At 43.5% G+C, this 286,217-nt stretch overlaps 14 protein-coding genes across 17 annotated transcripts; 7 read left to right on the top strand and 7 right to left on the bottom strand.

Moving 5' to 3' along the window:
* Positions 1-11,348: 11,348 nt before the first annotated feature.
* Positions 11,349-13,515, bottom strand: mstnb (myostatin b). The gene is made up of 3 exons (XM_070915217.1): positions 13,134-13,515; positions 12,512-12,882; positions 11,349-11,729 (listed from the first exon to the last, which is right to left on the bottom strand). The coding sequence occupies exons 1-3, from the start codon at positions 13,513-13,515 to the stop codon at positions 11,349-11,351; spliced, it is 1,134 nt and encodes a 377-aa protein (XP_070771318.1).
* A 3,638-nt stretch (positions 13,516-17,153) lies between these two features.
* c11h2orf88 (chromosome 11 C2orf88 homolog) lies at positions 17,154-17,758 on the top strand. Its single transcript, XM_070915353.1, has one exon. It carries the CDS (start codon positions 17,333-17,335, stop codon positions 17,600-17,602), a length of 270 nt encoding a protein of 89 aa, XP_070771454.1. The 5' UTR covers positions 17,154-17,332; the 3' UTR covers positions 17,603-17,758.
* Positions 17,759-21,616: 3,858 nt separating this feature from the next.
* hibch (3-hydroxyisobutyryl-CoA hydrolase) lies at positions 21,617-39,708 on the bottom strand. Its single transcript, XM_070914703.1, has 14 exons — positions 39,605-39,708; positions 39,175-39,217; positions 38,687-38,818; positions 38,107-38,191; positions 37,668-37,748; positions 37,457-37,509; positions 31,281-31,359; positions 25,644-25,789; positions 24,791-24,877; positions 24,573-24,631; positions 23,999-24,080; positions 22,910-23,029; positions 22,749-22,782; positions 21,617-22,591 (listed from the first exon to the last, which is right to left on the bottom strand). Exons 1-14 carry the CDS (start codon positions 39,634-39,636, stop codon positions 22,476-22,478), a joined length of 1,149 nt encoding a protein of 382 aa, XP_070770804.1. The 5' UTR covers positions 39,637-39,708; the 3' UTR covers positions 21,617-22,475.
* Positions 39,709-43,245: 3,537 nt separating this feature from the next.
* LOC139292691 (uncharacterized) lies at positions 43,246-44,658 on the bottom strand. The gene is made up of 3 exons (XM_070915053.1): positions 44,647-44,658; positions 43,686-44,254; positions 43,246-43,480 (listed from the first exon to the last, which is right to left on the bottom strand). The coding sequence occupies exons 1-3, from the start codon at positions 44,656-44,658 to the stop codon at positions 43,441-43,443; spliced, it is 621 nt and encodes a 206-aa protein (XP_070771154.1). The 3' UTR covers positions 43,246-43,440.
* A 4,003-nt stretch (positions 44,659-48,661) lies between these two features.
* lss (lanosterol synthase (2,3-oxidosqualene-lanosterol cyclase)) lies at positions 48,662-57,186 on the bottom strand. Of its 2 annotated transcripts, none has more exons than XM_070914779.1 (22): positions 57,173-57,186; positions 56,462-56,630; positions 56,167-56,305; positions 55,845-55,953; positions 55,443-55,564; positions 55,212-55,308; positions 54,510-54,645; positions 53,689-53,797; positions 53,216-53,334; positions 52,983-53,080; positions 52,789-52,816; positions 52,448-52,504; positions 52,077-52,148; positions 51,829-51,879; positions 51,587-51,736; positions 51,040-51,136; positions 50,417-50,522; positions 50,134-50,199; positions 49,969-50,049; positions 49,689-49,859; positions 49,406-49,484; positions 48,662-49,242 (listed from the first exon to the last, which is right to left on the bottom strand). In XM_070914779.1, exons 1-22 carry the CDS (start codon positions 57,184-57,186, stop codon positions 49,105-49,107), a joined length of 2,208 nt encoding a protein of 735 aa, XP_070770880.1. In that variant the 3' UTR covers positions 48,662-49,104. The 2 variants fall into 2 exon arrangements, with proteins under 2 accessions (XP_070770880.1, XP_070770881.1); XM_070914780.1 differs by having other exon boundaries at positions 55,869-55,953.
* A 394-nt stretch (positions 57,187-57,580) lies between these two features.
* Positions 57,581-71,126, bottom strand: mcm3ap (minichromosome maintenance complex component 3 associated protein). The gene is made up of 28 exons (XM_070914664.1): positions 69,578-71,126; positions 69,083-69,330; positions 68,572-68,653; positions 68,168-68,330; positions 67,880-68,073; positions 67,649-67,788; positions 67,047-67,244; positions 66,274-66,542; positions 65,939-66,101; positions 65,467-65,624; positions 65,056-65,279; positions 64,591-64,853; positions 63,811-63,911; positions 63,558-63,689; positions 63,044-63,157; positions 62,729-62,881; positions 62,413-62,610; positions 62,162-62,230; positions 61,947-62,081; positions 61,652-61,802; positions 60,864-61,119; positions 60,637-60,734; positions 59,887-60,277; positions 59,443-59,733; positions 59,222-59,351; positions 58,819-59,004; positions 58,548-58,698; positions 57,581-58,210 (listed from the first exon to the last, which is right to left on the bottom strand). The coding sequence occupies exons 1-28, from the start codon at positions 71,124-71,126 to the stop codon at positions 58,043-58,045; spliced, it is 6,375 nt and encodes a 2,124-aa protein (XP_070770765.1). The 3' UTR covers positions 57,581-58,042.
* A 697-nt stretch (positions 71,127-71,823) lies between these two features.
* ybey (ybeY metalloendoribonuclease) lies at positions 71,824-73,653 on the top strand. 2 transcript variants are annotated; one of them, XM_070915082.1, is made up of 4 exons: positions 71,824-72,150; positions 72,373-72,504; positions 72,799-72,867; positions 73,242-73,653. In XM_070915082.1, exons 1-4 carry the CDS (start codon positions 71,941-71,943, stop codon positions 73,335-73,337), a joined length of 507 nt encoding a protein of 168 aa, XP_070771183.1. In that variant the 5' UTR covers positions 71,824-71,940; the 3' UTR covers positions 73,338-73,653. The 2 variants fall into 2 exon arrangements, with proteins under 2 accessions (XP_070771183.1, XP_070771184.1); XM_070915083.1 differs by having other exon boundaries at positions 72,799-72,873.
* A 1,345-nt stretch (positions 73,654-74,998) lies between these two features.
* On the bottom strand, positions 74,999-84,858 carry usp37 (ubiquitin specific peptidase 37). Its single transcript, XM_070914848.1, has 23 exons — positions 84,685-84,858; positions 83,249-83,399; positions 82,240-82,328; positions 82,031-82,164; positions 81,741-81,818; positions 81,377-81,465; positions 81,069-81,162; positions 80,631-80,786; positions 80,212-80,343; positions 79,851-79,974; positions 79,501-79,748; positions 79,268-79,385; positions 79,080-79,159; positions 78,687-78,851; positions 78,403-78,456; positions 78,061-78,208; positions 77,742-77,961; positions 77,274-77,440; positions 76,863-76,923; positions 76,410-76,525; positions 76,060-76,129; positions 75,746-75,884; positions 74,999-75,407 (listed from the first exon to the last, which is right to left on the bottom strand). The coding sequence occupies exons 1-23, from the start codon at positions 84,856-84,858 to the stop codon at positions 75,320-75,322; spliced, it is 2,895 nt and encodes a 964-aa protein (XP_070770949.1). The 3' UTR covers positions 74,999-75,319.
* Positions 84,859-86,137: 1,279 nt separating this feature from the next.
* On the top strand, positions 86,138-90,060 carry LOC139292494 (CCR4-NOT transcription complex subunit 9-like). Its single transcript, XM_070914845.1, has 8 exons — positions 86,138-86,472; positions 87,124-87,309; positions 87,448-87,563; positions 88,141-88,250; positions 88,339-88,448; positions 88,582-88,680; positions 88,794-88,885; positions 89,472-90,060. Exons 1-8 carry the CDS (start codon positions 86,455-86,457, stop codon positions 89,638-89,640), a joined length of 900 nt encoding a protein of 299 aa, XP_070770946.1. The 5' UTR covers positions 86,138-86,454; the 3' UTR covers positions 89,641-90,060.
* Positions 90,061-95,260: 5,200 nt separating this feature from the next.
* Positions 95,261-105,187, top strand: plcd4b (phospholipase C, delta 4b). 2 transcript variants are annotated; one of them, XM_070914099.1, is made up of 15 exons: positions 95,261-95,279; positions 95,432-95,590; positions 96,162-96,390; positions 96,663-96,792; positions 97,211-97,442; positions 98,035-98,236; positions 98,438-98,582; positions 99,368-99,520; positions 101,155-101,298; positions 102,303-102,459; positions 102,671-102,787; positions 103,509-103,687; positions 103,821-103,953; positions 104,141-104,290; positions 104,425-105,187. In XM_070914099.1, exons 1-15 carry the CDS (start codon positions 95,261-95,263, stop codon positions 104,514-104,516), a joined length of 2,241 nt encoding a protein of 746 aa, XP_070770200.1. In that variant the 3' UTR covers positions 104,517-105,187. The 2 variants fall into 2 exon arrangements, with proteins under 2 accessions (XP_070770200.1, XP_070770198.1); XM_070914097.1 differs by having other exon boundaries at positions 101,155-101,307.
* Positions 105,188-105,358: 171 nt separating this feature from the next.
* On the bottom strand, positions 105,359-113,176 carry znf142 (zinc finger protein 142). Its single transcript, XM_070915191.1, has 7 exons — positions 113,134-113,176; positions 112,378-112,608; positions 111,132-111,956; positions 110,833-111,010; positions 107,466-110,430; positions 106,360-106,465; positions 105,359-106,069 (listed from the first exon to the last, which is right to left on the bottom strand). The coding sequence occupies exons 1-7, from the start codon at positions 113,174-113,176 to the stop codon at positions 105,540-105,542; spliced, it is 4,878 nt and encodes a 1,625-aa protein (XP_070771292.1). The 3' UTR covers positions 105,359-105,539.
* Positions 113,177-113,621: 445 nt separating this feature from the next.
* On the top strand, positions 113,622-117,209 carry bcs1l (BC1 (ubiquinol-cytochrome c reductase) synthesis-like). The gene is made up of 7 exons (XM_070914835.1): positions 113,622-114,307; positions 114,459-114,598; positions 114,718-114,912; positions 115,290-115,353; positions 115,456-115,628; positions 115,800-115,917; positions 116,912-117,209. The coding sequence occupies exons 1-7, from the start codon at positions 113,988-113,990 to the stop codon at positions 117,162-117,164; spliced, it is 1,263 nt and encodes a 420-aa protein (XP_070770936.1). The 5' UTR covers positions 113,622-113,987; the 3' UTR covers positions 117,165-117,209.
* A 1,599-nt stretch (positions 117,210-118,808) lies between these two features.
* cyp27a1.1 (cytochrome P450, family 27, subfamily A, polypeptide 1.1) lies at positions 118,809-123,493 on the top strand. The gene is made up of 9 exons (XM_070914660.1): positions 118,809-119,027; positions 119,562-119,743; positions 120,453-120,652; positions 120,859-121,056; positions 121,415-121,578; positions 121,964-122,130; positions 122,321-122,402; positions 122,671-122,871; positions 123,362-123,493. The coding sequence occupies exons 1-9, from the start codon at positions 118,809-118,811 to the stop codon at positions 123,491-123,493; spliced, it is 1,545 nt and encodes a 514-aa protein (XP_070770761.1).
* Positions 123,494-126,935: 3,442 nt separating this feature from the next.
* tns1b (tensin 1b) lies at positions 126,936-277,110 on the top strand. Its single transcript, XM_070914050.1, has 35 exons — positions 126,936-127,040; positions 171,679-171,793; positions 181,551-181,588; positions 207,683-207,721; positions 221,163-221,204; positions 227,289-227,338; positions 231,473-231,644; positions 232,302-232,352; positions 232,443-232,565; positions 234,046-234,110; positions 235,381-235,464; positions 235,937-236,049; positions 236,140-236,200; positions 237,578-237,653; positions 240,397-240,526; positions 240,715-240,780; positions 241,193-241,309; positions 255,433-256,947; positions 258,575-258,655; positions 261,593-261,786; positions 261,873-262,011; positions 264,910-265,005; positions 265,355-265,381; positions 265,758-265,938; positions 266,262-267,304; positions 267,711-267,797; positions 269,252-269,380; positions 269,634-269,726; positions 270,848-270,925; positions 271,470-271,538; positions 271,702-271,728; positions 272,194-272,362; positions 273,369-273,437; positions 273,628-273,657; positions 274,335-277,110. Exons 1-35 carry the CDS (start codon positions 126,936-126,938, stop codon positions 274,471-274,473), a joined length of 5,613 nt encoding a protein of 1,870 aa, XP_070770151.1. The 3' UTR covers positions 274,474-277,110.
* Positions 277,111-286,217: the final 9,107 nt, after the last annotated feature.

The raw sequence follows: 286,217 nt of genomic DNA, 5'->3' as shown, positions 1-286,217 counted from the left end.
ATTCATATAATTTCTTGATCATTTTCAACAGGCCTGATGTAATGATAAGTTACAGATAAGATAACTCAGTTTTGTCAGTACAGAAACACTGACTGCGATTTCACCACGCTGCAACAGGAATACGTATAGCCACACGAGGTTTTCACTCATCGCCTTTTCATATGGACACTGAATCCCACCTCAGGGAAAAGTGCAATCCGACCGCTCATCTTATGATAATATTATAGTTAGGACCGTGAAAGGTCAAACCACAGCACACGTCTTGTTTTACGTGGCTTCTGCTGAGAGAGCCCACAGATGGCTTCAGCATTGCTGCAGGGCCAACACTCTGCAAAGTGCCTCTGGGAAGGGGATAAATGCCAGCGAGGACCCCTGTCCCTCCTTTCACCCCTCTCCCCTCAGCTTTTCGCCCCTCGCTCCTGCATGGACTCTTGTTTGAAACGTCTCCCTGTTGGATATGTGCTCCTCGGTCCAGAAATGCGTGCGGCAGCAGAATCTACTCTGTAGCCTACATGCTGCCTTCGGCACCCAAGGGGCATATCAGAGTAATTGGGGAGGATTAACTGATGATCATCTTTTGGCCATGTGACCACACTGTTTAAAAGGTCAGCAACAGTTCATTTTGCCAGCTGTCTTTTAAACCACCTGTTTCACTCTTTTTGACATTTTCTGCAACCAAATTGAGGTATTCGCTAATGATAAACCCGACGAGACGAATGGAAAAAAGGAACCGTTTTGGGATGCGTGCAAAATGTTGAATATCCAAACCTCAATACAAGAATACTCATCTCACATACAGCGTCATCTAGATTCTCCTGTTACTGCCCTAATGTGCAGAGCCACTGCTTCTCAGGTTGTATTCAGCAGCGAGGGCAACTGTACACCACTCTCACAACCCAGAAGTAACAGTGCTCTTTAACACAGTCATCAAATCCAAAATAAAATGACATGAACTATATTTAACCCCTTTCCCGCTCTATTTTTGGAACTGTCATGAGAAGCAGTCACATAGAGTACCTTGCCCAGTACTGGGTACAAGCAACACCTGTTTCTGTTTAGAAATGAAGGATTTTTATATCCCTTTGGGAATGCAGGAATACATGCATTTAACAATGCCACACTTTTAAATGTAGTAATCACATGAGAATACCAGTTTAAAAACATTCAGGGCATGGTTCAAAATGAATGATCATCACTAACCGAGCCGTCCTTTAAAAGTGAGCTTTTTCATATTGCCAGAAATGTCCATGAAAAGACTAAAGGCATGCTTCATCTGAAGAGCGCGTCAGATCGTCACTCGCCATCTGAAGCCTGAAGTTTTTCCTCACCTCAGGCTGCCGAACATTTCTACAGGCCACTTCTGAAATCTACGTGGAACACTTTAGAATTGAAAACACTGAGTCAGTGGTCCCTGACAGTAGGAACATGGAATAAATCATGCAACCTTAATTCCTGACAAGTCTTGACGTCATTGCTTTTTGAAAATAATATTTATTAATATAAGAAAAATCTGCCACGGTGGCAGGTGACCTGAAATTTCATTCCCAGAGTGTTCAGGACAGCTATAAACACCTTCCGACATGTTCGGACAACACTTTTGTACGAACTGCTTCGTATCAATTACACCCTGGCCGTAAACCCACGAATGTATCTCTGTGCTAATGCTACGTCTGTCTAATACTTAAGAGGAGCCCCTTTAAAACGCATAGCGATCTTCAACAGAGTGTTATCAAAAATGCAAAAAGTTCCTCTATAAACTTGCTTGCTTTCTGCTGCGAGCTTTGATCATGTCATGGGTGTTTCACCATAGCATGGAGAAGATTGCTAAAGCCAGTGGGAAGATTATTATTATAAATCCCCCTCCACTCAAAAATATGTGGTATCTTGTTCCTAGTTGAACGTTTGAGCTTCACTGTGCAGAATAATGTGTGCGGACTTTGACACCAGGAAGATGTTTTCACATTCATCTGCTGAAAGTTCAAGGTTTCCCTGTGTTCATTGAAAAAAAAAACATTTTAAGGGGCGGGGCTTACGAGCAGGATTTGTGACATCACAAATAGTTTGGAAGCCAATCCTGGTCCAATATTCAACTCGCAAAAGTGCGATGTGGAAACTTGAAGCCTCCAGCTCACATACACTGAGAATGGACTTTACAGTGAAGTAGTGAAACACCTGTTGACCAGCAGTACAACTTATATTACTACGACTAGTACTAGTAGTACTACTTATATTTATAGATTCTGTTTTTTTAAAGCGTGTCTGGAGGGGATCTTTAAGTTCTGGTCTGGACTAACAGAAAAGATAATACTTTGACTTTGGCACCCAAAACCCAACAAAGACAAATCTGCAGCCACACTAACAGATTTGTGAGACTCCACCCTCTCAAAACCTTGAAAATAACTTGAGGTAAAAAAGACAGATGAGTAAATGTTTAGCTTGATGTTCCATATTTTAAATGACATCGCCCAGAATCGCTGCACAGACGTTCAGGATGTTTCATACCTCCCCCCCACCACCGGGGGGTTTGGTATAGTAATAACCTGACCAGGTGTTTCCACTTGACTGATTAGCCCTCTGCGACTGTGTGGGTGTGTACAGAATTAGCTTGATTGACAGCTCTCTCCTGTTGGTTGTGTTGCACCTGTTAGCTCCACCCAGCTTCAACCGGACTCGAGGTCTAATCAGCCACAGTAACTGAAAACACCTGTGTGGGTGTGAAGGGCCTTCGAAGCTCCACTGAACAACTTTGCAGCCATAAAGCTTTGTTATTTAGTTCATCTTTTTGGCCACCAACTTATAAATGCCTAATGTGTTAGCAAACAATTGCCTACTTACACATCCAGCAGACGCGCAGCAACATTAGCATTCATTTCGAGTCTTGTTCCTGGACACCTGATGAATGTAAGTATTATATATTCACCCTCTGTTTTGGTCTTCACCACCTAGTCGCAAACTTTTCTAACGCTGTTAAGTGTTATTAAATTCTGTATGTTTGGCTTTTTTCTTTCCAAAGATTAAAAATGAATAAAATGTTCACATTAATACATAATACATACACAATAATACATTTTATAACTAATTATTTGCAGATTTGTGTTTAAAATCAAACTTAATTTATGGTGGTTTATCCCAAGGATTTTAACATCAGGGAACAACCTGCGTTTACCAGAGCTTTTTTTGCAAAATAATGCCTCCTCCGGGTAACAACGTTGAAGACAGCAGTGAGACTGAACCAGACAGTAAAAGTGTGAGCCTACAAACTAAAACAATTAGCAAAAATAGGCTAAAAAATTGGGTGATTTCTCTGAAAAATACAGCCATCAAAGAATCTTTGAATCAGACGCAAACAAAGGTCTTTAAATCTGTCACCAAACCCCAAACACTCACCATCAACACCGAACTTCACAGAAGGACTTAATCAAGCGTCCTAAACCCGTTACCCGTACCATGGTCCATATGGGACCGACTATAAAATCTCTGCTGCATCGAAGTTTTTGTTTTTCAGCTGGTAATTGGTGGCGGTGCCTTGCTGTGACTGTGCACTTTTCTGCCAACCACAGAAGAGCCACTTAGTTGTTTTTATGGGCTTCAGGCACACACTAATGTGATGGGTGTTAAAAAGCCACAGGTTCTCAACTGTTGGAGAATTTACAGCCACACCACATTCAATTTCATGGGTCAAGGGCATCCACAATGGGGCCATCAAGTCTACTCTTTCTAATTTTTAATCACTTGTCGACAATTCCCACAGCAAGTTTTGAAGTTATATTCCAAGACATGCTACTTGGGGGACATTTTAGGTTATGAAGGAAAAGAGGCACTTTGGGTTAGCAGGAGGGAAAAATGCATTTACAATTAAAACTGTGAAATTCAACCTGACATTTCAAATAGTAAATAGCTCAGGGTGTCCAGCTCAAGGAATATCTGCTTTCAAGGAATATCTGCTTCAGCGACGCGCCTGTGGGTCATGTGATGTTTTCAGGCTTCGAGCGAATCAAACCTAGACATAAACACTGTTGATTTTTCAAATAAATATGCCATAAACATACTGAAACATTTTTGAGAGTTGGATTTCCTTCCATATCAATAAATTTCAAGCCTGTGTTCCTGGATTTATCCACCAAGGCCTAATTCTGGAAAGTCCTTGTTGCCGCATGAATGTCACTCAACTGAGCTTCTTGTAAAATTAATTGTGCGCAGTAATCTGTAAAAATGTACCATAAATGTTATTTCTGAGATGTCAAAATTTATCCAGGTCTCTTGACACATACCTGATACTACTCTACATCCGTCTGTGTTAAGAGCATAGGCATATCATCGGGAGACAGGAGGTTTCCATAATCTGCCCTCCCTTAGTGTCCTTGGAGGAACATCTATTCTTCATCACTGTCAACCCTTCGTCCCCGGAGAGACAATGCTTTGCTGCCATGGACCTCGGATGGCTTAGGGCCACATTTTTTGCTCGTCACCTAACCCCTCCTCGCAAACAAACACTGACATTGAGGAATTTTGTAAACATATCTGGAGTGAACACCAAATTTGTCCTGTCTCCAAACCTCCAGCAGCTTTACAAAGTCATTAATCATGTGATAGCTTCCCAGAGGTGACTGTCAGTTTTGGGGTAGGAATAGTGATTCCTCATCCCTAAGTGAAAAAGCAAGCGGAGTGCAGACGGAAAGGATAAATCACTCGAGAAGTGAAGACAGGTAGCATTCAGCAGCTGGCCATCTGGCCCTTATCGTGTCCCAGACTGGCTGATTTTATTGCTTTTCATTGCTTTCCGTAGACCCAAGAGGGATTTTCACAAACAACCTGTCAATCTGGCCTGAGGTGATCATCCTCTGCTGGTTGTTTAAGTGATTACAATGTGCATCTTGAACATCTTGCCCTCATAAGATAAAGTGGCTTCCCAGGGGCACATTGTTAAAGTCAGTGGTCAGATGGACATCGGACACAGTGTGCTATCACCCTGATCAGCGTGTTTTACGCGGAATAAGACATACATCAGTTCCAGTCACTGATTGTTTTGCATGATCTCACGTTAGTGGCAAAACATTAACTCACTGTGGAACATTGTGATTTTCTATCTCTTAATTTGCCACATAAAATTGTTTTTAAGCGAATTTACCTCCTCTGTTAACACATGGGGGAAACCAGGTGATAGTCTGAATAGTTGTCTCCTTAACTATGATTCTGGATCTAATGATAATAATATAATCGTAGTCTATATAATGTAATGATCTAATTTTTTATCAATTTGGATGTTTAAATCGTTATGATAAAGTGCCACATATTATGTTTATAACCTCATATCAACACCCTCAACAGAAACACGTTGCGGGGGTTTGCCCCGGCCAATCAGTGGCCAGTGATGTACCTGTCCCACCAACGTCATCTTCGGTCCACGCAGAAGCTGCGGTAGCGGTTGCAGGGAGTAGTTAACGTTTTTCATGACAATCAAAGAGTTATTTCTTTAAATTGACTTTGACACCATTTTTGTGTCCATTTTTCAGTTGCTATTTTTCATGATTGTAGCTAGTTGTAGCTAGCTAGCTAGCTATGTAGGAAGGTGACATCCTCATTCTTAATCCCGCTTTAAAAGCTCTTGATAGGGTCGGCCGTTTTTCATTACATTTGTTTAGCTGATGCTTTTATCCAAAAGCGATTTACAATAAGTGCATTTCAACCAAAGTGCTACATTTAGATAGACAATAAGAGAGAGAGAAAGGGTTTATTTTATTTGATTTGATGTGCCAAGGTACAGTCTGAACACATGAGTTTTCAGTCCATGACAGTCCTTATGTCAATGGGGAGCTCGTTCCACCATTGTGGAGCCAAGACGCAAATAGTCGCGACTGTGTTGAGTGGTCGCCCCCCCGCTGTGAGGGAGTAGCAAGCCGATTGGCAGTAGCAGAACGTGGTGGACGGGCTGGGGTGTATGTGTTTTTTTGTCAATGGCCAAATCCACAGACCTTTTTAAATCACTTAATAAATCTAAGAGGTGGTCTGGAACCAGGCTATTGTAGAAATGTGTGGAGCAGAAATCATCCATGATTTGAGGATATGGAGGATATAGTTTTGAGTCTCTGACCTGATGGTAGTGATCCACACAACAGCAAGAAACAGGTGGCAGTTTTCTTTGTAAACTGTGCAGGAGAGGCAATAAAAGTCTTTCAGTGCATTATTACTGTGAGCATTGTTTAGTTTTATTTCATGATATCGTCCAACCTTGCGGACACGTTCACTTTAGTCCCTTTGTGGTTTGACAACTTGATCTGTCATCACTCTTGAACCACGTTGTTGTCGAGGAAGACCTTTGCTATAGAGCGATCAGCAGAAACACTTCTCCAGATGGTATGGTTCACACATCTGTTAAAGGGTCCAGATGTTTTTGGATGCACGTGGCAAGCCCCTTCCCTCTCCCCACCCGTTGTCCATGTCCCTGCATCACGTCCAGGACAGGGCATTGCCCTCCTTTGTCCAGATGTGGGGGAAGTCTTTAAAGCCAAATGACATATCTACGATGCCTGCTGTAGATATATAGATATAGTATAAAAAGAAATGATTCTTTTTTAGTCTCTGGACAGTTTAAAGGACATGGTTTCCTATGGTAACGCATTAGCAGTGTCTCTGTTGTAATCATGACGCCGACAGTCTCCAAACATTCATGAATTGTAGTAAACTGGTTGTACCAAGCCTTTAGGCAGAAATAAGCCTCCAGATAGATTGACACAGAGCATATAATAACAGTAGACTCTGCTGATAACCCCTATAAAGCAAGTACACTTCACCAACTTTGACCTTAAGTTTTCTCATGTTTTCACCCGGCTAAGACAAGTTATCTGTTCTAGTCCTTGTTCTTTGACCACAGCCTCTTGGTTCAAGTTCAACTCATCCCCATCCATACATCCCACATTCCTGGAAAGGCCTCTAGAAGCGATACCTCTCTTGAATAGCTGCTATCATCTGTCAGGTGTCTTGACCTGTGGACATTTACCTTCTCTAGAGACCTATTAGACTCTCCTAAAATAAACCTCTTGTATTCTGCTTACTCACAGAAACATGCAGATTAACATGCATTAGATGGCAGGGTTGGTCAGTCCACCGCTGTGGTCCATTGCCATGAAATTTTCTACAGACATTCCTGTTCCCCAAAGGATGAATACTGGTGACTTTGGTGATCCCCTGACATTTCATTTAGTGCCACACATTTTTAGTTTTGGGTTGGATTAGATGTATTGCTGTGAAGTTTGGTGCAGATATCCGTGTTTCCCAAAGGATAAATTCCAATGACTTTGGACTTTCAATATAAACTCCATCTATTATCTATTTTATACCCATTTAATCACAGCAACATTTGTTTGTAAGTCTTTTTCAAAGTACACTGTAAACTCTGGTTTTGGGTCTAGATATGGATATTAGGCTTAATCGTACTAATTCTAGCGATGGTAGCGACATGGCACTCGGTCAGTTGATTGGTTGTCTTGTTCCATTACTTTGGTCCACAGTGAAATATCAAGATAACTATTGGATGGATTGCCATGACATGTGGTACAGATATGCATGGTTCCCAGAGGATGAATTCTCATGACTGTTGATTGAACTGGATTGGTCCAGACATTCACCACAGAACGAATGTTAATAACTGGTCAAAAGTTCGCTTCGCTCAATGATCAAATACAAGCAAACTAATGACATTACCATCAGCCTCAGTTGTACTTTGTGTTTAGCGCTAATTTCCCTTCTTAGCATGCTAACATGCTACAGTAAGATGGTGGCCATGGTAAACATTATACTTTTAGCTGAAAGTTGAGCCGTTGAGTCCACAGTTTGGCCACAACATTTCAAGAACTCAACAACAGTACGTCTTTTTCAGAAACAACATCCTGGTCACTCTGGACAGCCACTCACTGTTGCAGTCTTTACCTTTGGTAAAGAATAGATCCCAATGAAACATGTTGACAGGTTTGTTTATTTTACTTTTTCTGGAGTGTTTTTAAATGTATATTCTTAGTGCTTTGAGCAGAACGAATCTGAAATCTTAGATTCTGAAACAAAACTATGGCTGGAATACACTAAGGATAAGTGGGAAAATGTGGTTTCATCCCCTGGCACCACAATCCATTTTCATCTTATTGTTCAACATTATTCCGCAGCTATATTGCGCATCATTTAATAACCATTAATTAACAAGGACTTGAAGAGGAATACAGGTTCTATCCATTCAAATTCTATTAACTTTACACAACAGGAACCCTGTCCAATAACGGGGTCTCCAGCTGCCTTGGACTACTCCTTTACCCCCTAACATCCTTCTTCCCGTTCTCTCACTCTCACTTCCTCACCTGTCAGAGGTGGAATGTCGCTGGCGGATACAGTCCTCCAGGGTCTGACTCTTGACAGATGCAGCGATGCTCAGTCAAAACGTTTCCCAGCTCCTGTTCGCAAAGTAGCTCGAAACAAGCAGACAGCAGCAAATACTGCAGGACAGAACTGAATGAAATGATGCACCTGGGCGTGATAAACGTCACAGAATCGGAACAGCTCATACTGGTGCAGGCTGTTTACCGCCGTACCTTTTAGCTGAAGTGAAAAGAACAATAAAAGGTTCATTATGTTCAACTTGTTTTACTCTAGTTCTCTCATGTTTATTATCTAAAGAAGAAGAAATGCTCAAACCCTTACATTTAAATAGTCACAAAGTTGTGTAAGATTGGAAACTATGAAAGTTTAACTGACATTCATACATGGGACCTGGGAGCAATGATATTGTCATACTCTTTTTTTCTTCTGCTTCAATTGCTGATTTTCAAGACACGCGTCATTAGTAATAATGTGAAAGGAAACAATTGGAAACTGTTGGAGAGTATTAGACTCATAAAAGGTTCGTGCCCATGTCAAACTGCAGATGGAAACAGCACAGTTGCAGGAACACTTGAGAATAGAGATTACAGATTATAAATTGGTTCTGTCCTGTGCTGTTAATCAAGCTCATGAATTTGGTATTTAACCTTTGCTTTTCCTAAAGAGCGTTCTCTTGTTTACAGATCTTTTCAGACCCCCTCCCCATCACCAGCAAACAGAGAAGGGTAGAGTCTAAAAACCTTCCCCCAGGGAAAAGAAGTTCTGTGGATCCACTCTTCCCGGAGCCTGCTCTCTGCTGTGGCCGATCGTCATGGCAGCTTTCCAGCTCTCAGCAGGAAAGGAAGTGGCTCTCGGGGGTAGTGCTCAATTCGCCCTCTACTGGGCGGAAGTCAAGCCTCAATGAGGCCGTCAGTCGAATAGGTCATGCTGTCAGAGCGCACCAGAGTTCACATCCTCTCATTAGACTGCAATACTTTCAACATCCCTTCACTGGAAAAAAGCAAAGTCAGGGAAGTTGGGCTGAATTACGCTCGTGATAAAACAGGCTTATGGTGATGGGATTGTGCAAGTGTAGTCAGGTAGACAGAGTACGTGTGTGTGTGTGTGTGGAGAAAAGTAATGACAACACACACCAATGCACCCAGCGCACACACACTCTCCGACATTGCCCGTGAAACTTATCAGTTTACACCATGTGTTGAAGACAAAGATTCTCAGCTGCTGAGGCGTGAAACGGGGCTGCGATGTTCACGTTCAGGTTGTTGTGTTTTGCTACTGAAACATGAAGTTTGGGTCTGTGAGTCTGCAGAATGACACTAAGCTACCTCTGAAGCAGCCTTATTCTTACGACAGACTGCAGTGGAATTGTTTCATGGTTGAAATGTGTTGATTTCAAATCGTGTAGGATTTGGAAGTTGAATCCAAGAAGATCCTCCACATGTTCCAAGAATTTACACGAGTCTGAATTACAACTGAAAATCCCTTGAATGCTACAGTGTCGCCTTAAAGCTTCAGATTTATAGAAAATGAGCACACTTATGATTGCGCTTCTTGTGACGTGCAATCGGTAGAACATAACTGCAGAAACAAACTACTCAAATAAGCAGAACTCAACAAACAAGCTAGAAACTTTATTTGTTAAAACAAGTATATAGAGTTGCTGTATTACATCTTTTCTCTTGCTAGATTGTGGTTTTATACATTTACCAACAGTGGTTTAGAAAGGCAACTCCTAATGGAAACAATGGCATATGTATACAATACAAATTAGCAAACATATCAAAATCAGTTTTTACAACTTTTGTAGCAACCAATTCTTTCTATTGGTGTGCCATAGTGCAAACTGTGTTGTTTGTAAGACAGAGTTTAAGCATGATCTCAACATTCATACATTTCGACAATCCATTTTCTCTGTCTTAAACACATTTTTCATTTGTAGGCTGCATTCATTGTGCCTTCAGTTCAAGTCCTTCTGTCCAGTAATGTGAATTTACAATCAGAATAATTCAAGTGTATCGGGCAGGTCAGGCTGTTTAGTTGGATAGTGAAGTTTACGACTGAGCCAGAACGCTCCTCGGTCAGGTATGTCGCTGCGTCTATGTGTGGAGTACATGGAGACCTGTCAAGACCTAAAGTGGTACTTCACCCTGGTGGAACGCTTTTGTGTCAGGAGTGCTCGACCAGCGCGTCACCACCTACACGCGGGATTTTATTCACAAGCCCTCAGTATGGTTAATCACGAAACAAAATTCAAACTTGTGTAGTGTGTGTTTTATAAATGGCAGTAATAAAGTGGGGGTGACTCAGGGTTTGCCTCGCAGCCGGTTTTCATCTTTTCTTATGAACCTGTGCACTAAAACATGTTCCACCAGTGTGAAATGTCACTCTAAAGAGTCTCCATTTGTGTTTTTCCAAGCCCTTTCAAAAAGTCCTTGAGGATTCCTGGTTTCACTCTGAAAACATAACTTGAAAAATGATTATCACAGACATATAGCTTAGCAAAAAGTGTAGTAGCTTGTATGTTGGCTACGAGTGGAGTGGAGTAGATGGCGTACGAGTATAATTTGTCGGCGCGTTTGAATAAATGGACAGAGCACAGAACACCGAGACAAAGGGAAAAACAAAAAGTTTTTGGATAACTTTGATAATGTCTGTCTACATTCACTCCAAGGTCCAGCGTGTGTGTGTGTGTGTGTGTGTGTGTGTGTGTGTGTGTGTGTTCCTGCATCCATCTGACTTCACGCCTCTACGGCTAAGGTTTCACTGCAGGAAAGAAAAGTAAGAGCTATGCCGGTTGTGAAAGCGCTGCCCTGCGGGAAGGTCGGGCTGTTTGTGGCCTCTACTCTGGTTCTATTGCACCGTGTTCTGCGGGAAAGCACTGGAACTGGTGGATTGGTTGTGTCAAAAAGTCTGAATTCAGAGGCCCGGGCTGAGCCACAGCCCCTCCGTCCTCCCCTCCCTCTCGCCTGGCTCTCCGTCCCAACTCAAGAGCATCCACAACGGTCCACCACCATGGAAGGGATCTTGCCATAGATGATCTGCTCTTTTCGGTTAAAGTAGAGCATGTTGATGGGCGACATCTTGGTGGGGGTACAGCAGGGGCCTGCGGTCCCTCTGGGGTTGGCCTTGTTCACCAGGTGGGTGTGCGGGTACTTCTGCAAGTGCATGTACTCACACTCCCCGGAGCAATAGTTGGCCTTGTAGCGCTTTGGGGCAATAATCCAGTCCCAGCCAAAGTCTTCAAAGTCCACTGTGAGCGGATAGCGGCAGCACCGGGACTCTGGAGAGTTCTCGTCACAGTCCAGGCCCGAGTCTCTCCTGGCACGCTTGGGGCCCTCTGAGATCTTCACCTCCATGAACGGTTGCTGCAATGACAGAGCGCGCGTGAAAACTTTGAAAATAGCTGGTTTGCAAGAAGAGGCGGATGACAGCACTCAGTTTACATCTTTTAATCCGGTGCCCTCGACCTTTGGCAGCTGGTTTTCAAACACGGCATGATAATATTATGAAACTCTGAGTTTTAAAGAAATTAAATCATCCGACGGTTGGTTAACCACAGCCGTCTAGGCATTCTAATTGCCTCAGAGCCCGATGCCAGTATTTGAGCCGCATGACAAGTGTTTGTCATTGATAGTAGCAGTGTGTGTGTGTGTGTGTGTGTGTGTGTGTGCAGGCAATTACTCTGATTTACACAGTCACACAGAATACTTTAAGGAATGTGGGGCAGGTGAACTTTTATGTAATCAAGCAATAAGATTTGGGGTTATTGTGGACCGGGCATCTGTCCAAATGCAGGTGTGCACCTACATGGAGTCTGTGTTGATTAACAGCTTTCAGAGGTCTTAAATCTTGATTCCCTCCTCCAGCAGTGAAATGCAGGAATGTTTAACCACCTGCTGGCTCTGCAAAGCCTCTCTGCACAAAGTTAAGACCTCAGGACAGCACAATAGAGAATCCAAAAATGCTTTTTGGAGCCTAATTAGAAACTGGACATGTAAGAAATATGTTTTGTTTCTCACAGGATGGATCTGTGGTCATATCGATGCGGACAGGAGTCCCGCAGCTGCAGCAGTAAACACTATTCACTCCTGATGAAATAAACTGCCAGTTATCACTTAATGTAAAAAAGAATAAAGGTTCAGCTCACCAGTCCTTCCTCTCCAGGCTCAGCGGAGGTCACGGCCAAGTCATTTCCCCTCGAATCGAAGGCGTTAATCTCGATGCCCCAGTTGGTCTCCGGCTGCCGCAGCCACACAGTCAACACTTGTTTGACGTCTATACTTTGCCAAGAGCTGGCCCCGGCATTCACGTCGATCTTCAGGGAGCGGATGCGTATGTGTCTGCTCCCGTCCGTGACCGGCATCAGGCGGGAGATTTGCAGGAACACAGTGGTCGCCTCATCCGCCGGGCGCAGATGCACCCAGAGCTGAGCCCGGACTATGCGGTTGGCTTGAAACTTTTGAGTAAAAGAGAAAAAGCAGCACTTTGGCTCCCCATCCACCTGGACGACGGCCTCGGCTGGAGAGAGACAGAGAAAGAACAGGTTCTCTATGTTCTCTAAACACTGACCATGTGCGATTGAAAGTCACAGACAGAAATAAACTGGTGTAAACAAACATCCCCGACACGACCGCGCGCGCTGACCGACCCACACGCCGTTTTAAACCGAGGTAATGTTGGTCTACTGATAGCGTCTCCCGCGCGCTCTGCCCCGTGCGTAAAAGGCGTCCTTCTCGTCGTGCATAAAACAAAGCGAAATAAAAACTTACGTTCAGTGGCCATCATCATTATCGTCTCCGTGATGGCGTGCTCATCGTCCTCCTCCATAACCACATCCTTGTTGTCATCGCCCAGCACGTCGTACTGGTCGAGAAGCTGCTGCAGCGGCGGCGCTTTGGGCAGGAGCTGCTTCACTACGTCTCGGCTGATGTTAGGAGCTTCTTTCATTCGCAGCTTGCTCAGAATCTGAGACTTTATGGCGTTCAATCGCATAGTTTTAATCTGCTGCCGGACCTCGCAGGTGGCGCACTGCTCCGTGTCCTCCGGGCTGGTGGCGGAGGGCTGCTGCTGGTGCGCCTCTTGGCCACTCAAAACGACGGGACCCAAAGCAATCAGCAAGCCAAGATAGAGCACAATCTGAGACAGATGCATTGTCTCTAAGGCGTGGAGTTGACAAAAAGATCCCTCGGTGTGTGCTGGACCCGATGCGCGGCTGGACTGGGTTTGGATTAATGTCCCTCACTGATAGGCATCATACTTTATTAGCGCACACCTTTTTATACTCCAACTTTAGCCTCTTTTGTGTCGTCAAAAACTATGATTGGCTGGACAGGCAACAATGAATTTTAACCGACTGACATGAAAACTTTTTTTCGTTGTCAAACCATAACGGGACGGAGACTGTGAGCATGTGCTGAACGCGTCCACAGATGGATAAATTCACTTTTCATGCGGTGGCTGCGCACAGAGGGCAGGGGCGTAATATGTACCCTTCTGATGCGCCTCAAGTTATATCACCCCAGATTAAAAGTGTAGCCCATTAGTGCGCATTATGGAGGACATCGAGGCGGGAGTTTGTGCTGTGAATACGTTTTGTTTCCAAAGAATTCAAAATAAACAGTTTTTTGTCAGATTTGCGTTTTTAACGATAAACTCATCAAACATGACTTGTCTTAGATGACAGGCACGTGGATGCAACTGCGTCCGCCTGGTTGTGGAGACACATTCCCTCCATCCAAAGATAAAGAGTTACAGCTTTATCCAGTGCAAGTCAAGTCCCTCTCTAGGTGTCGCCTGTTCAGACCAGGTTCCCGTCTGAGCAGCTGATTATCGGTGCATCGATCCCTGTACAGGAGTGCAAAACAAATCTGCACATTTAAAGAAAATCCTTAGTCCAGGACTTAGTCCAAATCCCTCTTGGTGAAACCTGGTTGCAGCGCGTGAGAGGATGGTGCCACCGTGTGGCCGGGTCACGTCACTCACATCCTGAAACGCCATCATCTGCAGAGCAGCAGCGACATGGCGACCCGAGAGATTCCCAGGACGACTTGAAAGGAAAAGGATCGGGGAGAGATGTGGCCGTGAACCTAACACGTCCGGGTGCATTCAGTGTCAACACACCTCCCTCCAGTGTGACATGGATGCATGGCAGCATGAAAAGATTGAACACTCCACTAATTATTACCCTAATCGGGTCTGAATTATAAAAACAAATCATAAAGCAGGACATTAATAGCATCATTACGGAATAAGAGCACGCGTGTTGGATACCAACATAGATATATTTATATTAGCTTCATGTTTATGACAAACTGCTGAGTTATTATAATATTACTTAGGTGGGAAAGTACATATTGTCATCATAATACTTATTAAAAGGTGGGTGCTAATATGACTTATGTTAAAGACGATTCCCACCAGGAAAAGAGAAGAATGAGGAATAATTATAAGACACTAAGTCAAACTTCTGACCTCTGACTCTCAAAGCCCACCTGTCCAGGAGGCCGTTGTTGCTGAGTTGTGATTGGTTGTTGAATTGATTGTCATGTTGTTCCGCTAACCACGAGGCGGCGCCGCTGCTGTGCGCAGGTAGAAAACACGTGAGACACTTTGGCCCTGGGAGCGTCCGTTGTGTCGCTGCGGGAGGCGGGAGGTGTTCAGTCCGGCCTTCCTGTTGCTGATGAGCGGTTTATGTTCCTGGTTGTGGTTGAACTGTTTCAGGCTGTTCTTCCTCACTTTGACAGATCATTTAGTGACAGTAGATGATCATTTCTATTTACCGTTTGTCACAGATGCTCCATATTCCCTTTGTATTTTATTCCAGAGCCACACACACACACACACACACATCCATTATTTCACACATGTAATGTATGGCAACAATAAAGGAAGGGGTCCGAGTGGAAATATAACAGTAGGCTGACTGTCAGCTTTGAACGCCCTGTTGGATTCACACTGTGTGCTGGTGAACACGCAGTGAGCCTGAGACAGTCGTGAATGTGTCAGTGACGTTTCAGTTACCTTGACAGGTTGTTCTGCTGCACAATGAGTACTTTTACTGTGGATACTGTGAAGTACATTTAGCTGATAATACCTGCTTTGCACGAGGAGTAATAGTAGTAAATAATCTGAATCATTTCACCACTGATGAAAACACGCGGAACACCACTTTGGTGATTTTAGCGCACGTTTTTCCACCGCAGCGTTTCTCGCTGTCGCCGCCAGGTGTCAGTGTTGCGCCATCCCGCCACGCCGCCGTCAGTGCGCAGCGCCGGTGTCCTCGCGCTCCTCCTGAGCACCGCTGCAGCTCGGTAATTGCCGTGGAGAGCTGAAGTCAGTCCAGACCCGGGATTGCGTCTCTGCTGAGGAGCTCCAGTCGGCGTTGACCGACGTGAAGGCAGCAGGGAAGCCGTCTGCTCCACCGGCCTGGGATTTTACCCCCCCGTCCCCCCCACCACCACCACCATCCTCAGAGATTAATCTGAATCCTGGTGCGGAGATCTTCATCCTGCAGGAACCAAACCGGCGGGCAGCAACTTGGGAGATCGTTTTGTTTCCTCACACGTTGCACACAATCAGCAGCGTTCAAGTTGGAATGGGATGTTGTTGGAGGAGCTGCGGGGAGGGCGACACCACATGATGTCCGGATTCCTATCCATGTGAACGACCTTGGTTTATTTCTTCTGTCGCCGGATTATTTCTTCTTTTTCTTTGGTGGAATGGAGAGAAGCCTGACGCTGCTGGCACACTCTGTTAAAAGTATGTACGGCAGTAAAAGTATTCATTTGAATCTCCTGTTTGCACAGAGATGTCCATTGAGGCTGTGTTGTTCAAATAAATCATCATCAGGTTTAATCCAAACCCCATATGTGTGTGTGTGTGTGTGCATGACAGCTAAAGGATGCTCTCACAGTTTGGTGCACATTAACACTCGTTTACCAGCATTTAAGCTCATTATGGTGACATCAGCTGTGGATTTAGTGACAGTGCAGACTCCTGCGTTGACGCCGGGCACCTCCAAATGTTGTTTTACTCACAGGGAGACTCCCCGCTCTGCATCAATCATTCATGGCCGGCCTGCCTGCTGTGTAGACTCCAGCATGCAGCTTTCTGAATGGAGCACATGTTTGCTGTGCGCCAAGGCCTGTAGTCGTAGAGAAGGAGCTGTCAGTGTGAATCAGGCTGCGAGGGCTCGGTTAGTGGAACAGATGGGAGACACAGGCTTTCAACAAAACAGCATCAGTGCACTCCGGCCAGAGACAGACAATCCCCGTGTCATGCAATACAAAATAGGCCGAGGGATTGAGTCATAAAACACTCTGAGATAGAGGAAGGGGGGGGGGGGGGGGGTGAATGACTAACACGCTTGACGTGCAGAGGAGCAGAGTGCGTTTAAAAGTGACCCTACAGAGGTGCCACGTAGAGGCCTTGACCTCGAGCCGGGGTCACGTAGCTGCCACTGCTACCGTGAAAATCGTCCACAATCCTTTCCTCGTTTCCGCCATCTGGTATTTTTTTTAGGCCGCCTCTGATGGAAAATAAATCACTGACATCCTCCCCCTGTCTCTCTCCACTCTCTTTCTCTCTGCAGTTGAGGAAGGGATGAGTTCTAGTCCTCAAGGGAGCAGGACCGACTGTTTCAACGCCGCCAGACCCACTCAGGGATGGGCCTCTTAGCCGGTCGCCCCCAAGCGCCCACTTAATCGCCACCCTCCGCTGTGTAATACTGACCGTCACACATGTTGGCACTCATGGATGAGAGTGGGAGCGGATGACAGGAGCGCAAAGGCGACTGCAGCAGCGAGAAGCCGAGGGGAAGCACGGAGTTGCTTCTGGGACGTGCTGACCGCTCACTTCCTGGATCAAAATGAAAACGTTGGCGTTGGAAATCTAACCAAAAGACTCTCGCACCCTACTGCCACCGCACACCTCCCACCCTAAAGTAAATCAATGCTACATCCTCCAGAGTATGGGGTGCGTCAAATCCAAGAGGAGCGACTCTGCAGCCCAAAATGCCAACTCGACAGAGAAGGCGGAAGCCAAGGGGTCGAGGGGCGAGAAAGCCTACTTGGTCCACTCGGAGATGGACTCGGCGGAGAGCTCCCCTCAGGTCAACCCGGTGCTGCTGGAGTACGCCCAGAGGCTCTCCGAGGAGATCGTGGCCCGGGCCGTGCAGCAGTGGGTGGAGGTGGACCGCCGCTACAGCGACATCCCCTATATTGAATGTGACGTGCCATGACATGGGAAGGGGCGTCCCAGGGGACAGACAGGGATCCTGGAGGTTCTACATGTGATTAAACAAGGCCGACGATCTCGAACACCTTCATTCAGAATGAATCCTTCAAGCATCTACCTGCTGTGAGCAGGAGTATGAGTGAGCTGTCAGTAATTCAGTTTTGACCTACTTTTGGATTGGATTATACTTGGATTGAGCCTAAAAAGCCTCCTCCGAAGCCACCAAAGCACTCTGATCCCGTCCACGTTCCTGTGATTATCTGCGTCAAAGCTGGAGTGTCTTCAGTTGGATATCATCCTTCTCGGACCTTATTTGTCCCGTCTCTCAGTAGGTGTCGGCTCTCTGGACGCAAAGCAAGAAATCCTGTCAGATACTGCCTGGAATCCTAACGGCCCTCCTTGCCAGTGAAAGTCTACCCCGTCCATCGATGCCGCCCCAGGGGCCAAGATTGTCTCCTCTTACAGTGGGAGTTATTAATAGATCCCTTCATTTGGTATCAACTGGTATCATCAGGTCAGAAACACACCCAGCTGTCCGGCTCCTTCTGGTCTGAAGTTCTCCCTTAATGGCCTCCCTGGAGACCCTGTGGCTGAGCCGTGACGAGGAGCATCTTCCTCAGCTCTACTTATCTCACTGCCATTAGGCAACCTGGACCGCAGCCCCCCCCCCCCCCCCCCCCCATCCAGCAGCCAGGGTCCTCAAAAATGGGTCCAGGAAATGATGTGTACAAATGATGTATTTCCTGTCGTAGTGTTTGGGAACTTTGACATTTGGACCCAGATCACCGGGGACCTTCTGGTCTCTCAGCCAAAATGAGAAAGGATTGACACACTTTTCAAAAAGGGATTTGGCTTCATTGACAGAACTGGAGCTGAAAAAACAAAACAAAACAGGAAAAAAAAGCACTTTTTGGTGTTGGGTTTTGGCTTAAATGTTGTAGGCCTAGTTTTTTTGTCAACATTGTGTCATTGTGTCAACGCCTGACCGAGAAATACTGCCATCTGCCCCGTAGAGGACAACAGCACAAATATGCAAACCTCGAAACCCATGGCATTTCAATCCAGTATATATATGACTTCTTAATATAGCGTGGTGCTGCCCCATACCAGGGGACAGAGTAGATATATTTGGAATAGAGGTTCACACCCGCCAAAGTCCTTAATGAATGTTAATATGAGCCCAACACAGTAAAGGTGAATTGTTTTATACCGTATGATTTATATCAGAGGGGACGTTATACAGGTCTGGTCTTTGTCCACCGGACAGAGGGGCAGCGTAGCTGCAGGCCGCGGTATAACCGCTTCAAACAGGTACTCTAACTGATGTCATTGGGATTTGCCCAAAAGTCAAGTCACATTGCGAGCTAGGCCCCACTGAAGAGCATCAGTGAGACACTTAAACTGCCACACAACAAGAAAAACCAGTAGGAAGCAGTAACCGTAAGGATACTTCAGCACAAGCTGATAAGCCATATGAGCAGCAGCAGGGCGTTCTCTCCACTTGCCTTCTCTTATCGCAGTAGCAGTGTTTCAGTGTTATATAACAGGCCAATAAAACACAGGGGGGGTGTAAGTCATGTACTATTGGGAGGTCTAACTAATATAGAGCCAGTGCCCTGTGAGTTAGAGAAGAGCAGCAGCAAGCTGTATTGTTCCGGTGAGCTGGGCGATGGTTGATCCAAGGGGCTGCCGACCGAGACAGGTTTCACTCTAAAAGTCAACAGAGAAAACACAACTTGCACTAATCCGCGTGGACGGATGAATCCCGCTCCAAACATGCCGCTGAACACACTAAAGATTAGAGATGACACTGCCCTCCACACGCCATATTCCTCGTCCTTAATCTGACGCCGTTTGTTTTGCCTCAGATGAAACGATGACGGCCAGTCTCGCTGCTGAGCCGGGAACTGTTGTTCTGGGAGTGTTGGGATGACTTCAGCGGGACAGGAGAGGGACACGACGTCAGTTTGGTCGGTTCATGCAATTAAAGGTGCACAATTTCTTCACACTTCACATGCTGGAGGATGACTTTTTATGTCCCATGTTTATTTGGAATAGTGACCATGAACTGGGTGTTTGGTAATCTGATGTCAGGCTTTACCGTTGCATCAGTTTTTTGGTTGTTTTTTTTTACAAATTGTGGTATCATTTGTGTTTACACATTCACAAGAGATCCAGTGTTTTCAGCTCTGGCAGAGATCAGGATCTGGCGGTTGTCTGGAAGAAGAGCAGTGAGTTTGGTGTTTCCTTCTTCAGACGGCCGTGAAGGCACTGCATCTGCACCAGAGTTACAGCTCTGATCCAACGTGAGCGCCTGTCTTCATCCAAACATCTGTGTCTTCCAGTTGACGCTTTTCACACTGACTGAAAGGCCGCCAACGCTTCCTTTTGGAAACTGTGATTTGTAGTTTTTAAAGGTCACCCATTTAAAATGATTTTATACCAGCGGGTGTTTCGACAGAGATGCTGCTTTATGGGCCAGACTCTTCCTACGCTTTCTGTGGGATTGATTCATCACAAGACGGACAGATTCCCTGGTTCAAATGATCAATTCATCTATTCTGTATTTATTTTCTGATTCATCGTTTTGTCTATAAAATGTCTGAATATCAGTGGTGATCTATTTCAGTAGCTTGTCTTATTCACCTTCAGTTCACTATCATAAAGTAAATTTTTGGCATTTTTGCTTGAAAAATGACTAAAACTCTTAATCGATTTGCGTAAATTTTGTCAGCCAACTAATTGACCAATCCTTGCAGCTCTTGTTTAAATGTTTAAATGAGTTGCTGAAGGGTTCTTCGGCAGCCAGAGCAACAGTGACAGTCGAACCTGCTAGTTGATTCTCTACACCACAAATCTTGTAAATGCCCTCAGTTTGATTTTAATTTGTTTTAGAAAAAACGATTCCGTCATTCGTTCAGCGTCTCAAGAGGCTCGTTTAATATCAGGTGTTAGCCCACGATTCAAAGCTGTGCCACTAGCCTGAAAGCAAGTCGGCTGATCCAACGGCTCCAACTCCTGTACCCACAATGCCTCTGATGTGTCAGTGTTTTACAACAGAGTGGTGGAGCTGACTTGCTTTAAAGTGAAACACAGTTTGTCTGCTGCCAAATAAGTGAACAACAGCCTCCAGGAAGCAGCTCTGTGAGATGACACGTGTTGGCTTGTGATTATATATCATCATAAAATAACTTTAAATGTGTGACTTTTTGCATATTCCTATAGTACAATATTCATTAAACGTGCAAAACTGTACATACAGTATGTGTAACAACTGACGATGCCAATAAATCAAGATTTATGCCTTCTACCATGATTGAAACGTTTCATCATCTTTTTCTAAATCACTTAGGAAATCGTTTAGTTGGAGTACACGCAGGTGCTTTTCAACATATTGGCGGCACGTAAGGACTCAATGTTTATTTAAAATACTGTACGGGAGTGTGCGGGTGAAAAGTTCAGCTCCATAAAGAACAAAGAGAAGAAGAAATGACTGCCGGCCTTGTTTGGAGAGCAAACGGCGGCCGTAAAACATGAGTTTATCTGCGACGCAGAGAGAAACACTCTGTTTGTTTATGGTCTACAGTACGTGGAGGTCATCCTGTCGGCTTACTGAGCCTCTGTGGAGTCTGGAAGAGCCTCAGGCTGCATGCAGCTGCACTGGTGGTGCTTGATGAATATGACACACAGATTATGAGAGGCTACTTACTGACAGGAGATCTGTCTTATTGAGCCAGACTGCGAGTGTGAAGCAGGTAGCTTAGCTTGGGATTGAAAAACCTTATTCATGTAGTTATTTGTGAGTCTGTGGAGAACTTATTAGACCGGCAGACTGCGGTCTCTAATAATCTAAACATGCGAGACTTCCTGCCAACGCTGCAGGTAGAACAGAGCGGCTCACAACCCGACATGCAATTAAAAGAAACGTGTTTACTTTCCAGCCTTCAGCAGCTTAGTGAGTGCATGCTGATAACAAAGGCACTTTATAAAGACCTGTCAATGTTTCACAAGAGCACTTTATAAGCAGGTCATAAAGGACAAAGATCCTTCTTCACTTAGCAAGAACACACAACATTTTATGTTACAATACCAACTCTGTTTATTGCCCTTTGTTCCAGCATCGATGCCTAATCCGCCCGGTTGTCTCATAAATAATGCAGCTACTGAGGACTCATGTTCAGGGAGGTGATTAGTGAAGTTAAATATAAAAACACGCTGTATCACACACACATTTCAGACTGCTGGGAACCATGTTTGTTTTCTAAAACGCCGTGTCACAATCATGTAAATGCATCCACAGTAAAATACTGATGTAAATCTTGGGAGTGCTGCTTGGATACCTTTTTAATCCACGTTACATCTGAAAAAAATACAGACACACACTAAACACTACTAAAGAGACGTCGTGTTATCGGAGTTAGAACAAGTGAACACGCTGCAGAAACACAGATAATGCTGATCCATGTCACAGCAACAAACACCCACAGGAAATGTAATAAAGCACTCAGTGGTGAGATCATTCCCTCCTCCCATGTCCTCATTGCGGCAGATTCCTTGAATTCGCAGCAGGAGAGAGACTCCACTTCCGCTGCAGAGCAAGTTTACTCCAAACATTTTTCATGTGTGACATACGGGGGCGTCTGTTGGCTGCCTCTTCTGCTACTATTGCATGAATCTGACCTTCTTTTGCTCAGCTGCAGAGGAGCAGCCTGGATCTTCCTGTAAAATGTCACCACAGTATTTAATAGTCCGGAGTCAAACTACTCAGTGTGTGGTTGGATGTGTGCACTAGTCATAGAACAACGGACTCTCTCTCATCCTCTCACAGGGGACAGGAGGCTCGGCGAAGGCTTAGTGGTGCCTGTTTGAAGGTGCCATCAGAAGGTCAGGTCTTTGTCTCCCAGCGAGGAGAAGCACTGGTCCACCGTCTGGTCAGACACCTCCTCCAGAGTGGACGGGTTCCACTTGGGATTCTGGTCCTTGTCAACCAGCACTGGAGACATGCAGAAAACCACCACATAGAAACATACTATTATAAACTAATAACCACTTAATAACATTTAGAACCACTTTCTTTTTCCTTGTACTTTAGCTCGTTATAGCTCTGATGCTACATCCACTCCTGTTGTCCATGCGCTGCGGTGACTTACCGGCTCTTACGCCCTCGTAAAAGTCGCAGCCCCTCTGCAAAACGACAGAAACAACCCCATGAGACGACATCCTGTTACATTACAGCTCGAAGAATCATTTACTGAGTGAAAAGAATGAACATGAAGGCTGACGCTCCAGCTAAGAGTGAGCCTGTTGTTACCATGCAGGCCTGGCTCAGTCGATACTCCATCACCAACACGTCCTGCAGGCTGAGAGATGCCCCCGCCTGCAGCTGCTTGTAGGTGATTTTCAGGGACGTGGGGGACATCCTGGACAGCGTCTGGGAGGGGACACACAGGAAACATTTCTGCGTGAGAGACTCAAACCAGAAAGACGGTGATGGACTGCTTCATGTGCTTTTAGATTTAAAAAAAAAAAAAGATCAAATGAAATCATGAAAACAAGCAAAGCGCCGTGTAACCAAGGAGAAAGTCGGCTATGAATATTTAATACACAAGGCAGAGCAGTGAGTCAGCGGTGTAGTAGTAACTGAGGAAGTGGGTTTAGAATAAATATTTGATGCCAGGAGCTGACCCTCTAACTCACATTTTCATGGTTTGAAAGGATACTGGAAATGTTTGCTAAAGTGAATGAAAGCAGCCGGTTCTTTAATCTGAACTACATTCCAAATGTTACACATAACAAACAGGTAATTGTCAGCCAATGGAGGCTCACGCTAACAGCTGGCTGGTGGTACGGTATTATTAATCCTGGAGTGATCCGGAGGGGGGTCGGGTCTAATCTGGGGCATGTGCACTGTTTCATAAGGTTATGCACGCCTTGCTTCCTTGATCTCATTGGACCATCTGGGTGGAAATGACGTGAAACACAGAGTCAGAGAGAGGAGTCGCCTCCATGAAGAGGACGTTTCAGAATTGGAAACGGAACATTTGTGGAATGAAGCCACCGTGGGCGGATAAGAGCTCTGAAATCTCACAGGAGGGATTTTGGCGCAGCCAACAAGGCACAGGACTAAGACTAACCCCATTAAGTGCTTAAACTGAGGTACCTGCTAATTACCAACATATACTGCTAAAGCCAAATAATTCCCTGGCTCCACTCCAGCACTGTCACTGGGATTTATCTGATGGTAACAGTTCTTTAAAACAGTTTGTGTAACCACAATATCAGGACAGCTGAGGGTGGAAACTGTCCGCAGGCCTCGGCACCAGCGTTGCTACATTTATGTGTTTGGAGAATAAACAAATTACGTCAGCGATTCTGGTGACGCCGCAGGTCACGATCATACCTCCGCTTGTTTGTTAGCGAACTCGGAGCCATCTGCCTTCAGGTTCTGCATGATGCCCTCCATGCTGCTGGAGCTGAACAGCCTGGAGGGAAGGACAGACCGACATGGTTACCTCAACTCACTCATTTCAACTTTAAAGGATCAGGCTGGTAATACTCACATCAACAAAACCCATGAAAAGAGCAAAACTAACAATGAATTGATTAAAATAACAAGAACTTTCTGTGATATATCTCCTATATTCCTCTGGGCCACAGAGCTCCATTGTTGTCCAAAAACTATTAAAAACATCAATGAGCAACACATCCACAACTAAAAATAGTCCCCAACAAATACACCATTTACTGTACTCCTAAAACTACAGAGCGCAGCTGCTTTAGCAGAGCACTGATCAGCCTGTAAAGATGTGCATGTTCAGTAAGGATGAAAGGTGCCACAACAGAACGCGGTTTTGGTCTTTTCATGGCATTTGTTGACAATAACACAATATAGCATATAGCACAGCCGAGATGTTTACCAGCTTGAACCATTCAGATTCTGTTCTTATTTGGGAACAGAGAGATTCAAGGCCTACCTGTCAATATCAGACATGTGCTTGTCCAAGACAAAACCCTTCTCCGAATCCAGACTACTCTGTGGACAGAGAACACACAACACAGACTCAGGCTCTCAGGCTCTCAGGCGTTCCCATGAGAACAGATGCCTGAGGGGCAACACGTTGCCCTTTTGGGTTGTTTTGTGTATTTTAAGTTGAACTTTAGTCGCATGGCTTACATGTGAAAGGATTCTAACCTGGTTCTGGTAGGAATCTAGCACTCTGGAGACGTCTTCAGCAGAGGGAGACTTCAAGTCCACCAGCTCCTTCTCCAGGTCTGAGATCTATTGAAGTAGAAGGTGTGACGTTAAAATGTGCTGGTTTGTCTGCAGTCGACTCTTGATTCTACAGGCCACTAGACTCTTGGTTCTCGCTGAGGAATACACTGTTGGAACAGTGCGAGGGCACTTTGCAATCTGCAATTATAGTTGAATTCAATGAGAAACGAACACATGAATGCATTGCTGTGCAGTAGCCAACATGGCAGCTGCAGACCAGATATAATTTGATCTTTAACAAAGAAAGCTGAAGTTTGTTATTCACCAAGGTGATATATTTTTCCAGCCTTGTTTTTGGTCAAACTCTGCTGTAACAAATGATACAAATAAACTACCCCATCCCCCCCCACCCCCCACTGCTCGTCTGTCCTGAAAATCAAGGTTACAGTCTTAAACAAACTCTGCCGCCCACTGTTCTGACCTCCGGCCAACAGCAAGACAAACACAACCTGCCTCTGGATCAGCCAGCGTATGGTGGCACCTTTAAGCAAGAGTGAGGCACACAGTGACTCAGCGTCCGGCTTTCCAGAGGAGCTTTGACTCTAACCCTGACCCCCCCCCACCACCACGCTCCAGTCCTGCTCTCCGCCCTGCAGCACCACCGTCACTCAAACTCCCACAGTGCACGGCTGTTAAGTGAATATTATGAATTGAAAGAAATATAATGTAAAAATCTGGCTTGTTTGGCTTGTGAAGTGTTTGTCTGCAGTCTTGTATAACATAGGATGCCTGTTTCATATAACAACATATAGTACAACTTGAGTTACCGCACCTTCTTAGACTCCACAAAGTGAGTGGCCACTCCAGCTCTCTGCACGTCACGTCCCTTGAGACGGAAGCCCGTCAAGGCCAGAAAGAGTCCCAACTTGCCCTGGAGCCTCGGCAGGAAGTGGCCACCTCCCACGTCGGGGAAAAGCCCTGTCAAAATAAAAACAGAAAAACAGACTCAATACACGCTGTCCAACTGCCCACCAATAAAACATGGGATTACCACGTGACTGTAGCCGGACCGGTGCTGCACACTGATATCTGATAAAAGCACAATAAAGATATGGCAACCGAGAGCAATCTTTTAAAATCATAAACAAATTGTGACCAACATACATACTAAGCGAGATATTTTACAGCTGATAAATCAACTTGTCAGAGCTGTTTCTACATGACCTTCACTCTAGTTTGGTATTTCTCTACTGCAACTTCTTGTTACTTCAGACAACACACGGATATATCTACACAGCTCTGGCATTAAGAGGTGGCCACGTTTCTCTAAAATGATTATTGACCATCCCACAGATAACAAGTGACTGAGCATGTAAATGACAACATGTTTAGCATCTGTTATTAAATGACATGAAGTACACTTGGGCCAGCATCACACTAGCATCGGCTCACATTAGCCAACTACGGGTGGAACTAACTATTATTGTCAATGTCGTTTAATCGCCGCTTAATCAATGAAGCCTTTTGTCTACAAAACATCAGACGACAAGTGAAACATTCACAGTTTCCTATAGCCCAGGGTGATGTCATCAAATGTTCTGTCAGAAAAACAGTCTCAGACAAGGAAAAACAGCTCATGCTCATATTTGAGATGCTGGAACCATCAAATGTGACATTTGTGCTTGAGAAATGCTTGATTAATTGTATTATTGAAGTAACGGATAAACTAATAGATTAATCAATTAAACGCTGCAGCCAACTACTTTACTGTAGTGTAAAAAAAAAAAAAAAGGTGAGAATGGCACCAGCCCATCTTTCCAGCCCGCCCAGGGATGATTTCTGCACAGCGTGATTAAGTACAGCCATTAACAAAACAATCCAAAAAGCCAAACATGTGGCTTACGAGCATTTATGATTATGAAAGATTTTGTCACAATCCCCTTAATCTGTGCAGATTTTATTTTCTATTTTCAATAATGTTTTCATTCGATTTCAATGTTTGTGACAGGAAATGAGATTCCATTGGTCACAGTTGGTTTTCTGACAGCTTTTGTATCTTGGCATGAGGCTGGGGGGGGGGGGGGTGGGGTGGGGGGGGATTAGATGAGCTGACCTGATTCACGGCTGAAAATGTAATATCATAAATGTGGCAGATTATGGCTGTTGTTCAGTACGTTGGCAGGGCTGGGTTAAATCTGTTAATCCCGCCGCAGAAGGGGTTAACCTCAACGCTTGAGCGTCGGAGGGTGGGAGTGTGTTTGTGTGGGAGAGAGAGAGAGAGAGGAAGGGGTGTGACAGGTGTGTAGTTGAGTTGTGAAGCAAGAAACCATTCTAACTCTAAAAACCCTCGGTGCAGTTGTGGCCTTGGTGCTATCCTGATTTACAAGAATCCTAACACACAACACGTCACAGATCGATCCTGAGGGACTTACTTTACTTTTACTGTATATTTGAGCAATGAGCCCAACGCGACCCTTAAAGGATAAGGCTGGCATTAGTCTACATGTTTCTTCATATAGAAAAGAACACGTCCCATGAAAAGGACCAAAACCAACATGTGTTAGTCCGTCTCCTGATGTCCCTACCACGTCTGTGGCACTCAGCTTCACAAACACATCATTTCATTAACAAAAAGTCTCAGTTCTTTCATAAAACAGCTGGTCATAGCAAACGTTACTCAAACAGGAGTGAACTGTGCATTTCTTGGGGACTATTTTCAGCTGCGCATTGATACATATTTGGTGCTCTAGTGAGGATCAAGTCATTGTTTGTTCTCTTTTCATGATATTTGCTGACAAAACTTGCTTTCTCCTTCAAGTCTAAACCTTTGACACATCTAATAGAAGTATTTTTGCTTAAGCGGTGAGTCCTAATAATTGTGCCACACATTTGCACCTCTCTTTATAGACTCGCCCACTCACCGTTTGGCCCCGCCTTTGAAGGCCGATTGCTGAATTATGAAGTGTTGCGGCTGGTGGTGAAAAGGCGGGCCATTAATAAATCATAGCCAGAGCCCCCTGAAGGGCAGGGGAAGCCCTGACCACATGGCGATCCAGAAAGGGACAATGGCTCCACCCAACCAGTAGGAGTAGCTAATGCAGGCTTCCCACCCCAAACTACAGGAGTACAAGTGTTTAAACTATTTGCACCCCTGATAACGTTGCAGTGTGAGGACACCACACAGCCGTAACAGCTTTCGTATTAAGCTCTTTTCACACTTCCGCCACATTTATTATGTAAATGTGGCGGGTGTTGTTGTGATGACTTTGCTCCTCAGAGTAATGAGGGCACACCGCCGTGCTTGTGCAGAATACATCCTCTGCAATCAGGCCCATGACATCACGCTTTGTTACTCACTAACAGTTACGTCCACACCGAGCAGAAAATAGACAAGTACGACAGACTGTATGTCAACAAGACAAACCTACTGAGTAGTACGCTATTCACTCTTCTTATGTCTCTATGTTACACCTTTAAATTGTGAAGCACTTTGTGGCGTCTGCTCTTGAAAGGTGCAGGATATATATACCTGCTACCTAGTAAATATCTTTAAACGGCCCTGGGTGTTTTCACTTCTGGCTGATTAGACGTCTGCTCAGGAATACTGGTAATAACGTGAGGTCACCAGACTCAATGCACCAATAAGAACGATAAGAGGGAATCTGTCCCACCCTGGCAAGTGCAACAAAGCTCACAGGAGAGCGAGGCTGACGTCAATAAAGTTCAATCAGTACACGCCCATACAGTCCAGAGAGGAGGTCTAATCAGCCAAACACATTTTACTGTGTTCTAGACCAGTATTTCAAGACTTTCCCAGCACTTGAAACTTATAATATTGCCATACTTCAGCCATATTCCACATTGTGACTGCAGTTGCAGTAAAGCCAGCACATGAGAGAGGCTCTTGAGAGGATTCCTCCCCAGGATCAGGGCTAAAATAAGCATGTAGGGTCTCGAAGCAGCTGTGAAAATGCTTGTTCCCTAATGGAAATGGTGCAGTGTCAAGTCCAAGTTTCTTTTTCGCAGAGGGGACGTGCTGATAATGGTGGCGCAGAGGCCTGGAAGCCAAGTGCCTTTAGTGAAAACAATAGTGACAATGTGTGAACACAGCAGCTCTGAAGGGGATTAGACTCCCTGCCTTCTTGCCAAAGTGACTGGAGAGTTTTAAAAGACACCAGGAGATTCTTGCTTTATTTATGAGCATTAATGATGAGACTAAGGATTCGATGTGCTACTTCACCAGGAAGTACCGGACAACACAAGGGAGTATGTGTGTGGATTAGAGGAAGGCCCATCTTGGGACGGGAATTGCAAATTAGCTAAGGCTACAAATGCTGTGGTGTGTCAGCCTGTACAATTGAACTGCCGTCTCATGTCCTCCTACTCTTCACTGTGGCCTCGCCTTTGAGAAAATCCCACACAGACTGCGTCAATAACACCCCTCAGCCTCTTCTCTCAGCTGGACTCACTTCCTCTCCGCTAACAACATCATCTGCATCCACGTGCCGCTCCCGACATCTGAGTCAGAGTCCACCGCACGCCACCACGCAGAGGGAAGCTTCGGCTGAAGATTGATCGCGGAGAACAAGCTTTATGAGTGTGCGTGTCTGTGCGAGTCTTTGTGTGTCAAATAGAGGATGATGTGAGTGTCCTTGAAAGTGTGAGGGAGTGAGTGCACACAGTCAACTTATCAGAAAATGAACAGATGCAGAAAAACGATCAACCCAGCAACGATTCCAACCCAAATATGATATGATATTAAACGGACCATCAAAGATGATCGAGGACCACCTCAACCATCTTCATGACGTGAATACACTGACTGAGAAGTTCACAGGGTCAGTGTGATTAATGCTTTGATCAGTTTTCTGCCAGTAATTCATACACAATTATAGAACTGTGATTAGCCATCTAGATTTAAGTGACAACAAGCTAGTTCATGCCACAACCTCAGCTGTAATTCGTTAGTTGTTAGAGATTTGTTACTAATCTCCTCAGCGCCTCAGGAGAAGGCCATCTGTCTACAAGAGTCAATTAGCTAAAAAGCAAACTATAGCTTAGTGCTCTGGCAATGGCCGTGTACACTCGAGGAACTGGCTCAGACAGGAAAACACCGAGATAAGCTCTTGATGGTTTCTACATGCAGCAAGCCATTAAGTTACTGATAGTATAGTTGTGCTATGTATCGGTTGGTGGTATCAGATCATGCTAATGAAGCTTTGCAACTTTGAAGAACCGTATAGTTGTACAATTTCCCCCCCGGGATCAATAAAGTATTTCTGATTCTGATTCAATAACCATTTCTTCTCCTATTCATTTAAAAGCAGTTTTGCTACAGACCGTCAAAACTTTTTACTCATTCAATTGAAACTGAGAACTATTACGACAGAACCCACACAAAACGCCGGTCTTTTCCTGAGCCATGACCCTCTGGATGATTTGTTTTATTTCTCATCCTCCTAAAAGGGCCGGACGCAATAAGTGTGTATTTGGGAAGCCTGCTGTTCTGTCATCATGGCTTCATATGCATTTATATTGCCATTATCAGCCTCTCACATATTGTTTAAATCATCAACAAGAATATTAATTGATATGAATCATTATATCAATCCATATCAGAATATGGAACATGTAAAATACAGTAATCAAACTCACGTCTGGTGCAATAAACCTTCAATAATGACTTTTGTTGCAGAATTTTATAATAATAATAATAATAATAATGTAAAATGATGATATCAAGAAGACACAATACCACTGAGAGTCTACAACCAACATATCAGAGGACACATGGACCAGTTTTCTGCTTAGGAAGAGGCAAAGACCATCGGGTGCACATGCCTGCTTGGTATTTTTAGCCACACCAGTGGAATGGCTCCAGGCAGGCTATGTCACTTGGTCGGGTCCAACACTTTGGTCTAGACTGCAATATCTTGACAAACACCGGGTCGCTATTCAATTCTGTACAGACATTTGTGGTCCGCAGAGTCCTATTTACTTTGAATCTGATGAAAGTGAATCTTGCCTCCGTGTTTGGTTTAGATATTCGTGTTTCCAACAGGAGGAACTGTTAACTTTGGTTATCCCTGTACTTTTCATCCAGCGCCATCATCAGATCAAAACGAATGACCCTCCCAGTAGCCTGAGCTGTGTAATGTAATGATTAGCACTAATTAGGAAATGAAACACTCTTGTTTTCTGGTCATTTTAGCAGCGAATCTATCCCATCGTATGCTGCGCTGAATACGACTCATCGATCCCTCGGCGTATTCTTTCCCAGCTTCCCATGCAGACAGACCTCGTGTCTATGAATGCATATGAATTGGATCCAGCTGGGTCTGCAACTGAGATCACTGCTCCTACATAATTAATGGTCTAGATACCCGCTCACGCTGATGTGGGCCAACCAGTGCCCCGCCCCAGCCCTCCCTCGAGGAAGACAGGAACCAGTGCAGCTGGACAGTCTTACCAATGGCAGTCTCTGGCATGGCAAACAGCGTCTTCTCAGTGGCCACTCGAAACCGTCCGTGAACTGACAGACCTACGCCCTGCGGGTGGAGGAGAGCAAAGGTTACTAAAAAAAAAAAAATTAAAAATCAATGCTGTGAAGAAAAGAGGAGGGAAGAGAGTCCCAGGCGGGGCAAAGAGACTACACAGAGGCACGGAGAAAACATTGATAACTGTCACCTCCACAGAGACGCACTGAAGTTTCAGATGGAAAATGCTGACTGGAAAAAAAAGTAAAAAAAAAAGCAAACCAGGCCGACCCTGGCTGTGTGTGTGTGTGTGTGTGTGTGTGTGTGTGTGTGTGTGCATGTTTGTGTGCATGTGTGTGTGCGTGTGTGTGGTTCCCAGCAGAGAGAGAGGTGAAGGCTAATGAGCAGTGGCCAGAGGACACTTCCAGCACAGTTAGGACTCTATGAGTGTGTCAGATTATAAGGTTACCATGGAAACAACATCCCCTTGCATACACCACCGACTTATAGGCACAAACCAATGTAGACAGGTGCATTGTACTGCCTGACAGGTGAATGATTTAAACTTCAGCCATCTTTTTAAAGGGTGAAAAGGCCTGACGACAGTCTCCGACAGCGCAGAGCTTTCTTAATGACAATCGTGCAAAACGAATAATTCATTCACTTGTATTCATGCAGGAAACAAGAAGACTGAGTCCTAACACCCTGCTGAGGAGACGATGGCAAAACACAGGGTGAATCAATAAAAGTATTCAATTACATTTACAATGTGGGTGTCATCAAAATAAAAATAAAGTCATAAAGCAAGAGACGCTGTACTCGGCTCAAGATAAAAAGAGATGATGGATTCTGTCCCGTCTCTGGAGGGGATGTGATCCGGCAGTAGAAAGTAATCACATTACTTCACTGACCTTCAGTCTTCTGCAAGATTTCTTATTAATCAAGTAATCATTCACCCACAGGGGGAAATGTTCAGATTGAACCCCTGACTGTACCGAGGAGCGAGGTCATTTACCGTTCAGGTCAGAGAAAAATCCAATATGTCGCCGACTGACTGGTGATTAATGACTGTGGAAGGTCATCAGGTAAACCCCCCTGAGGGGTCACATCCACACCAACTGGAGGCTGGAGTGATACTATTCATTTCTTTTAAAGAATTCAACTTGTGCCAACTGAATTTCACATATGCCGAGAGATATTTCTCTAATAAGTGACCTTCAGGGCCATTTGAGGTGTCGCGTCAACAGCTTTTATAGCGGCAGTCTGTGAGGAAAGGGCTTTAAAAAGGAGTAGTGTGACATTTTGGAAAATATGCTTAATTGCTGTCTTGCCGAGAGTTAGATGAGAGAATGGGTATCACACACAGCGGACGGTTAGCTTAGCATAAAGACCGGAAACTGGGGGAAAACAGTTGTGGCTGTATCCAAAGGTTAAGAAACACTCATTCCAGCACATCTAAAGCTCACTAATTAATACTTTTTATTATATTTGTATAATCCGTACAAAACGGCTGTGGAGGGCAGCTGCATTAAGGAAAGGGTATAAATAAACAGGTGCCCTGTGGTAGCAACTGCCAGAAGCAACAGTATCACCACAGTATCACGATTCTTCAGCGGAACAGATGAAACCAGCAGAAGAACAACACAACTGATGTGAGTCAACTCAAGCGATACGATGGAAAATTATTGTGTGTTTTATCCTTGAGTCCATGATAATAGTGAAATATGCCCGTCAGAATCTCTCAGAGCCCAAGGTGATGTCTTCAAAATGCTTGTTTTGTTGTTTGACTCCAAAACTCAAAAACATTCAATAGATAAACAGCAAACCCTCACATCTGAGAAGCTGAAAGCAGCAAATTGATTAGTTACAGATGCGGGTTTACTTACAGTCAAACCTACTGACTGTGACCTGAAGCTGCAGATCAATAACACAATCTGAAACATAGGACACTGTACAGATAAATAAGGGACGCCACCTGCTGAGCGCTGAATCACTGCCACACAACAAGTCGTGACTGAGACTGCAGTGGACAACCTGCCCTCACCTTGCTCTTAGCGAACAGCTAAAAAAGAGACGAGTACAGAGCCAGAGGGGCAGTGCTGCAGGGTTTGCCTTCAGACTGTGTGACAAATGACCACAGAGGATTAAAAATATCTGATCACTGGAGACTAAACAGACCTCTGCCAAGAGTAGCTGCTCTTCTCACGGAGCCAGATCCCAGCACAGAAAAAAAGACAAAAGAGACAGACGGAGACTTCTGTCAGCTCAGGACACGAGTTATATGATGATGACTGCGCTCCGTCAACACGTCGGCACCTAGGCTCGGGGAAAAGATGGCCACTGGGTTCACTTTCTCACAAGTCAGCTTCGCTTTGAAGACTGGAAACAGGAAAAGATATTCATTTCAGCGTAATCTGTGTAACTCTAGTGTGTCCAAAATGACCAATATACTGTATACAGTAAATATACAAATAAAAATCAACTTGTGGTTTTAAGATGTTTCCCAGTGATAGTGGACATTCTAAAAAAAAAAAAGCTATAATGAAATAAAAATAACACCCAATAAACTGTAACTATGAAAATAAAGACACATTTCATAATAATGAATCGGGTTTTAATAAGGTACTGCATGATATATATTGTAGGGGTCCAAATGTGTAAGCTACCATTTTAGCAAAACATCCTCTTGTCTTCGTCTATTATTAGACACTGGGTGAGTCATGTAAAATGGAGTGCACTTGAAAGATAAGATAAACGAACTTTGTGCATCACAGCAGCCATTCCCTCCGAAGTGTAGGAAATAAAACGACCACGGGGAAGTCGAATGTTTGCGGCGAGAGAAAGGCGGAGAAAAAGAATAAACAGTCCTCTTGGAAGGATCGTCGGATGCATCCGGAGGAAGGAGGGGCCGTTTAATCTCACGTTACCCCGAAGTTTCACCATAAAAGTAGTGGAAGATTGTTACGTGCCGGCGTGGCACCGCCGAGCACCATATAAGAGCACGTCTCCACGATCCTGCTGTAAACAATGGAAATGTGCAAAAGTGTGCAGACGAGCGTGTTTATAGCTCATGCTTACAAACAGAATGGGCTGCAAAATTTACAACCTGGCCGGGACCGTTTACACTGGCTAAGACTACGGAGGCTTCATGAAGTCCTCATTGTGATATCTGGTTTATAATATTATCATTTTGCAGAGGAATCAAGTTTTGCAAACTTGCAAGTGACGCTGCGTATGAGAGTGGAAATGTGTGTACGAATGATGGATGATGCAGAGGCCTTCCAGTCGGTGTGACAGATAAAAGTTTGAAACACTTAAAGAGAAAGTGACGTCTGTTTGAAAATGCACAACAGCTACTTTCCACATCGCTCTTTGCACAAAGTATTCACTTTCAAAACAAGCCCTGAACAGGCTTTGAAAGATGAGAGCCTTAATGCAGGGATCAAAATCTGCCCCGAGGTCTCTTTTGGCTCTCTCTCTCTCTCTCTCTCTCCCGTCTTCTCATTAGATGACGTGGACATTAGCAAACAAGAAGCTCTGTTCTCCGGGGGAAAGAGATTACAGTCATGCAGCTCCAGACAAATATCCGTCAACTGGGCAGCAGCAGCAGCCCTGTTACAAACAGCGTGTTCCCAATGTGACTGTGTAAATGTTTGAAAACGCAAAGCACAGCAGACACGGATCAATAGCACTTCAGCATTCATAAGCCTTCATTCTTTTACACATGCAGAGCAGTAAAGGGTCTGCGTGAGATGACATCACACTGATGTAACAGACAGTGTGTGTGTGTGTGTGTGTGTGTGTGTGTTCTTTGACCTGCTAATGACATGCCTTTACTCCCCGGTGGTTTGTTATCACTAACGCAAGAATGCTCGTTCGACGTGGGAGTTCTGCCCTGAGCTCAGTGCAGATCTGGGAACGGGGACTCTGTTTGCTCTTGGACTTCTCCATATATAGAACGAGCCTGTTTTCAGCCACTACGAAACATTAAACAGCGATCACCCGGAGGACGGTCTGCGTCAACATTAGCGTCTTCTCTGTAGTGGCACGACAGATGGGAGAGTTGCACTTCAAATCACTTTATTATCCCGGTGAAAAAGCCAATGATTTGACAAACATCACAGCGGGGATGATGAACGGAGGCACCGCATCATACATCAGAAGCAAGCACTCAGCTGCCCCTTACTGCACCACGTCACCCTACATTGTGTCTTCAGTGTTGTTCTGACAAATAAATTACAGCTTACGTCTCTCTTGGAAAGGACAATGGTAAGTGCGGGTGTCATCATCATCATCATCATCATGGCTGTCTAAACATGGCTGAAAAACAAGCAAACAATTGCTTGAGGATTTCTCAATGTAAAATGTTTACTACAAACAAACAGAGGCTGACGTGTCTTTTTGTGTGTTCTTTCATTTTTCTGTATTGGCAGCCCATCGAACTAACTGATCAATTGTTATGAAAATTGACACATTGACACAGGTCAGGTGACTTGAACCAAGTGGACTATTTTTGATCATTAAACCCGTGCAAGCCAGACTGCTTTAAACTTGAGCATTGTACGTGACCTGCCCAGCACCACGTGGCAGGAGGACAAAGTCACAACTAGCTGATTAACTTGGTCGTGCATTTAGTAGCTCAAGAAACACAGATTTTTCTCAGGAGTTGGTGGAGACCAAACCAGAGCTAAAAGAAGAGTTTTTCGCCACCTGACTTACACACAGGCAATAGTTTGCTAATATGAGATGATAATATGTCAGTGTTGTGTATCCAGTTTGTTCCGCCGCCCCAAGTGGCAAAAACACAATTGTTTTTAAGACAAAGCATTGTTTTAAAATGAGTGTAATCTATGGACAGTCTTTGTATACTACATGTTCATACTGATGCACCTTTTCATAGAACTAGGAGCTTGTGAAAGGGGAGGGGGCAGCGGTTGGTAAAAGGTTAGCATCCATTTTCCACCTGACAGACATTCAACACAACACCAACAAACTTATTTTATCAGTCAGTTTGTTTCAGTTCCTTTTGTGCAGAGCCATGGTCTCCAAAAACATTCACTACTTCACCCTTGAGTTTCTTCAGAAAGTGCACGGCCCCCCTGATTCCCTCTGCTTGAGAGAATTGAGCAGTCGGTGTGCCAGACGATCATGCCTTCAACAACCTGCAACCTTCCTGTCCTTCCAATCCAATCACACCAATCCTTAAAATTAACCAAAAGCCCCTTATGTGCACACACAGCGTGCAGTCAAAGTGTACACACACGACGTATAAAGCAGCAGTCAAACAAGACAAAAACGCCTCCTCACCTCTCTCAACATAGCCCCCCCCCCGCCACCCAAAAAAAACAATAAAGACCTGAGCCACCTGATCGACATATTGATTTGTGCCACATGCTGCTGTAAAATACTCCTAAAGAGAGTTCAGGAGTACCAGAGTGTATAGCGCTCCCTCATGGCCAGTATTTACAACAGTGGGGCTCAATGTTGTGCAAAAGGGCTTGTTAGGTCCTCACATATCTGTGCTCCACAGGGACACTCACACACAGAGACATGATGAGTAATGATGACCCAGTAGATTCTGGTGGCTGTGAGCGACCTCGGTGGCGCCTCAGGAGTAATATCACTGTCAAGGTCATGAGATGGAAAAAAGAGCAGACTCATCCAAAAGGCCAGACATCCTTTCTGACCAGGTGAGTTAAACAGTATTAACACATTACAGACCTTTGCGATGAAACTCATTCCTGATAAATGAGCGTTTGTGCCGTCTGAATTATGTCCCCTCATGATTATTGTGGGACAAAGGTACAAGTTCAAATTCCATCCATATCTGACACCTGGAGGGGAAAAAAACCAGTGGCAGCAACAATGCTTTGTCACTTTATATTTCGTCCAATCAGAGGCCACCTTGCCCCTGGCATCAGGTGAAGGTGGCAGATAGTTCTCTACTGACACCTATAGGCAAATTTGAATATCACACCTCATAGAGAGAGCAACGCTTTTCACTCAACAAGGAACCAAAACTGCCAAAAGAAAAAGAACAAAGGAATCCTTGATGCTCAGCGCTAGGATGGAAATGAAGTAATATAATAATATGCAACCATCCAGAAAGAAACTGTGTAAGGTTAACGGGTTTACCCACATTTATAATACAAACAAGAAATGGACTCACCCCTCCCATTGTTATTCCATCAATAAGGGCGATATACGGTTTCCTGCACGTTCCTTGGAAGAGAAAATAAAACGTGTAAAAATGAAGGAAAACTTTAAACATGTAAACTGATGATTGGAAATGTATCAAGTGAGACCAAACATCAGTGTGTGCCCATACACGACAGGTAGAATTGATCATACAGGTGTATTATCATTGTAACGCTGCTTACCAGTAGCATTGTTGAGAATGTATTCCTCACGGAATAAGTCCTCTGCGAGAGAGCCCCCAACTTTCCCTGCTTCTGTGATCGCTGAGAGGAGAAAACAGGTCAACACAGTAATGAAGCAACATCTTTTAGCTACAGTCACGCCATTGCACATAAAAGCTGCCCCAGACCCTCGCCCCAGTTTGTGTCTCTCATACATTCAGATCGCAAAGGGGTGTTTTTGGCTTCCATCTTTGTTTTGATTCAGACACAAATCTTCTCTTATCACACAAAGGCGTAAGTGTTTTAAAACGGCATTCTGGGTTTTTCCAAACATTGCGGTTTAATTATCTTTTAGAGAAACTTATGGCCACCTCTGTGGAGGCTGAAATGTATGCCAATACATGAGAGGCCCAAACTGGGGCTACACCCCAGCGATTAAACCTGCCAGCCCACTGCTTACCTCTGATGTCTCCACCAGCACAAAAGGCTTTCCCACCTGCTCCTTTGATGATTATAATGTCAGTCTCATTGTCATTTTCCCATTTCTACAACCACAGAAGTAAAAAAAAAAAAATAGAGTTAAATAAATGTTTCATGTGTCACTAAGATTAAACAACACCATAAAAACAACTTAATATTGAGACCTTAAACACAACACCATCAGAACTTGTGGTACGCTGGATGAAGAATGTGAAGAATGGGGTCTGTGAGGATGTGGCCTTCAGAGGACCTCCAGGCTTGCTGGCAAGTGTGGCACACCGTGGATTTTGGGATATTTAAGACCACAAATGATGTGTTCACCAAATTCCAGCAAAAAGTTTATTTGATGAGAGGAATGATTGTATTATTAGAAATATTTTTGTGTCCTCTGGTATCCGATTACATCGAACCCAATGATTGTTTTTCCAGGAAGTTAAAGTTATTTAACTAAGTGAGATACCTGCAGCCATTTACGATCAGTAACGTACGACACTTGACACACTGGAGGGCCTTGACATTTGCCCCAGTTGTAGTTTGCATTAACCAAGCTGTCCACGCACCTTGAGCTGGGGGTAGATCTGCCGGATCATGGTCAGGTTGAGGGCGTTCAGGACTTTGGGTCTGTTCATGGTGATCACACCTGCGCTGCCCACTTTCTCCAGAAGAACCTCTGGCTCCACCTGACTCGACATCTGATCCAAAATAGAGACAGCAGGACAACAAACATACTTTACAACAGTATGATCACTTTGGCAGCCTATACGAAAGACTTTGACAGAAACTTAATGTCACTGATGACGTGGAATCACTTTAATAACTGAAATGAAAATACAACAATATTTACATGGCTGATACGAGTTAAAAAGCAATATCAATAATAATAATTAAATAATAACTTTTAAATTCTGCTGCCAATATTTGGCTGACGGAGACACTTTGTTAGTCGATTGTGCCTCAAGATTGACATGTTGTAAACACTTTCCATTACTGGAAACCTACACTGGCTATAATACTGTATAATGCAGGTACATGAGAGGGGCTTGCTCACCATGTGGCCCTGGATTCGCTGCAGTCTGCAGAGGGACCTCAGTCTGGAGGAGACAGCAAGGAAAGAGTTAGTGGCGAACATTAATAACTATATATTACAGGCTGGGGACACACAGCATCTGAAAACATCTGATTTCACAAATTCACAAATTCAGGATCAATTAGTTAACGGCCAAGTTCAAAGTCAAATCAACACAACCAGACTCCCTGTAAGTTCAGCCATTTTCTATCACAACATTATTCCATATATATATATATATATATATATACATACAGTAGCTAGTATCCTAGTGACTTACTTCAACCTGAATCCAGCATGTCTGACATTTTATAACAAGCGACACAATGTGATATAGCTCGGGAGTGTCAGGACAACAAACCCCCGACTACACTGTGTAGCTTCGTTAGAAACACCATCACTTGCCACATACCTGTAAGCAGACGTCAAAACGGTTAAGGACATTATTATGTTTGACTTCTGTCGTCTGGCCAGAGGCTGCACTTTCAGCTACAGCTTTCCCTGCTCTTTCCTCTGTAGTTTCTGCGTTTACTTCCGGAAAGAGTTACGGAGCGGCCCCTGATTGGCTGGCGCTGTGACGTAACGGTGGGCGTACGCACCACCGAGCGAGATTCAGCCCGCGTTGTGTTTCTGCCACACTGCCACCTACTGCGGAGAGGAGGTACGCTCACTCACCTCTGAGTTTACATTTCTTTATTACATTGATCAAATATATATATATATATATATATATATATATATATATATATATATATATATATATATAAAGTGCACAAATATTTTAGAAATCTGTCAAAAACTTGAACTAAGAATTGTATCGTTACTTATTAGGCAAATAACAAACTGGAGCAACTAAATAGTCCTTATTCACATATATTAACCAAAAATCTTAATATTTTCCTTTGGCCCTGATAACAGCTTGCATTCTTGCAACCACAAAATACATTTTTCTGTTCAGGAATGCAAGTAAATAACAATCAATCAAAAAATAATAATGTGCTTTACTATTTTTTTTCTGCTTTTTTATAAAACATTCATGGATAACAACAATAATTATATTTTAGCATTAAAGATATCATTTTCATTAAAGAGCTTGGCTTGCACATACTGGTGGATTAACCATTACAGAAACATAAAATATTTTGGTAATCAGCAATACTGTTAATTTAGGGTTTAACACCTTACACTGGGTGGTGGTCTAATAAATTTGTTAAGCACTGTATATATATATATATATCATATTTTTTGTCCACTCCCGGAAACACAAAAGAAAAGAAAAGAACTCATAGGCCAGTTGTTAAGCTGTATGGAAATCCTTCTTGGACTGTGGTTACATTGGTAGAATCCACTGCCAACAGTGGTTAAAAGTAACTAACTACATGCATCGACTCAATTTAAGTAGCTTTTGGAGGTAGCATACTTACATTTCAATATATTGTAAATTGTTGTACTTTTCTCTTCATGCATTTTATTAGCAGCTGTAGTTACCAGTTACCAGTTTCCATAGATTATATACTGTACTGTACTTTCACTGGAGTAAAATTATGAATGCAGGGCCTTTAGTGTTTTCATTGAAGTGTTGCTACTTTTACTTCAGTAAAGGATCTGGATGCATCTTCCACCACTGACTACAAACACTGTACAAGTTTACATTTGTCTTTTAAATACAAGAACAAGAAACAGCGTCCCTCAAAGACTGGTGAACGCTGTTATGTAAAATGCTGGATATCAACATTAACAAGTGTATCAAACACAGGCTATCAAAATGAGATTAGGGTGACTGGCACTGGCAGTTCCAGGGTGCGATGTGCTGCTCTAACCAAGGTGCAGCTGAGCAAATGTGCTCAGTCAACCTTCCCTGGGCAAATAAAGAACACACCTTGGTGGCTTTAGCCGTGAGAGAACAGCCAATGAGTGCATTAAAGAGCACGGACACAACATAAAAGACACTGCGTTGTTAATTTACCAGCATTTCTCATGCACAGAAAGCACTTTTATTTCTCACAAACACAATCATGGACACAACAATGTCTGTGATACGTCCCTCACACCAAAATTAAGAAAACATACACTACATCTCACATGACTGATCTCGAATCATTCTCAAACATCCAGCATTGTTGGATGGTGGACGCCTGTCAGGAGAGAGTCAGAGACTGAAGCTGTGGATTAAATATCCATCTCCATTTTCACTTCACATATGGCCATAACATTTCTAAATGTTACTTTTCAGTCAATATGTTCTGACAAAAGCCTGATTGCATTTTTTTGGTAAATATTTGTAAGAAATGCAGGTGTTTGATACAGAAAAAATGTTTAAGATTATATGTGAAGAAACATTTAGGCAGTGAAATATTGATTATCATATAAGGTAGCACGGTGAAGGTTTCCAGGTGCCGACTCATGCAGGAATCTTCATCTAGTCAGAGTCGCTGCTGCAGGAGCTGCTGGAGGACTACAGGAGGGACGAACACAACAGACAGACATCAGTGAATCACTGTTCACTGTCATTCTGGAGCAAATAAAACTGACAGAAAACAACTGACTCTTACCCCGTGACAGTCCTTTCCTTTCTTGTGACAACCGCCGTGCTTGTGACCATTCTTGTGCTTGTGCTTGTGCCCATGTCCATGCCCCTGTCCATGGCATTGTCCATGCCCCTGTCCATGCCCCTGTCCGTGTCCATGTCCGTGTCCATGTTCGTGTCCATGTCCGTGTCCATGTCCCTGGCCTTGGCCACAACCAGGTCCAGGTCCGTGTCCTTGGTGGCCTCCGTGTGGACCGTGGGGCTGAGGAGGGCAGTTTGGTGGTGGGGCGGTGCCTGGAGGATAGTGAGGGTATCCCCCTGGCATCTGCTGAGGATGGTTGGGGTAACCAGGAGGGTACTGGTTTCCTAAACATGAGGGTAAAAGAGAAACCAACCACAAGTGAATACTAAGAAAAAGTGATCATCAAGGATGTGATGCACATTCATCCACGTGTTATTTACCTTGGTTGTGCCCGTACATCTTAAAACTTCAGATGAAACTACAGATCCTGAAGGTGAAAGAAAGCACTTTACAACACACATACACGTAGAACAATGCCGTCCTGAAGAACTGCAGAGAGCTTCAGACCCTCAGCAGAGTTGTAGAGGTGAACTTACCTGTGCGCTGGAGAGCAGATCCACAGACGCAGCCGTCACCTGCTGCTCCTTTTTATGTGCAGTCCACTTCACGGCATTGGGGGCAGTGCCTGAACTGCCATCAGAACAGTTTCTGGGTGTGTGTGTATAATCTTCAACATACTGTCAATATGGACCGTATACAGTATAAGATATGGATGCACACACCCACATGCAAGCTTTTGAAATTTAGTTTTCTCCTAAAAAATCTGGTTTGCTTGTCTTTTTGTCCGGCAGTCAGAGATGTTTTGACCATTTGCAGTCTCATAACACTTGGAACATTTGAATACATTCTAGTCTTGAGTATTCGTTGCTTAATGAGTTGACTACGCTTCAGAAATGATTAATATGTGCTCTTATTGGACAGACCATGATATTTCCAAGTTTAAACATGACATCAGTTAAATGATTCATTAATCAGCTGTCAAACACAAACCTCCAGTGATTGGGGTTGGGCCAGAGCTGCAACATGTTTCGGTCCATAGAAGGCAGCCTGCCCTGTGTGGATCTGTAGTGTTTACTTGGCTCTGCCTTCCAGTTTACCTTAAAACAAAAGGGTACCAGGCTGCTCCGCCTCACTGTTATGTACTAAAAAGAGCAGCTGCTGTAATTTGTTCTAATCTCAATACACTAACCTATAGTGTGACCATATGACCTATGGTGACCAAAAATAGCATAAATGAAAGATTCACCAAATGCTTGATTATACAGGTGATTAAAACTCAAGTGAATGTACTGCGGAGCTGCCGGTTGTGTAACTATTAGTGAAAAACACTGCTGGACAAAGGTCTTAATTCAACGCTCCCTGGGTAAATAAAGATAATATAAATACACAGTGGTAGATAAGAAACTGTGAGGTCAAAAGAAAAAGAGAATACAGAGGCAAGGCATTGTAGAGAATACTTCCTTTTATGATAATCAGACACCAGTTTTATGTTGTTCATCACGAGAGAACAGTTATGATCAGTCAACAAATAACACAGACGCTTTCAAATCTAGACGTAATAAAACTGATTATTATCATATAAGGTAGCAGGATGAAGGTTTCCAGCTGCCGACTTGTTTCTATTCCCATCCAGGAGTCTTCATCTAGTCAGAGTCGCTGCTGCAGGAGCTGCTGGAGGACTACAGGAGGGACAAATGATGACGTGTCAGTCAGTTCATCAATTAAGGCAGGAATTCATAATTGAATGGCATAAACAATATCACTGTGTGTGTTTTATTTTGAATGTAATCACTGTCAGTGGACTACGGTGCAGTATTTACTTTAGTGTAATGGAGACTCCATGATTTGCACTTTACATTGATCAGTAAATCAACAGGATCTTACCCCGTGACACTTCCTTCCTTTCTTGTGGCAATGACCATGCATGTGACCATGCTTGTGCTTGTGGCCATGTCCATGTCCGTGTCCGTGTCCGTGATGCCCATGTCCGTGTCCGTGTCCGTGATGCCCACGTCCGTGTCCGTGTCCGTGTCCGTGATGCCCACGTCCGTGTCCGTGTCCGTGTCCATGATCATGACCATGTCCATGATCATGACCATGTCCATGACCATGTCCATGATCATGACCATGTCCATGACCATGTCCATGATCATGACCATGTCCATGACCATGATCATGACCATGTCCATGTCCGTGCCCAGGACCATGGCTAGGTCCATACCCAGGTCCATACCCACAACCAGGCCCTGGTCCATGACCATGGCCCCCATTCCCTCCACAGGGTGGCCCACAAGGCTGGGGAGGGCACGGTTGGGGAGGGCACGGCTGAGGAAAGCACGGCTGGGGTGGGCACGGTTGGGGAGGGCACGGCTGGGGTGGGGCAGGACCTGGTGGACATTGAGGGTATTGTCCTGGCATTGGCTGAGGACGACAGCCAGAGGGATACTGGTTTCCTAGTCAAACAAAAGGGGTGGGGTTAATCATTTTGTTTGGCACAGTTTGGCAAAAAAGACGGGGATGGGGTTTTAGTGAAAGTGAAAAAGACTGAGAACGTTCCAACAAGTGAGCTATTTACCTCTGTTATGCCCGTACATTTCAAAACGTCAGATCCAAGCCCTGAAACTGAAAGAAGCCATTGAAATGCACACACATCCCCTCTTTACACAAGAAAAGAAATGAGAGAAGAGAGCAAATGCAGTCCACTGTGGAAAAAACTGCCTGCTTTATAAAATGTTACAAAACAGGAAGTGTAGGTCAGGTCAGACGTGTCGCATCATGCAGTTTGTGATAAATAAATAAAGCCTGAAATGACTGTTAGACAAAGCTACCCATCAGCATGTCTTACAGATAAAGACATGATGACAAAACAATGCAATACAGTTAACAAAGGAAATACATGAATACAAGTTGATCAATCTGTCCATACACACACACACACACACACACACACACACACATATTTGATGGTAATTGTGCCTAGATAGCTTACTTAGTGAACTTACAGTGTGCTGGAGTGCAGATCCACAGACACAGCAGTCGGCTGCCTCTGCCTTTATATGAAGCCACACCTCAACTAGAAACAGTCCATCATCAGGGGCAGAGCCTGAACTCCTACTCCTTTTTGTGAGGTGTGTAAACATACACTTGAGATTTTAATTCATTTATTACAACCCTATTTATATGTTTTTGTCGCCACGTGGCACCAAATAAGCAACATTGGCAAAGAGTAGCGGACAAACTCGTAGCATCATGTGTTGACATTGCATAGTTATTGTTTTGTTTTGGGTTTTCTTGTCACTTCATTAGCAACATTTTTCCTGACAAACACAATCATGGATACCGTAAGCTCTAACGTACGCTTCATTTACTGCCACTATTAAAGCCACAATGCTAATGATTTGAAAATGTCTTACTTTGGCACCACCTGGTGGTCGTATCCATGTCGACACCGTGGCGGACGGCGAAGCACACCACTATCACACCCAGCCCTCACACATCCCACTGGGGTTTTTTTCTACAAACACCACACAACATGTACACATAACATGTACATGCAGTAAGAATGAACTGCTAATACATCCTATCAGTGCTTTAAGAGAAAAAGACCTGAGACGATCGAAGCTGTGTAGAGAGAATCCATCCATCTTTGTTTTCACTTTAAAATTTATTACCTTGGTACTTGATACAAGGCTGTACAAACTCAACGAGTGTTTTACATGTCTTGACAGAAGCTTGTTTACATTTGTAGGACCAAAAATATACATGCTCTGGAGTTACAAATAACATACAATAACGTGATATGTGATTCTTGTGTAAGGTATGAGGATGAAGGTCAACAGGTGGTAACTCGTGTTGTTTCTCTTCCCATGCAGGGCTCTTCATCTAGTCGGAGTCGCTGCTGCTGCTGCTGCTGCTGCATGAGCTGCTGGAGGACTGCGGCAGGGATGAGCATAAAAGAAAAACAAACAAACAAAACAACTCAGTCAGAGATGACAGATTACCATTTACTTCTTGACAAGAGAGTAAATTGTGGATCCCTCCCGGGGCAGTCAGGATCAGTCTGGGCAGGGGAGGGAAGGACAGTAAAGACACTAAACGCCCAACTGCTCCAGCGGCCAACAGATCAGACTGTGTTTGTGACATCCAGGTGTGAATGTGCATTTGTCCTCACTGTTCTAACCCTGGATAAATACCCTTTAAAAATATATATCTTTCTACAACAGAGCATTTCTGCGACCAGTTATTAGGGTGGTTTGTATCTTACCCCGTGACTGTCCTTCCCCTTCTTGTGGCACTTGCCATGCTTGTGGCCACGCTTGTGCCTGTGCCTGCGCTTGTGCCCATGTCCATGTCCATGTCCATGGCCATGGCAACCACCGTGTCCACAGCCACCACCGTGTCCACAGCCACCACCCTGTCCGCGTTCATGACAACCCCCGTGTTCATGACAACCACCGTGTCCATGTCCATGTCCATGTCCATGTCCATGTCCACGGCCACGGCCACGGCCACGGCCTCCTTGAGGACAGTGTCCTCCTGTAATTAGTCACAAAAAATATTTAGTAAATATAAATGTCAACACATTCATTACATTTGGATAAAGAGGTGACGATGAACCAAGAGCAACTGTGTTATGTACCTCGGTTGTGTCTATGCATTTCAAAACTTCAAATCCTGAAAATCAAGAAAATAAAATGTGTGAATGACATCATATCAAATCCACACAGGTCCCCAGTGAGCAAATAAAAGTCACAAGAAATAACAAAACACCCGAGATGCCGATGAGCTCCATAAAACATTCAAAAAGAGGCAAATGCAGCTATAAGGCGTATTAAGGTGCTACGTACAACAACTCAAAGTTAGACCAAAAACGACCAGCACATATATGCTCATTCCATATTTGAAGTTTTAAGTTAGAGAGCTAGAGGTGAACTTACTCTGGGCTGGATGGCAGATCCATGGACGCAGCTGTCACCTGCTGCTGCTTTTATGTGAAGCCACACCTCAACCGGAATCAGTTCATCAGGGGCAGTGCCCCTAACCCTAACCCACTGTCACTAGAAAGTACTTGTTTTGTGAGGATAAAGTGTGTGAGAGTGTATATGTTGCTATGCACACAGTAAGAATATTGTAAACTTGTTAAAACAGCATGCACATGTTATTTGTACCACTCATACTGGTGTTGTGAACATTGCAAGACTGCTGCACATCATGTCACCCGATGTGTCCTGTTTGAGTTCTTTAGTCCTCTCAGCGTGTTTGACAGACGTGTTTGTTTGAAACATTTTCCTCATAGCCAGCCAGTGTGATGTTATCAGGAGACAAAACCCGTCTTTTCTCCTCTGAAGCGTGAAGAAAGCTGTTTTCTTTGCAAGCCTACGCGCACACAAGTCGGCTAATTCACTCATTTTCTAAGGTGTATCTAATAATGGTCTTTGTGATGCTCACCTGTGTTTCACAAATCAAGAAAACATTTAGACACACACACACACACACACACACACACACACACACACACACACACACACACACACTGGACAACACAGTAACAGGCAATGAGGCTGTCTGGGGGTAAGGAAAACAAAATGAGCAATAATTACTATTAATATTAATAAGTATGTTTGTATGTTAGCTTTATGTACGATCGCATATAAAATGGTTTGTGGTCAAATTTGACTTTAACAAAACTTCCTTTCTGTTCAGTTTCAAGTCCTCAAGGACAAGTCACATGTCTTCATGAGCAAATTGCAAGTCAGTTGCAAGTCTTTCAGGTCTCTGAAGGTTGACCATTAAAAATACATCGAATTATAACATTTTCCATTTGAATGTGTTATTCAAGGGCTAATAAGTGCATATTCAAGCCATGTGGATTTACAAGGCCCACTTGTCACTCGAGACTTGAATATTTCTGTTTTTGAGTGTCAAGTTGAGTACTTCTTTAGAGAGTCGAGTCTTTTGGGAGTCAAGTCAGGTCTTTAAGACGTCAGGTCTCAAGTCAAGTCTTTTCATCTCACATCTCGAATCTCAGGATTTGAGGGAGTCAAGTCTCAAATCTAGTCAATTCTTCTCCAAGTTGAGTCTCAAATGAAGTGAAGTCTTTGGGGAGTCAAGTTTCAAGTGAGTCTCGAGTCCTCATTTTTTAGTTGAGTACAACTGTTGTTTTTGAATATATGCATACATTTTCACCTTGAATTCTAATTCTTGTTGTGGGGAGGATTCCCCGTTCAGCCGCCGTCCTCCTCCAGTGGAAAAGGTTGGGGAGGTGAACTAAAAACCAGCTTTCTTATCAGCATCAGGTCATGCTTAAGATTCCGCACAAACACTAGAAAATAGAAAACACTGGCTTAACCAGTTACATAGTCTTGTCTTGTGTGCCTGTTTTCGAACACAGGATCTAATCTCTGCAGAAGACCCACAGTGTGCTTTGGCAGTCACCTGTCCCGGCACCTCAGCTACACAAATAAACACGCTACAAGAATGAATGCACATTATACATTGAGGACAAAGTGAACACATTCTGCCCCTGAAGCTTATAGAAGCAGACTGAGAGGTTGCAGGCTTGAATCCTCTCTGCTTCTTTCCCTCTGGCAACAGCTGGACTCAAGCACACTCAAACTAACAGCAAAACTAATGCCAATACGTGCTGCTACGTGCAGGGCGTTGCTGAAAGAATGTGTCTGCTTTGCCAACTTTCTCCCTCTGATAAAGGTTAGAACATCGCGGGACATCACTGTCCACATACTGGCTGTTTCAAAGACAGTGAACTGAAAATTTGCTTTAATTTCCATATGTGTGTTTGATACGAGCAAAAACTAATGTAAAGTACATTCATTGAAGACAATAATACCATAGAGAAATGATTTATTCTAAATGCAAATGGTACGGAGGGGGCAGGGACATAAGGCAACATGGACATACATTTTTTTATACACATTAACTGGGCGCCTTGGACAGCAGCAGATTATCACAACAGGTTTGTACGGAGCAGCTCTGCTGGATGAGCCATCCTGGAACGTCAACATAGAAAGTAATTCAAAGACTGAAATGTGATACTTTATCTGATGGACTCAACTCTGAAAACACAGCTGATGTGCCAGCGTGTCCACGGTGCACATTCAGGCCTACACATAGAAATGATGCATAACGTGAAGGCTGAATGCAATTCATTCATATTTGTTACTCCATCAGCTTTCCATTGATTGTCTGAACGTTGTGGCTGGTGTTGTATTTTGCTTCAGTTGAAGACATTATGTTTCTTCATCCTGGCAGACAGTCCATGACCATGACCTTTTTAAAAAGGTCTTCACAGCTTGACCTTCCCAGCCAATGGACTGCCGGGGTAAAGTGTTGAGAAGCGGCCGAGGGTCCAGACCGTGAAGACGTTCCTGTAGGAGGTGTAGCTGATGGCGCAGCTCTTGTTGAACACGCCTGCAATATTCTCCTGAGGAGGGGGAGCGCAGAACACCACACTTTAAAGCTCACATTATATCTTATACCGTCATTGCATGAACTTGTTATTAGTTGTAATATTGGCGGCGTAAGATCAGCATAATTAGAGTATATGACGTGTAATTAATATAATATGTGGGACTCAGAGACTCCACCTGTGGCCAGTCTCCGTTGGGCAGCTGCTTGTCAACCAGCAGCTGCACTCCTCTCTCAATGGCCCGCCTGTCAGGATGCCTGGTTATGCGCACAAGAGGTTTGATTGAACATGTTAACAAATGGGAGTTCCTTTTGTAGTCAGGTGAATAAACTGTACAGACACATTCAACAGCACAGCATGCCTGCAGCTGAAATCCACAGGAGAGCTTCACTGTGACCTCGACCACCTACGCAAATTTCCTCAGGTCCCACCGTGACCCAACACACACACCAAGCCTTTACCTGACAGCCATGAGGCCTAACAAGGCCCAGCAGGTGTTGTGGATCTGAGCGGTGCTGCTCTGGACGTAGCGCCGCTGCTCGCACGACTCAAAGTCCTCCCCCCAGCCTCCGTCTGACATCTGCAGGTCCAACAGGAACTGACAAGCTTTCCGCACCTCCACACACACAGCCCTGGAAACAGAGGCAGTGGGATTAAGAGTGAAGGCTAGGAGTTGACGGATGTCCTGTGTGGCGTGTTGAGAAGCACACGGTGGAATTGATCCGTGTTTGGAAGCCTTACCCATCCTGGTAGATGTGACCCATACAAGCAAAGGCTTCAAGGCCAAACCATATTCCGTATGTGAAGCACACTCCCCAGGACCTGAGCACAGAAGGAGCACTGTTTATTAAACATGACCTGTCCATTAGATATCAGGTAGTAAAAAAGGCAAGCGTTAAGTCTCACCCCTCCCAGGATCCGTCAGGCCTCTGCACCTTCCTGCAGTACTCCAGTCCGTCTCTTAGAGTGGAGCTGAAAAAGACACCAACACACACATGAACAGAAAACCTTCACCTCCTCCCTAAAGATTCCTCCCGAACTTCGACAAAAACTGAGAAATGATTCAGGTAAGAATGTCTTTGTGTGTCAGCGTGCCTTCATGTCTGATTGGTCAGGCGTTTCTGTGTCTTTCAGTGATTAAAACCAATATCTGTATGCAGAAATGTGTGTGTGTGTGTGTGTAGTTTACCTTATCTCCTCAGCACGGTGTTCAGGGTAGGCCTTCTGGAAGTGCCTCAGAGCCTGCATTACTGCTGAGGTACACTCCACATAGGTATAATCTATCATGATGTCACCTGGTTGTGTGTGGGAGAGAGAGAGAACACAGTGTTTCTTACGCACATCACATTTCACAACACATACTGCATCCTCTTTTTAACAGGGAAACATGACATTATTGGGCTCTTGGCCCTGTGATATTGAAAAGGACGTAACATTGCAACACATCCAGAGGGCAGTGGAAAGAAAAGGTTTTCCAGCTTTTGAATGTTGAAAGGGGACAGAAATGTCATGTTTATATTTGGCTCCTTGTTTCCCTTTTTCACATCTGCATATTTGCAGGTTGAGTAACACTCTGGCCGCCCTGGCAGTGAACTGAGCTCCTCTACAAGGACTGCAAGTTCAATCAGGCGCCAGTTTGCATGAGTATGAAGTGAACATTTCTGTGATACCAAGAAATCTATTCAATGTCCATCTCCACTATTTTGCGTAACGACATACAATAGATTGAAAGTTGTGTTTTGAGACTGAACATATCTGGCAGTTAAGTGTGTTAAATAGGTGTTGACAGCATGGTGTTGGCAACAGACCTACCAAACACCTCGGAGGGGTTGAGCAGCTCCAGGAGCTTCCCTCCTCTCTTAGTTTCATATGTGGCAAATCCACCGTCAGAGTTTTTCATGCTCAGGAGCTACAAGGAGGAGACGGAGACATGGTGAAAGAGCTGTGATGCTGAAAGTAGTAATTTGTCTGTTAAGTAGCACAAGAGTCTTATTTCAGTTTGTGTACGAATTAAACAAACGGGTTATAACGTATTCATTAATGAGCTTTAGAGGTGCTGGTGTGCGGATCTTGTTACCAGGCTAACGGTTTCCCCCTGTTTCCATTCTTTGTGCTAAGCTAAGCTAATTTACTGCTGTAGCTTCATATTTTTGGGCAGATATAAGAGTAGCCTAACTCTCCGTCGAACTAGTCGAATATAACTTCTGGAGCTTTTCATAAAAGATGAATCGGGTAAAGATGATAACGGTGGTGTATTTCTGTGCTTACACTACCAAAATAAAAAACGTGACGTCATAAGAGTATGAAACGCCAAAAAATGTAAATTTGTCTCCCATTCATTTATTCACTGCGGACTCACCACATTGACAGCATCATATAGGCGCTCTGAGGCGACATGCTGGCCAACGGAGGGACAGAGCTCCTGCAGCAGCATCACTGACTTCAGGCCCTCCGCCGTGCAGTCAGCCACGATCCAACCACAGTCGCGGGTGCTGAAGGGGAAGCCTCCCTGCCAACAAAGAATGCAGGGATTAAACGTGCATGCACATACACATGCATGCCAACATTCACAAAGTGGCTCTTGAGTGATATCAGCTTTACCTTGTTCATCTGCCTGTAGTACTTCTGGTACTCGGGAGGATTCTCAGGTATCTGTGTGAGTGGAAAAACTAGTCAGGCATAAGAAGTCCCTTTTATGAAAGCAGTTCATATTACACTGTTTTGACCTGTGGCACACCTGAATGTCTCTGGTAGTGAACAAACAAACACTTCATACCAGCAGAATATTATGGTATGTGTTTTAGTCCTGCAAGATAATGAAAACCGTCTAACTGACATGTTGGGGGTACCTGTGTGATGTTGAGAAACTGATGGGCATCTTGGAGGCACTCGGTTAGTCTGGGGTTATCCTGGGCTCCCGCCTGAAAGACCCCAACAAACATCTTAATGAGCTACATGATACAAAGGCTAAAAGAAGTGGGAAGTAGGAGTTTTACATCGAGGAAAGTTGACATCATATGTGGAGTCCCTCAGGGCTCAATATTGGATTCAGTGTGTACATGTTGCCTTCAGGCCAGATAATCTGGAAACACAATTTATGTTATCATCTTTATCGCTGATGACACACAGTTATACCTAACCTGGACCCAACAACCTCTTCTAGCTCAACAAAGACGAAACTGAATCTGCAGAGCATCAATTACAGATGTTGTAACGTTACCTCAAGGAAAGCCTGTACAGCAAAGCAAGTATCCCAGAGTTGAGATCCATTTGTCCCCTGTGCACAATGAAAACGACAAAGGGGTCAAATACTCAGATTAAGTTCAATTTGAGCTCTTCTTGCAGGACAAAATACAAAGTATGAAACCAGCAAGAAGGCTAGAAGAATGACGGTGAAAAGTTAATTTATTTTTAAGGTACTACTTTGAGCTCTTCAACCATTCCTGAACCTGAGCCTTCAGGGTGAGACACCCTTATGATTTAACTTTGTACAGCTTCAATACTAGTACTACATGTGCACTGTCGCTCACCATATAAAAGGAGCAGTGAACCAATTCTCACCTGCATTTTCATGCCATCTAATCCCAACCTGGAACACAGAGATCTTACTGTTAGTTCATCAGTTGTACATTTTCTTGGGATTTATTACTACTGAATGAACAGTTTTCAACATTACACAATATAAGTCAGAGTATGCTGCAAAATTACTTGACACAAATTTTTCTTTGTTGATAAATTTAGTTCGGCTGACTGACCAGAGGTAGTCTGGGATCCTGGACACATGCTCCTGAAAAACCGGGGAGGAGGGACCATCCACATACCAGCGAACCAGCATGTTGATAGTCTTGGAGATCTGAGGAGAAAGGCCAATATTTCATGTTCATACCCTCCATTTCTTCTACAGTGTCAGTTTAAATCGGATGATTTGAAAAGTCCCATACTCTATTCAGTCTGTGTTCTGTGTTACTGATATCTGTGTATACACTACCGGTCCAATGCTGATACACTTAGTGAAGCGGTCGTCAGCCTGGATGTGCTCATACAGTTCTTTGACAGCCCTCCCTCTCAGCGTGGTGCTGTGGTGGGCTTCGTACACGTTCAGCACCACTGCAGGGCAACAGGAACAGAGTCACAGGGTTAGTGCAGTGATTCACACAGCAACCTTTTGGGGAATTCAATATTTTTATCATTGCATGAAAACATCCTGTAGCCATGGATACGTTTTTTATTTTATTTACTATGCCTCACTTGAGTGCCTGTTGCTGAGTGCATTGCTAACCTGAAATGTGCCAAACATTTATTTATTTTCACCTTTATGGTCAAAAGAGTTGAATTTACAAATTTACACATTTACAAAAACAAAATGTAATTAGATAAAACGTTTGTTGCTGACGGTCAGTACGTGCTGACAAGCTTCTGTAGGTGGGGGTTTATCGTCATGGGGCTCAGTGTGATACTTACTGTAGGCCATAGTGAGCAGCGTGCTGTGAGGTGTGTACATGTCACATGCTGCCACATTGTTCCTCTGAGCAGGCCAGTTAATGGTGGCATAGTCCTGGACATAAAGTTCCTAAAAAACAAAGAGGCATATCTCATTTCAGTCCAAGACTGCAGAAATAAAAGAAAAAATGCGTTGGGCTGCTCCCTCTGCATAGTTTAACAGTGGATCACAGAAAAGGTTCCACCCCTGTATGAACTCCCACACTGATAAACAGACGGAGGGGAATTAAAAGAAAAACCTGAGTAAATGAGTGGAGAAATATAATGAACGCAGACGCTTCCATACAGGGAACCAGGGATCACTGAAGCGTTTGAGAAAAAGAACTGTCATTTTTAATTCAATTTCAGTTTAATAATGCCTTTTCAAAACGGCCCAAACGTAGCTGCGTTAACACATAAAGGCAGCAGGAGAAGAAACTTTAGAGGTGAAAAAAGAAGTTGGAGAAAGATGATCTTGCACTTCAATAGATTATTTAAAAAAATAATCGATTAAACATTTAAGCAAATATACCAAACATAAGCTGGTTTTAGCTTCTCAAGAATGACAGTTTGCTGCTTTTCTCTGTTTTTATAATGGTCAAAGGAACATCTTTGAGTATTGGGCTACTTGTTGGACATCTACAGACGTCACCTTGGACTCTATAAACTTGTGATGGGCATTTTTCATAGCCTCAACAGCTAATACATACATTACATACACTACCAAAGTGTCTCCACTGGCTGTGCTAAAATTCAGTTCAGAGTTTATCACGCCCCCTAGTGGTGTGAGGTAGTTTCAGCACCTGTCTGAGGCTGAGGACCAGGGAGTCTTCCTCCGCAGCCAGTCTGACAGCGTAACAGTAGCTCATGGGGAGGTAGACCTGGCGACAGTGACACCACAGGGTAGAGGGGTGGGCTGGCATCCAAGTGGGGAACAGCCTGGAAGAGACAAAAACACATCCATCATCCCTCAGATTGATACAGAGGAAAAATGTTCGCATAGCCAAAAATATGTCCCTTCTGTGTGGCAGAGACAGACATTGTGCTTCGCTGCACTGTGTCACCAATTGACATGACATAAACAACAGGGATTCAGTCTGTTCTCACTTCATGAAAGATGATGGGAGTTATATGATCTCCTCACGTGTTGTCTGTTTACAGTATACATTCTGCTTTTTGTACACATGGCTGTTTGTCTGACGAAGACATTGCAGGCCGTCACGTGCCATCAATAAACTTCCGGGAGCCTGCAGATTGCAGCGCGCGGACTCACGGGACCGGCATTAGCCACCATGGCTGAACAAACAAAGAATAGAGCGCCACCTACAGACATTTTATCGACATAAAATGAAAGAGGAAAGATTCCACAGGATCATTTTAATGTCACAATGACATAAGAGTTAAAAAGCAGTTTTGTACTGGGCTAACCTCGGCTGAGATCCTGAAGCTGAGCGTGACTGACGGGTAGAAGAGGACATAATGGGATGTTAGAACATCCGACTCACCACATCTCTGGTAGCAGTGTGTTCATTCCCTCCCAACTGTAGACATTTAAGATGGCCAACCAGAATTTACCCCATGAGGGGATCCCCACCGCGCCACCTGTTCAAAAATAAAAAAAACGCATCCAGCCTTGGTTTAAAGATACTACCATAAATAATGGACATGGCCATTACTGATCAGTAATTTCATTTTAACTGACACAGCATGTTTAGGGACCACTTATTCCCTCCCACCTTTGCTGTGCAGGTTGTCTCTGGCTCGAACCATATCCGGATCATCAGGATCTACGCCCAGGATCCTCAACGAGATGTAGCTCAGAGCTGTGCCAAAGACGGTGGACTTGTCTTCAATATGTCTGAAGAAGAACAAAACACATCCGCGACGCTGCCATGACCAACATCCCAGACAGTGTCACCCTGCATGTTTTAGACGCTTCTCCTGCGATTATCATTTTGTTACGAACCCTATCATTTCTGTCAGATGTATGGACATTTGGAGGTCACCTTTGACCTTTGCCGTCTGCTACCTTTGCCTGTTACAGTGACCTTACCAGATCACCTTCCAGTAGAGGCACATTAGTGATATGGCACGCATAGATATCAAAAGACAAAAAAAAAAGTGCACTGTTGACTTACAGACCCCAGCCTCCATCAGGCAGCTGAACGGAGCGCAGGTACCTCACCATCTCTTTCTTCCAGGCCTCGGCGAGAGGGATCTTAGCCACGTGGCACGTGATCAGGAGACCTGAGGCACAGACAGGCAGACTCAGCACTAAGCACACTGATCTGTCACCCGATGAAACTGAAGCAGTGTGCGTCTGTCTGCCACGGTGTCTTTAAAAATATCGCCAGACCAAATTCATATCGTGGCTCTGAATTAAACTCATCTCTTCCATGGTGCTGCTGCAGATTACAGGTGTCAAATACAAGGACACGGAGGAGGAGGATTTGGCTTCACCTGGGAGCAGGAAGAGAGGTCCGCCGTAGTCCCCAGCCCAGTGACCGTCCTCGGCCTGGAGCTGGCTGTAGAAGTGCATTCCTTTCAGAGCCGCGTCCACAGCCGTGTGGGCAGCCGGGGAGCCAGACACAAACTTACTCTGCGGAGAGAATTGGTGGTCGGTGTGTGTGTGGTTTATGTTAAACTTTACACAGTCCCCCTCAAATGAACCCAGAGTGCAACGTAAAAAGTAGTGAATGAGCGACAATCACAAGCCAGGTGATTCTGTTATGAAAAACAGAGCTTCAAAGCCTACCGTGTCCAAGCCGAGAGAATGAGCTTCCAGCATTGTCTGCTCTCTGTCTGGGGTGTCCTGGTCGTCCACGTAGCGCCAGGTCTGCCTGCCCTCGACATTAGTCAGCCTCCAGCGGCCCATGTCCGTGGCCGGCTCTGTCCTGTACGGCCCCCCCCGCCTCCGCAGGTGCCTAGCAGATACAGCAAGCATTTCACTGTTAGATCATCTGATTATTCAGCGTACTACTGGATTCTTGAACTTCTCATGTATTATAAAGTAAAGGCAACATCACTGCACACCCATCACACCCTGGACACAACCTGTTCCAACCCCCCCCCCCCTGGTAGGTGCTGTGCACCAAAACAACCAGATACAAGAAGAGTCCCTACCCACAAGCCATCACTCTGATGAAGAGTCAGCACCAGTCACACAGTGTCAGTCAGTAACTCTGTAACACTGAAACATCCACTGACTTCTTTTACTTGTAGATTATATTCTTACAGTTTAATATCACCCTGCAGGCCGTATATAGACTTCTATACATGCATATAATGTACATAACCCCCCCGCCCCCATGTATATCCTGTCAATATTTCTTTCTTTCCACTATTTGTACTGTTTACAATTTACAAACACACTCAGATACCTCATTACCTCCCTCTGCTTTAACATCATTATTATTCATCATTCACCAAAACAAGTACTTTTGGAGACATAAGACAAAACACTCACGTCCCCTCGGTCATCTCAGTGGCTGTCAGACACAGACTCAAACCCTCCGCTGAACCACAGGAATGAATTTCTTCTCAGGTGCTCTGAAGGCTCTGCCCCCCCCCCCCCCTCCTCTATTCACGGGAACTGTAGTGTTTTGAGGGGACGTGTAGCTCGTTTCTCGGCGCACTTCGCACTTCATTTCCCAGCGGGCCTCGCTGTGCCGTCCGAGGACTTCTCCTCATGGAGAGACATGAGCAGAGACTCGGCTGTCCAATCACCAGCCGGCTGGGCGGAGAAATGGGCGGGTCTGCAGCGAGGCCCTCCAATCAGATCTCCACTACGACAAACACTAAACATGTGCTCACACGCTGACGAAGACAAGCGAGCCTGTTACACTGCTGAGTGACCACGGGGCCAGATGGGAGGTTGACTTTAAAAATAAGACTTTTATTCAATATTTAGATTTCATAACTCAACAGATACAAATATTAGTTCAAATAACTCAGCAGCCAGTCGATGGACTGCGGCTGGTTTTTACAAATACAATCCAAGTAATTCAATGTGTGTCAGAGATCAGTTTGTTCTAACACACACATTTTCAAGTAAAAAATGCAAAATATATGTTACAAATAAAAAAGTAAATTAAAATTAAAATCTTGATTTTCTTTTCTCATTGTACAAACCCAGACTTTAATACAAAAATACACACGTCAATCTGACTAAAAGATGAGACATTCACAACATAGTGAACTCAGTATGCCACAGATGGCCGTGTATGAGTTCCGCAAATAAGTCAAAGTAGTCGGCAGAACGTTTGTTTGTCCTCAGTTTTCAAACATTTGCATAGCTGCACAGTCATTTGTCAACAGATTTTCCTTCAACGGTTCATCAGTCATCAACGATGCTCAGCAGACCGCTCAGCTTCAGTCTGCAGGCCAGCTCTTCCTCTTGGCTCGCCAAAATCTGTCGCTCCAGTTCCTTCAGTCGCCACTCCATAGATACAGGCGTGGTCTTAGGCCAGTCTGCTTTGTCCGAGGGCTCATCGGGCTCTGGCTCCTGGAGGGTCAAAACAATGAAAATGATTACTGCAGTTTGTGATTACATTTAGGAAAATATTGTTGATGTATCTCTTGTCATTTGCAGCCACATATAAGAAATCACTCTTTTGTTTGTCCTATAACTACAACAAAAGTATAATCTATTGTGTAGTTCAAGATTACGTTCACTGCAACTGCTCATACCTCATCTTTAATTTTATTAGCCTCAGGTGTAAAGCTCAGTAGGTTTGACCAAACCTGCCACCTTCACTATTTTCTATCACCCAGAATGGCTGTTTGAAGAAGGACATAACTTGTCCCAGGACCACTGTGCGAGGCGAGGGGACGCGTCATACCTGTGTGAGGGTGGCATCTCGAGTCTTGGCTGTGGGTGCATGGATTATGGTTGTGGGCATGGACAGCAGAGTGGAGGATGGAATGAAAAGCGGTGTGGACAAGTGGTCCAAGGGGTCACCATCCAGCCAACGTTGGAGCTGCTCCATGCTCCTGGAGACAGTAGTGCGTGTGAGACGTGACACAAACATATTGTGGATTCTTTTTGGCAAATAAAAATCGCAATGGAGGCACAAGAACTCTTCCTTTATTTGCTCAAAGTTCTGGCAGTACCTTTTGCTTTCAGCCTTCTCCTCCTCTAAGCTCTGGAGGACTTTGTGGGCCAGTAGCTCTTGCGCTGTGGGAGTGTGTGTGATGTCCAGCGGGGCAGCCGGGGCCTCGAGAGGCTCCATCAGACTGTGGAACAGCCTCTGCCTGAGGGCCAGACTGGTGGACGTGGCACAAGCAGCTGCACTCGCCCTGAGGACGGAAGAGGGAGACGGGGAGAGAGCACCGTGACTGTGTAGCTGCGAGATGATGGGACTTCTACTGTTTATATGTTCTTTGAGAACTCTGAGCACCTTCAGTCATGAACTCATTCAAACTTGAGTAACAGAGGAAGGAAGTCAAAGTTGGTTTCAGCTTTTCAAATAAGTACAATGTACATTATAAAAGGTACGTGTCTTCTCTTCCTTACCCTTCCTTCTCTTGCTGCTTCTCCCTGTGGGTTTGTCTGATGGCCTGGGTCCAGTCCTCAGGTGGCTGGAAACCCTTCAGCGACTCTGTTGGGAAGTAAACCAGGATCTCTCCGTCCTCCGTCACAGCATCTTTAACAACGACGCAAACAAATAATTCCACATTGTAATACAAGTCACACATCATCAGCAGTAAAATAACCTTCCCAAAGAACGTCCTCACCTTCGCAGACAAGTGGTCCGGGGATCTGCCAGTCTTTCAGCTTGTGGTCTATGCAGATCATCAGAATGTCGTCCCAAGGAATCCGACTGAAAGCTGGCCACGCATTCTCCTCTCCGTCGCCCCAGGGGCTCGTGGTTACTTTGGATCCGGGGGTGTGGGTACGCTGACCCTTAAGCCTGACCCTCTCCAGAAGGTTTTCCAGCCGTGACATCAGGAGAGGCTGACTGCGGCGCGAGACTGGGATCTGAGCAGCGTAGCGAAAGATGGAGGAGCAGAGCTCAGACCACGAGTCTAGAGTGAGAGGGAGGGATAATAAAGGAAGTGAGGAGGGAGAAGGAAGTATAATACATGGATTGTTGGTCTCTTCTTCACATCTTTGTGTTTTCTTTTGTACTCAAGAGGATGTTGTAAAGTAATGGAACCATTAACATCTCAGTCACTGACCTGTGGTAGATAGCTGCTCCCACTGTGGCAGCTGCAGGCTGAGGATGGCTTTGCGTAGCCAGGCCAGGTGCTGGGTAGAGTTCCAGCCCGGATGAGGGACAAAGTCCCGGGTATCGGGCAGGCAGAATTCGCCCGGCGGCCACGAGAGTGTGCTGAGCTCCTGGGACGACACTCTGTCAGCTATGTGAACCAGGACGGCGTTGTACAGCTGGATGACAGGCGCAGGATCCTGGGGAGGACGGCACGCGGCGGCCCGCTCCTGACGGTGGGTGTAAACTCTGGGACTAAACTCGCGACTCAAACTGGCCTCCACGAGCTGCACCAGGGTCTGGCAGGACAGCGGGAAGGGTGGCGGAGCACGGGCCAGCAGCCAACGCATAGCCTGGCTTAACTAGAGACACACAACAGGACCGGTGGGAGAGAAGGTGGAGAAGGCGGTCGGCCATAAAGACTTAGAGGAAATGTTTCAAAACTAGCAAACAATCTCTAGGGTCTACACCTTATCACAGGTTGCATAGATCTATATATTGTGAGCAGTGAGTACTGACAAGTAACTTTCTCAGATTGTCTCATTTGAATAATTGTTAGAGACAAAGTGACAAGAAAATCACATTAAAAAAATTCTCATTAATCATCTCACTACCCCTCAGATTTTGTTCAGTAACAGAAACCACAGTCCTGCTTGTGAAAGCGAAGGACTATTAAACACATATGACAAGAAAGGTGTGTATGCATGTGTATGTGGAGAACCTGTTTGGATCCCTGCAGGTCACTCGTGGTCTCTGGTATGAAGAAGAATGTGTACTCTGATATCAGGCCTTCCTCCACCAGTGTGTGCAGCATCAGGGCTGAGGGACGAGGCACCATGACAGGAAGGGTTTAAACATTTTGTTCAGATGTATTCAGCCCCTGTTCCATGAATACTGCCTCACATATACAGCAACTAGAAACCTATCATTATTACGGTTATTAACTACCTTCTTCGAGTTTTTGCGTGTCCCTGTCAGGCCCTGGCACCAGAATGACCAGAGGCAGCGGGCAGTGCCAGGCGCTGGCTTGCTGCAGCTGTTTGAGCTGAAGCAGGGCCGACAGCAGAGGCACGTCCTGCTCCTCGCCCCCGGACTCCACGAGGGGCATGGCGGGGAGCAACGTGATCAGAGCGCCCGTCCCATGGAGCTCACAGCACTCCTCCATTTTGGACAGGCTGTCTTCGGTCAGAGGGCCTCGGGACGCCTGGGAGACAAAAATAATATTCTCATCTACCAAAATAACACAAAATGTATAGAGTAGAAACAGATATGTAATACCAACCTGGGTTATTAATAAGTCTAGATATGCGGTGAAGCATACATAGTGTTTCTGTCTTTATAAACCACATGTTAGCATTTAATGACGTCTAAACAGGACATATTACTTTTGTCAATTACAGGTCAGTGCAGGTGTTTCTGTGGGGAAGTGGTCAACCATTCACAACTGTTGAAAAAATGGATATCACCCGGACTTTCTTCAAGCACCACGTTACGTAAAAATAAGAATAAAAGGAAAAAAAAAGAAAATTGTTGATGTATCCAAACGGTAATCGCATGTTACTGTTTTTGTCATGACAATCTTTATTTTAATTGAGCACCTAAAACATTATTTTCTTACGGTGCACCATAAGATTGACCCAAGTAAATGCTCAAAAGTCTCTCGTTTTTAAACATATGTGATGTGATATGTACATATATGACTGCAGTCGTCCACATAAGCTGCAGTCTGATCCTACCTTGACGCTGATGTGGACTTTGTGGGTGCGCTGTCTATTATCCTGGAGTGTGTTGGTGACACAGAGCGTCTGCAGTGTGCCATCCAGCTGCTCCTCCCCCTCGGACACTTTGCCACCACCGAGCTTCACCTCCAGCCAGTCTGACAGGATCCTGAACACAACAGACAGCAGAGGACACACTCAGTGAAAGGTTCAGTGAACGCTGGGTGCTTTTGAGTGAGAAGAAATTCAATGAGATCTTAAAAAGGAAATCAAACATCCGCCTGTAACAGCTGCTGTTACTGCAGCTGCGTACCTGTCTGCCAGGCTGGCTACACTCTCGTGGTCGCTAGGTAAGAGCAGAACAGCTTTCCAGAAGACTCGGTCAGGTGGGTTGGAGATGTTTTCTGTCACCAGTGCCGGCAGGTCGAGTGGCGCCCACACCGTCTCACTGAGAGAAACACCAAACAGAGGTCAAGATGCTGCTGTGTGACGTGGACCACTGACTGAACAAACACACTCGTGGCTTACTCGAGCAGCTGCTGGTAGTAGTAGTGGACCCTCATCTGGTGGATCGCTTCTTGTCTCATTTTCAACAACCTTCACAAAACACAACACATGTTTCATAATTAACTGGAGCAGTAAGGTGACATTTATTTCAAGGATGACGAACGATAGCGAAGTAAAAAGAAGAGACTTAGACCATAGCGAAAATCAAACCCAACAATCCTCATTCCAAACACACACACGTGGAAAACAACACTGGTTTGAGATGAACACACCTGGTGCTGGAGAGGGCCAGCGTGCCAGCGTTTCCCAGGTTGACCAGGCCACGGGCCAGATCGGCTATGGAGGGCTGGGCGGGGGCGCTGGGGACCAGAGCCTTCAGCTTGAATCGAGGGTCCACGCAGCAGGGGGCCGCGGGGAAACCTCTCATCTGTCTCTTCAGCTGCCGACGCACCGCGACCACATCTCGCCACCTGGTGGAGCAGAGGAGAGGGGAAACGGATATTAAATTGTAAAAGGATATTTAAACTACAGAGGAGACCCCCAGAGTCAGAATGGCGTCCACACGTTCACATTTCCTCTGCTGATTACCTTTTGATGTACTTGTGGATATGTTGCAGCTCCGCTTCAAGGATGTCTTCAACCAGCAGAGAGATGTCTGCATTCAAAGTCTCCTCAACTAGACTGGTACAGACCTGCTCCGTGCATTTAGCCACACGGTCTGCTTTCTCATTCACTGCCCGTCTGAAAACAGGATTAAAAAAAAAGTTTCAGTTTAAATCTGGTGAAACTCATTTGTGAAAATGCCACTCGAAGACGTTGTACTTCGTGATATTCCACTCGAATTCGCACATTTTATTATCATTTCAAGTCGTCTCGTTGATTATGTAACTTCACATCACTTACTGGATCTCAGAGGTGGCGGTCTCCTTGATGGTCTCGTCTAAAACTTGGTGGATGATCTCTGAGCAGAGAGAGAAGCTGAACTGAACCAGGAAGGCCTCGTGCTCCTGTCTCCTCCTGGCACCCACAGACATGGAAAAGGAAATGGGGGGTGAGTTGTAGCAAATAAGGCTACTTTGATAATCGCTTGAAATTGGAAGGATACAGCACAGATACATTAACCCTGAACATTACTTTATTTTATCTAAGAGAGTGAAATGAAATCTGCTCGCAGGTTGAATTCCATTTAAAAGCCCTTTTCTGAATGTCACAATCTGAATGCAATGCTTTGTCGACAGTTTAAGTATGCTTGAATAAATGGACGAATAAAACGTTTGTAAGCTACATGGACTATAAAAAAACACTAACAAAGTGTTTTGGGTCATGATAGAAGCTGCTTTCCCCTTTCTTCTAGAACACAGTGCTATAACCAACAGGTCTATTGTCAGGCTGCCATTTTAAGTGTCAGCAGACCGACCTGGCGTCTTCAAGCTTGCGTTTCTCTTCGGCGACGCGCTCCTGCTCCAGCTTGATCTCTGAGGAGGACATCTCCTGCAGCATCTGTCCCAACACCTCGCTCACCAGTGACTCCGCCTGCACACTGCTCTCCCTGCAGGACCAAAGATAAGTTAGTCATCTTAATAATGAACATCTAGGGGTGTCAGATCTGATCACATGATTTAGACGTAGCTGGCACAGAAACGCCGGATGGACGGAAGACTTGAACTTACGCAACCGCTGTGGTGGCGTAGCTGGCACCAGCGTCGGCTACCTCCCTCACTGCTGCTTCAACCACCTCCTCAATCACACACTCCAGTACAGCCAGAACGTCCTGCAGGGAGGGAACAAACACAGCACAGCTACCGTCATGCACACAAACAAACAAAAGGCCATTTTACAATCACATAAAACAAAAGAAAAGCAGCAAATCCTCACATCTGAGAAGCCAAAGCCGGGAAAGTTTGGCATTTTTGCAAGAAAATATGAGTCAAAATGCTTAATGGATTAATTGTTTCAGCTCTAATCACATTTTGATTTCAGACTTAACTTTAACACATACTGCAGTTGGCATTTGGTGTCTTTAAATTTTCAGGAAAGCAATACATTGAGTTTTCAAAGTTTCAAAGGCGGTTATTTAAAACAGCTCAAGATGAAGACAAATTCCTACACAGTGGTGGAAGAAGTATTCAGTAAAAGTAACAATACCTCACTGCAAACATACTCCAAGTACAGAAGCATTGTCAGCAAAATGTATTTAAAATGAGAAGTCTTTAGAAAGGCTGCTTTTTGTGTTAGTTTCAGAGTGTTATGATGTTTAACTATTGGATTATTATTACAGGTGCATTAATGTGTAAAGAGCGCTTTAATGCTGTAGCTGCTCGGCGAAGTAACTACAGCTACAATTTACTGGAGTATAAAGTCTTACAACTGCAGTTCAGTGAGAATGAATTAGTTCTCCATGTGGGACGTCTCAAGTGGTCTGAGACAAAGAGCTGAGAGATCTTGCACACCTCATTGCTGTACACCGGCTGAGGTTTGGGTGGAGGTGACGGCGCTTTGACAGGCTGAGGTTGAGGTATCGGCTGGAACAGCTGCTGGGCGTCCGCTGCTGGGAGGGCCGAGCTGTGGTACGGTTCACTGGGCTCCCCCGTCTCATCTGTGACAGCTGGAGGCAACCCGAACGCAGAGGACACGTCTGGAGCCTTGACCGGCACGACCTGTGACAGCAGCTCAACGCTGGGTGGTGCCTTGACCTCCACCCTGCCGGCAATAGCTGAGACAGTAAAGACACCGTTATTAATGAGGCATAGATGTGATAAGATAACACACTTATTTCTTCACGATGCAGGTCCTGTCACTACCAAAGCAAAGTGTTTTATTCCTCATAAAAATTCATTCCAGTAGTTTAGATAAGAGGTCTGGAAATAATTCTAGTCTATTTTCCAGGGTTAGGATCAGTGAAATGGAGCCAATACCTTTAAACTGGCTTGCAGTGGGCTCCGCCAGAGGGCCCTCCCCTCTGTACTTGTTCTGGGAGTCAAAGCTGAGAACAGGGCTGTGCTGCAGGGGGACAGGGAGGGGGCCTCCGTTCACCACCTCTCCAGTCAACACCGTTCTCTTTGCGAGGATGACATCTGACTTCTTCTGGGACAGAGGCAGGTCTGGCTCCTGATAGGTTATCCGACTCAGCTCCACCACGCTGTAAAAAACATTTGCACAAAATATTTAAGCTATAACTGTCCTCCCTCAGCTGATTTACTGAGTTTACAGTATTTTAATCAATACCAGCGACTCTGGAGGTTATGTTTTTGCAAACATTTTTATAAAACTTTCTCTTATCAAGTGAAGCCGCTCAAACGTCTGTCGGACCACCTGCAGACACTCACCCATCGTTGACATTGAGGCCGTACTGCTGGATGAAGTCGGTTGCTTCTGCAGCGTCGGGGAACATTAACATCCGAACTACGTCCTCAACTGGAAACGGAGTCGATCGTGGGCCCAAGGTGTGGGCCATTTTCAAGGTCTTCAAGGCCTTAGCTCTGACCTGCACACACAAACACACGCATTTGAAAGAACATAAATATTGAACAACACAAACTCTGGACCTGCTCTACTACTTTAATGCCAGCAGTTACAACGACTGTGTGTGGTACCAATAGGCCTAAAATAGCATTATATATAGTGGAGCATACCCACTCTTCTATTCACTTTATTCCTATTTATTTATCCGTTCCGATAAGTGAAAACAGGGATGGGACGATGGCTATTGCCTGGATTCACCTCATGCACTTCCAAATAAGGGAAAGCCTTTGAGACAAGGTCATGGTTTTCTCATTCGTTAACGAAGCAGTTTCTAACCTGGTTGAAGTATCTGTGTAGGAGGCAGCTGGCGAGGTAGGAGGCTCCTTTCACCAGCTTGAAGAAGCGCACAAAGTTGTTGCTGTTGACTGCAGTGAACGCATGGACGGCAAACTTCACCTCGGGGGAATTGCGCACCTCGTCGCGGAATTGCTGCACCTCACTGCATGGACATGAAGTGTGAGGAGGTTTACCGTATAGTGAGGTAGAAAATGCAAGAAGCTGAAGATGAATAAAATTATTTAAAAGGGTAAAAACAGAGGCAATACATTTATTTCAATGACATTTCACAGACAAGTTTAATCATTCGTGTATGTGTGTTTTGATGGACCGACCGTAGGATGTCTCCGTCGTTGAGTTTCAGCAGCACGTTGTACTGACGGAACTCGGCCTCCCGGGGGCAGTAGATTTGCCTGGTGGCCAGGTCCTGGTACATTTCTTTAAGGCTCTGGAGGCACTTGGTCATGTTCTCGTTGTTGATCTTGGCGTCGAAGGACGAGATATGCTCCTGGCAGAGGTGGTGAGCGCAGTGCACATGGAAGCGTGTGCACTTCTCAATCAGAGACACCGTGTGCGGGCAGCACAGGTGCTGCTGGGTGATGTCCTGCGGGTGTGACAGAGGGAAATCAGTCTACAAAACACATGATATGTAACATCATCGTGAAGAACAAAATGAATGCATGAGGTGTGATGAACTGCAATCGATAGCTGGAAAAGGGAACTCTGAAGTGGCCGACAACAAAATAGCAAACAGGTGCAGCTCAGGATTGAATTTGTGGGAGCAACAATGACAAAATGCAGCGGATTACGCTCACTGTTGTTCAGCTTTGTGAGGACATCATGAATATGGGGATTGTTCAGCTTTCTACGGTGAACTGATAGAGGAAACACATGGGCTTTGAGCAGCAGGCCTGTGTTTCTTTACTTTCATGGGTGTATATTTGTCTGTGGACTGCCAAGGCACTTTAAACGCACATAAGACAATATCACACAATTCTCCCACACAGTATTTGTGAAGGTCAAATGTTTGCCTGGTACTCATTCCCTGTGGACACCAGCACACGAGCTTGTGTGTGAAGAGGGCGGCTCATCCGAAGCAGGCCCTTACCTTGCGGATGCCTCGGGTCCTGTTCCAGACAAAGTCGTACCAGTCCCGGTAGTTGTCATTGCCCTGGTCCATGATCTGAGTCACCAGATAGTCCATGGTCCTGCTAAGGACAGGCAGGGGGCGCAACTCGTGGGGCAGCGGCTCCTCCTGGTCGGCCGATGATCGGCTGTACTCCTTGACGGCTGCCGTGTGATCCACCTAGTTGGGGACGGGAGGCGAGTTTAACTTTTTGTCTACAGCGCCCCTCCTGTCCTCGATGTACCTCCAAGCTCCCACTTGCAGAAACATTATTTGTAATTATCCTTTAAGCTACAACATAAATGTATACATTCAACATACCTGGATAACGCACCTTCCTACCTACAATGTGATCTCATTCTACACATGTATCAATATGCAGATGTGCCCAAATAACCAATAACTGTCACTAGAAAATTAGAAAAGGACTTCCTTTGGTCCTTATTTACTTTGCATAAGTTGAAGGGGAGTTTAGCAAGTGACCTAAGCCTACCACAGATGAAATTAAGAACACCAGAGACATGAAGCAACATCTCACAGTACTGACTCAGCTGAAAGTAGGACATAAGCATTAAGGACGTTACCATCTCAGTGTCTGGGATGACCTCGAATACGCTCAGCTGTTTCCGGGTTTCCCTCATGTACCTCTCCTTCTCTGGACACATGTCAGGACACGTCCCCACAAACACCTTAGACAGATCCAGGTCCGTCCTCTTGGGCCGACCTGTGTGCACACACAGTTAAGAATGTCTCATGTGTTTTTTTTTAATCCATGTTAACGGCTGCAACAGATGTGACACGAGGGTCTACGTTACCTTGACGCAGGATCTTGTCTCTCTGCTCCAGGAGGCGGTACTTGTCCTCAGCCGTCTCAGCCACCTGGCCAATGAGGAGGAGGAGGGAGGAGGGGACAGGGCGCTCCGAGCTCTGGGCCTCCGTGCTGCTCTCTTTCTGGGGTTCAGCGTCAAACTGCAGAGACTTGGCCGATGACGACTTCTTCACCGGAGAGCTGACACGTGAAAAGACAGTCACAGCACCACATGTTAGATGACGACATTACAACTAAAGTAATAAGAAGACTTTCATGCAGTTGCGAGTGTTACCTGCGGCTGAAGGCCACCGCGCTGCTGACTGCAGGTGCTCTGAGCGCAGGTCTTTTGAGTAGGGAGGAAGCGGCCGTGGACTCTGTGGACTCTGTGTCCTCCTGACTCTCTCCCTCTGCCTCCTCCTTTCCTGCTGCAGGTCTGCTCCCTTTGTCACCTGGACCTAATGCACACAAAAAATAAAAACAACTCAGAATCAATACAGTGACTCACTGCAAGGTAATCCGAAATAAACCGCTCAGAACTCTTTACATGAGTATATAACAAAGTCCTGATTTATAGTCACTTTTGCCTGTAGGTCTGTACCACTAAACAGTAATATCAATAAAGCACAACTTTGCCTGTGGGGTACTAGCAATTATTTCTATATTCATAGAGTTTTTATAGAAATATGTTGTATTTACTCTGCTTCTTTCTCTGCCACAAGAGCAAGAGTTCGTGTCTATGCAGGACTTTGCCTTTCTTCTTTGCCTTAGCCGCTGACGCCTGAAAGAGATAACAGTTAAATTAAGTGTGAGAGAGCAAAATAATGCACTGAAAGCTACACATCAACATCATCATCATCATCATCATCATCATCATCATCGGCCGGTCTCACAAAGCAGCACTAGTGGGCTAGCTAGCTAACTTTTGGGGTTATCCCTGGCATTAAACTGAGCTCAGCTGAAATGGGAGGTGATGCCACACACTAAATCTGCACGGAACAAAAAACAGAATAATAAGGTCCAAACAACTAGTAGACAAAACAGTGCTCCACTGGTGCTGGATATATAAAACTATATAGCAGGTAGCCAGCTGACACCTGATTTACTGTACAAATTAAGTGTGTTGAAAAAACAAAGCTGGTTGAGAACCAGATTGGGAGAACTGTTATCACGAATTGCCAGTTTTAATCGTAGCATAGAGTTAACTCACATGGTGGTCAAAGTGTACTATGGCCAGGTTCTTGGCAGGCCGGCAGAAGACCTTACGGACTTTGCCAAAACGACCAAAGTGCTTCTCGATAGTCTCCTTCTTGTTGAGGGCTGGAGGCACTTTCCTGCACTGGAGGGTGGTGCAGTCTGTGGGAGACATGCCGCTCAGGCTCTCCGAGCTCTCCCTTCGTACGCCACGCTTCACCGGGGTTGTGGTTTGGAGCTTCGGGTCCAGGGCTCTTCCTGGGTCTAGAGAGGGACGATGGGTAATAGGCAGACAACAGGATGAGCATATTCTAATAATGCGACCCACTATTTGAATTCATTTAAGATATGTACTTGATACTCAGCAGAATAAATGCAGTTTAATGGTTTTCTCGGACTAATAAATATCACAAATATGTACTCATGCCTACCAATCATAATCAAATTCTAATCGGCTGTGGGGGACTAGCTTCACCACAGTCATTCTACATGTGATTCTTGTACGTCTCACCTGACTCTTCAGCTTTCTCCAGCACATCCGTGGTCAGTGCTTGCGCTGTGGGTGGTGAAGCAGGTAGGTCGTCACCCTGAGCTTGGACGTCTTCCCTCTCCGTCTCCTCCCAGGTCGGCGCCGGCTGCTGATTCTCCCTTGTAGCCTCCCGCCTCACTGGGTTAGTGCCATCTCTACGAATGCCGCTAAGTGCCCTATTGAATAAGCCTCTTGGTGGGCCGCGGGACCTCATTAGGGGCCTCTTTGAGGGATGTCTCGGTGAATCTGCTTCTGCTGGAACATCCTCCTCTGTGGCAGGCTTCTCGGGGGCAGTGCTGGGGACCGCTGGATCTTCCTTGCGCTTCGTACCTTTGCTAAATCGTGCAAATACATTTGTGTCCACCAGGCTCTTAAGCTGGCTCCCTTTCTCATCTGTACTAGTCTCTGCTTTAGCTTTGGTGTCACCAAAAGCTGAGGGCTGACCAAAAGTGGATCCTCCAAAAAGAGGTGTTGCCTGGGGCAGGGGGTCTTTGGCTGAAAAACTGAAAGATGACGGGGTGGTGGGCTGAGTTGTGGATGCGTTCGTGCTGGAGCTGGAGGGGGCACCTGGCTGGGAAAAGGTGAACTGCAGAGTGTTGGAAGGGCCGCTGCTATTCCCAGTTGTTAGTGGATTATTTTGAACAGAGATGGAGGGGGCCGCAGCTGGCTGTGAGAAGCTGAAGCCCAGCGGCCCAGACTTAGCCCCAGTCAACAGAGAGAAGCCAGCTGTGGTGGTGGTGTTGCTACTCATGGTGCTGGAACTTGTCTGGGACCCACTGCCGCCAAAAGGAGAGCTGGACATTGAAGTAGTTTGAGGGTTGGCGGGCTCTGGGCTGGTACTGAAGATGGGCTTGAACAGTGCCTCATTAGCCGGCTTGAAACTGAACTTGGATGTTCCGAATCCTCTGCTCTGGGTCACACTCTGAGCTGTGCCAAATACACTGGTGGTGACACTGGTAGATGATGGCTGTCCAAACACAGACTGTCCAAAACCTGGTGGCCCTAAGGCAGGGGTGGAGCCAGAAGTCATCTGGGTGTTTCCAAACCCAGAAGACTGTTGGCCAAACCCTGGTGGCTGTTCGACAAATCCCGGGGCCTGCTGGCCAAATCCTGGAGCCTGTCCAAATGCAGATGGCTGCCCGAATGCAGGTGTCTGACCAAAGACTGAACTCTGGGTCGGTCCACCTGTCTGTCCAAAAGCTGGTGCGGTGCTACTACCAAAGCCTGAGCTACTCATTCCTAATGATGGCTGTCCAAACGCTGGAGCTTGGCTTATTGCAGGCAGCGAAGGGGGCTGTGTGGACGACTGTCCAAAGGCAGGGGCCTGCCCAAAGACGGTATTTCCATGAGGTGAGGGTTGATTTAAGACAGACGGCTGTCCAAACGCCGATGGTTGATAGAAACCCATAGGTTGGGGCTGACTGCTAGCACTTTGCTGTCCAAATGTCTGGAACAAACCAGTCTTCAAAGTGTTGCTTGGGGCTTGGAAAGCTCCACCTTGCGGACTGCCAAACGGATTGGATGGATTCATGGCGCAAATGTTAGCGGATGTTTAGTATCCTTGGTTATTTGTTGAAAGAAATGTTTCTCATCCAGGCTATTCGAGCATCAGGAATCTGTAACACAGTTCCGATCTCTCAGGTTGTCCGGTGTAACACCCTGTCACGTTACAAGTAAACAGAACATTATGAAGACGCGACCGAATATAAATGCATGGTTTGGCCGCTAGCATAAGCTAACAACGCAAGTTAGCGTAGCAACGTTTGTTTCGTTGCCCTTGAAGTTGATATATTAATGCAACAAAAGTCCTCACGAAACACTGCTAAATTATGCAACTTTGATACGAAAAAAATCTCACCTTTCAGTTCGTGTTTGCTATGTTGATTTTTTTTTTTGGCTCAGTTCAAACACATTCTCCTACATCCGGTTCCGGTCCGACAAATCTTATGCTCCCCGCTCAATGTAAACTTTCGTTCCGCGGCTGCGACCGTTTCATTGCTCGAATAGCGTTTGGATGGGCAAGACACCATTTTCCTTACACGACAGAATATATTTAACTTCTCTTAACTATACCGTCATGTCTCCACAACCCGGAGAAAGCGTACGTAGTTAGTTTCGAGGAACTAAATGTTGATACTGCCGGGACGTGTCACCTTGAATTCTGCCTGGCCGGGAATGACTGAACATCGCTCGCGGCTAACGCAAAGCTGACCGACCGTTATCGTAAACCCACCGCAACAGAATTACTGTAACCGTCCGTCGTCGTCGGTGGATTAGTTATAACACTCACCTATGTCTCCAGATTTTTTAAAACGCCGCTTTCTCTCGTTAGGCCGAATTTTAATATGGGAGTAGTACTGCGGAATCTCCAAAAGGTGGTGCCTCTTCGTCGCGCCAGACTGCGCAAGGATGTTGACACATTGAGGCACATACTGGGCGTCCAGAAATTTGACCTGGGCATCATTTGTGTGGATAACCACAGGATCCAGCAAATTAATCACATTTATAGAAAGAAAAATGCCCCCACAGATGTCCTCTCATTTCCATTCTACGAGGTAAATATGACTCCATGCCAACATTTAAACCTATTAACTGGCTGCCACTTTCTTCCACAAGGTGTTCACTGGGCTACCCCCCCCCCCTTTTCCCTTCAATAAGGACGAGAATGTAGTGGGAGGGGGGTCACCAGGGTTGACAAAGACTTCTCTATTAATGATTTGTGTTTGGCCTTTCTTTAAAAAATAATCACAATTGAAATGATACTGTTGTGTTTTTAGGACCTGAGGCCTGGAAAGCTGCCCTGCCCCCTTCACAGAGATGAGCTGAACCTTGGGGACATTTTCTTGGGGGTGGAGTTTCTGATGAAGCAGTGTCAGGAGGAATCCCTCGATCTGCACGGAGCCCTGACTGTGAGTAGCTGCAGCACTGTACAGCATGCTCTCAGAAATGCAGCCTGTTGATTATTCCACTGACTTGTTTCTCATATTCAACCGTGTTCATTGACGTCCACCTACTGACAGACTTGCAGTGACATTTTCTTTCAAGGTGCACTTCTGCTACATTTAACAAATGATTATAACTTTAGATAAAGCTGCTTGGCTTCAGGTCTAAACTGTGACTCCCACCATCCTGTCTGTGTTTGCAGTGACATTTGCAGTGACATTAGCTGGCTTTAATCGTTCCTCTCTTGCCTCATGTTTTAGGTGGTCACAGCACACGGTATCTGCCACCTGTTGGGCTACCGGCACGAGACAGAGGAGGAATGGACTGAGGTTTGTGTGGAGATTAGAATCTTAATGTGAAAAACACAATTCAACCTAATAACAAAAACATCTATTACTGTCATCCCTTTTTACAGGGACTTTTTCTTTGGTATTACCATAAGTAGTTCCAGTAAAACTTCACCCAGAGTATTTCTCGTTGTTTTAGGGTGGAGGCAGACATTTTAAAACAAACATCCAAACAAAAGAAATTGAAAAACTAGCAGGAGAAAAGCTTAGATATCACAACACATCTGTTTCAACAACAAACTCTGCTCACATCATTGTTTCACGTCGTTGGCTTGTTTCTATGCAGCTTGGGTGCACCTTTATGAATTTGGAAACCACAATCTGATTTAAAATGTGAATTCTTAATTGGCTTCCAGATGCTGCAGAGGGAAAGCTACATTCTAAGTGAGTACAACAGACTCACAGGGAGACATCTGGAGCCACTGACAAAGCGATGCAGTCAGGATACGTGACAGTGACTGTCACCTGCTCACTCAACAGCTGCTCCAAGTGCACTACAGTGCTCGATATTGTTGTTCACAGTCCTTCAGCCAGGTGGACCACTGTTTTTATTCACTTTCATGGCCTCGTTCCTTAACAAATGTACACCGGATGCTGTCTTCTCCACACTAACAATGTGCAGCTACTTTTTTTTTTTTTTTTTTTTAAAAGGACTTTAACCACCTGGCAGTAGACATGCAGTGGTCTGACTTGTGGATGACCTTTTCAAACATCAAATTAAAAAGTCTGTGCACTTTCACTGTAATATTTTATTAAAATCTGCTTTAGGAAGAGTCATTTGTGTATGAAGGGTAGAAAAAGCTGTTCATGTTTACTTCACAGACACGTCATACCCTCTTTACACTGCATTTGGGACAGGATGCTCAGGAAAGCGCAATGTTGCAGAAATGTAAATCCAAGGCGGACATTTAAAAAAACAAAAAAAACCCAATTTGAGTAACTTCTGTCTGCTGTCATAATTGGGTATACGTTCATGGTGCGACAGAATACTGCACTTCAGGAGTGAGTCCATAATAATGCACGCTTCATAAAAACACAAATATATAAGGCTGGGTATCAACAATATCATATTACCCATGTCTTATGCTATATTATGTAGATCTTCTTCAGTTGTGGGGAGTTGAGGGAATAATTTGCTGTGGTCAGAATATGTCCAGCAGGCACCATGTTTCAGTGTGGCACATTAGCCATGGTGTACTGAAATGGGATTTTACAGTGGTAACAAAGAGAGCTGTACAACCAGTGTCTAATATTGGAACCAGAACAGGAATAAAATACTTCCTCCTTTAGCTCCATTCTATAAGCAAGCACGCCTGATAGGAACTAGCTGAACAGGGTTAGCAGAGGTCTATGGTGTTAAGTACTGTATACTGGCCACAAAGATGGTGAAATAAAAGACATTACACTATAGCTAGCTTCCCTGGTGGCGATATTAAGGACTTCTATTTGCCGTGGCGTATCTCGATGGGTTCATTAAGATAAGTCAACCCTATGCTGCAATAAATAGAAAATCTTGGCTTTTTATAAAGGAAAATCTGACTCACACATCGTTGAGGTTTGACAAACATATTCATAAACAACAAGGTTGTGCAACTTTCAAAGTAAAGCTTGTATACATATTTATAAAAGTTTTCTTAGGAGGCACAAGGTCAAAACCCCAAAAGAATAAAGTGGGTTTTACTGAGAAAAGCTCAGTAAAAACAGGCTTTGTTATTCAACTTACAGATATTTTTTCAAACCTATAATATGGAGACAACCACACACACAAATTAGTTCATAAGTCAAGCACAAAAAGCAACTGGGCAAATATCCACACACTCTGTGACAGAAAGCTGATTTGAATTGACCAGTTCAAGCCAGAACATAAATATTGCACCAAATGTACCCGCTAAATACAACAACCCTCTAACTCTATAATAGCTTATACTCCAACATAGAATATATCTTTATTTAGTTAATATGGGAAATAAAGGGTCTGCAAAACATACAATCCATGAAGCACCAGCAGCATCTGGTGGATAGTTGCTTCTAAGTGAAAGTCTGAATGAACGGCTTTAGAGTTTAAGTGTATCAAGAAACAAAGAAAGAAAAAAAAAAAACTTTACAAAAAACAGTTTGATAAAATCATAGCAAAGAAAAACTCCAGCCCCAAAAACAAAAAAATTTGATCCACTGAACATTTTTAACTGCATTTCTGGTATCTTAAAGAGTCTAGACAGTTGAGCACCTGTGTTGGCATTTACAGGTGCTAACTGAGCAGGGCATTTAGTGATTTGTAGAGGAAAAGAAGTGCCTGAAGACGACCAAAAAAGGACGGCAATCAGTAGTACTCAATGTTGTTCAGAGGAGAGCTCCATCTACAGGGGTTCAGCTGTGGATGTGTGTGTGTGTGTGTGTGTATGTGTGTGCGGGTGGGTGTCCAAAGACGCAGCGCTCAGAGGGGCTGCAGGACGTTCCTGCCTGCCTCCGAAGTGGTGCTGGCTCCAGATCTCTCCATTTCAGACAGCTGCTCAAACACATCCCTGAGGACACACAAGGTAATGTGTCAGAGTGTCAGTGTGTCACAGCCAGCTCATGTAATGCCCTCTGACATGAGCGCACAAATATTTAAAAACCTGCGACTCAAATTCACCTCTTAAGTGGTCAAAAACAGTTTAATGGAGCTTAAAGATTTTAAGCAATCAAATTATCCGACACACAACAACATGGAAAACAAATTCAGCCTCGGCGCCGCTACTGTACGTAACAAAAAAAGACCCTAACGCCTTGCATCAAAGACGCTGGTCAGGATCAAGCAGTTTCATTCTGGGCACAAATGCTACACTGACAAAGACGGCATCTGGAGAATCTGCCAACTCACTTGTGCATGTAGAAGAAGATGTATCCACTGCGGTCACGGTCTCGCTGGACGGCTGCTTCTTGTGTGCGCGACACGTCCAGGTCATTGTAGGTCAGCCACGACTGCTTCTTCATGTCGTACACGTCACTGATGTAATGGCCTAGGGTGGGAAATAAAAAAAAAATACATTCATTTGTGGACACTCGAGTGGGAACAGGTAGTGATGTGCCATGGCCATTGTCGCTATAAAACAACTCATATGCAGTAGCTGCATAAATATTGATACAGGATCTATCTACACATGGACAAAGACACAAATATACACAAGTGCTCACCAGAGGAGGAGCTGCTCCCAATGTGACTGACGACACTGATGAGTCTGAAAGAGTTGGCCAAGTCTCCACTCTGTGGATTACAGCGTTTATAAGCAGGTTACAATGACTGAAAGTGGTTCAGAGTAGCCAATGTACACATTATACTATTAGAAGAGCTAGAAAGCTTTAGCAGACTACTGCTTTTATATAGGAAGGAGTTTTACTTCAGTATGCTTGTGGTACATAATAGTTGCTTTTTACTTTAGTGTGGAAATAAAGTACAGGAATGGACTACCATTTCACTCCTGATCTAAACTGCTCGACTTGTTCAAAAGCACAAGGCAGGCGTGTGGCGGCAGCACGTCAACTACCTCAGCGTTCCTCTTCAGGTTCTCAGCCTCGGCTTCAGTGTACTCCATGTCCAGCACGTCCTCGTTGCCGGAATCATCATCTGAGCACAGCAGCTCAGGCAGAGAGTTGTTGAACTCTGTTGGGTGAGAGTGAGGTATCGATACTGATTAAACGTCGTCATTATGTGCTCTGAGAACTTATTGACAACATGTCTGATGAAAATTGCAGCTGTCAGTGTAAAGTTGTCAGCATGGGGTATTTTGCTTGTGTGAAAAAGAAAAAGGCCACGGGGAAAAAAAGAGAGAAGAAACTGCAATGAATTTGTGAGATAATGGATTCTCTAAACAGCCAGTCAGCCAAGTCTTGCTCACCGACTGCCTCCACCACCACTTTAACATACTCGGCCACCAGCTGACTACTGCCAACGGTGCCCGACACATACACAACAAGTCAAATGAAATCTTGGTCCATACCTTGCAAACTGAGCTCAGTGGCCCTCTTCAGATCATCATCCTCTCTCATCTCCTGGGCCTCCTACATGGGGTGAGGTGGACACGAGGTATTACATTATTGAGATTCAAGTCATGTCTGCTTGCTCATCAAGTACATGCTTCAGTGAGATCAATGATCATTTGAGGATTATAAAAGAGAGCTACTATAATGTAACACCAGCTCAGACTGGATGGTCAACGTTACTCATTAAGGATGGGGAAAAGGAAACATTTGATTTTGAACTGCAGTCTACGCAATTTACTATTTTAGTATATTTGACGCAGGTAATTGTTTCATGGCATTATGATGCTACAATATAGCATTTAGATTCAGCACCAACGTCCCACTCTTAAAAGGAAACCCTGCCGATGTCACGTGGCCTTTGATCTTACATGCTCCTGAAGGCTCTGGGCCAGAGCCTGCTGTAGTTCCTGTTCTTCCCTCTCCTGATCCAGACTGTACTGCTGGACCCAGTCTAGTTCCCCCTGCTGCTGCACACCCTCTGGAGTCTGGTTCTCCTTGTTCTCATCCATGGTTAAGTCCAGGGAATCCAGCACATCTACACAAGATCAACACGTACACAAGTCAGTTAACTTAGTACTTAAACACTACTGATGTTACACCCATATACTCGAGTTTAATAATGACAAAGTTACCTTGGTTAAGACATTCATATTTCAGCCAAACCAGTGTTTGTGTAAATGTATAAGCAGTGTGTACAAGTAAGACAACTGACTGATGCATTCATACAATCCCTCCATTATGCTGTCTTTACATTTTAAAAGACAAAGCTCAACAAAAAAAAAAACTGACTGCCTCCTGTAGAAACCCTGCCTACTGAATGTCTAAACCTGGACTACCTGCAGGCTGTTTGCCATCTGTCTCCAGCAGATCTGTATGGTAGGCCAGGTCATGGGCATCTGTGTCCCCAAAGCCTGTGTCGGGGCTGCTGGTTGGCTCATCCTCCAGGGGGGGTGGAGCCGAGAGCCCGGCCTCTTGACGACTCATCTCCAGGACGGCCGCCAGCATTTCATCATCATTTATGCCACTGAAGTCTGCTGAATCTATTGTTGCTCCCCGCTGAAAGCACATAAAACAGTGTCAAAACAGCAACAGAGACAAAAAAAAAGGGGGGGGGGGGCGCATCATAATTGTCGAGGTCTGTAGGCAAATGCTCACCTCCTCCGGTCGGTCATCATCGTCAGGCAGGCAGCTGCTGAGGCGCCGCTTGCGGCTCGCGATCACCTTTCTGTTAGGCTCTTCTTCACAGTCGGAGTCCAAGAGGATGGAGGTGCAGCTAGAGTTGGCCACTTTCCCTCCAATCCTTCTACACACACACAGTCATAAGTTCAGTGATCACACAAGGGGAAAAAAAAGTACCTAATCATGCAATATGTGACAGATTACACACACATTGCACAGCACACTTGGGAATTCAAAGAGTTATGGCCAGTGTAAACACTTCTTTCCGTTTCTGTTTAACATCATCATTTAAAAGTCTTGCAGAGCAGCAGTACTTACCGGAGAGGTGCTGAGGAGGAGTTGACCAACTGTGACGTTTTGAGTGTTCTGGACCTTTGACAACAACAAAGACAACATTTAGAAGCCCAATTATTCGCTGCTGGTTAATTAACCACCATCTCTCAGCTAATGGAGCCAAATCTAATGCATCCAGGTCAATTGTAAAGCTTTTACTGAAAACTAGACTGAATCACTCAATAGCTCAGGATGTTATTACCCCGAGTGTGGAATGCTTAAATGGTGTTATTCAGACATTTTATTTGAGGGTGTTTAGGATGTCTTACATGGAGGCTTGGGAACTCCAGCCGAGACTAATAGGGGGTCGTGTGGATTCAGTGCAGTGGGACAGCAGGGTCAGGTATCGGGGAATCACCACCTGCTGGCCCAGTTTGCTGTTCAGAGACAGCTGAGCGTTAAAGCTGTACCGTTTCAGGTGCAGGATGAGCACTCTGTGGGGAGAAAGGATCCGTCAGAAATCAAACAGTTATTGGCTTCTGTGTTTCTCAAGTGCTTCTTATATTCTACTGGTGATGCTAACAGGGCAGCTACTAAACATATGTTTGAAATGCAGTGCGCTTCTGCTCAACTCTGAAATATGTTCAACTTCAAGTACATGTCAATGAGTGTGACCACGTCTTATGGTGCATGTGCATTTTCCTCAGTCTGTATGTAGATACCTGGGCAGTTTGCTGAATTTATGCGTAACAGTTGCTGCTTTCCCGTTGCATTTTTCACATGAGTACTCAATTTCCTCCATCTGCAAAAGGAAAAAGTAACTTCTATCATTACATATTCAAACATTGTCCAGTTGAGGCCTGTTTGTTGCATGTAGGGATAGTATGACCTCTTTATGCAAAAGACTCACCCTAAAAAAGAGATCCAGAGAATCCTGGATAGAGCGAAGTGGGAGGGTTTTCTTTCTGCGTGGTAGGTCGATGGACAAGTCATTGAACTGCTCTCGCTTGGTCACCACCTCGCCACAGCTGCAAAACAAATATTTATTATCTCTAGAGCCACTAAAAGGTTTGGCAAATATATTATGATACATGATACATGGCAAGGATAAATTCGAGTGATCACACAGCAGACAGGCCTCACCCTTTGCAGATGATGGTGTGCTGCACCTCAAATTCCATGTTGACGGCCACAGGGCAGGTGTAGATGCGGGAGGTGTCCACCTCTTCACCGGGCTCTGCCTTGGCTGCCAATGACATTGCCTCCGGGCTACTGTCGCACACCACCGAGGACGATGAGGATGCCGCAGCTTCATTTGTCCAGCTCTTGTTCATTTTCTCCACATCGTCCTTCAACTGGTCCAAACACTGGCTCAGGAACTCATGAGCATCCTGGTGAACAGTGTGACATGCAACTTTATCTGTTACGGCACTTTTTTAAGTACCAGTAGATCACAACTGCTCTGATCAGTTGATTCTAGAGGCGGATCTTACATTTTGCATGTTTCCGGAGAAACGCTCAGCTGTGGAGGAGATGGCACTCTTCACTTTCCTCAGGAGGTCCTTTTTTGTCTCTGGACAGCCCACGTCCTTCTTGACCATAAGGTGAGCAAAACGCCTGAAGGAAGTGAAGGTATCACACAGGATAAAGCAAAACATGTTAAAACATTTCTCTTTGCAACTTCTCAATAAGTCAAAATTGCTGCAAGCACTTTTCAGCAGGTTTTGAAAAAAAAAAAAGATTATTCAAGTTCCTTTAACAACACAAAATGTGTTAATGTCCCTCCCCCCTTTGAGGGACAAATGACACTGTAGACATGGGCAGATCAAAGGCAGACAGAGCCTAACGTAGTACCTGAGCAATGCATTGATGGGCACCTTCTTCCATGGGATGCTCTGCCTCAGCATGTCATTAGAGAAGGAGGGCAGGCTGAAGAGGGACTGCAGGATGGCGTTCATGTAGCAAGTGTTGCCCAGGTTAGAGAAACTGCAATATATAAATGAAAGGATTTACAAAATAGATGACAAAAAAGGATACAAGAGAAAAAACATTGAAGGTCTTGAATTTGGATAACAACTGACTGTACCCTTTCCAGGATTTACAGAAACACGGCTTTCATGTCGTTACAAATGTTAATATTTCAAATTATAAAAGCTAAACTGATTCTTGGAGACAAATGTTTTTATTTTGGTTCACAATTTCCAAAATAAATGCAATCCAGTATCTCTTCAGATACACAGACTGGTTGTGGAGCCCATCTGGCTTATTCTTACCCTTGCAGTGGGGGCTGAGGCTGGGCCAGAGTGGAAGGCCTCTGCTTGTTCCAGCCACCGTAGTCCAGAGAGGGCCGTACCTTCTTGAAGGGAGTGGAGTGATTAGGCAGCAGGAGGCTTCTCTTAACTGTGGTGGACTGTGCTGTACTGGATGGCCTGCGGGAGATTTTAGTAAAAAATGATACTGATGTGAATCACGATGATAGGATTCTTCAACTTTAGATTTCAGAATTCCTTCAGTAATAATTGTGCATGCATAAAATAAACATGTGCAATAATGTCACACTATTCTCCTACTAGATGAAAAAGAGACACCAGCGTTGTGTTTCACTGCTCTGCTTGAGTATCCTTGTATGGACAAGCAAATGTGTGCTGAGCCCTCGCATTTAACACTGCTACTCTTTTTTTTTTTTTAGCTGACCACTAAAAAAAACTCACCTGTCCAGGAAAGAGTGGCTCTGGCTGTAGTCTTTAGTCACAGATCGGCTGCCGTAGAATGACGTTGGCTGAAGGGGAGTCGAACCCAGTGGAGCTGAGGTTAAGGACAACATAAAGTCAGTTTTAGGTCTGAATATAGAGGTTACTGTAACTATCTCTCAAAGTTACAAAATGTTCTCTAAAATCTCCAGACGTTACGCTGGTAAATACTTAAATTTAACATGCAAGATGAATTTTGCTAAATAATTGAAGTCATAACCAGTGGTATACAGATGTGTTGCTGCTGAGTTGTGGATGTAGAAGTTTACCTGAGCTCCTACTCTCTTCTGCCTGCTTCAGCTTATCTTTGCAGTTCATTAGAAACTTCCTGGATGGATCCGAAGTGGCCTTGTTGTTGCTAAGAAAATATATAAATGTTTTTTGGATGGTCGCCGAATGTGGAAACAGTGGAAGAATTTATAAAAACAAAAAATGTATCTACTTTGATCAACTATCAAAGGATTTCAGTTTTGCCGGTGATGGCCACATGTACAGGATAAAACTTACACAACCGTATATACATTAGCATACTGATATCTATTTTATCACCAGATGAGGAAACAAAATATACCAAATACCTAGATACCAGCTGCACTACAGTTCAGTCTGGGCAGTGAAGCGTGCTGCTTTTACCTTGAGGAGTCATTTTCCTTGGGGTAGTCCTCAGTCAGGTCACTTTCAGAGTTAAGGAGTCTCTTTCTCTTCTCGCTCCTGAAAAACAGTGACACGTAACAGTTCATGTCACAAGCCTGAACTGACCACTCCTAAATTGGAAAGTTCCTTTCGGGGGACAGACGCATGCAGGAAGATTGTCACAAGGAATGCAGGCCAAGAGCCCATTAATGTTGTCCGTAGAAAGAAACGATCAAATTGTTCACATGACATAGTTTGCACAGCCAGTGCAACATGATTTTCCATCATACCTATTCTCTGAGAGTCCAGTGCGAGTGGGAGTGGAGGCAGCTCTACTCGGGCTGCCCAGAGGCTTCCGTGGTGTGTTGTCCTCCCGGCCTTCTGCGCTCTGCCGCCTCGGTGTTGTCTGGAACATGTTAGGAGTCTGGATAATTAAATCGAAAGTAAGCAGACGGTTGTCTAAATATTGTTAAAAATGTGGTTTTGTGTTCTTGCTCACCTGTCTCTCCCCTGACGGACTGGTCTCATTTTTCACAGAGCGGTTCCCAAGCACACTGAAGTTTGCACTTCCATGGGATGATTTTAAAACTGCAAAATTAAGACAGAATAAGACCTCAGGACATGTGAATGAAATGAATCTTTGAACAATTAAGATATGAAGAATTTGGTTATGAATTTCCATAATATTTTGCTTTAAGCTAGCACAAACTGAGCTGGCTGTGTGTGCTCATTTCACTGTGGTTGTATGTACAAAACAAATCTGTAATGAAGGGTAGTTGTAAACTAGAAAGAGTTGCATCTTTGAACTGCTTTTAATGTAATATTTTTGGAGCATGGTTGAGCAATGCTTTGTGTGATGTGTAGAATATTGTGATTCAAGTCCTTGTTTTAAAAACTAAAATCTTAAAATAGAAGCCTGCTGTCCCCGAACATGAAGTGGGCCCTGTAGGAAAGCGGTGGGATGGGAGTTATTAAATTATGCTGCCACAATTGAGATGGGAAAAGGAGCTGGCGGGAGTCAGGGAAAACATGACCAAAGTCATTTGATAGGCTGTTGTCATTCCAGCATGGAGGTAAGGATGTAGGATTATTTGATTTAAATTCAGAAAATAAACAGCCTGTTTTGACAAATTGGTGCCAGATCAGCTGAGAGAGGTTCAACGCACTGCTGTCTGTTATTTTCAGAACAAACCAAAACAAGTTCCCCCCAGACACTATTTTGCAAGGGCACCATCCTGCATCCCAACCAATCACAGAGCATTTTTTCCCCTATCCCACATAAAGCTTGGGTATATTTCTGGAGAAATTCTGTCCTGAAATTGTGCAAATCTGCAACAATTCAACATTACCTTGAGAAATACAACTGAAGTAAAACTGTCACTGACAATAATGACTTTACACTCATCAAAATCAACAGTGGATAGCTAAGATCACAAAAAAGAACCTTCTCGTTCACCAAATCGCTGTGAACCATCAACAAAGCTTAAAATGAACAGAGGTGTACTTACTTGTCTTTGCCTGCTTCAGCTTTTCCAGGTATTCTTTAGTCTTCTGAAGCAAAGTCTGGGGCATCTTATCCAGGGTGATCACACTGTTGTCCTTCAAAGTCAGCATGATTCGGCTTAAATTCTGGTTGATGTGCTTCACATTCTGGTTCAGCTGAGGGCAGGAAAACATTACAAGATAGTCAAAAAATGAAAAAAGGAAAAGAATTTTCCTATAAAGTGTTATGACGAAATTAATTTGCTTGGATTTTAACTATACATCAGTTATGATACGTTATGATATGAGTTATGATATGATATGTTTCTTTGGGAATACTGACAACTGCCACCCCTCTGCAAGGGGCAAGCTGTAAACCTTTAAAAGCCACCCTTTAAGTCTGCATGAATGATGCAAAACAGAGCAGTGCATAATTTCAAAAAGGAAAAACAATAGGGGTGTTTTGGTGAATCAGTGGTCTAAGGCACATGAAAAAATATCATTTGATTAAGTATGATCGCTTAGTACGATCCAGAAGCTTATATTTCCCCCAAAATGTGGGTAAATGTGGGTAAATTAACAGCTTTGTTTCAATCCTAACACATGACCCTTTAGCTTGTGAGCAACCGTGAGTGTTGGTTGAATTAAACTAACCTGGCACTGTGTGGCATGAAGTGAACCTACAAGGTCGTCGTCACAGTGTATTAGGCCTTTATAAAGTGCTATCCTTCAGATCCCTCTCATCCTAATCTAGCACTTTTCAACAATTTATTTGGCTTTTTTGAGCAAATTACAGCACAAGTTAGCAAGACAAACAGTTTTTGATTTAGGTTGTGTTTTGATATAATCACATGCAAGGTTTCTGGCAGGATTTTATAGGTTGGCTAGAAACACAGCTCTACTCATAGTCAACCAAACGTTAAGTGTGTTGTCCTCTGTTTTTACTCAACATTGTTCAACATGTACTCTTTTCTGACTGCGAGAAAAAGAATCCTGTACATTGTCGATCATTTGAGCTCACTTTAACAACATTACAGTCCTCATACCTTCAGTCCGTAACTGACTGCAAATACTTAAAAAAGTCTGTGTAGGTTTGTGGAAATAGTCATAATATGTGGAGCATCTAGTCTTTGTGGTGTGTTCTTAACTTGCGTTTTATACTACATTTTTCAGTATCATTTTTGCAATTGCTGTTGAAACCCTTGAAATTGACAAAGTAAATAACGGCAGAGTTAAGGGGCAGAGAGATAATAAGGTGGTATGTTACTGCTTGTTGTGTGAGCTAGCCATTACTTGAGTAAAGTACATGCATCAACAACCTACTATATCACCTGCTTTCCTTGAGGTTTCTGATGTTTAGATAATGAAGGGAGACACATCAAAGACTGCTCTAATCAAATTTTAAGTGGAGGTTCTCAAAATATTATAATTAAAATTACAAACCAAAAAAAAACAACAATACCTGGAAAGTTTTGGAAGCTCCGCCACAGTTGAATCTTAGACAGAGGTTGACCTTGTTGTCCTTTTCCAGAATCTCAAAAGTTCCCTCTTTCCATCTGGTGGTGCCCAGGTCCATGCTGGTAAGGCGGATCTTAACAGCGCCACCGCTGGAGAGTTTAGGCACAGTGGTTGCCATGGCTTACTATCCAGTTGGTGCACTTTGGAGGCAGGGACTTGTGGTCCAACAAATCCTAAACAAGAAGGAAATTAAAGCAACTCTGTCAGTACAACCACAGTGAGTCATTGATGACTCTCTCCATGTCTAGTGTACACAGAGTGGATTATAAATGTCATGCTCTAATCATATCAGTGCCACTGAATTTCCGTCATAACTGCCATTTCTCCACAGAGAGATGTTATTAAAGTAGGCTAACGCACTCAATGACGAAATGATGCTGATTTGAAAGAAATCAGTACTAACATTGCACGGCTTATTAAAATCACAAAACACGTATAAACTGGAAGTTTGCGCTACTCGGCTAAAACAAAAAAACATTAATAACGCAATTAAGCTAGCTCGCTAATAGCCAGCGCTTCACTACTGAGCGCTTGTTCAAAGTCAAAACAAACTCCAAGTCAACCACAAGCAACGTAACGTTAGCACAACAGCTAAACAGCACAGGTACATTGTTTAACGGCTCATCAAAACACAGACGATACACATTTTGACAAACGGGGTGAGTGTTTTAAAAAGTGGGGAAACTCACGCCACTTGTGTTAGCTAGCTAGCAGTTCCATTTAGAACCAATGAAGCCTGGTTTGCATTAGCCATCAAACTAGCCCAATGGCCAATCTGTATCGCGGCAGCAAAAACGAGCGAAGGTGCAAGGTACATTAAAGACCAACGTTCAATACTTATAGATTGGTGAACGTTATTCTGACAAGGCGAACAGCCACAAAAATGTGCAAAACCAGCAAAGTTACGGAGAGCAAGCCAGGGTGATACTGTAGCGAAGCCGAATGTCTGGGATGCTGATAATGTCGTCCCTTCATCTACAGACGCTGAATGGATGGAGGAGGCCGACATTAGCAAATCGGCTAGCAGGCTAGCGGGAGCTAGCTAACTGGCTAATTTGCCTGATTGTAATTTGGTGATGAAAACAGTGTCACGGTTTGATTACATCGTCGCAGTTCTTTACCTGTCGATGATATGTGCTCGTCTTGAAACTTTTGAATCACAGTATTGTTTTCGTGGGTCCTCCGAGGGCAGAAAGTTTGTTTTGCCGGCATTCACCTGCTCCCCAGTACGTATGTTGTTGACAGTGGACCCGCACACGACGCCTCGCAACACTGCGCGATGATGGCGGGAATGTGAAAATTTACAACGGAAATGATAACCGAGAGTGCGTCCGATCCTCCTCTCGCGATATTTTGATTAGTTGTATTTAGGTTGCCTCCATTGCATCTAATAGAAACTCGCTGCTGGATTATGTTATCTGATCAATAGCAGTTGTAAGCTGTTGAGCAAATTATCGATACACACAAATGAGAACATTAACGTTTTGTTATCCCGTTAACTAAAGGAAGTTATGCTGCTTGTAATACCGATGTACGCGCGTACTGGATTCCGGTTGTCAAGACACTTAGCAGCTAGCTTAGGCTAGCTGCCTGTACTGTGTGTTAGTTACGCCAACTTTGTTTAATTGCAGCCACATTAGTTTGCCACTACACCACTCTTCAGCGGATACTGTAGTTTTTAACGACACTTTTGGATCACAAAGAGCTTCAGAGAATGCTGGCCACGGGAGCAGTGAGTATTGAATAACAGCGTACTGTATGGTACCAGCCGTTATGACATACATTTCCCCCCTTTGTTTCCCCTTACGTTGCTTTAAGGTTGTTAAAACCATTATTCAACACTGTCTCTGTCTGTTTCATGTTCCAACTCTTAATTGAAGCTTCATATGAGATATTTAAATCCAAGACTCCATGTGTTGTGAGGCGGCACCATTCGGCCAAATGGAAATATTCAATATCAATCTATTCACATTTCCCCAATTCAGCCTGACATATTGGGTATATTTTGAAACTTGGGGATCTCCACCAGAGCTTAGAATAAAGTTTTTTGCACATAATAATAATAATAATAATAATAATAATAACGATAATAATAATAATGAGAGCTCAGTAAAACTGCCATTTTATTCACAATGGCGCTAGGATAAAGCTGTTCCCTCATAAAATCAGTATATTTTTGAGAAGGCTACCTTTATGAATTATGTGATGCCATATTGTAGATATGTCTAGTGATAACAGACATAAAATACGTATGCTACATTGTTCTAATAAGCAAAATAATGTCCTTTCTCATAGCATTATATTGATACACAGTAGTTATCCAAGTTTTAATTGCATGGTGATGATAAAAGCATTTGTTGATTATTTTCCCTTCCTTTTACAGGCTGTAACTAACGTCACAGCCCTGGCCCAGGTGGATCGGGAGAAGATCTACCAGTGGATCAATGAGTTGTCCAGTCCAGAGACCAGAGAAAATGCCTTGCTGGAGCTAAGCAAGAAACGCGAGTCTGTGCCAGACCTGGCACCAATGCTGTGGCACTCCTGTGGCACCATTGCTGCCCTTTTGCAGGTATGACCCATGACCCACGTCCCATCCCAAGCTGTAGCACATCTCTTTCACTATATTTGTCATTATATCTGCTGTTGTGTGGCCTTGATGATAAGTTTAACTGATTTCTTTCCATATCTTATTTCGTTTTCTTCTTAGGAAATAGTGAACATCTATCCGTCTATAAACCCACCTACGCTTACAGCTCACCAGTCTAACAGAGTGTGCAATGCCCTGGCACTTCTGCAGTGTGTTGCCTCACACCCAGAGACAAGGTAATGGGGACTTCAGTGTAGTGAAATATTGCAGTGGTTTTTGTAACTGACTTGTACCAATTAATGCTAGAGATGGCAGACGCTTTAGAAGCTACAACCATGTAAGCCTCCAGAAAGATGCTGCTCCTTTTAATCTATCTTTTCCACTACATATGACATAATTTGCTCTGAAGTTTTGTTGAAATCTCAGGAAATGGTTCAGTTATCATCCAGACATAGTCACTGGCAAAACATGTCAATGAGATTTGTTTGAAGGTTTTGGGTGTTTCATGTGACAGTATAATTCTTCAGTGAATGTGAAAGGAAACGCCAGAACTGACCTCTTTATCAGACATGCCACATGGCTCACTTCCTTTTTAAAAATGTGTATATGTATAATGCAGTGTCTTACATCTGAGAAGTGGGCTTTTAATCCCTCTTCTTCATGAAGCCAATTGCTTGTATTGTTAATTTAGGTTTTTGTTTTTGTTTCCATTGAAGGTACAAAGTTAACCTCAGAGCTTATGTCTGATATTTACCGTGTATGCAAGTCTGGTCACATTGATTAAAATGCTTTTCCTTCTTTGCTCCTTAACAGGTCGGCGTTTCTTGCTGCTCACATCCCTCTTTTCCTTTACCCTTTCCTGCACACTGTAAGCAAGACACGGCCGTTTGAGTACCTGCGACTGACCAGCCTGGGAGTTATAGGTACACTTTACTTCTGCTTAGCGGTTTTATTTCCACAAAACTGTGTCTTCATTATTCTTATCAAGCCGTCTTTCTGTGGTCGCTGCAGGTGCCTTAGTCAAAACGGATGAACAAGAAGTGATTAACTTCCTCCTCACCACTGAAATCATCCCACTGTGTCTCCGCATTATGGAATCAGGCAGTGAGCTCTCCAAGACGGTACTTAACTGTTCCAGCTGCTTTTCAAACGGTCCTCTAACGGACTTATACACTAACTTGATTGTTAGTATACAGTTAATAGTTAAAACACGTGCCTAACATTTCACCCTCTTCACTTCATTTTGTTTGGCAGGTTGCTACTTTCATACTGCAGAAGATCCTGTTGGATGACACAGGTCTGGCCTATATATGTCAGACGTATGAACGTTTCTCCCACGTGGCCATGATCCTTGTAAGTATCCCTTGAGAAATGTGTGAATTTTACCCTGCTGGTCAGATGATGGCACAGCGCTTACAAGAGAAGATCCTCTGTTACATTATGATGTTTCATATTTTTCTTTGCAGGGCAAAATGGTGCTCCAGCTCTCCAAAGAACCATCAGCGCGCCTGTTGAAGCATGTTGTCCGCTGCTACCTCCGCCTGTCAGATAATCTCAGGTAGAGCAGTGTTTTGTAGACACAGTATAGTATACGTGGTCACCTGTTTTAACTTTGGCTCTTGATTGAGGGATGATCTGTATATGATACGCTCCGGTCCCTCATGGCCCTGGAAACTAGTATCTGGTCAGAAAATATCAAGGATTTGATCAGGACTTGCCACTAGGAGGAGCCATGACATAAATACAGTGTGTGGTGCCTGTCAGTTAAATGGCTTGTCAGCCTGTGGTTGGAACTTAATGTTTGCACACTAATTGTAACAATTACTTAATGACCTAGAAGATGTATTTATTGCCATTTTGATAATGAATTTCCAATGAATGTTTGGTGGTTACAGGCTTATAGATGCTAAGCTAGCCACCTTTTCTCCTCTTTATATCATTATGAAACAAATACTTTTGCTCTTTTGGGCTGATTTTTCCACACGTGCATGTAATCTCGATGTAGGTAGAGACATACAGACTTTTTAAAAAAGGTTTACCTCTTGCTGCCATGTGGAGCAACCATCATGAGAAGCTGTTTTCTAGCGAGATGTTGTTGACAGAAAAGTACATTTGTTTTGTGACATGTGGTGTTCTGTCCTCAGAGCCAGAGAAGCGCTGCGTCAGTGTCTGCCAGACCAGCTGAAAGACAGCACCTTCGCCCAGGTGCTGAAGGACGACACCACCACGAAGCGCTGGCTGGCACAGCTGGTTAAGAACCTGCAGGAGGGTCAAGTCACCGACGCTAGGGGCATCCCACTGGCTCCGCAGTGATGGGGACAAAGTGCTTACAGCTGATACCGAAGGACTCCCTCATCACTGTCTAGATTTTGTATTTTGCGAAATGTGATGCTAAGACTGTCTGAAAAGTGAAGGACGGAAGATGTTTTTGCTTTTGGATCGATTGATTAATTTACACCAGTTTTTCTGCCAGTATGTCATGAGGTCACTGTCACAACTGAAAACCAGTTTTTTAAGAGCCAGACTGATTGGTTGGATTTTCAAAGCTGATACTGATACTTGAGAATAATTGAAATCCAATGATGATATATTGGCTGGTATTTGCTTATGAATGTTCTGTTAATATCGGTCAGTTTTCTTTCCGTCTGTCTCTCTAACTTTCTGTAACATTCCACTTGAAAGCAGGCTGTCATTTTTTGCTTCTTTCATTTCAAATAAGACTTTTTAATCTTCTCTATGACTGCTGGTGTCTCTTTTCTTTTGGTCTGGTATTAGTGATGCAGTGGATGTATTTCTGTACAGTTTTATGTTTTTACTGGTCACTTTGTTTGGTGGCTCAGTAAAATGATTTCTGTCCAGAGAGAAATCTCAGAAGCTGGTTCTTGTTTTCCACCCAGCTCAGGGTATGAATAGTTCCCCTGACACGTAGTAAGAGGAACTGCTTTCTGTCTCATCCACCAGAAACACAGAGTGACATCTGAGTTTGATGGACATTTCTTTGTTAATGTATTGTTGAGCTAGTGGCAGGAAAGGTTATCCAATGTAGCTTTACAAAGTTTCTTCTTTTTGTCAATTACAAATGTGTATATTTCATAATCATTTTCAAAAACACACACACATATAATATACATAGTAATGCTTGTATACTGTTGGTATACATGCATTACTATGTATAGGCTGGTCAGCATGATTTGAGTAGGGCCACAACTAACAATTATGATCCTTACAGGTTCATGACTTGATCACTCGATCAATCATTTAGTCTGAAACATAGTGAAAAACGTTCTGTCCGATTAAAGGACGTGGTGGAAGAGGCACTCGGGTCTTTTACTTCAGTAGAAGTGCAGAAACACTCACAAGTTCTGCATTTGAATTTGTAAAAGTAAAACTGCAAAAGTGTTAGCGTGAAAATATATAAAGTGCCAAAAGTAAAAGTATTCATTTTGCAGACTGGCCCATTTTAGAATGATGTATATTATATTAGTGGATTATGATTATTTATGAAGTAATGAGTTCATCACTTAAATGTTGCAGCTGCATGTGGAGAAATTTGAAAAGCTTTATATATATATTACTTTATATACTGCTGTATAGTTTGTGAATTGCCCCCTGGAGATCAATCAATCAAGTCTATTATTGATAAAATAATATCAGGATTTATTTATCGATTATCTTTTGTAGCATTAATCTGAATCTGGAAAGTAACTGATGTTATCAAATAAATATATTGGAGTAAAAATGATAATGTTTGCCTCTGAACTGTAGTGGAGTAGAAGTAAAAAGTAGCTGAAAATGGAAGTACTCAACTAAAGTACAAGTACCTCAAAATTGTACTGAGTTACTTTTCACTACTGCCAACCAAAAAGCAAAACATGTCCAACTTAAAGTGATACAAAACATGAAAAAGCAGCAAATCTTCAAATCTAAGAATCTGAGACCAGGGAATACTCATTTCTGTCAACTGATTTATCAATTATATTTATATAATATCATAATTATTATCATCTATTTTTGAGTCTTGGCTCAACAAACGCAGCAGCATGTTGATGAGTCACGCGACGCTGTGTAAATAAAGAAAAACATCTGTTTTTTAATTGGGGGGCATTTTTCAGCCAAAGTTTTGAAGTTTCTAAATTGGGTCCATTATTTGTCAGTCAGATGAGGGAGTGGCTCAACTCCGTCTAACAGCCCCACCGACTGCACTGACCTCTTTTCCTTTTACCGGTACATTAACGGATTGATGCCCCCATAGGTTCCATTATCCTCGCAGCGACTGAGATGGACAACATGCATCGCGGAAACACCTACGCTCGAGCCCTCCATTTGTGAGCAAGTCTGATCCCCACAGGAGACGTTCCTAAGTGTGCATCTTGTGTTTTTGTCCGTTTACCTTTTATGAGCAAAGAGCCACAGTAGCTGAAGTCATTATGGGCCCGGTCCAGGGAGCCTTTCAAATGGAAGAGTACATTAGCTGGACTGGGTGAGGAAAGGGGAAAGTGATGTTTTCCACTTATGTGTTGCTATCTGTGATTCAGACGGCCACTAATATTCACTTCACTCATTTGTTTGCATTTTAAAACAGGTTCAAATTAGACTATAATCACTGCATTTTCACATGCATGCTGGAGTAGCGGAGAAATATAAACTAGAATGGGCATTGTAATAAAAAACGACATCTAACTGGCTGTCTGCCATTCAAGGCTCTGCTCTGCAGCATGAGTCACACTGCCAACTTCTACAGTGTCGTCCTTTATCAGTCTTTAATCAGACCTTTGCAATCTTCAGTTATCATCAGGTAGATATCGGGTTTAGCCCGATCCGCTGTGTTATCAGGAAAAGGGAGCAGAATTCTTAAAAAGCAGGAGTCCTCTGTTGACTTGTGACTGATTCTGCAGATGGGGATTTTGTTTTCATGCACGATATGTGTTTCTCATTGTTTTATAATTTGGCTTCTTTCCTCAACACAGCAGACCTCTTCCCAGAATTGTGTCAGCCGTTATCAGTGCTGATACAGAAACACGAGAGCCGCTCTGCAGAGCATCCTCACTCGCCCAGAGGATGAAGGAGAGGGACAGACAGAACGAGGCGGAGCAGACTGAGGGGAGTGACCTCCACCAGATGCAGCGAGGGGTCTGCGGATGGCAGAGTGAGGGAGTGGCAGGGAAGGAAGGAAAGCTGGTGGGGAGGGGGTGTAGAGGAAGAGGAGGATGAGGATAAGGAGGGGTGGGAGCGGAGCAGAGCGTACCAGCGTGCGGCAGCAGTGACTAGGGAATCAGGTTTCTCAGAGTGGAGAAAGAGGGGAGGGAAGAGGAGGCTGAGCCAGATTTCCCCTCAGACACTCCCAATCTTTTAAGGCCCGAGCTCAGCCAACAGTCCCAGGACTCTCCTTGAGTCTGGATCTCAGCAGTGTGACACACACACCTCCCTGATCCTTCTCTCGAGCCGGCCATCCAGGGTCCTACCCCTCAGTATCTGAGGCACTCCCTGGGAGAGCCGTCTCCCGAAGAGTACCCACCTCTGGAGGTCGGACTCCCTGTGAGATCTATACTTTTGGTGAGTAAAACTCTTTTTCCTTGTCAAGGAAACATGCCACTTGCAGTTTGTCTCAGTCACTCTTTCTGTCTCCAGCTGCAGTTGCATTCCGGCTTTGCTGAAGTGATGCTTTCATGTCTCATATTTCTGCCTCTGGTTCTAATTTACTGCACAAACCTCCCTCCCCGCCGCGGCTTGGAGTTATATATGGATTTTATTGGACGGGCACGGCCTGTTCACTTGTTTGTTGAATTCTTCACATGATTGTGTGCAGGAAGAAGGCAGTCATGGGTAACTATCAGGACTCAAATCCCACTGTACAGCACGGTGGAAATAGAACATACAACAACAGATTTTAAATACAAGCTAGAAGCACGCAAGGAAAAAGTAGCTGTTATTCTGACTGAGTTGTTTATTCCCAATTCCCATCCCGTGAGCCATGTCATGTGTGTGTGTGTGTGTGGTCAGTAAACTCCCTGAAGAAGTGGCCGTGTGTGACTCATCTCGCCTGAGGAGAGCGCCTGTCCAAAACGCTTAAGCATGGTCCCAAAAATAAAACAACATAATGTGACCTAATTGCAGCTTAAAGGTCTGGACGTGAAGTTTGAAGGAGGGTGTGTTGAACTTTCAGCAGTAGGATCTGAGGAACTTGGACGGAAAATAAAAGTGTGTTTGACGTGGCTCTGCAGTGAAAGCACCAAACATGAAAGAGCACATTAGTTTATGGAGCAAATCGCTGTGGAAAATAAGCCTCGCTTTCATGGTCAGTCTGTTGTTGTTGTTTTTCCAGTAGTGGTGTGATATTAAATTGTGATGCAACTGTGAATATGTTCCTGACACCACATCAGTCATACTGTGAGGAGGACTGGCACGGGGGGGTTGTGAAACACACAGAACCCAAGACAAGATCTTGTTGTTTCAGGAGACAATGAAAGGAAAGGATAGCTGTCAGACAGGAATACAGATACACAGACATTGTAAAACCCTTCCCTTTCCGGAAGCGTCTGATCCACATTTATCAGCCAACAACAGAGATAGCAGGGGTTTATCACTTTTCACTGATAAGCAGCAAGTCTGCGGTCTTAATGAGACATGTTATGAGGGTGTAATTTATGATTTTGGTCTAGAGAAAGAAAGTGACTTGACTTGAGCTGTTTCACAAGGCGATGTTTCCTGTATAACTCAGTAGAAACAGAGTAGTTCCAACACGTTTCCGTTATTCTAATGTTAACCAGACTAAAAGTCTGCAGCCATGCTAGCATCTCTGTGAGGCTGCACATGCTCACAATGACAATGCTGATGTTTCGCAGGCATCATGTTCACCACCGTAGTTTAGCGTGTTAGCATGCTAACATTTGGTAATTAGCATTAAAGTACAGCTGATGGCTGATGGGAATGTCTTTCCAGGTATTTGGTCATAAACCAAAGCATTGGACACATTTAAGTTTTGTCCAGATGATGGCGCTAGATGAAATGTTTAAGGGATCAGCAAAGTTATTACAATTCATAGAGGGCCACGTTGCCAGCTCGGCTAAAAGAAATACATATGCTCATGTTGCGTATAATACATGAAAGCTCCCTTTTGTTGATGGCATGTTTTTGTGGCATTTTTTTTTATTTCATAACAACAGTCTTAGAGTGATTGTATCACAACCACATGTAGATAAATCAATCTTTTACAAATCAATCTTTATGTCTGCTCTTGATTTGCATCTGATCAGGCTGAGGCGAGCACAGGCTGCGGAGTGTGTGTGTGGTTTTTCTCTGCAGGAGTTGCCATGCTCAAGCCAGTCTAATGAATGAGTAAAGTTTGATGATGTGAGTGGATCAATATTTAAAAGCTGACTCGTCTTGAAAATACCATGGCAGTCAGTGCCCATAGTCTACTACACCATTGCAGACTGTGTCAGTATCCTCTCTTTTTCGACTTCAATCATCCTTTAAGGGATCTGGGTCTTTGTTGGCCCCAGTTTCATGTCACAGAGGTCTGGTTCAGCATACCTGGAACTGGTAGGGATTCAGTATTTTGCTCAAGGGACACACAACAGAATGGCTGGTTATTTAAAGTGATGAGTGGACACGTTTCACATCCCTGGATCAGCAGGGAAGTCCTGTATGGGCAAAGTGAACTAGTAATGTCCTCTTTTAACAACAGCACATTAAGCAGCAAGACAACAAGAGATACATTAAGTTTTGTGTAACTGATACAGGATGTTCCTGAAAGTGTGCACAGAAAACCCTCTATGGACAACTGAAGATTAATGTTATTTGTTTTTAGGTAGTTTATGCAGCAGTTGAATGCACATGGAGCTTTTGCATATTGAATTTTGTTTGGAAACTGTGCGGTGACATCTGCGTCTTTTTAGCAGAACATTTCCATTGGCATGATTCAAGAATAACGATGGATCCCGAAGGTTCACGTGAGTAAAAGTTGTTCTAAATTGTGATGATTTTGCAATTTGTTTGAAGGTTTATGGCCTAATAGAAGTTCAGTTCAGTGTCAAGTCCATATGTCCTTATTGAATCAGTAGTAGCAGAATCATTGGAACTAGTTAAATCCTCCTCTGTGCAGGTATCCAAGATGACCCAGATGTCAAGGTGATGATGGCGGGATCGACTCTGAGAAAAGTCAAGTCCCGTTCGTGGAAGAAGCAGCGGCATTTCCGCCTCCTGGAGGACGGCCTGACGATCTGGTACAAGTCCAGATGGGCAGGGAAAGGCCACTCCACTTGTGAGTACCGATGTGTGCACATGTTTGCATGCACGATTGTAGAGACATTCTTTCATTCATTTAATAAATGGGGTTAAGCGCTATTTAAAGGAATAGTTAGACATTTTGGAAAATATGCCTATTTGCTTTCTTGCCAAGAATAGATGTGAAGATCAACACCACTCTCAGTTCTGAATGGTAAATATGAAGCTACAGCTAGCAGCAGGTTAGCTTAGCATAAAGACTGGAATCAGGGGGAAACAGCTAGCCGTTATGCTAAGATAAGCTAATCGCTAACACACAGAAAACCTGGGGTCAGATAGTATTGGTTTCTGGGTGTCTGGGGAAATAATGGGGCTGCCATGACATGAATGACAAGTTTTAACAGATAAGTAGAAATACAAAATACAAAAATGGGACAATAATCCAACAATAACTACTCGGTATAATTGATTTGTAAGTAGGTATTTTGTTTTTGAGAGTGTTTTAAAAAATGCACCAGGCTAATAAAGTACCGAAAACAAAGAATTAAACTAGAACAATCCTCCAAACACTGAACTGTCACTTTAACCATACACTGATCCTTTCTCAGTCTCAATTACCGAGATGGAGGCCGTGCGCGAGGGCCACCAGTCGGAGGTCCTGTTGAGCATTGCCGAGGAGTTCCACGCTGGCCTCTGCTTCACCTTGGTGTTTCACGGTCGCCAAGGCAACCTGGACCTCGTGGCCGAGACGCCAGAGGAGGCCCAAGCCTGGATCCAGGGAGTGCGCAAGCTGATTCACAAGACTCAAACGATGGATGAGAAAGAGAGGCTGGACCAGTATCCTTTTACTGTTGTAGATGACTGGTTTTGTGTGTTTATTCTAGTGTTAACGGGCATCAAACGCTGGCTCACCCCCTGTCCTCTCTGAACAAAGCTCCAAATAGTCTCTACCCACATTAGAGTACATTAGCAGGGTATTTTTCTAACAGAACTCTCCGGCTGATTGTGAGAACAATCTTGAAGTTCCTAATGGGAAAATAAAGTTTATAAAATTGGAATTGTTGGTCCACAACACTTCTGAGCTGGCGTTTCCCTCAGCGTCGCCTCAGGTGGGTCTGGGACTGGTTTCAGAAAGCTGACAAAAACAAAGACGGGAAGATGAATTTCAAAGAGGTGCGGAAACTGCTGAAGATGATGAACGTCGACATGAATGAGGAGCATGCTCTGCACCTCTTCACGGTGAGCTTTTGAACTGGATATTGTTGCAGGAGGTCTGAGAAGCCATTCAGCTGAAACATCTGGCTTTAGGGAGTGTGAGCCTTGTGCAATGTGTCTTATCTTTCCATCTTTGGCATTTGGTGTAATTGGGTTGACTCTAAGATTGAGCAAGTAGCAGTTCAGAGCTCTCCTCAAGCTCCTTGTGACATGACACATTAGCTGCTACGGGGATTGAACCTGTGACTATGTGGTCATGGCAGACCGCTGACCATTAGACCTCCTTCGTCCCTTGTTGTCTTATGTTGCATTTATCTAACTAGGTTATGAAACAGAATTAAGTTTTACTCAGTACTCAGTAAATGCACACACCCACCCAAAACACATGGAGCAGCAACAGTGCAACAAATACATTAATAAAGCTCCTCCTGTATTTCCACAGATGGCCGACAAGTCGGAGAGCGGCTCTTTGGAAATCGAGCAGTTTGTCCACTTCTATAAGATGCTGACTCAGAGGGACGAAGTGTGGAAGGTGTTCCAGGACTACTCCGGAGATGGAGAGAAGTTAATTTTGGAGGAGCTGGAGAACTTCCTGAGCACGGAGCAGCAGGAGGGGGAGCAGAGTGCCCAGCATGCCCAGGAGCTGATTGACCGCTATGAACCATCTGAATCAGGTAAAGATGGCTGTGATGGACTGCGGGGCCTGTATTACTGCAGGACAGGCTGGACCTCGAGAGGAGTGGCCCAGTTGCACAACTGCCCTGAAATACAGCCATATGGGATTGATTTAATAATAGGAATGTGTACAAGCTGTTCTAATATAATACCTTGAAATATTTATTCTCTCAGTATAGTATTTTTTTTATTGCCTCTTATATACATAATAATAATATCTACTGTGGAGCAGAAGAGGTTGTTAACAGAGCAATGGATCCTCGGCTGGAAATAACGGAAGGGATTTTGTTTTGTTTTGCTTTGGTTCTTTTATTTGCTCATTTGTTAAGCACTTTGAATTGCCAATGTGAATTGCGCTATATAGATAAACTTGCCTTGCCGAGATGGCAAATTAAAAAGTCCCATGGGACACTAGTGCATAATGACTGAGAAAGACTTGCTTCTTATGTGCCCTGCGCTGCCTCTTGATCCGTGAATACTGAAGTCACTGGTCTTTTATTTAGAGTCCCGGCAGATTTTATTTTTTTATGGCCAAATAAACTTGGATTGTGCTCTTGTGCCAACACCATCTGTATCTTACCCTCTGTGCAGCCAAGAAGCAAGGCGCTATGTCGTTTGATGGCTTCCAGATGTACCTGTGCTCACAGGAGGGCTCCATATTTAAACCCGAACATCGGAATCTTCACCAGGACATGAGCCAGCCGCTTAGCCACTACTTCATCTCCTCCTCGCACAACACCTACCTCCTGGAGGACCAGCTCCGAGGACAGAGCAGTCTGGAGGCATACATCCAGTGAGGGCTGCTGCACACACCACATGCAACACGCTTTATTCTTAGGACCTGTGTTAATTGATCCAGACTTTTTTAGGTTTGAACAAAAGCTGAGAATCAGTTATAAACAAGTTTGTCATGAGGTGAAATTGTAATAACTGAAACAAAACAATGGTGATTACTTACATATATGTGTGTGTGTGTGTGTGTGTGTGTGTGTAGGGCTCTGAAGAGAGGCTGCCGTTGTGTAGAGGTGGACTGCTGGGACGGCAGTGATGGGGAACCCGTTGTGTATCACGGTCACACTTTGACATCCAAGATCCTTTTTAGAGACATCATTTCAACGCTGAAAGAATACGCCTTCAAGGTGAGCAGCACGAGCAACATTTGCTTCTAAAGGGTTGGTTGACTTAAATGACACGTGAAAACACATTTTAGCACTTTGCCCTAGTGGTATCCAGCCATGCAGCCCGCTCAGGTTTTTTGATATGAAATTCAAAAGCAATATTTCTTGCAAGAATTAATTTTTCAGTTGCTTGAGTAATCTACAGATGTCATTGTGAACAGTTTGCATTGGAATAGACGAAATTGTCCGTATAAAAACTAACAGTGTTTAACAATGTTTCTGTTGATTTTATTCAAAACAACCGCACATGAAATTCCATTCACCTCCGATCTCAGACACAAATGTCTAAAAACTATTTTTTATTTGTCTAAAGTCAAATGAAACGAATGAATCTGCACCAATAAAAGTAATGTAGAAATGTGTTTTTGGTACTAAGCAAACCAACCCTTGAGAGCAGCTATAAATTCCAGTCACAGGACTGCCTGCGTGCCCAGAAAAGTGTGAAGCCCACATGGAGCAGTTGGTAACCTTCCCCGCCCCTGGAATCAAATGTAGCCCTGCTGACTGACCTACATGGAAAATCACCAAGAACTTCTCCACTCTGTGTCTCCACTTCTCTATTCTGTCCTACTCAAACTTTCCTACCCAACGTTAGGAAGATATGATGAAGAAACTGGAGGATTGTGGAAACTTATGCTCAATGGAAAACTCAATACAATACTGTTAAAATACTTGGAATGACTTACAACATAAATAAGAGCCACTTGTATACTTGAGTATTGCGTCTTCTCTTTCCTGTTTGATAGGTGTCAGACTTCCCCGTCATCCTGTCCCTCGAGAATCACTGTGGTGTGGAGCAGCAGGCGGTCATGGCCCGACACCTTAGCCAAATCTTGGGTGACGCACTACTGACCACCCTGCTGGATGGGCCGGTCCCTCAACAGCTTCCGTCTCCGCAGGTTAGGATCTGTACGGGTTTTGTTATTTTTTGTCAAATGTGCACCCTGGGATTCATTTTCCCTTTCAACTTCTCATGAAACTTTACAAAGGTTACAAATTCAGCACCTTCTTGTGTGATGACATTCATTAATTTGTTATATTATTTGACAATTTCTGGGTTAGGGTTAGGGTTAGGTTTTTTTTTGGTGATTTTTAACAGTTCTAACAGTTACATGGTTTGAGGTTATGTTACATTTAGATATCTATTAACATCAGGACCTGAAATGTTTTCAGACAGTACCCTGCCTAATTTTAGGTAGGGAAACTTAGGTATCATTAACAATTCAGAGACATTTCAAAGATTAATGGCTCATGTGGGCCTTGCTGTCCATCTTCCACTGATCCTAAAAGCAATAGTATAACTTCCAAACTATTTTCCATTAGAGCACTTAGGACAATCAATTCTAACTTGAAGTAATGGCAGATAAATGCTATGAGGAATTCCATTGAGGATTTTGCCAATTAAATAGTGGTACATTGCTGCATTTAGTTAGGAGACAGCAAAGTGCAGGAAGAAAGACCACCCTCATGAGTTGTCTGGGTGCTGAAGACATCAAGCACTCCAAAACTGTAACATCGGAGTGTCCTGTCAAATTCTCATGCTGCTCTAGTCCGACACTCAGTCAGCCATTTCAGCTAACATTAATGTGTTGTTACGGCTCCTAGCCAATACCCTCTTGGAGATACTTTACCTTGGGACGGCTTACTGATATATATATATTCTACATATGCAGTTAAACACTGAGTTAGAGTCTGCTTAAGATAATAATTTGACTGGCGATAACCAGCTTGGTTGTATCACTTCTTTCAGACCACAGTGTCCCGTGAAGGTACAGCGACGTAGCCGGATAAACAACCGAGTGTATGTGCTGCAGTTTTTAGATGGATCTGGTGGTACCTCAGATAGTCTGAGGGAGGCTCCAGACTGGGTTCAAGAGCCTGATCGTCTGCTTTGATGAGGCAGCATCAAGCCTCTTCCAGCACTTTGGCAACAACTCAAATTCAATTCAAGACAAAGAAATTCAATTTACAATTTAGCATCAGATTGTGAGATTAGATGCATAAAGTCGCTTACCACACCCTTCTTTAGCAAGCCAGAACTATTTTTGATCACATATGAAGCAGAAAGGTGAAACGGCTTTGATGTCGGTTGCTGGAGGCTCGACCGTAGGTCATACAGGGTGTCTGGCACATGTAGAGATGTAGAGAATAACCGTTAGCATAGATCACACAGGATGTTACGCGTTAGCATAAAGGCCTCTGACGTGCTGCGATAGGTTGAACAGGATGTTGTAGTTAAGTGAGGGCTGAAGCTGCCATCAGCAGGAGGTGCAGGAGTTCTTTTTGAATTCTTTTTCTCATGTGTCCCTCTTTCATTGGTTGATTATTGTCCTTTTCTATGTGTGTCAAAGTTCAGTGGATCTCCAAAGGGATGAGCTATGGTCATATTTCATGTAGCTGGATCTCTCAACAATGGAACTGGATTTAATACAAGTCTCAAATCTACTCATTTGTACTGTGGAGGCGATGATCACATACAGTATGTAGAGGAACTGCCTTCACCAGTGTGTGCTTGTGCTGGTGTTGGTTACAGGAACTGAAGGGGAAAGTTTTGCTGAAAGCTAAGAAGATTGGCGGTCTAGAAGGTTGTCTCGATGAAACCCTGACAGATGAAGTTAGCGATGAGGAAGAGATCGCCAACGGTGATGCTGAGAGCCCGTCTACAGAAGACCCACCTGCTGGGAAGGTAGATGAACTCTAGTCTACGACTTTATGATCTTTCTGTAAGATCCGAGATCCCTCGATGTCACCTTTTTTAATCCAAGAGAGACTTTATTTCTTTTTGCATGATCGGACGTATAAGTGAAAACAGACAGAAGACAGAGACGGGGAGTGACATCAACAGTGATAGTGAATCAAGACAGGAGTGAATGGAGCCTGATAGTACAGAGAGACAGGAAACTGGGTTGGGACGTAAGAGCCAGTGAGGCGAGACTGGAGTAAAAGAAGGGAGATTGTAAAAAGAAAGACAGATAGACGAGCGAGAAAGGAAACAGCATCCAATGTGATTCCCCTTAGTGGCGGGAAAAACAGTCTTCTGTGAACATGAAAATATCTAACTCAGCATTTCATATTTATCTGGGCAAGTTAACCTCGAACATTATTCTCAAAGCAGTGCTTACGGGTTGTCCATGACACTTAGATAAGTGAACTTCCCAGTGCAGCATTTCCCTGCTGGGCAGTGGGAGATTAGCTGGAAGCATTTGTGGTTTTAATAATGGAATTTAATTAAGTTAATGAGGCAGAGAGAGGGAACATTTTACCCGGATTTCTTAGCTGCTTTAAAGCTTTGATTGAGAAATATTCTCTACCTGGTAACCCTGTAAATCACAGGCCAATAGTTAGATAATAATGACCTGGTAATTTGTCCACTACTAACCTGAAATTACAACCAGTGTGAAAAAAGTTGGAAATTAAATATATATATATATTATCTGGTAATTTGTCTGCAACTAAACACAATTGCAACAAATAAAGTAATAATGATCTAGTAATTTGTCCTACATTTAAACAAAACAGCTAATAACTAGACTAATATTATTATTTAATCTCTGGCCTTCGACCTTTGAACTGTATGGCCACTACTCACCCTAGATGTTCTTCGTCTTTATGAAATTGTTGTGTTTATTGACTCATTTTCTGTTTTATTCACCCCCCCCCCCCCCCCCAACCTTTTTGCAGAAATCCAAGTCCAAACTGTCCAGGGAGCTGTCAGACTTGGTGGTTTACTGCAAGAGTGTGCACTTCCATGGCTTCGAGCATGCTCGTTCACACGCCAAATGTTATGAGATGTCCTCATTCTCTGAATCCAAGGCCAAGAGGCTCGCTAAGGACGCAGGTACCAGAGGGAAACAGCGTATTTTGGGAAAGAGTGGAGAACTATTAAATAATAAGTGCATGTCATTTTGCTCAGATAAAATAATAGACCTGTTTTATGACTGTAATATGATCATACATGTGTAACATCGTGTATCTTCTTATATCATTATATTAATTATAACTGTATCTGGGTTTATGCTATAGAAATTCATTGTCTGTCTTCTCTTCAGGGGCAGATTTTGTGCAGTACAACTCGAGGCAGCTGAGCAGAATCTACCCCAGTGGCCTCAGGACAGACTCCTCCAACTATAACCCGCAGGAGATGTGGAATGTGGGCTGCCAGATAGGTGAGGGGGAAGGTGGCCCTCTGCTGGTTAAACCAAACCTTTGCTCCAAAATTAGACCTGTCTGTTTCCAGTGTTAATGAATGTTCTGATGTCCACAGCCCCTCACTGACATGAAGACAACTTGACCTTCAGGATCCTGAATGTAGACAGTCAGAGTCAGTGCTGTTAATTTGCCAAATATGAGTAGTACTTATATATGTAGCTAGAACATAAAACAATTCTGTCACTGCTGGATGAAAACCTTCTTTTTTCCAATGCAAAATGGTCCCCAGCTGAAACTGAACCAGCCACATTGCGATTATATGGTATGCAGCTCACATCACTATTCCACATAGATGCCCAATCTAGCAATTTGAAGATGGAAATAACAAAGAAATGTGTGAGAACACAACATGCTGCTCATAAATACACTGCGTCTTTTGTGACAGTATATTGAGGAGTGATTCGCTTTGTGCATGCCCTCACTGCCACCCCCACCTCCTCCTCTGCAGGGAGGCTAGAGGTCAGGGTCAGATACAGAACATCACCCCCCACAGCTGGAGGAGTTTGACAGGACAGATGCTTCCTGTCACGAGGGCTCACGCTGACGCCGTCTGTTCTGGATGAAAGACAGTCCTCTGCTCACGTGAACTTCGATAGCTAGATGGATGACTCTGAGTCTGGGAAATCACGTGATACAGCCAGTTAATTGCATTATTTCCCTTCTCCCTCTTTCCCGAAGTGGCTCTGAACTTCCAGACGGCTGGTCTGGAAATGGACCTGAATGATGGGCTGTTCAGGCAGAATAGCTGCTGCGGCTACGTCCTCAAGCCTGACTTCATGAGAGACGGCCTCACTCGGTTCAGCCCAGAGAAACCCGAGGAGCGGCGAGGCTACAAACCACTGCGCTTATCCATACAGGTTCAAAACCACATGAGAGTCGAGTTTTGTAGCCACGACTGTCTGTCTGTGTGTGTGTAAATGTGAGACAGGGTGCAAGCACAGTACAGTGGTTTCTGTATCTGATATGCAAATATGTTTGTGTGTTTATCAGGTGATCAGTGGGCAGCAGCTTCCAAAGGTGAATCAGAAAGAGGGCTCCATTGTAGACCCCCTGGTCAGAGTGGAGATCTATGGAGTGCCACAGGACCAGGCCAAGGAGGAGACCAGTCACATTAACAACAATGGTGAGAGTGTGTTCAGTTCTTTTTAAAATACAGATAACACGTCTATTTCATTTACATAGATCGTTTTTATGATAAAAGGGCCAGTATGTGAAAGAAAACAACGAGATCAATCGAAAACGAACATTTGGAAATAAAAAGTCACATCTCAGCAGGTCATACTCACTCCTCTACTGCCCTCCACCTGCAGGTTTTAACCCAGTGTGGAATGAAACTTTAAATTTTGTCATCCACGCCCCCGAGCTGGCCCTGGTTCGCTTTGTGGTGGAGGACTATGACAAGGCGTCCAGGAACGACTTCATGGGACAGTTCACTCTTCCGTTTACGTGCATCCAAGCAGGTGAGCGAAGAGCACAGTGAGACACAAAGCATGGCGCTGAAACCAGCAGGGTTACAGCTCACTGCAGTGTTGATTAAACATGTAGATACAATCATATTATTATTAGGGATTCACTCAGCGCCACTCTGTTCCAGGATATCGTCACATACACATGCTCTCTAAAGATGGAACAGCGATCCCGCCCTCCTCCCTGTTTGTCAACATCAGCATCTCAGAGCTCACATGAAGAAGTCAAATCGGAGGGTATGAAGCCAGATGTGGTCACAGGTCCTGTGTCCTTATTTGCCCCCCGATGAAGGATGAGAACAGCATGCACCAATACTTTTATCTGATACGGGACATTTGCCAGGCTAAAGCATCAGTATCAGTGGGGTATCATGGAAAATCTATCATATTGGACATTTTCTACGAACTTAAAGTTGCAAATCAGCAGGTAACGTGTCAGAATTCAGACTCAGTCATTTCATTTCCAGAATTACTCACTCAAACAACGCTGTTGGCTTTCTGTAATAGAGGACTTATGGGCAGAAACAAAATAGGGTTGATGTCCATGTATTACTATGAAAACATTTTAAGTTTAAAGGAACTTGTCTGGCTGTATTTATTTCTCTTATGTCAAATGTGCAAAATATTCTCTGCAAGCTTTCTCATCGTCTAGGAATGAAGAAACATGAAGGACGGCTGCATGTCAACAATGTCTAAATATACGTTTGCCTTAATATGTACTGTATATCCAGAAGTAACAGTTTATAAAAACCTACCTATCTATTATAAAGTGCTCACAGCTTTGCATCATGTTGGTGAATCTACAATGAAGTGCCTGCTTGAGTGATTTCCATTGATGAATGTACAAATTCCACAAGATTATGTTGTGTATAATGTAAATGTGTGTATATACAGGCCTGTAAATACATGCAATACATTTTCTGAATACTTCAACACCATGGAGTACAATTCAGTCAATCACAAACAATTTTGACTCATTCATGGTTCAAGTTCATTTATTAACTATATATAATATTTCTTTATCACAAGCATATATCAAAGCACTTACAGTAAAAACCTGGTTTCTTTTTCACAGAACACACGTTCACTTAATATGTACTGATGTGTTTCATTAACCTTTCACAGTCCAATAAAATCAAGTGGTCAAATGCAAATATTGGCAGATAAGTCACTGTTAACTTCCTGTTGGCAATGACAGCCATCTACAATCTGAATTGCCCACTGAATCTGTTGTGCCCTCTCTTCAGCGCTTTGTCTCACCGTCTCCCCCTCTTTGCACAACCTCTTGAACTACTTCCTGCACCTCGTCAGCCGTTCCTTCCTCCTCCTCCACTTCTGCTGCTCTCTCATCCAGCGTCCCCTGCAAGGCCTCCTTCAGGGTCAGGCTAACTGCTTCAGAGTCCCTCACCACCCCCTGCTCGACTGACATCTCTGGGTGGTGCCTCTGCAGATGCTTGACCACCTGGAACTTCTGCTTGGCTCTGTAGGAGCAGTGGCGACAGCAGAAAGGTTGCTGCTTGGTGTGCGAGAGGTAGTGATGCCGGAGACCTGCCGGCCACCGGAAGGCCTTGTGGCACAAGCCGCACGTGTATGGCCGGTCGTCACTGTGTTGACGCTGGTGGGTCCTCAGTATAAAAGTAGTCTTGAAGGCTTTGCCGCATTTCTCGCAGACATAAGGGCGAAGGTCGCAGTGCTGTGTGTCCCGGTGGGCACGGAGAGCGTCTGCTCTGTTAGTACGGTACTCACACTCATCACAGGCGTATGGCTTGTCCCCTGCAAAGGATGAATAAAGGTTTTCTTTTTCCCAGCATCATGCAATGAAAATATTCAAGCGAAGACAATATATGTTACTAATCTTGGGAGGTTTAGCTGAGGATGAATAATGATTTACAGAAATATCCTGCTTCACATTTATAACATGATAGCAGTTTTTGCAGCGAGAGATGCTGCAGGCAGAGGCTACTAGGCATTCAAGCCCAGAAAATCATGGTTCAATTACTCCACTAATCGTTAACCCAAGTATGACCAAGTATCATCAACATTTATGTCTTGCAGGTTGGTACCTGTGTGCTTGGTCATGTGGTACTTCAGCTGAGTCGCCCACTTGCATTTGTAGCCGCACTCTGGACAAAGGTACTTCTTCTCTTCTTGGTGAACCCTCATGTGAAGCTACGGTAGGATTTATTATAAAACACAGCAATATGAAAGAACATTGATCATTTTCATTATGCTGTAGTTTATGGAAATACAGTCAGTGTCATCTTATAGCAAACAACAGTTAAAGAAGTAGTTTGAAACACGCTTATTCGCTGTCTTACTTAAGTTAGATGAGAAGACCAATACCGCTCTCATGTCTGTCCACTACCGCAAGCAGCTGGTTAGCTTAGCAAAAAGACTGGAAACAGGGGGAAACAGCTAGCCAAGCTCTGTCTACAGATAACAAAATCCACCTACCAGCACCTCTAAAGTTATATTGTGTTTAATGTGCAATCATCTAAATGCAAAAATGACATGTTGTAGTTTTATGGGGGTTATGTGCTGGACTATTTCTTGGCCGGGCACAGTAAGTTCCCGGGGTTTCTGGCATATAACCCCACCATAAAACCACAATGTGTAATGGCAGATTAAACAAACAGTGTAGGGATTTCTAGTACAACACCTACTTCCAAGGTGCACAGAGAAGAGAGAAAGTCTGAACACGTCAAAAACTCCAGCAACTCTTGTAGTGTGAAGAAGAACTTTACTGGTCGACCGACACGTTTCGGCTCGTGGCCTTCATCAGGCTCAGGCTCAGATGTAACAAACAAGACATAACGTGCTAATTAGTGAGCTTTAGAGGTGCTGGTAGGCAGACTTTTTTACCGTTGGACACAGCTGTAAGGCTAGCTGTTTCCCCCGTTTCCAGTGTTTATGCTAAGCTAAGCTAACCATCTCCTGGCTGTAGCTTCATATTTGGGGGACAGACAGGAGAGTGGTATTGACCTTCTCATCTAAAAAATCTGACAATATACTGGCTGATATTCATTTTTTTTTGTATAAGTATCCTATCAAAGAATTGTGACATCAGAGATATGTGCCGACATTCTTGTGTGATGACCTAATTGTATCATGTTTTATATAAAAGAGCACTTTTAACTTTTATCTTACAAATAATAAACTTTGAGCTCACCTTCAGCCTGGACGGATCAGTGCAGGTGTAACTGCACTGCTCACAGCTGTAAGGCTTCTCCCCAGTGTGAATGCGAATGTGCCACGTGATCTTCTGCTTGTTCTGGGTTGAATACTCGCAGTCCGTGCATTTGTACAGACGCTTGCCTCCGTGGGAACGGAGGTGCTGCTCCAGCACCAGCTGATGCCGACAAGTAAACTGACAGGTGCTGCACTTGAGAGGCTTGTCCTCTGGAGATCCCTCCTCGTGTTCATTCAGAAGGTGTTGAGCTAATAGCTGCCTTGTTTTGGTAGCGAAGGGGCACAGCTGACAGTGATGTGCCAGGTGGGTTCTCTGGTGAATCTCAAGACTTTCCTTTGTCTCAAAAGACTCCTGGCAGGTGGTGCACTTCATCTGAGGGTGCTTGCTCTCTTGGTGGGTCCTCAGCGTGACCTCGCTGCTACATGTGTAGTCACACTGCTTACATGAGAAACAGACCTGGAGCTGGTGCACGCGCTTGCAGTGGTTTCTTAGTGCGACTTCTGAACTAAACTGAGAATCACAATGAGTGCAGGCATGGAGCAACTCCCCCGTGTGGCATCTCCGATTGTGCCGTCGCACATCGTCAAGCGTGTAGCCACTGAAGTCACAGAGAGAGCAGAAGTGTGTAGGCTGTTTGTCGTGGATGCGCATCTTGTGCTGACGCAATTTGGTCACAGTCCCAAAGGTCTTGTCGCACAGATCGCAGCTATGACGACCGATTCCTGTGTGAAGAGACTCGTGCTCCTCCAAGCGGTAGCGCCTTGCGGTGCTAAAAGGACAATATTGACAATGGTGAGGTCGTGCTCCTTTGTGTTTGAGCACAACATGTTGCGCCATGCATCGTTCTTGTTTACAGGTGTAGGTACAGAGCTGGCAATGCAAACGTTGCGCAACACCAGACTTTTTTTTGTTGTGGCCGTACAGGATGTGACGAGTCAAAGACATTTTAGATTTGGCTACAAATGAACACATGGTGCACTGGACTTCATCTGGCTTCAAGCAGCCTCTCTTTTCATGACTGTCTAACGCCCTTTTCTGATTGCACTTAAATGCACAGCTTGGACAAGAGAAGGTTTGATGTTTCTCAGAAACCTTCCCAGTTCTTTCATTGTGCTCTTCCACCAAGTCCTCCTTTTCTCTGACCGACTCGTTACCAGGCTCATCATCCACTTCTGAAATGATCTGCTTCTCTCTTTTCCTTGAGATTTTTCTGCAGGTTGAGAGGTGCCGTTCAACTGTTGCAAGCTTGACTGATGAAAAATTGCACAGTTTGCATTTGAATTTCCCATCTTTTTTAGTGTAAAAGGACTTCTGCAGTGGAACATTTCTCTGTTTGTTACTGGAAAATAATTGCTTTTTTTTAACTTTCAAAAGCTTTTTTGCCTGAATTTCGCTTTGCTGGTGTCCTGATTCACTAGATGTAAACGCCTTACAGACAAAGCCTTTACAGTTTGTTAAATGAGATGTACATTCTTCCTCTTTTTGCTGATGAGATTCACGATCATTAGAATTTGTGGAAATCCTATTTTGTGAAGATAGAAGCTCTCTCTGATTGTAATTTGTTCCCTCATCCAGTTGTTTGGATCCTTCCTGACCTACAGTAGAGTTGTCTTCTGTAGCCAAACATGTATTTGACATGCCTACAAATGTCCTTCTTTTTCGCGGAAGTGCAGGGCACTTCTTGGCTAGGTGGCTAACAAGGCCTCGCTTCTGTTTGAACTGAGCACCACAGGCCTGGCACTTGTGTCCCTTTATCCTACCATGGCACACAGCCTGGCAGTGGTACTTCAAAGTGGTCTCCTTACTGGTTACATAGGAGCACTTGTCACAGCGATAAACGTCTTTAGTTGGCACCACGAGCATCTGCACCCGTCCCTCCAAAACCATGGCCTCTGCTTGGTCCTTGTCGTGCTTCCTCATAGCTTTCAGACGGATCTCAGATTCTAATGGCTGCTTTCGCTCAGATGTTCCACCATCATTCACCACCTCAGGTGTTTGAGTCGGACACTCCCCAGGTTCAACTGGTTGACTTGTATTATTCAGGGGCTCATAGTTGTCATCAAAGTCACTTTGTTCACATTCTGCATCTGCCATAGCTACATCGTCTTCCTCTGATGAAGACGCAGAGAAGTCTGCCTTCTCTTGTGATATGTCAGACCCATTACTATTCAAATTGGATGAGCTTGGAGTTTGATTTGCACAATTTTCTTCTTCATTTTGCAAAGCGGGGGTTTGATAATCGGTGGTTGATAGTGTTGTTAAAACCAGAGTACAGTACTCCTCAGGACTGTTCACAGATGGAGGACTATCTGAAATGCCTTCGTTAACAACCTCTTGAGAAACAACATCAAAACCATCCACAGAATCCACTGTTTGTGAACCAGCTACAGTTTCTTTGTCTCTTGGTTCTCGGTGATCTGCTGAGCCAAGAACATCAGATTGTTCTCTTTGAGATGGTGGCGGTCCTTCAGAAGTGGACTGTTCAGGCTGCTCATGAGTCGGTGACGGCTTATTGTAAAAATCCTGCCAGAACTCAGTTGAGTTCCTCTCCTTCTCCTTTGCAGCGTAGTTCTCTAACCATGCTTTGTCTCCAGGTACGTACCCATGAGCTTTCCTCTTGTGCAGGAAGAGGCTGATGCTACTGAAAGAGGAATAGAAGCAGAGGGCACACCGAAACTCTTTCAGCTTGGTATGTTTGCAGTTCTCGTGGTTTTGGAGGGCTTGTCTGTAGCAGGTAGTGTATGTGCAGTATTTGCACTTATAGACAGATGGCTGTTTCTCCTCTCCAGAATGTTTTGCCAACATGTGATTGCGAAGCTCATATTTACGCTTGCAGGCATAAGCACAGATCTCACACATGAGTGATTTGGCCTGATGTCGTAATTTGTGGCTATTTAGCTGGTCCATGCGGTGGCAGCGATAGGAGCACTGATCACAACGATACCTAGAAGAGGAGACAGGATGTTTAGTCGTTGCAGTGATTAGTCATTGCATGTCATGTGGGCATGGGAGGGTGCCATGAGTAAAAAAAAATGACTATGCCAAAAATGTCATGGTTAAAAAATGTTTGGGAAGCTCTTGAGTAGATGAACCTGCTTTGGATGAACACTTCAACAGGTATTTTAATGATTCAGGCTGAATAGACCTCCACTTGGCCTGCAGGGAGTTATAAGATGTTACTACATATAACATGCTAATAGGAGGCTAAACTGAATTACAGCATGCAGCACATAGCTGAGAACACATCATCGTTTCTTGATAATTCTGTGTGCACCCAGCAGTGCCGTAACAACACCAAGATAAAAACATAACCAACGGTTGTATGAGAAACTACTGAGATATCTACCTGAGGTCTCCAGCATGTTTCCTCATATGGACATTCAGGTAGTGTTTCCATTTAGTGACGTATCCACATTCAGCACACATAAAGTTCTTGTCGTCTGAGTGAGTGAGCATGTGTTTAGAGAGGTAGGACTCATCTCGGCACCTGAAGTCACACAGGCTGCACTTGTGGGGCTTCTCACCTATGACAGAAAGGAAGAATAAATCAGGAGATGTGGCGCCAAAAGTAGTTGCTCCTTACAACAGCTACACAAACAACAAACTGAAGACCATTAGAACATTAAACATCTGTTCCCTCCTCACCACTGTGCATCAACATGTGTCGCTTCAAGCCACGTTTATGCGAGGTCACGTAGCTGCACTGAGAGCAGCGATGGATCTTCTCGTTGGCGTGCAAATGTCCGATGTGCCGCTCAAACTCCACAGGGTTAAATGTGACGAAGGAGCAAAAGTCACAGCAAAGCTGGTCATTTCCAGGGTGACCGTGCCGCTGGTGCTGGAGGAAGACGGTCTTATTGGAGCAAGAGAAATCACACTGCGAGCAGTGGTAGGCGAGGTGTGTCCGATAATGAGCCTCCATGTCTGTCTGCCTTTGAAAGACGGCACCACAGGCGTGATGACGACATTCTACAGCCCTGACCCCGTGCTCTTCGGCAGTGTGTTTGACAAGTTCTTTGCGCAAAGAGCTCTGGAAAGAACAACCCTCTTGGAAGCAGGCCACCGGCTTGCTGTCTGAAAGGATGTTGTGCGTCTTCATGTGAGCCTTCAGCGACCTGCTCTGGCGAAAGCTTTGGCCGCAGGTGGGGCAAGGGTAGCTGCGACCGTTTACGGCATCTTCTGCCTCATCGGCGTGCACGCTGGCAAGGTGGCGGCGGATAGCGTTGCGCTCCACGGCAGAATACTCGCACAGGTGGCAATGGTGAAGCTTCTCACCCGCCTCACGGAGTCTATGTATGCGTAGCTTGCTCTTGCTGGTGAAGTAACGCTTGCAGGTGGGACACTGAAGACTGGGGTCGGGAAAATGTAAATGGAGGTGCTCCTGCAGGTGGGAGCGCATCTTGAAGCAGCGCCGACACTTGGGGCAGGTGTGGGTGCGATAGATGTGCTCTGATCCCTCTGCAAGGTACTCTGATGGACAGGAACATATGAAATTCATTTTGAACAGTTTATTTTCCATTGTTACAAATATTTAAACCAGAATAAAACATTTTTGTTCTTTATCACACTGCTTTCTCCTGGTGGATCCTGGTGTTTCTTGGTGCCGTCAGACTCTTTAGTCACCCCTGTTGTCAGTGGACTAAAACAACTACTGTGTTATAACCTAATAGGCTTTTTTCCCCATAAGACATTTGACATGTCATAGTAGGAAAGGCACAAGTGTTAATAACAAAACGAATGTTTGCCAATTTAATGTATCTTATTGTCCCATAAAGTGAAAACATTATTGAGGCATGTTTACTTTTGCTTTGATTATCATTTTTGGGGGTCTTGCATGGCTTCTCTGTGCTTTGTTATCTAGAACCCACCAATCAGATGGGCACATACATACCTTTAGATGGCAGTCGTGCAGCATCCACTGCTGAAGAAGGTTTGTCTCTTTCCACTGCCTTTCTCACTCTTTTAATATTGTGCCTTTCCCTCTCGAGCTGCTCCTCATTCCCATCTCCTGGCACTGATGATGCATGAGCTGGGTTGGATATCAGTTTTCTTTTTGGCCTGCCGGACACCTGAGGCTGCTGGCTTCCATTAGTGCATACAGCTGTGGCTGCAGCCTGGTTCTCTACGAACAGATGTGCCAAAAATGTTAATGTAAGATCTACTTATGATCGCCAACAAAATCATACCTGTGCTCCTTTTGAAAGCAGAACACAGGTTTAACGGAGAGACAGACAAGATTTCTTAATTGGGAACTGTGAGGATGGTGAGCTCTTGTCTAATGAGGTTGGGTTTGGGTGGTGGTTTTCAAAGAGACTATTTGTTCTGTAGAAAGTAGAAACCTGTACACATTGTGTATTTTGTGTGAATTTTCTTCATCCCTTTACAACTGTACCACAAAGTAAATTCCATTCACCTCCATTGTACATGTGCAGTGTGAACATTATTAGGCCTCCTATCTGTCGCCTTATTTTCTATTAACCAAGTGATTAGATAAAGAATGCATTTATGTTAATAAGGCTACCGTGAGCTCACAATGTCACACCTGAGGATTTAAATAATGAATGAGCTCCGACAAGGTGTGATTTGGATGTGAGAAGGCGGAGGTTAACGTTCATTAAGCCACAGTACAAACTGGATTTCAACCTACTGCCTGGGTTTCCGAGGTCCATTCTATCTGAAACACAGAACATCAACAATTGTCAGTTTAACAGCGTTCAACCGGTAAAATCCATCCTGACTGCTTGTTACTTGGAGGGCTATGTTAAGTCAAGTGATCGTAGCCGAAGTTTCACTTACTTTTTATGATGATAGAAACTGCTGTTAATACGCTAACAACATCGCTGTTAACGCTAGCTGAGCTACAGTTAGCTTCTTGATGGTTCTTGGTCGCAAACTGTTCCAAGTCTCGCTTCCTGCTCGCAGATAATGTCGTTGTCGCGGTCTGTATGGTCTACGGTAAAATATTCACGCTATATTATCCGCCAAAATATTTCTCTGAGTTAGTTGTCATCAAAATTGTGTTAATATAACGCTGATGGGGAAGCGGAACGAACGTTTGTGGGCGGGCGAACAGTCGGAATTGTATTTGTCAAACACAGGAAGTGAAGTAGAGGTCGCTGCCGCTACTGCACCACATCCATACGCTGCACGCATGGGGACTTTAGTTGGCTAAAATCAGTGCTATTTTCAAATAAACGGTATACACTGGAAACGACGATAGCCTCCAAGATGGCGCTGTGAGATGAAGAAGGCAAGCCAGTGGGATGACGTTATTTGCTAATTATTTAACATGGCCGGATGTATTTAGAAACTAGCAGCAACTGTCATTGGATTCCCAGCTTGGCAGCAGGTCCTCAGCTGCTTACGGATCATACGTTTCCAAACAGTCTGGACTGTCACACAGATCAAATGCCTGTGCACTCTGTGAGTAGGTCTGTGTCTACAAAGTGTTAGACCAACCAGATAGTCTCATTCCACTGGGGGTGTGCAGGTATCAGCAACATGCCCCTGTCAGACTTTCTGGATGGCCTGAAGGACAACCCATACTTTGGGGCTGGGTTTGGACTGGTTGGGGTCGGGACAGCGCTTGCAGTGGCCAGGAAAAGCGCCCAGGTGGGAATGATCTTCTTCCGCAGGAACTACATGATCACCCTGGAGGTCCCTAGCAGGGATAAGAGCTACCACTGGCTGCTGAGCTGGATCACCAAGCACGCCCGGCACACTCAGCACCTGAGCGTGGAGACCTCCTACCTGGCACACGAGAGTGGAAGGGTTCACACGCAGTTTGACTTCCACCCGAGCCCTGGGAACCACATCATCTGGTCAGAAGAGTTCTCTAAATACACTTCTTTAAATCCAGTTCAGCCTGGTACCAAAATACTTTTAAAGCTACATTTATGAATCTGCTCGACAAATACCGCTCTCTCTGTCCACAGTACAACCTCTGACACTGTCATCCATTGTGGTCTGCAGGTATGGGAGGAAGTGGATCAGGGTGGAGAGGACCAGAGAGAAGCAGATGGTGGATCTGCACACCGGGACCCCGTGGGAGTCTGTAACCTTCACTGCTTTAGGCAGGGACAGACAAATCTTCTTTAATATCTTACAAGAAGGTAAAGTTTTACTCAGGTCTACATCATGTATCTGACATGTACATATCTCACAGAGGCTTGACTTGTGTCTCTTTACCCTTCAGAGGTCATTTAGTGCGGTTGTCAATCATGTTTTGCAGCAAGAGAATTAGCCCTGAAGCAGGAAGAGGGACGGACAGTGATGTACACAGCCATGGGTGGCGAGTGGAGGCCCTTCGGGTTTCCACGGCGACGCAGACCCCTCAGCTCTGTGGTCCTGGAGACGGGCGTGGCCGAAAGGATCGTAGATGATGTGAAGGAGTTCATTGGAAACCCCAAGTGGTACACAGACAGAGGTAGGATATACTGGTGTTAGCCAAGAGCACAAACTCAGTTTATGGAGTTTGTGTGAGTGTTTTATTTGTATATTGCCTGGTTGTATAATTCATGTTTTCGTGTCATGATGGCTGTTGTTGTGAAGTGTTGTGCCTGCAAGCAGTCTTTCTTGTTGGTGCATTCAATGAAACTCAATGAATGAGAATTGCGAGAGGCAGTTGCCCCCAAGGTTTGGAGTCATGTGCTAGTGCAGTTTCCTACATGCACTTGAATGCATCAACTCAGCAGAATTTCTAAAGCAGTTCCTGCACAGTACCAGGGGTCAATAATGTACTTTTTAAAGTAAACAAAAACAGAAAAATTCATGTAGTATGACTGTTTATTTTTGTCCCTGCAGGGATCCCGTACAGAAGAGGATATCTGCTGTATGGTCCCCCAGGATGTGGAAAAAGCAGCTTTATGTGAGTGTGCTTCCTACCCTTCCTGTTTAGAATCTGTGGGATTGAAAGACAGACTAGAGACACTTGTATTTAACTTCATCTTTGTGACTCAATATATTTCAGCACGGCACTGGCAGGCGAGCTGGGCTACAGCATCTGTCTGATGAGTCTGAGTGACCGAACTCTTTCAGACGACCGTCTGAACCACCTCCTGAGCGTGGCGCCGCAGCAAAGCATCATACTGTTGGAGGATGTAGATGCAGCCTTTGTCAGCCGGGACCTGCTTCCCACAGAGAGTGAGTAGCGGGGAACGTTCATTCATGAGATATTTGAATGTAGAAGGTGTAGAAGAGGTAGAACTAACTACTGTGGTAACTTGTAAAGCTGTGGCTGTTCAGACAGACTGTCTTTGTGTTTCATTCTGTTCTAAGGGTGACTTTCAAATCCCTTTTGTCTTTGCCTCGCAGACCCTCTGGCCTTCCAGGGAATGGGAAGACTGACTTTTAGTGGCCTGCTTAATTCTCTGGACGGAGTGGCTTCGTCTGAGGCCAGAATAGTTTTTATGACCACCAACTTCATTGACAGGTACTGTTGGAAGAGAATGTGTTAATACAGTACTCACGACACGTGTTATTGTACAAGCAAACATCTTCGGCTGAAATAAAAAGAGAGAGAGCAAAATTAAAATCAAATAGCAGAGAAAATAATTTTTAAATGCAAGTATACCTTGGGTTTTTGTTTTTTTGTTGCTAATCTTAGTGACCATGATGTGACATTATATTTGGTTAACGAAAAATACTGGATGTCAGGAAAATACTACAGAGACTATAAACTGAGTTAACTAAAACTTCAAAGGAGGTGAGTTCTAATAAACATAACTAAATGAAAACAAAAACTTGCATACACAAAACTATGTGTAATGTGAAAGATGTCACTCGTAGTGATAAACCCACAGAGAATTATCACCCAACTCTTCTCTACGGAGCGTTTTTGTTTATTTTGGGACTTTGTTCTGGTTTTCCAGCACACAAACACTGCTCTTATGAATGCTGTTTCCAGCCACAGCAGCTGGTTTCTGTAAAAACACTCTCATAAAGCCAAAGTATGCTACCTGCCTGGCACCAAAAATGGCGACTAGCTGGTGAACATAGTGGAGCATTTAGCAGCTGAAGAGACGGACACGGTTTTCTCAGGAGTTGATGGAGACCAAAAAACAGCTAAAAGGAGACAAAATGTGGTACTAGCGTGAATGCTAATGTTGCTCTGTTTCTGCTGGATGTGTAAACAAGCAACAGTTTGCAACTCGTTTGCCATAAGAACTTCATAAGGTGATAATATATCAATGTTGTGTTTTCAGCTTGTTATGCTGCCCCTTGTGGCCAAAAAATCAAGTAATGCAGCTTTAAAAATATTTAAACTAATTTGAAGTTAAAGTAAAATATAAACTATAATTCAAACTATTAATACCTTAATTAGATGGTCATTACAACCTGCTTCATGGCTGCCTAAATGTGCTTACCTACATGGAGGAGTTTCAGTGACATTAACTGCCAGTCTTGCTTGTAATCTCTGCACACAGGTTAGACGCTGCCTTGATCCGACCCGGCCGTGTGGATCTGAAGCATTACATTGGGCACTGCACTCACTGGCAGCTTACGCAGATGTTCCGGCGGTTCTACCCAGACGAGCCTGCCTCTGAAGCAGAGCGCTTTGCGGAGTGCGCGTTGGCCACCCAGTCTGAGGTCAGCGCTGCCCAGGTGCAAGGACACTTTCTGCTGCACAAAATGGACCCCGCCGGATCTATAGACAATGTTGCCCAAATCAAAGAATGACAGAACCGGAAGGTGTTTGGAGATCATTGAATAAAGAGAAACGTGTGAAACAATAGTAAATTGTTTTCCAGTTGAAGTTGCGGTATTAATGAGACGGATGTGCATTGATGCCATAGACTCTACATGCAGTTTTGATACCAAATAGAAAAGTTTCTGCTTAGTTCATTCTATCAAGTGAAAGGCACATCCTCCACATCTTGGACTTTTATGTTTGGCAGCAGTAGAGTAGAGCTATGTAAAGAACTTTATTCACCCTGAAAACATGCAAAACACACAAAGCATGCATTGATTAGAATGTTTTTCTCATCTGCAACCAGAAGACCATGGTCCTTTGTGCACATGCCTGGTTTTCAAGGCACATTCCACCATCCACATGTCACCCAGCACAGGAACAAGGTCCTGCTACAACATTGGCAGGTCTTTTAATGCACCGACTAACATGTGACAACAGCTAAATCTGAGCTGTTAGTGTTGTCTGATGCTGTTCATAGTTTGTGTGATCAGTGAACACAAATAAGAAAACTGCCTCTTTTTCACCATTGGTCAAATACAACGGCATACTGTATTGAGTCAAGAATGTATTTTTCTTTATTCATACAGGGTAGGTTGGTTAAGTGTACATAAATAACAGAAAACTGGCAGTAAACAACGTACAGGCTTCTGTAGATACCTCTCCTATAAGGTAGGGGCCATATTTTAGGTGCTGTTGGTTCAGGGCTCATCTTATCTGCTTTCAACTGCTTTTATCTCTTTCTCTGCTACTCCCTACTCTGCTTAAACTGAAACTGAACTTCAACTTCTTTTGCCACTTCCATGTGAACTGCAACATGAACTGTTTCAGGATTTCGACAATTTTACATGTTTCTTCTGCAAAATTTTAGCAACAAGCACATACACTTTTTTTCAGAAAATGTAGCCTTTTCTGGTTGTTACTATTACTCTAAGGCCAGAAACCCACAAGTACAGTAAGTATAGGACTACAAGACCACAGTGCTTTCCTGGATGTGTACTGTGGGAATACCACTCATGTCTACATTTATTTATGTAGCACTTATCAAAGCAAAAGGTACAACCTGCTTTCCAAGAAGAAGAAGTAGGTGCACAGCCCAAAAATAACATATTCAAGAGAAAGTGTGAAAACAAATATTTTGAGAGGCTTTCTAATAATGTGCATTCTGACTCGAAAAGCAACACGCTTTACTATTTACTGCGTAGCTGAATCCCTTGTTTTAGCTCTATAGCTTTATATGTGAGCTAATGTATCATCATGGATCTCCATTATTTATATTCTCTACAATCTCTTTTTATTGGGAACATTAACTTGTGTTTTAGTGGTTTCTTTTGATGGTATTCTTTTTAATTCTATAAATGAAAGAATACTATTACCGTACATTTAGGGATGTATTATTTCTCAGAATTACACTGTTTATTTTACTTACCCAGCACACTGAAAATGGCTTTTCAGCTATTTAATTATGCACTACGGATGTATTGGTGGAATGGCCCTTTATGGCCCTTGGTCCTGGTTGATTCTTGAGAGCTGTGCTAGAAGGGTTAAACATTCTGTGAGGCATGGCCCCTCCCTGCTCAGCTAGTCTCTTATATGTAACAGGAGCCCCTTGTATTTGCTGTTCCACCCTCATCATGGCTGCATGGCTGTCCCGGAGTGTGATGTGTAGGAATGGCAGCTGGCTGCTGCCGTGGCCTATCTCCGTGGCCCGGGTCTGCTCCAGGGGGATGGGGAGCGCGTCTGCCTTCCAGGAAAAGCCTCGGACAGTGGAGGACCTCCCTCAAGTCAGCGTTCTGGAGATGATTTACAGATTGGTGTTTCAGGGTTACGTTAACCGAATGCATGAGCTACAGGTACGTCAGGCTGCAGCTCTGCATGGTCTCTGGGTGACACACACACATTCAGCAGGTCTGATCTGATGCATGATTGTTTTGCATCTAAAAATGTTGCATGCTTTCTGACCTGCTGACAGTTTTGATCATGTATTGGAGTTAAACTAGGGTGTTTTATGAGTGACGATGCATAACAGAACATGTCAGACTGGTTGCATCACCTTTGTTTCCATAGTAACCCTCCAGATAACAAAAGCTAGTCTCAGCTGACTCCCACAGAGGAGAGGATTATTCTCCCTCTCTTCTGGGCTACTTTCTGTGAGGTGAACAGAATTCACTCACACCTGTGATACCTGTTTTTTTTTGGTACATTTGACCGACGGGACGAACATTCAAACTTTGTTGATTTTAACATTAATTTAAGTTAAAGGCCATTATGGAGCAGCAGTTCAAGTGTGTTATATTTCTTCTTCCTGCCTCATGCCTCGTGACGTTCCTCACACACAGGTTTCTCTGTTAACTCATCTGTCTTGCATTCACTTTGCCTACTGTCAGATCTATGAGAAGCAGCTGTACGGGCCCATATACAGAGACGCACTGAAGGCAGTGTCCGTGAACACTCCAAAGCTGCTGGAGGAAGTTCTGAGGAACGATGAGAAGTTCCCCTGCCGAGGAGACATGTCCCTTTGGAAAGACTATCGCGATATGAGAGGATTCGGCTATGGACCTTTCACAGAGTAAGACAGCCAAATAATAGCGTGCACAGCAGAGCTCCATTCTCCTTGGAATAACTTGTGAAACTACTTAAATGAGGTCAAAGTTCTGTCATGTGAGTGGGGTGGCTTGATCGAGACCAGCTGATGTTAAAGGGATTGCTCTCAGACTGGAAGGTTGATATTTAAATCCCTAACAGTCTTTGCCAATCGGGTTGGGTTAAGTGGACAAATACATTTAATACATTAACGCATTTTTAATTATGTATCTGAAGTCAACTGTATTGCGGGGAACTAGAGCCTGACGGATAAGTCGGCTGGGCTGGTAACAGCGGATATGTTACCTGTAAGCAGAAACCATTAGTTGAGCTTCGCGTGACGGCTGGAAACAGGGAAACAGCTAGTGTGGCTCTGTCCAAAGGTAACAGTCTGCCTTCCAGCACCTCGAAAGCTCACCAATTACTGACTAACCAAAGCTGTTTAATTCTTCTGTTGGTGATGTGCATTCTTGCTCTGGTGGTCTTCATCAATATAAGGGGTCAGGAGATGGAGACTGGACTTTTGGCATTCACGTCACACACACACACACACACACACACACACACACACACACACACACACACACACACAGGGGTGAAAGCAAATCTCACATGTTTGGAAACCTAAAGCATGAAAAGAGAAGATTTCTCAGCTTTGTCTTTGTTCATCATTGTGACCCTATTTCTCCTTCGAGGGAGGGGGAGAAGTGGTACAACCTGAGGGTGGTGCTGAACAAACGCATGTTGCATCCGAAGGACTCTGCACAGTATGGTGACGTTATCAGTGACGTGGTTACAGACTTCATGAAGAGGATCTGCTACCTGCGTCAGTGCAGCCCCACAGGAGATGTGGTCAACAATGTGGCCAATGAGCTCTATCGTTTCTCACTAGAGGGTACGTAGAAAACCGGAAAGATGGTTAAAACTGCACACAGGTAGTGCCAAGTGCAGAATCAAGTGCATTATGCATGTTTATTTATATCCTATGCATTGATTAAAATGAATAGTAATGTTATGTGTGTGCATTTTTGAATTAAATATTGAAATTTTAAACAATACGGTTTCCTTTTCCTATCGTAAATCTTAACCTTTGCCACTCAGGTATTGCCTCCATACTCTTTGAGACAAGGCTTGGGTGTCTGGAAAGGAAGATCCCTGCAGGCACACAAGACTTCATCAACGCCATAGACCAGATGTTCTCCAACAGCATGGCTGTGGTGCTGATGCCCAAGTGGAGCCGCAGTCTGCTGCCCTACTGGGGGCGCTACGTTGCAGGCTGGGAGGGCATCTTCAGCTTTGGTGAGTCGCAAACTGAGTGACAGCTGAGGTGTTAGCTGGGTTGTAGCTTAAACCTGAGTCTTTATTTTCTTTGTTGTGAGTCTGCCACTACCATTAGTGCTATGACACACTTTTAAGAGACAGACTGACAGAAGAGAGTTAATATTGAAGTTTAGAGTTTAGAGGCTAATGTTGTTACTGTTGGACAGAGCTGTTTCCAGTCTTTATGCTAAGCTAAGTCCCTGCTAGATGGGTTTAGGTTTTTAGTGCACAGAGAGCAAGAAATTGAATAAGCATAATAATTGTTGTATTTTTATATTTTTAGGGTTATTTCTGTGAAAACTAAAATGAAACACTTCCATTTCTGCACTTATTTTAGCTAAAGAGTTGATCGACAAGAAGATGGAGGTCATTCAGCAGCGTGTGGACAACAACCAGGATGTGGAGGGTGAATACCTAACATACCTCCTCTCAAAAACTCAGATGAGCACCAAAGATGTTTATGGCAGCATCGCTGAGCTTCTATTAGCTGGAGTAGACACGGTAAATATACGCTGATGCTATACCAATCCCTACAGAATGTTTTTCCTTTTTCTTTTTCAAGCTTACCTCCAGAGTCAAGCCAGGTTTTTACGGTCCACCATGTCCACTAAAAGAGTTGTGGTGTTGTGGGGGCTCACGCGACTGTGGTACACACTGTTAAATCACTGTCTTGGGTTTGGATGTGGCATGTTACGTCACTCATATTGTAAGTAAGAATAAGAAGGTGAAAACGCCACAAGAAATCTCCACCAAAAACACCTGCTCACCTTAGCCTGAATATCCTACATCCCATGCTATTTCTGGTTTATTATAAACAGAATTCTGAAAATTCATTATCTTGAAATGTAAGCTGGGCTGACATGACATTTTTTGTTGTTGTTGTCAGACCTCCAACACTGTCTTGTGGAGTCTGCACCTGCTGTCCATGTACCCTCAAATCCAGGACATACTTTATAAAGAAGTGTCCACATCGGTACCAACAGACCAGATACCCTCCGCTGCGGAGGTCACTCGGATGCCGTATTTAAAGGCTGTTATTAAGGAAACACTGAGGTGAGGCTGGTTGGAGAGGTTATAGTGTCATGATGGCTGGTGTTCAGCTTCCACAGAGGCCATCAATGATGTAAAAACATGTACAAACATGATACTGGGAAGGTGATCTAGATTTAAGGCTCCACTTTTTTTCTGTATCATAAAATTTCACACATTGTCTGTCTCTAAATGATTCCTTTTTGTTTTGCAGGATGTACCCTGTAGTTGCTGTGAATGCAAGGGTCATTGCAGCAAGGGATGTTGCTATTGGTGGTTACCAATTTCCAGAGAAAGTGGGTCTGCCTTTTTATCATTATTAGACTTTTTGCACTTGTTTTGTGTGTACTTGTTTTTTATAACTTCATTATATTGCAAAGAGAAACCCCTGTAATGTTTAGTAGAAGAGGTTTGCTACTGATTATAATGCAATTAAAAGTCAGAGCATTGTCTTATAAAACTTTAAGAAATGGCCTGTTAAAACCTCAGCAACAAAACACACTTTGGATTAGGGTTTCATATCAGATCAGGGTTTATGTATTTTATGTCTTGTTGGTTCTCCAGACCTCTTTCACCTTTTGCCACTATGCCATCAGTCATGATGAGGAAGCATTCCCAGAGCCGTTCACATTTAAACCGGAGAGGTGGCTCCGCGGCGGCCGAGAGAAGCCAAACCCCTTTGGCTCCATCCCGTTTGGCTTTGGAGTGAGAGGCTGTGTCGGTCGCCGGATTGCTGAGCTTGAGATGTATATGATTCTGTTTCGGGTAAGTGACAAGTGGGAAAACCCCCTTGCAACATCTACTGAATACACATGATTTGATCTAAAACCCGATGCTATCAAACAACAATGAAACACTGCTTTGAAACCAGATGTTGGAGGACAGTGATGAAGTCCGAGTTCCCAATCACACAAATGAAAGATTTTATGATAAAAATATGACATTATTCCTGTTAAAGCCCCTGAAACCTTGCACATTGCCCAAAGAGTTGGGTGATAATTCTCTGTTGTTTCATCACTACAAGTTCACACAGTCATTTTAACCATTGTTAATGTGAAAATATTGTTCAGTGCGGCTTTAAAGTTAAAAGAAGATGGCCATCGCTGCCAGCAACACCTAAGCAAGTGAATCTCATGGGCAGAAATCTCACTGAAAATGATAACAGGTTTCTGTGTGATTAATGTAAAAACTAGGAGGCCAATGTGTTGGCCGACAAAGTGACTTCTGTAACTCCATATTTTTCTTTTTCCTCCAGCTAATCAGGCAGTTTGAAATCAAACCAGACCCCACGATGGGAGAGTTAAAATGCATCAGCCGCACTGTTCTGATAGCAGGCCAGCCACTAACCCTACACTTTGTGGACAGAGGATGTGAAAACGCAGCTTGATTTGCTTTCGCAGACTGGTTTGAATGCAAATGTTGCATATGAATGAAAAATGTTCAAGAACATCTGATGGTTTGAAACCTTTTTAGCAAATGTAAATATAAAAGTCACATTTTTAAGCTTATATGTATTTTCTTTTAAAAAATGTCATGTGCAAATAAAAACACCTGAGGGACCACTGAGCCCACTCTGAAAAGCTAGCAGTGTCATAAAGATGACATAACAAGTGGTCATTGCTCACACTGCAATGAGATAAGAAATGAGAAAACAGAGTAATAATGTGTCCTTTTCCCGGACACTTACTTTTTATGAAATGGTCTTTGTCGTTCAACAAAGTGGATGAAGAGTCATCCGTACGGAAGCCTTGAGAGGCAAGTGAGAAAATACATTATCTGGTGACCAACTTTGTATTGTATGTCTGATCTAAATTGTTTCCTCTTGTATTTATGACTTAAAAACAGGTGTTTGTTATTGTGCTACTCATTTCTGCCAAAAGTGGCTTAAGAGCACCACTAGCCCATGTTCCAAACAGGACTACAAGCATTCATGTTTTCCTCCAGGTGAGTTTTAATTTCTCCATATTTCCTGAAATCCCTCCTGCTATTTATCCTGTCAAAAAGTTTTTTCTTTTCACCTGTTCTTAAGTCATAAACACTGGAGAGAAAACAATCCAGATCGTACTTAGAAAATGGATCACCAGAATATTTGTTTTCTCACTTGCCTCTCAGGGCTTCCGTACATCGGAGCTTCTACTTGTAATAAAGAGTAAAATAATATTTCGTAATCAGTATTTTGCTGTTTTCGCCTTGTACCTGGCTCACTTCTTGTAAAATCAAAGTAGGCACTGCATTTCATGGCACAATAATCATTCACAAGACTTTCAAAATGGAGGCATGGATCTATTTAAAGCTTTTGAATTGTGTAGTCATTGTCTATGTGTGAACTGAAGGTGAATCAACTCCAGCCTTTCACAGCAAATTCAATATGTCAGATGTCACAATAAAGCCTTGTATCTTTTGTATTCATTGCATAACACACGTACACTGCTGCACTTAAATAAAGACGCTGAATGAATTAAATCAGTAATTTGATGCATCTGTGGTGCAATATTTTGGATTTTTAACTACAACTTTGTGAAACTGTAAATGACTCGAGAGGCGAGTCTTGTTCAGCTACACATAGAACTTATGAGGAATGTTGCTCACTAGAAACTGTATCTCTCCACTCATACTTACAGTTTAAAGATGATGGATAACACCCTCGTGTAAGCTAACATGCCCATGCCACGTATACAACTGCCCGCTCTGTACATGGCACCCCTTTCCGTTATTATAATAATAACTGAAAACCCACATCAAGAAGGAATACTTAACTAAAACACTAAATAACACAAGTACAGCCATACAATTTGTTAGCCCGATTCTTTAGTTGGAAGCCCAAGAACAAATGTAAACTTTATTTGGGTCACAGGTAAAGTAAATGCAGCGCTGGGCTCGGAGTGACAGAGCTCTCGCAGGATCTCAGTCAGAAGGAGCCCCGATGTCCGAAAATGATTCACATTTATCTTCTTGGGCTGGGCCTGCCCTGTACAGAGTCGGACTTATGAAATGTGGTATGAAACATGTGTATGTTGTTGGTACGGCGTGTATCTAAAGTATCAGACCTAACAGATAGAATAGAGAAGTTTCAGCTGTCTCCTGGTATGAAAACCAGTTCTAACCAGTCATGTTATCTTCAAGGACATACATTGTGCTCAGTAGAAAAATACAAAACAGGATCATAGGTTCAGTGAAGAAATACAGAATTTCGAAACATAGCCAATTATAACACAGTGGATGAAACATGACGGGACAGTTTGTTACAGGTTCTCCCCCCTGGTCCAACTCCAATTGGGGAAAAAGCTAAAATGTTTTCTGCCTGCCCCTTTGGAGTGGTTTGCCCGTTTGGACTGCCCTCCCGGGTTTTCTAAACTTCCCACATGGTGAGATCTGAATAACTGGCCGAGGCTCAAAGAGGTGAAACGGTCCAATATTTCACAAAAAAAGCAAAGTTATGTGTAAAGCCCACAAGACGAAAATAGATTTGTGCAGCAGAACTTTGTGTTTTTTCTTCCATTAATCATCTCACGACCCCTCAGATTTATCTCTAATCTATCTGGATCTATATGCTTTACCTCTCGTGGGGCCCGACCCGATGAAAACTAGCTCCAACAGGAAAATGGTGCTTAAGCAATGGCACAACATTATTAACAAAGTAATAATGTCATACAGTAATATATCAGTCACAGGGGCCATTTTCTTCTGCAGAGCAAGTACTTTTACTTTGATACTCACACTTATGTTTTGCTGGTAATACTTCTGTACTATTACTTAAGTAAGATTTTGAGTTATTTTTACTTGTAGTGGAGCTATTTTAATTGGTGTACCTGGTGTTCTCCATCCCTGGAAAAAGGCCTACTAGTATGGCGTGTGACCGCTTCTCCCTCCTTGTTTCTATCTGCATTCGTCCTGAATGAATGTTAGAAAATACACTAAAGACTCATCGGGCAATAAAGCAACAGTACTCATGATACTAATGACCATAATGATAGTGATGCACCTTTGTAAAGCTTGGATTGTATGTGGAATTAAATATAGAGCTGAGATAAAAGCAGCCCTGTAGAAAACTGACAGTATTTCTTCTGACTACTACTTCACAAATCACCCAGCAGGGGGCAGCACGTCTGCATGAAAAGAACAAAGCCCTTGAACTTCACCACAACAGGGATTCCTGCACTGTGCAGCGACTGATCTCAGTCCAGCGGTTTGGTGAATCAGCTGGGACTGGAGGTCATTAATGAGCCCAGGTCACATGCGGAGTGTTTAGGCCAAGTGGGCCTGATGTGAAAACATTAGTTAGACACTAGTTTGCAGTGTCCGGGACCAAACCGTTAAAGTCGAGCATGTTGGCAGATTTTGTTCCAGTTGGTTTAATGTTTGCACGTGTGAAGGCTATTAAACGACCGAGCCCTTCTAGTTTTGAGTGACAGCCTGAACCACCAATCAGAAAACCATATCAATCTGTATGTGTGTGTGTGTGTGTGTGTGTGTGTGTGTGTGTGAGAGAGAGAGAGAGAGAGCTGCAGCCTACCTGTCTGTCCTCCTCAGTGTATCTGCAGGGGGGGGGGGGGGAGTCACTTCACCTCACTGTGGCCACAGTCAGCGCGTGGAGGCTGAAGACTCGGTGCGGGAAACTTCTTTAAAAAAAACTCTTCAACGCTCGACTGACAGCGCAGTGATGCCCGGCCGACTGCGCACATCTGTCGCCTGTGTGAGCGGAATAAGATCATAATAATAATAATAATAATAATAATAATAAGTACCTGCAGCAGCAGAGGCGTGGAAGCAGGGAGCCCAGTGAGGACGTTTTGAATGGGTCTGACTGTGCGCGCTCTGGCTTTGCTCGGATGGGATGCACAGTGAGCTTCATCTGCTGTGAAGAGGACTTTCTGCAAATGCCTGCTTACCGACATGAGGAGGAGAAGAAGAAGAAGAAAGAGAGCCCGAAGAAGGTAAGAAGTGCCGGCAGAAGAAAGGCGCGGGAGGCAGACACGAGCTGACACTAGAGTCTGTGCGTGACTGCTCAGGTTGTGTTCCCCGCAGAGTGGATCCGTTTATCTGCATGTATATGCGTGCTTTATAACCCAACAGACTTCCTTCATGTCTTTATGTTTCCGACCTTTGGCTCCAAACTAAACATGAAGTGGACTGAGTGAAGGGAACGCGCTGTAAAGGCGCATGCAGACCATCAGCAGCAACAATAAGCGTGCGTCAGTCACTTCACATGGTCAGAATACAGCCTGGACACCACCGTCAATCCAGCTGTATTGTGTGTCTCTGACATTAGGCATTCAAACACTGCCTCTGTGTGTGGATGAGGTAAACCATTCACTTTAATGACCGCCAAGGGCAACTCTGAAAAGTCCAAGTTCAGTCATGCTTGCACAAAAAGCACAGGGAGTGAGCAGTGATCCTACCTGTGCTGATGTAATGGAACTAATGGACTGTTCCTGCCTCCTGTCCTCTGCCGGTGTGTTTCTGCTGGTTAGTTAGATTTGTATGAATTGTTAAATATAAATTGTTAGATATAAATTGTTAAATATAACAGTGCTTTGCAGCCCGAGGCTCCTGATTTGTGGAATGTGGTCACTGACCTGTGACCTGCACTGACCCCCCCCCCCCCTCTGTCTGACCACAAACCTCACTTCACACAGCAGACCAGACAGGGTTCATTTATTTCCTACAATGTGAATCAGCACTTGGCTTGTGTTCATATGCAGTTGAGGCCATGTATTTAAATACACCTTGGCTAAAGACATTGAAGATTGAGATTATTTCTAAATAATCACCAAGAAAGACATTTATTTCAGCTTTTATTTACCAGAACACATTTCCAGTGGGGGTTAAAGATTAAATACACTCTGCTAGTGTTAGTGCCTTTTGATTGGTTCACTTGAATCAGACGCTTGGCGCCGCCTTCAAGCTTTCACAATATTTTGCCGGAGCCATTTTGTCCCAACTTTGGCGGTTTGCTTCGGATCGCTGTCCTGCTGGAAGACCCAGTTTACGACCAAGCTTCAGATTTCTAGCTGATGTCTCGAGATGTTGCTTCAGTATTTGCAGATAATCCTCCCACAACATTGTGTGGGGATGGTGTTATTTGGATGGAAAGACTCACCCTTTTTCCTCCACACATGCCGTTGATCATTGTGGCCAAACAGTTGAGTTTGTGTCTCATCTGACCAGAGCACCCTCCTCCAAAAGGCTTCGTCTTTGTTCTGGTGATCATCTGCTTTTTAAAGGTGGTCTAAGAGCGATGCAGGGCTCTCCTAACAGTGGATTTAGACACATTGGTACCTTGTGCCTCCAACTTCTCCGCCCGCTCGTTTGTTGCTGTCTTGGGGTTCAGTGGGTGGCAGAAGCTGGATGTTTCAGCTGTGTTCATCCATTTCATTTTGCCATTTAATTACACTTCTTTGCTCATTTGCAAACTAGTTTTACCACACTTGCAACTGATAAGGTTTTAGAACTGACAGAGGTCAGTGGGAGGCGTATCCTGTGCCTAATGTAGCTGGTCATTTATTGGCTATTGGGACAATATCCTCTAATTAATATACTCTATTTGGCTTTTTCCTAAATACAAATATGTGGGCATGTTCTTTTATCCAAACATTATTTCTATTTTTCTTATCTGAGCTATTCCACAATCATTCCAGGTACCCAATAGCAACTGCACCCCTAGGACCCCTGATTGGAAGTCTAGATGACACCTTGTTTAGTGCTTATGTGGATGGAAAATCCTTTCATCGCTCAAATAATACACACATATTATTGCACACCACAGCACAGACATATACTGCTTAATAACCAGTGTACTTCCTGTGCTGCTGGGAAGTAACACTAAAGAGACACTTCTAGACATCTCGGGTGACTTTTCCTGGATATGCTGCCTTGTCTTGTGGCACAGACAAACAGCTGGCACCGAGGCGTGTAGGGCTGTGGGCACATGGAGAGCTGTGGGAAATGAATGCCCCGACTCTGCCAGCAGCGCTGTGGCTGAAGTAATGAAGTGGTGCTAAAGTGTTGAAAATAGTCACTGGAGTGAAGCAGCCAAGCGAGTATAAACAGTCAGCACTCGCATATGATTTAAAGATTTTAGAAGAAGCTTGACAAATGCGACACAGTTCATGTTGTCAGAATCTGAATCACTCAGTCACCAAGCACTACAATTGTTCACTATAATCGATTGATCTTGAAAGCACCGTTGTGCGTAGAATGCTTCTCGTGCTGAGTGTCTTTGCTTCCTTGTTGTGGCTTATTTACCTTGTGCTCACCCCAGCATTGTTTTTTTGCATACCATTTGCTTTCTTTTTTCATGCCGATGTTTGTGTCGGAGGTGCGCTCGGTTGCAGAGAAATAGCTTCCTGCGGTGTTTGCTCCTTGTGTTATGTGTGACGCTTGTGGTTTGTGTCCCACATGAAGAAGAGAGTTTGGCTGCTCCCGTCAGCAGCGCGCTCAGGGAGGCCCATGGCGCAGAACTTTGAAGAGCGATAACAATCGGCCAGAAAGTAAAACCCTCATCTAAAACCAAAGTACACTACCAAGACTTTGAACCAGACGAGGGGGTCTTGAATAGGCTTCAGGAGGAATGTGCGCTGTGGGTTTCGCATCTAGGAGTTGTTGTATAATGGCAGCACATGGGCTGACAGACAGTTTTTGACAGTTTTTTAAAATTACCACTAAAATGCCACTTTCACATAATGTGAAAATGCTTGTAGTTCTGCCATTCCCACTGAGAATCAATTTTTAGCAATGTTCAGTTTATTGTTTTGGTTCACTCCTTCTGTGTGATCGAATCCCAACCACCCCATATAAAACCTTGGGCAGCCACTCCCTGCACGTTAGCTCAGAATAGCTGATAGTGATCCCAGTGTCAAGTGATGAGTAGCTGATGTAAAAAAAAAAAAAAAGTAGCTGTCAAGTGAAACACAATCTAAAGACGTGTTCAGATTGAACGCAATGAGAATTTTCACCTTGTTTTATTTGCCCAAATTTGGACTGTTAAAATGAAAGAGGTCCTAGCCCTTCATGTGTGACCGCACTGCTTTAAAACCAGTCAGAACACACCAGTTCATATATTTGGCAGACCAAGACGAGAGATGAATTAAGAATGGGCGGGACTTATGCATGTCGAACAGTTTTGCTGAATGTTTATCATAAGATAAGAGTCCTCTTTCTGGCCACATGTTAAATGAAAGTCCAGTGGTGTCTAGCCCTTGTTTGGTCCACCAACATCGTAGAAAAATATCTGTCTCTCTTTATTTAACTTTCATTAGTGTTGCTCGTGTACTTTGGCTCCCTGCTGTTTCACACTGGGCAGGTGAACAGTTAGCTTGTGTTAGCTCCTGTGCTGGGAGCAGCTAGCACTGACGGTTCTATATGAAGCAGCATTGGTTTGATTTTGTTGGTGCGGATAACTGAAACAATAATAACTGAAATAACCATTCCACTAGCAGATGTTTCATCCAATGTAAAGGCTATGACCAAATGCTTGGCTTCCATAATTAACCCTCCATCCTGTGGATAAGTGAATGTTAGGTGTGTGTGGATTTAATTATATTTCTAAAGTTATAAAAAAAGTATTAAAGCAAGTTTTTGCATTTGTCTCTGCTTTCAGGTTCTGATCAGTGAGTTGCTGCCAAACTTTTAGTCTCCTTTTAGGGCCAGACAGCATGCTAATTGATGTAGATTTTGAGTTGTTTGTGGCATTGTTACGATGTCATATTGTCGTATTGTTACTGTGGATATTATGCATTTACAATTCTGGGCTTTTTCTTTTAAAATAAAAAACATTCCCTTTTGCACAAATGAGCACATATTTACATGAGAGCAGGCTCAGTCTTACTGTAAACTACAATGTAAAGTGGTATGTCTTTTAAAATGAAACATAAAAGGTGTTTTAATAGGAGTACATTATCTTTAATGTTCCACATGCACATGATGGTAACTATAAGAGCCATTTTAACGCAGTATTAAATAGGACAGGCATCTGTTTGCCGGCCGTCAGCGGGTTTCAAGTAATGAGCAGACATAAGTAACCCCGCCGACTATCCCTCCTTAAGAAACTAATCCTCATTTCAGTTTGATGTAGTCCAGCTCTCTATCTAGCCAGTCTCTGAATTCCCACCAAAGTGTCAGACGGCAGGCGGGGGCTTTCCTGGGATTTGAAGATTTTCGATAAAGGTATGCGGTGAAGTGAAAGTTACCTGCCGCCCCATATTGCATTCCAGTGGATGCTTTAGCTGTGGGGAAACAGTGTGTCCTCTGTGCTGTGTCTCTGGGGAGGCCTATCATTTCACTCCTACCTGCCGGCGCTGACCCGCACATGGGCCGCAGAACAAGACCCTCTCTGTGTGTTCCTCTGTGGAAAGGTGCCCAGTGTGTGCTTGACCCGGCAGAGGGTTGTGATGCCTCAGCAAGGTTAACCCCTGTCATTTTACCTTTTAATGCCCAAGCACACAGGAATTTAACCTCTTGTGGACATTTCTGCATCTTGTTTTCTGTGTCGGAAGCGTCTTTAAATAGACCTTTTCGTCACATAACAGTCTGGGCAGATGAGGATATGTAGAGGACTCAGATAATAAGAGGAGATATCAAAGACGCTGTTTGTGAGTTTGATTGTCTACTCGTCTGCATCCGTCTGTCTCGATGTGGTAAACCTCTCCCACATGCTGCTCCCAGCAGGTTAAACCAGCTCGGACCAGCAGGTATCATCGTGATTTAGCACTCTTTTAAATGCTTTTCTGCTACTCTGCATCCTTCCCAGCAAACCTCCCAGTAATTGGATAATTTGATCAAATCACTTAATGAGAAACTTGTGCTCAGCAGTCGCTAAAGGAAAAACAAACAAACAAAAAAAGCATGGAGAGAATGAAGAAACAAGAAAAAACATTCAGTGATCAGAGCAGTTTCTTCATCTTGAGATGCATTCACGATGATGTGTGAACGAGCAGGTGTAAGTGAACACAACCATACTAATAGAAACAGTTACGGCCATTGAGCTAACAATGGTTGAGAAACAATTATGCATTGAAAAAGTTCCTTGAGATGAATCATTCAAATTTAATGCAAGAGACGGTTCAGAGTCCATCAGACACAAGCTCCAGATAATGATCTAAAGAATATCAGTTTATCTGTGTAAATGTAGAGTTAAATGTTCAATGCAACATCAGAATAATCAAAATGCTGTCCAGGAATGTAGATGTGTGTGTTAAATTGCAAAATTTGAGAAGAAATTGTTCATCTTGAGCCAACAGCTGGCATGGACGAGTCTTTTTTTTTATCCATTTTGGAAGTCAACGCCTTCACTTTCAACACTTCGTGGGCAAAGGATGTGTGAATCCGATGAGCGGATATTTCTTTTCTAAACAGCCTTTCAAGACATTACTGATTCGGTGATGCGTAACGTCGCCCACAAAGCTGTGGAACAAGAAGATAATGGGATACAAAAGGCGTTCATTGAGCTTCTTAAAGTGGCTTTAATTCACTTGGCCATGCAGCGTGGATAGGATGACAGTCAGAATGATAGATTAAGGCACAGGGCAACTGTATTTTCCCCCACAGTCACGGTTGTGTGCCCCTTTTCTTGGAATGTAAAGCAGAGGGCTAACTTCCACCTCTGTCTCAGACCTTGTGGCATCAGTGCAACATAATACACTCCGTTTAGCCTCTATACCATCCAGCCTCTATGGCTTTGTGTACCCGTGAATGTGGCCTTTATGCTGCAGCTTTGTTGATATTTCTCAACGTGTGGGGGGGATTTTCTTGTCTTCTCCCTAATACTTGGCAAGGCGATGTGGCATTCGCTCTTGGCAACGTCCAAATCCCACAAAGTCTCACTCTGGGGGCCTTTGTAGCCATTCACAGCACTTCCGAGTGATGGACAGGTCGCTCGGCTCTCCCAGGTCGCATCCTTTTCGCCTCAAAATGTGTCTTTTGTTGATATTTGCGTCTCTTCCCTTTTCCCGGGGTCTTTTTCACCGAGGTCGGATGCCACAGGGCTCCAAGGGTAATTACTGTGACAGTGGAGCAGAAGTTAGGCTGGGCTACCCAGGTCGCCCAATCATGTTTTCATCATCGGGAGAGTGTTTTTCTTTGGGGACGTAATAAATCCCCCTTTTGACATGCTGCATTTACTCTGAATACACGCAGGAAGAAAGACCCCAGGTTTCCCCCCCTCCCTCTCTCTGTTTTGCACCAGTGCTTGTAACAAGCTGAGGCAGATCATTGTTGCTAGTTCGCCCTCACTGGTTTTTAAAAGGATAGGTTTGCACACTTACACATTCCAGTGTGGAGGAATTTTGTAGGTATTTGCACTGGAATGTGGTTTCTCACTGGACTGGGAGGGGAAACGTAATGGGCATTATGAAACCATAAAGTGTCTAATAAACAGATAGACTACTCGCTGTCACAGGCAAAGCTGTGGAGAAAGTCAAGGGTTCACCGGATCGTATAAGACTAATCTTTGGGCAGTGACCAAGACATTGATGTACTTCTTTATTAATGTTTTTGGAGAAACATAACTCTTTACATGTATGATACTTTTCTGTGTCTCCGGTGCCTTAAAGGCAACACAGGGGGACACAACAGTTGATTGTTCTGTGGAGACAGTTATTATTAGTAGAACGGGAGTTGAAACTCAATAGCTCTCCATAAAGAAACGGCACATGTTCCACGTTCCCGTCCTGATCCCTGATAATGAGAGCGGGTGTGTCCCGTCCTATGCACCAGGCAAAGGAATCTTTAATTAAATCACACCCTCGGACCCGACGCTACACATGTGTTGCACTCGCCTGAAATCCTACGCTAGCATCACCGGCGTGCCACACATTTATATCATATACACAGGCGGGGAGTTTATTTATGGTGCCCCCAAGGCTGTGTTCACACCAGCGCTGAAAATACACTCATTCTATTTCTTTACTCACATGTGTACAGGGCGATTAAATTATATATGATATGAGATGACGGGAATTTGTCTACAGATTTAGCTATATCTTTTTATACTTGGGTATCTCTTAATATTCCTGGTTGTATTAGTCCATCAAAGGCAATGCTGTAAATCAAGGGGCAGGGCTGCTTTATAAATGGCATTGGGGTTAGCATCAATGTGACGAAGAACCACGAGTTGTGGTATTTTAACGTTATTCTATCCTAAGTGTGTGGTAAAAATCTCAGAGTAGTATACAAAATGGTTTTGAGGTACAAAATGACATCCTAGTATATACAGTCTAGTGTCAGCTTTTATTTCGATGCTTAGATAAAAATGTGGCAGTGTTTTATTGGATAGGTTCACAATCTTTCAACTCAAACAACACTCACATTCCCACATGTACACTGAAAAAGCTCCTGATCGCTCTAATCACCCCTCCTGCCTATAGTTTAGCTGAAGCTGTTGAGTCAAGTGGGCAGAGGGACAGGGACACAAAGAGGAAATGTACTGAATGTGTTAAAAAGAGAGCAACTGTTTAAGATTGCCGCTTAATTAGTCAAAAACAGGCTGCCGAAGCCTCTCATTAGCTTTGGATGATCATTAGAATGAGTTTTTTGCTCAGAAAGACGACTGTAGATTTGATTCCCCATTAAGGCTGCAACCATTCGTCGCTTAATAGATTCCATGATCCAAAGAAAATTAATTGCCTATTACTATTTTGATAATTGATTAATCGTTTCAGTCATTTTTCAGGCAGATATGTCAAATGTTTGCTGGTTCCAGCTTCTTAAATGTGAGGATTTGCTGCTTTTCTTTGTCATGTATGACAGTAAATAAAGAGTCTTTGGACGTCACTTTGGGCTCTGGGAAACTTTGCGCATTTTATAGACTAAATGATTAATCAATTAATCATGAAAATAATCTGCAGATTAATGTGTAATGAAAATGATTGTTACAGCCCTATCCCACGTCTCTTTCATTGAAACCACTTTGCAAAGGGATTTCTTCTACGCTTGGGGGGAGTCCTTAAAATAAATATTTGATCACTCACAACATTACACCGTGGATAACATGACAGTGAACTGTAATTGAATGAAATGTATTCAACGTATTGAATGTAACATCCTCATTATGAACACTCACCCGGCAATTAGGATTAAATAACAGCAGTGACGAGGTATCGAGCATAAAAGCCTCTCGTCTTAACACAGACCTGCTTTCTTAGCTTCGACATGGACTTTCCCAGACTGCAAGAATAGCATATTGGATTACCTAAATTGAGGGGTTTTACCCTTTAAGCCCACTTCATTTTACATTACATTAGTCACAGAAGTTCTGAGAACATAATCTGCTACCTCTTTGCCTTCTGCGTGCATGTCTGCCTTGGCAGGCCTTCATGGCATGACTCTGAAAATAGCCTGAATACCTCCACCTCATTGTGTTGTGTTGTCAAGGGCTGCTAATAACTGTGTACCAACTCCGGTTTGAGGCTAATATTTCCTTGGGTATGCAGGTTATATACCGCTTGATGAAATGGAATAGCTAGATTAATCCGTAGTCCCACAACAAGTTAGTGTTGTAAAGTCCAAACAATTGGGAAGTGGCAGCTGTGACAGTTAGATGTGTCCTGTACGCCTATTAAAGTGTTTGTCATGAAATGTGTGCAGGTGAATGTCAAGCAGTCATTTCTATACAGGCACGAGATATACGACGCTTTATTTAGTTAAATATTTGCATTGTAAATTGTATTTAATCCACGGAGTCGATGATAAAAACGTACTTGTAATGTTTGCCGTACTTTATCTGTTGTGAAAGATTGGGCTCCTCTCGTCAGAGATAGCAGTAATGGACGTAACAGTCTGTAGTTAGATAAAGTGCCTTTTAAGCAGTATTACGTGAAACTGAGCGAGCTGTTTTAATGGCTGCATTATCAGTTAGCGGCTCCCTCCGCTGCGACACTGTTGCTTATCACTTCACTGGAGAACATTCCTTTCTCTGCACTTTCACTTTTGTGGCACGCTCCCGGGATCTCTTTGTCGTCTTGTGTCTTATATTACCAGTGAGCTCTGCTGTGGCCAGTCCTTTAACACCTGCCATCTGCGTTCTTAAATTAAGGCTCTGAGATCAGTATTCACAGGATACCATATAGTAATGCCTTTAATGGTCTTTGTATATTTGTTAATTGCAGGAAAGAGGTTTGAGTACTTTAGTAGAAACATTTTCATGTCAGGCATTAATGCTTCGCTAACAAGTCGTCCATATATTCTACATCTGCGACACTGGCATCGTCTTTATAAAACAAAAGCTTACACCAGAGATGGGTCAAACGGCACATTCAAATGTTTTTTGAAATTGAAAGTTTTAATAGTTGTTGAGGCCGTCTCAGGTGTGAGACCCTAGAGGTCTTCATGAGTTCATCACAGTCAAACTTTCACTTCAAAGAATCAGGCTCGAATGAATTTAAACTAACACAAAATGTCTTCAAGTGAATCTGAACGCAACCCATGAAGCCAGCTGTATCTTTATAGAATTGAAGTTGTTCGTTGTTGGTAACGACACTGAAATGTCTCAAAGTGAACTTTTAATTCTCAAAATTAAGTTGATCATTTTCTGAAATGTCCCACAACAGTAAATCTCACACAAGACTAATTGGCAAAAGCTGTTTGGTACACATCTAGCTAAAATACCAGCCGTACGCCAGCACCATACATCACTCATTGTGTAATTCAAGTCTGTTCAAGTCCTTAACTCTGCAAAATCCAAACACGTCCAAGATGACGGAAGCTTGTTTGCTTCACATTATCTCAGAGGCCGGCCAAACATTTGAATTTCCACCACTCTTTTTATCTGCGGGGGAAAACCACGTGACACTGTTTGCTCTGCGTCTGGGTGGGTCTCTGCCGTTTTGACTGGGGACAAGCAGACACGAAAGGAAAAGGAAGACAGCCAACAAACCGTGAACACATTCCTTCTTTCAAACTGCGGCTTGTTGCCAAAACAATGGCAGAGTGCTGTATTTTATCTGCAGACAGTTATTTAAAATACACTGGACTCGTGACTATACTTACAGTACAGTCTGATTGTAATGGTGCTGCGCTTTTTAACCAGCAGATGGTGACATTGCCATTGAGTTTTTCTACCTTTTAAACTGTGATTTACTCACAGCTCACAAATGTCCATGGATTTAAAAGGCGACATAATTAGTGCTATGTCAATTAAAGTGAACTATATATATGACTTCAAATGTATACTGTGGTCGCTGTCTTTCTATTTAATGTGTGTGTTGCAGCAGTCCTTTAGATTTTGTTGCCAAGACATATTTCCAATGTTTCACATTGTTCTTGACAATAAAGTTATCTTGTTTCTCATGTAACTCTAAATTACACAGATGCTTGAGGCGAGCAGCTGAGAAAACAACTAGTGCTGCTAACTGCTAACTGCTAACTGCTAAGGCTGATTTGTTCTTGAAGAGCATTTATCAGTAACATTGTTTTGCTCATCTGCTTCATCAGGACTGTGCGGGTGTGGGAACAGCCCACCAGCTGTCGTTATGTTTTGATTTAAACGCCGCTGAACTCTGACTGATGCACAGAAACACGTGTCACCACGTTTTTTCCAACTGAACTCCACCAACTACAAATGAGACGGGCGCGGACAAAAAAACACGAATATGGCTAAAAGTAAGAAGGCGATCGAGAAAATAGGTTTTCAGGGCCTTTTTAACAACACATTTTGCTGCAGAGTGGAATTATTTTAACCCTTCAAAGTGACTGGCACTAGTCGGAAAGCCAGTATTAAGATGTGAAACATGACAGAAAATGACAGCAATGAGTCTTTCAATGGTGATTGTTTATTTGCTAATCCATTATGTTCCGCGGTGTCGTGTCGCTCTTAAAAAGAAAAAGTTACCAAGTTATAAAATCTGCTGAAAGAGAAGCCCCCTTTTCTTCTGAAGCACCGGGTGATTCCTATGTAAACACTATTAAAAGCTCTCATGCCGAGGTGACGGCTGTGTCCCGTCCCGTCGCTCTCCTGCAACAAGGTCCGTTTCTGAGAAGTTAATTCAATTAAAGCGGACAAAAGGCCACTGGCACCAATAAAGTTTGGGTGAAATGTGAAGCCGTGCGATGGACACACACACACACACACACACACACACACACACACACACAGTCTTGTGGCCAGTCGAGCGTGATTTACATTTGCATAATGCCCGGCCAGTGGGCAGGCTCACCGTCGCCATGGGTTACAGTTGGTGTTGTGAAGAAATTCAGCTCCGTGTTTAGTGGGTGCATCTTGTCTGAAGCTGACAGGCGGAGTGTCCTCACGACCACCACCACACACAGACAAACACACACACACACACACACACTTTATATTACCATACTTGTAAAGACCCTGTTTGCTTCCTAACACCTTGAGACCTTTACCATGGCCCTCTCCTCTACAACCTTTATCTAAATCTAAACTTTAATCCTAGCATAAACGTCAGTCTAATTTCAGTCTTAACCATAAACTCAAATCAAACACTAAATGACCTCAACTATAAGACAAAACACTGCAGGAAAAAGGACTTTAACTTTGAAGGAACCTGATCACGATTGCAGGTACATAGTATTTGTCATCTATAAGAGAGGTCTTGCAAACAGAGCTCACGGGGTCACGGTTTGTGATGTCTTCGGTGCAGCAGGGAAAACAAAGAAAATGTAATTTATTTTGAAAAATATAAACAGTGGCTCATTGGCCATAATTCTTACTGTAACAGTTAATGCACTCACACAATACTGACATATTGTCATTTAAAAAAATAATAATAACACAAATAACCATCATAAGACTCTTAAATTCTGTATTCTCTGCGATCGAGTGCGGCCTCATATCTGCAGCGATAAACGCTCCTGTAGCATCAGTTGGTGACCGGCTCATTCATCAGCTGACCGGTGACGTTCAGGTGTACAGCGCAGCCATTACAACCTGACACAACTCACTACTACCCGGCTGTAGAATTGATAGAGTTGTTTGTTTGTTTGTAATGTCGATTAAGCTTAGATTTAATGTTCATGAATGTGTTTGTTAAAGAGGGATCAGTGGTCCGTGATTGTTGTAAATGATCAGTTTTGTGACTAAGCGTAAGAAGGTTGAGGTGGTTTCATGCGTCTGCTTCACGTGCAAGCTGCACTTTGCAACATGAGACAATTTCCTCTCCTGGTAATTTGAACAGGTTTCACTAATCAAAACTGTATGACTCCTAGCTTTTTCTGCAGTTTGTGAGCGACAGTCACTTGTGAAATGGGTCATTGCCAGCATTTGTGATCCCCAGGATGCCTCCCAGAAATTCTCTCCATAGAGGTATTCGTCCAACTGGGTGGAGACCACGGGGAAGATGCAGCAGGACTGCAGACGTCGCCTGGTCTGGGAGCTCCTCTGGATTCTCCAGGCAGTGGTGTAGGGAGATACTGTATGAGCTGCTTTGTTGATACTCAAACTTGGATCAGTGGCAAAAAACAGTTTGAGGCATGAAGCTTTTTAGTCTCTCCAAAAATGAGCACGCCTGATAAAAAAAACATCTAAAATTTGATGAACTGACCGCACATTTCATGCAGTGACATGTACTCACTTATGTTTTACTAAACTCAGTCTGTCTTTTATGTTATTAGTCATCATTCCAGGATTGTATCCACATAAGCCATAAATCATCCTTAATAATCTGCCAGCATCATCCCGCATATTACATCATTTCTTGCACATGTGGAATGTATAGACTTCATGCACTCCCAAAGGACGTTGTAATCTGCTAGGAACGCAGCTATGTTTCTCTAAGAGATGACTGAGCTCACCCTGTGTGCAGCAAAGTGTTTAAGGGATTTAGTGAGTACGTGAGTCCCACAGGGTTTATCTGAGGCACCGTGTTTAAGTGGCTTTAGCCTCCAAACAACTGGCTCCTCAACACTTGCATGTGCATCTGCATGTTGGATTTCCACCACTAAGAGGAAGTCATACAGTCAGGTCTCGCTTCAAGTGATTCTGACATTTGGTGAGTGCGGTGAAAAGGCACCAGCAGGGGGCGGTCAGTGTTGTGATTTGTCGGTGCAGTAAGCCTGAACAGTTGTGTGTACTAAAGAAACGACTCGCTGTAATGCGGTGTTCATGTGGTTTAATGAGAAATGACAAGTGTGAGCTCATGCAACATGCGCTTCCAATTTAAACCCATGCCTTCGCCTTATCCCGAGCGCACATGGCCGGGACACAACACACACATTTCAGACACTCCTTTGGCAGCAGCATTCACGGAGGCCTCACTCGTGGCTTAGCACTTTGAGGAGCGATAACAATCGGCCAGAAAGTAAAACCCCCCGTGTCAAAACCTAAGCACACAACGCAGACTTTGATCCAGCTGAGGGGGGTTTTGGAGGGGCTTTAGGCAGAATGAACCCTATATGGTTTGGGCTTCACAGTTAGGATCCTTCTGTCTACACACACATGCATGAAACACAGTCTCAGCTTGCTTAACAACAGGATTCTTTTATGTGTTTCTAGTTGTTTACTGTCTTTATACGGTTATATCCCATACAGACGACACATTACAATGGTTTCACTGTGACAAGACATGACTCATTTTTTAATGATTAGTTAATCATTAATCATGTGTGGTAGGATTGAATTATGCCTCATGGATCGATGTACTTTCAATGTCTGTGTGTGTGTGTGTTCTGCTAATGTGCCCTCTTCTGAGGCGAGTAGGCTGCCACTGTGTTTCATCTCCAGCAAAGTAAACATCACTTCTTTCTTCAAAACCTCGTAAAAAAGTCGTGTGGAGAGGAGAAGAGTAGACTGGAAGAATGTTAATGTCGGAGGCTGCTCCTCGCTCATGGACGAGTGGCGATGAATCAGTCGGGTCTGAGGTGGTTTCCATTAAGGTTGGAGAATCCCATTTAGTTGGGAGTTACTTGGTTAGGTGACCCGTTGCACTGGGGTGACCTCTTCTCCTCAGCTGCCAGCACCTCCAGTGTATTGATTCATTTACCTGGAACAGTTTTCTACCTCTTGTAGTATGGAAAGCGCTAAAAAGTAAACGCAGCACTGAGCCAGAGCCAGTTCATTTTATATTCATTTTTTTACCAACAATGAATCAAATAACTACTTATAATATGAAACAGTGACGAACCCACAGAAGTTCCTGCTTTCAGCTGATTTTTTTTGGCTTTCTGGTCTGCAAACCCCGCTCTCATTAAACTTGTTTTCAGCCGCAGCAAGTCATTTTTCATTTCATCCCGACTTTAAGACAAAACAGAGCCGCCGGGTTTCATGGAGTTTACAGTTTAGATATTCAGTATGAAAGAACTTCTTCAGTGGTAAGATTTACAGTTTCTGTAAATTCCTTGATTTGAAACCTGGAAGCATCTGTAGAAGCTTCTTTGTTCCTCTTACGGAGAGCCAAAATTGTTTATGGCTTTAACACTGACCTTGGCAAAAATACAAGAAACACAAACTCTTAGAGAGCAAAAAACAGCTCCTGGTATTCTCACTTTCCATGTTGTGATCTCCTGACACCGGCTTTCCATAGTGTGTGTGTGTGTGTTTCCTCTCCCCTTGCTAACAATGCAGCTCAGGAAGTATGTCAGGATAAGGGCCAGACTGCTAGGCTCTCTTTGGTCAGTGCATGCAACATTTGAGGGACAATAACATAGTCTTGTTAATCCCAGAAAAGCTAGCTCAGTGTTCAAGAAAGCTGTGGATCTGTGAAAGGGAATTACTGCCCCAGGTGTCTTCAAAGAAAACCCTGCGATGGCCCTCTGGCTGGTGAGTGCTGTTGCAACATGTCATCTCTAACTGTGGGTTGTCAGGGATTCTCTCCCATCTGGAGGTCAGGCCAACCCCAGCACACAAAACGCTGAAGTCAAAGGACTTTGCTGGCGGTTTTGCCTGTTTTAGGTTGTTAACATGCAACTTTTCTTCATGTTACTACGCTTAATGTTACTCTCAACCGTTTTCCAAGGACATCATAGGTGTTTAGATTGATGTCCTACCTTCTTGGCATCAGCTGTTTTACATTAATGTACGTGAGCTATGAAAACCAACACTAGATAGGCTTGGGGTACAACATTTTATCAAATTCGAATCTAGTATTGAATCCGCTTATTGAATCGTAATCCTTTCGAAACTCTTATGGAATCTGTCATCAGAGCAGTGCTGTACTGTGACAGACATCGAGATGAAAGGCTTAAAAACGTCTTGTACAGTCGGGATGATATTATAGCTACTGAACTGTGTGAGCTGCTGTGCCAAAATTTGCCAATAAAATCATAAAAAAAACTATCAGTAAATGGGCAAGCCATGATGATGATGATGATGAAGACATGGTGAGCAGAAAATCAATTTTGCATTAAGTTTATCTTGTATATATATTTCATTTGAGTTATATCGACATCATATTCAAACTCTCAAAATGTATTTAGATTCAGGTGCAGTCGAGCCAGTGAAGAAAGACAGACTGTCTGTGCATTGACTCGTACGACGGGTCGGGAATTTTGATCCTACATGAGAGACAATTTGAGTAAAGACAAGCTCTTAAATCACTCGTATCTGCCATTAAAGAACCAATCTGTCTGTCTGAGTGGTTCTTGCATGAGGCCCATTGTTTTTATTTTTTATCAGTTTTAAGAACCATTACCTGAAAAGTGTTTTTGTTTGGAAAATCAAACCTAGAAGACACGTACGGACATATATGATAATGTGAGAATGATAATACACCTTTTAATGAAGTGCTTGAAAAAACACTTTGAATACCCAAAAGTCGTATTTGGTAAGTGGCTGATACTTTTAAATTGCATTCATCTTTACCAGTCAGGTCTGAATGTGGTGCTACGTACCAAAGAGACAGTTTGTGTTTCTGTCTTTTTGATTTGTCCTGTGGTCAGTGTTTTGGTCCACTGCAATGTCCTTTATGCCACCTTTAATTAAAGCTGTTGTTTATGTCATATTAAGGACACAAACACTTGTGACAGTCTGTGCGGTGTCCATTTGCCCTTCTGTCTATCTTTTGTCCTGTCCTCTGATGTGGAAGTGTCACTTTTGGAGGTGTCCTGACTGAGCTAATTACTTTATGGCCGCGCAGGACGCAATAACTTTCACACAGATGACTGTTTTACAAGGGGCTGTCCGCTCGTCAGTGGAGGTGGGGCCCCACGTCTGTCATTGACTCTCATGCAACGGTGAGCCTCAGCTGGTTGTCTGTTGTGTGAGAGCTGAAGAGGGAACACCAGGCGTCTTTAATTAACCTTCATTTAACCTTCATTTAACCTCTACTGGCTCCTTACTTACTTATGTCATGAGGGGGGTCTTAGATGCACATTTATACTTACTGGGTGTTCCTGCAGTATTATGTTTTACAAAGTGAAGACAGAGAGAGCCAGCACCACACCGGACCTTCATACCTTTTCATCACCGCGGCCTGCATCCTGTTCATTTCTGCCTTGTCTGGACTTTTATGAGGCAGCTGATTGTTGCTGCTTGAAAGGTGAAATGGTCACTGTGGGTAACTTTGTGTTTGGCGGTTGCTTCTGTAGATGATAATTAAAGGTTAAATATCTCACTCCGGCCCTTTGGAATTTATAATTTAGCTGTCAGGGAATCTTTTTTTTTTACTTCTTATTCACCTCTGATTTACTGGTTCCATAGAGGCCATATTCATTACCCAAAATGTGGGAAATCCATTTACATTGTGCTGTATCTCACGAACACCGTGAACATTTTCACATTTTTTAAACTTAATCTGAAACTTTGTGGCCTCAGTGATCCACTGCAACATTTTATGGTCCAGGAAAAACAATACGGATTTCAAAATTTTTACCATTGCATGGCATCAAATTCTGAATGTTCTTTATCATTTCTCACCAGACAACATTATTGTAGGTTAGGGTTGCAGTATCACTTGCATGCAGTCACTGAGATTTGGACCTGTGCCCAGGGAGCTTTGTAGTTCTTTGTTTCTTTCTAAAGAAGCTTTGGGTTAACAGCTGAGATTATAGCTCTTCTTAAAACAGGATAGCTTATTTTGCGCTCCATTTTGTCGCCAATCCAGACCAAAATTTCCAGTGATTTCCAATTTGCCACAACTGTTTCCATCTGCTGACTTAAGATAGAGCAACGCCTCTGTGCTATGTTCAAAGATGAACTCAGCTTTCACTTAATTCCCCATGGCGTGGGTTTACATTTGCCAAGCTTCCAATCCCAAAAATGGACGCCTTGGATCAATAGTGGGAGGGGCAGGACATAATTGCTGCATTAATCACAGCCACTATGTTGGGGGCTGTAACATGAAATGTACAATTTAAACAAATGGGACTCCAATGCAAATGTTATTATTAGTTATTAGATAACTTAATTTTGAATTTGTTCTGGAGATACTCTCTGGATGTCAATTTGTATTATGGGAGCAACGGTGACTTACAACAGCCATGCACATGCAGGGTGTAAACCAGCTGCATGATGTCACTGAGCCTCAGCTAAACCTTGGCGCTCTGCTATTGACAGCTGAAATACATCTGAAATATGGGAAGAGGTGAGAGCTCAGCACACAGCTTCATCGCAGTGTGCAGTGAGCTGCAGTGAGCTGCAGTGTAGCACTGTGTCTGCATGTAATAAGTCTGACGAGGAGCCTGTGTCTTACTGGCTGCTACATGTTCAATGTTGACTTGATATTCCACAGAGACCTGTATTTATGTTATTTTATTGCTCCACATAAACGTCAAATATGAAGTTCCTGGAAAAATTGGATAATATAACTCCTGGGTAGAGATGAGAGCAGCCGAGGCAACATTAAAACATTTTTCTTTATAGGTGCTTTTAGGATTACACTGTATGTTATTGATATTGGTAATATCCAATTAAATTGAGGAATGGATACCACCAGCTGTGACCAAAACATCTCTGTCAGCCCCCCATTAAAACCACAACCCTCTACTTCCCCTTTTGTCCTCTCAGGAACAATGACCCTTAACTCCCTAACCTCTTGTCTGGTTTCCTAGAACGGACAACAGACCTGACGTTGCCAGATTGAGTCTTGAAACCAGCCCATTGTTTGTACTGCAGAGAGGCAGGAAGTGCGCATGATATTGGCCCTGTTCCTTCTCTGAAACTTCTCTGTCCCTATGCCAGTATTGTGTAATCTTCTTGTTGATCAATAGCAAACTGTGCTGACAGGACTGACTGCTGAAGGAATGGAGAGCCTTGGAGTAAAAAGGGACAAAACTAATATCAACTTATCTGTCCCAGAGCATGAAAAGCTCCACAAAAAAGGCATTGTTTGCAGTCGTGAGACAGGAGGCGATGGTACAATTATGTATTCTTGAATAAACTGTGTTAACTTATTGTCAGGTTAGCAAACAAGCTATCTAACTTGCTAACGGGTAGTTTGCTAGCTTGCTAACTGGCAGTTTGGAGCCTGAATGGTTTAATGGAGAGAGAGCAAAAAAACGAAGTCGTCTGCATAGATTAGTAACTTTTGTTCTCATTTGCTAATTTGTATTTTGGAATAACTTAATTCATGCTTTTGAATTACTCACAGATTATTTATTCATGTACATAGAACATATTGCCATAACAATATTTGGCTATAACATTTATGTTCAAAGGTTTTCAGGTCAAACACAACGTTGTTAAACTGAATGAATCCAAAGTAAATGCATGTATCTCAAAAATCTAAACAAATGGTTCATTTAGATTAGATTTTCCATGGCCTGACAAGGTGCAATACATGAAACTAAGGTAAGGTATACATCACTGCATTGGTGTCGTAACTGTAGAGTTAGATGAGCTGTTTGAACAGCATAACCGTTTCATTTTCCAACACCTTGCTACGATTTTTTGGATGTGGATCTGGAAAAGGCTGACTACAAAAAAACAGGAAGCAGCTAAGAATACACCCAAACAGCCAGGGCAGGCGGCCTATCTCGCAGCGTTTTCACCAAAAAGTCAGAGGCTTCCTTCTCTCACAAACAAAGAAGGGAGTTTCCTGCTTAGCTGCATGATCTGGATCAAGGTTACTCTTTATTGTTCTGTTAGGGTATTCGGTTAATGTGACGTTTGCCAGAACACAGAGCCAAATGCTCTGGTTTGATTCTCTGAATTATTTTAAGAAAGGCGTTCAATTTCAGACTTTATCAGCAGCATTTCGAACCATAAACTCCCTTTTTACAATTTCTCTCTTCTTCAGTACTGAAGGAGTTTTCCATGTCAGTGCTGAGGTAGTTTTCCATATTGTTAGAGCAATGCATTTCAGGTGCCCTCCACTTTATCTAATCAGAGAAACTAAACATGTGGTTCAATTGCTGGCTTAAGTCACTGATGTGGTCCTCAGTCTTTATAGTAATCACTCAGAATACATGCAGGCTCAGAGGCTCCATGGGCCATTTATGATTGGTCTGAGACTGCCAATCTTCATTAGGGCCCCCCTGACTGCTACAAATGCACCAGCACAGTACACTTATCTCCCAAACACACATGCATTCCTCTTTGTAATCTATATTCTTATTTCATTCTTTACATTTATATATTCCCTCACATTGTCTCCCTTTTTATATTTACAGCTTCATTTTGATTGCTGGGAATTCCCTGTTACTGCACTCGACACATCTTATATTCATCGTTCTTTCACTGCTCCAAGACTCCCTCCAAGCCCCCCCCCCCCCCCCCCGCAACCTTCTATTAAATTGCAGAACCCCCCTCCTCCTTTTTCCATCACTGTAAGTGCCTCCGTCTTTACCAGACGGCTCTGCCCATCCCACCCCACCTCCGCCCACTTCTGTCTTCCCCTCTCCTAATCTTTTACCTCCTCATGCTTTGAATGGAAGAACCTGCAGCATCCAGAGAAAGACAGGGTGGAGGATGGAGGGATGCTGTAGGGATGCTAAGCAAGAGACGGACAGATGCATTTAGGAATGACCTCAACCTCACTTTAAGGGAACTTCTAGTCGCTGAAACTGAGTGAAAATGTACCATTTCTTGGATCGGATCGGCAACCATCCCAGGATTCTCTGCAGGACTAACTACTAGGGTCTTCGTACCTCAAGACGTGGGTTTTGAAGGACAAGCTAGAGAGGGAGGGGAGACGGGGAGCAAGCAGCGGCAGCTGTTATACAGTACAGGACGTGAGGAGGTTTTCAGGAGAGAATGGGCGGACTAGGTTGGTGTCTTGCCACAGTCTTCAGTTGGGCAAGATTTCTCTTCTTCTGCATCTTCCCGTTTAGTAAACACAGGAAAAGCAAAAACAAGGTACAGTTCATATTTTAGATGTAATTTGAATGAGAGGGTTTTTTTGGGATAGCTTAAGTGTTTATGATTCACCTGCATGTTGAACTTGGCTTCAGTGACTGTGCCAGATTTCCCTGTTTGTAATGGAGAAACACAAATGCTGCTTATTGCTTGGAAAAGAGCTGCATTACCCCTGGGTTGGTTATTTTTAACCACGCTAGTGGTGTGGCTCTGGAGATGGCAATGTCGTTTGGTCTGTCGGTCTGTCGGTCCACCACAACTATTGGATTTTTGTACAGATATTCATGGTCCCCAGTGAAATATCTCCAAATCTACTTGATGGATTGGCACAAGATGACTTTGGTGATCCCCTGATTTCTCCTCTTGCGCCACCATGAGGATGACATTTGTTGTTTTGATTTAACTGTCTTCACAACAATTGGATGGATTACAATAAGATTTGGTGCAGACATTCATGTCCTCTTCAGGAGGAATTGTAATAACTTTTCCTCCAGCACCATCATCGGGTCAGAAATTCAGTTTGTCCAATACTTTGTTTTGCACGTATTTAGTTATAAACCAGCTGTACTTTGTGGTTTATGCTAATGAGCAAACGTAAAACTGTGAACAGTAAACATACCAGCAAAACATCGGCATGTTAGCATTGCCATTATGAGCGTGTTAGCACGCTGGCGTTAGCATTTAGCTCAAAGCACCGCTGTGCCTAAGTACAGCCTCATAGAGCTGCTGGTGTGGCTGTAGACTCGTGTTTAAGTTCAGTGACAGTCAAATTCGTTTATTCATTCATTTAACTAGTTAGTCACAGATTTAGATGTAATTTCAATTCATCTTTGCAGCATACTCATTGTGACATTCAGTGCGATCACAGAACATATTGAGGAATTATAGCCTCTGACACAGGATGAGTGAAACGTTGGGATTATGATCTTTTGCATGACCTCGTCCCCAAATGTCCCTACATTTCCATCTGCAGTTGCCAAATGACGATGGAAATAAATTAATATTAATATTTGTATGACGCCCAGCGAGAGGCTGCTATGAGCACAGAGGATGAGAGGGGCTGGAGAGATAAGCACATTTGGACCCACACACACAAACACAGACCAGGATATTGCCAGTTTGACTTGGGCCCTTTTCCCGATAGCAGGTCTGTGCTGTTGAACAAAGCCATAAATCCTGCAAATGCAGCCACACACACCCTCACACAGTATTCCTCTACACACACTGAACTCACCCCTAATTAAAGCAGAAAGCGTTTTTAGTCAATGGCTGTCTGGCCAGACACATTGAGGGTCTTTAGCATGCGTCTCCCTCTCCTGGGGTTGTGCATCTTCCTCGGTTGGCACTTTGATGGCCTCTGTGCCATGAGGTGGCGTTCAGCAGGGGCGGGCAAACACTTTACCTGCATTTGCCCTCCCCTCTAGCCAGTCTGCGTTGGCTGTGAGTGGCTAAATTGTTAGCATCTGCGGCTTACCGGGGTGGTGCAGAGAGTTCAGAGAGGATCACTGTGCTATTAGGCAGCTGAATCCCAGCCAGGTCCAGGGATGCTGTTTCGTAGGTGACCCTGGGCTGGGACCTCTCAAAGTGAACTGACCCAAAAGATACTTTCCTTTGAATGTAATATATTTATTTTGCCACTTTGGGGGTGACAGAAACATATTGTCATCTTATAAGATGGATGTGGCGAATGGGGCAGTAACTGTTTGGTCTCTTGGTTAAACATTTGGCCTATGTAAAATCAGAAAACAGTAAAAAAAAAATGCCCATCACAATTTCAAAGCAGCAAATTTTCACGTTTGAGAAGATTGAATGAGAGAATGTTTGGATTTTTTACTTTTTCTTATTAATGATGCAGATCAATTTTCGACTAATCGAGTAATCCACAGAATTTTGCAGCTATAATAGCGAACTTGTTTCCAAACACTTTTCTAATTCCCTATCTATCATATACGGAGCAACATTAGCATTTGGAGTCACGTCTCTGGCCACCTGGTAACAGGTGTGTACCATGTAGCTCTTAGCCATGGACAGCTACCAAGTCAGTCTGAGTTTTCAATCAGATAATTTCAGTCACCTGTAATGTTTTTTTTCATTAATTTGATGATGTTGTTCAGGCTCTTACAACCGCGATACAGTCGACACAGCGTGTACAGTGCGTTCAGCAATCTAAGTATTAACAAACAATGTCACAGGATGTGGACGCCCTGCGCACCGCACTTCACTAAGTATTATACTGCACGTTAATGCCGTTATGTGGCTTTCTGTTTATTTTACTATTTATTAATATATCTGTTATATTTAGGCTCTGTTTTTTTTTAATTTATGCATCTGGTGTTGAGCTGCTCTTTTACCCTTCTGGCACAAAAGCAGATTGTTTTGGCATAAATAGAAGAAGAAGTGAGGCACAAGCAGTCAAAGCCCATGTGGTTGACATACATAGAAAAGAGGGTCTGCAGAATGTAACTTCATAATGAGGAACTCTTGGAAAAGGGTTTGATTGAAAGGCGATCTGTGGGAAGTGTAGAGCAGAAACCCGTTGCTCCGAAGAGGTCTCCAAACTGAAAAGAATATGATCACTTTCATGTTCTTCAAAGAGTAAGCCCGGCAGACCCAGAGGCTTCACACCGTGTACTGTAGGAGTGTTGTTGTTGTTGGAGGGTCAGTGTGTTCTGGTGCTGGGTGGACGGTCCTTCCTCTCCGTGTTACACAGCAGAGAGAACAGAGGAAAACGTGCACACACATGTGAGTGTTCTGCGAGGGGAGGGCCGCGGCTCTGTATTGTTTTCAACAGATGGGAGTCACGGGGGTGGGAAAGGGTGTGTGCATGTCTGTGTGTGTTGGGGGGCCTGCTGGAGTGTGTTCTTCCTCTTGTCTGTCAACAAGCGAACACCCCCTTCATCTAGCAGGTTCTAGGACGTCAGCCAAGATGACAGAACACACCCTTCTGTTTACACATTCGCTCTCTCCTTATCTGTCTGTGTGTATCTGCTGCATCTATCTATTTGCTACAGACCCTATTTCATCTGTTGATCTGTCATTTGTTTCTCTCTGTTTACCTCCTCTGTCTGCCAAACTTCCTCACTTGCTTAGTTTTTGTTTTTTTGTCGGCTGAAAGCTTCTTTTTTTTAAAAAAAATATTGAATCCATTGTAACAGGATGCACAGCTCTGATCCCTCTCTGCTGTTTACCCATCTTGACTTGGTTCAAGGACAGTGACCTGACATCGGTTAATCTCCCTAATTATGTAAGTGCCTCGCTGTCCACATGGGCTCTGGTTTACAAAAGAAGACAAGAAATGGTCAAGGTTAAAGAGGTACTAAAACAAATCCCACAAGTGATCTGATTAGCCTTGGAAATATGCCCACCCTCCCTTTATTACATTACGACCCCCCTCACCCACGCACACACTCACTCCCTCCATTATCTCTGCAGAACCTCCTGTATTTAAAAACTGTGTTCTGAAACAAGTGTCTTTTGTCTGATTCTGAATGTGGAGGCAGTTTCATCAGTGGCCACCAGTGGGTGCTGCAGCTGCACTTGGTTGCTTTATGAACTGTTCATGGTCTTAAACAAGTAAAACAGTGGGGCGATGCAGTCTGTCACCAGTGTATCACTTTGTCCTTGAATAGTCAGGACATCAAATCATGATATCTGATCTGCAGTTCTTTATTTCTAACCGCTTTATACTATTCATTGTTTCACATTATCATATTAAATCCATAACTGACTAACCTAACTAACCTAACTAAAGGTTGATATCATTTCCCTGATGCTCTCTTTGTTGGCTGTGCAGTAAATCCTGAAGTTAAATATAGAAGATATTCTGTTTATCAAAAATACTTGCCGCATCATAGACTGCCACACTAGAGTGTGCTGACAGGGAGCTGGAAGACGAGTTCATGCACGAGAAGAACATAGCGTTCAATGTTGTGGCGGCTAAATTCCCATTTGAGTACAACTAAGCTCTGCTGGACAACACTCAAGTGCACAGTCACTCAGTGACTTTGTGTTGTGCTCCAAAATAGCCTCAAGCAGTTCTATACACTTTACTGTGTGAAGTGAGACGTGAAATAATTTAGTTAAATTTAATCAGCAAACATTTAAAGCTGCTATATAGTGATGAAACCACAGAGAAATATCACCCAACCCTGCAGCCCCCCTCATCTACACGGAGCGGTTTAGCATCTTTCAGCTCGTTGTGAGTCTGCTGAATGAGTCGATAAGCAACTGTTTGCTAGCAGCTATATCAACCTAAAAGGTTATAAGTCTAAGTTGTATTTACAGCCTGTTTCCACTGCCCTCAAGAGATCCCAAAAATCAGTTGATGCTACTGAATTTCAGAGTGAATCTCCAGCAGGTCCAAATTTGTGAGAGCTCGCTTAGAGAGTCGGTTGTTGTCGTTTATTGTCGTCATTTAACTGAAGACTAAACCACCTGGTTTTTTATTCATTGTTTCCATGAATACTTTGAATTCAATAATTATTGATGCTAATCTGAGAGCAGAGGAAGACGTCCCAGACTAAGCAATGTAGCTTGCATTTGCCTGTTTTTTTTTCATTACATAGCATTGTAAAATTCACACTTTGGCTGTCGGGTTTAACTGTTGGTCCCACTAAAGATTTCAGTCAGTCAGACCAGTAACTTTGGTAACTTGGCATTTGTCATGTTATTGCTTGAAAATAGCAGTAATACGTTTAGTTGAAGCCCTAAAAAGACACACGTGCAGTAATTTAGAAAAATAAGCATTGTTTTCACAACGTTCTTGCATTTCTCAGACAAAAATCTGGTGTGTGTGTGTGTGTGTGTGTGTGTGTGTGTGTGTGTTGGTTGAGGGGGATTAAGTTTAAATTTTTTCTCTCCAACATTGTCTCCTTTAGTGAATTTGTCTCTGTAGGGGTGGCCTGCAGGAAATACCAGGGGATTAATCCTGTGTGCCACTGGGTGAGTGTGTTTGTATGTTTCGGTGGGTGGGTGGGTTTGTGTATTCATGTAGTGTGTTAGAAAGATGTGAAGATGTGTGTGTGTGTATGTGAGAGAGAGAGGGGGAGAAATAGGTGGTTACCGGTGAATGTTTATGTAAATGCATGTGGTGAGTTCGATGTCTTAAGTGATGTGTGGTTATGTCGTCAGGAAGTAGAGGGCCTGGACTTAGTGTGAGAGAATCTTTGTGTGAATGTTAGAAAACGAGGGGGTCCATGAGTGTTTACAGGTGCATGTAGTCCATCACTGGGTAATTTGTGTGGAGGTTTGCATGTGTGTGTGTGTGTGTGTGTGTGTGTGAAGTACCCACACAAGGGGATAAAGAGTCACGCATGGGGCTAACATGGTCATTGATGAGCAGTGAGAACTTAATGAAGCAGCATTTGGCTTCCCGGTCCCTCTGTGTTCTCTCTCTGTAGTAAAGGCTCAAGATGGGGGGGGTCTGTTTGAGGCCACTGCTACTGTCAGAGGTAGAGCCTCCTGGACTACGGGACAATGTGTGTGAGGCCAAGAGAAGGACTGGAAATGGTAAAAGAGTGTGCGAGATGGTCAAAGGATACGGCTGGTGATGTTCTATATTTTTATTATTGTTAACAAATACAAGGAAAAAACCAAATCATCAGTGAGCCACACGTGTTCCTCCATTTCTACGAACACACACACTTATTTGGACGCAATCCCACATACACCGTCCTGCTGCTGTAAATACACACTAGCAGACCAATTGTGCATTACTCCGCTGCTGATAATAGTCCCCAGCTATTACACAATTTTGTCCTGTTTGAGTAACATTTGCTAAAAACTGCAATGCCCTACTGTTTTAGGAAAGTACTTTACCCTTAATAAAACATTAAATTATGTATTTGTGACCCATGTTTTGAGATGGAAATGGACTTGGAGCTGAGATCTACAGGGTGGGGAAGTCAGAAACTACAGAGAGACACATCGTTGATTTCGGTCTTATTGTGGAATTTGTTGGTGATCACAAAAATATAGATAAATGTAAGTATTAGACTTGAAGACTGAGAGGAGAAGACGCCTTGTTTTGATATTGCATGTGCTTTAATGTGCATTCATTTGAATCCCATCCAGAGACATGAAATGGCACGTGTGATTTATAAATGTGCAGTTTTATTCAGTGCACTTACTGGTCCTTTGAATTTCACTGCCTTTCTCTGAATTTCGGGGCTTATGTGCAAAACATATAACATAGGAACAGGTGGCTGAAACTAACAATGTTACTTAAAGAACTTAGCATTGAAACCTACAGCTGTTGTTCGTTTCAGTGGGTACAGGTGGAGGATTGTTGAAAATTGAGAATCAAATAATGTCAAACAATGTTGAGGAGAGTGGGGGTCAAAAGTAGAACTCAACTCTCAGCTCAACTGGAGCTTTCAGGTGTCGTTTCTGACATCCAGAAAGGTTCAGTGTAGCATAGTCCAGAGTTTATGGAATATTAAAACAGGCTCAATACAGAAATACACGGGAGCGCCGGAGAGAGATGGAGGGAGGGGGGAGGTGAAGTGCGACGGATGCTGAGGGGGACGAACGGGGAGGGGGTGGGATCAAGGAATGAATGAAATTAAAAGTGGTGAGACTTAGAGGGGTAAAGAGGGAGGGAGACATGGGATGAGAGGGAGCGAGAGAGGAGGGGCAAAAGAGATGTATAATAAGCAGAGCACCCCCTCCCCCTTTGCTCCCGTGGAGTGGTGGGGGCAGCCTGACCCCCCCAAAAAAAAGCTTTGTGAAACTTTCCCCCGGCAGAGGGAAGAGAGCCAGAGTGAGCGCAGAGGAGAGGCAGTCAGGGTCCAATTTAGAGGAGAGACACCAGGAGGAGAAAACAAGTCAGACGGGGAGAAAGCAAGAGCCTGAGGTGAAAGAAGAGTGTTTCCAGGACAGTCATGGCTTTGCAGCTTTGGGCAATTCTTCTCCTGGCTGGATTACACTTAAGGAAGCCCACTGGTCTGTAGCAGCAGCAGCAGCAGCAGCAGCAGCAGCAGCAGCAGCATCACTCCTGCCCGTCACCATGCCGTCCGTCTCTCTAAGCCTGCCAACAGCTCTGGCTGGACCTGCACGCACCTGGGTCTGCCTGTCCTGCATGTTCTGGGTGAGATTTCAACAGGAATGTCTTCTCAGGATCATGATTGATTAGTGACTGTCAGCACAGGACTTATGTCACATTTATGACCAATTTACACAAGATAGCGGACCTCTGTGCATTACCTGGCCATGCAAATCTAATGACTTGTAAACTCCTATCGCATCATTTATGTCAACGTAGAATCATGAGTAGTAGTGCACGAGTGAGATGAGCGCCGGAGAGAATCAGTCGATGATGCAATCAGCCACAATGCTTTGAAGTGATTTTGTACCTCATCAAGAAATGTTGCTGGCTTGTTCAATGGGTGATACTTCAGACCAGTACCACTGGGGAAACCCCGATCAAATCAAGCTGGTCAGGGGATCTATTGGGTGGTCTGCTTGTCGGGGGTTGGGACCCTGGCTGTGGGGGGCCTTGGCACTGTGACACATTTGAATGAGGGAGATATTATGAGGGAGAATGGGAGGGTGTGCGAACACGAGACAAACTCTGTATTGTTTTCTCCCTGGAGAAACGTGTTTAAAGTGTCCTCTGCAGCTCCATGCACAGACTGAAAACTTGCCTGCTCTGAGATGAATTAAATGGATCTCCTGCTCTCTTCCCCTCAGTCTCTCTTTCTCACCCTTTCCCACTCCCTCGCTCCCTCTGTGCCCCGCTCTGTCTCGCTCTAGGTGGTTGGGACACACAGCTATTTTTGCTTTCTCTTGTATAATTCAATCTGCCGCGCATTCCCGCTCACAGTGAGGGGTTGTTTGTGCACTTGTGTGCCCTCTAAGCTGTGATGTGGTCAGTGAAGAACTGTGTTCATGTGTGTGTGTGTCCACGCTAAAAGCATTGTGACCATGCTCTCGACATTTGTCTAAAAACACTGTGAGTGCTTTTCCTAATTTGTGCTGATATGAAAGAACATTCCTGGCTCAAATATACAACATTGCATGCTGCTCTCCTCTTTTTCAGCTGAATAGAGGATGAAAGAGGAGAGTAGTTGAATAGACCATTGAGATCCATCCTTCCCCATTCTGCAGTGGTCCTTTGGGACATGACTGCACATCACTGGCAGAGCTGGAGTCCTTGGCGAGGAGACTGGATAATCTTACAGAGCTCTTCATCAGTTAATTACCATTCTTTCTTTTGAGGAGCAGGAGGCGAGGTGAAAGGGGGGGGTCGTAAAAGAATCTCAAAGCCCCCCAGCTAAGCCCTGGGTCACTGATTGACTGCATCAGAGCACTGTATGACAAAGCGAGCTCACTTAAGGGGGCGGGGTTCAATCTGAGCCTCTGCATTAATAGCAGATCTTTGTTTGGCCCTAAAACAGCCTTAATTTGGGCTGATTGGGGTTAGGGTTAACACTAACACGAACCCTTCTCGGATGAAGATGAACCGGAAAGTTTAAAAATTGAGGAATGCTCAAATGGCAAAATATAGGGTTATATATATATATATATATATATATATACTGATCAGGTTTGCATAATATGGACACAGACATACTGCTTGGGCAGCTGGGAAAGTGAGTACAGCTGCAAAAGCTGTTACGAAGCAACAGAGAAGTAGAGAGTGAGTGAGAGAGAGAGGTAGGAACAAAGCATGTGAGAGAGAGTGAGTAAGTACAGATGCAGGAAACAGACCATCTCCATGAACTAGACAAGATCTATTCCTCAGCCTGTCCTGAAATGGGGAGGGTTTCCTCTTGTCAGAGCAGGATGGTCCTGGATAAAGGGAGCTTTTTCCAGCACTGAAGCAGAAAGAAAATGCTCAGGGAAATATAGGAAATGACAGGAACAACTTGAAGGACAACGGAAATGAACAGACGATGCTCTGGGCAAGATCGGAGGGCAAAGTAAGCACGGATGGCGCAAGAGGCCTTGAAAGAAGACCTTCGGAAGAGTGCCTCTCCTCCACCAAACATTGTGAATAATTAATGAATGCCAAATAAGGGTTTTAGGGAGAGTTTTATCAGGTTTCTCTGAAAGGACCACGAAACTAATAAAACGTCCTCTACCAGCCCATCGCTGAGAGAAAGTTTAAAGGCCATGCAAATCCTGTTGACATTCAATTCAAATTGCAGGTTATGAATGTATCCATTATTCTCATGGCTTTTGCATCAAAGGCAATTGCAAAGGTGTTGGCAGCGGTGGCCAGGTGCCTCTAATCTAACAAGATGCTCTTGTAGGAAACACTGCCTCAGATCGCTGCCTCACGGTTGTGTCAATGCAAATATTGACCCTTGGCTAAACCTTCAGAGTTGTCAAGAGTTCAAAGAACTCTTCTGGATGATCGATATCCATTAACGTACACTCAGTCCATCCAGGTTCAGAGTTGGGTCTCAAAAGGATCGCTCTGGGAAATGGTGTCATCTCAGGAATGTTAGGTCATTGGTCTTTAGTTGTCTTGACACGAAAATAGACAAACCCCAAACCTGTTGTTGCTGTTTCCAACTCACTTGGATGCTTAACGTCTGCCTCTGAAAGCAGGGCACATGTAAAAGTATCAACATTTCTGAGCTCTCGTTCCATCCCTCTGATTACAAAGGTCTTATTTCCACTATTTCTACCTGTTTAGTTATCTTTGGCTCTTTTCTCACACCCCCTGCACTCTCACTCATCTCCTTTTTCCTCTCTTGGTCTGTTGCTAGTTTGATTCTCCCCCATCCGAGTTCCTGAGATTACCTCTGATTTGAGTTGAAAAATGTTCCACATGTGGGGCCCCTTTGAAAGAGGGCAACATTTCTGTAATTGTAACATCTGGGTTCACGTTGCCCCAATGTTTTTCACTGTAATGGATTTGCCATGCAGTTGTTTTTCGGCTTGACGCTCAGCCTCTTGATGCCATCCTTGTATTTCATCTCGGTGTTGCTCTTTCAATCTTGGTTGAAAAACTCTGAACAACAAAAAGGGAAGTTTAACCCTTGCTCAGTTGATTTATGAGAGTTGTTGGGCTTTGTGTAACCCCTCCCACCCACCCATTTGGTTCCTGAAGAGACCCCCAGCTTTGTGCACGCTTCACTGGGCACACTGGCCTTAAACCTCCCATGCATGGCCTTCTGGCTTTCTCTGGAGGGAGTTTCGGGATTCAGAAATTTGACTGGGTTTTTAGTTTCCCCATTTTGCTCCCCCTGATCCAGGAATATTGACTTATAAACCACAGTAAAGTCAGTTTATCCTAACTTTTATTGGTGATATAAAAACTTACATCGCAAACTCCTACTTTACCACAGATGAAATAAATTGAAGTGGTATATGGTTAATTCTTGGAATGCAATGATGGTGGTCAGTGGTCAGATATATTGTATGTTTTACACAGTTGCTGTAATTTCTCTCCTGTTAATTCATCCTGTAGATTAGTGATTCATGTTGGATGTAGATATTGCATTTCTTAAGACAGGCAGATAAAAACACGAAAAATTACAAAACTCGCCAGAGCAAGACTGAACTTAGTTCCCTCATTTTTTTCCTCTGTTGTGACATTTAGTAATATCGTCTCTGTATCATCTCTGACATCTAACTGTTGTGTTTACTTTAGTGCAGTGTTACCTCATGTCTCTGAAGGGCTTTAACCAGCTTGCCCCCCCAGAAATGAGTAGTATGTTAAAAGTAGTCTTTAAGCTGTGGTTATGTCCCTTGTCATGTCCATCACATGCTTTAATTCTGTCAGAGGTGAGACATGACATTATGAGGACACATTATAGCCAGATCACCAGTAACAAATAGAGTCATGGCATTCAGAATATACTGCACCGTACCTTTTAAGGCTCAATGAAGGTCAAGGTTTGTACAGCTATTATTTAACATTTGGTTTTGGTTGTGTTGAGTCATGTATGGCAGGCCCACACAGTTTAAAGATATAATTTAAGTCTAGCTATTTGTCTTAAAGTATTACAATGGACTTCAAATATCCCTTTTGGTTTTGCTTTTTTACCTTTTGACACTAGAGTCAGTCAAAATAATGCTGCAATCTTGATGGATCCTGGATGTTTTCTGTTGCGTTTTTGTAAAAATGTTGCACAGTCCACACAAAGATATCGACAATTGCCATTAACTTTGGCATGAATACTTATGGTTTGCAGTAAATGATACCTTTGACCAACACCATGTCAGCCTCTCTTGATAACTAATGATCAGATTTACATCAAATCTGCCCGATCACTAACATGGATCATATAGAACAGACTCTTTCTATTCATTTTTCTTCATCAACTTCCCTCTTGTGCCACCTCAGGTCAAAATGTCAACTCACATTAGCTGGGCAGACTTCACAGTTGTTTTCAGTACTAATACAATTTTAGTCTTGTTGTTTTGATTATGTTTTATTTCAGTTCAAAGGTAAGCTCTATTGGATTTCTATTGTTTAGTAACCAGCTATTTATTCTATAAAATCACTAAAATATAACACCATCATTGTGAGTTGTAGTAATGCGTAATGTAAGGCACCAAATGGACGGTTTGTGCAGATGTTTAGAGTGGACTTTGTCTCATATAGTTTCAGTTGAGGTGTAATGTATACTCAGCTTCACAGCCTTAGCTGTACATTACGATTATTGTACACTGTAGACAAATTAAAAACATGTTCTACAGCATGTTGTGTACTTTTTGTCAGCCTCTCTGGGTTCACTGCTGCTCTTATATTTGGTCTTGTGTGAAATACATGTATACAGGTGATCTTAGTCAAGGAAATGCCTGTGGGACTCTTTAGAACAAGGAAGGTCAGAGGTCACAGTTAGAGAAGTGAAACAACTGTGGGGACTTTGCTCTAGAGTCTGGGTGTGTGTTTGGACCTGGTCGTGGTTTAGATTGGACAGCTAACAGGAAGCTCATTGTGGGGCAGAGGTCCCCTCAATACTGCAGCTGCGACATTGCAAAAACAATCCCCTGCAATTTAGTTACGCAGTCGACACAGTGTTATCCATAACTATGTTTAATTATGTTGACTTGGTAGTGCAGACATGTGCTGCTGCTGCTCCTCTAACGTCCTGACACTCAGTGTCAGTGTAGTGGTCTATTTTAACCCCCGCTCCATACACTGAGCTGTGACCACTGCCATTCAGTAGTTATTAGCTGTCATATACTAATCTGAAATCATGCCAGCCCTCTATGCAGCTGATTTCTGCTCAAATCTACACCGTGACTTTTGAAAGAAGAAGTAAAAAGCCGTATTTATAAGCAAACATTTCATAGATATTTCTGTATAACAGACATTACTGACACTTTGTCGACCTTTGCCTACTTGTGCTACTGCTACAATACGTTTTAGCCTGCTACAAATAAACAACATCTGAAAATGTAAACAGGAAGTAAACGCACCTTGCCAATTTGTTAATTGTGGCCATAGTGGCAACTGTCCAGTGAAGGTTACACAGTCTGGCTTTAAAGGTTTAATATCTTGTTTATCAACCCCATGTAAGCCACCTTATATGGCTATGCTTCACATCTCATGTGTGCAACACAGTCATTATAAGCCAAAACATTCCTTACATGTACACGTAGACTCAGACTTTGTCTTCACTGGCAGAGCAGATCAGAGCAGAGCGGCCAAGTCAAACTTATGTGAAAGATATTTTAACAAGACACTGTTTTCACACAGCAACAAATCACAAACACTAATCAAACCCAGGAAACATGTCACTTTATTAAATCTGAGCTTGTGTGAGTGAATACGAAAGCTCTGAGATCACGATGCGGCACGTAACAGCAGTGTTTACTTCTTGACTATGCCAGCAATGTTTGAGGGCATCGAGCTCTTTCTTGGCACCATTTCCCCAAACCGTCAGTCAAGGGCCCTCACCAAAGAGGCCCACGGAACTTGTTAATGCCATGATAACCTCTAACTCTGGATGTGATCTGAGACCTCCCGTGGATACCTATGCATTCAAGTGTGAGGCCAAACAATGCTCATTGGAAGTGGTGCTGACAGCGTCCTGCTGCGCTGCCTGTGCATTAATCCAAAGGGGATGGAGATTTGCATTTGAGGGTTTCAGGTTTATGATTCTTCTAATTATATTAATTTATTATAAGTATTGTCAGTGGCACAAGTCATTTGTTGGATTTATTTGAATGTTCCTTACTTTATGTATTTTAGGCAACGATCCAGAACTGATTTTTGTACCTAGTTTGGAAGAACAGAAGAGGCACTCTTCAGGAAATTATGAGATCTAATCATGAGAACAAAATCCCTAAAAAACATGTCATCCTCATCCTTCCCAGAGAACATTTGGGTTTATAGTTTTAGTTTCGTCGGTCTCGTCCAAGTGCCTGAGTCTCTGCCAACCGAGCTCGATGTGGAACACGTGCTGTTTTCCCTGCGCAGTTAGCTCGTATGATAAACTTTGGCTGTCTCTGATTAAACCTAATTTATTCCACTGAATCAATGCTGTTGGCAACAACCATCCCTCTTGCTTTTATTTGGGGCTCTCAGCCATCTTTGTTCCACATGTACAATTTATTTTCATAGGCTGCTATATCACAATACTGTGTGAGAAAGTTCAGAGCTTTGTTTTCTTAAAACCGAGAGCTTATCTCGGGCGATTTTGAGATTTTCACTGAAAACAAATGAAACAGAACTTTCATGAGTTGCTTAATATGGATTTGTTGTGAGGTTTTAAAACGCATACCTGAATCCAGGCCAGGAAATGACAACGTAATTGTGTTACAACGATAACGGAGAATTTGTTTTACGCTCACAGAGCTCGGCAGATTACTTGGAGACGCAACAGTGAAAACAACAGACTACAAAACTAGAGATGATAAGAGATGGTGCAATACAACAGCAAAGAAGAAGAAGTGGATATATGAAGGAAAGCTGAGCAGGACATATCAATAGATTAAAGCTAAATACGACAGTATTTTCTGCCTGATTAAGGATTAAATTAAAGTATAAGGATGTTATTTTTTCAGTACTTTGTCTTTATCTTTGAGGAATGTGGCTTCATAAGACTTTCCTACATGAGCCAAACTCTAGCCACGATGACAATATTAACATGCTGACGATAGGCAGATGTTTACCATGTTAGCATGCTAACATAAGTCAATTAACACTAAGCACAATGTGCAGGTGAGGCCAATACTTTGGACAGTGATGATGGCACTAGATGAAGAGTCAAGGGACCACTTAAGTGATTACAATTCACATGTAGGGACCCTGAATGTGCAAACTAAATTTTATGGCCATAAAAAATACCGCCCCCCTCCCCATACAACCCTGACAACCAAGAGAAGATGACCACTCTGTGTTACTCTCTCAGTGCTGCTGATGGTCTGTGAAAAAGACGGGATTTTTTTTTTTTCCTCTTCACTTCTGGATGACTGAGTAATTTCCTCCCCGGGATCCACCTCGCTGAGATGAAATGCATGTAGAGAGAGGACTTAGAGAGGGGGGAGCAGGGGGAAGGAAAGACTGGAATGCCTGGGGTGCATTTTTTTCCCCCCAAATGAAAAGCAGGTGACTGTTCATTGTGAAGCCATTTGGTTAGTGGGAAGCGGAGAGCGGAAGAAAAGGGAGGAAGGAAAGGTCGAAAAAAAAAAGAAAGAGAAAGCTCTCTTCTTAGCTGGGAATTGTTGCCCGTTGCACTTGTTCTGTTGTGGGCTGCTTACAATTAGGGGATTCCCAGACACTTCCTCCTTCAACTGTTGAATGTATTGGAACATGTCATTCAGGATAAATCTGTGAAAAGCCTTAATTGGATCCAGGCTTATTCTTAGTTGAGTCACTTTTATCTGCTCTCCATTTGTCCGTAAGAGTTGATCAAGAAGTCACAGCTCAACCGTCTGGATGACTTGTCTGGGAATATGTGGAGCTTGGAGCTGCGATTTTCCTAAATTGAATAATAGTCATAACAAATTCAGGTTGAATGCAAGGTATTTAAAACAGGGAATAATACAGATGTTTAGACTCGCGCAGATGATATCTGATTAGTGTCAGAGTCATGTGATGGAGTCAAAAGGGTAGACAGAAATATGGGGATCAGCAGAGAGTAGCAGTGTAGGCGTTTGTTGAAGGAACAAAGCCTCTGGTGGAAGCTTCTTTTGTTGTTTAAGCTTGTGTTTCTCACACTCATAACTGTATCTTGCCATTTCCTGTCAGGGGTGGGACGAATGATTCACCTCATTGTATAGCAGATGACTCATAGGTGTACCTTCACATGCGTTTCACTCGTGGGTGGTGAGGTGAAAAAGGTGGTCTCTTTGTGTGATTTTTGTACCTGTGGTGTGTGTTACTCTTGTGTTGGTGCTTGATGCAGATTTACAGCGGAGCCAGAATGATTTACTGGCGTGACATTTGATCTCATGCTGGATGAATCAGTGAGAAACGTATGCATGGTTAGATTCATAAGCGCAGGGAAGTCTGATTTATGTTCAATTTCATTTTTGTTAGTAATAAAAAAAATGAAACAAAAAGACAATGATGCATTGATAACTGAGTGAGTTTGACATCTGTTTGATGTCATGTGTCAGAAGCCCTCTGTCTGTCTCCCATCTGCCCTTCCTGTCTGCTCGTGTGTTATCTAACAAGATAGAGGTGGCATTAAACACAACTGGCACTGCTCCTCCTGTGAGTCGACCATCTTTATGGAAGTGTGATATTAAATCACTGGAAAATGATATAATATTCATAACTATTATAACTAATAGCTATTAGTTTTATAATATTTAAACTGCCAAAAGTGTAATTCTGGAAAAACTTTTACTCCCACTCGCAAACTTAAACAAACACATCTACCAAAGGTCTTATGACTAAGGGCTGAGAAGACCTAGCTGTGTGTGTGTGTGTGTGTGTGTGTGTGTGTGTGTGTGTGTGTGAGTGTTTTGACAAAGCCTCTCCTGTAACTGGATCATGCATCATCAAACGAGGCGCTGTGGTTGCACACTGATCTAAAAGTAAATCAATGAAATCCTTGTTGTGATCAAAGTGACGACCTCTCTGCGTCTTTCACCTTCAGTGCAAACCTGCAGGGAAAGTGACCCATGACAACACAAGGGGAGGGAGGGGGGAGGATGTGAGAGGGAGTGGGGTGGTTAGGGAAAAGGTGGATGAGTTGGATTTACAGCTGGAGCCGGGGAAAGCCTTGACTAGACGAGGGCAGGGTGTGGAGGAAAGAGGTCAGGAAGAAGGGAAGAAGAGCAGTGGAGATAGGTCAAAGGTCGGCTGTTTAGCTGAGAAAGATGAAGATTAGCTGCCCTGTGAAAAGGGAACATGCCCAGCGGGAAGGAGAGCAGGACAAAACAGGAGAAGACAGGTGTGATGAGAGGATCTCGGGAAGTCTTCATGGGAAATATGAGCACTCCAAATCAGCTTTTACTTTCTTACACACTCATTGAGTCAGTGAGTGTCACACACACACACACACACACACACACACACACATGCACACACAGTCACAGATGGAGACATGTGCTGGTCACCCCAGTGTGTCTTGTTAAAATGTCCATCCATGCATATGGTGTCCCATATGAGAGACGGCAGCGTGCTAACTCGCTGATTAACCCAGTTGACTGGAGGGGGCTCGTTTAGTCTTCTGGCTCCATCAGGACGAACAATAGCCTTTGATTGGTGGGGGCCGCGACGTAGTGCTGCGCTGCGTGTGTTTGTGTATATGCTTTTTAGTGACTTCATTCAGACTGCGGAGAATCCCTGTGACACAGATAGGGAGGCCAGACAGCTCGTGCTCGCCTGTCTCGTCTGTTATTAGCAGCTTATCTGCCTGTCTGTGTTGATGCCTGTCTGTCTTTCTGTCTCTCTCCGGCTAGTGTGTGTCCCAGGTCTGACCTTGCTTCCCACATGTAACCTGTAAAAGAGATCTGGTGTTTTCTCATCGACATAAACGCCAACTTTTCACGTCCCATGGGGTGTTTTGTGTCTGAGTATAGTAATAATTGCACCCAGTGGTGTGATGATCACTTTCTGAGGCCCATTGTTAAAGGCGCCCTGTGGAAGGTGCATGTTTGCGAGTGTGCGTGTGGGCTGAACACATGCAAACATGGTTCCACGTGTATATGAGGTAATGCATGAAGTGCTGAAAGTGAATGCCAGTGTAATCAGAGGTGAAATCAGTGTGTGTGTGTGTGTGTGTGTACGTAAGCTTCTGCATGATTCACACTTTGGAGGCAGTTGAGGTAATAGTTTTGCGTTCTAAACTTGAGGAGAAAAACAGCCTCTTGGTTACCTTATTCAGCTGGAATGTCTGTCGCAAGGCAGAGTCTGGAAGGATTTATCTCCATACTATAACATTACCTAACACACGCTGAAGCTGCTCAGTGTCAGCTTGTCTTTAAGAAACTGATTACTTGAATAATGTTAATGACAACCATGAATTCCATTTCTCAACTTTGAGTTTCAAGTCATTTTCAAGAAGTAGGTGTTTTTTTTTCTTCTACATTGTGGGTCCTCAGTGGTGTTTAAGTTTGCAATGAAGTACGTGTTGCTGGGGAATTAGGATGTCTTTTGTATTTTTAAGGACAAACAAACCTTGAAGGTTTCCTGACATTTCATCTACATTTCTCTCTTCAGATCATTTGTCAGTTTGTGTTTAATGGACTGCACAGATTTTGATTATACCAGCAAGAAAACTAAAATTCAGCATGTAGTTAGTTGCAAGAATAGATATCGCCCGCTTTGACATTAGGTCTTTTTCTCTGTCTGTCTGTGCCAGTCGCTCATCTTTCTCTTCCTGTCTGCTTGTCTGGCTGTTTTCCTGCCTGTCTTTACTTTGGCAGAGAATCCTGACATCCAGGTCAAGTGTTCCTGTACACCTAAAGAAACTGATTTGCAGCTCTGTGCATCATTGTAGTCCATTTGAGACCAGATTCACTTCCAGCAGACCTGCACATTACATTAACTTACAGTCACCAATAAATAAATAAGTATGATTTCACTGTCATTTTTAGTGTATTAGATATTTAAACTTGTAAGCAGGTGTTCGTCCTCTCAGTTCTGTGCATGCTTCTCAATGCTGCCCCCTCTGGACAGTCTGCCTGTTTAAACAAGTAAATAAACAATAAAAATCAACATTCTTTGTTAATAGTGGATCAAATGACAATTTAGAAGCTAAAATAGCCTTTTAGCTTAGTTCTTCAGTTCTCTTCCTCTACTCACTCATGTTAGTAACCATCTTAGTTTAAAGCTAAAAGGAGAGTGAATATTGGACTTATAGAAGCAATTATTTGCTAACACGTAACACGTCATTCCAACTTTACAAAGTTATGATATGTAGATGTTGTGTTTTCAGCTGGTTTTGCTGCCCCCAAGAGGCCAAAAGAAATCAAGTAATGCAGCTTTAAGTTGTGAGTGGGATTGCTGAGGCTAGCTGGACTGCACTTTTTGTCAAAAACATCAGTGTAAAATGTCAAGAGCAGAGGTCAGGGCTAAAGCTAAGGTAATGTAATTCAGCACCTCCCTTGAGGGTTCTTAGAATTCCTGTGAAATTAAAAATGACAGGGCAAAAATGCTCCTCATAATTAGAAGAAACTCTGCAGCCAGCCGTAGACGGACCCAACCCGAACAACATGAAAAGACAATCAAAGTAATGCTGTGGTGGAGGGATAGCTGCTGGTCGCATGATCTTTCTTTTTAAGGTCTTTTAACAGTGGGAACAAGTAGAAAAGGAGAGTGTGGGATATGTGAGAGATGGCCGGGCATGTGTCTGTGCATGTGTGTGTGTGTGTTAGTGTGTGCATTGACGTAAAAGTGTGTTCATCTGTGGGTGTGTGTGTGTTTGGATGCACGAGAGTGTTTTGCCCGTGTGTGCTAATGAGTGTGAGGCAGGAGATTATGCGTGCGTCTCTAAGGGAACGGGAGTCTGTTCCCAGGAGCTGCAGTGCCTGAGCTGAAGGGGGTATGTGTACACCCTGACCCCAGCTTTCGGGGGTCCCGGTTGCCTGTCTGAAACCATTTCCTTCCTTTGTGGCCCATTTAAGACCCCGAAGTGTGACGCGAATGTGAAGGAGCGAGGCCATTTGTATGGCCCTGCAACACGTTGAAACTGAAAATAATCTGCGAGGACCATGTCCCTGAATGTACTGGCTGGGCTGCCTTTAACTCTCTAATTCTCTGTTCCCCACCCCCATACCTCTCCCCGTCACCCATATCTCCCCAAGCGACTCCCTATATACTCCAGCCACCCCCCCCAAACAACAAACAAACTCTGAGCGGCGGGTGCATTGCTAATGATGGGAAACAATTAAGGGCTCACAAAAGGGAGCGTCCTGCTATATTGCCCCGTGCGGTATTTACATAGTATTTTGAGGTTAAATGACTGGAGTCTGGACTTCTGGTGAGGGCAAGAGGACTTAAGTAGACAGGCCTGCTGAAGAGATCTTTCTTTTGTTTGGGTTTGTAAAGAAGGATGTGTTGGACTACTAACCACTATATTGGGAATTAAACCCTTAAAGTTGAAGGAATTTCAATTTGAGTATCCCCATCCCCATGCACATTATACTCCCCAACTAGAACCATCCGCTGGGCTGACTGCCTTTTTTGTTTTTGTTTTAATTCACTGGTATATTCTGCCGTTACAAAAGTACAACATATAAAAAGTATAAAATTGCGATGTTTCACTGTGGACATCGCCACGGCTCAACCCTGCCTCGAACCGAATTCCACCCATTCTATCCCAAGAAATAAAACAATGACAAATATGTTAACAAGACAAGTGGCATACTACTGGGTGACTGAACCCCAGTCCAGACTGGGGAGGGGGGGGCGGGGGGGACACCCAGTGTCCGACCTACTGGATAAGCCCGGGTGTGTGAATGGGGAGAGGCTGTGAGAGTGTGAGAAGGCTCAAGAGTGGTCAAAGAGGCCGCTGAATAGACTCCTAGATTGAGACATTCTGCCTGTTTAACACAGAAGTGTATAGGTGTGTGTGTGTGTGTGTGTGTGTGTGTGTGTGTGTGTAAGGCAGGTTTTAAGGTCTTTACAGACCTGGAAGAACATTACTGCCTTCATCTATCTGTTAAAGTGATAGGTGTGCGTTATACGTTCCCTACAGCTTTATTTAGACATGACCGAACCGTTATGGAAAGAGCCACAATGCTCAGGCAATACATGGCCCCTGGTGTGCTAGAGGGACTATTGTGAGCCCAAAGGACCTTTATTATCATTTGCTAGATGGAGAGTTGTGCTGCACATGCACGGAACGATAACATGTCGGGACTTCCTTAATTGCTATTTTCTCACATGCTGTTTAAATAATTAATTTTGCTGGATATTTATACTGTCATCCGTGCATGCATCCATGAAAATATAGGAAGGGAGGGATGGATTACTGCTGTGGTTGTAGGGGAGTGCGGGGTGTTGTCAGTTCTCTCACAGGCTCTCCTCACAAAAAGATATAATAAAAAACAAATCTTTGCATATCCTGTGAAATATTAAACTGACATCAATTTCTTTGTGCATGAGAGATGATAATTAGTGATTAATTCATTCCACTCAGAACTTAACGTACATTTAAACTCTGTGTGTGTGTGTGTGTGTGTGTGTGTGTAGTAAACGCTGTGCTGCTGCAGCCTTAATTTTAATCACTTAATGAATCTGAATCAGTTCAGACCTGCTGTGCAGAAGTGGTTTTGAAAAGTGACCAGGTTAGGTAGGATTGCTGGTGTGACTTTTACAGGAAAGTGACTTGTTCTAACATAAGACCAACATGAGTTATAAAAAAATACATTAAAAACGTCCCTGTTTCTGCGCAAGGTTGAATGCGATGCTGCATTTTTGGTGTTTAAGCTCATTTATTTAGAATCAGAAGTTTCACTCTTTTTAAACCTCAGGAACATTTTTCAGGATTACGTTGCTTGGGACATGGAAGTAAGGGGAGAGGCTAAAATGCATCTACAGTGGAAAAACATTAGCTTATTGCTATGGCAACACTGGCTGATTAAATTGTTACACCCCACGTTGCAGAAGTAATTTGATTTGGAATCTGGAAAATGGGTTTAGACCAAATACACATGTACAGAGACGTGTGTATGCAGTAGTGTCTACATTCATTTCTATAATATATTACACAAATGGGATGTGAAGTATATTATGAAATCCTTTCATTATATATTATATTATTTATCATATTTTACATTTATTCTACCACACCACATTAAAACTACTACATCGATTTACAAAATGAACATTAAACAAAATTGTTTAATTAAGGCACGGCGAAGCACAGGTCCTCTCCCAAATATCTATGTGGTAATTTCATCCAAACTTCCATTCCTGTGGACTTAAGGACTGTTTTGGATGACGTGGTTAGAGAGTAGACACTTTAACAAAAGCGATTAAACAGGGTGTTCCTCTAACGCCCTGGGTCATAGTCATTCTGCTGACAGTAGTATTGACTCCTTTCATGTTGACAGTTGATTCCTAAAACGGTCTGGAAGTGAAACCACAGGATTGTTTTTTGTGGTCAAAACACAAGAGCCTGGTGTCATTTTGACAGAATAGAGAACTATTTGAAGCCTCCCCTTAAAACACAGAAATACAGACTGACACACACACACACACACACACTCATCAACAATTACTACACACACTCAGAGTGCCATTAAACCCACTTATCGCCCGTTCCCTTTTCCCAATCCCCTGAAATCCATATCAAGATTCCCAACCCAGCAGGTGCCAGCCGGAGCCTTGGCATGGCGGCGCCTTGGATAACACCATGCATGGATGCCAGGCAAAGACCTCCAGCCCTCCCCAGAAAAAGCCCCCTTGCCAACATGGCGCGTCCTGCACAGGCATGGTCATTATTTCAGCCTAACTAGATTAAGCTAATCATGTTATGTAGTGGTAAGGCGTAGCCGGGAGATGAAATGAAGGGTCGGCTGTCCTGCTGTCGCCATGTGGCTCTGAAGTACAAACACTGAACTGTCACACAGAGCTCGATAAACACCAGAGGTGATATCAGTAAATGATGAATGGTAAATGATCTCACCTATATGGCGCTTTTCAACGTTCACGGTTCCCAAAGCGCTTTACAGCTAAGTCTCATTCACCCATTCACTCACACATTCACACTCCGATGGCGACCGAGCTGCCATGCAAGGTGCTGGTCTCCATCCCCCACCCCCAACCTGCTTTACCCTGCTCTACCTCCCGGGTGACAGTGCTAACCACTGCACCACCATGCCGTCTGTCATCCTGTTGCAGAATCTCAATGCTTTCCTGAGATTTTAGAAAGGTTTATCTTAACTACAATACAATTGGGTCAACATTTTAATTGGTTTGTGACCTAACACCTGCAAAACAAATGGCATTCCCATCAGCCTCAGCTACACTTTGCCGTGCTAACTAGCAAATGTTAGCATGCAAACATGCTAAACTAAGAGGGTTACTAACATTACACCTGCTAAACATCAGCATGCAAAGGTTGTAATTGTGAGCACGTTAGCATGTCGCTCAAGGCACTGCTGTGTTTAAGTACAACCTCATTGTGTCGGAGGTCCATTACAGTTGGCCTGGTCTATTTCCTTTAATCTTTAACTCTGACCCAAGGATATGTTTTTTATTCTTTGTTCCAGGTCACACTTTTCTTCTAGCTGGTCTATTTTCAAAAAACTGTGTTGCTGGAGCCCCCGTGCGTTGGCAACCCCACTTTTTCACGCAGTGCTAATGTCTGTCTGAACATGGCCGTAGTTGCTAATATGGATCAAGCTCAGCTCTAAAAATGCTCAATCCGACACTTCTCAGCGCTATAGTGTCTTTCTTTTTAGATCGATAATGTATAAAGACATTACGCAGCTGTTTTCACAGACTGAGCAGTATTCCCCAAGATCAGTAAGCTTTATTGTTATAGATTTACAGTATAATGACATGTAGAATATAAATATAGATGTTTAATCAGACTGCTTCTTCCACGTTTCGATCCATGTGGAGGTGTCAGTATGAAGGCTATGTATGAACTGGATCCTGCACTGCCTGGAAATAAGACATCATGAGAAACAAACAAGGGACTTTCCTTTCCTTCTGCTAATAACAGGAGAGAGGACAGTCACTCAGTCTGGTTTATCATTCAAGTGTTAGGTCTGTGCTGTTATTGCACACCCTAAGCCGCTTTTCCAACACGTTGCCTTTTCGGATTGATGAGAAGAAAAAGAAGGGGTCATTAGTGGTTATAAGGTTACTGTGGTCGGTAGTCTGGGGATTCTTTCAGAAAGGGGGCTGTTTTATTTTTCTTGCCATGCTTTGAGACTCTATGGTCTCCACATATGAAAATTCCTGTGAGAAGTCCCCCAATATGCCAACCACATGGCCACTTTTAGCCCTGTCCAGCATGCACACACATTTAATAGAAGCCTCGTGGCTGGACGCCATGCTGAACTGGCACTTCCTGCCTTACATGCACTTTTTCTCTTTAATCCTTGTATAGAACGTATGAACATTAAGGGAATTTAGGTGCATTTAGGTTCTTGGTCCTCTGGTGTTTTATTGTGTATTGATTGTACTGTATATTCTCGAACTGTCACATTCAAACTAAAGGCAAATATTCTCAGATGGCCAGGAAAATGTCTTTTATAGTCTTTGTCTCACCAACACTCTCTGTTAATTGGTTAATTGCCGGTTACATTAAGTTCCACTGGATCTGATGAAATATAAAACTGTTGTGGCTAAGTGCTTTTACAACATAATAACTATGATATAAACATTTGGTAAGGTTGTCTTGCTTACAGGGGGATTAGTTGGACCACTTTTCCCATAGGGCCGAACCTCAAAGTAAAAAGTGGGACCAGCTGAGCAAATACACCAGATGATGTCACATTTCCCTATAAGGTCGGTCATTAGGGGACAAATGGAAACACGATGCAGGTTTCTCGTAACGACACCGCAGGAAACAGTCAGACTTCCAAAGCTTGACTTTTCTGTTTGCCCTTCAGCATTGCTGAATGCCAAGTTTACAAAGCAGACAGGAAAAGGACTGGGGTGGGGGGGGTGAGGGGGTGAGGGTGGTGTACGATGGTTTACAGAAGAGGAAACACAGACAGACACAGAGGGATGTTTAACTGGGGTGGGGAGCACTGGCAGATAGTCCCTCCAAAGAGTTGCGTAACACACCTGCAAGGAGGGAAAGGAGAGAGGACCGGACAAAAGTTGAGGGGGGGGGGGGGGGGGGGGGGGGGTTCACCTAAGCCCCTACAGCCTTATTTTCTGGGTGGACAAGGGGTCACCTCTGAGATGAATGTGAGCATGGATGGATGTAATGTATGTGTGTAGTCAGGTGCACTTTAAAATAACACCCCCCCCCCAAAAAACAACAACAAAACATTGAAGTCTATCAGGTCACAACATTTTAGCGCTGACCTTCCACCTCTTTTGTCTGTTGTTGCAGCCGGAGGAGTTGGAGGCTCTTCATTCCCATACGTTCCGGGTGAAGACTTTCAAGAAGGCCAAGCACTGCAGCGTCTGCAAACAGACCATCATCCAGGACGGACTCATCTGCCGAGGTCAGTCACTGCCCTGAAGCTCCGACGCACTGCAGCAGCTAGATCTCACCTTGATGCAATGATGTACAGGTGTACTGCAGTACGCAGTGACATCACTGTTGGGCGTGGTTACAGGTGCAACAGGTTTGAAACCTTCAACCAGAGAGGGAAGCAAAACACTGCCTTACAGCCTGGTGTTGTTATTCTTTTAGGTCAGAGCCTGTGAATCTGTTGTTTATGTAAAGACGGCGATATGTCCCCGAGGCTCCCTGCCACTTAGTGGTGTGGTTGGTCACAGCTGGTCAGCCTAAAGGAATTTCATTACTGTGAGTGTCAGCGGAGGCTTTTAGTGACAGGATCACAAAGTTCTGACTGTGAAGAAACCAAATAATCCTGCACACAGCTGATCACTTTGGACTGTTATTAACCTTTGAATGCTGTGAGTAAGTACAGGAGACCGACAGTGTGCAGGATTCTGTGGTTTCTTCACAGTTCTTCTTGGCACGGTGATGAAAAAGGCAACGTAACCTCACAAAATTATGACTGTCGGATGCTTCAATGCAAAAATCCACTTTTTTGTTTCACTCTTTATTGAACAGTGGGATTCTTGTGTTGCCACTGTGAGCTGGTCAGTAAAATCTGACCGTAGGGAGGCTGTAACACATGTAAGATCTTATCACATCCTTCCTATTTTGTCTAGGGACTATTTTCAGGGCCCGATGTTCATATAAGGTCCCAACTCCCGTCACTGGGAACGTTCACTCTTGTTGGGCTTGGGTTGGCTTTCAAAATGTAATCTGTTATGGATCATTGCTTAAATTCAAAACAAACAACGTAATTTGCATTCAGCAGAATCTAAACTCGGTTGTTTGACTACTTAAATTTCCCCAACCTAGAGCTAAGGCCCACTGAGAGGACCTGCAATAACTGCTCTAACCTGCCGGGACAATGAAGCCAATATCTGTTTCAACTTCCATCAGTGGTCTAAATGAGGGGGTCATCTGAGGTTACCTGAGGTCGTCTTTGTGTCGGGGTTTAGTCAGTCAAGTGTCAGAGGAGGGTAAGGGTTAACAGCTTCTCAATTTCCTTCATGGTGTTTACTGCTGACTGGTATTGAGGAGTGGTTTGATTGATGCAATCATCTTTAATAGAACAGAGATGGGAACATGTACATTTAAGAGTGTCTATGATACTGATAACATGTTGTGGCTGGTTCCGGAGCAAATACCTTCTGTTGTTTTTTACGCTAAAATAACTTCAATAGGGTATCAAGCAGTATTTCATGCTTCTATTGTTCTTCTTTCGTCTATGCAGGTGGCAGTTTGGTGAGATTGAAGTGTAAAATGTGAAACAACAAACAATTGCAGGAAAGTAACTGAGATTCAATAATAGACTTAGATGTGGTCACCGTTTTCAGAACAGTCTCCATGCAGTAAACTTTTCCCATCAGGTGTTCCAAGTGGGTTAAAACAAACGTGGAGAGTATATGCCCCCCCCCCCCCCCCCCGGTCTGCTCACCACATCATGCTGTAGTGGAAATGTCTGTTTTCAGACAGATAACGTCAAATGAAACCATGCGGAAATGGCTGGATGTTTGGTTTGGCACACCGGGTAGATGTTTGAAGGGCTCACCTTGCAAAAGCATTCTCTGCACATTGGTATCTCTCCGGAAACGAAGGGCGGTTTGACAGAGTGACATTTTGTTCTTGTGCTGTACTGTGTGCAGGCCCGTGCTCATGCTAGGTCAGTTTGATAAAAGCTGTCAATAAAATGACTGAACACACTTGTGATACTGTAAAGTATGGTTCAATCTGTGGGGATGTGCATGTCATTAACTCTTGACGTCTGCGTCTTCGTTCCACATGCTCAGCGTGCTACAGACGGTGTTTTGCAGAAACATCATTCGAAGCAGAGTACCTGTCCTTCCGCCTCTTTTCACTGATTAACCAGACTGTGTTGCAAGCAGTATTCACGCGCGCAAACTTAATGAAAGCAATCTGTTAAATTCATGGAAAATAAATCTTACTGAACACGAACATTTCAAAGAAAACAATCACTGCGTTATTAAAATAATGAGCGATTGACTCACGTTACCATTTCTTCCCCCAAAAAAGGATTTGTTAGAAATTGTTTTTTATGTTTTGGTAACGTTTCCACGAATTGCATGGGCTGTTGCCATCACTCTGTTCTGGATAAATAACGTTCAGTTGACTGTGCAGACGGTCACCTAAATGTTCTCATGAAATGACACAAAGAGAGCACCTGGGACCATCATCTGTCAGAGCTGATTCATACGGGAAATAAACCATCATGACGAGGCGGATTTAAGTCTACTCTGATTTAATTTACTTCAGTTTGATTCTCACTCGTCTAGTCATATCTGGGCTTGGAAATGACGTGTGTGTGTGTGTGTGGTTGTGTGTGTGTGTGTGTGGTTGAGGTAGATTCATGAGGACAGTTAGGCTTCAGCAGCCGTCAACCAGCCAGGTTTTCTCTTGCTTCGTCTGTCTCCCTGTCTTAGGTGGAAAGCAGTAACACTGTAGTTGAGTGCAGTACTTGAGTATTTGGGTACTTCAGTATTTTAGTGCTGAAATACTTAAAGGGGTACTCCACCCATTTTACACATTGAAACTAACTCTATTCTTGCAAGATATTAGTTTAGGCATCTGACTGCTGCAGCAGCTCGGAAAATTAGGTTTTTACTTCCAAACACATTAAAATAGAGACGGATGCATCAATCATTCCATACAGGATCCCTCCGTCGAACTGTGCCTCACCCCCGCTGCTCTTGTTTACTAACATTCTCCAGTCACATGGTCTCGTAATGACACGAGCACTTGGACTTCCTCTCTCTCTCCAGCGGTTGCCAGGATACAAGGTGTTAGTTGCTTTGACAATAGCATGTTGACGCAGGTCAGGGCAGCAGTTTTCCAGTAAAAAAAAACAAAAAGGCCCTCTGCGGTAGGGTATTTTTGGAGAACTGGCCCTGAGGGCAGGAACTGGCTTTTATATTCATTCACTGTAGTGCAGTTCAGGTGAAATGGGTGGTTTGTGTGCAGGGGCAGGTCCACGGAGCGCTGTTGTGCCCTTAAAAGGTAAAGTACAACTGAGAATATGGTCATGGATGATGATTTAGTACTTGATATAGTTCATGAGGACACCTTATTCTTTTGATTTGAGTCTGTCCCCCAAACTGAAGGAAATCACAGACATTTGAATACATTTTCTTCTTCTTCTCACAGCTGCAGCATTCAGCTTTTGTAAAGGGTTCATACAAAGCCATAAAATTCAAACCACCTTCAAACAAATCCACACAGAGCGTTTAGAACTGCTTTTCTGCGAAGGGTGTAGCTCTTGTGCTCTGGGGCGACTGGTTTTGTCCTGGTTCTGCCGGCGACCACACCGCCGTCCCCTCGACGTCCACTGTAAACACAGAACTTCAAAGACACACCACAATAGCAGGTGTGTGTGTGAGTGTGTGTGAGTGAGGGAGAGCGAAGGTTATCATAGCTCTGCTCTTGACTGCTGAGCTCATACAGCTGGTATGCAGCAAATCCCAACGAGGGTGAAAACACATGCACACATGCAGGACTGGCTGCATGCGGCGATGCTGCGGAGACATTCTGAAGTTGTGAAAACATTGTGTTACTACAGTGTATAAAAATTGTTTGACTGCTTGTCAGGCAGCAGGTAACACTTGCATCAGTCTGTGTAGTCACCAGCCAAGTTCATATCACACACACACACACACACACACACACACACACACACACACACACACAGCACATAGACTCATAGCAATTACGTTAATCACTATGACTGTTTTGTCGTCCCTGGTGCCATTCCCTGCTTTGGCAGAAGTCATTAGTCTAATAGGTGGAGCAGATGGACGAAGATGACCATTGGCTTTCTGTGGATGATGGATGGTGACTGTCTCCCAGTCTAATATCATTATCCTAATCTACTAAACTGACCAGACAATGACTTTCCATGAGCCCTGCCAGGGGACCGAGGCTCAGCACGCTCTGTCAGAGGGACTGGAAGATATTTGTGCAGATTTGGAGATGATCTGGAGTTCAGCTCCTTCTTCCTTCTCTCATCTGCCTGCACGTCCGTTTCACCGTCTGCTAACCTGTACGTGCACACACCTGTGCCACACGTGCTCTCGCAAAACTGCTCGTTATCCTTTCAAATGAAATGTGATTTATGTGTGAAACTTGCAGTAAGTTTCATCAAAGTCCCCACGTTGGCAGCTCCAGAGCAGTTAATGCAGTTGGGGCGCCACCTGTTGGACGAAATGAAACATTGCAACTGAGCTGTAGTTAAACCTCTTAATGTAAGGGGCCATTGAATTTAATTGAATCTATTGTTCCTTCTTGGCAAATCTTACAGCTGTGTTTTTATTTGTTCGTATTGGTTTGTATTTATTTATTGGTTGATATAACTACATGTGCCAAACACATTGTGAAACATCACATGTAGTTTTTAAATAAATATTTCTTAAGGTTCAAAGTTTACTCTTGACCCTGGAAAAAGCACTTAGGAAGGTCTATTTAGCAGCTGTAGATGAAGATTGGAACATGTACTGTTATTAATCGAACAATACAATCATATTCAAACATCTACAACTCCATGACAACTGGATAAACTCCGTCTGCTGATGGGGATCATGTGACATGACTGAAGGCTCCTGAAGAGCAGCTAAATAGCTCTTGCCATGAGATTGTTTTGATCAAAGCCAATTCTTGTGTCTGTCATATGAGACGAGGCAATTATCAGTATATGAATAAATAACAAGTAAGCACTGCAGTTGATTCGGTCAGACCTCTTTTGTAATGACATACAGATCAGTACGAATACTGAATTGATGAAAAGAAAAGAGACATATAATGTTTAGGGAAAAAAAGATGCACAGAACTGTATCTTATATTTCAAGCTGCAGCTCATCAAAACGTGCTACTCTAGCGCGTCTCCCACCTGTTGTTTCTGTTACAGCCACCAGGAGGCAGCAGAGTCCTTTGTTCCTTTAACCCATCTGCAGACTACATCTGCTGCTGTTTCCAAAATGTTCAGCACAAACCTCAAACCGGAACTTGTGCACATTGTGTGATCCACTGTTGGGCTCCTTGCTATATTTACATGTTAATTTCGCTGCGTGTAGCTGCAGCTTGAATCAAGGGAAACAGCTGTGTCAACCAAACAAAGCCAGACTAGCACTCACAGGCCCAAAAAACAGACAGCAAAGTAAACATGCAGAAGTTGTGTTTTGTCAGGTCGAAGCAAACAAATGACACAGAGCACTGATTCCATGGGAACTCTCGCTCAGGATTTATTCTGCTGTCCTGAAATGTTTTCGGGAATCTCCCGCGTCAGGAAAGCCTCAGCAGCTGGATGAAGGTGGGGCTTTACCCACAGAAACCCAACGCTGGCAGGGACTTTATCTGGGGAAAATGTGTGGGCTGATGACACCCTGTATTAGTCAAATGATGGATAGTGATTGTCAATAATAATTACTCGCATTCATTCTACACAGAAACTGCACAGAAAGACACGACAGCGTGTTAAGAGAGAGAGTGTACATGTAAGTCATGTAAGGTCATCAGCTGTTCACAGCCAGTTTTATGGAACAGCTCTAATACGGCCGCCTGTTTCAGAGGATATATTACGTGACCTGAAACCTGGTGTGGTCTGTAGCTTTAACCCACAAGATATCCATCTGCTGTTAGTCTGTAGTGTCAACATCCCAGCCAGAATTGAATTGTATTGATTTGCATCAAAGCTCGCACCCCTGACTTTCCGAGTTATAAGTTAAGTTAAATCTGAGCACATAGAACTAACTCTCTCCACTTTTTGACAGTCACATCTCAGATTTCCATTTAGAGTATCAAGGCTCAGACTGTCCCATCAACATGGCTCATATATCCCTGAAACACAGACGCTCTCCTCTATTCACCCACATACAGTTATGTCGTGTAATCTGAAAATCTGAGGACATAAAGCCCAAAAATTCAAATACTTTCTTCATAATTTTTTTAATAAAAACTCCAGGAACATGTAAAGTACCACTGACATGTAAAATGATTTATGAGACGCCCAGTTTACCCTGAAAATAGCAATATGTGGCATGCATAGCGAGACATATCGAGACAATGCCGCAAGCCTGTAAATAAATGAATGAATGAAAATGAAGAATACCAACTTAAAAACCTTCAGATTTTTCAGGAAGCCATGACATCTACATGGAAACACACATTGGTTTTGGCCTTTGTTGGTAGTTGTTTCACGTCTTCATGAGCGCCATCTGGAGCATTCCCACTTCATCACACATTAGGAGAAAAAAAAAGAGTTCGTATGTGTCTGTACACAGGAGTGACGAACTGTGTATGTTAGTCCACTGCGTGCACACGTGTTGGTGCTCACATGTTTGTGATTGTGCAGGGGGGGGGGGGGGGGGGGGGGGGCTTCTCCAGCCCTGCCCTCTCATTGTGTTCAGTGTTGTAAGGAGGTCCAGCCCAGCCCTGTGGGAGTATACTCTCATTCCAAGGAACCAGGGGAAGGAAATCATCCAGCCTCAGTCACACACCCCCACCTCTATCATCCCCCTCCGATGTTGCATAGCATACCACAGACCCAGAGTCAGATAGCGATGACTGTTCTCATCATCTCCTCATCGTCTCCTCATTTTGACCAACTCCCAGTCCTGCTGCCCTCTCATTAGCTTCATGATTGACGTGAGCAGTTGGTTCACTTTCACTCTATTATTCATCCTTTCCATATGAGTCTTTTCTCCACAATCTTCTCTTTCTGGCGTCACCTTCTCTGTCTACTGTCTCTCTGTCTCTTTTTTTTCTTCCTTCCCTCCACCAGGAACATTTCTGCTCTGTTTATTCTCCAAAGCTCCAACTTCCTAACAAGGTAAAGCCTAACCCGAGTTCTCTGGGCTCAGCGCTTTCACACCCAATATGGAAGTCCTCCTTCTTCCCATGTGGCCCAGGAGTGTTGTTTACTGGGGACTCACGTTCTGGGAACAGCACTGGACATCATCCTGATGGACACGCACGTGGCTTTTGTGCTCATCAAGCAAACAGCCGGCTGCATTTGAATGTCGCATCTATGAGAGCATTCTGGCTTATGTCACATCTATAGTATGTCAAAAACACTTTGAGCAGGCCTCACTGTACTTTCACTCCCGTGTCTTGACTGTACGAAGACAATCATAAATGTGGTGGACAACACTCCTGCACATGCAGGTCAAATACAGTTTTCTAAAAAGATTAAAGTAGTGCCAAAACCATCAGTCTACTGACAATTTTGAGTATTTATCCAGCAGAAAAGCCAAATATTACCAGTTACTTTAATTTAAGATTTTGCTGGTTTCTCAGTTATGTATCATTGTAAGTCCAAAACCCAATTTGAAGTGTTGGAAATGGTGATGGACATTCTTTAATTTTGTGACATTTTATAGAATAAATGATTAATCCATAAAAAATGATGGATAAAATATGGAAAATAATAGTTGCAGCTATAATTTAAAGGTTATACGCTTGTCTGTGGGTTGAGAAAATGCTTTGGTGAATAATCAGAAATGTGAAATACGAAGCTCATTCACAGTATGTTGTTCCAGACTGAGCATAATGTAATGTGTTATTATTTTTTTCACAGTCTGGACTCGGTATGTGGGTCATGCTGTACAGAAGAACTCCATTCGGTTTGACCCTGGGAACTCAAGTAGCGTACTTTTGGAAGTTTGGAAATGTGTATCCCGGTAGGATTTCATGGTGCCACCCACATTTGAAGGCCTTTAATTAAGAAGTCAAACTGACTTTAAAATGTTACCCCCCAAGTGCAAATATAGTCCTGCGTGTGCTTAAATAGAAACTAACTGCACCATGATGTAATTACACATTTGGCTCGAAAAAAGGAAGCTTCTCACTTTTCCTCGTTTCAGTGTGTAGACACTTCGTTGAAATAGAAGTTAATTCAAATGTTTCAAGCAATGAGGTGTTTTACTCGGGACATGTCAGTCAAGTAAAACATGGCTGCGGAGTTAAATACAAGTCTCCTCAAAGTGAATGAATGAATGTGTAAAGAAGAAAAGAAAAATACATTTTCTGCTGGTCTGGATAAGATTGAAGGCCTGGTAGCTGTTAGTTGACCCCGAGCTGCTCTGAACACTTAACCTCTGACCCCGAACCAGCCTAAAGGCTATCTAAGGTTTCTAAGAAGCTACAAAGTTGGAAAGACGTTTATTAAAAAGATAAGTTAGCAATACTACATTACTGAAGTGAAGAACAAACACAAACCAAGTCAAAGACTGGTCTCAGTCTATAAGTGTTTAAGAAGCACACTGTGTAGTGTTCAGAAAACGTACAACTGACAACGTAACGCAGTATGAAGACATGATCTCCACTTTCACACAGTGTGAGGACTGGCCCAAGTTCATATTAGTGACTTAAGATCACAATGGATATTACACTTGCTTTGAAAAATGTGGCTGGAGACAGGAAGAATAACTCATTACATAAGGTGTAGCGCGTTCCAGTAAAAGCATACAGTCTTCTTTATTTGGAAAGCTTACGCCTCGGCACACCGAGCTGTGTTTTCACTGTCTGTCCTTCGAGGGGATCTGACAATTTATGAGCCACTGGTCCAGGTGCTCTCCCCTATTGACCCTTATTTGTAGACCCAGTGGGAGACCAGAGAGAGGGCTCGGGGGGTGGAAGGGAAGCTGCAAAAAAAAAGTTAAAATTCAATAGTGGAACAATGTCTTTAATCTTTAGTGATTACGTGGTAGATTTTTATGAATTCCTTTCAACTCTGACTCTGACTGACTCCCACATAACATGGCCACGATTATTCTGATGTAAATAATGGATCACATTACTACTTGTAGGGGTCAGTCGTAGTGACGAACCCACGGACAATTATCAGCTGCCTCTGCGGTTCCCCTCGGTTCCCCTCGGTTCCACAGAGCGTTATAGTGTCTTTCAGCTACACCACTTAACTGTTTTGGTTCACTGTTATCTCTCTCATCGGTTTCGCTTCCAACCGAAGCAAGCGGCTGTTTTGAGCAGAAAAGTTCAGATAAACCCAGCTCCAAACTAGCTGGGGAACATAGTGGAGCGTAGTTTAGTGCTATTGAGCAAATGTTGGCACGCTAAGATGATCCACATGTGGTGGAACATGTATGTATGCAAGGGAGAAAGATGACATACCTGGAGTTATTCACTGGATTGAAAGTTGTTTAGTCTGGAAAACGATTTTCTGTGCTACAACTGAAAAGGGACGTAATGGTTTCTTTATTATGTGCAGTTGAGTTTTGTCTGTGTTGTCTTGATAAGAATCTCTCGGGACCATCTGTGCAGCTGTCTGTGAAGCTCCGCTCTGGTGCGGTGAATAAAATATGTTGAAGCTTGTCATTCATCAGAGCACTTTCAATGTCATCATTGATTTTTCTGTTATATGTCAGAGTTTTTAAAAGTATATCTGAGTCTTTCAGGATAATGAATGAAGAAGTTGACAGGGAGCCAGTGTCCAAACAGCACAAAGCTAACATTGGGCAGCATTAACCTGCTAACAGCAGATGATATTTGACTTTGACCACAGAGCAAACACTCTGGGGAATTTGAATGAACCTCTTGCTTTTTCATACCTCCTTGACAACCACTCAATGTCATGATTCATACTGGACCGCAGTGTTTGGGTTTCTCCGCAATGTTTGGGAGACTTTTATGAACTGTGAAGTTAATATCATTTTCTCTTTTTCTGTTTTCTCTAGTGTGCCGAATAGCTTGCCACAAGAAATGTGAAGTCAAGGTAAGAGTTAAACTATTTTGTTTAAAAAAAACAAAAAAAAAACACCCACACCCAAAGACACGAGAAGGAAAACAAAGTCATGTTTTAAAAGTTTGCAGATTTTCTTACGGTTTTATGCAGCAGGTGTTTGTTTCTTTCCACGTGGAAAAAGAACACGAGAAAGGCTCCGACACAATCTTAATGTGCCCTTCAAAATCCATGTGAGCTTATCGGGAGGAAATATCGTGTTTTAGGCGGAGTCAGCTACTCTTCTGTACAGTGTATGTGTGTGTGAGTGTATGTACATGCAGATGTTGGGGTAGGTGGAGTTAGTGGAGTTTATGTTCTGCAAAAAAATCTGAAGAATGTCTAAACAAGTGCTCTTTGTACCAGAATGTGTTTATCTTGGATAAACTCTTGCGTCTTGCAGATCGCCCCGCGTCTAAAAATAAAAGACCTCTGGATGGAGCCGTCGTTTGATTCATCTTGTTTTGGAAAGGCAAAGAGCACGTAGATAAAAATGGGAGGGAAAACAGATGAAGCTGAAGCTCCTGCAGGCTTGTTGGGGAGGGAAGGTTGTGTGTTTTTGTGTGAGTAAAGGTACAACTGCCACGAGGGGTTTACAGGAGGATTGGCGCATATACAGTTCCTATGCACACCTATGGATATACACACCCTTCATCTGGTATCCATTACTGAAATGGGTGCTACTTGCCAGCTTCACCCAATCCTTCTTTTACTCACAGGAAATGCCAGAGGTGCAGGGCAGACAGGCCACGCTAAGTATGAGGTGGGGGCTTTGGCCAGCCGTGCAGGACAGGCCTCTCGTGGAAAGGACTCAAACAAAATGTCCGAAATGATAAGCCCAAGCCATGCCACCTTTCTCACACAAACTGCCGGTAGATCGGGCCTTGAGATATTTGTCTTTGAGATTTCTGCCTCCACCTCGGAAAATGGTGGTTGAATGAACTTTTGTTTGTAGCGCACAAGAAAAACGACGATTTCCACAATGAATGCACAGAAGATTTCTCAGAAGGTAGAAAAGTAGTCACAGTGCGTATTGTTCACAGTGAGCTCTGTGTTGTTTGTTTCGGAAAAGATACGGCAATGCTGAATTCTTACAATCAAAGCTTTGCAGAATTTCTCTTTTCCTCTGTGTTCACAACAACCTGCAAACTTTTGTTGCAGTGTTGAACCGGAGTGTCTGCCTGCAGGACTCCTCTGTGGAGTCGCTTCTCAGGCGCCGCCGTCAGGACATGAAAATGCACACAAACAATACAAAATAAAATCGTGTAGACACATCAGGTGTCCTTGATTTAGATTTAATCAATTAGTCTACATTGTAACGTGAAAAAAATGACCTATTATGTCTACGTAGCAACATAAATCTATTCAATAATTCTACCAGTAACAGTATCTTATTTACATGCGCTATTTGTTTATTTATTCTGTCAATATAGGACATGCACACTGTCCATAAAGCCTAGCGACATCAATTCATAGAAAAACATAAAGCTTGAGAGCTTAAAGATTGGAGCTTAATCCTCTTTGTCAAAAAAACACACATCTCATTCATAATTTCCCTTTGAAGAAGAACACACTACGGCGTTTTACTGCAGTCAGCTTCATTTACTCTGAAAAACTGACCACTTTGGATATCTGATGACACGTGAAGCTGATGTGTTTACTTGTGCTATAAAGTGCACTAACTTAGCTCTGTGTTCTTCATGGTGTAATGAATAAGTGAATTATTAGGAGCTTCGTTAAGAAACAAAACAAAGCAAAAAACACACAAACTGACAAAATGATCGATCGTTCTGTTTCCCTTTATTATATATAATATATAATATAATATATAGTAGTCCACTGTCCACTACTGCTTGTATTCACAGTCAGGTGTGCAAGCTTTCCACTGGAAGGGATGAATTTTAGGACGTTACAGGTCAAATTAGTGGGGGGGGGGGGGGGACGTTAAAGGAACATACTCCCAGTGTCTATATATACAAAACTGAAACTTTCCACATCCAAAAATCTCAGAAGCATTTCCTTTTCTAAACATTTCAACTAAAAATGTCATAGCTTTGGCAGGAAGCAATTTGCTAACAAGCCTGAGATGAAAAACAAGGGAGTGACCGCTCAGGGTCAAGCGCGATCACTATCGGCACTCAGTCAGGCCTGCGAGGCCGTCTGGTACATTTTTATGAATTATTTATCTTAAAAACCTGATAAAGCTCTCTTCTATGTGCTGTCAGTCATATATGACCTTACATGTTAGGAAGCTGAACTCCTGATAATAACTCTTTCCTGGGACAGTTATCCCAAGCACATGCTACAGCTATAAATCTCTGTCTCTGAGATAAGACTGATATGTGGCCCATATTTAACCTGGCATCTGCAAACAAATGGTCAGACCCCCGCCCCTTATGAGTGTTTGCTCACAACTGGATGTGAAAAATGCTTAATCTCGTCAGTAAGATTTCACTCCTGGGTGTCGACAGGAAAGAGCCAGAGAGGAGCGGATTAGATCACCCTGGAAGCTGAGACAAGATTTCCATTTTCCCAAATCCTCGTACATACGTACTGGACACCCTACCTCTTTTCTATCCTCCTGACTCTTTCACACGTCTTCCTACTTTGCTCGAACGTAACCTCTTCACGGAAAACACAGTGGCAGGATGTCTGGGACTTTCCCACCGCGAGAGCGTTAAGCAAAGGTAAAACCCCAGACTACTTAAGAGTCCTCGGTCTACTCACGCTCCTTTCAGACGTACAGTGTGATAGCAGCCGTAGTAGAAGCTCCCGCCTCGCACCTTCCACTCAGTAACACAGTGTAAACATACTGTATAAAATAATGTGTTTCTCATTTGTGGTCTGTGGTCTCAGTTGTTTACGGCAGCAACACTCTCAGCCCTCTGAACCCCAGGCTTTTTTACTCACTTCTCACCCCCTTTATTTGCACCCTTCTTCAGTTATTTCTTTTAATTGATTTAAAGTACAGAATAACACACAAAGCAGCTCCTGTGTTTCTTCTGATCATTTCACCGGTGTTGCTGTGGAGCTGACAAATGGCAGCTCTTCTGTTCTGGACAAATGTGGCATGTAGATCCTGACTGATACTGAACTGTTTGAGAGTTAAAATAAAATAAGATTATATATCATTCAGTTTTCAGCGTAATCAAATCAAAATGAACTTGTCAGCACCAACAACAGTAAATACAACTTATATTACATCTAAATTCGTATCAGTAACAACTACATCATAAACAACAATGCAGTCTGTTAAACTAAAATCTAAACTACAGTTTTTTAACTATAATACACATTAAATAAAGTCGTGTGTGGTGTGGCCAAGCCTTTATTTGTGAAACTTACTGCCACCGATGACGAACATTAATTCTTCATGTATTGATACTCTTTTGGGATACCTGTTCTGCAATTTATTGTCACTTAACAGGCAGCACATGAACAACACTCTGCACTGTGTGCGACTATCAGCCCCACTGATACAGCGGTCAGGCTCCGGTGGGTTTGCAGCACTTGAAGTCAGGAACAAGCTGAGGTGCTGAGTCCAACCTATTGGATTTCACTGATCCTTCGTTGCCTGTTAAGCGTGTTTTGAGAAGGAAACTACCATGTTCCACCGTTAATGAGGAAGGAGGTCTGAGAAAGCAAAGTGGGAGAGCACACGCTCTCACTCCGCTAGTTTTTCATGCCCCGCTCCAAAATGATGAAGCATTTGTTTTCATTTTTTTCCAGCTCCTGAAATTCTCAGAATGCACGTTCTGAAAGTCCAGAGAAAAACCTCGTGTTTCTTTGTGCTGGCTGGCCTCCACTGTGTGTTTTTGTTATTTCACATTTGTTATTTGTGACCCCTTTAGTTCCTGTCATTGAGCACAACATGCTTCAGTTGCTCGCAGCGCGCTGATGGATACGTCCTCATTGTGCTTGTCGTATTTGCCAAATGAGAAGCTGTAAATTCTTCTTTTGTATTGCTGAATGTGGCGTGTGTAGTTTTAATAACACTGGTCCTTGGGTCACTCTGAATCTTTTCAGTAGATTATTTTTAAAAAAAGGACAATCAAATAAGGCATCAATCAAATCAATAATTTGTGTTCTCTAGTTGTGGATGCACCTGTACAGGACGGTTCTGGATCAAACAACATGCCGCCGCGTTTAAACAAGCAGTTATTCTCACACTGTGTGCATGTCGGTGGAAACAGTTTCCTGACATTTTTAACATTTCTGAACCGTCATCTGGAGATTAAAAGTCCTCGGTGAGGCAGAGAATAAGGCATGCCGTCTGTCTCTTATTATTTATTGCCTCCAAGTCTTAGACACATCCAAACAGCAGTATCCACACGCTCGTGAGGTGCATTTTTTTTGAGAGAGAACATCAGGTTTGCAGCTGGCCTTCCCCTCACCTGTTGGACACAGCTTGGCTTTATAACTGTGGAAAGTTACAGTAGCTGTCTGGTCACCAGGAGCTTCATGCACAGAGAGCAGAGTCAGTCTTTAAAGATCAGACCGTACTTCAACTGCAGGACCTGCCTCAAAGCCGGAGTGACAGCAAGCAGATATTCACTTCAAGTTATTGAGCAAAAAAGTGAATCCCCACCAGCTGCGATGACCCTGCTCTGTTGTTCACCCTGACCTTTGACCTCCCTGTCGGGCTGCACCCAGTGGTATCTTTATGTTTGATTAATTTGATTAATTGTCTACCGTATAACCCAAACCCTCTCTGCAGACAGCTTGACGTGGCTGTTTTTGTCCGACCAGCAGTCCAAAAACTTAAAGTTAATCAGTTTAAAATGATCTCAAACAGAAAAAAGCAGCATATCCTCACATTTAGGAAGCTGGAACCAGAGAATGTTTGACATTTTTAGGTCTGTTGGTCCACAGCTTTGGTCCAGGTTGAAATATCTCTTTAACTATTGGATGGATTGCCTTTACATTCTTTGACAGACTCTTATGGTCCCCAGAGGATGACTCCTGATGACTTTGGTGGTTCTCTGACTTTTCTTCTTGCACCACCATGAGGTTGACATGACGTAGAATTTGTTACGTTCCTGCCAGGATGAACTGTAATAACTTTTGCGAGTGCCATCATCAGGTTCATATTTTAGGGCTCCAATACTTACTTTTACTTTTGGTTTAAGACTAAATACCTACTAGTTGTAGTTGACTTAATAAAACTACATCAAGTATTCGTTTGGTTTTTAAGGTCGTTCCACTCCTCAGAAAGTGTGATCATTTGAATAGTACAGCCCTACTTAAAAAACTGTTGTTTTTAGCATTTCTGGGACTTAAATATAATCACAGAGCTGACTTCCTCTTAGATAATTCACACCAGAGAGTGCGATAAACTTGCCATTAATAGAAAGACGCAACACATTGTTCCTTGACTGTAAGTACAGGAGGCATTACATAACCCCAAGTCAAGTTTCAAAGATGTCAGCATGGTATCGAATCCCAGTAACAACATTAACAACTTCCTTCCTTTTCCATGCGGTGGCGGCTCTGCAGCTAGTGAGAAATGGGAGTTACAGTAGGAGGGGGGAGCGGTAGAGGGGGGGTGGACTCCTGTTAAGAAAACATGCAAGAAGTCATATCGCTGTGACAGACGGAGGGCGGGAACGAGTGAGGGCAAACATGAAATGGATGGGGTGGGGTCGCAATCAAAATACTCCCTTGTGTCGTGGCCGCGGTATCTGTATGTACTGCATTTTACAAGTACGCAGCTTCCAGTCTGATCAAATGCAGAGCCAGCCAACAGCTCTGAACCCAATTGAATTAGTAGTCACAGGACAGAACACATGCTCGCTACTCTGCCCTCCTCCTTATGACCGCAAGTGTCTGCAGGAACGCGACAACAACAACACGAGCACGGGATGAATCATCTGGCCTCTAATTTGAGAGCTCTACTGAATTAGAAATCATGTTCAAGGTAATGCAGTCCTGGGAGAACACTAAGACAACTTTTAAAGCTGCATTCATTGATTTTTTTGTGGGCACTTGGGGGCAGCGGAACAAACTGTGAACACAACATTGATGTATTATCACCTTATAAAGTTGTCCCGGCTAACATGCTAGCATACAGTTGAGACAAATTTGCATTGGAGCCGTGTTTCTGGCCAAAGAAGGGCTGTGAAACCAAAACAATGAGCTGAACAATGCTTGAGAGTTGAGAGGAACGGCAGAGTTTGGTGATAATTCTCTGTGGGTTTGTTGAGCAGGACACGTCACACATCCTCATTTAAGCCATCGTTAACGTAAAGATATTGACAAGTGCGGCTTTAACTTTGACCTTCTCAACAAAAGATGCCGTTGCTTTCGTCTTCTTAAGCTCAAATATGAGCTTAATTGTAACAGTTTTGCCGGCAAGAAGCAAAACAGAGGTTCACTGATCCGTGAGCCTCATCAAAGCCAAAAACAATTGCCTGTCAGCTCTCCATGTTCCCGTGCGTGAGTGAATGGCTTACTCAAGGAGCAGAGGCTTACGGCCATGTATTTAGTAACTGCGTGGTAGCGACATGTGCATAGATACAGCAGAGAAAACAAACAGGAACGCCCAGCCTTTAACATGATGGAGTAATCAAGAGCTGCTGGAAAGAATGTCAACAATGGGCCAAGTGCATGCAGGAGGCGGCGATGGAAGGAATAAGTGAGGCGAGTGACTTTGCGGAGCAGACAGTTGCATAAATTACATGAGATGTAATTTCATTGGCCTACAAAACTTTAAACCTTTATTTTTTCTGAGGAACAGTTGCTGAGCGTGCACACTCTTTTCCTGCATCACTAAGCCCCCCCCGACCACCACAACAGCTGTGTGTGAAGGACACGCTCATTACATGCCGAGGGAGCTCTGAGACTTTTCTGTTCAGGCTCGCCTCCCATCTATCTCCAGCCTGCCTTTTGATTCAAAGTGACAACTTTTCCATCCCATGCCTGCTTCCACCGCGTCTGAGCTCCTGCCGCCTCATCATGACCATCGAGGAGAAAAATCTGTGTTAAATCTGGTTGCATGGGCGTTGGTGAAACGTTCCACTGGACGCTGGGGGACAGTGATCTGTTCGGCTCTGCCGTTGCTTGGGAAAGCCTGAGTCAGACTCATGAAACTGGACCTCACCCAGACAGCTGTCCCCCTGTCTCTCTGTGTCCCTCCCTTTCTTTCTATCTTATTCTCTGTTTTATCTTTCATTTCAATGCTGTCCCGCTTACTCTAGACTACTCTGTCCTTGTCTCGTTCTCTTTCTCTCTCTCATTCACCCAACAGCAAAAATCTGCATAGGACTACTGATCTCTCGATCTGTTCTGGCTAAAAAGTCAAATTGAACGGTGACCGCCCAGAGATAGGTGCGTTTGTCCAATCACGGAGAAGACCTGTCGACGATTTAGCGATCGAACTTACTTTCTCAAGCTAATACTAACAATCCCTGGCCTTGCTAGAACAAAATGTTGTGGCAATGTTGGTGTGATCACAGACACACAGACAGGATCATGAAGGTAATAAAAGCCAGGACACAGGAAATGGACCAGACTAAGAGAAATATATTAGCCTCAAAGACAGACAGATAACTTTCCCATGCTTTACAATCCCTAACATACAAAGACGTGACTGTTGGTATGCGTTATTGCATTGCAACACAAAGCTCTACGTACAGTAACTCATAGCCCACATGGACAAACACAGACACCAGAAAATACCGGGGGAATTCCCACTTCCCACAGTTTCAGCCTGGTCCCTACATTAAAGGTGTGCATCCCACATAAACAAGCGTGTTGTTTTGTTACCGTAAACCACATGTCTCCTCTCTGGCAGCCCTCCCTTCCTTCCTGGCCCTTGTCATTAATAGCGAATTAAACAACGCTCACTGAGCCGACATCTGGCGAACACGGCTTCAGCTAAAGGTGCTACTTTTAGAGCTACCTTCCGTGTAATTACTTCCGAGCAACATCAAAGACAGCGGCCATTCTTTCCGTGCTGAGGCTTAATACTTAATGCGCCACAAATTTGTACCCAACATTCTTCATGTTCCTTTGTCTGCTACTGGATAGTAGCTGGGGAGTTTGTTGAAATGCTTACTGTCCTTTAGGATTACCTGACTCTCGTCATGATTCCAGGTGAGATTAAAGTCAGTTCTCCTAATAAGTTTTTCTTTTGCAGCCGAATGCTTGAGAGGTCGGCGATTCCTGCGGCGAACTAGAGGACAACTGAAATCTGCAGTCGCTTTTACTGCAGGGCTATTCACCTCATTTAAGATGGAGGCTGAGTAATTAACATGTCATCAGTTGGAGAGTAAATTGACGATCCTAAGCACCGCCCCCTTCCCTTAATGTACCAATCACAGCCGAATACAAGCACGGATCTGACAGATCTCAGTCGTACTGCTGCTCTAATGGCTCAGCTGCCTTCAAACTACAGAACAGTAACTGGGGGCGTGTTTGGGGTTTAATGGGTTATATCCAAATCCATAGATTACACCTTTTTGATCCTAACATAGGTCACATCATTTGTTTTTTTTCCTATCTAGTGAGAGAAATTTCATTTGTTGAATTTGCCAAGAGAACAGTCGGTTGTCACAATACGTGGACGCTGACTGACGTGCTGGAGAGTGACAAAGGAACACACTCGATGTAGCTATGCCTATATATATAAATATAAATATATATATATATATTATGCATACGATGGCTACAGATGGATAGAATGGGATGGGTCAGTTTATTTTTACAAAAAGGATGAATGCAAATTGAAAGGAAAATTTTGTTGTGTACATTTTAGGTAAAATATGATTCATAAATAAATAACAGTAATCAAACAGTGATCAGCAGTCGTCTGCAACCGGCTTACTGCATTGTACCGTACTCTACAATGTTGCTGTGCATGTTTCCAGTTTTTAATCTTAAGTTCATATTGGTATCTGCTCATATCAGCACATTAAGACGAAGAGTTGAACTCTTGGAATCAAAGGATTTATTGCTGCTGTGAGCTGAGAGACGCACCGAGCTGCTGACTGATAAGTATGTATCTCCACGCTGCTGTTGACACTGTTTGACTTTGGAGCTGCTGGCGAAGTCAATGGATTCATTCATGCTACTTTCTCTCTCGTTGCAGCTGTAGAGTGTGTGAGTATTAGTGTGTGAGAGAGAGAGAAAGTCAGACGGAGAGGGAAAGAGACAGAAAAGGCGAGTGGAGGGAGGGCGACTCATATTTAACCTGTAACTTGAGAAGCTGATAACAAGGAGAGAATGAAGAATGAGCTTTTGAGGAAGGTGTGTGTGTGTGTGTGTGTGAGAGAGAAAGACAGAGCTGTGCTTTTGTTTCCTGAGCTAATGTCCTGTTCCCCCTGATCTTCCTGGGAAATTCGGTTCAATATTTTTTTCTCCTTTCTCGTTACTCATGTGTCTCCCCCCGTTTGGGAGGAGGGCGAAAATGGACTGAACAAGAGGGAGGAGAGAACCCAGGCAGGGAAAGAGAGGGAAACAGCTACAGCTCGTAGCCAGACTTTGCCTGCTTATTCAGCGCTGAGTGCTGCACTGCGCCGCTTCCAGTTGTGGGATGTTAAGATTTGCCTTTGGCTGCACTTCTCCCCCCTCACATAAAGACTCTTTAGACATTTTTATGCTCATTTTCTTGGAGGAGGAGTGAGAGAGGGAGAGACTAGCCAGACCTATTAGCCTGGAGCCTGAAACACACACACACACCAACTCTCTCTCTCTCTCTCTCTCTCTCACACACACACTTGTACACTCCTCCAGCTCCGGCGCTGCACCAAGGTAACACAGTGAGTGGATTTAGCTTTAGCCATCTGGTCGGAGCGCAGAGAAAACCTCTCTGCTGCACAGAGGGGAACAGGGACAGGACGATGCAGCACTAAAACACAGCCGGACAGAGAGAAGCCAAAGAGTGAAAGAGGGAACGACACACACACACACACACACACTCTCTCTGACAGACAAGGATGGCCACCGCAGTGTTTCAGGTAAGGAGTGTGCTTGTAAGAGCTGTCTGGTATTTGACTGCTTGGCTGTCCCAAGTGTTGGCTGTGCTGTGCTCTGTTTCACAGCAAACCCTCCGCATTACGGATTTGCTTTATTTGGTAGGGAGAAAGTGAAAGCTCTCAGACGTGTGTTTTTTTTTTCAATCATGTATGTAACCCGGCATCGGTGCAGTGCTAGTTTGGTTCATTTTCATAGGTTTTACTATATGTGAGCAGTTCTGTTCTGTTTTTGCATACGCATTTATACAGTAGATGCACAGTTTGTATGTGCATTACATGGTTGTGTGTGTGTGTGTGTGTGTGTGTGTGGAAAAAGTGATTACAATCATTCAGTGTGTCTGTATGTTTGCACAGCACAGCACTGCTTCTAGTGTGTCCGCTGTAGCTGCTACGAGTGACAGGAATGTGTGTAAATGAGCATGTAAAAGAGATGGATTGAAATGAGTGTTTGTTGTATTAGTGTAGACGATGTATGTGTTTATGTAATGTAAAGCTCTGCTTGTTTCTGTAGTGCTTGTGTCTGTGTGTGGTCTCCTTGGCTTTCCTTGTTTTGTGGTTGGTGGCCCATGGTCACGGCTGGAATGACAGTGGTGGCGTATGTCTCCGCTTGTTTTCACTTTTCTCCCATTTTTTTTTTCTCCTCTCCTCTTTTCTCGTCTCTTGTATGCATGAAAACAATTTGTAGCACCTTTGAGGGTTCTTGAGTGTGTGTGTGTTCCTGTTGTCACCGTACTGTACAAACCCTTTCTGACCCAGAGGTCAAAGTGCAGTTTAAAAAGGAAACTGTCAGCCAACATTTGTGGTAGAAAGTGATATTTCATCGAAAATGCATAATGTTTTTCATGAGAGCGAAAAAGTGTGTGTGTGTGTGTGTGTGCGCTAGCCCTTCTCCCACTGATTTCAGTGTTGGTGTGTCTGCAGCCATGAACCCAGCCGCAGTGTTTCACAATAGGACCTTGCAAAAGTTGTTGCACAGAAAACATCGCCCCTGGCGTGAGAAAACCCCCACAGCACTTTGGGAATTTTTGGCACGTAGGGGAGTTGCAATTGCCTTCAATTTGCTTCAAATTGGGGAGAAAAAGAAGAAGGGCATAGTGTGAAAACATAGAACATATTCTTAAACAGATTATCTTGGTAGCGCTGTGCACCCACAACACATTTTCCCTGTCTGTGTGGGTGTCTGGATTTTATGTGGTGCTGCCAGCACTGTATTATATTATGTTAAATAAGAGTTAAAATGTGTTTAGCTCTTCAAATACGGTTCTAACAAATGCATTCATGCACTGTAGTTCAATGGCAGCCAAAAGCAGGTCCCATTGGTTGTTGCTGATATCGTCCCTGTGATGTTCTAGTTATGGAGCGCTCTTGCACCAGGACACTGTGAACCTGTTGGGTTAACCCGGCTACTGGCCCCCTGCACACCTCCGGCTCCCCGTGCACTGTCTATGTACCCTGTCACGGTCAGTGTGCACAGCAGACTACATTGCGCACGGCTGCTTCATTTTATGCCCAGAGACCCAGAAGCCACCCGGTACTCCTGTACTGGAGTGTGTTTGTGTGTATATGCACCAATGTGAGCTCAAAACAAACAAAAACAAATGCGGTCTTAAAACTAGATTTTGAAACAGGGTCCCTCTACCAGACATGCCCAAAATGTTAGGTTGCTAAATCAGTTTGGCGAGGGGCCAAACCCATCTGGGTTAGGGATTGAATAAACTGCAAGTCAATGGAATGTCCGATTGTTTTAAGTTATTGATTCATTAATGGCCACTTGAGGGCAGCGCAGCAAGCTGTAAACACAACACTAGTATACAATGAAAGTAAAATATTGATTGGACCACCTTTTTAAATGCGGTATCAGATTTGTCATAACTCGTATGACGTGTAACCCACACATTCCTTGGAAGCATTCCTTGCCCAACAGAAATGTAACGCAGCACTGTCCCGCCTGGACAGCGGCATTACCCATGACTCCTGGTTGTGTGGGAATGGCGTACATCCACTGGAATCGAGCCCGTGCCGGACTGGATTTCAGAGGAGACATTTTTCATCATTACCATCTGCCAGGGAAACAGTGCTCCAGTCAAACCCCCCCCCCCCCCACGCCTTGTCCCTCCTTAAGGCAACCCATGATAGATGCCTTACCGCAGCCACACACAACAACACATACAGCCAGGACAGGCACGTAGGAAGGGCTGGGCAGTTTGGGAAGGTGTGTGTTGAGTGACTGTCTGTGTGTGTGTGTGTGTGTGAGAGAGTTTCTAGGATTAAGGCATCGGCCCATGACCATATAAAACCACCAGCATGAATTCTCATGCTTCTCTGCTGATGTAATCCTTCCTTGATGTGTGTGTGTGTGTGTGCGCGAATGTGTGTTTCAGTCCTGGCAGACACAGCCTCACCGCTTGCATTACTATATGTAGTTTTTTTATTATTTTTCTCATTGATACAGAACACACAGAGGACGTGTGTTTGAGACTCCCCTTATAAGACTGGAGGCTTTGTTTCAATTCACATCACCACATAAACCACCAGAGGGATAGCTGGACAAGTCTCAAAGCCAAACCTTTATTTCCTTTACTCAGTTTTTTATTTTATTTTCTGTACCAATATTTCTCTTTGTTCTGTTCTCTTTTGGTTCTCTACCCCCCCCCCCCCCCCATTCTTTTATAGATAGATAGATAGATAGACCTGGCATTGGTGCTTGATTCAAGGGCATGAAGGTACCTTTGAATATAAGCATAGGCTAAATCAATACATGGCTTGATACATATTCCGTCTAATGTAATACGAATTACGTTGTATCGTTGGATTTCTTACAGCCTCACAAAGTGCTCTGCAGAACTGTAACGTGCGCACAGCAATTTGTTTATACCCTTTGTCCTCTGGACTAAATGTTGGCACATACTGGACCTGCAATACATTAGCTCCATAAATAATCTATAGCTGTGCCAAAGCATCATGCCTCACAGTTGGGCTTTTAGCATAATTAATAGCATCCAATGGGGGGCACAGTGAAAGCTTCACATTTTCCAAGGGCGTCATATAATGTTTCACCTGTGGTAGTTACTTAGCAGGTCGTCTGGCACGTATGAGAAACTGCTGTCATGGGCCCAGAGGAAGGCGTTTAAAGAGTGTATGAAAGAACATATCCGGAGACTAATGTTGCAGTTAAAATGAACAGTGGAACCCTTTTAGAATTTACTGCTTTGAGGTTGTAACAGCTCAGTACCGTTAAGACTCGACAAAGCCCACCAACACGGATCAAATCACGCCCATTCATTCCCATTAATTCATTCAACTGATTGAATTATTTCAGTTTAACGGTTTCATTTTGTGCTACAACTCAAACTGGCGTTTAGCTCTGACCAAACTGCATCAAAGCAGGTTTGTATTTCAGACTTTTTGGGTCGAAAGTTGTGATCACTTCCACTCAAGAAAAGCTCGGCTCTAAAGAAGATCACTTGCCCACGATCCTCGTTTGTCTTTCAGTGATGACTGGTGCCAGCACACTCAGACAAAAGCTTTCTGCAGACCCTCACAGTCTAATACCCCTTAAATAGGGGGACTCCTTACTCTATAATTCTCCTAAAGAGGAACATTACAGGGAAACATTTAATGGTGGTTAATCTTTTAAATGACTCCATGCAATCAAGCTCAAAGCCTGGTATAATGGCGCTTTTTTGGACAGCTTTTGCATTTTTTCATAGTCAAGAAACTTTCCTTTGACCTGTAGAGGTAGACAGCCTTATTTGACCCTTGCAGGGCTCCATCTCACAAACGGAGACCTCCTTTCGGCTTCAAAGCAACATGATGTTTATTGAATATGGCTCCTCCAATGAAACTCAGCTGAAGTTTTGTTGTGTTTAGGCCACGTGGGGTGTTCTGAATTTGCACATCTGTAGATTTATTTCAGCTTTTGATGCCCTGATGCCCTCCGATGCAGCGCCTAGGATGTTGCACGTTGGTGGAGAGGTAGAATTAGGTGCAGCCTTATTCTGGTTACATTTCAGTCAAGATGAACATAAATCTTTGCTTTGGAAGCTACCGAGTAGAAGTTCCTGTGTGTGGTTTAGAACAATATGGATACAGTTTGGTGCCCAACAGTAGAAGGTAAACAAGGTTGATGGTTTACATTTTCAGACAATTTACGTAGAAACTTTCCAGGCTATTTTCAATTTCATTGTTTAAACCCAGCAATGAAACCAAAAGCACAGCCAGTACTTAAATTTTGAGGCCATTAACTCAAATGAAAACCAATTCTTTTAGGTCTGCAGGATGTTTGAGAGAGTCACGATTTGTAAACATTTTCTGGCATCATAGCTAATTCGTAATATGGAACTATTTTTGTCCAAATTCAATAGATAAAGTAGAAAGAGGCAGAAAGCTTTGGATATTGTCGTATCATGGTTTTTATCCCTGTGAGCTAACCTGCACCACAAGCCCACTTCCAGTCTTTCAGTGTGTTTGTTCAGCAGCCTTAAGAGGGGCAAGGGTTCATGATGTCATATTTAAAGACAACACCACACCAGTCAGTTTCTATCGTAAGTCCTACTCTGGATGTAGTTGTTGACTTTAACTCCTTGATTTGAATCTAATAGACTTGGACAAGATGCCATCACTTTGAACCTCTGCGGTCACATATTACATCTCTGCGTACAGCTTCTTTTAAGATTTACGGCAGATTTGGAGAACCGGCTCCTGGCTGTGCTCTAAAGGCCTCAACTGGCATCAGAAGCTGTTGTAAAGCAGTGGAACAGCTACTGGGAACAGAGTGGGTGGGGAATTTTGTCTTTTTACTAAGGTTTTCTACATAAACAGTTAACATTAACATTTTCTTCATCATTTTTATGACTTTGACGTTAGCATCATAACCATTTCTGAACTAAAGAAAGATCAAATATCATGTGCACTGGTATGTGTTGCTGCCAGTGAATCCAGTCCACAGGTGAAGATGAGCATATTGTTTTTTTACTGGAAATATTATGAATTCAGATGCATTTTTTTTTACTGGAAAAGTGTTAAATATAAATAAAAATTAGCCCTGCACATACAAGTACAAACTCTGTATAATAAATCTTCATGATTACTTTGTTACCCAGTAAAATGACTATGAGACAAATTTCATGGTGACGGGCAAATCGTGAAATGAGTTAGCTTAGACTTACATTCAGTTAGATCAATGAAAAACATCACTGGACCTGCAGTTTGTTTCCATATGACTGAGCATCCATGTGAACACTATGTGAAGTATGTGCCCTGTCTGTGTGTGTGTGCCAGCAGTCGACTGGGAGGGGTGGAGAGGTTGTTTTCTTTTTCTTTTTTTTCTCCCTTTTTTCTTATCAAGCCTTCATGTCTCTCTGAGGGAATGTTTATAGAAAGCAGACCTGTTTCCTTGGTTTTTGCCAGAAAAGCCCTCATATTGTTGTTTGCTTTTCATGGCTGATTGATGGGGAAGGGGGCTCGGTCTCGAACAGAAAGACAGGAAACTTCGGTGCCTGGTTCCCGAATCTTTCCAAACAGCTGAGACTTGAGGACCGGGGTACTAAAAGATGACGTTTGTCTGGCTCTAAACGGCATGTGTATACACCGTTAATATGTCTCTTCTTACTTTAACATGTAAAATGTAGTATTTCATTTTATTCTCACTGGCCTTCTCTGTTTTGGATGGTAGTCAGGATGTACATAACATCACATTTACTATCTCTATAAATGATTGAGCTCTCTGTTATCCATTATGTTTAAATGCTGGAAATCTAAATTTAACGGCCTTGATAGTTTTACCCTGCTTGTTTATGACCTGCTAATGGCAGTGTTGATTTTGCCTTCCTAGTCATATTATTAATATTTATTACCATAATATGTGTGCTGGAAACACAGCGCAGCGCTGATTAATGCTTGCAGGAGTCTGGTTACGCAGATCTGGGAATGTTTCAATCATCTTTCAGTGGATTTAAAGATGCATATTGAATGTCAAAAATGTCGAGTGATTGTGGGAAAAACAATACGGAGAAAAAGAGAGAACCTCACATTTAATTCTGACATAATCTCTATTCTAACACTTTCCCAGATTCAGCTGTTGATGCGTGCATGAGGAAAACAGTTTTGAAAAAAAAAAAAGGCAGTTGACAGAGAAGTAAATAAAGGAGGCAGAGGAGAGGGAGATGATGAGAAAGACAGGGAGAGACTTTGGCGGGATTAAATACGAAACCCAAACCCGCCCATCCATCTGTCAGTAGATAAAGTGTGTAGGTGTGAGGGTGAGTTAGTGCGCCAGTTGCCTGTAAGATCCTTGCTTGTTAACATAAATATCCTTCCCTCCCAGGGACTTTTTGCCTGGGTTATAAGTTCGTGGCTCATCTTGTAGTGCTGTACTAGACTCCTACCCTAGGCTCGCCTCAGCTTGTCCAGTTTCCTGACAACAGCCCCCTGCCTTCCCAGGCTGAGGCACTCCTCACACATAGTCGATAGCAGCTATTATAGCGCAAGCTTCCTCTAAATATACATGTGAACAGAGATGGTGAGAGTGCCACAGACTACGCCTAATGTGAAACTGATCAAATCCTTTGACTTTGGAAACAGTAGTTGACGCAACAATGTCACCACAAGATCCATTTAGCAGCCGTTCTGGAGCTTTCGATCACATGACATGATCTCCTACATTGGAACTGCAGATGTAAAGTGCTCAATAACATGACATACAATTCCATGACAACTGGGCAACTTCACCTGCCTGATAATGATTGAAAGCTCCAGAACAGCTACTAAATGGACGTGGTGAGAATGTTTTAGTCAACTATATCCCGTTTCTTTTGTCTGTCAAGAAGCACAGCACGCTGATATAAGATTATGGTTAAGACTGTGGTAAATGCTGCACTCTACCATATTAAATATTAGTATGTGCAGTTACCACAATAACTGTAATAACCATAATATCATATCATGTGGTTATTTCTCTGCGTATTTAAGGGCACAATGGAAGGCATACATCATAATGTTCAATCATTCATGGGGCTAGTGGTTTAAGGGTAGAAACTTCCCCCACCACTCATGTGTTTTGCTCATAGTTACATCACTTGGATGTTTGAGCTTCACTGTGCAGAATGATGTATGTGCAGACTTTGGCATTCATCTGCTGAAGGGGAAAGTTTCTCTGCGCTCACCGTCGCTCTCAGTGTAACACGTGTACATACGAGAAGACTGGTGACATTACAACTAGTTTGGAAGCCAATTAAGGCTGCAGGTCCTTACTTGTATGCAACTTACACAAGTGTGATGTGGAGACTTGAAACCTCAATGGACTTTTCAGTGAAGTCGGAGACGTCTTGTGTCCCGCAGCTAAACCTAAGAAATGAACGTAGAAGGGGAAAAGAAGTAGATGCAATTTTAAGAATATTTAACAGATACAAAGTATTATTCCAATATTTTTATACTGTATAACTTATAACATGTCTGGAGGGTATCTTTAACTGCTTTCCCTGATATTTACCCCTTTGGCTTATAGTCTTATAGTCTCTCCTGTCTGGCTTGTTCAGTTCATCTCCGTGCATGTCTTTGCACTGGTTCCTAACATCTCCTGCATGTGAGCAGATGTCCAATGACATCATGTGGAAAAATGTTTTCATCTTAACACTGTCACTAAGATACAAAACGGGAAGATGCAGAAAGACCATTTTTCACTGTTGACAGAGGCTGAAGTTTTCCCCTGGTTCTTGTCTTTGAGCGAAGCTCAGCAAAAAAACACCTCCAAGACATCTCTCTGAGCTGTGCGCACAGAGATGAAATGGATATCGATCTTCTCATCTGTCTCTGGGTAAGACGGCAAACAAGCACTTTGCCCAAAATGTCAAAGAGTTCCTTCACTGCAGAATGACTCGAAATGGGTTTGGCAGTGAAAAAACCTGAAATTGGGTTGCATTGAAATAGCACAGAGGAAGGCAACCTTGTATGATTGGAAATACCACCAGCTCTCTAAGTAAGGACTGTCACTATTAATGCCAAAGGGCATGCACCCCCCCCCCCCCCCCAACCCTGAGTCTTCACGGCTGCTTTCTTCTCTCGCCCACGCCCTCCCCTTTCCTCCCTGTCCCCCGCCACTTGGCCTGGTTCCAGACAGTGAGAGCCATGCTAAATGTGTAAATTAGCGTGCTGGTAAATACCGGCTCTTAGCTGAAAGGGCCTGGGAAGGGAACACGACCCCGGCTGTAACTTTGGAACAAAAGAAACAAGCCGTAGCTTCTCCCCTCTCCACGCCGTCTGTCCTGTCCAACAAAGACAGGGCGAGAATGAACAGGCGCTCCGGTCGGCAGAAGGCCACTTTGAGTCCCAGCCGTGGAGAAGAAACATGGCAGGGACATGCAGGGGCTGTCAGATCCCTTCATATTTATTTGATTCATCACAGTTTTATCCGTCTGGTTATTTGCTACTGCAGTGGCGTCAATCTTTATCTTTACAAAGTATAGCCACACAACTTGAATGCTGTGTTTTGGTTCTGTTGGATCTTAGAGCAGCTTTTGATACTGTAGATCACAGCACCCTGACTGAAAGGCTTAGGCAGAGTGGGTGGGTGTCTCTGGGCCCTGGACTGGTTTTCCTCCTGCTGCTCTTTCCTGTGGTATGCCTCAGGGTTCTGTCTTAGGTCCTATACTATTTGCTTTGTGTATGCTTCCCTTAGGTCACATTATTAGCAAATTGAAACTTAACAATGAACATATCACTGTTACGCTGATGATATCCAGCTGTATGTCTCTCACAAAGTGTTTTACACAATTGTCTGACTGCCATTAAGGACTGGATGGCTAACAACTTTTACAGCTGATAAGACGCAGATAGGACTTGCTTCAGATAGCATATCTTCCAAGGTGCTCAGTGTATTGGGTCCCTTTCTACAGCTGTACAGTCTAATCTTAGAAACCTCTGTGTTATATTGGATCAGTATGTACTTTGATCAACATATCAAATCGTTGACCTGTACATGTTTCTTCCATCTAAGAAATATTGCCAAACTCAGGTCTGTTGTATCACAACCTGAGCTAGAGATGACCACTCTCGCTTTTATATCATCCTGGAAAGACTACTGCAATTCCCTTTTCACCTGCCTCAGCAAGTCGTCCCTGGACCGTCTACAAGTGGTCCTGAATGTTGACCAGGTCCAGCAGGATGACGCACCTCACACCCGGATTCATTTCAAGGTTCTTGTTTTCATATATAGAGCCCTGCATGGTCAGGCACCAGTGCACATCTCTGACCTGCTCTATCCCTACACCACCAGTAGGTCACCTAGTCTTCTGACCAGGGCTTACTGGTTGTCCCTGATTCTCTACTGAAAACAAAAGGTGATCGTGCCTTTGAAGTGGCAGCAAATCCTCACTTTAGAGAAGCTGGAACCAGAGAATGTTTGTTGTTTTTTACTCGATAAATGACTGAAATGATCATCAATATAGTTGGCTGTGTCGATCAACTGATTGATTAATGGATTAATAATCTCTGCTTTAAGCAAGTGTACTGTATACAAGAAAGTACACTCATAGTACTTATTGTATACATATGCACAAAGACACCGGCACAGACACACACATGCTCTGCCATTCCTGAAGTGTTTCTTATGCTATGAAACATAAATCAGCGGCACTGAGACAGAGAACAGTGTTTGGAGACTGCCGCTCAGTCGTGTACATGTCCTGCAGTCCAATCTGCTCAATAAATCTGACATTTTCCACAACTTTCCCTGGAGGAAAAACAGAGGCCATAACTTTCACAGAGACAGAGACGAACAGAAGAAAAGAAAAACGAAACAAAAACAAAATGAGTGTGGACATGGAGATTCTCGTATCATTTAGTATACATACAGTAGATGCATCTAAATTGTTTGAAATCAATGATTATAGAGATAGAAGCAGATAAAGACAAAGTGATAGGGCATGGGCACTTGGACCAGAGCTCTCCCATCATTCTTTTGTGCTTTGATAACATCCCAATAAGTCCATACGGACTCTGGCACACTCCACCATCACGGCGGCAGAAAGCCTTCTGTTACTGGTTACGGCTCACAAATTGAATTTGCACACTGAATAGTTCTGCTGGGATGTGCCAGATGCAAGGAGCTGGATAAACATAAAAGCACTCAGGGCAGCCGTGTTTATATGCCAGCGCAGAGGGCCGGAAAACGTTTTTTTTTTAAGCTGCATCGCACAGCCCCACACTTCTTTTCCACGGTGGAAACAGGCTAACCTGCATGGCAATCATTTCTCTGCTTGGAGTAAAGCTGGAATGTGCTTTTCTCTGCATCGATTAATCACTCTGCTGTTTGAGTGTTTGAGATTTATAGACATGGCAGAGATTTTACTGCAGGTGGTTTACCCAAATAATGAATCAATTCATCATTCATTAAAGGCTCCACGCACCGGTCCTGTCATTAGCGAGGGTCATTAACATATTCCGACCTGGGAGACGGACATCAGTTGCATAACATGGCTGTGTCTGGAGTTTGTCAGTAGCTAGCAGGAAGCTGACTGCATGTGAACGCTGTCCTACAAGCCTGAGACGTCTCACATGGACTTTTGTCTGCAGGAAATGGGCCCTTGTTTAATGCTGTTAACACAAGCATGTACGGAATGCAACAACACAATTATTCTTTATTATATTACGCTCATTTGAATACTCCCGATAGCATCAACACACACTCTTGCCAGACCTCCTCCCCACGCACAGCAGAGCACGGACAAAGGCTTTGTGTAGGTTTTCATCTAAATTCAAACGTGATTCAGAAGCTGTTGGTTACATTGCGTCCTTGGCATTTGCTTTTAAGGACTGTTTCCAAGCTTGATTGAGATATAAAAATATACTTTGAAATAGACTTCCAGGCCTGTGATATGCTCTGATCTTGTCTTGTGATAGCTTGAGAGTGTTTTTACATATGACATGTGAGTATTGCATTAAGATAGACCAGAAAAAATCTGAACTTATTCTTTTAATTAACTAATTAAGTGTGGTAACATGCAAACATTTTCTAATTGGAACTACACATTTTTTATTAGAATTCATCCTGAGAGGGGACATGAATGTTTGCATCAAGTTTCATGGCCAGCCATCCCATAGTTGTTAAACAAATCATCAAAGTCAGTAGCACTCACCGTTGGCGCCATGGATATCTCTGCCAACTTTCATGGGTATCTACCAGGTCGTTGTTGAGATATTTCAGTCTGGACCAAAATATTGGCCCGACCAGCCAACGTTGCTATCCTCAGAGCCACGCTGCTAGCATGGCTAAGAATCACGTCATGAGCAACAATCTGTAACTCACATGCCTCCACTCTTTTGAATGGAAGCATGTGGGCCTTATTACCTCCTTCCATGCATATTTTTCAGATAAGATGTTTTTTTTGTCAGGAGTATTTTTCACCTAGTGGTTTCCCACTGCTTGACTTGTGGCTAACCCGCTGCTAAGTGCTCACCTGCACCCTGCCTTTAGATAAATATTCCCTGTGGTTTCTGAGAGATCCTGACTGTGACTGCTTCACCAGACTGCAATAGTGCAAAGTTCCACTCCAGCAACAAGTTAAGAGGCAACTACTTAGCATGAGGGAGAATGTGAGCTATTCTGATGTGGGCAGACCTACCCGCTCAATCTGACCTTTACGTCAGAGGTTTCATCACACTGTCGACGTTGGCTAACTTGGCATTGATGTTGTCTCAAACATAATTAACTCTGTTTAGCGCAAATAAAAACTATGAATTTTATTAGACATGACATTCAACTAAATGTCAGTTGCCATAGTCTTTCGGTGTTTGGAGAGGAGACTTGTTCAAGAAGTGGCTCTTTGTGTTATGTTTTACCCTCTTGTCTGCTGGCACAGCGTCCCTAAAAAGTCACATCTCATGATTAAATTCCCCATTAATTCCTCACAATGTGTCAGACAGTTTATCTGATGGCTGAAAGGTTGCCCCGTCAAAGTAGTGTTCAATATATTCATATATTCTAAAGCAAAACAACTCTGGGGCTGTATTGGTGTGGGTGTGTTGCTACAAAGTACAACTAGAAGATGAATCATGAAGAAGTCCAGTTTGAAGGTTTTGCCAAACAGGATGACAGTTTCTGATTCTTTGAGAAAGTCTTGTACAATTTTATTTACAGTTTTTTAATTTAGTTTTCCACCCGCAGTAATTTTCTCCTTCGCTGTCATACTTGCAAAGCGAAAGTAGCATAGCTCAGTGCTAGGTATCCTACCTGGTGTGTATGCTTGCGCATATTTAATTGGTCAACAGGCTGTGTCTCTTGATAATGTTCCATTGTGGTGTGCCAGACTATCTTGTGTCCCCTGCATGTGCTTTATGCACTTAATTCTGCCACATTTCTTTACACCTTTCAGGGGAATTTAATTGAACATGTACAATATGGTCTTTTTCAGCTCCCTGCTTCACCCACATTCACACGTAGCAGCTGCAAAGTTACAACAGCATTTTGACCATTGACCATTTTCCTGTATCAGCTCCACCTTCATGGTAGTTTCTGACGGAGAAAAGGCTCCGTTTCGACCTTGTTAAGAAATACATTGTTGAAGAATATGTTTAGAATGCAACAATTAAACTGCTGGCTGTCTTCGGCTAATATTATGGCTTATTATATTGGCTCATGTTTGTATATTAGACTTCTGCTCCGATAGAAGCTCGGCAGCTGGTGGGAATGACATGGGGCCACCAAACTAATAAGAACGTTTAAGTTGTCTGACCCCCACAAGCGTCAATCAGTCACTGTCTGTACATACCCACACAGTCCCTAGAAGATGAGTCATCAGGCAAAATAAGTGAAAACACCCATGTGGGTGGATCTGGTGTGTGGGGTGGGATCTGGTAAACACAAATAGTAACTATATACAGGGACAAGATAAAAGAACACATAGGCCATTTTATCATTTATCAGCATATGGGTGGTTCCTCTTAACTCCCTGAGCAAAGAGCAGACAGTAAAAAGGGCCTAAACGTGCCACAATATATTTGGAATGGCCCTGTTTGCATGGTTGGGTTTCTCAAAATCAGGATAAGACCATTTTCAGATTTCTTGAACCAGGATGTGCAAACATGTAAACAGGATCTTCCAGAAACTTGGCTGCTAGTGTGCAAGCAAACGTGCTCAATGATTTGTGACTGCAGGTGGACTAGTTGTCAACAGCTTGCAGAGGTCAAAGGCAGCGTCAGGTGGAAACACTGACCAGGCCTGAGGAGTTGGGGCAGAAGGGGGGCACCCGAAGGAGCAGGGCCTCCGAGAGAAGAATGGCATGTCGTTGTGCACGGAGTGATAAGGATGGTGGAATAGGAGGAGGTTTGGGGGAAAGGAGGGGGTTATGGGAGGGTTAGAATAACTTGTGATGGAGGTGATTTGAGCCAGACGGAGATACAGTGTCCTGTCAACTCCAGACACACTCCACCATGCCAGACGAAAATTCTCAAAAACAGAGACGCATTCCTCTGGGATGCCATCATTCAAGTAGGCTGCTGATACACAGGACAACGTGTTGGGGCGGCTGTGACAGACAGCAGTCACCGAGGGGCATTTTGATCCCATGAAATATGTAAAAGATTCTTCCTTTCACCTCACTTCTGCCACCTTCAACACCTTGGAGATTTTGTATTTTACATCTCACAAGCTTGCACGGGAAGGCATTATGGAAGTACTAACAGCCAGTATATCAGAGCATGTCTTAAATCTAGGCACTGCCTCTTTTCATATCAGTGTATCAGCTGCTTCTACTGCTAAAAGGAGCTGAAACATGTAGTCTGATAAATGCTGATAAAGGTAATTTCCTGTTTAGAGCTAACTGTCCTGTAATCCAGATGTGGTAACAGCTATAAAAGAGACTACGAGTCTTTAATGACCCAAGGTGACTCACACATCCTCAACTTTGTGAATCTAATCAGCCATCCTAAAATCGCAATGGCAGTCAGCCAGTGGTCCATTTAGTTTGGTTTGGAAGCATCCACTACTGGTGGATAGTCCAACATGCTACACCTCAAAAGTACTGTAAATAATTTATCCAATTAAATAATTCTTCAACCACATTAGCCGTTTGGGGCTTTGTTAGTCCCAAATGACTCGGTTGGGGGTTGGAATTAGAGCGTGACCAATAAATTAGCTGGGCCAATGTGTAGGGCAATAGTAGCTTATTGCATATATATCTGCTGCAGTACAGAAACACCAAAACTATGTTGAGCCAATTTAAGCCAGTGTCTTACTACATATCGCAGTCAGACTTCTTTACAAAACAAATTTAAAGGATCCTGTGTTGTTGTTTTGGTATATTATGCTCTATTTAGGACTGCATGATTGCTGTTTTGGAAAAAAACATACAGACACTGCCATTAATGTTGAAACTGTATTCCACGCAATTTGGACTTTCAGATAAAGTAAATCCTGGTATCGCTGCATCTCATGGTGGTGTGTGTTCCATTATTCAATATATATCTACTATCTGAACTGAGCTGTGATACGTTCTGTATGTGTGTCAATAACAGTCTGTGAAGCTGCAGCAAAGTGTAAAAAAGGTTTAGGAAAGGAAACATTTAGATGTTGTTCAAGAGGGCCAGAGTTCTGTTTTATTTTTGCGGTCAGACGGGGAATGTGCTTGCTTCAACGGTAACACAAAACAGACCGACCAACCGAGCAGAAGGGCTGTGTTCATGCAATGACACAATTAGTCATGGATAAGGAGAGTGGTGGAGCAGTAGCAAAGATGAAAGGTGCTTTTAGAGGTCAACAGTTGGGATAACCCTGAGGCCTAATCTTTCAAAGCTAAAACAGACACAGTTCTGTGACCGTAATAAAAGAAGGATGAAGGATACAAACAAGTCGAAAGCCGACTGGAATCATGAAGCTGTCCTGTGCTAACGTTTGCCGTTTCTCAGTTATCTACAGAGGAGATGGTGGTGCACATCTCCAACCGATCTAATTAAGTTAGTAGGGACTTTTTTTCCCCATGTGCAGCGTCAGAATAATGATGGTGATGCAGGAACAAAGGGACAGAATACAGACATGCACAGGAAGGAAAACATCAGTGATGACATCCTGTTTGTCTTCATCCTCATCAAGCAGTCATCTTTTTCTGGGAGCCCTTCATTTGAGTCTTCTGTTTGAGGGCCATCATCATTACATTCTTCCTGTTTATCAGCCTCAGTCCTCATTCTCTCGCTCCGAGCTCACAGAATGATTATGGAAACTGTCGGATGGTAATCGGATTAGCCCGGGCACTTGACAGATCATGAGTTCTGTTGGAGCCATCACACCACTGACTAACTTCTGCTGATACTTCAGTTGTGTTAAACAAGATGTGACAGTATCACATCAGAGATCGAGGTGGACAGATGAACAATTTAAGCTTTTCAATCAGGTTGTTGTCATTACCGCGTCCTGTAAACTTGACAGTGTTGCTGAGTTCTGTAGTCATTATAGTAGTGGTAATGCTCCGTACAGTACACTAAGAACATCATACAGTACACAGCCTTATTTAAAGCTGCATTATTTGGTTTTTGGCCACTTGGGAGCAGCACAACAAGACATATTATCACCTTTATAAATTTGATATGGCGAGCAATCACCTATTTTAACATCCAGTTGATTCAAAGCAATCGGCGTCTGGCTCATTAGCTGCTAAATGCTCCGCTATGTTCAGCTGCTAGTCGCCAACTTTGTCAGTCTGTTTGGTGCTGGGCATGGAGTGTAGAATCAAGAGTTTTCTCACTGAAAACAGCTGCCTGCTGCTGCTGGAAATGAGGTTGATGAGAACAGCGAGACTGAACCCCAAAAAAGTGAAGTTTTTGGGCTGTAAAAACAAAACAGTGAACTGAAAGACCCTAAAATGCTCCGTAGAGGTGAAGGGAACTGGGTGGGTTCGTCACTACGAGTGAGCCCTTTCACATTACTCATAGTTGCATGTTGCTATGGAATACAGCATTGGTGGCATGTTAAAGCTGTAGTTACACAAGATATGAAGCCATAAAAAGCCTAATCTAAATGCAATAAATGCAGGAATGTTACACTCCAGTTGCTGTTTATAATGTTCTTGTAATAACATGACTGTAAATAAGCAACAATATGACTGACCAGTTCTATTTCTGTCTTTAGGTGCCTTCATCTTGTGTTCCAGCGACAAACTATGAGCTGGTAAGTACCACATTTTATTTTGTTTTAGTAATTGCTTCCATGCTGTACGTGCTCAGCAGGCATTATTGGGTCCTTCCTGGTGCAGAATTATTGCAAACAGGGTTGGAAAGTAACAGCCTCTATCAGCTACACTAACAAGGCAGTTACTATTGCAGATAATGAACCATTATCTGGAGCCCCCCTGAGACAAACATCCAAAAAAATGTGGATGTATTGGTTGCCGTGGAAGGAAAACAAAAAATCATTTAGATAAGAGAGGTAAATAAAAAGTTGTGTCCTTGAGTCTGCTATATCACGATGACGTCTTTTGGCGGTTAAAATAACAGTGAACAAAGTGGGACGTAGACGGGTCGAGCATGAAGGGATTTTGCAAGGGCAATAAAAAACATGCTTGTTCTGTTGCCTTATTTGGTATTGGCATTAGAAGCAGTGTTAGACTTGGAGATTATTTTGCTCACTCTCTTTCTCGTATGTTGTGTGTTTAAATGGTTTTGGGTGCTTGACAAACCAAAGCAAATATCCCCTGCACTTCTCTACGCTCACAGAGAAAATATGTCTCGAAATGTCTTGTTTTTCTTTAATAAAAGCTGCAATAATCAAGGAAGAACGTGTTATTATCCTCTGCAGATGCTTTCGCACTGGATGCTTTCTACATGAAGACATCTGTTTGAGATGTGCAGCCGCATGGGCTAAGCTTTCTGGGCATTGTTAAAGGGCAGCTCTTGGCCTGAGCTCTTTGGTTTCTGAAGTGAACACCTTTGGACACAAAGTGCAAGAATTCTGTAGTCTGTTAATGCTGCTACTTATCTGCTGACAGCTTTGACCATTTGTTCTGATGTCAATCGACTTTGAGTTGCTACTAGAACATTCTTAGTACACTTGTGATATACTGTGACTGCAGTACACTGCACCAGACCTCCATAGGCATAGACAGTACACAGGAAAATATGTGTTAGTGAAGGCTCAGTTGAGTCAATGTGAACACAGAGTACAGTATATTTCTGTTTCTTCCTCATCAAAGATCTGTTTTAATAGATTGAAAAAGGCTGAAGAGAATAGAATCTGCAGGGCATCTGTCTCCATTTTATCTCCCTTTTCCTTGGCTTGCCAACAGGAATCTCCCCAGAGGCTTTTGTGCACGCATTAAAGGTGCTGATTGCTCTCATAAAAGCTGACGAGCTGAGGCGTAAAACATTTGTGGACGTACCTTTACCACCAGGGAGAGTGGAGACAGAAAAAGCAGCAATACTGACTAAGCTATGTGCGACGATGGCTTTCAAGGCAAACAATGTTCATGCTTTCTGGTAGCCTGAATATACAGCCAGATGGACAATGTGAAGCATGGGAAGTAGATATGATAGATAGTCCAGGTAGCTTTTATGCACCTTTAGCATTTGTGCTGTGCTGTATTCAGTTTCTGCTAAAGTACATAGTACATAGATGGGTAAATCATTCGTAGAGTTTGTGGCGTGCAGCCGTGGCAGTGGCTCTGTGTGACAGGAAGTGGACGATGCTGTTTGTGTTTGTGTGTGGACGTGCGGCCGTGCATGCCTGCATGCCTGCGAGCGTTCCCAGCAGCAGTACTCCAAACTGAGGTGTGCGTCGGCTCTCCTCAGCCCCTTGTTTGGTGAATTCCTTCGCTCTCTGCCAGAGACCAACAGGATTTACTGCCCCACTCAGGTGCAGACTGATTGCAACATCGAGCTTATATTAACTTGGAAAAATGTTGGAGAAAAAACGTTTTTTTTTCTTTTGAGAATGCAGACATTCCACTGGGATGGAATCCACTGGATTGATTTATAAAGAAAGGGAATAATATATTATATCACAATTACTTTTGTAAAGGTTAATATGTTTTGTAAACGTACCTTAAAAGTGTGATAATTCTACATTTTTGGGCTGTCATGATTTAAGATTTGATTTTCAGTGGTTCGTATTTGGAAGCAGCAGGGAGGGAACAGTCTGTCCGACCAAAATCAAAGACTTTCAAACCTCTGTTGTCACGTTGACGTGTACTAATTGCAAGAGTATTCCTGTTGCAGAGATCGATGAGTGAAGTGAATGATTGCAATACTCAAGTCAAACATGCAAGAAGTCGCTGTGTGCGAGTCCACTGCCTCAGTTCCCTGTTGCACTCTCTCTGACTCGACTTCAAGGTGCTCCAACTATAAACATGTCTCTGGCTTTGATAAAATCAAACATGGCTGACTAAACAATCTCACCGCAAGGACCATTTAGTATGTGTAGTTGTACTTAAGATCGCATCACACAACCTTGTAGATGCAGATTGTAGATGTTCAAATTTCCCCTTTTTCTGGGCACTTTAAGGTCTCCAGCTCCTCATTTCTGCTTGAGACTAGCAGGTAGAGGCTACATTAGCACTCGAATGTCTGACCAAACTGTCCGGGGTTTTGAAAAAGAAGAAGAATGTGTGGTATAAAAAAGGTGATATCGCTCTGTTCTGCTGCATCTCCTTGTTGTAGGAGTGCATTCTTAAATCGGAGGTGTACTCTTTTAAAAGTTAAGATTGAAAGTTCACTCTTGACCTTGGAAACAGTAGTAGACAAAAACAATCTCACCACAAGGTCCATTTGGTAGATGTTTCAGAGCAAACCATCTTCCAAAGTAGGCAGAGATTGCCAAGTTCTCAGGGATTTGTTAAATTTTCCTGTGCACTTTAAGGACTTCTGGAAAAAGACTTGCTCGAAGACTCTCATAGGATCTGTTACACCTAACAACGAAGTCAAAACATGCTGTAACCAGATGACCTGTCATGACGAGCACAAGCTTGGATTCAGTACCGACGGACAGGCAACACGTGGCATATGTCATGGAGTCTGCGGGAGCCTTTGTGGAGTTGTGTTAATAGAGTCACAGATCTGAACGGAACTGGATGGACGCAACGATTATTAGAGTAATTGTTTTGATTCTGTTGACACGCTGTGGATGTACGTACTTATGTGGAGCTCCAGTTTTGGTAACTGACAGAAATAAGACACTAGAATTGTATAAGAGCCAACTGCACCAGCATGTTCAAGTAAAATGAGGGTAATTATGATATGAGTTGCCTCTTAGTCCTGATTTAAATATAGTAACCAACGAGTTGCTAACTACGGGGTCTGCAGCGGGAAGTTTGGGTCAAACAGCCCGCTGTGGGAAGGTGACGCCAACTGGCAGCCCGTTTATTGTAATTGATGATGTATGGTTAGAAGATCCCATCCAACGGCGATGATGACAGAAGTGACTACCCCCAACCAGACCCCCGCACTTGGATGTGAACTGTGTGCTGTAAATCATGCTGGGAGCGTTCCTCTGATGTGCCCTCATGTCGAGCCAGCTCTGCCAGGAATAGGTTTTATTTTGCACAAACACAACGCTTGGATGATAGGACGGAGGGAGAGGGAGAGAGATATTAGGTATATCTGAACACATGCCCCCCCCCCCTCAGAAACATGCATCAAGAATGCATCCTCTCACAAGCAAAGATATGCACACACACTCCGAAAACCATAAACCAGGAACACCTACGTCATCCAGCTTCTTTTTTTTTATAGGTCTTGTGTAGTGGGGGAACAGGGCCAGGACATTGCTGAGTAATGAGTAACTGCAGGGCAAAGATGGTCTAGATGTGGTCCAATTAGCGCTGTGTTTAGAACCACACATATTTCCCCGATGTGCCCTGTATTACGCTGTGTATACAAGCGCCAACAAGGCATCCTGTAACAATATACAGTATGATCTCAGTTCCCCGGGAAAAAAAAACAATACACATGTAATATTGAACTAAGAGCCAGGCGTCATACGTTTCTTGAGTGTACTACGTGATAATCCAGTAATATCAAGCGTGTATATATTACATAAGACCGAAGGGTGCTCTATGAAAGACTGGATGTCATGGTTTCTCTGCAGGCATCCACTTCAACTAAGATGGAGGAAAGATAGAATGAGCTAACGAAGTACTGGGTCAGAGTGATTTTTTCAGTCTCAAGTGGATGGTGCCGGAAACACAGTGGGGAAGTTACATTTTTCTATCTTGTTTGACACAATTAATGATCCAAACTACCCAACCTCCTCCATTAATTGACACAATTACCTAAAAGTAGGCGTATTGTTAATGATTTCTGATGCACTTTCTTCAGAGCATCTTAAAACTCCCTGGTTTCTTTGAATTTTTCTTTTCTTTAAACTTGTAGTTTGTGTCCTTTGCTTTTGTTTTGTTCTTGCTTTTATGCCTCGTCCATTTTGAAAAGTTCTATATGGAGTGCACTGAAATAAAGCTGATAACGATTAAGTTACTTTTACTATTAAGTTCATTTTCATTCTTAGTAAAACGCTTAAATTGGGAACACACTTGTATTTTATGGGCTTAGAAATAACTGCTTTATTCAAATAATTTAGTTTACATTGCTGAATTACAAGTAAACAGTGGCTTGTAAACTGTGGTTTTATAAAGTCATCCCACCAAGTTAGGTGTTGCAGTGAAGACCCATTCACTATGACCTATTATCATAATGGACTAGTCTGCACGCTAAGCTCTGATTGACCCTCTCCAGTGTTAGAAAGTACAGTATGAAGACACATCAGTTCAGACTGTGCTCATCTTCAGCCTGGTTAGTTATGTCGGACTTTCCAAACTTCAGTAATACCTTCCTGATCTGCAAATTATGATTGTTGTCTCGGTTACAAAGGCAGCGTAGTCTGACGTTGTTGCGGAAACAACCTCATACTTGGTAGGACTGGTTGGGTATTTTGCTGTGCAACGTGTGAGACTTGTGACACAGTTGACCACAGTTTCCCACCAACAGTGAGTGTTGGCTTCTCGTACCCATTACCACAATCTTTCCCTGACCTAACCAAGTATTATTTAGTCATGCTAGCAGCATGGCTCTAGGAATGTTGGTCCGTAGGTCAACCACTTGGGTCCAGATTGAAATATGTCAACAACTATTGGATGGATTGCCATGAAATTTGGTACACACATTCATGGTCCCCAAAGGATGAATTGTTGTCATTTTGGCGATCCCTTAACTTTTCATTTTGTGCCATCATCGGGTCAAAGTTCTAATTTGTCCAATACTTTGATTTGGTTTACGACCAAATACCTGCCGAACTAATGACAGTTCTTTTTGTGCAGAGCGAATTAGCGAATGTTATTACGCACAACTAAGATGGTGAACATGGTAAACATTATACCTGCCTGCTAAACATCAGCATGTTAGCATTGTCATTTAGCTCAAAGCACTGCTGCTAGCATGGTGATGGTTACACTTCACTATGGATGTGGACAGCTGACTTGTATGTAGACGCTTGCAGTGTGTTAAGTCTGCGTGCTGCCCCAAAATTTGTGACTGCGCACATGGACGGGGGATGAAATCTAACAGGGCCTTAACAGACATCATTTTTGTAATGGCATTTTGGAAGGCACTGACTTAAGTTATTATCTACATTACAGACATACTTGTGCATTACTTTAATTGTTATTATTGTGTAATGTACAGAACATCTCATATTTTACGTGCATGGGAAGTTCAGTCAGGTCAAAGAAATGAAAAAAGCGAGGTGTAGTGATGAAGTACAGTATTCTAGATAAGGCTTGCACAATTTCTTTTCACTTTTTTTTAGGTTATTTTCATGATGTTTCTGTATTATTACCATATTGGGACATATGCAGAGTTGAAATATTGAGAGTGGAGGAGAGAAAGCAATTTGTGCTATAGGTGTGTGTGTGTGTGTGTGTGTGTGTGTGTGGAGGGTCTACTCAGTCACACCCACACACACACACACACACACACACACACACACACACCCTCAAGGAGTAAAAATACTTGGCAGATGCCTTCAGAGACTCCCTTCTCTCTCACATGTTGGAAAAGGCTTGTGGTTACATAACAGAGTGAGCGGCCGGGTCCGTATCAGCAGGAGCAGGGACCGGGGTGAGAAACACACAGAAGGCAGGGGTGCTGTAGGGTCACCGGCGACTCTGGGTTTTTTTCCCACAGCGAGGACCGTCCACTCTCCTCTCCTCTGGTCCTAAGGGATCCCTGGCATTTTAGAAGCCCCTTATACCCCGAGGGGGTGGGAATGGGAATATGCATACACACTCCAACCCCAACCCTAACCCTGGACACACATGGGCCTACACAGCCCCTCCTTCCTCAGCACTATGTTTACATTTCTGGGACATGGCTGTGTGAACGCTGCAGATGAAGGACCACGGAGCATGAGAGAGGAACAGCTGTGTGTGTGTGTGTGTGTGTGTGTGTGTGTGTGTGTTTGTGTGTGCTTTCGCTCGTGTGTTATTGAGCCTGGGCCTTAAGTGAATATTATTGTTTATCTGCTTTTAGGGGGTAGCGTATTGTTATGAATATGACCACATTGTGTCATTGATTTTACAAAATCCAGTTGTCCAAATGAACGATTTCAAGGAAATTGTAATTAAAAACGAACAAAATGAGCTTTGACACAAGTTAAAGTTAGAGTATAATAGTGGAAAACAGTTCATTGCGTTGAACATCAGTGATTTACATATAATTTAGCATACATTAGAAGAAAACTATTCTCTCTCCACTGTCCACCGGAGGAAAACGTGAACTTGTAAATACTGTGCATGTGTGTGGATCATATGAAAGAGAACCACAGTGACAGCCGACGTTTTAATTTGTCCTCACGTTTTCAACGTTACATTTCGCATCTTTTAAATCAAGCAGGAATTGGCTTCAGCACCAGAGAAGCACAATTGCCTTTTTAGGCAGCCGGTAGAGGGGAGAACACTTTTTAGGGCTCTTGCCAAACAGCTGTGCGTTTACTTTGAAGGCAAACAAACACATTCACAGTTTTCACCCACTTCCTAAAAGCAGTGAAAGTCAGGAAGCTCTGTCACTGAAGGAATGAGCATCCTTTAGACTTTAAGTTCACTTTTAGCTTCTCAGAGGGACAAAAAGGCTGTAGGGTAATAATGTCTGAATAATGTCTGAATGAACTTTACTGTAAGAGACAAAGGCTTCAGGTAAACCATCATTATGACAGCTCGTGTCGAGGCCTGCGGTTTGCGTTTACTCCCACTAGAAGGCACTGTTGAACATGTCAGCCACAGGTGTCCTTATCTGACAGTCAGAGGGAATATTTTCAGTATTTATTTATTCTTAATTACAAGCTACCTGAAGCAGAACTATCCTGATGTTTTAACCCCAGGCAGCTGTTGCTCCCAGTGGATTAAAACAAGCAAATGTCATTTCATTTGAGACTGATCCACAGTCAGTCACAGCAGTAAGTGGCATGTCAGAAGAACCAACAACTGTTTAGGTTTTTATTTCTGTATTGTTTTGGGAATATTCACTGGGGCGTGAATCAGTTGCCTACTGTACATAAGAAAACTTCTTCCCGTGTTTAACTCTCTGCAAATTAGGCCCCTTGACGATAATTTAGTGTAACATTGCTTGCGGTTGCACATTTAGCTTTTCATCTTGTCATTTAATTACCGGTAAGGAATGCTGCTGAAATGAAAAGTTCCTGCATCATCCCTGCAGCTTGGTTGAAACATAAGCACACAGAGGCATGTCTGAAACCGTTAAACTTTCAGTGTGGGCTGTTGTCCAGAATGCAGTGTAAACACTGGAGTGGAGCTGGTGCGTAGCCAGTCCGCTGCCAGTCCAGGTGGGGTGTGTGTGTGTCTTTTCCAAAGAAAGCAATTGTCCTAAAAAATGTACGAGGCTGTTCAGGGAGAAAGGGGGGGGGGGGGGCACACACCCTTGGTCCGACTCATACACACACATATAGACACAAAGATATTCTCCAGAAAAACAAAAGCAGAGCTTCCCATGTGTGCTTAGTGACACTACACACACCCAACACAAGATCACACACACACATAGTCTCATGTACATATACATTATAACTATGAATGATACTTAATTTAATATAATTTAATATATAACAATAATGATAAGAATACTAAGACTAAAAATGAATGTTTTCTTTCAGTTTTACACCCACATACAGAATCCGTTATTGCACGCTCAGCTCACAATCAACAGACACTCACAATCAATGCTGTCTGTTTCCCCTCAGAGAGTAATTCTCTCTCTCTCCTCTCACACCCACACTCGCACACCCAAAGCGGGGATTTTAACCACTCGGCTGTCCACGCCGAGCTGACTGGGCCGAGCCATATGGGCTGCGTCTCGAGCGTCTAAAGATGCACGGCTGTATATTTAGCCCTGGGTCATTTCCCCCAGAGGCTCTGCTCTGGGCTACGTTTATCCCCGCCGCTCAGGGGGGAAACTCCCAGCATATCCAGCTACCTCTGCTTTCCCTGAAGGAGCGGGCTGTAATTTGGTAAATTGGTCAAAGGAGCCACTGTGCTCATGTGAAAGAAAGCACATGGTGCGGTGGTGGCAGAGATAAAGAGCTGTGGGTGAAAGGCGCACACTGATACGCTTATAGGAGACAGACACGTGGCTGTGTCGATGGTCTCTCATCATCTGTGTGTTTTCGCGTGACGGTTTTTATAAGGACACTCGAACATGAGTAACAAAGCAGAGGGCCCCTGAACTCAGTCCTGTTTCAGGTAATCAGTGCTTGTCTGTGAGTAAGATGTGGATTATATTCTGGGAGGGACTACTTGTGTGCAGCCTAAAAGGATAATACATTTGAGTTTATTACAACTTGGGTAGTATTTGTGTGGTTTCGGGTGTCATTCTTTTCGGTAAAAATTACATCGTACGCACCAACTTCATTACTGGGATCTGGGAACACTGGTGACATCACTAATGAGAAGATGATGTCTGTTATAAACGTCAATCACAGTTTACAGACCCACGTCCTGCTTTGACCTACTGCACTTGCCGTAGTTGTACACATAGGGTTTTCGGGTGTACTCAGTTTTACCTCCAAATAAAAGTAGCTTAGGCCCCGGCCATGGACCGTGGCTACGGAGCATTTGCTTTCGGCCTCACGGAAACAATATGGTTGACCACGGTTCATGGTGGTTTTCCTTGCCGCTGTTGCCAAGTGCTTGCTCATGGTGGGAACTGTTGGGTCTCTGTAGATAATATTATAAAGAGTACGGTCTAGACTTGCTCTATATGTAAAGTGTCATGAGATAGATAGAGGAAAAAAGTCTAATGTGAGTGTTGTAATATCCAAACATTTGACTTACTTGGGGCATATCTTTTATTTTGGTTGTGACACCCTCAATAGCAACAAAAGCAAAAGCTTCTAACTTGTCTAATTGTCTGACTTCTCGTGTCTCGCTCTTCATGTCAACATGCCTCCAATTCTTTTGGTGAGATTAGTGTTATCATAACTAACACAAATGATGGCAAAAGCTACGAAAATAACAACCAAGCACCCGTTGAAGTAACTTTTTAATCATTGGTATTTACAACAACAACCCTGCCACCTCCCAGGTTTATTCGTTGTGATCTATGAAGCAGGAAATACCAAACTTGTTTTCCTTTTAAGTTCACAGTTTAGCTATTATTATGTCTGTTACTATTTTGCTCCCACATTGAGGATCAACAGTCTGTATTTAGCTCCCCTCATGAGAACAAATGCAATATGATGCTCAGCTGACTTGGCTCAAGTTGATGGCATGGCTCTGAGCAAGAGAAAGTCAGGAAGTCTGAGTATCTGCAATAGATAATGTTTTTTGTTTTCATTTTAAGTTGAATATTTGTCCAACCAATATCCACAGCTGGAGAAATACAATGTATATTTTACTTTTGTAAGGCATGATCAGAAACTCTTCTTTACTCTAGCAGACCATACTGATGTTTTTGATGTGAAGAGTCTGCAACAATCGGCTCTGTGGTTGTGTGGCTGACGTTTGCTGTTGTGCCGCGGTACATTCAGGTGCAGTGTGAGGAGTTCTAAGAAGTTCAGCTGTTTGACAGAAACTCATATTTGCTGCGTCATTTTGACGCCACAATTCTGGACAAACACGAGAAACATGATTCATTACGATTTTCTCTCATGAGTCACGATTCCTGTGTGCATTACAATCACCAAGGGACATTTAAGTCGTAAAATATCAAATTATATACACAATGTGGCTTTGAATAGACATATTTATTGCATTTCCTTTGGTCTTAATGCAGACCACAAACAATGTGACCATGACTGGTATGTGACTGTCACATCAACCCTTCACACCAAGCTGTTTAGTCAGGAGCACATGGTTTGCTGTGCTAGATCTCCCTGCTATGAATACGATTGCAATACATGATGCAATTAATCCTGCAGCCTTAAGACCCGGTCGCACCAGACTGTGGCACAATTAAATTCATTCGCATGTATCCAAGAAATAGACGGTGCTAGAACCTTGGTGACGTAGGGACTTCTTGCAGTCCTAGTTGTTGAACTACTGCAGCTGGTGCCCCAGTAGCTAACATGCTAGCACTAGTCAGTCACAATAGCTCTCCAAGTTTCTTTCTTTTCTCGTCTCTGTATTGTGCCGTCCACCTGGCATTTTGTTCTCAGGGTTGTACGTTGTTTCAGTCAATGAAGAGTTACTAAAGAGGGAAAACAAGCTGTGTGTTAGCTTGTTACCAAGGGTGCAGTTTAGTCCCGAGATGTATCTGTACCATCTACTCCTGCCTCATAACTGTCTGCCCACCACTGCTCGGTTGTGGAGGGGTTTATACTCCGTCAGAGGAGGTTCAGTAGGAACACAGCTAATAAACTATGATACCTTCTTGTGTTTTGGACTCTCTGGCTCGCCGTTCCTCAAAGCAGTGACGAGACAGTTCTCTATAGGTCAACAGTGCGTATTCGCTTGTCAAAGTTGATCCAAAATGTCACCATTTTACTGTATATGGCTTTAAGTGTGACTGCGTTGGTGTCTGATGCTGTCCAGTTTTGGATATCTGAGTTTCTCACCAGACATAGCTGTGTGTGTTTGCAGCTCCTCTTCACTATGACACAGCACATTCTGAGTTAGAGTGAATCTATTGGTGGTCTGTGGTTTGATGTACGATATTAAACCATTTAATAACTTGAGTTCATGAAATAAACAGTCTATGAAAGCCAAAACCCAGTCCTTGCTTTGAGTTTGGGATTAGACAGATTTATTGTGCGTGGCTTGCAAGAATTGTCTCGATTTAAAAAAAGAAAGTCTTTGACCGTTACTAGCCTCAGTGCTGCAGTCGCCCTTCAGATGTTTCCTTTGAAGAGGACTAAGAGAATCTGCAAACACAGTCTCTGTGGACTGTTTCGCTGATACGCAGATCTCCCCAGGCTCTCTCATGCTTTCTGAATTAGTCCCAAAGACAATCGCATACAGACACACACACACACACACACACACACTCCGACCATCTGGCTGCAATTGCCCAAAACGGAAACGCACGTTAGAATATATCATTGTGAGAATTGTTTGTGTCTGTGTGTGTTTTTCTTGGTGTGCACACAATAGGCTCCATTTGGGTGAAAATGCCTGCGGCAAATTCAGGCCTCCAAGCCAATCCACATTCTGCATTTAGACGCTCAAACATCAGTCTGGTGTTTCCTTTTCCTTCATTCCTAGAAGCAACTCTGTCTTCCACGTGTCTGACGATCAACAACAACACACCCGCACACACGTCTACCTGGGAAAGAAAGTGAACTGTGTTGCTTTGGCATTGTATTGAGAGTTCTCTCTATTTTTTGGTTGTTTTTAAAGGTTGTAAGTTGGTATGTCAACGGTGAGGCTGGGGTTTGGGGTAATGTTACGATGATTCTGAGGTCTCTCTCTCTCTCTCTCTTCCTGGTTGGTGGTTTACTCTGGGCGTTTGGAGTGTGTATTCTGGGGCCTGCACAGCCAGACTATAATTTACCCTTCTCATTCACTGTTTATGTTCCACTGAAGCTTTCTACAGAAGCAGAGCATCCTTGGTGTCACAGCCCAGCTCTCTGTGTGGGACTGTCCGCTGATCACTACCATGGAGGAGGCTTCCACTATGAAGTGCTTCGGTCCAAATTACGATTACCAGTATTTAACAGCATAACTCTTTGGTGTTCTGTACCTTAAAGGATACGTCTGGTGAAATTCTATACTCTTTTTAATGTCAATAAATCCCATGAAAAGGCCAAAACCAACAATGAATTGATCTTATTCCTCTGTGCCATAGAGCTGCACTATTAAAAACACATCAATGAGCCACAGTGTTGCACTGGGTGACATGTTCCTTATGAACACACACGCTGTAGTTTATTCTGACTCAATCCCACATGCTCCATGCTGCCTTAAATTCGTACTAGTTTACCAAATGTGTATTAATCCGCTGCTGAAAATAGTCCCCAACAAAGGAATTATTTGCTCCTGTTTGAATGACATTTGTCTACAGTTTGAGTAAATGATTTTGCCCTTTTTAAAAATGAGATAGCTGTGACTCATTCTTAAAGATGTACGTCTCCAGTAAGAACATACTGTATGGGCTTGGGACTGAGAGCCACAGACAGGATAGGGAAGTCAGAAAATAGACAAAGCATTGTTAGTTTGTCTTTTCATGGGATTTGATGGACAGTTATCAAAAATCCAGAATCCATCGTCAGCCTCAACCTTGAAGACGCTCTCGTATTCAAAGTACCATGGGCTTGAATTTGTCACTTTTTGACAATTACTTAAATCGTGACGACAGCAAAGTCACAATCACTCAATTAATGACCATAAAAGATCAACCTTCAACTCCACATGTTTTCTGGCTGGTCAGTCAGGACGCACTGGTTTGTTGTACACTGTGTACAACATGTAAAGATGTGCTGCAATGAAAAGTCATTTACTTTCCCCCTCTGCTACATATAGATATGACTGGTGTTTTCAATACTGCCTGGACTGAGTCTTTTCTGCTTCATTTAGTAACATCATGTGCATGTGTGGTAGTCTGCGGTTAGCCAAGCCCACACAAGCTCATGACATCATGGACTACTCTGATGTTTTCTTCCTCTGCTCTCTGCCATGGACCTCTCTCTTTACCTTTCTGTCTATCTATCTTCCTCCCTCTATACCCCCGGCCTGTCCTTATTCTCTTTCCTCTCTCTCCTCCCTCTTTCCCTCCTTTTCTCTTTCTCTTCTGTCTGTCGCCTATTCCTCTCTCGCCTTCTGTCTCTGTCGGCTTGATCCTCTCTCTCTCTCTCTCTCTGTCTCTCTGTCTCTCTCTGTCTCTCTGTCCATAGCTGTATATGGCATTGAAAAAGAGGGTTCCACGGATGGACTCTCTGGTCTTGGCTAATGGAAGCAGACTTGTCTCTTTGTGTAAATATTTGCACAGAGGGATTATAGATGGTCCCACGCATTCAAGGTGGAGCCCCGCTCCGCTGCAGGCCACATTAGGGCAAAGAATGGGCGCTGAGTGTAGCTTCGACATAGCATGAGAGGAGATGATGTGACTTGACACAACATAACATAACATGTTTTTGAAGTATGAAGTGTTGATATTGATCTCGCTCTCTGCTTTGTCTTCAGGCACCAAGCAGCGACCTCCCTCTCAAACATGTAGACACCATGGTGAGTTTCAACTTTTTTTTTTTTTTTTACTTAACTTGCTGTTTTTTCTCAGGTCCAGTCCTTTTGCTTACATTACTGAATTGAAGGAGCCCATTAATCTGCCTCTCTGACACTTGTATGTATTTGATGTAGGGCAGGTGTTAATTATGAGTGGATAGAGGCGTTTTTATTTATTTTATCATATTTACAGCAAATGCACTTTAAAACAGCTGAAACTTGTGTGAATAAAATGCTTAATAGAACAACTTCAGGTGTATACTTGATGCATTACAGAATCTACAAATCATTACTTCATTTGTCCTCTGAAGTATGGCTGTCCACAGGAACTAAGGACTGGCCTTGGAATAGTACAAATCCAATTTACTGTCCAAGAAAAACGCATATCCAGTGTTCACGTCCAACACAAAGCACCAGCTCTTTATACTAGATGATGACCGACTTATCAAATTGTCTTGCTGGAGCTCAGATCGCAGTGTTAAGACAAGACAATCAGGGATTACTGTGCTGGGTATCAAACCAGGCTGCTGCACCAAACTGCCGATTCTCTGATTAGACCTTTTTTCCCTGATTTTCGAAGGCACACCAGACACAGAGGGCATCACGCTGTGCGGTTAGCTGCTGAGTTGTGAGCAGGAAAATTTGTCAGCACAATGTGATATTTTTTTTGCAGGATATTGTTGGGTACAGACCACATTGGTACATATAAGCAAACATATTTTTTCTTTTAACAACATACAATAATAATTATTTGGCGGATTTGATGCAGCACAGTGAGCGAGGTCAACGTAATGGGATGCCACACATACCTGCAGGAAGGTTAAAGGTCAAGGTCAGCTGCAGAGTGCAAAAGGTTCACAAGTTCATTAATAAACCAATATTAACCAGGTTTTGGAAACTCTTATACCAATATCAAATAGACATTGGACAATATTGGTTGATTATGTACAATGACGTCATTTGAGTGATTCTTGCTTCCTACATTGTCTGAGTAACTTCGGTATGGTTCGGGAAAGATATGGCAAAGACAGTTGCATATGTTAAATAGCCATCCACCACTTTAACCTCCACCCCCTTACCTTTCATTGGATATAGGGCACACAGCTTCCTGCACCGGGGACTAAATGTGGGACGTAAATCGTGAGGTGCAAAATCTCCAATAAGAACATAATTCCTAGCAATACTGGGCTGAATGATGCAGGTACAAGTACAGTAGCAGATATGAACAACTTCAGTCGAAGTCACCTTTGATTTCAACACTAAAATGTGTTGCTAGTGTGAGCAAATACACAGTGTGCTTTACTGCCGGCCTGCGTCACATTCAGCCTGCTGCAAAGTGTAATTTACTGCTTTACATGTTGGAAAATAAATAGAGTCAAAATTACTTGACAAGGACACATTCTTGGAAGTTTTAGTGTCTCTCTAGGATTTCAGCCCGGACACCCCAGGTACTTTAGTGATGGGTAATAAGACACACTCGACTAATTCCATGATATCACCCTAAAGCCTTCATGTGGTTGTTTTAGAAAGAGAACTTAATTAAATTAATTATCTCTTCAGAGTAACAACTCCCTCCTTCATTCGTGTGCGTTCAGTCAGGACACACACTGATTGGAGCGTACGTGTTTGCCTTGGACTCGCTGGTCGTCTGTGACACAACTTCCTGTGAGTTGTATTTTGTCTGGGAAAGGAAGGATCGAGTAACCGATTTAGAGTTACCACCCAAAGCCAAGTGCCCACTTTCTCCACGAGGACCAAAATAAACACAAATGCAGTAGTGTGCCTCTGTGTGTGTGTGTGTGTGTGTGTGGCTGCTTTTATTGGCTTTTGCTGTGTTATTCTTCAGTTTTCTCCTACAGTGTGGTGCAGACGAGCACAAGCTTCTCTGTCCTGAAGCTACGCAGGAGCTTCGTATCAGACAGTCTTTTGCACGGCTCATGAGTTTTTCCCTCTCAGGTCGTAATTTGGTCTGCACCTTAACTAAGAGACACACGGGGAAGTGTGTGATTAACGCGTACTGTGTGATGACACGTCTGTGTAGCATGCATGTAGTAGAGTGTGTATATGTATGTATATGAGTGCAGCTGCTACTGACTGTGTGGTTTGCACTGTGACGTGTGAGAGATGCTGCTTGGCCGCGCCTCATCGCCTCGGAGCATCGAAAAGATTCGTCTTATGACTACATGAGCTTCTTGTGCTTCACTGGATCACTTTCTACCTCGGTTGGTTTGGTGTTCTTCTGCTTCTTTGCTTCGTTGACTCCTACTTTTTTTACGTCTTGATGCAGACATTCATAGTTAGGCATGGCATCAAATCAGAAAGTTGTTTTCTGAGGGAGCAACATACGGTACCTTAAAGAGCACATTCTTAGAATGAACTTCCTTCCTTCCTCAGTCTTGGTGATTTTTCTACTATTTGTGTCAGGCAGGTGAGAAAACAACAGGAAACAGAGGAAGGTTCTGAATACTTGTAATACATAGTAATACTCAAGGCTAATAATAACATTACATACTCAACAAAAACAGCATCCATTGTTTGTGAAAACACCTGTGCAAAATTCACAGCTGTCTTAATGTCAGAATAAGATTTCACAGACAAATAAACACAAACAAGCATGTTTTACAAAATGGCATTTGACCGGACACAAAGTGATGACGAGCTGCAGTCAGCTGACTGATGTGTGTGTTTGTGTGTACAAACATGCATCAGAGCCCACATGTTCGCCTAAAGAGACGGAAAAGGTTAGCAGCTGCAATTTAGATCCGTACACAGATGAGAGAGAGAGAGAGGGAGGGAAAAGTTGAATATGAGGGGGGAGAGATAACGTGATGGGAGGCTGAGTGGGAGGAAGGGGGGGAGGGAGGGAGGGAGGGAGGGTGGCCAATTCACAGACACAGAGGGAAAGAAAGAGAGGGAGAACACAGAGCGGACAGAAGGACGAGACGAGGAGCGCTGTGGAGGAGTCCGGTCTGAGGCAGCATGCAGTGGCCCACTGCAGGCAACTCCCCAAAATAGAGCCCTCGGTTTTCTTTTTTTCTTCTTCCTCTTCTTCTTCTTCTCCTCCTCCTCCTCTTCCTCCGCTGTCAGAGAAAAAAGGGAGAGGTTTCTCAGAGGAAACTTCACTGCCGGACAGAGAGCAGTGAGAGGCAGAGGGAGCTCTCCAGAGATGAACCGAGGAGGGTCTTTGAGAAGGCGGCTCTCCTCTCTGAGGGGGGCATGGCGATGGAGTACGGGCTACCTTTTCAGGAAGGTAGGACGCGATGGAGTGGCGAGTGGATGGATGGATTTGGTCAACACGGGTCCTGTAGCTTGAACTTTTCTCGTCTGCTCCTTCATCGCTTGTTTTTTTTTCTTTGTTATGGAATAGTTTCTCTCGTCTCCTTCGTAGACTTTTACCAGCCCCCAACGTCTTTCGCCCTCCCTCCCTCTCTTGCTCTTTCTCAGATGGTTAATTTGAATGGCCTGCTTGTAAAGTCAACCTCCACAGATGGTTTTCATCTGGAAACAGGCTTGCTGGACCCCCCACTCCAGTTCCCTCCTCCTCCTCCTCCTCCTCCTCCTCAGCTACCTCGCCTCCCCCACTCCTTCCCAACACAAGTTCTCAAAGGAGAGAAACAGGTCTTAGGGTGCGGATTGTGTGTTCAGGAGCTAATGTTTTTAATACTGGACTGCTGCAGAGCTGCTGCACTGGGAAACTGATTTAATGTGAAGAAATATATGAATTCATGATTTCAGCTGACGCCTGATTGTATCTTGCTTGTTAAGATACTTAAAATCTTACAGCTGTAGAAAGTGGAGCAACACTTAATTCAAGATTCCTTGAAATGTATTGGTGTACAGTACACTCCATGATGGTACGTCATGATGTCTTTCAGCTTTTCACTGACAAGAACATCACTGTGACCACAGAGAAAGTTGTTGTCGTATTGCTGACTGTAGCTTCATTGCGACGCTTTTATTTGCCCAGATGGTTCCGCTTTTACTTAAATATTGTGGCTCATAAAATGCTCTGCGCGCCAATTCAGACTAATTTGAAACAAAAACTATGAATTAACTGCCACCTTCGCGACACACTATAAACACCATCTCCTCAAGACTCTCTCCCAGTCTCTAATTAAGACGTTTGTTGGCATGCTGGTTGAACTGGTGGCACCATGTAATGTGCCGGCATTTCTCGGACATCTTTGCCTTTGCCATTCAAAGATCTGAGGGTGTTTCACCTCACAGTGGCCCTTTTAAGAGGACTTTGGGCTTTTCCTGGACTTTCATGCACAATAGGTCCCACAGCTCCACTTAAAACAAGCACTCTTAACCCTCTTCATGCTCTGCGTCTGTCTCTGAACCCTCTCTTTTAGGCCAGTCCTTGCTCATTCATCTCTGTCCTCCTCTGGCGACTCTCTTTGCACTTTATAGCCCCCTTGCAACATACTGAAACGTTTAGGCCGGAGCACATGCAGAAAATGGGGGATTTGCTTTGTGTTGCCTCAGTGGGGCCACGGACTCATGTGAATACTTGGGATGTAAGATAACAAAGATAGTAAAAGGAATGGTGCTTACAACTCGAAATTGAGCGGATTTGCTGGGAAAGAAAAGAACAAAGGCAGACACCGTATCATCTGATTTGTTCACATTAAACATACATTTTTGATGCCGATTTAAACACATGTACTGGCTGGAGAGTGTTTAGTTAAAATAGTTTTTTTCCATTGTTGCTGTGCATTTGCTGCAAGTATTTCGTTTGCTGTCATTGCTACAGAGACAAAAACACCAACAGCTCGCTGTGCACTGCCGCATTTGAACGAACCTCCCTCCTGTTTACGCCCCTCCTTCTATCTGTGCACTTTGCGCTTTGCACTAAAATACCACACAGACGGGCAAAGTGAATTTCAAGGTCAGGAAAATACGATCAGAACGCTGCGCTGGTTGTTTTGCGACGCAATTTTTTACATATTACTCGCAATGGGTCGTAAAGTAAAGTTGTTGCAAATGTTTAGGAAAAGCTGCTGCACGTTTAGTCATTTTGGGCTGCAATACAACAGCAAAGGAACTGAACACACACACAGGCCGGCTCACATGATTAACTACACACCACGTACGCTGGAGGTTTTAAATGTGCACGCTGACAGACGGTCAGGTGTTGGGAGAGCTGAGCAGGCTGAGACTCATCCAGTGAGGCGAGTGGGGCTCTTGACACCGGTGGTCAGCCAGCCAGTCTGATCTAATGGACGATGATGGATAACAGCCCCCTCCTGTGTACATGTGACCCAAACACCACGGGGGAGTGAACCAGTCCACATGGCCTTTGACCCCCCCCCTCCCTTGAACTGGTTTGAGGGGGAGAGCGCAGTCAATCACCTTCAGCCGCGCTTCCTCTGCAAGGGCCTCTCTGCTTTGCTTTGTGAGGGTGCCATGTGACACCACCCTCACACGGTGCTGCACAGCACCCATCACCGTCACAAGGTGCATATGAACACTTAGTGTACAGTGTGCAAAACGTGGCCTTAAATGTAAAGTGAAGCAATAATTTGAATCTGCCTCTCTGTGGGTTTGGTTTGAAAGGGATGGATACAGTTTCAAGCTACATGTCACGGCCTCTTGTGCTGTGTTACGTCACCGCTGTGCAGCAAGTTGGTTCACACGAGTTTTACAGTGTTCAGGCTCGTTTCAGCCATATTGAGCACTGCTTTGTTTGAGATATCCCACTCACTGAAGTGGAACACGTCAGCATAACTTCAGATAGTTAGCTACCTCGTCTGGCAATCTGTCAAATTCTAAAATATTCCGATTCAACAACGTTAGCAAGATGGAACTTGTGGTACCGTCAGAGAACAGCTTTGTTCTTGGACGGCCATATTTTATAAACAGGATCCTTAGCAGGCAAATCCACAATCAGTGGAACAATTGGTAATGTCATGGACTTAAAACCAATAAATAACTGTTGGAAATGGTGGAGAACAAAATGATTGATGCTGATGAGCTCTGTTGTTGCATATTTTGATGTCTGTATTTTCACTGTATGTACACTGTATGAAAGTTATACTCACAGGCCAGTGATAAAGCTCCAGCGTTCTTCTCTGTGTTTCTCAGGGCTCGACGAAATCATCAAAGAGCATGGAGTCCCGGCGCAGACCGTCGAGGTAGGAACTCTTGTCTTCTCGCTGCTAGTTTCCCATAAAAGGCCTCATTTGGTTTACTGGACTGCATTTGTTGAATTATTTGAGGAACTTGGACAGACAGATAATGAAGGAGATTAAATAAATATTAACCACAACCTTATCCGTCCTCTATCGCATTCAGATTGAGTTATGAAGCATTTACATGTAATATGATATTTGCTGAGTTTAAAAGGGGAATCGGTGAAGCAACATGCCCTGCCATTGAACTGGAGCTCACACTGTTTTGTTGGACAAAAAGATATTTGGTGTCAACCCCCCCCCCCCTCACCTCGGCCCTCAGGGAGTCACAGATGTTGTCAGTTGTGTAATTGATGTGTAAAACTCGACACCACAACAGTTCATGCTGAAGTGCTGCGCTAAGCTTGAGTGACAGTTTGATTCCCTCGCAGCAAAGCAAAGAGTTGATAACAGAGATATTAAAAACAGTTCAACATCTGACACATCATCACTATTAACAGCACGATTACTCTGAATGTTGCAGCCTTTTTCCATCGTTATGAAGTCAAAATCAACGGCACAGTGATGTGACAGTTATCTCTTATGTAAAACTCTGGCTGGATGAAGGGATCCAATCAAACCAGTGAGTCCAGACAGTCTTATTTACATTCTTATAAAGACACATGTCTTTTATCTGTCTGGAGGCTGATACACAGAATACACACCCCCACCCACCTCACAAAAATGTTGCAGTTTAATTAAGAAGTAAACATACTGCGGACACCCTATTCAGTTGTTTTGCTCCATCTACTTTGTTCATTCTGGTTGCTCACGAACACACCACAGTCAACAGCGTCATTCGTTTCCAAACAAAACATACTATAAACAACTGCTAACAAATCACGCTGCAGCTATTAATGCATGAATTCTTACATTTTGACATGTAGTTCAGGTCACGTGTAAATGAAGGAACACTTGCAAGAGCCACCAGGCTTGCTGCTTGTAAAGTGGAAGAGCTTAGATGCGACTTACAGGTTGCTACACGTCAGATTTCTACACCTCACCTTCAAAATGCATCTTTGAACTAGTAAACACCGTTTGTTGAAAGGTTACATTAAGACACAGCCACGTCTCAGAGTTTAAGCTGCATTTGACATATTGATGGCTTCAAGTTGGTACCTTGTTCAGACAGAGCTGTTTTAAAAATGATTTTCTATCATACATATGGTGTTTGGCTTTGTTTTAAAGCTGCATTTTTACATTGTTCTGTTTTTGTGCCAAACATTTTAGTAAAAAAGGCCAATCTTCACTCTCCTTTTAGTTGTATTTTGGTCTCCAGCAACACTCCCCTGACTCTGAAGCTGGAGTCAGCTAGTCATGGTGCTGGGCAGGAAGTGTACAGTCTGTTTATCTGTTGAGTGGAGTTTGTGGGCCCGGAAACCAAAACAGGGAGCTGAAAACTTCTTAAAGGTTCTGATCTCAGAGTGATAATTCCCTACAGTTTTGTCATTACATACGATCCCTTTCACATCTTTATCCATTGTTATTATGACTGTAAAGGCTCATGCACACCTTCATTTTCTCGTAGACGAGTGCGTAGGAGGAAATGTCCATAAGAGAGAGAACCCCCGCACTGATAAAGATTACCAATTCAGTCCAAGTACTGAGTTTAGTCTAGACTGATCATTGACCCTTGAGATCGTGAGAAACTGTAGGTACTCGCCATCAGAAAGTATGACGTCGGGTCACGAGGGCTCTCAGTATTTTAAATAGAAGAGACAGAAGTCCTGGTTGTTCACTTTTATTGCTAAGAAATATCTGGCAAGATATTTTACAGCCTCATGTGTCAGGTTTCCTGATAAAAACATTCCGAGTTCACAGTTGGTGTTTGTCCAAATGCACAAATGAGATCACCGCAGCGCTGAAATTGAGCGTGTGGAGATAATGGGTCATTCGTCAAACGCCGATGTGCACAAAAAGAGCAATCGCTTCATCTCTTCAGCTGATGAGAAGCAGGTTGGCGCTCGGCCGGTCAGCGCTGCTGGATAGGGAATAGCACCAAGCCACAGGTCTATATTGGCCCAGACTGCACCCAGAGGCCAAAGACATACATATGCAGGGACAGAGAGGGGAATGGAAAGAGTAAGGCAGAGGGAGAAACAGACGAGAATAAACAGAAATACTTAGAAAGATGGGAAAAGAGAGGCAGAATCTGAGAGAGATGCAAACATGAAAAGACACAATCTTCAGAAAAATTAGTAAGACGTTCGTCGCTGCACATGAGAGAGAACATGTGTGACATATCAGTTTCTCCTTCATCGCTAGTGATGAATAATTTCCAGTAAGCAAGTTTTGAGTGGGTCCAGATGTACAGTACAGAGCAGGTTACAGTATTTGTATATTAAACTTGGAGAGATCTCCTCTCCCAGACATATGAGCAATTTCCTCAGGGGTTACTCACAGCTGACAAATGTGGGAAATATGCTGCAGTCTGGGCGCTAAGGGCCCAGACACCTCTCCCTTTAACCTCTTCATTTCACCGTCCGCGTTCTCTGTAGACATTTTGAAAGGGTTTTAAAAAAGACCAGATCAGCTCGGCCACTTGAATAGTTCACCCCGAAATATGTCATTACCTTTTTAAAGTTAGAGAAAGCTCTTAAAAGCAGTAGCTGAGTGTTTTAGGAAATATGCCTATAGGCACCAGGCTAGCTGTTTCTTCTCATCTAACTCGCATCAGGAAAGCCAATAAGTGTATTTCCCAAAATGTTAAGCTATTCCTTTTGACCTTTTCTCCAAAAGACCTCAAACACGTCTCCAAAGGTTGAAATCAAGAAGATAATGAGATAAACGTTGAACTTTTGGACTCATCTTCATGACAAATCATTTGGCAACACAGCATCAGATGATGCTGCGCTAGCTGCTTGGAGACATTTGATAGATACACTATGCTGGTTGTCATTTTCTGTTTTTAGTAAAAATCCTGAGACTAAGTTACAGATCAATCAAGGGATTTTGAGGGGTGAATCATTTGTAAGTGTTCATCCATGCCCCCTTTTCCCTCCTTCAACACTCTGACCTGATTTGACTCCCAGACAAACAAGAACAAAACTTCTACACAAACACTTTTCTCCACCAGTGACCATCCCGTTTAGTTTGGTCTGTGAGGTGCACACACTCTGTAACCCTCGGTATGCTGCGATATGTTCCTAATCTGCCGTGTTTATCTACTTAATCTATTTCTGCTCGCTCTGTTTTCCCTCTTAGACAGCCAAAGCCTAACAGCACAACATGTGTTTAATACAGAGGGGAGTGCTTACGTTTTGGAGGCAAACTTGAACCCCTCTGGGATTAAATGATGTCATTATGGATATGGTATTCATGTGGTGTGTTGCCTTTTCCATATTAGGATATTTGTCTCTTGTAGTCATGAAGAAGGGTATTGTGTGTCCAACTTGATCTGATTAAGGGCATTCATGACTTTCAGTGTAACAAGGCTTACAGATGTGAGCAGCCACAATTTTTTTTTAATGCTTTGGCTCCAAATGAGTGACTCTTTTGGATGACTGGAATGATAGGGGTTAAAGTACAGACTAAAACTTCTGCCATAATACTGCATGATGTGTCTTGTGCAACGTCTCTGTGAAAGAAACGAGTGTGTCCGTATTAAATCACTGGAATGAATCATGCGACTATCACGTCATCTGTATAGAACATTTCCACCCGGAGATTTTTGGAAAATACCATTTACGTGGGATGATTTAAAATGTACTTACTATACTTACTTTTAAAACAGCGCGAAAGAAAATGTTAATGAAAGGTTATTGCCGAGATCACAAGCTGTGACTGAAATAACTGAAGGTCTTCTCCTTGTGGAGAACTTCTAAATTAAATGATAACAGAGAAAGCATGAACGCACCAACTTTAGGCCCTCTTGTCCTGGGTATGCTATGGTTAAAGTGATCACACACTAGCTGCTTTGATAAACACAAGTGTATAAATCACATGTGCTGCATTACTTCTGGGTATTAAATTCCTAGCTATCTTCTGCTGGCCAGTCTTGTTTTGTCTTTGCGCAGTGGTGCCATTGATTCAAAGAATAGCTCAGTTTGAATCGTCATAATAACCCACACTGTAAATGCTTCTGTATTTCTGTGACAGGAGTGTGAGTCTGCTGCAGGCCCTGGAGGAGAGCTACGAGTTGGACCTGGTCTACATCACAGAGAGAATCATCTCCGTCTCCTTCCCCAGCAGCGTGGAGGAGCAGAGCTACGCTGCCAACCTGCAGGAGGTCGCCTCCATGCTGCGCTCCAAACACGGCCACAACTACCTGGTACAGTTTCCCGTGTACATCCGGATGATTCTGGCAGGAATATAGCAATTAACTCTCAGAGGAAATGAGGCAAACGACGTGAAGTCATCAGAGGCGCTCAGATCAGCCGATCATCAGATGATCTCTCTCAGTCCCGACTACACATCTGCACACACATTCACACAACAGAGTGGTTATGTAACATCTGTATGCTGCTATTTGATACTGAGAGTCTAGCAAGCAAGAGTGATAATCAACATTTAAAACGTTTGCAGGGTCTTTTTTCTTTGTCTTAGCTTTCCATAACACAAGAGACAAAGTTTAAGGAACAGTGTGTTTATCTGCTCTAACATTGGTCGCTAATGTTAGCATGTCCAGCTGGTTGGTTACCTGGAGTAGTAACCTGGCATTACCTCCAACGCCAATAGGCAGCCCATATAGTCATAGCTAACTACAACTACACTACATTATGTTAGAAAAGCCCTGTTCAGGACTGACAGTTTGTTGCATCATTACACGGCGGTGAATTAGCATGATGTCATGTATATAGCCTAAGGACGCTACCACATTAAGAAAAGAAAGAATTATCAACAGTCGTAAATCATATATGTAATAACGTTCCCTCTTCTCGGTCAGTATAAAAACATGTAACCATGTTCATTGTGACTTCTTCCTCAGCTGTTCAACCTCAGTGAGAAGCGTTATGACATCAGCCAACTTAATCCAAAGGTAAACCTGACAGCTTGATTCATCTTCTCCTCTCCTCTCCCATGTATTGGATGACCATCAGTCTGACTGACAACCTCCCCCCTCTCTCAGGTGTTGGACTTTGGCTGGCCTGACCACCATGCTCCAGCCCTGGACAAAATCTGCAGCATTTGCAAGGCCATGGACACCTGGCTGAGTGCGGACAGCCACAACGTGGTGGTCATACACAACAAGGTGAGGCTAACAGACGAGAGAGTATCTCCAGACAGTAGAGGGTGCTCTCTCTCAGGCTCTTCTCAGGACCCCCACCTCCTCTGAGGCTGCAGCTGTTTCTTGTGTGTTTGTGTCTGCGATGACGTTCTCCTCGAGTGAAACACTGACATTCAGGGTGGAGCGTGTCTCTGTGTGTGCTTGTTTTGGGTTGGGTTGTGCTGGACGAGGGTTAGGAAAACACAAATTAGGGGTGTTGAGCCTCTGCAACAAGGGGGTTAAGGCACGCCACTCATCATGGCTACTTAGGTTTATTTACCCTTTTACTCTTAACAATACTATAAAAGCTGAATTGACCAATATTTTCCTGTTGTTGCCTAAACTTACTTGCATCACATTATACTCTTGTGGCAAACCACACTCATCTGGCTCCCAAGTATGCCGAAACAAACCATAAAAAGTACATCCAAATGCAACTACTAGGCCGGCGTCCCGAATGTAATACCTAATCATTTTCACGTTAACCCCACTGTGTTTCCCATTGTGTTTTGCAACATAAGAATTAGCCATGGGATCCTAAAGCTCTGTGCCTCGTTCCAAGAAGTTCCCACGGGGAGGTTACAAACAAGTCTGCTGCCATAACAACTGGTGTTATTTTACTGCGAGTTGAGTAACGTCGGTGATGAGCGTGTGGGCTTGGAAGTTGTGGTGGTCACTAAGGAAGCAGGCCGCGTTGGGTTTCCACATATCAACAAATCATTTCCATTGGGCCCCCACGCTGTTTAAGTGGCCACAGTATTTATAATGTGGAACACACTTATCCTCCACAGTCGTCCTTGTTTTAAAGATGGATAGATGTGTAAAATGAATGCAATCCTGTTGCCATAGTAACATGTGCATGCCTAGCCTATATTTTATTTTGCTTTATAAAAAACAGTTATAGTCACATATGTAATTGAACTGTTCATGATCTAAATATATATTACTACTGTAAGCAAATCTTTATGGTTCTTAAGGAGGTCTGTAAAGTCTGCAAAAATGATGTCATGTGGAGCCTGGGCTTGGAGACTGTACCCGTATAACAAAAAGCCAGAGTTATAAACTGGGTGAATGAAAGATTTGGGCATTTATTAGGAAGCAGGGGCTTAACAAAAAGATGCTATCAAGTTGCATTATGGGAAATATGGGATCCTGGGTTGATTTTTTTTTTAATCCAAGTCTCTTTTGAGTCCACCAACTTTATGGAAGTACAATACAAAAGTTCTAGACTACCTCTTTAACTGCATCAGACTGCTCAACAGCAGTAAACGTTAGTAACATTGATTTAGTTCATTTATAGTGAGAAGTCAGTGTTTTAAAGTCTGTTCTCGAGTGATTGCAGGTTCTAATTTTGTGTTTTTTGAGTTTTGCTGGTGAGGCTACTTAGGTTTACATTTGGATCTCAACCCTTTTTTTTGGAAGATAAAATCTGTAGTTGACTCTGGCTTGATTGATGTCTTTTCAGGGCAACCGAGGCAGAACTGGAGTGGTGGTGGCAGCCTACATGCATTACAGCAACATCTCTGCCAGGTAGGCCTACAATCCGACCTACACCTGCAGCTCCCTTTGAGAGAGAGGAAAGAAAGTTAGACAGAAGAGGAGAGGGGGGAAGAGGAATCTTTAATTTTCTGGAAATAGTAAAATAGAGGTGGAGGGAATGTTGGAGGAAAAACTAGATAAACCAGCATCGTTCATCACAAGACTGAAGCCCGCATCTGAGGAACCGACCAAGATGAACAGAAGGAGAAGGAGGAGGGGTGCAACGCGAGACTGGAGAACAACACTTGTATTTGGAGAAATCCAAGGAAACATGTTTGATATAATAATTATGAGCAGAAAGCAGTGAGTTGACCTGAATCGTCACTGGATCATGAGACTCAAATTAATAGGGGCCCGCTTTTTCTTGATTTTTTATTTGATTCGTTTTTAGATATGCCAAAATAGAATGACGTCCTGTGACGAAAACCAAGGAGATGTAAGCTGTTAAACAATCAGAGGAGCGCATGACTCTGTTGTTTGCGAAAGAACACTGATGCACTGGAAAAAACGTTTTACACGCTCTCTTCCCTGTGAAAGTATTAGGTTTCTCTGTAATCTCATTATCCCACAAGTCAGTTATAGCTGGCGTCAAGTGAAACTTGTCAACTTAAGGAGCAGCAAAACACATGAACACACTGTGACACTTGCTGTATGGGAATGTACTGTGGATTTTACATAACAAACACTGCATTAAGATGTTTTACTGTGTGCTGTGTCATGGAGTTTATGCAAAACCTTTAGACATGCGCTGTATACACTTGGCTAACATTGCATGACATGTTAGGAAATGTTCTGAATGTCTACATTGAGGTTTAAAAATACATTACATGCATCATTTATATCTCTGATGATCTAGTGAGAAATGACTGTGTGTGTTATTTGTACCAGGTGCATCCTGTCTCATTCATCCTATGCTTACTGTTGTGTTGACACCAGTGTGTGGTGAGATGTCTGACATTAAGAATGCAGAAGGATTTGCGTTAAACGTGCAGGCGCATTAAAACCGTTATAACCATTTGGTTATGTGGTGTGCTGACTTTTCAGACGTCTAACTTGGCAGGACCAAGTTTACTGTGACTGTTTTTCCTTTTTCCTCTGATGATTAACAAGCTGCATAACTCTGACAAGGCTGCACACACACCGTATTATGTACTTGGAATATTTTACATATTCATTGCATGTATATTGGAGTGGAAATCAAAGTGCTTTAAAAGAAAATTAACCACATGTGTGCTGAGCAAACTTTTTCTTTGCAATGCAGTGCTGACCAGGCTCTGGACAGGTTTGCCATGAAGCGCTTCTATGAAGACAAAGTGCTTCCTGTGGGCCAGCCATCTCAGAAAAGGTCAGTCGTCCCTCGTTTGTTGTTTATAGTAAGAGTTTGACCCCAAAGTGAACTGTCCCACAAAGACATCTTTGTCTCTCTATGAACCGAAAACATTTAAAGCTGCATTCATTGATTTTAATGGCCACCTAGGGGCCTCAGAACAAGCTGAAAACACAACATTGACACATTATCACCTTATAATGTTGATATGTCTAACTTGTTAGCAAACAGTTGCTTATTTACGCATGCAGTAAAAAAGTTTCAGTCTCAGTTTATTTCATTTATATAGCACTTTAAAAAGCAAACAGGTTTAACTATGCCTCACAAAGACAGACATCTATATATATATATATATAAAAACATAAAGGCATATATGTGCGTAACAGATGTTGTGGAAACGAAGCCAAGTTCAACACAATGTTGCCTCTTAAAAGCATCAGAAGGGGACCTCGCAGCACGTTCATGTCGTCCTTTCCTCTGCCTTGCTCAGGTATGTGGAGTACTTCAGCGGCTTGCTCTCCGGACACATCAAGATCAACAACAAACCCCTGTTCCTTCACCATGTCATCATGCACGGCATCCCCAACTTCGAATCGAAAGGAGGCGAGTGTCGCGCACAGATACGCGCTCACACATAAGCATTTTCAGACGCTGAATTTAGTTTTTAACAACCTTTTCAAAATGGTGTTCCAGGTTGTCGTCCTTTTCTCAAAATCTACCAGGCCATGCAGCCCGTGTACACATCTGGGATCTAGTAAGTCTTAAAACATACTCACACTCAAATGCTTTTACAAGATTCCAGGGACAGCAAGCTCGTAATAGCTCAATAATAAAAATCCTGATTTTTCTTTATAGCCTCTCCCTTAACTCCCCTGCCCCCCAACAATACACACACATCATCCCTCTTGCCAGTTTACTCTCAGTGCTTGCCTCACATTATTGTATTTAGCTAGCCTCCCCAGCTACAAGCTCTTGTTTCCTTACTTTAGATCCCTTCTAGTGTTATTTGTGACTGGAGAGCCAATGAAACAGGCAGACAGGCATCTGTGTGGACGCCTGCAGGGTTTTCTGCCAGAGGATCCTGCTGGTTCCCAGGGCCAGACAGGAAATAATGGATTCTATGGCTTTCTGTTGTTGTTTTGGGAAGAGGGGAGCTTAGAGGAGGGGATAGGAGGGGAGAGCTGCGCTGCCCTCAGATGAGTGAGGCAGGCACACCACGTTACAGTTTAATTTTAACACACACTCAGATTACTATAGCCGGGTGAACTGTCAAAAACAACATTTTCTGGCCACTTGGGGGCAGCGCAGCAAGCTGTAAACACAGCATTTACATATTATCACCTTTTTAAAGTTGTTATGGCTAATTTCTACGTCCAGCAGACACGTAGGAACATTAGCATAAATGTGGAGTCGAGGCAATGAGGTTAACGAGAGAAGAGTTTCTATGTGGATTTGTTACTACAAGCAACACCTTTTAAATTACACAGTCATTTGATCCATTGTTACTACAAAAATATGTATTAGTGCAGCTTTAAACTCCCTTATCCCTATGTCCTGCCTGTATCCTATTTCCTTTCCCCCCTCATCTAAACTGTGGAGGTGTTATGAAGTGTTTTAAAGTTACTACTGTAAATAGTAAAGCCTGCTGCTGTTTAACTGTGAACTCTACTACGTGTGTATGTCCATTCTCACAATAGCGTCAATACTATAAACACCTTCACAATGTACACAATAACAAGTGTGAAACAATCAGTGCTCATATACTTCCGGACTGTCAACCTCCTTAAAGCCCCAAATCACATTCCTCCCCACTTTCTCTCACATGATGTTTATTAGCACTCTCCACCCTTTGATCCTTCTCTCCCAGTTAGACAATCATGTCGACACTAATACCCAAAATTAGCCCAGCGCTGCACTGCGGTTACGCTCTGCGATGGCCACTGTTAAAGCAAATAAGGGATTGTTAGCAGACGACGTAGATCATGTGCGCGTGGTTATACACAGGCGAGCAACGTGAAAAAAGAAAACGTAAACTGATGCGACGGAGGGATTGTACTGTGATCATGTATACAGCAGGAACGATGAAGGCAGGCTTGATATCTAACACGCTGTGACTGTTTTTCTTACGCAGTAATGTTCAGGGTGACAGCCAGACCAGCATCTGTATTACCATTGAACCTGGTCTTCTTCTGAAAGGGGACATCCTGGTAAGAACGGCACAGACACACTACATTAACAAGTGCCTGATGAGAAATACAGCAAATGAGTGAGATCTTAGCTGAGAGTGTCTTTTTTTGTTATCACATTCTGCGCATTTCAACCAGGAAACTGGAAACTGGAAACCCTGCTGGAGAACATTTTCTTCTTATGTCACTGGGTTAACTCCTCAGAGTGAAGCCAATAACGGAGAACGTTTATTGTCTTACTTTTTCCAATGTGTTACCTTTGCCAGAAAGAAAGGAAAATAAATAGATGTTAATGGGTGATTATCATACAATGCCAAGGAAAACAGCTGCAGAAATGTACGGAGGATGCACAGATTTTATTGTTTATTAGTAAAGAGGGAATCCTGTTGGTTTTTCCAATCTGACGCTGGGTGTACGGACTGAATGCATGTGCTGTAGCAGTTTATAGCGTCTATTCACAGAACAAACGGGGCCATAAAAATCTGGGGGAAGACAGTTGGACTGGGTCCTATGCTTCAGTTTATAGACCCTCATTAGCACACAATATGTTTGCTGGAAACTATGACGTCAAAATGGCAGTGGTACTTCCTTTCCAACAGCGTGTGGGATACGCAGGGTGCTAATTTAACATGATCCATAATCCTTTAAAAATTTAAGCTGTGTGTGTAAAAAAAAAATAAATAAAAATGAAGAAGAAAGATCCTCTATAAAGTAGCACCTGTGAATACCTCTGGCTTATTTTGCATTTAGTTCACGCAGAAGAACTGCACACGTCAGCAAAGTTTCGGCTTCTGCTGTCATTCAGGCCATAATGTTATCCATTAGATGTCCTGGGGGCTCATAATTTCAGTGTGGGGAATATCAAAGGAGCACTTACTGTATGCTTGAGGCCGTTCCGTTCTGGCTCCTCAGAGCTGAGCTCATATCTCATCCTTTATTTAAGACAGACTAATGGATTCTGTTGAATGCATTGTCGGACTGAGCCGTGGCTGCTGATGCTTATTATTATTCAGACGACACAGAGAATGTGAGCTGTGGCCTTATGGCCAAAGGGGAGAGACATTAGTCAGCGTGGAGTGTGCTCCTGCATTTAAAACTGCACTGGTATGTGTTTGTGCTGTGCAGTTGAGTTTTGGATAATATGGCTGCCAAGAAATGACTAATTACTGAATGGTTAAATGAAAAAAAGTTTTATAAACAGGATTTGAATTCTTCAGGTTTTGGTTGTGTTCTTCTCTTCTCATTGGCCAGCGTTAGTCATTTACATTCAGTTTCAAGTTGGCAAAAAGTCAGGAAATTTAAAGGAATAGCAAGAACGCATAATTTGCGTTCTTGCCGAGAGTTAGATGAGGAGATCGATACCACTCTCATGTCTGTCCTGTAAATATGAAGCAGCCAGAGGACAGTTAACTTAGCCAATCATAAGCAGTCGAAACGTCGGAAAACAGCTTGTCTGCCTCTGACCAAAGCTGTGGCTTTACGAGGGGTTATGTGCTGGACTATTTCCTGGCTGGGTGCAGTGCTGCTTTGTACGAATTAAACTAATGAGAGATGGCGTGTTAATTAGTGAGCTGTGGAGGTCCTGATAGGTGGATTTTTTTACCTTTAGACAAAGCCAGTTTTCTTTGTTTGTGCTAAGCTAAGCTAACCGACTGCTGACTGCAGCTTAATATTTAGCGCACAAACATGAGAGTGGCGCGAATCTTTTCATTTAACTCTTGGGGGGGGGCACTTTGGTTAGTTTTAAGCCTTCGCGTGAAAATGGAAATGTGTAAGGACTAAAGGCAACATGGAAGCTTAAAATTAATGTTTTCCTCCAATGTTTTGTTCTCAAATGTGGCTCACCAGCATTGTTTCCCTAATGAACCAGACCCCTCTGTGGGAGGTTCGCCATATCCCAGAAAGCTGCACTGAGCCTCTGGATATTCTGCTTTGCATTCCTCCATCCTTTATGTGCTTGTGTGGATTTGGGAACCTTATATGTTTTGGTCTTAAGTTTGTGGACAGCAAGTCAGCCCCACCTTCCTCAAAATCCTGTTCCAATTTAGTTTTAGCTGCTGCTGAGTCCCTGCAGTTGTAATTTTTGTTGTATTATGATAGAATCTATATAATTACGTCAAAAGAAACCGCTGAAAACTGTCATTGTCAGTGTAGGACGTCAGTTTGTCAGTTCATTTATTCTTTACGGCCGCAGTTTGCGAGCTGCAAGTTGTTGGGGTTGAGGGTAAATATTCCTCCAGTACCAGTAAACATGATGAGGTCCAGGCTGCCCATCAGGAAACAGCAGGAGGGAGAGGAGATTGTCCTGTGTGCGGTTTTAGTGTTGCTCTTAAAGCTGTTTCTGTTTGGATAATAATGCTTGTGGAGAGGCCATACATTACGAGGGATATATATAAAGGAAAGTCTACAAAATGCCTTTTCTAGCTCTGAGCCAGTGTAGAGAAAGACCTCGCACTGAATCAAGCTGCCCCGTCATTTCATATTGTGTTCATTTGATATTCTGTGCATCAGCATCGAAGCCATATTCGGCTCAGCTGTAGAAGTGAATTTGCACTTTATTTTGTTCTTATCAGAACTGACACAGTGTGTAAATAAGCCACATCCTGAAACGCTTATTTAATTGATATTCAGTGTACCTGTGGTGCTAAAAAGGAGCCTGGCCAACTGCAGTCCGTCCCTGTTGAGTTCTGTTGGCTCTGCCTGTTGCAGCGCTGCTGCTGCACAGTTTTGTTTAAAATTTCTTCTGATGGTTTTCACCCTCCAGCTCAAGTGCTACCACAAGCGCTACCGGAGCCCGTGCCGAGACGTGATATTCCGGGTGCAGTTTCACACCTGCGCCGTTCACGACCTGGGGATTGTCTTCGGGAAAGACGAGCTGGATGAGACGTTCAAAGGTAAGACATTGGGGATAAAGTCCTCAGAATGACAATCAGTGTGCAAACAATCATTTTTCTAGATACTGTGAGTAGCTAATAGGTTGAAAGCATTGCTTTGTAATCTGTTTCTTGTGTCTTTTCGTTGCTGTAATGAGACAGTAATGATTTTGCTGTAAACAAATGACTTCTTTATTTCCTGTGTGCAGATGACAGGTTTCCAGAATATGGCAAAGTGGAGTTTATTTTCTCCTTTGGACCAGAGAAAATGCATGGTAAGAATCAATATGGGCTCTTTCATCGGCAATGTTTTCCACACGTTGTATTTCACCTTCATATTTTATTTTTAGGGCATTTTTTCCTTTAATTAACTGTATATAGAAGAGATGCAGACAGGAAATGTGGGGGGAGAGAGGGGGGGGCAAAGGCAGATTTGAACCAGGCGTGTTGCCACACACCGTCATGTCTCTAATTTTATGTTTTGTTGCAAAAGTTTGTTATTGTTTATTCAATGGCCAAACATGCTCAAAACTCTCACTCAGATCTGTTATAAATCAAATAAAGGGAATAATTAGATCTCTGGAATGAAAGCAGAACATGATAGACTCTCTCTGTGTTTTGTTATTGTTTCTTATGATTTAAAGACATTCACGTTTTCTGCTCTGTCTCTTTGCACTTCTGGTCAAGGTGTGGACCACCTGGAAAACGGGCCGAGCGTCTCGGTTGACTACAACACACAAGACTCTCTGATCCGCTGGGACTCTTATGAAAACTTCAATCAGAGTTGTGAGGACACCGCGGACGGTAAGGACAGTGGGATTGTAGATTATCTGTATTTCGGATTGTATATTCAGATTCTGTCCTGCATACTTCACGGAGGACAGCTTGGGGGACACGCACTGCCAGAGCTGAGCGCAAACATATAAAGATGTCGACACTACTAATAGCAGTGTTAGATGTAATATCTGTATTTATGAAGGAGATTGATTGGGTCGTGACTTTTTGACCTGGTTGCACATACAAGTCAATTCCAAACAAATAGATATATAGTATCTGTGTATCTATCAGACACAGACACAAACCCACACTAAGACCCCCCACCCCTCCTTGTGTGTTGTAAAGTTAACAAGGTGTTAATTACACTCTTTACAGCCATGGCCTTTTTGGCCACTCTAAGCTAATATGCAGTGATTTCCCCACAACTTGTGTTTCTGACTTGTTTTAAGTACGTAAATGATCACGTTCATGTAACAAGCCACTTCATGTAAGTGACTGGTAATGTGTCCCATTAGTGCATTGAGCAAACACACCTCAGTAGGAGTCAATGTCCTGCAGCAGACTGCACTAGTTGTCTTCATCAGCTGTGTGCGGATCAGAGAGTGGACCGTGTCTTGAACTTCTAGGTGAAAAGTCACTTTACATTAATGTTATGTGGTCTGTACGTGTGACTGGAAATTCGTTTCATGTGGTTGAGAGGATGTTCGGATTCTGTTTTAGTTTCTGTCTTTCTTTCTCGCTCACACAAACACACAAACACACAAACACACACACACAAACCGCATGTAACCAAGCTGACCTCTGCAACAAGGCTGTGTTTGTGTTTCTGCGTGACACAGAGGAAAGATTCAACCCGCGTCCTAATGGAGTTTAAAGACTTTCTCACACTTCGGTCTCTTTAAAACTCCCACGCGACAGGGTCAAACTGAAGTCACATTGAAGTTGGAATGTTTTATGAGACAAGACACCGGGAAGCAGTCGTGTATACAGATAGAAATGCTTCATTATACAGTGTTGTTTCGTTACTTTAATGAATCACAAAGTTGCTCCCACACTTAAAGCATCATATCTCCATAGGAGAAGAAACTGTATGTAAATCAGAGTGTTTTGCCTCATCCAAGTTTAAAAACATCACCCCAAATCAGCATTACGAGGTTTTTCATGCTGTCCTACAGTAGTTGTAAATAGTAAATCTCGTTTTGAAAGGGAGGCGAGGCACTGGTACCGCTGAATTCATTTGTGGTGAAATTATGACCGCAGACAAGCCAAAGGCCCGGTGGGACCCGAGCGCAGTGCGAGACATTCCTGGGTTCAGCCACAGGCATGGACAGAGCCTTCCTGTCGAGGGAGCGGTGGTCACTCTGTGACCAAAGTGCTTCTTTCTCTGCCACCCAAAAAAGGAAGCAATGCTACGCCCAGAGCGATAGCAGCCAGCCTGTTGTTTTCGCTTCTCTGGAATATCTTCCCTCCTGATATCTATTGTTAATGGTCTTTAAAAGAGGAATTTGTTATGTGGGAAACATATTATGATCATTACTTACTGAATGATACAGTAATACATAATCAGTACATTTTCTCTATGATCCAACACTGATCTTGCAGTCCAGCATATCAGCTCATGCAGAGGTTAAGTTCTCATCCAGCACCTGCAAAGACCTTTAGTGGCAGTTTAGCTCCTGCTTATCTGAGTGATGCAACAAGCACAACTGAGTTTGCAGGACGTCCTTATTGGAATACAGTGGTGGAAGAAGTATTCAGATGCTTTACTTAAGTAAAAATAGCAATACCACAATATAAAATACTACAAAAATATCCTTATTATTATTATTATCATCGAAATGTACTTAAAGTATCAAAAGTAAAAGTACTCATGATGAAGAATGGCCCCAGGCAGTGTTAAAATGTAGCTGGTCAAAGTAGAACTACTTGAACTACTTGTAGTGTTAAATCAATAATAATGCATCATATTTGATGAAGTCTTAATTAGTAACATATACAGTATCTATATATTATATATCTCAAATAAATGTGGATGTAGTAGTACAAAGTACAATACTTCTCTTTGAAATGTAGTGAGGTGGAAGTATAAGGGAGCAGATAATGGAAATTCAAAACTGTACTTAGTTACAGTACTTTAGTAAGTGTACTTAGTTACGTTCCACCACTGTCGGTCTGTCAGCGATCTCCACAGTTAACAAATTGGCAACAACAACACAGGTACACGTGAGGAGCTGATGTCAACAGTACAGACACTGTTCACTGTTCAGGAACTAACGGATCATGTTTTAGTGTTGCAAAGTTATTATATTTTAGAGCATTGCTCATGACCAGTGTCTGCAAGTTAAAGGACAATTCACAAAGTGACAAGGCGCTCGCTCATTGGTCTCCCAGACAGCCAAAGGTCAGAGGCTACTTGGCCACCTTCTATCACTGCCCATAAAGTGTCCACCCCACGCTCGGCGGCAGCTTGAAATAGGCCTCGCTGAAATAGAATAGGTGTTAGTCTCCTCTCATTCTGTTTCAGTGGAGGTGAGGTGTGTGTGTGTGTGTGTGTGTGTGTGTGGCCTGGTCCAAAAATCTGTCATCTGATGATGATACTGTGGTCAAGGCTTAATTTGACTTTAATAGCATCACACACACACACACACACACACACACACACAATTGCAGATTTAGGCTTGAACAGAAACGCTTGATAAACGTAAGCAAAAATGCACACAAACGCACACAATCACAAGCTCTTATTGAGCTACTTTAGACTTGGACTTCTCGATAAGACTTCAAACGCGTCCCATAAATAGTCCTTTGTGTCATGCCTTTATTCAGTCAGCACAGCCAGACTGATACACTCTGCATTTTAAATGGGCTCGGCTTGCAAATGGCATTTAAAGAAACAGTTAGAAACGGTTCCCCCTCGCAGAAACAAAAGAGAAAGGGTTTCCAGGAAACTGGACTGTTTCCACTGTCATTTGGCTTCACACTTGTTAGCGCTGAAAAGGCAATCAACTCCACTGAAGGAGTGGCTTTTAGAGACGAGAGGGAAAACAGGGGAGGATATATGTTAGTCAGAAAGTATTGTTGTTGTTTGGATTGCAGCTGCTTTTCTGAGGAAAACTCACACTACTCACAACAAGTGTTTTTGCCCTCTTTGCTTATCAAGGCATCGCTTAAAGCTTAAAATTATAGGGCCAGTGTTTTGTTGGGATCAACATTGAGTAAGTGTTGTCTATGTGGTTGTTGGTTTCCAAAGATTGATGTCGACTTTCATTGTGTTTGCACCGTAAAAACAGCTACAGCTGCTGCGGGTGAGTCTCAGCACAGGGATTCTTGTCGTGCCTGCACCTTGCATAAACTCAACAAGACAAAATCCAAAAAAACACACTTACACAGTCCACCTACGCAGACGCCACCGTGACTTTACACACAGTTTCAGTTATCAAAGAAAGGGCACATCTCTAATGATCCCATCCTCATTTTGTTAGTTGTTTGTGAGAAGATAAGGTACGATCCAAGAAGTCCTGTTTGAGAAACACAAGATGCATCAGATTCAAAAATACTTTAAAATGGTTCATAACGCTAGAAGACCTCTGATATCCAATGACTCTGTGATTCCAAGGTAAACAACAGAATAACGTCATGCACTTCACAAAGTAATATCCCAGGAATGTGGACTTGCATGTTGATGTTGGGTGGCGCTGCGGCACAAATGTTCAATTTAGTATTATTATTATACTGAAAGTAGCCTAACTGAGGACATGACCGAAGACCAGCGAGGACATTGGTCGTCAACATAAGAAAATTCATAGATTCATGGCAAACTAAAGTGAAAACCAAAAGGAGCATAATGTTAGTTCAGGTAGAGCAGTTGAAGTTGCACTGGGCTTAGCATTAGCTGATTGGTATCAGCTGCTTCATTCATGCTTCACAATCACTGCATCACGTTTGGCTGTTTGGCCACCAGCTGACTAGTAACGTCATCAAATGTATTATTTATGATTATTTATCGTGTTTTTGTTTACCACTCAGTCCCAGTGATTGACTCAGCTGGCCAAACCACTGCATTTCTGAAATATTGGGATGAGAGGGGAGAGATGAGGGAGAAACAACAAACATTATGGAGACATATTTCACAAGACAGAGAGACAAAAATATGAGAGAGATACTTTTATTTCATTGTCATTGTTGGCTAAAATTCCCAGGCAGCAAATAGTTAGCAGTAATAGGTAAGTGTTCAGTTTACCTCAAATTTTTCAAATATGTTCATATAATGAATAACTCAAAGCTATATCAGCAGTAAACCCTCTACATTTTGTCATTTGGTCCAAACCTTGGCCATGTTCACAGTCTTAAACTGGCTTCTAATTCGACTTTACCTCTCTCCTCTAAGAGATCCTCGGTCCCCCCAGGATCTCTCTCTCCTCTGAGGAGTCGGAGGAGTTAAAGGCAGACTCCTCCGCTCGACTGTGAAGCTCTTTTGTGCACACATTCACGGGAGGAGGAGTGACGGAGAATGTCAGTGTGGGTTTGTGCATGCTGCTGCTCAGCACAGACAGACGCTTTTACATGGTGAACTTGTGTCCAGCATTTCTTCAATTCCCCTCCAGCGTGAGGCAGGTGACGCTTTGATAGCTGGTGAAGAGTTTGTCCTCCGCTCTTTATAACGCCGGAGAGAAACGTTGTCACAAATTCAGCAGCTGACATCTTGAACAACATGTGAGTAGCATGCTCAGTACTGTAGATGTGGAGGTTCGCAGTGAACCAGAAACTTGCTTTTCACTTAATCTGAAAATGTGCTCAACTACTTATTGACATCAGGTTGTCTATTATCCAAACACTTGGCCACGTTGTGTTTGATATGTTAATCTCTTTTTACTGTTTCAAGCACACTCACATGGAAAGTTATCCTTTGAGGTTTAATCTTTTACAAATGCTTTTATCCAGTACTGGTGAAAAGTTGAGGCACCCTGCAGGCATATATGGCAGTCTGTTTGTTTTTTAGTGGCTTAAAGGATGATTGAGATTTATTCAAACTTGGCTCTATTTTTTTACTGCCATCGGGAATAATATCATTGTACTTACTTAGGTTCATTGCTGAGATAATGGTCATACAGGTGTTAGATAAACCTCCAGGTTAACCAAACTTATTTGGAAGAAAAAATGGATGCAAACTGTAAAAGCATTCCCCAAACTGTCAGAGTATGCAGACCGACTTCCTGGTTCAACTGTGGTCAACGTTGTTGTAGAAGAAGTGATCTCAGAACGTTTTTATTATCGGAATAATGGCCAAAATGACAAAAGTAAGACCCAGGCTGTAATATATCGATATCAAACTGTACATGAAGTGCGTCCATAGGTAAGTTTTCAGGCACTGTAGCACATTCTAGAAACAAGATGAGTCAAGTCTCTTTGATTTCTCCATGTAAGCTTATTTTCTGATGCCATTAAGTTACTCTTTATCCAAGGTCCAATAAGCATTTCCCTGTGTCGAGAAGAGACAGCCCAGGTGTGTGTGTGTGTGTGTGTGTGTGTGTGTGTTGTTTTGCTCTCTCTCACCAGGAGGTCAGTGCCTCCTCTTTGATCCCATACACATTAGACAGAGGGAGATGTTCCCTTCCCCACAGCCTTAACTTATCCAACAGCCGGGACGAGTCGGCCATGCCTGCCCTGTTGGGCACGCACTGTTTGTTGCAGCATTCTTGTAGCGATAGAGTGGGGTTCAAATGAGTCAAATTTAAGTCTGTATTTGTATTGCCTGCTGAGCTACAGACAGGGGTGGGGTTGGGGGGGAGTTACATAATCTTGGTGGAGATAGAAGTTGATGCAACAGAATGATATCACCGCTGCGGATGTTTTCACCCAACGGATGACTGCGATTCAAATGGTTCGTTGGCCCGAGAGGAGTTCAAGAACCAGGTGAGCAGTAAATCACCACAGACAACGGTGAAATATAGCCATTACTAATTCTAAACGAATGCACTGTTTTATAGATTTTCCTAAACTTGACACATCACAGTTGCCAATACTGAATGATTCCTGTTCATTAAGCATTTGACATTGACTGAATCTGCTTCACCTGGTTCTTCAGCTTCTCTCAGCTCAACATAATTATCTAAATTCCCCAACCCAAATGTTGCCATCATACGCTCTCATGTCTTTTCTTGTCCTTGTAGGATTTAATAGTGCTCAAATGGTAATAATGATCTGATACTTGAATTGATGTGGTAGGAAAACTCTTTTGATCAACCCTCCACAACAAGGAGGTCAGCGAGTGTTGTTATGGTGGCCATACTGTTCCAGATGAGTCGTTTCATGATTAAATGAAGATGAGATTAACTTGTGCATGTCTACATGAATTGATTTGAGCGTGAATGTCAGTCTCTGAACAGCAGCTGTCCACTTCTCGAGACATCGCCTGAATATTCTCGCATCTGACACTTAGCCGACTCTGACAGCCGTCCCCACGCTGCTAAAAGCCTAGTTGCTCCATACGAATGTGAGCTCATCAAAGCATAGACACTGTCAGGCCGTGGCGTTTCTCCAAGAAGATGCAGAGGTGAAACGTCTGGTCCTTTGTGTTGGCAACAGGCTTCCACGCTATCAATCCCGCAGTCTGGTCTGAGGCTTTGGACGGATTAGACTGCTTTGACTCCAAACTTTGCACAGTTCCGATTGCATAACAGCCAAGACAGAAAAATAAAGGCCTTCTAAGAAAGACTGCATTGGACACAAAGAGAGAACAAGTGCCTTGTGTTGTGGAGTGTCCCCGATTGGACCCTGGCTGCGGGGGCACAGGGACAGGGGTTTCTGCTAGGCGACAGCCTCGGAGTGTTTGTGTGATACACCGAATATATTAGCAGCGTGTCAGACAGAGGCTATTTAGTTTCGGATATAACAATCCTTAAAAAGCTGTATTTCAGGAAAATAGAATTGTAATTTTGTACTATAGCGTGAGTAAAGATCCTTGCAGGACATGGCTAATCCTGGGGGAGAGCGTGCTAGTTATCTGCCGTCCGTCCATAATGTGAGGGAATGAATGAGAAGTCTGTTATCTCCTCTTGGATACAGCCTTATTCCAGCTGTTGGCTCGACATTCTCCCTCCCTCTTTCTTTTTCTCCAGCCGTCTTTACACAGCTGATCTGCACAGCCGGGGCATAATTAATCATCATCACTTTCTGCAAGCTCTTCTCACAAGATCTGCTCTTCATCCGGTTTTTATCCAGTATTGATGTCTTTGCACTGTAGGAGGAGGAGGACCCACAGAAATCACTTTATCTTGGATCACAGTGAACTTTTTCTCATAGGTGATATCTTACTAAACTAGGACATCAGTTTATATACATATATACTGTATATTATAAGTTACATTCAACATGATTCAGTTTGTAAGCCTAACTTTGCTAGCTTAACTGCTGTTTTGCAGTCACCCCAAATTTCCAGCTGACAGTCAAACATGGTGATGGAAAGCTTGTTGCTTGATGTAAGATGGCTTTGCATAGACACTTATCCAGCAACCGGTCCCCCTAACCCTTTTCCTTAATCTGTTTGTTGCTCTGTGTAGACACAAGGAGTCAAGTAAAAGCAAGGACAGGAAAACAAGTAGAGACACCAAGACCAAGAGTTGAACTTTCTTTATTAGGCACTGCTGTCTTGTAACGGGTGTGTTATTGGCCCCGGGCATCCTTCTGCATGGGTCACTTAGCTTACTAAATAGACCCCTCCTGAGCCAAGGGGTGGATGGACACGGCAGATGAACTTTACAAGGAAAAAGGGACTATGTTTTCAGCATGAACTCAAACGCTTTCATTTTGGCTCTATTGGGAACACTGGGCTCTCCTCCCTTGTTATTATCTTTCTTTTTAAAGAGACTTCTATTCATGCACCGGCCTTTCCTGGTCTTTGTCGTAACGCTGTTCTTCACTTCACAAGAAGCTCTGCTTGAAAACGCAGGGTTATACGAGCCATTATACTGCCAGTAACATCAAGGAACAAAGTCAGTTTTTCTCAGTTGTGCACCTTCATCAGTTGGTTAAGGATTCCTCCGGAGCTGATGGTGCCACAGGGTCAAACCACTGCCCAGATTCAGCCCCTGATAGTGGTACCTCAGGTTTACTCATGTGTTCCCACCAACACAAAGCCAGGAAGGGAGAGAGCCGGGGAGGTGTCATGCCCCTGTCACTAGTGCCTCCTACTGGTTGTTCAGGGCAGAGTGGATAGGATTGGGATGTAAAGAGATAGCGATAACCATGGCGAGTGTTACACCATCCTGGTCATTCTTTCAGTCCTTGCTGGTAGGTGCAAAGAATTGGCTGGTGAGCCAATGTATAGACCAACAGGGATTGAACACCATCTAAACAAGGCCAGAGAAATACCTCTTTGATTGGGACAATGAAGTCCTTTTTTACCCATGTGCTCTGCTCGTCCTCTCTCTCTATTTATATCTGTCTTGCATTTTAAAAAGTAAAAGAAGTCATATGGGACACTGGAAAATTCTATATCCCAATAATCACAAAGTTTTTTGTCGCCTCAGGGTACTCAAAACACTCCTGACAGTCTAACCCACTGTAAAGAATCATATTGATACAGCTCTAATACCAGGAAGTATCTGGTCAGGAGCAAGACCAGTTTGTGTCTGAAGCGTTTACCAGGATGTTGATTAGCACAAGAGCTGACGAGAGCTGCCTTGAGGAGGATCTGGATAAACTATCAAGGCTTCAGGCAAAATGAAGTGGTTCTGTCTTTGTAGTCTTTCCAGACTTCCAGCTTCTCCTCACCTCTAGAACTAGATAGCTACAGCCAGCTCATCAGACGCTCTCCTCATTTGGCCCTCAAGATTTTCCCTATGTAACCCTGCTGCTAACGACCGCTGATGACTTTTCCTGAGACACAACCTCATCCAGAGTGAAACCTAATGCTCTGCATGGATGAACTGTCTGGCTGATATGTGGCACATGGTGTGTGTGTGTTGGTAACGTCTATGCTTTTGTGTTTGTTTTCAGCAGTATTTGTGATAAATGTAGCCCAAGACTTCTGACCAAGACTGGCTGCAGGTTACTGGTGGCAGATTATTCTTTAATCTACCTTGTGTTCAACTTTGAAGCATGGTTTTGGAATAACATACAAATGATACTACCTATAGCAATGCCATGAGGGCAGTTTTGGTCAGTTTGAAGGTGAACAGAACAACCATATTTATAGAGATCAATTTCATTCTCCTGCTTGTTCCAAACAAGCCTCCATTACCTTGTCCTTTATTTCCCCAATCCTAGCGAGTTTGCACTCACACACATTGATTCACACTTATCTTTAATGTATATTTAATGAGCTGCAGGGCATCGAGTTCCTGTACTTACATTTGGCTAAGCGTTTTGGGGCTATGGATGTTGGCAACAACTAAACTGTATTTAAATGTACTGTATATCTTAGTGTGCTTCTGTACTAATGTACCATCATTTGACTGATTACTATATGTGTGTTGTATGTAGATTAGATTATACATCAGTTTTCTCTCATCTTCACAAGTCAGCCAGCTCAGAAGACGTAATCTCTTGTGTAGATCATTTACAAGGCCACAGTATTACTTTAATAGCCGTCCTTGAGCCGTCTCATACAGTAAAGGCGTGCTTTGTTGCCAAATCAATAGTTCAGCCATTAACGTTTACCAAATATGTTACCATGCTATGCTTACTTACTGTTAGACTATTATGTACAGCTACTGAATCTCTTTATTCTCGCTGGCTTCTTGAATGTAAATAAACACAGAGCTTTACTCTCGTTGGGCCATTAGTGGTCGTAGCAGTTGAGGCCTGAGGGGGCGTTCTCAGAAAATGTTTCATCATTGTTTTTATTAATGTCACACTTGTGGCTGGTAGACATGGACCCCCAACTGTTTTGGAATGCCCCCACACACACACACACACATACAAGCACAGAGCAGCACATGGTGTGTTTGTCCATGTAAGCAACAGGGGAAACAAGCTATTTCCGCTGTAAAGGGGGGATCTATTGCCACAGGGGTCAGAGCTCAAAGGTTAAAGATCAAGAGGTCACACAGTTGCACCATCTGGCCCACAGAACCTGAAAATATCTGGCTGTGCATTCCGTCTACAACACTTTTGTAGAGTTCAGTTTTGATCTACGGTGTTGTGCGTCTACAATATTGTTTTTACCTGTGACTGTCTAGACTGGCATACGCGTGAGCGAACAGTCTGAACGACTCATACGGCATCTTGCGATCATGTGTTTTGTTTTAGCTTTCTGACTGTCTGTCTGCTGCCGCTTTCTAAAGCATTTTGTAAGAAACCTAAGTGTTTTTTTTGCCCCTGTCTGATGAAGAGGATGTAGCGACGCAACCAATTGGTCATTCCAGACTCACTCTCCCCCGCTGTTGTATTATCATTTAGGGCCATTGGGGTTGGGATCGCAGACATTCTCCTCTGACTAATGTGCTTTGGATCACAGAGCAAGCATTTACCTCCTGGGGAGTATGTAAAAGCACACCCACGCGCACAAGATGTCACACATACATAGGCCCTTTTTTTCACATGAAGGAACACGTCAAAGGTTATTTGTAGAGGCTTACCCGTGTTCATTTCAATCAAATGAAAACAGCAGCAGACGTAGCACCGCACACAGAAGCAGTCTCAACATAAATAGTCCGCTCGCCATAAAAAGTCTCACAAGTGTAAAGTGACAGATTAGATTTCCTGTAGTACAAATGGGGATTCTGTGGATGGCTCATCAGCCACATCGTTTCTAAAGTGAAGACATGAGCTAGTTAAAGGGATGGCTAAATGGGGCTTTCATTTGATGTAAGAGTGGGACCATAGCACAGCTGGCCTCATCATAGTCATTCCCATCATCCTCATCGTCACTGAAAGAATAGAGTGAGAGGCCAGGGGAAGGATGTGGGGGTAGAAAGAGAGAGGAAGAGAGAAGAGAAGAAAGAGGGTCGGTGTGACAATCTGTGAGTCAAATGAGTGGAAACAGTATCACGCAATCCATCATGTAACTTCCATGGAATCTGCTTGGAATGAGGCTGTAAATAGGAAAACAAATGTATGGAGGCCAAAGTCACAGGTTTGTTGTTATCAGCCAGAATGATGAATGTGGTTGTTGTCAATTTCTCTGGATTGTGGGATGCAATAGCAAAGTGACTGTCCTGCATGCTAATGTGTACAGATGGCTAGGTGATAGGAACTGGACTGAGGTTCTGTGATCTGTGTGTATGTGTGCATGTATTACTGTATATTGCATTTGTAATCCATCTCAGTGAACATCACCTACCTCTGACTTTATCTATCATTATTAGTGTTAACCAGTAAGACAATGAGCCCCTCTTATAGACGAGCAGCCACCCAATATATTCATCGTTCTATTTTTTTTACCCACTTAGCTTTTCTGTTTTCTCTATCTGCCTGCAGCAGGGTGGAGTTTTCTCCCTGCTTCCTAGCTTGGAGTGAGCTCGTTAAATGACTGTTGTTGGACGAAGTAACTCTTTCCATTACATGAGTGTTTTCAACACCAGTGGGCTAAAGGAGGGGCATCTCTGTACAGTATGTGTGCATGGAAAGGACTTATTTCTACAAATGTCTCCAATGTCCATCCAAACACAAGTATTGGAATAAATGTATTTATTTTAGTAAAGCAAAGACCTTTTATTTGTGCAGTGGGGGCTAGTAACAAACGGTCCCTCAAACCAAACCTAAAGAGACTCATGTCATTCTGTCAAACTCTATACTCTGGATTTCAATAGCCCCTTACCCCCCTCCTCCTGCATACACCGTCAAACAGGCTGTTGTGATAGACCTCCCACATGCGCACACACAGCAGGGGCAGCCGTTAGACTAGCGCGAGCCGCTGAGCAGCCAGCAACAGCAGTAGCTGTCCTGATCCGGCCAGACAGCTATTCAGGAGAGGGAGGAGGAGGAGAAGGAACAGTAGCCAAAACAGACTCCTCCAACTCCTGCTGTGATCCCTCATGTCCCACTCCGGGGACTCCTCTGCAGGGCTTTTCCCAGCTGAGATTGGGGACTGTACCGTCGTGCAGCTGCTCACACAGGTAGGGCAACCTCCTCCTGTGGAGGTGTTTCTGCTATTTCCTTTGACAAAGCTTCGACTTACTTTGAGGCAGCTGCTGTAGTGTTGTAGTTCAGGCTTTCAGGTTGTGAAATCAGCTGAGCTGTGTGACGGATCATCCTAATTGCGCAAGTCACATTTGGCTACAGGGCTGGTGATTAAAAAGGTACTGAAATGGAGAAAGTTAGGGGAGCTCTTCTTTCACGACTTATGTCTATGTTTATCGGCCTGACTGATGCATGAAAAGAGCGTGCGCTCATCTGGACAGGAATGCATACACAGCCCCTAACTTGAAACTTAAGCAGTCTCATGAGCTATATAAATGTGTAATGATGACTTGATTTGGAACTTCCTGTCTTAGCAGCTAAATTTTCAAGGGAGACAAAATTGATTTTAGTGGAGAATTCACATTAACAGCTACCAAAAATCTGATTTGCATCATAATTGGTTTACAGTCTGTATTGAATATGGTAATCATGACAGCTACCTTGAGTATTGATATATGAGCTGACTCGACCACAGGTACTGACATTGAAGATACGCAGTCTAAATGGCATACAACAGGCCATTATCAGACCATGCCAGAAGCTACTGTAGCCTCTTTTTCCCGCGTGTGGACCACCAGTGTACAGTATCAATCAAAGTTAACTCATTCACGGATTAATAGTAGAAAACATACAATATGATTTTCTGTGACCAAGAGTCTCCAGATTTGCTTCCACCAGCAGCCTGACGGTGTAGACGCTACAGTGCGCCATTCCCTTGGCAGGTTGCCCCGGGCCAGCCAAGGAGACCTTGCAGTACCCAGCTTGTGTACGCCCACCAAGCTCTATTACAGAGGCCTGTATTCACTGAAGCTGAGATTGAGATATCTATAAGTTACCACGACACAGACGGCTTCTTTATGCAGCTCCTTTCCCAGCTGTAGAATCTGATTTGGTTATCAGGACATGTCTCATCATGGGTTATGAGGTTTCTTGGGAACTTTAATGGACAGTAGAAGAGGAATTATCTGAAAAGGTATTGTTTTTCTCTTTGCCCTCCTGAAGTATGTATAACTACACAAACTATGGTCTAAATGGTGTGGAGGTAGTTGTGAGATTTCTTTTTTCAAACATAACACTTTTGAAGAAAAGACTCATATGTCTGATATCTTTTGATCACTTGAAAATAGTGATAAATCTGTCTGCACTGGTGCACTGTTGGCTTTATAAGAGAATGTGGGTTTATGCACATTTAAGCTTCTGTGTTTACGTGTGTTTCAACCTTTACAGTGTGACTCTCAGTATGCTGAGCTTTTGTTTTGCTTTGGGTTTCCGAGTCCAGGAAAAGCCTCCAGGCCTTCCTTACTCAGTGAGGCTGATTTTCCAGTGATGACTAAATTCTTCCGATTGGGGCACCCTACTTCCTCTTCGCTGGACTTGGGTGTGGCTGTGTGCGAATGTGCATGGGAGTGTATGTACCATATGTGTGCATATGCATTTGTTCAGTTAACACAATCTACATTAGAGCATTCAATCCGAGTTTATGAGTTAAATGGATAGATTGAAAGTCTCTAATGTCCATTCATCCACCTGTTTTCTACATCAGCTTATCCTGTTCACGGTTGAGGACATCATAAGCAAATAAAATCAACAACTGATTCATCTTCTATTATGCCAGTATTCCTCAGGTGACAGATTAATCCAATTGGCTTGAGAAAGTGCAAGGCAGGCTCCTGCGATTTCATCGCTTTTTCCACAGTGCATGCCACAGACCCTGCTCATTTCCTGAAGCTGGTAGAATAGGTGGACATGAGCCAGTGTTTAATTTAACGGCAGCTGTTTTGGCCATGCCCACACAATCTCCCAATACACCATCTCTATGGTAGCTCCTGATGTCTTGATGAATCCCGTGTGAATATATTTAGAGGATTACACTTTTATTACTGTAATGGCAAACATACTATGGCTCTAAAAATACTTGAGCAAGTGAAAATTAAAGGGAAAGCTGAATGGTTGTTGATTTTTGTATTTGGCTTAATCTGATTCTAATGGGCCTCTCTTACTTTTTCTCTTACTTACATTTGTTTTAGAAGTCATCCATACCCAAGGACCCCTGGACGGCAGCCTCTACGCCAAGGTTCGCAAAAAGGAGTCTGTTGAAGGAACGGTCACGGCAAACGGCCTCCCACTCACTGCTGTTGAACATGCCCTGCCTGCGGTTGACCATGCCTTGTCAGTGAGCAGCGACTCAGGAAACTCTACTGCCTCCATCAAAACTGACCGAACTGATGAAGTGGCAGCAGCCCCTCAGGCTTCCACAGTGAGCCAGACACACGGTCCTGTAGGCAAGGAGCTACCCTCAGTCCATCACCACGCCCCGCCTGCACAACAATCAATCAGTCCCCAAGAGAAACAGGAGCTGGAGCAGCTGCTGAGTGGCTTGGAGGGTCCCATGCATCGACAGGGCTACCTGTCCACCCCGACCTCTTCTGTTGGAGGCATGCTTCACCTTGTGCCTGCCCAGGTCCATGTCAATGGGCACAGTAGCATTGACCGTGAGACGGACATTTTAGATGATGAGCTGCCCACCAGTCAAGAGGGCAACAGTGTGGACAGCCTAGGGACATTCTCTTCGACAGATGGTCGGGCTACACCAGCTGATCTTTACTACCAGTCTGAATCACTTATCAATGGGCAGGACCACATGCCCTATCTGGAGCGCAGCATCCCAGAAAAGCCTCTGGAAACTGTCCAGCTACAGGTTGGCATATCTGATGAATCTGTCATTTTGACACAAAGTGATTCAACCCCATCCTCGGGTAATTACATGCCTACCCAGAATGGCAATTTGTACCGCTCTCAGTCATTTGGTGCAGAGACAAATTCTATGCCACAAGCTCCCACCCGCACCACCAGTAGCAGGGATGCCGTCCAGCGTGGTCTCAACGTTTGGCAGCAGTTTGGTGTACCCGAGGAGCCAGTAACTGAAGGCCTCACTTTTAGTCCTCTTCCTTCTGTAGCAGTAATGCCCAGCCACCACAGCCTCCCACAGTTCCCTCATCGCCACAGCGCCTCCCAGCAAGAAATTGAGCAATCTATTGAAACCCTTGATCTCCTCATGTTGGACCTGGAACCAGGCCATTCGCTGGTGCCAAAGTCCCAAAGTGCTCCACCGCGGGAAAACAATGTTGTAGTGACCACCCAGCCGTCCTTCTCCCAGAGCCAAACCAGGCCCTCCTACCAGGCCAATGCCGCCATTCATACCCACTTTTCTGGCCCCATGTCCAGCCTGGCCAGCCATTCATCACCGGCTCAGATGTCACCTGGGAAGCCTAGTACACCAGAGCCTGCACCTGTCCAGGGATCTCTGAGTTACACATCTGAAACGGCTGGAACAAGCCCCTCCTCACATGCCTCCCCCACAGTAGCTGGTCACATCCAGCTCAAGCCCATCAACACCTACCCACCAAGCACATTGTCCCAGTCTGCAGAGGTCCCTGAGCCCCAGAGAAGCCCTAGTGCTTCCTCAGCATCACCCCAGCCAAGAGATAGTGAGCCAGATGAAGTCTTCAACGTTGAAGGTCTGGTGGCCCAAAGAGTGGCTGGTAAGATCTACCATTACGTTATTTGTGACCATTTATGACGTCAGCAACTTTCATAAAAAAATAAATGACCTGTTAACCTGTTACCCAGCAGCATCTACCAATGTATTTATGTGATCTCACAGATTTCTGTAGCCTCCCCACTGATAAAATATTTGCAGAGGGAAAAACCAACCTTAAAATCCAATACTTCCACAGACTGTGCCACTCCTCTCTTACAATTCTTCTCTGTTGGATGGCTGCGGTTTTGTATGTGGCAACCCCTTTCATAATTCTGAGCAAAATGTACATCACAAAAATACATTCGAAGATGCAACCTGCTGCCAGAAAAAAGGTTAGAAATTGTTTTGATTTAATTCACAAGGTATTATGAAGTAACACTATGCCAGACTGCTGAGGTCACAGATGTCACTACCCCACACTAGAAGAAGCAAACCACTCTATTTCATTTTGAAAAGCACGATGAGACTGATACATACATACATACATTATACATACATTATGTCAAGTCATAGTTATGTCACAAGGCTGGTTCATTCTCATTTTACATACAGTTCATGCAATCCCTTTCTCGGGCCTGTGTGGCTCGTCTGGCTTGAAGAGTTGTACTCTGATGTTGGGCTGGCATTGTCATTTTACAGTCCATTTATTGTCTGTAGAGCTCACACTCCAAATTTTCCCATGAGGCTTTGTGCAGAACTGGATCTTGGTTGTAGCCTTCCACTAAAGCTTCTGCCAAGAAGCACACAGACACTACATTTGGATCATTATTTCCAGAGCCAATCTATTATCCTGCAGAGACAACTGTATTAGCCTGTTGTTTAATGATCATTGCTGATGCTAAATTCTAAATTAAATATTTTTAGTATTCATTGCACCAGTTAATCTTTGTTTTTGGGGCAGCAAATGCAGGGTAATGTTGATGCCATCAGCCGTGTACTGTATGTACACCTCTCTTGGAAAATACTGCTCTTTCTTTATCTCATTTCCTGAATGTCACCTCATCAGTCCCCATCACTCAGACTCAAACAGGAAGTGTTCTCTCCAGTCCAGCAGGTTGACTGTCCCCAGATAAGCACATCAGACATCCTGTAGAGCAGCAAGAAATGGAGCAAAGTCAACATAAAGCAGTGAGATAGCTCAGCCCTCAGATTACAAATGCCAGAAAGAGGTTTTCTAGAATCAACAATACGGGTCACTTCACTTTACTGCCATTTAAATGTAGAGCAGTTGTTCACATTACACAATACTAAATGCTAGTTTAACAGCGTTAGGAGTTGGAAATGTAGTGTATTGTTTGTGTGAGGTAAATCAGACCCATGTCGAATTGCGTTCTACTTCCTATATTATAGAAATCGTCCTTTTTTCATGACTTGTTTGAAGACAGTTAAAGCAAAACTGTTTCACTTATGGTTTTCAATGTGGGATTCATAGGTTAGCATGCACATCAGCACTCATAAACCTTGTTGACAGGAATGAGCATCTTTTACACACATGGAAAATATCAGGTCAGGTACCTTTTTGTTTTCGTGTTCTTGTCGGGACCTCATCTTGCTTGTTTTCCTTTTTCCTTTTAGTTTTGTCATCATCATTCTTCTCTCTCTCTCTCGTCATTCATCTGTTTACCCAGAATACTCGGCTCGTGTCCAAAGTGTCATCCCCAGCATTACCTCTTCTCAGTCTGAGCACCGTCGTTCTCACTCCCTCTCGGGTTGGTTCTCCCATCCTGTCTGAAGGAACACTTAAAAAAAAAAAAAAAAGGAGAGGTCCTTTATTCAAGTGTTCCTTCAATCCAAGTTCAAGTCTGTATCTGCTTTGCCTTTGAGTGTGGTGGGCTTTGGTTTGCATTTAATGATTTCTCATTTCTTTCGTTTAATAATTGACTTCCCCGTCTGCAGCTGCTCATTTTGTCTTTTTGTTTCACTTCTTCTTTCTCCCTTTCATAAATAACACATTTTCCTCTTGTCATCATCGGGTGTGCAGAGCAGCATCATCATCATCAAACTAACCACTGATTCCTCTCTGCATACCTACTCACCCTTCATTCCTGTTTGTTGCAGTTTTCTACCTCAAGGTTAGGGAATTACCTCAACTGTGGCGTAGAAAAGAAATCCTCAATTGGATAATGTTAAAGTTTCACAAGAATGGGACAGGGGAAGCACAAAGGAGGCTCTGTCCCTTGCCAGGAGAGTGCATGTCACAAGATCCATTTTGCCAAACTCGGGGAACAATACCGAGGCCAGGATACACTGGCCTCATTCAAGGCTGCTTTTTTCACTCGCACTATTTTGAGGATTTACAAAGCCAGACAAAGGACACCAAATCTAGGAGAGAGACCACAGTCCTAGTTGGAAACATCACTAAAGCCGTATGTGTCCGCTGGGAGACAGAGACCACAATGCAGACAGGATTGTTCTGTTCAGGGCCTTAGGGTGTCGAGGGCCAGTCTGCCCTCTTTACCGCAGACAGCAATATCCTTTTTTAGTGATGCAACACAACGTCAAAGTTAAATGTTAGAGTAGTTCTTGGATTGTAGAGTTGGAATGAAGTTCTAATGAGGTCATATCTGCAGTCATCATCAGTAGTATTATTCAGTAGTAGTATTCATACAAATGTCATAGTGTTATAAAGAAACTATTAAATACAGTTGTCTTGTTGATCTGAACTGACCGCTACTCTTACCTTAGATAACCTCTCTCAGTTGCAGGTGGGCACATATGGAGACTGTTTGCCCTCCCTTTAAAAAAAGAAAAGATCACCCCAAGTTGATGTTTTTGGAATCAAACACCATGCGTATCCACATGATGACTGCATTTTAAATAGCTGAGAAACGGGAGAAGAGAGAAACAAAAATGTCAGTCCTCGAGTATCTTCAGCCATCCCAGCTGGAAACCATTAGCCGTAGCTGGGGCAACAGCGCAGTGTTTGACAGTACTCTACTGTAGAGCAGTGCATCGTGGGTACATCTGGTTCTCAGTTTCCAGGCTTTGGCGCAATGGTGGGTGTGTTTCTGTTTGGGGGTGTTGACTACATGCTTTTCAAAGCTGTCAGTTCCAAGATTTATTTAACCAACACTCTGCCAGCACCAAGCTATCTGAAGCTGGAGATAAATCAAGCATCCTCACAGTTGGCATGATTGGCACGCGTTTACCATTGATTCCTTTCTGTTATGTAAAAATAATAGATGAAGTATATTGATTTATTAACCATAACCTAATAATGGTAATACAAAACACATAGAAGGGTTGGAAGGTAACTTGAGGAAAGAAAAAAAATCCTTTTTTAACACCTTGGATGTTTTACTTATGTGGCAATGGCAGCTAACTTCATTCCTAACTATTTACCTGTTCAAATCTTCACAGCTGCTCTCACTAACTTTCCCCCACAGAGTTTCAGCCAGGATTTTGATTTTCAAAGTGAAGCTAAGTGAGAGGGATATTATATATATATATTTTCCCAGTTTCCATAACAGTCAGGCTTGTAGGGTGTGTCTACGTTGTTTTTTTCCATGTATGGAAAGGTCTGTCAGCATCAAACTGACTAAAGCCTCAGACAGACGTAACCCTCCGCGAGCTTATCCCTGCAATGTTACTGCTTTCATTCAGAACACAGCCGTTCCCTGAAATGTTACTGAGGTGGGACATTGGCGGTACAGATTACCCTGAATATCGATCCCTGCTCCCATTCACACATGACCCCATGCAGGATGTTCCTGAACATTGCAGGGATAGACTGCATGTGTGAAAGGGGCTTTAGAAAAACAATAGGGTAAGCTGCCTGGCCAGAAACAACACCACATCATTTATTATCCCTAATTTCCCCACTTGTTTCTTAAACCTGTTGTACTTCCCTTCTTTCTCTCACTAACCTTCATCTTGTTCCAAAGTGCAGCACAGCCCGTGATAGTCTTTCACATTGGTTTTGCTGCTTTGGCCAGCATTTCATGCTTTGCTACGTCGACACCCCCCCCAGTCAATGGCATCGCATATTAGCTTAAAACTCTCAAATCAATTCCTGTTTGTTTTATGCTGGTAGCTTTCTCTCTCTCTCTCTCTCTCTCTCTGGTTCTCTCAGTTCAAACCGGATTAACTGAAATGAGCTTACTGGCTGCTTTGAGGTTCAGCCAGCACTGGCCACATTGACGCTTTAGATAACCAACAGTTTACATCAGTGTATCAGAAAGTCTTGATCATTCGTGTGAGAGAACATTTTCCTACCGGCTTTCCCAAAGATAGTTACTTTTTATAGTTTCAACTTTAGGTAACATGTGTCCAAGGTCAAGTTTATATTTCCCTAAACTTTGAAACACTTACGATGGTTTGTCTGTTTTGTTTTGCTGGGGATATCATTCATTCATGCATTTGAGAATTTGTTTTGTTTAATTCTTGTGACTTAATGGGCTTCTGATCAGCAGCATCATTAACCTTGCGTGTGTGCATGTTTAATTCAAAAGTTTTAAGAACCACAGCCAAATCCTGCAAATCCTTCCGCAAAATGCGCACAATGGCTCGCGCAGTGAGCATTCACAATGGCTGACAACCATTAACCTCTGATGACGGTGATGGGATTGCTGGAGGAAAGCAGTGTAATGGAGTAGCAGTGAATCAGCCGCTGCTTCGTTTTGACGCTCACTGGCTTGTCATCTCAGGTGTCCAGGCCCGTGCAGTGTCCTTGGATGAGCCTGCAACTCTGCCCCGCCGTCGCATCACCAGTGACGGCCAATACCAGAACGGTCCTGATGACGGTCCCTCTCCTGACGTCCCAGTTCGCTCCCCCATCCGCTGTGTTTCTCCAGAGTTTGTCAACGCCATAGCGATGAACCCCGGGGGACGACCTAAGGAGGTAGAAAGCGTACATTTTTGGAACATGTTTTCCCACTTTTTTTTCTTTGCACATATGTTTTTTCATGTAATTGTTCTGCTCCGCAGAGACACATGCACAGCTACCGCGAGGCCTTCGAGGAGATGGACGGTGGCCCCATCAGTCCTACACCCACAGTTGGTGGTGAGGTGTTTTCCCAAACCCCTGCCTTCCCCATCTCGCCGCAAACCCCTTACTTCAACTTGTGTAAGTTCCCCCTCCGGCTGACAGAGGGCACTGTGGAGCTCAGGCATAGTTACTGTAGATATTCAGAATACAGCGATTCATATCAAATCTGATAACAAACTGTTGTATTTGACAAAGGTATTACTCTTATCTTGAGATCAGTCTCCTGCAGTATGGTAGGTCATCCATGAAAACAAATTTACAACCACATATTGAATCTTTTTTCTTTGTCAAAATTACTTGGCAAAAATGGTTAGTCTGCCTCTTGAAATACCATCAGAATACTTCTGGTGGTGAAAGTGATTTCAATTTTTTTTAATTTCTCTTTTGTAGTTTGTAAATGTATACATACATGTTTAAAGTACGAGACAACAGGTCATAGTACAGTAAACTTACATTCACTCTTATTTTAGTAGAGATGTTTTTAGCATTCATCAACTTGTGATACTAAAAAGTCTTGAGGCGTAAAAGTCTCCATCGTGTTTTGAGACTCTTGGCAGTCACGCAAGGTACTTTTATAATACTTATATATTTATATCTTCCTTTGTTATATTGTAATTAGTGACAAAATAGGCCCACTATTACCTCATCTCACCGTCAGATTGTAAGTGGGCTGCATTTCCAGTGTACGAGTGGGAAGTTGCAGCGTTCTGGCCTTGTGTTGGCTCATCAAAATGCCTGAGTGGCCACGTCTCGTGAAGACTGAATCCCTCTTTTCTCACAAGAATGTCTGCAGTCATCATTCAGTAGACACAGAATAAGAAGAGAAGAAAAAGGGAAAGAGAGACAGAAAAAAGCCAAGTCAGTCTGGTGTAACTGACATGTTCACATGTAATCTCCGTCTCTCTTTTTCTACCCAGCCTGTCTTTTTTAGTATAACTGCTTCACAAAGAGGAAATAAGTTGATCTTACAGGGAAAACATGTTTAAGTTATTCACTAAGTCTAGAAAACAGATAAGATATAGATAAACACACCAACAGACGTACACACACCCATTTCCCCATCCCGCCCTCACCTGGCCCCCTCTCTCAGGCTCACATACGCCCCACACTAAAACAAGAGTCATGTATTAGGTAACGCTTCGTTTGCCAACTCTACCAATTACATCATCCAGTCCTCTCGCCTATCTCCCCCAGGGCACGTCCATAAAAGTTAGTCATAAAAAACACTCCATATTTTCAACCCCCGCTCTGTGGCGTAACATCCCTCCATCAACAAAGTGGGAACATAGCGTACGCTGTGACACTGAGCAGTGACCTTTTCTGAGATAAACAGAGAATGTTGAATCTTTTTGGACAAATTAAGATCAAATTGTTGCATTAGATACGATCAGATCTTTTTCTCAACTGCGCACAAAATGTAGTTAACTGTCATCAGTTAACTGAGATGAGTTTAGCCGTTACTTGCAAAACTTGTTGAAGGCGCATGGTTAGCCAATTGATTAGTGCACGTGACACCAGATTTACTTCCAATTACACCGTCATTTTGAGTAGTGTGTCCTCAAATCACGTTCTCAAGTGTTCACTTCACCTGCCCCCCCACACACACCAACCACAATTAGATGCGGGGCATCTAGGTTGCAAGTACAAAGAATTGATTTGGATTCTTTGGTAAGTGGATGACGCACGTCTCTCTATCAGAGTTCCACTGTCCCACTACGTCAGCCAAATTGACCCCCCCCCCCCCCCCCCCATCCCCTAATCCCTGTCCCTGCTGCCTGCCCCGAGTGACCCTTTACCCATCACTTATCACAGTTCTGCACCGCTTTGGCATGAGAGCCACACGAGAGCAGCATCAGCAACAGAACGGACACATTGCTCAACGCGCCACACACAGCAGACATATCCAACATAAACAACCTGCAAGTCTTGCTGTTCAAATAGTTACATTTGGTGGAAAAGCAAGGAATAAGCTCCACTTTCATGAAGACACATAAGGCACAAAGACACACAGTCATCATACAGCAGCTGCTGCTCTCTGTGTCGCTGTGGTCACCTGTGTTTGGGTTCCTGTTGCTGCCTTGTCTCACCACAACCAGCACCCTGCCTGCCCTCCCCCAGCAGTCTCAATTACGCAGCCATTTATGTCTTGTCCTTTGCTAATTGTGCTAGAAGTATGTGTTTGTTTTTTTTATTTCCTTTCCCTGCACATGATTATTTGTGTTTACGCTGGAGGGGATTACAGGAGTAGCTGTAAAGAAAGACTAGAGGTGCGAGACAGATTCGTGAAATGGAAAGGAGTCACCTTGAATAAAACACATTCACAGTTAGGATGATTATGGTAATGTAGGTCTAAATATGACTACGGCGACACACTCTACTCCTCATCTTCCCCTCCAGTGTTAAATGTAGCAGAGACTGTGTCAAAGTTCCTGTTCTTTCATGGACAGCATTCACTTTGTGGCAAGATTTGATTCAAATGAATACAGGTTGTTAATATTAGCATTGCTAAGAAGATAAAGAATGTAAATTTAATTTAGCTCTTGGGGAACCAAGTATCCCTCATGAGTTCAGTTTGACCCGACTCCGCTTTGATGTCAACTGGTGTTTGGCACGCCCCTTATGAGTCAGGTGGTGTCGCTGCCAGTTTGCCACATTGTGATTGGTCACATGCATGTTTTGCCCCTCCATCAGAGCATGAGCATCCTGTGTGTGATGCGTATCTATGTGTTGTCTTGACAGTTGTTTACCTGTCTATTAGTATATGATTATTATTATTATTATTATCATATTGTTATGACATTTTAAATTTTTGTTTTTTTTACACAATGGCATCATTTTCTAATTTAGTCATTTTTCTCAAAAAGGGGAAACATCATTATTGGACTGTGTCAGCAGGTAGCAGCTGTGAAGATGTCCGTGATGTATGCTGTGTGTGTGTGCGATGCTGTGTGGTGATAAGTGTCCTATTCTCTTCAGGTCGGTCCCCTCCTGGTCTTGCCAAGACTCCACTGTCCGCCCTGGGTTTGAAGCCCCACAACCCAGCAGAGATCCTCCTCAATCAAACCGGCTCAGGTTGGTTGGACAATAACACTCACGTCATTAGAATCTCACTCTGGCGACTGAGACTAAATCCAAGTTGTAATTGTTTTCTGTTTGTTTACATCAGTAATGTTTGTAAAACGGATGTAAATCTCAAAAAACTCAAAATGGAATGATATGAAGGCTAAATGGGAACACAAGCTATTTAATATCACAAATTGAGTTCCTTTGACATTCCCTGTCAAACACACACTCCAGATTAAATGAGTATAAGCGTAGAACCCCCCCCCCCCCGAAAACATTCTTTCCAACTCCCATTGCTGTACTTCTGTTGCTTTACATTATTCTGTTTCTCTGGATTATCTCCAATGATGCTCCACAGATGATGAGAGCAGTGAGGGTGAGGAAGGTAAGAGTGCTGGCACAATGCCACAGATCATCATCGACATTCAAGGCTTTCATCTCATCCGCCCCATTTTTCTCCACCTATTGTTCAGTTGTAGTCCACCTACAAATCACGTGTGGCCAAACCATTTCTGTTTTCATTTCTTGTCCTGGAAAACTTTCTTGTTTTGCATTATATCACCTTCACTTTAATAGTGATTGTTGGCTTGGCTACATTTTTTTCAACAAATTATACTTTTGTATTAAACCCAGTTTTTAAGCAGGAATTGTCAAAACACAAGTACAATGCTACAAAGCTAAAGGGATTAACAAATACAGGCAGAAGAGCAGAAGTGAAGTGAATGTGTGGCTCATAGAGACACTTTCCCTCTCACATGCAGCACCAAGAAGCTATGTAGAGTCTGTGGCAAGGTCGGCAGTGGCCGGCGGAGAGCAGCCCGCGTCGCCTCGGAGCCTTAGCCCACCAGGAGAGACTACAGGCCAGCAGAGAAGTCCAAGTCCCTCCTCCCACACACTGAACCCACCTTTGTCCAGCAGCAGCCCCATCCAGAGCTCACAGGGGTGAGTCAAATACGTAATGCTCTTTCACCTTTTGGTCCAAGGCCAGATCTTGGACCAGAAATTAGTGAGCGTGTTAGAAAAAGATAAGATTTGTACATGTTTCATAGTTTTTCAAAATAAAGGGCTTCTTCTTTGCAACAACATACCCTGTCAATCACTCTTTTTACATTATCTGCTCAAATATTCAGATTTTCTACTTAGATAGGTACAAATTATCGAAGATAAATGCTTTTTGTCTGCAAAGTCATGCGTCCAAATAAACGGTTTGAATTTCTTCAAAAGGAAAACAGCCTGGTTAATATTTTTTTCCAATTCTCTTCCAGTGATCGCCCCTTAGCAGAGAGCAGCGTTAGCACTCCGTCCCAACCCACTACTGATTCGGGCTTCCGCTCCCAGGCTACAGAGAGCGCCTACCCCACTCCAACCCCCTCATATCAAGCCCTGAATACCCCCACTTCTTCCTACCTAGATTCCAGCTCTCCGACCTCTTCCTACCTTGGCACTGCTACCCCTACACTGTCCTACCTTGGCCCCAACACCATACTAGGGAGCTATGCGTCCTCAGGTCCCAGCCCAGCCACCTCAGAACCCTCCCACACAACGCTCATTCACGGAAGTCCCCATGCACAGCACCGGACCAACATCCTTGGCTCCACCCACAACCCCGTCCTCCAGCCGGGCTCAAGTGCTAATCAGGATGGTTTCATCATGGGCCAACAAACGTCACCAGCTAATGGCTTCGAGGTGGGTATGGTCGGTCTCACTGGCAGTCCCATCCTTGGTCGTCGCCTGTCTCACGGAGCTCAGAGCAGCCCAGTCCTCAGCAGACAGGCCTCTTTGGGACAGGGGTCTCAGCGAAGCCCGGTCCTCAGCAGACAGCCCTCCCTGGGCCAGGCCATGCAGAGCAGCCCCGTGCTCAGCCGACAGCCATCTGTCACACACCCCCAAGGAAGTCCAGTTTTGGGCAGGCACCCATCAGTATCGCAGGTATCCCAGAGAAGCCCCAGTTTGGACCGTCACCCCATGCACAGCGGTTACACCACCCCAGATGAGAGACACGGGAACCTGTCGCGACAGAGCAGCTCCTCGGGCTACCAGGGACCACCCACTCCCTCCTTCCCCATCTCGCCCGCAGGCTACCAGGATGGGGGGATGATGGGGATGGGCGTAGGGTTCCGGCAGGGTAGCCCAGCCCCTGGTTTCCAGCCCCAGCTTCCGGAGAAGAGGCGCATGTCGAGTGGCGATCGACCAAACGGAGCACTATCCTATGGCACGCTGAACGGGAAGATAATGTCGCCAATGAATGGAGGAAGCACACCTGGCTACTTCCACACCCTCTCTGACTTTTCAAGGTTCAATTTGCCCGGTAAGGACGCACATTATCTGGAGTGATATGAAAACAGATTTTGGAGTTCTTCTCTATTTGCTTCTTTCTCTGTAGTGGATTACAGCCCAGTGTGTTGGCACCCGCCTTTCTGCTTGTGTCCGTTCTAATAATGACGACCTCTAACATTGTGGCAAAAACAGACAGACAGCTAGAGCTTGGCACACTCGGCATAGTAACCAGATGTAAACTCCAATGTGCTCTGCCCATTCAACAGCTAAATATGTTGAGTGCATATTAGAGTTTTAGGGTGTGTATTGTCAACAAACCTATTGTAGTAGGCTACCTTGGCAAAGCTCAGCATATCTTGACTATGTAGCCTGATGCTGGCACTTCAAAGGTTCTGTGACATTCTTCTTCTCTGACATTCATTTTGTTTTCGTTGCAGATGGGAGTCCTGAGAGCAGGCTGAATGTCAAGTTTGTCCAAGACACGTCCAAGTTCTGGTACAAGCCAGACATTTCCAGGGAGCAAGGTGAGATGCCGAAAGACGTTTCCCTTAACTGACCTTTAGACAATTATTGGAACAATTCTTGTCCTTTAATTTGTAATTTGTTTAATCAAATATACGTCCAAGTGGGTTTTGGTAATTTTGAAGCTTTTCGTTTTTTCTTCCTGGTGCCAGCTGCCTGCTGGGGATTGGCCGGTTCAGTGGTGGCAACATGTTTAGACTTTTATATTGAGGAATATTCCACCAGAAACCTGTTTTGAATATCGTTAAATTTCACACAAACAACATAATCACTTTTGATAAATGCATGTACACACATACACAATAATGAATATGCATGGGGACAAAAATACACACATACCAGTAAGTACACATCTCTGTACTTAAGTGTTTGGTTGTGAGGTCAGTGGCTATTGGCTGCCCCATCTGCATTTGTTCATGGCCCGTATTGGATTATATCATGTTAAATACAAGCACATGCTCAACTGCAATGACATCACACACACACACACACAGAGTTTATACTTAGTGCCATGCACTCCCGGAAGAAAAGCCGCACCATATGTAGAGAATTAGGGAACATCTGCATGTGTTGCTCATCTCATCCATCTTCCTTCCTTAAACTATCACATGTGCAGGCTGAGGCATTGAACTAAATAGTGAAGTAATGGATATAAAGGTCTGCTCCTTGAACAATGGAGTGTTTAAAACAAAATGTCATGTTAAAAGTTGTAGTTTTAATAAAATACAGACTGACAGCAAATCTTTAAACAAAGGGTTCGGACTTGACTTTGGTCGTTCTTTTAACGTTTTGTTCTTTCTTCTACCTGGAGCATAAAAGGCTTGCACTCCCTAACACATTAGTGTTGCATGTATATTATTAAGTTTTAACTCTGACCTGCCTAGGGCCTGCAGATGTAATTTAGCTCTAAGCTAACTCTCACACAATACATATACAATACATCAAAACGTCCAACAGCCCCACTAGTGGCTAATCAGACTGTACATTTACATTCAGTTGTGCTATATGTCAGCATGCTAAGATGCTACCATTAACAATGTTTACCATGTTCACCATCTTAGTTTTGCGTGTTAGCATAGTAACATTTTATAATTAGCAATAAATACAGCTGGGGCTGATGGGAATGTTTTTAGTTTTGCAGATGTTTGGTATTACACAAATAAAACTTTTGATGTAATGATTGTGCTGTTAAGTTAAGGGAATACCAAATGCCAACCTCATGGTGGCACTTGTGCAAAATAACGCGGATAACGTGAGGATTCATCGCCCATGGACCATGAATATCTGTACAAAATGTCAGTCCATGTGATAGAAGTTGAGATGTTTCAGCCTGAATCAAAGTCAAAGGCTCGGCCAGTTGATCTTGTACAGTATCCCCCAAGTGGCCCAGTGTATCACAGCCCTCACAATTAATGTTCTGATAGTGTGAAACAACTGAATGTCCACTGTGTTGCAGCTATTAGCCTGCTGAGAGAGAGGGAGCCTGGAGCCTTTGTTATCCGGGACAGCCACTCGTTCAGGGGGGCTTACGGCTTGGCTATGAAGGTGGCCTCTCCTCCACCCTCAGTGCATCAGAACAAGAAAGGTATGGGGGCAGGATGGTGGTTTACAAGCATGGCTATTTCAAAGCAGTTACTAATGCAACAAGTATTTCACTTTGGCTCCTCCGGTGTTACTGTGTCGCTCTTCTTTCTCCCTGTTTTGGTCTTTGGTCAGGGTGGAGACAGAACTGAAGTTAATATCTTAATACCAAAGATATGAGGTGATGTCTCCATGTTAATCAGCTGTGTATTACCTAGACTCACTCACCCCCTCTCCCTCTTTGTTTTTTGTTGCAGGTGACATCACCAACGAGCTGGTGAGGCACTTCCTGATTGAGAGCAGCCCTAAAGGAGTGAAGCTGAAGGGTTGTCCAAACGAGCCCTACTTTGGTGAGTGGGATCCTGCAGCCGTCCCCCCCTCCCTGAAATACACTCTCATAAGAGTTTGGAGGAAAAGTCAAACACGAGAGTTCCTTTATGCCTGTGTGTCTGTCACAGATCTGCACCCCTTTCCAACTTCTATAACGTGTAATCCTACTGTAATTATAGTATAGACTGAAGTGATCTAACTCATGTTCTCCCTACTAATTACACTGCGAGGCTGTATGACGTGTGTGGGCGGCTGTTTTTTGTGTGCATGTATTGAGAGAGACAGAGCTCCTCTGCCAAATCCAAAAAAAAGGGGGCAAGCTGACTTCTGTAAACTTTTCTTCCTCTCCTTGTTCATCATCCTCTCCTGTCTTCAACCCATAACTCAACTCATCACTCTTTTCCTTGTGTGCAGTTGCTGATTGTATTTGTTTTATTTTACAACTACTAACACCACAATAATGATGCCGTGTGTTTTTTATTTTTCTTACCATTGAACCAAATCCGTCCAACCTAAAAAGATGAATTATGGGGACCGAAATAGACCCAGAGGTGTCCGTTTTTGTTTGTCACAATTAATTTAAATAAAAGGGGAAGTGCACTGTTTGCCAAAGTCTTGGGGAGGACTACTGCATGTGTGAAAAAAAAGTTGTCTGAAAATATTGTGGAGTTAGAAAGACCTCTGTAGCCCGCTCCTCATCCCTGCTTGAGGCTAGCAGCCCGAGGCTACATTAGCCCCTACTAGCGTAACGCACCTGACTCTCTGACCGAACTGTCGGTGGTCGAGTTGTATTGTGGGTAATGTAGGCTCCAGGTTTTGACAAGGAAGAAGAATGTGGGGAATAAAAAAGACAATATCTCTGACAAAAACAAAATGTAGTGCATTGTGTTCATTGTGTAACACTGATACATCATAACCAGTAAAACACAGTGGGTTACTTTGTACAACACACCACTGTTATCACAGGAGTAGCAACAATCTAAAGCAATACTGGAAAGGCGTTTTGTTGAAAGGTGCTAGGAGCTACTGCAAGCCCAGCAGATACAAGGACACCAGCAGTGTGCTGACTCCAAAGACGAGAATGAAATGTTTGAGGAGACCAAATGCTCGTTTCTGACTGTGTCCCGTGTCTGTTTGACAGGCTGCCTGTCTGCCTTGGTCTACCAACATGCCATCACACCGCTGGCCCTGCCCTGCAAACTACTTATCCCTACAACAGGTCTGTGGATCCAAATGTGTGTTCAGCAACGTCTATGCATTTCAAAGTGTTTCATACATTTTGTTAACAGACTTACTACAGATTAAAGCTTTATTCACACTGAAATAGTTGAAATGTCCGAACATAAGGACTTGTACGGTGTGAGTGTGCAAGAAGGGAAGTATCAAATGTTTATATCAAGGAACAGAGAATTAACTGTCATCATTTTATTTTTTATTTTAGGAGTTATATAGCAGAAGGGATTTTAGGGTTTCATGTTCTGAATGCATACATGTGACCCGCCTGCCCCACATTTTAAATGAATTCTGCTCGGGCATTTCTATCTTTGAATATTTTAGTTGCTAGTTGTGATTTAAAAGGTTTCTTTAGTGCAGGGAGACATACAGTATATAAGTGGTGAGACTAGAACCTATAATTAACATAGTAATCGGCATATGCTGAGTTTTAGTGAAAGAAATGATGGAGACAAAGTCTCCCCTGTAGCCCCGCGGTGCAGCTCAATAAAAACTAAACTTGGTAACTTCCCCTCTCTTGTTTTATGTAGATCTCATCGAGGAGGCGCCAGAAGTCGCGACAACAAATCCACTGGTTGAAAGGCTGAAACAAGGAGCAGGTAAAACATCAACTCACTGTCACTGTTAGAAGCAGTCCTATGGCAGGTCTGAGACGCAGATGCAGCCAATACAGCTTTGAGATTCCTGGACATGACAACATTATTAATGTGTCCTGAATTGTCCCATTCATATTCTGACGACATGACATCCTTGTTATCCCAGTGCAGAGGGCCCCTGCTGATTCCCATGGTAAACCCTGTGCACTTTTACATAGAAACCTACATCTGGAATGTGCATCCTGTATGTCTGTTGTTTGACTGCGTCTGTTGTAACCTGCAACATTGAAGACAAATGGTGAATGGTCCCGTGCAACAGAGCTCCTTGAATGTTTCTACATTTTGTCTGTTAACATTAGTGTCCAGCTTCTCGTCCATAACGGGCAGAATGTTTTATGTGGAATGATTTGGATGGATTCGTTTCTAAAACTGTTTGACCCCAGAAAGCATGCTCTCTAATGCGAAGACATGAATATTTTCTGCATGAACAGGTTTTAAAACAGGCATCAATAACATTTTGAACAGGAATCATTTTGGAATAAACAACAATTTGTTTTTGTCTCCGAAGAATGACGGCTCCATTTGCCCGTTTGAAACATCCACCTCTGTAGCATCATTTGTTTTTGTTATCTGACTGGGACATCTGCTCTCTTCCCAGCATGCAACGTGCTCTACATCAACTCAGTGGAGATGGAGTCACTGACAGGCCCTCAGGCTGTTGCCAAGGCCATATCTGAGACACTGGCTGCCGCTTCTCCGCCTGCTGCCACCGTTGTGCACTTCAAGGTGTCTTCACAAGGCATCACGCTGACCGACAACCAGAGGAAGTAAGTCTGGATACCGCCTGTCCAGTGTTTAACTTGAAATGTGGGAAACGTGACTCACAAGATGAACATCGCATGACATCAGGAGATTTTGCTGCAGACAGCGTTTGACGCCTGAACACGTTTTGTTTTTCAAGGGCAAGTGTCAGCATGAGCCTCTGCACGCAATTAGACGCAATAAATAAGTCCTTACGTAGGATTAAAGGATCAGGGTCTCCATTATTTACTGCAGTATTTCAACCAAGAACCCAAAACACAAACTAAACCACACTTAGAAAACCTCAGCACTGCAAGTAAAGCCCGACAGATACATCGACATGGTCGATATTATTGGCCAAGTTAAGCTGATCACACATGTACTGGTATCTGCGTAAAGCAATGAACTACAAATTGTTGTTTATAAATGCCAAAGATATGTAAATTGTCCTGGTCAGCACATATGTTGATCTTTTAAAAGCTAATTTAAGGGGTCTGTAAAAAAACAAATACTGGTCAATTTGTCATTACAGATTTTTAAACCCTTTAAAGTATTGCTAGTATCCAGTATTGCAGGGTTTATAATACAGAGCACCTCTGCTAACGTCATGAGAAACGATTCCATTGTCATGAAGTATTTATAACATTAGGCCTATTAAACTTAACAGAGAAAACGAGCAGAGGTGCTACATCGCGCAGCAAAGGCCGCATATTTAATGAGTGAGGCAGGTGTTTAAACTTGGAAAAGTGGGAACAAAAAAACAGCTCCGTCACAATCAGGTGCTGATGTGTGAGGAAAAACACTGCACAGCCGGTCAGACAGCATGCTGAAGTCAGTTTGATAATCACCAGTTGGATTATGTATTGAGGTGAAGTTAGGTTTCACCAGGTATTGGTCGTGCTCTAATTATGAGCACTACGAAATGGTACGCTACCTCCACATCAAACTCATCCTGATGCACTGTAAAGCTCCACCATGTCGTTCATGTGTTTTGGTGTTTCTGTAATCATCATCATTTTGCTGCTCTTCTAGGCTTTTCTTCCGACGCCACTATCCCAGCAGCGCTGTCACGTTCTGCGATACTGACCCTCAGGACAGGAAGTGAGTACAGAGGCATGGGAATGATTACTGAAAATACCACAAGTGGTTTGTTTTAGGCTCCTCGGATGCAAAGTCAGTGATGAGTTCCAAACTGTTATCCTTGATAGCTCTTTGTCCACTGTTTTTATTATTGTTACTACCTGCGTTACACTCCTGAATGTTAACTCATACCTGCTTCAAATCTTTCCAGGTGGAACAAGCCTGAGGGAGGCACAGCCAAGTGAGTAAACTACTGCTGGTGCTGAATTTGATCTGGCATTTCTACAGAACGGGGGGGGGGGGGGGGGGGGGGTCTAATTACATTTGTCCTTATTAACTAAGGGACCGCACCAAGTTTTTTCACAAATGGAAGAAAAGAAAAGGAGCACTGCTGAAAATTGCTTGTTTAGGTTCATGTAATATGAATAACTGCTGCACCCGATTTATCACCGCAGACTGACCACTGCAGCCGAGGAAACTTCTGGAGCTTAATGATTTAAGCAGCCAGTAATAATTATTAAGTAGGCACTTGAGTTGTGTAACTTTTTTTTATCTGAATACACCTTCAGGCTTTTCATCTAGTATTTCCACACGTATAACCTTCATCTTGCTAGACGAATACACAGTTCCAGAAGTCTCCTCTCTCCAACCAGTATGTCAAGTTAAGCAGCAGTTTCTTTTTCGGCACGCGTCAAAACTGCAAACCAGATTAACTGCAGCTGGACTAATGCACTTCTGTAGTCTTGGGTAATACTCCAAATTTTGCATCCCCCCAAAAATGTATCACGTCAGACCAGGTGTCTTATTTCAAATATTTCAAATTCTAGTTCATGTAAAAAGTGGCAAACAAACAGATTTGTTTTGGTCAATACCTTTTACATCAGACCCATTTTTACTTTAAACGCGTTGTCTTTCCAGGCTGTTTGGGTTTGTGGCGCGTAAGCAGGGAAGCACAACCGACAACGTCAGCCACCTTTTTGCTGAGATGGACCCCGACCAGCCCGCCAGCGCCATCGTCAACTTCGTGTTGAAGATGATCGCCTCGCAGAAACGATGAGAGCTGACCGCGAACCCTGGCGCCTTTTCTTTTTTTTGTTTTTTTTATGCCTTTGGTTATTTCCTTTCCTTTTAAACACAGTTAAAGACACTTACTTTCTGTTTTGGACAATTTAGCATTTTTGGTTTTACACGTCACCTTATTTTTTCCTGCTCTTTTACATTTACTTGAGTGTCTGTGTGTGTGCGTGTGTGTGTGTGTGTGTGCGTGTGTGTGTGTGTGTGTGTGTGTGTGTGTGTGTGTGTGTGTGCGTGCGGCTTGCGTGCATGTGCTTTTCTTCTTGGACGGACTCCAGAATGGACCAGAGGAAGTGCAGGATGGGCATGGCTGTGGTTGACAATGGGGGGCGGGAGGCGATTGTGATCTCCCTGGCAGGGTAACGCGTGAACAGGAAGAGGGAATGACATTGTGTGTGCAAATGTTATTGTTTTTTTTAAGCAATTGTTTGATTTTTATTTTTTTAAAGAAGAAGTCAAGTTGTGCGATGTAAAGGCGGATTGTAAATCTATCAGGCTTTTGACTGGTCAACCAAAGATTAAAAAAAAAAGTAGTCAGGGCGTGTACAGTGTGCCACTGTCGGAGGGTCAGAAGTATTCTTTTGTAAAACAATTATGGCTGCTTAATCAAAAATACTGAACTGTTTCTCTCTGTATGTACTGATACTGTAGGTCAATTCTGCGTCGTCACCATGTTGCGAACGACGTTTTTCGGACGTGTTTGCAGCTGGTGAGGTCTGTGTAAATATTCTAGATTGCTTTATGAGTAGGACTGTTCTAGATGACATTTGGTGCCTGACTTTCTTTTGTAATGCAGAGCTTTTTAAGAAAAAAAAACATAAAACATCTTCCTGGCTGTCTTAAATATGCAAATAGCCAAACCTGGAATTCCGCAGGTCCTCCTCTGTTCGATGTAGTAGTGCCGCTGAAGATGCAACAGGCGTTGTTCCTCTGAAGTGCAGCTAGAGTCCGACGATATCAGCTACAACTATTTCTTGTCCTCTTCATACGTTTGTGAGCGCAGAAAAGCATCAGTGAGAAGGACACCGAATCCACACAAAGCGTCTCGATTGTTTTGGTCAGGATTCGCTTCCTGTCTGCCAACAGTCTCTTCACAGAACAGCGTCGTCCTCCTAAACTGCTCTTCAGTTGCGTTCAAAGTTTCCGTCGATAGAAAGAAGCTCTTTTTGCGTCAGCCGGCCAAAACTGTTAACACTCACACCCTACCCGAAAGTAAGCTATACATATAAATATACATATATAGATATATATTAAAAAAACACTTCCAAACAGTGACTTAAGATATTTATTTTTTTGCTTTGTTGCTCGTGTTATCGTGTATACATGTATTGTAAAGTATACATCAAGATTACTGAAAGTGAGAAGAAAAGATTGCTTTTTATTTTGGCTAAAGTGCATTGACGTATATAAAGGTGTAAAGTGTGCGCATTTAAAAGTGTATCACTGTTGTTTTTGAATGTTTTTTTTTTGTTTCACAGCATTACTTCCTTTTGTTAACGTTCTTGTTTTCTTGGGGAGGCTTTGTTTTTTTTTGTTTTTTGTTTTTTTTTAAGAGAGGGGAAATATTTTGTATGAAAGATTGTTGTTACTAAAGTCCAAAATCTGAGTTCTCCTAAAGCGATGCCAACACAATTGTTTTATTAACTTAAACCTGCCTAGAAAATACATTGTCCAAGTTTAGCACTTAAATGTTGAAGTATTATCGGTGCGTTTCTACAGACGAGCTGGAAATGGACAAGACCCCGTGGCGTCGTTGCATGTGTGGAGGCAGAATGGGTCTGGAGCTTGTTCATGTGCAGTTCAGCCAGTAGCTGCTGCCCTCATGTGGTGTCGAGAGATCATTACAAAGGAACCACTTTTGTTCTACTACAGTGTTTTAGCTGTGATTGTGGCACGTCAAAGGGTAAATGTTTGAGTGGAGTGATCACAGAAAAATCAACCTTAATTTTAATTCAAATGCTAATTTTCTTAGCAAATTTCACTGAGTCCCATTCAAGGACGGAGTAGTAGAGATTAAGACTCCCTCCTTTTATGCCGCATGATGTAAACTAATTAAATAAGGGTTAGTCTGGGGGCCTACACTGACTCCAATGTACTTCTTCAAAAATAGAAAATACAGCACTTACAGGGCTTTTATATCTGGAAATGTCTAGAATGTTCCATTATTTATTAGCAAGAGCCTGCATGCTCCAGTCAAGTTGTTACCTTAACGCTGCTGACTGTAATCTGTACACAGTATCCTCAAGTCTTACTCAACCCAGCCCTTCCCTGAACGATGTCCTTAGGTAGTTAGCATCAGGTTTAGATTTTCACGTGACGACCGCGTCTTGACTCGGCTGATGAGACGGAAGAATCTCTATTTTTTTTTTTTTTTTTGCCATCAAAATGCTTGTTGAGAAAAGAGGACGTCCTCTACTTCAAACCTGAATGTTGTCCATTTGTTTGCCAGGACGGGAACTCCAGTGGCGTCACAGATCTGACAGATCAGTCTGGACTGTAGAATGTGTGTGAATGAGCTACTATGCCTGTATAGAGCTTTGTCATGTTTGGTTTGCTATACTGTATGGCTTTTACTATTTCTGATGGAAAAAAAACACATTAAAAAGCAGTACAAATCAAAGTGCATACAACCTAGTATTTACTTTTGTTAAACATGCAGAGCGGCTTTGTTGTAGCGCTCTGTGGGGAACTAGAGGGTTGATGTTAGTTTGCTTTGTGTATTAGAGTCCTCCTGATCTTTAGTCAGGTTTTTACAAAAGTAATATTTTTGATGGTAAATGTTGTATATAAAATAATCTATTCAAGCTCTCAAGTGCAGCAGTGGACTAATAACCTGGATATATCATTCACATCAGTTTTGATAGGACTTATGGCACAGAGGTCTCCAGCTCTCTGTGGAATATACAGCTCGGCCTTCATCTTACATAACTACTGGAAGTTGATCCCTTCCTAACACAGACTGGTAATGTGTGAATGCCAAAGACTAAATAAGTTTCTGCCTTTCTGGCGAGATCCTCCTGAGGCCTTGTGAATTATGAGATCTCTCAGAAGAAGGCGGAAGTAGTGTGAAGTTGTTGTAGTGTTGCAAAACAATCTTTCCAACCTCAACCAATTACAAAACCACCATGAGTTAGCCGTTTTAGCTGCCTAAATGACACCAAACCTTAACCATAGCGATGGAAGATCAGGGAACAGTCATATGAATCATTTTTATTATGTTATGGTTATAATGTTATGTGTTTTGGAAGGTGATGACAAACAACCTATTTTTTCCTCTAGTTTGGAGGGCTTGACCTAACTGCAGTGTTGATTAAACCAACCCTGTGGTGTGTGAGTCAGTCTCACTTCATCTTTGGCACAAACAAGCTATTTAGGTGAAATGTGAAATGCATTTTAAGGCCACTTGAGAACTTTGTGACTGCATTCATTTGACTTTTTAATAGATTTAGTTTCCATAAAGAAACCCGTACGTAAAGGAACCCGTATGGTCACGAAATAGGTCTACCATCTATTTTGTGACTCCAGCCTTCTGTTGGAGCTCTCGCTCGCTGCAGTCTGCAAGTTTAACTTCACTTACTTGGCTGGAGAAGTAACTTTGGCTTCAGGCTTCGGGAGGATGAGACACGTCTTCGTTACAGCCATACTGGATTACAGTAGAATAGCAACAAATGGCTTTTCTATTAAAATACATACTAGCTTCAACTACCGGGATCGTTGGTAGGGCAATCTCATGACATCACTTGCATTAGTCTATAAAAGTTTGAAATTGTTATAATAAAGTTTTATGGACAGCAATTTTCTGTACCCATACCAGCTTAATAAATGATGGAAAAATGCAGACATTTAAAATGAGCAGGCTGCAGGAATGTGACACTATAAACATTTCTCTGAACATTGTCATTCATTTTATTTCAGTGATGTAATGAGGTTGCGTTTTCCTTCCAGTCCTGAGAACTCCACACTCGTAAAATGAAAGGACATAAAAGCATGAGAACGTTTAGGGATAGTGATGTTTTAAAGAGGCTCTGTAATATCTCACTAGACGAGCAAAGAGACTGCAGAAGGTGATGACAGGACGTCCTTACCTCGTCGTAATCAGTGATACTCAACACGCCGCTTGTGAACTGAATGTGTGAGTAACATTTAAACGGTGAGTTTGTCTTTGTTAAAATAAGTGAAGCCTCAAAACACAGAAAACTTCTTAGGTAGAGAAATGGACTGAAAGGCTGAAAAGACACTAACACACCTGAACTGTTCAGAAAACCTACTGAAACAGCAGCATGAAAGAAAGGGCATCAGAACACTCGTGGCTCTGTCAGTGCTGAGAGGCCGCTACGCTACTCTCCAGCCTATAAGTTGTCAAGACATTTCACCAAAAACCAACCATGTCAACCTCATGATGGCGCTACAGGCAATGTCACAGAATCACCAAAGTCTGTATCCATCCAACAGTTGTCCAGATATTTCAGTGTGGACCAAAGTGGTGGACCGACCGACAACATGACTCATCTTTATCTTAGCTATTATTTGTCAGCTTGACATCACAGAGGAGCATCTCGGGATGGTACCCATGTGGCCTTCTCCCGCCGACACCAGTTCTGTGAACTCAATCAGACCTCTGAAGACTCAGCGATGAAGAGGCAGGGAGATGTGTTTGTCTGCTCCTGAGAAACACATTCCTGATTAAGCCTGTTAAAATTAAAAAGCAAATAAGCAGCCAGCTTGTGCTCGTTGAGCCTCAAATGAAACATGTGAACTTTGTCTCACATTACATTACAAACGTCGGGTTCGAGGAAGGAAGTAATAACAAAAATGATCAAAACTCAACTCTCGGGAAGTTACCGGCTTTACTTTGGATGTGGTTGTTCGATTAATGTGCCACTAAGCTGTCTGATGGTTGCAGTTACTTCACTGCACTGTTGCAGTTTAAAGCATGGTAGTTTCTTGTAGTAGTCTGTGTACAGGATCTGTAATAATATGTTTGGCCACTTGATGCCAGTGTTTCCTTTTCAGACAAAACAAAGCCACAGAGGCAGCCTGCCTGCCGTAACTCCACTGACTTTTGTCCAACTTAGTTTACATTTGAAGTGTACTTTGAAGTAACCAGATCTCATCTACGATGTTACTTAAAAGTAAATTGTACATTGTGCTCCTTTGGCGTTCAACTCTTGTCAACTCCGGATCTATTTTTCTTTCTGGTGTTAAGCTGATTTAAGGTTTTAACTTAGAAAGGTGCACATATTGTATGTTGTTGTTGTGCAGATCAAATATGAAGAAGCAAATTGTATAGTTTGAAATATTTCTGCTGTTGATCTTTGAATTGGCCTTTAACAGAAATGTCTGCAACAAATGGTCAAACAGTGCACCTTCTCTTTCTTCAACATTCACTAAAGGCACTTTTTCAACCACAAAAAAACCAAACAGACGTTCAAGCTTTAGTTCATGGGAAAATGTAACAACGCCATTGGAAGTCCTGCGTAATGCTTCTTGAGAGGAGGATTACAATCTTTTCATCTCCCTTGCACCATGGAATAGAGTTGTGACTCTGGAAAATGATAATTTGTTCTCCGCAGGGAGTCCAGATGACAAGATGGGGGGAATTAGATGGTCTATTTGGGGGCAGAGTGGGTGGATGACATGACGGGGGGATTATCCTTTTAATCTGTGTTTGCTTCTGTGTACTGTTTTGCCAACTAGTTTCTCCTCTGCTCTGTGGCTGTGATTTTAACACCTTTTTTCACATTCAGACTTTGCGGACCGTCAACTGCTGTACGCTCGTGGACTCATTACCTCCAAACCCATCCTGCCCAGCATGCCTTGTCTAATTCTGCTTTTGGTCATCTGATTATTGGCTGCTATCTTACCTAGCTTAGCTTTTGTTTGCTTGGCTTTTAGTCAGAAGGCTAAGTAGTATTAGTTGCCCAAATAACCCGAACTATAAGTGAACCAGAGGGGTGTCAGATCATCAAACTCGCATATGAGTCACTTTGGAAGACGCTGACAAATGACCAGTTTAGTTTTAAAGGACTTGTTGGTACAGACACCACTGTCTCTAGGATTATCTAAGATACTCTGAAACAGGAACTTGGTGTTGTGTGACAGCTGCAAGTGTGAAATACTGAATGTGTAATAATATTGAATTGACAGTCCAGACATCCTTAACGCGCTACACAGCGGTGTTATTTTAGATCTTAGTAGCCTGTGCTGCTGATGATTCAGAGAAGCTGGTCCTTGAACAACCTCCTGACGTCCCCCTTGAGGTTAGAGAAAGATCGCCTTCATGGTTAAAAGAAAACCACGCTGACTGTGGCTCATTTGATGGGACGCTACCTCTGCCTTTGTTTCTAAGAGAAGACAGTCGAGAGGATACACCTCTACTACTGTAATGCCTCAGTCAAACTTAGCTTAGTTCAAGTTCAAGGCTTGAAGAAAAGTAAGGATGAAGGTGTTTTTATCCCTCACCCTCAGCGTCTCGGAGAAGCCAGAGAATGCACATTTCATAAAGCACACAGCCTTTTTCCCAAAGTTATACTTAATGTATATTTTCTAATGGCGGTTTTACACATCCTCATGCTGTTTTGTCTTTTTCTTTTTTTTTTCTTTTTCTTTTTGTATATATCTGCAAAGCACTTCACAATATCTGCACAATATAAGTTTACAAGTTTACTTGCTCACTAGGAGGAGGGTCAATCTGAAAATCAATATTTGTCGAGTTGGCAAAGCGGGGTAATCGGACCAGAGCAACAGGTGTCTCGTTTCCTGCTGAAGCCTGTTGCCCTTTGTCACACATGGAAACATGTCACCATTTGGAGCGAGAAAGAGTGTCAGGCCTCCTGCCTCCGATTGGATACACAGAGACGTCAGTTTACACTTCGCCAGATGGAGTGTAAACCTTCAAAGCAGAAAGCAAATGTATATACTGTACTGGATTCATCCGACTCAGATATGAGTATATTGAAATATATTAAAATAATAAATATACTAAAATATTGTTAAATGCATCCCTGTGTCTGGCAAGGATTCAATCACTCCATCATATCTAAGTCACTAGTTTCTCCTTTCACCATGAACACAGTCCACAAACAGAGAGAAATGTTTGTATTTTATTTACAAACCACTCCAACTGTGTATGTAAGGAACTAACCTCTGCGTATCCTCTGTGTGCTTGAGCGAGCGAGTTTTCACATGTACACACAAATTGTATATGTGTGTGTGTGTGTGTGTGTTTGTGTGTTTTCTGGAGTCATGAATGACTGTCCATCCTGTGACCGGTACGTGTGACTCACTCCTATTCCAAATGTTTCCATCTTGGCGCCTCAAAGGCAAAACCATCAGAGTGCTGTCACCATCTGGACAGTAAGGGCCCTCCTGGGCTGCCCGCCTCATGTCCCTGACTCAAAGACTTTAACTAAAAATACAACCTCCAGGATGTTATTGCTAAAGCACCAATACATGACTGGCTTGGATTTTTCTGCTCCTGGCACTTTATGTTTCTGTCTCCTTTCCATAAATAACGGAGGTGAAATTGCTCACACACACATCATACAGTAGTAATAATGTTGTCACGCTGTCTAATAGGCATGCAATGGCTTTGATGAAAGACACTTCCTGGAGAATGAGGTTGATGTTGGGGGTTTATGAGGCAGATTTTTAAAGCTGCACTAATTAATATTTCTCCATTAACCAGCGGCCATTTGTAGTGACAACCCCACAGAGAATTGTGACCAGCGCTCAGTTGTGATGAGCATTTTCTGTTATTTTAGCTCTTTGTTTTGCATCTCATCATTTCAGCAAAAGGCTCTGATAAATCCACTGTACACTGTACACAGCAGACACACTAAGTAAGCAACTGATCAGTGAGGGAACAGCTAAAGAGATATATTTCCAAAACAGAGCTAAAAGGAAAGTGATTTCTCAGGTGACCAAAAATTCGACTTCAAACTAATGGTAATGTTGCTCCATGTCTGCTGGATGGTAGGTGAGTTGGAGAAGAAGAAAGTGGAGGAAAAGTTCACCACTGGAAATGCGAGGCACTTGCATGGCAAGGGCTCAACACTGTGATGGGCAGAGGCCAGAGGTCAGCGTTATTCAAATGACCCGGTCCCACCTCTTTTGTAGAGTAGTTGAACATATTCTACTGCAAAAAGGTTGGAAACCCAGCAGTCCTAGCCCCCCCACATACACTAGTCACAGTGGAGAACAGGAAGGTGGTTCCCATCCTGGCCCAGACAAGCTCAAACGCAGAGTGTTTAGTGCCACTCAAACTGGGAAACGTCGTGACCCAAATCTCTCAGCAACTCCTGGACTCCAGTTCTTTGCTTAAGCGCCTCTCTGGACTGCAGGTCAGCCCATTACTGGTGCAATGTATTCAAAACCTGCATAACAGGCCACAATATGAAGTGGTTAATGGTCTAAAAGTATTGTTTTAAACACAGGGCTGTGTCTTATCTCCCATTCTGTTTTCCAGGGTGACACGACCCTGCTGACGACCCAACTGACTGATATGAGTTCCTTGCCAGCATGTCGCCAGTATGTGGACTCGGATCATCCTCATTGATGAGAGAGCTCTTTGGAGCTGAACATCTCAAAGACCAAAGAGCCGTGCTGTGGAGGGAGACTAACATCTGGCGATGCTGCCCACCCACTGTTGGAGGGTGATGGAGCAGGTGGGGGCCTTCACATACCTGGGCACTGAAATAGACAGAACCATGTCCTTTTCTGAGCCCAGTGACTCTGTGAACAAGGAGGCCCAGCAGCGCAAGAGTTTTAATGTCAGGAAAGACACTTTAACAGCTGTCTACAAGTCACTCATGGAGTCAGTCCTCACGTTCAACATCACATCTTGGCACAACTTTCTTTCTGTTAAATCAAAACTTTCTCGGATCATCAACCATGCAAGTAAAATAACAGGCACCACCCAGTCCTCACTATTAAACCTCTACACCCAGGCAGTTAGACGTAAAGCAGCCCTCATCACAGGGGACCCTTCACACCCCCTACATACCTCATTCCAACCCCTCCCATCAGGCCGCTGTCCTCTAGAAAGGACAAAGATATCCAAAAAAATCATTCATACCAGCTGCTATGAACATGATAACAAGCTATGAAGGAATTGGTAGTCTAATACTTGCACTTCACATCCAAACTCTACTCTCTACTCGGCTACATGTACGTTTTTATTCTATGTGTACAGTTTATCTGATTCTGATTCTAAATAGGACACGTTGGCCGTGACAACATTATAAAGCCAGTTTTTCTATTGGCCGGAAAATAACTTTGCCAATTACTTACTGAACTAAATAGTTACATTTATCATGACATTGCTTTCATTAGTCGGCCCAGCTCTGTTCAAAGGTGCCTTTAAACAACTTCAAAGCTACCTCACCCAAATGTTGCTTCCACTGTATTAACCTGTATTAGCAGCTGCTTAGCCCCAGCGACTGCGTGCAGACGTTCGGTCCTCGCAGTCAAGCTGCAGGAGTCACGCCTTAACAAAACCCAGGTGATTCTTAAATATAGGTTTACCCGTGGCTAACATTAGCAAGCCAGCAAAGAAGAGACCACATATAAATAAAGACGACTTTAAAGTTGTTCGGCTCAGGCTAGCTGCAGTACAGGTCTGGCGTAGCATCGTGACAGAGGATGACCAAAGTCCAAGGCTGCAATCTAAATACGATGACTTTATCTACAGTACTGTAATGTGTTACTGGGTAAAGCGTTACTTCTGACACTGCAGAGGACTGAGTGCAGTTGGGGTGAATTATGCCCCTCCCTTCTCTGGTCACTGGGTACATGTCAAGCACATGCCGGTAAAAATAGCTCACCAGAGACAGGGCAAAGGCCAGCCTGAGTAGTACTTCACAGTCTTGGGAATGGGGAGACAGATTGGTCCTCTTCTGTCCAAATGAGGACAGAAATGGGCTGCAGGGAGGAAAGACACCCGATGTCTCCAGTGGAAGGAGAGTCAGCCGAGAGTCAACAGGTGTGTGTGCTCTATTTCACATGCTATTTCTCTAAAGCTCAACAGGTGGAATCAAAAAAGTACAACTTTTTAGCAGGAAAAGAGGCTTTCGGAAAGACAAAGTCAGCTGGTTGGATGCTCTCTTGTGTGTTTGGTACGAGCTAATTGCACATTTTTCCAAAAGAACCAACTTGCACAGAGGTTGGTGTAGTGTTGCAGCTGATGTTGTACCGGGCTTTGCGGTGGCATTTCCGTGCTCTCTCTCAGTTTGTGTATTTGCCAGCTCCTACCATCTCCTGTTGTACACATTTTCATGTTGGACAAACTCACAGCTGAAGGGAACCAGCTTTTTGAGACCGTTTTTCCTGGATTGCTGTTGTTAACGTTAGAGGTTTCGCAGAAACAGCCTGACTAAGTTTACTTGAACTTGAATCAGGGCCTTGGGGCATGAATCTCAAGTGCAGTATTTATATGGCTTGTTTTATCCTACTTAGAGCGGCGTATGTCCAATACCAAAATCTCCACGGCTGTAATGTGGTAAACCCTACCCATCTGGTAAAACAGGACCCCTCAAAAACAAGATGGTACGTCTGAAGGCCAGCGTTATCCCAAAACATAACAAATATGAACAATAAAACAAATGCTAATGTTTGTAGGAAAAGATCATTTCACGCAACTGGGAAAACTGTTTGTATTTAAGGTGGAGTGGGCAGTCCTCCTCCTGATGGGTTTTATGGCAGCACTGATGGCTCCAGTGAAGGAAGACAGCAGGCAGAGATGGATGCAACGCTGTAACATGAGCCAGCACTCATCCCAAGCTGTTGTGATTGGACAGAATGACCCAGCGCATTGCCTCCAGATATATGGGCATTCTGAAACATTTGTGCATGCCAATATATTTAAGCCGACAGGTGTTAAAAATGACATTTTACGGACAATCTGTGCAATGTGTCACTTTGAACCCCCGTCATACTTTGTGTACAAATTCCCTCAAAGCTCCTCAGTCACCCATCACCAATCCCTACCCCAGCCCCAGCCCCACCCCTCCCCCCCCCCGGCCAATCAACACACCCCAGAGCCCTGTAACAGATGGCTGCAGGGGTCAGCAGGGGTTAGCTGGGGCAGGGAGGGGGTTGGCTAAGGTTAGGCTGGGGCACAGGGGTGTTTGGGATTGTTGTGACATGACCTGTCTGCCTGTCAGTATGCAGGTGGATGAGTAGCATGTGGTCATGTGGCCTCCAGTCCCCTCCTCCCACCGTGTACTCTCCCAAGTCAGGGCTTTGATTGCAGGTCAAGAAGCCGGGATGGAGGGATTCAGTGGTCATCCCAGACCAACCCCCAAAAATCTACGTGTTCGGCTTACTCAGCACCCCCTTGCACCTGCTCTGGAAAAGTGCAGTGTTAAGCCGTGGAGGGGGGAATGGCCAAAGCAAACACAGGGCACAAGGACGGACTGAAGAACCTGGCCAGTGTGGAACCATGATTAATCTGTGCTTATTAACCCCCATGACCTTTGACCTTTTTGGTTTATTGAAGGTGTGTTTTACCTTGTTTATTTGATTTTTTTTCAAATATTTCTGCCGAATTGATTTATTGGCTGCAAATGTGCTGAGAAATGCAGCTCCAGTGTATTGACAGACAAATTAGTCTTTGACTCGAGTAAAACTTTTCAGACATCTATGTAACCTTGCAGCTTTATGACACTTTAGTCCTTTGATCTCCTGAATTTTCCTTCAGCACCACCAGCGCTTTCTGTGGAATTAAGT

The sequence above is a fragment of the Enoplosus armatus genome, chromosome 11, assembly GCF_043641665.1.
Source record: "Enoplosus armatus isolate fEnoArm2 chromosome 11, fEnoArm2.hap1, whole genome shotgun sequence".
Lineage (NCBI taxonomy): Eukaryota > Metazoa > Chordata > Actinopteri > Centrarchiformes > Enoplosidae > Enoplosus > Enoplosus armatus.
This window is presented reverse-complemented; position numbering and strand designations above follow the sequence as displayed.

Bases quoted from the DNA above. Each gene is read 5' to 3' on its own strand.
- mstnb (XM_070915217.1), bottom strand. From the start codon at position 13,515: ATGCATCTGTCTCAGATTGTGCTCTATCTTGGCTTGCTGATTGCTTTG. The intron at 12,883-13,133 runs GTAAGTTTTTAT...GTCTCTCTCCAG, and splicing joins AATGATGATGGCCACTGAAC to CCGAGGCCGTCGTCCAGGTG. The intron at 11,730-12,511 runs GTGAGCTGAACC...CTGTCATTGCAG, and splicing joins AGCCTGGAGAGGAAGGACTG to CAACCGTTCATGGAGGTGAA.
- c11h2orf88 (XM_070915353.1), top strand. From the start codon at position 17,333: ATGGGGTGCGTCAAATCCAAGAGGAGCGACTCTGCAGCCCAAAATGCC.
- hibch (XM_070914703.1), bottom strand. From the start codon at position 39,636: ATGTCCTTAACCGTTTTGACGTCTGCTTACAG. The intron at 38,819-39,174 runs GTGAGCAAGCCC...ATTTTGGATCAG, and splicing joins AGCGAATCCAGGGCCACATG to ATGTCGAGTCAGGTGGAGCC. The intron at 24,878-25,643 runs GTGCGGTAACTC...CTACTTCAATAG, and splicing joins ACTTTGTGGAGTCTAAGAAG to ATCTCAGACCTGGAGAAGGA.
- LOC139292691 (XM_070915053.1), bottom strand. The intron at 43,481-43,685 runs GTAAGATCCTGT...TCCCTCCTGTAG, and splicing joins AAGGAAGGAAGTGTCACGGG to TCCTCCAGCAGCTCCTGCAG.
- lss (XM_070914779.1), bottom strand. The intron at 54,646-55,211 runs GTGAGTCGGATG...TGTCTCTTCCAG, and splicing joins ACACTGCTACCAGAGATGTG to GCTGTTCCCCACTTGGATGC. The intron at 51,737-51,828 runs GTAAAGCTGATA...CTTTGTTGGCAG, and splicing joins ACTACAGGCAGATGAACAAG to GGAGGCTTCCCCTTCAGCAC.
- mcm3ap (XM_070914664.1), bottom strand. From the start codon at position 71,126: ATGAATCCATCCAATCCGTTTGGCAGTCCGCAAGGTGGAGCTTTCCAA. The intron at 63,158-63,557 runs GTCGGTCTGCTG...TGTGGGTGCCAG, and splicing joins CGCAAGCTTGAAGACGCCAG to GAGGAGACAGGAGCACGAGG. The intron at 62,082-62,161 runs GTAAGCCACGAG...TGTTTCTCTCAG, and splicing joins TACTACCAGCAGCTGCTCGA to TGAGACGGTGTGGGCGCCAC.
- ybey (XM_070915083.1), top strand. From the start codon at position 71,941: ATGGGAGTAGTACTGCGGAATCTCCAAAAGGTGGTGCCTCTTCGTCGC. The intron at 72,151-72,372 runs GTAAATATGACT...TTGTGTTTTTAG, and splicing joins TCTCATTTCCATTCTACGAG to GACCTGAGGCCTGGAAAGCT. The intron at 72,874-73,241 runs GTGGAGATTAGA...ATTGGCTTCCAG, and splicing joins AGGAATGGACTGAGGTTTGT to ATGCTGCAGAGGGAAAGCTA.
- usp37 (XM_070914848.1), bottom strand. From the start codon at position 84,858: ATGGCAACCACTGTGCCTAAACTCTCCAGCGGTGGCGCTGTTAAGATC. The intron at 80,787-81,068 runs GTGAGTTTTTTT...AATCTCCCGCAG, and splicing joins AGCCACTCTTTCCTGGACAG to GCCATCCAGTACAGCACAGT. The intron at 77,441-77,741 runs GTAGTCCAGGTT...GATCTTGTGTAG, and splicing joins AGATGGCAAACAGCCTGCAG to ATGTGCTGGATTCCCTGGAC.
- LOC139292494 (XM_070914845.1), top strand. The intron at 88,449-88,581 runs GTACTTAACTGT...TTTGTTTGGCAG, and splicing joins GCAGTGAGCTCTCCAAGACG to GTTGCTACTTTCATACTGCA. The intron at 88,886-89,471 runs GTAGAGCAGTGT...TTCTGTCCTCAG, and splicing joins CGCCTGTCAGATAATCTCAG to AGCCAGAGAAGCGCTGCGTC.
- plcd4b (XM_070914097.1), top strand. The intron at 102,788-103,508 runs GTGAGGGGGAAG...TCTTTCCCGAAG, and splicing joins GAATGTGGGCTGCCAGATAG to TGGCTCTGAACTTCCAGACG. The intron at 103,688-103,820 runs GTTCAAAACCAC...TGTGTTTATCAG, and splicing joins CACTGCGCTTATCCATACAG to GTGATCAGTGGGCAGCAGCT.
- znf142 (XM_070915191.1), bottom strand. From the start codon at position 113,176: ATGTTCTGTGTTTCAGATAGAATGGACCTCGGAAACCCAGGCA. The intron at 111,011-111,131 runs GTGAGGAGGGAA...TTTCTGTCATAG, and splicing joins ACACATGTTGATGCACAGTG to GTGAGAAGCCCCACAAGTGC. The intron at 106,070-106,359 runs GTACCAACCTGC...CATCCTTTGCAG, and splicing joins CCACATGACCAAGCACACAG to GGGACAAGCCATACGCCTGT.
- bcs1l (XM_070914835.1), top strand. From the start codon at position 113,988: ATGCCCCTGTCAGACTTTCTGGATGGCCTGAAGGACAACCCATACTTT. The intron at 114,308-114,458 runs GTCAGAAGAGTT...TGTGGTCTGCAG, and splicing joins CCTGGGAACCACATCATCTG to GTATGGGAGGAAGTGGATCA. The intron at 115,354-115,455 runs GTGAGTGTGCTT...AATATATTTCAG, and splicing joins TGTGGAAAAAGCAGCTTTAT to CACGGCACTGGCAGGCGAGC.
- cyp27a1.1 (XM_070914660.1), top strand. From the start codon at position 118,809: ATGGCTGCATGGCTGTCCCGGAGTGTGATGTGTAGGAATGGCAGCTGG. The intron at 121,057-121,414 runs GTGAGTCGCAAA...CACTTATTTTAG, and splicing joins GGAGGGCATCTTCAGCTTTG to CTAAAGAGTTGATCGACAAG. The intron at 121,579-121,963 runs GTAAATATACGC...TGTTGTTGTCAG, and splicing joins TATTAGCTGGAGTAGACACG to ACCTCCAACACTGTCTTGTG.
- tns1b (XM_070914050.1), top strand. From the start codon at position 126,936: ATGGGATGCACAGTGAGCTTCATCTGCTGTGAAGAGGACTTTCTGCAA. The intron at 235,465-235,936 runs GTCAGTCGTCCC...TGCCTTGCTCAG, and splicing joins GGCCAGCCATCTCAGAAAAG to GTATGTGGAGTACTTCAGCG. The intron at 273,438-273,627 runs GTGAGTACAGAG...AAATCTTTCCAG, and splicing joins ACTGACCCTCAGGACAGGAA to GTGGAACAAGCCTGAGGGAG.